Here is a 267,242-nt window from a genome sequence, read left to right as displayed (position 1 = left end):
TAATGGTTGAGTGGAGAGGCAGTAGGGAGATATTTGTGGTTTTCTCCAGTTCTTTTAGTGAAGCCAACTGTCTTCGTATATTTGGTGGGGCTATGTTGAAAAGCTCTGGTAGCCATGGAAGAGGAATGGATATCAGATTCCGCTAATCTTGCACATGGTTCAATAATATTTGTTTAAGCACTTCTTTCACAGAGTGGGGCTCAGTATTCTGCAGCAAAGTAAACAAAGGCCATCCCTAATATCCTAAGTACCTCATCTGTGCCACACGAGGCAGTTCCACTTAGTCTCGGGATGATACTGCTTTACGTTTTCATATTTCTTTAATTTTACAAATATCATTTTAGTAGGTCATTCTTCAATCCAGATTCACCAGTAGGTATTGCGGATGAGGCTCATGCTTGACCGGAAAATTAGGTTGAGTTGGCGGTTTGCTTCCTTGTTGTTAACATGGAAAGTTGTACACTGTTATCCTGGAATTTTGATTTAGCTGCAACTGTTCGAAATATTTCTCGAGAATCCCAAGTCTCCGTTCCGGGAAACTACCAGGGAATCGTGTAATTTCTGTTTTTATGTATTTCTGATATTGTTATCTAACATGGGGAACCTGCAATGAAGAAATGTTTTAACTCGGTTCAGAAGAATTTTCAGTTTTATGTGTTTAGCTACTTTGGTTTAAACAGAATTTTTCCTGATTCCATATAATGATCAGAATTTAATTCAAAACCTCGATATGCTGTTACATTTAAAATTAACTCCGCTAATTTAAAATTTGTAATAACGTAGTTAGTACTGATTTGCATCCTCTGATTGATTCAGAATATTTATTAATTTCTTTGTGTTTAAACACTGAATTCATTATTCTCATATTATTATAAATCACAAAATCTCGCAGTCTGTGACCATTTTGATTACATGTAAGACAAAAAAAATCAGCTAACGCCTTTTTTATTCCTGAATAGGGAGTAGGTGAGGGCCGTTTAGCCCTATCTGACTTTTGGAGACTGAGTAGGCAGTTCAATCTCCACTGGCAGCCAATCAGAGATTGCTGGCCCAAGACTATCACTACTTAAACGGCACGCAGTGAAGAGAGACGGCTCAACAAGTGCCGACATCTCGTGGTCCCTGACCCTAACACTATATATTTAATGTCTGAAATAACTTGGGTTCTACAGTCGATTTTCTTGAGTTTACGGGACGAAAAACTTTAGTTTCCTGGAGAAAAAACCCCGCTTGCCCGTGCCAGAGATCGACTAACTCCGGAACCGGTAGAAAAAAGGCTTAGAAAAATTTCTTCAACTCGACGACTAGATTCGAAACAAAGTCTTCCTTCGTGCGGTCAAGCGCCGTGGTATGCAAACGCCACATCCACGAGCTAGCCATTTCCCTTCATTCCATCTGACAATATGGCCAGCCCATCTCCATTTAGCCTGCTTAATGTATTTTACAATATCCGTGACACCTGGATTTGAGATCTTATCCAGGTATTTGTGTTCCTATCTCTTAATGTTGTTTTTAACATTCTTCTCTGTATGAGATGTTGTGTTGTTCTGTTAAAGTCCATGTTTCTCCCCCGTATGTTAGGACAGGAAGTATGCAATACACGAAAGCTTTCCTTTTTAGACTCATAGGGATGTCAGTTCTGAACATATCTCTCTCATTTTCCTTTAAGCCATCCATCCAAGGTGAATTCTTTCAATCTCTTTTCTTTGGCAATCCTGAAAGGAAAACAATTGGCCTAAATATACATATGAGGTAACTTTTTCTATTTCATGGTTTTCAACTTTGGCAATTGTTTGGTTTATGTATTTATTCATCATTATTTTTAATTTTTCTCTATTTTTAATCCAATTACTCTGGTGACTTCATTTAGCCTTTCTTTCAGATCGTCAAGATTATCTGCTACTAGGACAACATGCTCTGCAAATTTTAGACGATGCAGCCTTTCTCCATTTATATTTAGTCCTTTTGTTTTACAATCAAGGCTTCTGAAGACTTCTTCTAATGCAATATGCTATTATATCACCCAAACTATTTATATTGGAATGTAAATAGATTGGGAGATATAATATCACCTTGCCAAATGCCTTTTTTGGTACTGGAAACTTTCTACTGTTTTTATATAATTTCATTACAAAAGTTGCATTATTATAAATATATTTTATTGTTTCAATATATGGTTTCTAAGTTCCCTGGGTCTCAAGAGCTTTTAGTGTTGCAGATGTTTTAACTGAATCAAATGCTTTTTCATAGTCTATATAGGACAGACAAAAGGTTTATTGTATTCAAGTGATATTTCAATGAGCTGTCCTAATGTGTGAATATGGTCCAAAGTATTGTAATTCTTACTAAATCCTTGTTCACATGATTGAATTCCCTCAAGTTTAGATTTTGTTCTGTTATTTATAATTTTTGTGAAGAGTTTATATATGGTAAGGAGTAGTCTTATAGGTTTGTAGTTTTTAATTTCTTTTTTATTGCCCTTTTTAAAAATTAATATTTTAAGTGAATTTTTCCAATTTTTTTGGAATTATTCTGTTTTAGGCATTCTCTACACTGAAGATAGCCAAATAACTGTGTTAACAGTTTTATTTTATTAAAATATCTTTACTATATTTACGAGTATATATATATATATATATATATATATATATATATATATATATATATATATATATATATATATACATATATATATATATATATATATATATATATATATACATATATATATATATATATATATATATATATATATATACAGGGTGTTCGGGATAAATTTGACATATTTATAATTAATTATATTTTTCCGTAAGTTACATGTATTAACACACACTTCTCTTCATTTAAAAGTTTGGACCCTTCTTCATTCATATACAAGATGTCAGAAAGGATGGATAGCTGGAACCCACCTGAATCATGGAAGAGAATAACTTGTATCATGATGATTCGTGCCCGCCATCAAAATAAGGATATTACGACTGCTGCCCAATGCTCCCTGAATACAGTAAAAACAATCAGGCATGAACTAGAGACTTGCAATGGTGACTACGAGGATGTAGCAAGAAGAAAGATCCCTAGCAGACGATCTGATTGCGTTCGTACAGCAGAATTCCTCGCAAATCTGCAGGAACAGGTGTTGAAGAACCCTGGCATTGGAATTCGGGCTTTGTTCGTGGAGTTGCTAACTGTAGTCAAGCCCTGGATAACAAGGGTAGCCAATGGTAGGCCGTATGTATGGCAGCAGGATTCGGCCCCTTGCCACACCTCTGGGAAAAGTCAAAAATGGTTGTCTGAAAATTTCTACGACTTCACCAGTCCAAATGTTTGGCCTCCAAACTCCCCAGACCTTAACCCCATGGATTATTTTGTATGGGGCGCAGTTGAAAAAGACACCAATCGCACTTCCAGTAATACAAAAGCCCAGTTAATGGATAAAATTAAAACAGTTTTTGCGGCCCTTCCCAGGGAGACTGTAGCATCAGCTTGTTCGAGGTTCCGAAGCAGAATTGAATCTGTGATCGATGCTAATGGTGGTTATTTTGAGTAAATCTTGTTGATAGTATTGTAATTAACTCTGCCTGTAATGTTTTTTTGTCAATTCATTAAATTTAATAGATACAAAGAAGATTTTCATTTTCCTTACGAAACTGTCAAATTTATCCCGAACACCCTGTATATATATATATATGTATAACGATTAATTTATTTAACACACAACATGTTCCGTCGGAAAGCCGACTTCTTCAGGCGTGAGAACATTGACAGCAGAACAAAAAACACTACAAAGAAACATTGTTTTTAAATGTTTTTTTAACATTGTTCACAATTGGTTTTCAAGAGTAGCCATTATTTGCGAAGGTTCTTTTTAGATGTAGTTCATTTTTTATCTCTTCCTCATCTGACAATACAGACCTGGCAGGATGCGCTAGAGTGGAGATGAATATTAATAAATAACTATACCGCCGTCATCAAAACAACGTAGAAACACAGGACAACCCCAAAGGTTATATCTCTTTACCATACATCAGCTCGGTCTCCCAGAAACTAAGAAGAATTTTGAAAAAATTTAACATAAAAATTCCTCCTAAACTCATATCAATTCTAAGCAAACCTAAACAAGCTCACAAAGGAACGGATAATTAAGGAACGGATCTGTTCCTTAATTAGCCACCCAAAACCTTGTCATCATCAACTCAAATACCCTGGTGTATATAAAATATTATGTGACTGCAATATTCCTTATTTCGGACAGAGAGACAAATCTGTCGAAATGCGTATGGAAGAACACATGAGAGACATCACTTACAAGAGACAGCGAGCGAGTGCATTATCAAGTCATATCCTTTTCTCGGCTAATCCTGATGATGATAACCAAAGTCATAAAGTCTGCTGGGAAAATCTACTAACATCTTCCGTTGCAATGACGAAATAGAGAGAAAAATTGTGGAATCTAGAGAAATCATCCTCAATCCTGTTCATCTAAATAACAACTTAAGCTACAACCTCCCAGATAGTCATTCAGCTGTAATCATGTACTGGCGTTCACGTGATGCAGCAAACACGCGCTCTCCCAACAATGCAACAAACGAAAGAACAGCTTCAAATACCACTACAACGTTTTCATGCTAATTATGTATAAAGACTGTCTGTGTTGTTCATAGTCTTTTAACCCTCAATGTTTAGTGTTTTTTCTTTTATAATGTCACCTGAAGAAGGCTGTTACAGGCCGAAACTAGTAGTGTGTTTATATTAAAACCTTTTTACTTAAATCTCGGTTCTAGTTATTTAATTCTTCATAATATATGTATATATATGTTAAAGATACCAAGCAATTTTAAACCTGGTTTTACTCCATTTTTATATATATACTTTTTAAATGATTTTCTATATTTGTCCTTCACTAAAATATTAACAATTTTTATTTGTTTATTTCAGTAATTAGTTTTCTTGGTCGGCATTTTTAATGTTTTTATCTAATAAAGAAATAGATAAATCATCGAGCGATTTTTTTTATTCTTTATTAGCACTCTTCGTATGCAGATCTTTCATAATTCCAACAAATATTTTGGAAAGCAGACAGTGACTTCTGAATATTAAATGAAGTATGATCTGAAATTAGATAAATTCCTAGGACGATTTTTTTTGATGGGGGGGGGGTAGGGAATTAAAAAAGAGGTTTCAATCCAGTTGACTAATACCTAAAACTGATGAAAAAAGAGTGATACAAATTATTTATCCTGCCTAGCGGTGACTATAGAAAAAAAGATAAAAAAACTAATTGAAATACATGCTTCAAAATATCAAATCAAGTTGAGAATTTCAGAACATCTCTTCTAAGTGTTTCGGTGTTTGATCTCTCACGATTTGAGATTTTTACTCTAGCTGTATTAAAGTCAATTGTAGGCATTATTTATATCCTGTTCCATTTTGTTCTTTCTAAGCTCCAGGAATCTATTGTGTGTGTTATATTTTAGGTAAATATAAATCGATTTGCAATACCCCAAATAAATAGAAATGTAAAAATACTCCACTTTCATATTTCATAAATTCATCATTAGGTATACTTTTGTTATAATGTCATTATTAGTATATTAGAAGAGGAAGTTATATATGTGTAATTTTAGTCATCAGTCATAGGAATATTTTCTGGCAATATCCTCAGATAATTTACTTGTAAATCGATATCATTTGCACAATTGACACACTGTTTTGAGTGTCTTTAGGAAGCAGAAGGATGTTTTTGTCATTTAGGATCAGTCGGTGCTTGATCTCTGGAGCAGAATTTGTAGATTTTCTATTCACTCAACCCAAAGTGAAAGTATTTTATGGGTTTACAACCTGTTATGGGTTTGGGTTTGATTCATGTAATACTAAGGTTAAGGAGAGTGTTTCTAGACTGGAAGAAACTTGGGATTTGAACTCTTCCACTCCATATAATTATCATGAAGAACTCACATAATAAAAAATAATAAAAATAAATAAAATAAATCAGCTAACGCCTTTTATTCCCTAATAGGGAGTAGGTGAGGCCTTTATACCCATATCTAGGTTTTTTGGAGACTGAGTAGGCAGTTCAATCTCCACCGGTAGCCAATCAGAGATAGCTGGCCCATGTCATAATTATAGCAGCCGCCGATGAAGAGGCTGGCAAACAAGTGCTGCCATCTCTTGGTACCTAACCCTAACAAGATATGTCACTGTCTGAAATAATGTGGGTACTACGGTCGATTTTCTTGAGTTTCCGGATATAGGTTGCTAGGTCATGCTTGAGGTGGCAGTTATAAGACACTAGAATGAGTCCTGGGATCTTTAGTCTATTGAGGGCTGTGTCAGGCACATGGGTTTCCTGGAGACTCAAAACATCAGTTGCTTTAACTTTGGCTATTTTGCCGATGACTTCGGCTTTGGATTTAGATATCCCTTCTATGTTTAGGAAACATATCTTGAGGTAGTGTTGTTTGTGGGACTGTAACATATTTTTTGAAGCATGCCCTCCACCTAAACAAGCGACGCGATCCTTGTTTTTCAGGGCGACGATCGAGCCGGCATGGAACTTTTTAACTTTTGTATTCATCATAATGTAAGTTGTCCAGGAGGCTTGGAAACCTTTGGAAGATGAAGATGAAGATGAAGACGATATTCAGTGCCTTGGTAATCTAAATTTAGATTTACTACTGTTGGTAGGATGAATGCTAAGAAGAGAAAATATGCCTTAATTAATGGATTTTGTAGTGCAGTTAAAACTGATTTGGCTTGCTCAATTCCATCTTCTACTGTGCTCGAGATAAAGTATGAAACCAAAGCATTCCATTGTTCTACTATTCTTTGCACAACATCATGCATTGAGAGCCAAAGTTTTACCCAACCTCAGCAAATTATGTGGTTTTATGTTTGATAGTTCCTGAATTTGTTTAAATTCTGTTAATCTTTTCGGTTTCTTTTGCATGAAATTGTAAATATCTGCACATAGTTCTTCTAATGAATTTGGTAGTTTCTTACATCCTTCAGCTGCACATAAATTAATCTATGACAAATGCATCCTGTGACATATAAGTGGTCATTTAATGATTTACGGCGAGCCTGAATGCCAGAATGTTGTCCCATCATAATTGAAGCATTATCACCAGCAAAGCCTAATAAGTTTGCAAGAGGCACCTTCAGCTTGTTTAATAATTCTGTTAGAGTTTCAAACAAAGCTGAACTTGTTTCGCCACTAACATCAATGCTATTTAAAAATGAATCCTCTGTTGATTTTATGGAATCATCATAATAACGAACTACAGCTGCTAGAGATTTATTTGCTGTAATGTCAGTTGACTCATCAATAATTTAAAAAAATAATAAATATTTTGAAGTTTTTTTTTTTGAGATTTCATTGAGTGAATCTATAGCCAAAACATTTTTTATAAGACAGCTACATTTAGTTCGTCCACACTGATTCAGAGAAAATAAAAAAAAATGCTTGTTGGCAACACTTTCGCGTCTCAGACGCGCCATCTGTTCTGCTGTAGCGTTAGCTTTTGTTTTGCTTGTATGTTAACCGGTGGCTTTGTTATTAAATGCCGATGGTTTAAATTTCATATTTTTTAAAGTTTTAAGTCTTATTTTTAAAAATTTTAAATCTATCCTTGCAATGCCAGAGAGGCGAAATTGCAGTTTTAATGACGATCTCCAGAAAGAATTCTAATTTATTAAACTAGACAAGCTGCGTACTGATGGAACAAAAGTGATATGCCAACATTGTAATGTTCATTTTTTCGTTGCTCTTGGAGGCAGAAGCGACATCAACCAACTTCTACGTAGCCAGAAACATAAGTATGCTGTAAAGACTCTGGCTTCAGTTCAAATCATAAGTTTAATGGTGAGACTTGATGGTGATAGTAAAAGTGATAAAATTGCAGTAAGTGAAGCTGTTATTGCTTATCATACTGTGCATCACGGCCAAAGTTTTCGCACAAATGACTGCATGTCGACATTAATAAATAAAATTTATGAACCAACATTTTCTTCAGCATGTATCAAAGCAGAAGTAACAATAACCAACGTTTTATTGCCATACATACTGAGCGAAGTAAGAGAGGATTTGAATAAAACACAAAGCATTACAATCAGTTTAGATGCATCAAACAAAAAAGACATTAAACCTTTCCAATCGTGCGGTGCTTTTTGCCAAATTGTGTTCAAGACACAATTCTAGACTTTATTTCCATTCTTGGTGACAAAAACGACCTACAGTGTGCTATGTTGAAAAAAGTAAGACAAATTTGCCTTTCAAAACAAAATTGTTGATTTGTGTGCTGATAATACGAACATCAATTTGAACAAAAGACTTGGCAAAAATAATGTATATCAAAAACTTGAAACTGAATTGAAGAGGCAGGTTCTCGGAATTGGTTGTGCGGGGCACACATTATCCATAATGTGTATAATGTGTACTGTCGACTGTTCACCAATTGATATTGAATGTTTTGCAGTGAAAGTATACAAATACTGCAATATATGCACAGTCAGAGTTGAAGAACATAAAATCTTTTGTGACTTTGCAGGAAACAATTATGCTAAATTGTTAGAGCATGAAAATACAAGATTTTTGTCCTTGGGTCTATCACTAATTATAGCAGCCACCGATGAAGAGGCTGGAAAACAAGTGATGCCATCTCTTGGTACCTAACCCTAACAAGATATGATATTGTCTGAAATAATGGTACTACGGTCGATTTTCTTGAGAAACGGGTTTTTCCGGGAGTTAAAACCCGTTTGCCATTGCCAGAGGTCGACTAACTCGGGAATCGGTCGAAGAAAGGCTTAGAAAAAGTTTTATAATAATAATAATAATAATAATAATAATAATAATAATAATAATAATAATAATAATAATAATAATAATAATAATAATAATAATAATAAATATTATTATTATTATTATTATTATTATTATTATTATTATTATTATTATTATTATTATTATTATTATTATATAAATAATAATAATTAAAAAAAACACTTCCACTGTTCAGGGATCTCAGAAAGCACGTGGAAAGCAAAAGGAGCTGTGAAACGGACCGAATGGCGATGTCAACAGTGCCGTGAGAAAACGAAGAACAAAGACCAGACACCAAAGAAAAGTAACGACGCACATCAAGGTAAGCCGCTTCCGGATCCTAAAATTATAGATAACTTTGATTCATTTCAACTCATGGTGAAAGACTTATTAAATGCACACATGGATAAAATTAACAAAAAATTCGATGAGTATGAACATTACATACAGTTTAATTACGAGACCTCTGAACAAATGTCAAGAACCGTGCGAGAAATAAAGACGTAATTAACGGTAGCGATAGAAACGCAAGAAACACTCCAACGCGAAAATCAAGAATTGCGGAAAGAACTAAACACACTCAAGAGTCAAATGGAACACATGCTACAAAAGGCAAGATAAAAGGAACTTCAAATTGAGGGAATAACGAAAGAAAATACAGAAGACTTAAGCAACATAATGCAACTGATGGACAGCAAAATTGGAATTCAAATCGCAACCACAGATATCACCTATATCAACCGAGGCCCACAAAACAATAAAGAGAGACCGCCACCAATCATCTCTCTTTTCACCAACAGAAATCTGAGAGACTCCATTCTTACAGCAAGCAAGAAAACAAGGCCGACAACAGCGATCCTAACTGATAAGAAACTCCCAACACTAATCTATATAACGGAACACTGGACTCCATACTTCAAAAATCTTCTATACCAAGCAAGGAAGACAAAAACAGAGAAAAACTACGAGTTCTTGTGGACAAAGAATTCCCAGATATATTTGAGAAAGAGTGAAAACACTCGAGTATACATAATTACAAGTGAATCCGACATACACAGCCTACCAATATAAAACTAACACTTTACATCCTTAAGAATAAGATTAGAACTCATTTAAAAACTATATAATGGAGATCTCAAACATAGACGAACATATCCAGTCAGACAACATAAACTTCAAGGTATTTGACTCTTTGAAGAAATGGTCAGACATTTCCACCAACTTCACTATCATACACACAAACATAAGAAGTATAAAAAAACACTGACTAACATTGATAACACAGCTCAATCATACCATGATAAACATAGATGTGCTAATACTGACCGAAGTTGCAATAAATGACACAGAAATTTACGCATACAACATAAATAATTATCAAACCTACAACTTATGTAGACCAAACAAAAGAGGAGGTGGAATTGTGGCATTTATCAAAGAAAAATACAATGTGACAGAAAAACAAACTCACTTCGAACATGCGAAAACACTAATTTTAAAACTCACAAATAGCCACAATAGTATCAAATACACAATAAACACAATATACAGACCCCCAGATAATAATCAACTCAGTTTTCTTCACGAGCTAAAAACATGGCTAAGCGGCATCGAACCGCGTACAATACACAGGCTCATCCTAATAGGAGACATTAACATAAATACTCTAGACCACGCTTCTTCAACCATTAACACATATCTTGATATACTAAGTCAGTACAACATAAACCCTACCATTAACACACCAACAAGAGAAGAAATACTCAATAACTCACTAACACAATCATGCATTGATCATATCAACATACGGGCTCCCATCCATACATAAACATCATCAGTAATTAACGTAAAAATTGCCGATCACTACTTTGTGTCAACTTCGTTTTATTACGTTTCCTACCCCACCTCCCACCACCACCACAAAAGTCGCAAAACTCGATCATACTAAAGAGCATTGTCGATAACCAAGTAAAAAATACAGATTGGAATTTCCTACTTAAAATAAACGATCCTGTAACATTATACGATAATTTTCAACTAATGTTCACAGAAATATACAAGAAAGCAACAAAACCTACACAAACCAGGCGTCAAACAGACAGAAACCCATGGATAAATGACGACATACTAAATGCTATTACAGAAAAAGAAAATCTATGGAAAAAACTTAAAAAGTCACCCAGTAACACACATTTACAAACCTTATACAAAAACAAAAGAAAAAACTAACAACAAAAATTCGCAGGGCAAAAAGACGATACTACTTCCAAAAATTCATGGAATATAACAACAACAACATTCAGCAAACATGGGCTACACTCAAAGAATTAATAACCCGAAAAAAGAAAACTTCGGCACAAGATTTTATTGCAAAAAAGCTTCGGTCAGGACACAAACCAAGAGGAACTTGCAGACTCATTCAAACATGCTTTCACAAACAACATCACACAACTCAAAAAAGACAAACTACTAACGATCAACAAAAAACCAACCACAGAACGTCAACAACAAACGATGTATTTTTCCACCCATAACAAAACAAGAACTGAAAGACGGAATCCTACAACTAAAACCAAAGACCACTCCAGGAATTGACAAAATAAGACTCACAGACCTCATAACAAATTTTGAACAAATAAATCCAATACTTTTGAAACTCGTGAACATAATATTCGACACAGGCATTATTCCGCAACAACTAAAAACTGCAGTAATTACGCCAATATACAAACACGGCAAAAGAAACGATACTCAGAACTACAGACCAATAGCTCCACTATCAGTCATCTCAAATATTCTAGAAAAAATAACACACACCAGACTACGGAACTATTTACAGAAGTACAACATCATCTTACAAAACCAATACAGATTTCAGAAAACAAAAAGCATTATTACTTTATTAGAAGACATCGTCGACACAATAAACAAAGCTCTCGACAAAAACAAGTACGCCGTCCTTATACTGCTGGACCTAACCAAAGCATTTGACACATTTGAACATAACATACTACTCACAAAACTATTCTCAATAGGTATAAGAGGAACACTGCATACATGGTTCAAGAACTACCTCTCAAACAGAACACAAGTAACAAAAATAGGTACATGTCACAGTCGGAGTATACAAGTAAAACACGATGTACCTGAAGGTGCCATACTATCACCCACTCAATTCAACATATACATTAACGATGTTCATAATATATCCATAAGAAGTCAAATATTTCAATATGCAGATGACACTGCACTACTAGCAATCCACACAGACATTAACACAGCTCTCTGCAAAGCACAACAAGACCTAAACGAAATCACAACATACTTCCACCAAAACGCAATTCTAATCAACGGCACCAAAACACAGATGTTGATAATACACAACCCAAGAATCATACGCCCTACATCACTATCGATACATTGTCACACATACTGCTGCACTAACAACAAAAATACATGCCAATGTTCCGAAATCAAACCTGTAACACACGCCAAATACCTCGGTCTCTATATAGATTCCCACCTTAAATGGACAAAACATATAGAATACCTACACACTAAACTCCGGATCATCGCAGCAAAACTCTTCCAAGTTAAAGATATTATTCCACCATACATAAAAAAACTCCTATACCACGGTATCTGCGAATCCCTACTCAGATACGGGATAACAGTCTATGCAAATACATCAAACAGCCACCTAACAAAACACTACACAGGAAAATCGTGTCAACAGTGATCTGGACACCTTACACGCAACAACCAATATCCGACAAGCACATGGCAATACACAAAATTCTGAGCATTAGAAACCTGAAACACTACATGACATTAACAAGGAATTATTTCAACATCACCTACCGAAACAACAGAGACACATATCGTATAACACGACCTAAAACAACTCTCTACATCCCCACACCCTTCAACAACTCATACAGTTTATTTGTGAGATCACATCAGATACCCATGCAACTCAACAACCTACCAAGAAAGTTAAAACACGGAGATAACTACAGAACATTAAAAACTAACTCTGGAAAATATACCAACAAAGTTAAGAAACCATTAACACTGATATACACATTATAAATCACTAGCATCCAATGCCTACACCCCACACATAAACAGTAGCAACAACACAAATTGTGAAGGCTAAATCCCACTCTCTTCATAAAAGCTAACCCAAGCTTCGATGTAGGTGGGATTAACTTGCCTCGCTCATCTACAAGTAATCAGCAGATGCAGAAATTTGTATGAATAATCACTCTTTCTCAAACTTTAAAAATAAAAAAATAAAAAATATATATAAATAAAAAGTAATTAGAAATAATAATTGTAATTATTACTATTATTAATTGTTATTATTACAAATGAGAAATAATAAAATGTTAAAAATTTAAAAAAAAAAAAGTATTATTATCCCCCCGAAGGTACACGGCCTTGTCGTGGCGATGGGACTTGCGTGCTTCAGTGATGTTGAGAGCTATTCTGGCGGTAGCATTGCTGCCAGCAAAGTCAGACAGGTCTCAACTGAGGAGCCAGACTAACAGTTTTCCGTCTCACATCTTAATGGTGAAAAGGAAGAAGAGACCCATTCCGCATCATTCGACGCCCGGATCATCAATGTCTGCTTAAGATGTTGGAAATCCTGGGCATCATGCGACAAGTGGGCTACAGGACCCAGCTCTCCTTGCTGGGCAATTAAGGCAGGAAGCTGAAAAGCGACTGGAAGAAACCACACGTAAAAAATGGACTTTAAAAGAAAACAGAGAAGTTTTATGGATCAACAACAGAAAAACAAGGTTTCAGAAAGCATATGCATTTATTTTGGAAACAAATATTCGCAGAATCTGCAATAACAGAACAAAGGCTTATGGACCAAAAGAATTTCATTTTCCGTAACAAAATATTTACTGAATTTGAGCGGCAAGAGTTATGTAATAAACCAAAAACAGTAACAGCAAATCATCAGGAGGTAGCTATATCAAACTTTGGAATTCAACTCAGTAAACATCAAACTGATGACATACATCAGAATGTTTTGACAGAAGTGCTGTGTAAAATGAAGTCAGGGATATTGCAATATATGAACTCCATAAATGACCGTATATGACTACCACCATTAAACGATTTACAAAAATCTAAGCAAAAACAGCTCCTCTTAGACGCAAGTGCTGTAATTGAAACTATCACAACCAATAGTATGCAACAAATCAGCTCCTATACAGCACAGCCTATATGATTTCAGTGAAGTTTGGTTGCAATCCGAAAGAGCAAAACCGAGGATGAAATAGTCCGCACCATGAAAAATCCTATCAGAACGAAAAATCAACAAACTTCGAGCTGATCTGAGCAATTTAAACAGTTTTAAAGAAGGATGGCAGAAAAATAATAACATCAAAAACAAACTGATTATCACATATAATTTGGCCAACAAAACAATTGCTGAAGTTACCGAAGAGCTAAAACAAAGAATTACAGTGACTGCACATAAAACTAAGAGATATGAAGCAAGAATAAACCAGTATGTACAAAATATGCAATTTCGAAAGAACCAACGTCAGTTCTTTCAATATCTCAAGAGAAATACAAATGCAAACCATCATTCACCAGGAAAAGAAGAAACACTCAAATTTTGCAAGTCAATCTGGGATAATCCTATTGAACACAATAAAGATGCCTCATGGATTAAGGAAATAGAATCAGAAATGAAAAAAAAAACAAATGCAAAATGCCATTATCACTAAAGAAATGGTCAGTGCTCAAGCTAGAAAATTAATAAACTGGAGTGCACCTGACAAAGATGAATTACATGGATTTTGGTTAACACATCTAACCCGTCTATATGATCGAATGGCAGAACAATTTAATTATTTTTTGCAGTCTGGCTCAGCGGAAGACTGGATGATATCTGGGCGCACTTTTCTCTTCATGAAAGATAAGGATAAGGGTTCAGACCCAAGTAACTATCGTCTAATAACATGCCTACCAACTATGCTTAAGCTATTCACTGCAATCATAGCAAATTCCATATACCACTACTCATCAGATAATCAGATTTATCCTATCGAAAAAAAAGGCAATTTTCAGAAATCTAGAGGAACAAAAGCTCAGATCCTCATTTAATAAAATGATTCTCAGAAACTCAATAAGACAAAAAACTAACTTAAACGTGGCATTGATAGACTACAAGAAAGCATTCGATTCTCTCCCACGCTTGTGGATCCTAAAATCACTACAAATCTTTGGAATTAGCAAAAACATATGTTCGTTTCTTGATTCTGCTATGAAATCATGGAAAACAACTTTAATAGTGAATAATAAACGATTTGGAGATATCAGCATTAAACGTGGAATTTTCCAAGGTAATTCCTTGTCACCATTGTTCTTCAACGTTTCTTTGATATCTTTGTCTATGATTCTGTAGAAAACAAAACTTTGATATGACATTCCTAAATGTAATATTAAAATTTCACATCTGTTCTATATGTATGACTTAAAGTTATATGGAAAATCGGCCAAGCAAATAGACTCTTTATTGAACACAGTTCGTATTTTCAGTTTTAGATAAATGCGCAATTTTATCTGTTAAACGAGGAAAAATTAATGACACTAGCAGTTTTAATTTTGATCAAGAGAAATATATAAAAGCAATTTCAGCAGATGAACACTATGAATACCTAGGAATATTAGAAGCCAATGATATTCTCCACTCGAAAGTTAAACAACAGGCAGCATCTGAATACATCAAAAGAATTAGAAATATTCTGAAAACAAAACTAAATGGATTAAACACAATTAGAACCATGACTTCTTGAGTATGCCAGTGATCCAATACACAACTGGCATAATAGGTTGGACAAAAGAAGACCTTGACCGGTTGTACCTACCGAGGAGAATAGGTGGACGGGGTTTGCTGCAAGTGAGATAGACTGTGAAAGAAGAAGAAATAGTTTAAGAAGTTACATTGAAAATAGCTCTGAGCCAATGCTTCAAGCAATTACACAAGAGGGCTTTCTAAAAGCAACAGGAAACAAATCCGATTACAAAAAGGAACAACAAAATAACCGATATGTGCGGTGGAAAAACAAACCCTTGCCTGACCAATTTCTTCGTGATACTGAGGACAAAATTGACGTGAACAAGACGTGGCAATGGCTACAATACGGATACATTAAAAAAGAAACAGGAGGATTTATTCTAGCAGCTCAAGAACAGGCATTACAAAACTAATGCAATCAAAGCAAAGATTTTGAATATCAATAATAACAGCAAATGCAGGTTATGCGAGCAGAAAGATGAGGCTGTAGAACATCTAATCAGTGCCTGCAGCAAAATAGCTCGAACTGACTATAAATATCCCCATGATCAAGTGGGCAAAATAATTCATTGGCATGTATGAAAAAAATACGGTTTTCCTACTTCTGATAACTGGTGGCAGCATAAATTAGAGACAGTATTGGAAAACGAAACAGCAAAAATTCTCTGGGAATACAAACTGATCGGCGTTTGGAAAACAATTGACCTGACATCACAATTTTAGAACATCGACAGGTTTGGTTTATTGATATCGCAGTACCCAGTGATAACAACATTAACAACTAAGAACTGGAAAAAATTACTAAATATCGAGATCTGGCAATCTAAGTTCGGCCCACTGTGTCTTGAACACACCAAAGTCATCCCAATAGTTATCGCAGCACTTGGTGTAACTTCAAAGAAGCTATCCAAGTATTTACAGCAATTAAACATCAACGAAGTGACCCCATGTGACCTACAAAAAACTGCATTACTTGTCCATATTTTACGACGCTACCTGACGGACTATTTTTAGTTTTTTGGGTAGAATCTGAATTGTTCTGTATCACCAGTCAAATTTTTGTTTATATGATATCTTGTTTTGCCTGTGTATCAATTATGTGAATAAAATAATAATATCTTCAAGGCAATTAAATGATAGATTAGTTATTATTAAATTTAAACGTAGCATACTTTTGCGTTTTTTTCTCTCATAAAAACTCTTTTGTTGTATTGAAAACACAAAATTGTTGCAATTTTATACAAAAAACATACATTAGAAAACTTGTGCTTGAAAACCTACATTAAAAATATTACATAGTAAGCAAACAGACAAGTAAGTGAAGTGTGCGCCTGCAAATAGTGCAAGTCTGGTGATCCGTACGTAGTGCAAGTCTTAGGCAACTCGTGATAAAGGTGGAATAAGCTCTGATCACTATTCTTAATATTTACCCTTAATGCAAAACACATCTCCTTGAGGAGATGTATGATGCTATGCATTAAAGACAAGGGGCTATTATCCAGACAGGATTCGACCTTTATTGAGGTCTCATCAGTGGGAGCCAGGCTTAGAAATACCAAGGTTTAAGTAATACAGAGCTTATAAGTATTTTACCAAAACAAGTTACCATAAGGTGCTTTGACCTTATTAAATAAAAATCTCCTGATAACAGAGAGATGTAGAAAGTTTTTTGCCTTGTTTATAAAATACGTTAAAGATACCAAGCTATTTTAAGCCTGGTTTTAATCCATTTCCCAAGTAAGCAAACAGACAAGTAACTGAAGTTTGCACCTGCAACTAGCAAGTCTGGGTGACCCGTACGTAGTGCAAGTCTTAGGCAACTCGTCGTAAAGGTGGAATAAGCTCTGATCACTATTCTTAATATTTACCCTCAATGCAAAGCACAACAGAAGTATACCGGCCACTCTGAACAAGATCAAGATCAAGATAAGATAAGGAATCGTGACGTGCTTGGGTGATAAGATCAGTGACGTCATTGTGTGTGTTTGTGACGTCATGGGTTTGGAATGTTTGGAATTTTGCTGGGGAACATATGTATGTGTGTGATGTCAGGTTGTTTGTTTTGTTCGCATATGGTTAGAAATAAGGAATGGTGTCGTGATTGGTGGGACAATCTGAACAAGACCAAGATCAAGATAAGATAAGTATTCGGATAAGTTATCTTGGAATTTCCCAGGGTGACTAACATCCGTGATTCTTGTCAAGTTTTGTGTTTGGTTGTCTGTAGATGACAGTACTAATTTTCCAATACAGTTTGGTGTATTTCTTTCCTGTTAAAAGACTATGGGAATTCTTAGAGTATAGTAGAGTCTAGTGGCAGCAGCGTCTAGGCTTTTCTGAATAATTTAATTATGTGTTGGTGTCCCTCAAATACACACTTTTTTTCCTCATATACATAACTCATCCGAATATTTTGATTTGTCTATAATTTAAGATCTTAAAGATCAAAAAATAAATATGGGAATTTTTAGTTTAGAATCAAGAGAGATAATACCAGCATTTAGACCTTTTCTGAATAATTAATACAGACTATCAGTGTCGCCCACCCACCCACCCACCCACACACACACACACACACACACACACACACACACACAGTTTTTCTTACTGTTATCTTTTTTACAATTCTAAATAGAATAACTGAGCAAATAAATAAACGAATAAAGTGTATGTGAGTTCATTGTGACTTCAAAAAAAAAAAAAATATATATATATATATATATATATATATGGTCTTACTTCAGTGATTTGATAATGGTTCCCACACGACAATCCAATCTTCACAGCTTGCAAGTATTAGCACTAATAAAAACCAGGCCGTTAACGTTTTTGCAATGGTTCTTGATTTTCACATGCAAAGAAAACTTATTAACCCTTGTTCCTTATAGCTTCATTTCTAGAGATATATAATCCTTATAATTCCCAGGGTGACACCCGTCTGTTATTGACGTCAGTTTGTGATGTTTAGAGTATGGAATACACGAATTTCCCATCAAATGACATCCTATCTCGCGGTGTTGTACAAAGGGTATGCTGGTACCAACTGTGGAATGCAGATGTTTCCCAAAAATTGCGGAAGTATCTTTTGACACACTTCTGCGAAACATTCTTCATTTGTGAACGTGGGAATTGTTACTGTATTATAATAAAGGGTTAAATTTTTATTTAACCCAATTTTGTGCTGATAAATCGTATTTTTCCCCCACTGTAGATATTCATTTTCTTTTTCTTCATTGTAATTACGTTGCTTCTTTTGTCACCATAAATAAATAAATAGTTATTATTATTATTATTTCAATAAATATTAGCTCTGTTATAATGCTTTATCTTAATTCTGTTACCAACTTCCAATAATATAGACGTTTAAATATCGTGTTATCTCTCATTTCCGGTTTTAGTGGTGGCTGTCTGTGACGACACATGGTCACTTCAAATGATACATGGCTACTAAAGAGGTTATTATATAGTTCTTGTTTTCGACTAGATAAAGTTTGTTTAGATTCGCAAGTAAGGTTTGGAATTTGATCTCATATGAGTGATGAGGACTATGGTTATTGGATGTGATGACACATGGTCACTTCAAATGACACATGCCTACTAAAAAGGTTATTATCAATTCTTGTTTTCGACTAGTTAGAGTTTGTTTACATTAGCTAGCAAGGTTTGGAATTTGATCTCATATGATTGGTGAGAACTATGGTTATTGGATGTCACGTGTTCTCGTTATTAGCTTTCCATTGGTTATGATTCTGTATAAATATACTGTTATGGTTTTGGAGATTCGTTATTGTGATTGATGCTAATATTTGGAATATCTATTTTTGATTTCAGAAGTTATTTCCAATATGAGCCATTCTGGAGAAAAAGTAAGTTATTGTTTCTTTGTGTAGCTATATATATATATATATATAGAATACAAAAAAAAATCAGCTAACGCCTATTTATTCCCATATCGGGAGTAGGCGGGGCTGTTTACCCTATCTAACTTATAATGTTTACCCTATCTAACTAACTTATATATATATATATATATAAGTTAGTTAGATAGGGTAAACATTATAAGTTAGATAGGGTAAACAGCCCGCCTACTCCCGATATGGGAATAATATATATATATATATATATATATATATATATATATATATATATATATATATATATATATATATATATATATATATATATATATATATATATATATATATATATATATATATATATATATATATATATATATATATATATATATATATATATATATATATATATATATATATATATATATATATATATATATATATATATATATATATATATAAAAAAGCCTGTGTAGCTCAGTGGATGTGGCGTTTGCACACCACCGCGCTTGGCCGCACGAAGGAAGTCTTGGTTTCGAGTCTAGTCGGCGACTAGAGGAAATTTTTCTAAGCCTTTTTTCGACCGGTTCCCGAGTTAGTCGATCTCTGGCACGGGCAAGCAGGTTTTTCCTCCCGGAAACTCGGGTTTTTCGTCCTGTAAACTCAAGAAAATCGACCGTAGAACCCACATTATTTCAGACATTAAATATATTGTGTTAAGGTTAGGGACCACGAGATGGCGGCACATTTGAGCCGTCTCTCTTCACTGCGTACCGCTTAATTAGTGATAGCCTTGGGCCATCTGTCTCTGATTGGGTACCAGTGGAGATTGAACTGCCCACTCAGTCTCCAAAAGTTAGATAGGGCTAAGTGGCCTCGCCTACTCCCGTATATATGGGAATAAAAAGGCGTTAGCTGATTTTTTTTTTTTTTTTTTTTTTTTTTTTATATATATATATATATATATATATATATATATATATAGAGAGAGAGAGAGAGAGAGAGAGAGAGAGAGAGAGAGAGAGCCTGTGTAGCCTTGGTTTCGAGTCTAGTCGGCGACTAGAGGAAATTTTTCTAAGCCTTTTTTCGATCGGTTCCCGAGTTAGGTTTTTCCTCCCGGAAACTCGGGTTTTTCGTCCTGTAAACTCAAGAAAATCGACCGCAGAACCCACATTATTTCAGACATTAAATATATTGTGTTAGGGTTAGAGACCACGAGATGGCGGCACATTTGAGCCGTCTCTCTTCACTGCGTACCGCTTAATTAGTGATAGCCTTGGGCCATCTGTCTCTGATTGGGTACCAGTGGAGATTGAACTGCCCACTCAGTCTCCAAAAGTTAGATAGGGCTAAATGGCCTCGCCTACTCCCGTATATACGGGAACAAAAAGGCGTTAGCTGTTTTTTTATTTATATATATATATATATATATATATATATATATATATATAGGATCACATAGTGTCAAAGTTGTAAAATCATCTTATTTATTTCTAAAAGAGATATATTTGAAATCTAGAAAGTAATTTATTTATTTTTTTAATAGCGATCATCTGTTGTTAAATACGTTCATGCTGACGGGAATGTCTCTAATTATTCTCCCCTTATTGTAGAGGTTGATTTGACGAGAGAAAATGCAGGAGAAAATGAACAAAGCACAAGACATGGTGTTAATCCTCATATAACACTTGCTTGTATGGCTGGAGGAAGTCACGACACCCCCCCAAAAAAAAAAATTACCTAATTTACATTCAGTTTCTGGATGTGAAACTAAAGTCTCTACTTCTACTATTGAGCCCTCACTTTACAGGGATTTTTATACTGTTTCAATTGGCCAGTCACGTTTCTTTATCAAATATCAAACTCGCCAAATGGGAGTACCAAATTAGATTTCGTGACCTTGAACTCCTCCCACCAGAATCATTTTTTGAAATGATTTGAGATATGCTTAATGGATCATTCAGCATTTATCGAGTTTAGGAACTTTTTCTCATGTTCGGTTGGGCGTTAGTGCATCCAGTTTAGAAAGCAATGTTAACTTACCATTCATGTTGCTTTCTGAATTAACCATTCATAGTTGATGCATTTTATGTTGTTGCCCAATCGAAACGTGAGTTTCTTTTGGCAAATGATCTTGTTATCGATATCGTACTTATCAATATCAGTAACAATGGTGGTGGCAGAACCAATGTAAAAAGAAGAACGCTGCTTACCCTAGATGACTTTCTGAAAAAAAAAACCATTGTGGAAATTTCTAACAAAGAAAAACTTTGCATGGCCCGAGCATTTGTTCTGAGTGTTTCATCACACGCTGATGATGCCAAAACATGCAGACAAGTGCAATTAGATTGTAAAAAGATATAAACAAAGAGGGCTTTAACTCTGCACAAAATTGTAGAGTTTCAGATTGGTTCTTGTGGTATTCCAGAGGCTGGTCTCTTTCAAAAGCATTTAACTCTGGAATATACCAAATTGTAATTTTTTCGGCAGACGCTGATTTTTCTCTGGTGTTTCGCGGCCCAAATGCAAATAAGCACATCTGTCTTTTATACCGCGACTCTCATTATGATTTTGTGCGAAGTGTGCCAGCACTGTTTGGGAATAACTATTATTGCCACACTTGCATCAAAACATTGAAAAACCCAATCGAATTGCAAATGCATAGATGTAAAAATTTGTGCATCTGCTGTCACACAAACGCCAGTCATAGTGTGTGGGACCTTCTTTTGTGCAAGTCATGCAATAGATTTTTCTATGGCAACGAATGTCTGAATTTGCACATACAAAATAATATTTGTTCAAAATTCCATCATTGCGGACCATGTTTGGCTACATTCTCTACAGATAAAAGCCACGTCTGTCAACCTGAAAATTACTGCCGCCACTGCAAATCAGAGCACCCAAAATAAATGTGTTTTGTGCAAAAATCGAAGGTCTCAAATAAGCAGGTTTCTATGATTTTTTTTTGACACAGAAACTATTGCTAAAAATCATTGTTGTGCCAGTATTATGTATAGCTGATTTCGGTAGTCTAAAATGCAAGTTCTGGGGTGAAAACTGTGTGGGTCAGTTTCTAGATTTTTGACATGATATGTCATGATATTCTTGACAGAACACAACGAGTTGTTTTCTGTCAAGAATATCATGAAAATGAGACAAGATGGTATGATCCTTCGGACTGTCAAACCAAAATACGAAAATATCCATGTGATTGCACACAATATTCGTGGTTTTTACGGGTATTTTATTTGGAATATCTTTTTTCAAAAAATTTCCAAATTTCCCATGTAGTGTTTGATGGATCAAAACTTGCTATGTATTCTGACCCTTTAAACATTATATTTCTTGATAGTTTTTCCTACATTAGTGTGGGTCTGAGGAAACTACCACCCATGCTCGATCTCCCAGAATTTCGTAAGGGTTTCTTTCCTCATAAGTTTCACACATCCGATTCTCTGGATTATCGCGGAGTCATCCCTGAAAAATCATATTTCCAGCCGGAATTTATGAACAAAGAAACTCGAACAGAGTTCGAGACTTGGGACGAAAATCAGCTAGACAGTGAATACTGACTGAAAGCAGAACTTTTAGCTTATACGAAAGATGACGTGCGTTTTTGCGTTACAGTTGCAACACTTTTCGCAGTCTCTTCATACAACTCACACAGATAAAATTGTTCCCTTTCTCCATGACATTACAATTGCAGGAGTGTGTTTGAGAGTATTTCTCCAAAATTTTAGGTTTTTGAAACCTTACACTTTGGCCATACTTCCTGCTTGGGGTTACATAGGGGCAAATGTGCAAAGTCGAAAGGCTTTGGCTTGGTTCAAATGGCAAGAACAACTGAACAACATAGCCATACAACATGCATGTTCTGTGGGAGGCGAAGTCCGCATCAGACCTTATTTTGTTGATGGGAAATGTGGAAGTTTTTTATATGAATATTATGGTTGTTTTTACCATGGATATCAGGAATGCTATAGAGAAAATACTTACCAACCATATAGCAATACAAACATGATCACAGTTTTTGAGCAAACAAAGGATCGCAAAAACTATTTTTGTAGCAAAGGATTTGATGTGATCTCAATTTGGGAATATCAGTTTAATACAGAAATTTCTGAAAACACATCCTTGAAAAACTTTATAGCTGCTCTTTATATTCCAGATCCCATTTTACCTCATTGTGCTCTGCATGGTGGCAGAACTGACTGCTAAAAAATGTATCAAAAAATTCAGTCAGAAGGGGAAGTTATTCGGAAAATATCAGGAATGCTATAGAGCAAATACTTACCAACCATATAGAAACACAAACATGATCACAGTTTTTGAGCAAACAAAGGATCGCTAAAACTATTTTCGTAGCAAAGGATTTGATGTGATCTCAATTTGGGAATATCAGTTTAATACAGAAATTTCTGAAAACATATCCTTGAAAAACTTTATTGCTGCTCTTTATATTCCAGATCCCATTTTACCTCATAGTGCTCTGCATGGTGGCAGAAACGACTCCTAAAAAATGTATCAAAAAATTCAGTCAGAAGGGGAAGTTATTCGCTATTTGGACTTGAATAGTCTTATCCATGGGTAATGAAATACCAGGTATTTCCTATGGGGCATCCAGAAGTTATTCTCAATAATTTTGACTATTCTCCTGGGGTATACTTTGGTATTTGCCATGCAAAAGTGGAAGCACCTACTGATCTATTTTTACCGGTTTTGCCCATCACAGTTAACGAAAAATTAATCTTCCCCTGTGTGGAAAGTGTGCTTCCGAAATGGCCATATTATGCTCTCATCCATCTTTTTCAGGTTTTTGGTGCACTCCAGAATTAGATTTATCACGTGTTCGCAGTTATAAAGTTATAGAATTTTGCGAGGTGTGGCATTTTTCTCAAAAATTTGAAGGTGAAGAAAACTTCTTTGCTAACTACATTGATACCCTTCTGAAGCTGAAACAGCAAGCATCTGGATGGCCTGAAGGTCAAAACCGACAGTCTTATCTGGATGAGGTTTTGCTAAGGTAAGGTGTTATGTTAAATAGTGAAGACATTAGTAAAAATCTTGGTCAACGTTCACTTGCTAAGCTTTTTTTGAATTGCCTATGGGTAAGGCTTGGTATGAGAGTGTTAAGAACTTAGACTGAGGTGATTTTTTCTTATGAAGACCTCATAGAACTTTTTTTAGATAACAGTAAAGTTATCCAAGATGCCAGGTTAGTTTCAGAAGAGCAGATGATGGTTTCCTACTCTCCTATTCAAGGCACTGAGCCTGAAAATAGGAAAGGGAATGCTGTCATCTCCTCATTTGTAGCTGCCTATGGCAGGATAAAGTTATATGAGGTCATGGAACTTTTGCAAAGACGGTTTTATATATACAGATACCGATTCTGTCATTTTCAGTGAAAAACTGGGCAAATACTTATCGTCCACCTTGGGGAGCTAGGCGATGAACTCGATGGTAATTTTATAGTTGAGTTTGTTACAACAGACCCCGAATCTTATTCCCACAGAACGCGGGGGGGGGGGTGTAAGAGTGTAACCAAATGCAAAGGCATTACTTTAAATTCTCGTGCGGCCACTGGGATTAATCTGGAATCTATGATAGCAGCAGTAAGAGGTGAGCCACAAAACATCAAAATTCCTGTGCTATTTTCTGTCCATAGCGACAAATGGAGCTGTCAACTCAAACGACCTCCCTAACAAAAAGATTTGGATACACTTTTGCGAAGCGCATAGTGTCAACAGACACATGCACTTTTCCCTATGAGTATTTTAAAGGATAATTCCTTACACTCAAACACCCCATAAGCGAAATATGGGACAGAAAATTAAACAACATTCTACCTGGAAGGTAAAATTCCATGATTGTTTCCCAACACGATAATTTTCAGTGTCGCCCTTCTCTTGCGCAGTTTTCACATCACTGTTATTGTTACTATTATTCCAAAATAGCTTTTTTTTCGTAGAATTTAAAAAGAAAAAAATTATTCTTTTTATGATTATATGGTGGCTGTGATAAAAAAAAACATCTTGATGTGGAGATTTTCTGATATTAAAACAAGTATCTATCTGTTTTTACATGATCTCTGATTATATAAAAATAATCGCACTCTAATTATGTTATCATTTGCGCTATGTTCATACATCCATTTACATGCATTATTTCCGTAGCTATTTCAGTCAGGAAAAACAACATTTGTGTTGTCTCTCATAGAACATTGTAATCAACTAATCACACCACCGCCAGAGCGAATCGTTTACTGTTACAGTGAAAATCAGGATAAATTTAAAAAATTTACCAACATAGAATTCGTGAATGGTTTGAAGTTACTTGAATTTGACTCTAATGTGAGAAATTTTTTCATAAAAGGTTCACATCGCCATAACCTCAGTTTCGTTCTACTGACACAAAATTTATTCTGTAAAGGAACACATTTTCGGACAATATCTCTCTATAGCCATTATGTTATTGCTTTTAAAAATCCCCGAGACTCTTTACAGTTTTCTCATTTAGCTTCCCAAGTATTTCCAGGACAAACGAACGTGTTAGTTCATTATAAAGATGCAGCACGCGAACCCCACTCATATTTAATTTTAGACTTTAGACAGGAATCACCTGATATTTTACGCTTAAGGTCACGGATTTTTCCAGGAGAAGAAACCAACACAGTGTTTATAAATGAATGGCTGATAGACTCAAACGCTATGAATATCTCATCAAGTACTTATCTCATTCCTCTCTCAAACAAGCAAATGATGCTTTAAAACACTGCACTACACTCTGTGAAATCTGCAAAAATGTTTTATCTGAAAATATTCCACTAAAAAACCATCAGAAGTCAGGCTTATGAAGGAAAAAAAATTATAAGAGCACTAAGCAACAAATCGCTTCCCTTCATTACTAGAAGAAAACTGGTTTTTACAGCACAGGGGGGGCACGGTTCCCATTTTTAGGCAGTATCATTGTTCCTTTATTGAGTTCACGTTTTATGAAATGAATCATATGCTTAAAAAATTTACACTTCTCCAATCCCCAGAGGAGCGTTAACTGTACACACTAGATGATGAAACCAGTGCCATTTTAAACATGAGAAATGAAAATCCAGATGAAAAAGTAAAAGCATATTTAGTTATTTTGCAGAAGTATTTAGGTTTGAAAAACCAATTGGCCCACACAGAAGGAGAGTAACAGGAACATAGACTGTCACATCCAGAACCTACCCTGAACAAACCGAATACCCATAACCATTCCCGTCAACTATCAAACATCAGCCAGTCCCAGTGAGGAAAATGCTTCCAGTCCACTCCCTGCCCGCAGGAGAGCTCGAAGAATGAGTAACAAATTCGTCTTTTTATCTCCCCGAAATCTGCGTGGGAATAAGAAACTGGTGTGGAAAAAAACGGTAAGTGAAAAAAACAATTTTTGAAAACAATAATTTTTTATTTTCAGTAAATCTGTAACAGAATAAGTTACTCCAATATCATTTAACCACCAATCCTTAGAATAACATTTGCTAATAATGTTTTGCATAGAAAGACCGCGACATCTCAATATTAAAAAATATACACAGTGCAAACCACACGCGACAGAATCATTAGCTTGTACAGCTACACTATTATAATGCCATATATTTGTGTTGATATTCAGAAAGTTAACAATATCGCTTTCGGGTGGATGACCGAAGCTATCGAAAAAATCACCGTTTTTGTCTTTGATATAGATAGCTTGCCAATGTTGTCCTGGCAACCAAGTCGGATCTGTGTTCACGACGAACATCGACTATCGTTGTCTGATCGGATGATGTGGCAATTGATCACGAGCAAAAACTCCTAAACCCACTTTTCTTGTGGTGGGTTCTAACTCCAGTATGCTTACTAATTGTTCAGTGTTCATAGTCCAGTAACACAGAACGATCCTTTGTTATGGATAACGTACACTAAAATTCTGCACAAAGAACCACTGTGATGCTTTCAGAAAGAGGTTGAGCAAATTTAACTTCGAGGCGCACACTTCCTCTTCTTAACAGACTGACATGGGGGAGGAGAGCAACGGCATTTTGATCTGGCGATAAGTCAAATCCATAGAGAACGTTTCCCATTACGTATTCCTCATAAGAAATGTCATTACCACAGTCTCTGTTCCATTTGCCTAACGATGTGAACATTGAGATATAACATCTGCTGTAATGCCTTTCTTTGAAGTTCGGAGTCAAAGGTTGCGAGGGACATTGAATACCATCAGCTGTCACCAGAAGAAAATGCAGATTGAAATTATGAAAATTAAATGGATTTCTTTTGAAAGTGTTATTAATTCCATCACTAGCGACCAGTCCAATAGTTAATCTAGATGATATTTCACCTAGACACAGATTGTCTCGTGTGGCATCAGACATACCTTTGGGAATCGAAAAATAAGACACTTGCACACGATTGATGGGATATACTATGTTTGACTTGTCTACCACAGACAGGTGCAGACAAAAAGTATAGCCTCTTCAATTTGCACTTTAGCCTTAGTCAGCATTTGCAGTCTGTAAAGAAAATTCGGGAGATCTGCGAACCATACCAACACTAACAGAAACGTTGTTGATGAAGTTCCGGTCCTGATGCATAATGTCAGCGTATATTCGCACAAGCATCTCGACACATTTCGATTGGTTAATTCGATCTTGTCGTCCACGCGTCCCACATTCACTTTTGGTAAACATATCACTAACATTAGCCACATCATCTTGAACAAACAGTTCATTTGTCAGTTGACTGTTTTTAGTATCTCTGTCATAATTTAGTAGGTTTTCAATATGAGCCCTATAAGAATACGTGTCTGATGCCACATTCACTACTTTATCTTAAAGAAAAAAGTCAATTTGACTGAACAGGGAATGGTAAAATTTATTCACAACACCAACTGAAGAATCTTCGATAGGTTTATCATCATTGTCAGTGATGCGCACACGAACGCGTAGGTATGATTTTCCCAAATTCAAGTATTCCTCAGATGTACCTGGTATGCAAAATTCCACAGGACCTCCACTGTCAGTACTGGATATTGGTTGGTAGGTGACATAAGAACTTCTTTCCACACACACGTTGACACGAGGGTGGGAAAAAGATCTAACTCTGACATCGTATCCACAGCAAAAGATGTCATCTCGCTTGCACTTTTTATTATTCGTTTTTTTCTTCATGCTTCCTTGACCTCTCTGAAGTACTCGGCTCTGAACCTTTTCAGCAATGGTTTTCCCAGTTTCTGATGCTCTGTTTATAAATGCTCGACGTACAGGTACCCCTTCCAATACATTTTCTAACATATGCTGACCGGCTTTTAAGGCTTGACGACCGACAAATTGAGCTGCAGGTTTTAAAAGTGGACTTAGAAAGGAGAAGGCACTTCTGAAAATGCTACCTAATTGGCACCCATGCTGTATTGGGCGTCCTGTAAACATTTGAGTCCCACCTGCCTGCAGTTTGTAATATCTGAGATAATCAGTCATCCTTCACTTGTCGGAAGTATAATTTAACTATTGTCTTTCCGCCACGAAAGTGGAACAACTTGCCGCTGTCAGAACGAATATCAATGCTAACGACTGAAATGTTTGTTTTCGTAACGGATAGTAATCAGGGTGAGCAAAAACGAAGGAACACTTGGTGCTGCACTGAAAAACTCGTAACAATGGTGCACATGTATCACCAACTATCTGTTCTTGGATTAAATCAGAAAAAACAAAATATGCGGCTACACCCCTCTTTATATCAACTGGATATTTCCCTGTGATTTGTACCATTCAGTTTAACACCAATCTGATTAAAACCCAGTAGAAGGTCTAAATCCGAGGACTCCTTGGGAAATAACAGGTTGATTTTTAATTCTTTTGGGACTGTCAGAGAAATGATGTTGTTTGGGTTCTTTTTTCCAGTAATCACAGAACTCACATCAAACACTGCGTGAAGAATTTCAGAGGATGAATTGTAACTGCCATGGGGAATCTTGTACACTTTGTGAAATCCTTCTTTAGACGTTTCGAAAACTTTATTTCCTGCGATGTTGTTGTTGTCAATAGTGTTTACACCTCCTCCTCCAACTCCACGTATCATATGAAACTCATCGTAACCGGAATCGATGTTAACATACAAAGACGTCTGTGACACGTCTTTTGTTTATTGCACCAAAATTGATTTTGAATTTTGGTTTCACAAATAAATACAACCGAATATAGACACTAGACAATCTTGTGCCTATTTCCTTTTAGCCGAGAAAAGTTGCCAACGAAGTATATCGGCTGTTTCGCTTGCGTTTTCATAAATTCATCATTATGCTTCAAATAATGATGAATTGGAAACAGCAAATCATCCTGCCCAAAAATTTGGCAGAAAAAGGACGGCTTTCTGATTTTTAATTGGTACGTTCAGGGGTTAAAATCTCCTGCAAGATGAATTTCGGCAAGAGCAACTTCCTGTTTCCCTTTAGGTCTGATCTCGTGAGGTAATTCCACTTGAAATTCGTTTGCATGTTAGTAGGAAACATTATCATACTGGCGTTACTGGGAAGGGTTAGGTAAAACATCTTAGCTACGAACCCAAGAATTATACGATGAGGGATAACCGAGCCACTTAAAAAATACTGAAGCTTTCCTTTCTGTTTGCGGTGTTTAAGTACTTTTTCGATTAGATATACTTCCTCCGGCAGTTCATTGGTTATATCAGCCTTTTACAGTTGAGGTTCATAGAAAGTTCCCTCCACTATCTCTCTGCACCGAGAGCGACTCTATATACTACAAGGTTTCTATTAATAACCTGTGTAATAGTGAACAATGCGCGTTTCTAAATTTGTGGGTATCATCATTTTAACAATACTTTCACCTACTTGAAATTTTAGTTTGGTAGGTTCCGTACAAATATTTCACACGATCCTCGTTGTGAAGGTTAACTTCCGAAGGAGCCATACCGATAGTGCGGTGTGTTGTGAGGTTATAAGTATGTACAAGGGTCGGCAAAGCTTTCGTATAACTTTTACTTTCAGTATACGTCATCCATTTGTAGATCTTTGTTTTCAATATTCTGATAACTCTTTCTGCAAAGGGTGCTTTCATTTCACTCCTAGTCTTGTAGAAATGAATATTATGGTTCTTAAACAATGCACGAACTTTCTTGTTGCAAAACACTTCTCCTTGATCAGTGTTTATGTAACATGGCACTTCTTCTTTAAAAATAGATTCGAAAGCATTAAAAGCAGCGTCTGCTTATTTCTTCTTCAGTGTTCGAACCCACGCAAATCGGGAAAAAGAATCAATGCATTCAAGAAGGAAACACACACCCCCATCTTCTTTTGCATGGGATGACATATCTGCCAAATCACATTGAAAAGTGTGTAAAAGTGTCAGGACTTTGATATGATTGCGTTTAAACTTTCTTGTAATGGATTTATGTCTCACTTAAGTAGGCTGTGTTGCTAAACAACCTTTCACGGTTTCGTGTGGCCAATTTTGTATGTTTCGGTAAAACTTTGATACTTCCAAAACTAACTATTGTATGAGTATTATAATATTCTGCTAACTTTTCCATCACTAACAATAAGTGTTTTTCTTTGCATGTGAAAATCAAGAACCACAGCAAAGGTAGCAGATGTTTGTTATGATAGCAGTACTATTATACTTATGTACTTTGAACTGTCTATTCTCATATGGGAAGCAGTATCAAAATCTCCCAATCGCACATGTCTCATCAAAGAAATGTTACGACAAGAAAAACACCACATGCATTGGTGATATCTGTAAATTCCTATTTCTACATATTACATTGTAAATAATATCTGTGAAGTAAAATGTGTATACTTAAATGAACAAACGGTTTTGTTGATGTGTTATGCGTATTTAAGTCAGATCACATTGAAATCACAGTGAATTCACACGCATTTTATTTATTTATTTATTGAACTTTAAAATCTTAAATTTAGACAAATCAAAATATTCGAATGAATCATGAATAAAATGTGAATTAGAATATGAATAAAGAATAAAATATGTGAGAGGTATGGAAAAAAAGTGTGTGTGTTGAGGGACACCAGCATATAATTAAATTATTCAGAAAAGCCTAATCACTGCCGCCATCACGACTATACTCTAAGAATTCCCACCCATTAACAGGAAAGAAATACCCGAAAATGCATCGGAAAATTAGTACAGTCATCTATAGAAAACCAAAGACAAAACATCACGATAGTGAACGATGTGTGTCACCCTAGGAAAATTCAAAGATATCTTATCTCAAAAACATCGCCCACAATTCCATAGACAAACCAAAACACCATGTGATATCACAGAGAGACATATGTTCCCCAGAAATTTCCAAACACATAACCTCATGACTCCTTATCTTGAAAATCACCACCCACAGTGCTTAACGCGAACCAAACATACCACGTGATGTCCCTGATAGAAGGGTCCAGATTGAAATTCCAAACTCTATCTTATCACTAACCATTACCCATAAGGCCATATGCAAACCATTTACTTATCTACAACTCATAACAACAAATATCCAGTACACGGAGGTTGCTTCCCCATTCACCCTACCCCTATTTGTTCAGAGTATCCCACCAATCAAGACACAATACCTTATCTCTAACTATATGCATACAAAACACACAACTTGACATCACATACACATATATGTTTCCCAGAAAAATTCCAAATAATCCTAATCCATGACGTCACACCCACAATGACGTCACTGATCTTATCACCCAAACAGGTCACGATTTCTTATCTTATCTTGATCTCGATCTTGTTCAGAGTGGCCGGTATACTATTCACATCTCCTTGAGGATCTGTATGATGCTATGTATTAAAGGCAAGGGGCCACTACCCAGACCGGTTTCGACCTTTATTGAGGTCTCATCAGTCGGAGCTAGGCTTAGAAATACCAAGGTTTAAGTAATACAGAGCTTAATTGAGATTTTAATACTTTCAAAATATCTGGTAAGCTTCAGATCTAGATAGTGGAGGCAGTCATCAGATTCCAGTTCGAAGGTAAAAGAGATTTTTTCATGAAACTTGTTTAGGTGGTCAAAAATAATTGAAGTTGTTGACACCGTCTTCCCAGATATGGAATATATCGTCTATATGACGATATATATTTTGGACCACCTAAACAAGTTTCATGAAAAAATCTCTTTTACCTTTGAACCGATGACTGTCTCACCTTTCTAGAACTGAAGCTTACCAGCTGTTCTGAAAGTATTAAAATCTCAATTAAGCTCTGTTACTTAATCAGGTGAGACAGTCATTGGATTCCAGTTCAAAGGTAAAAGAGATTTTTTCATGAAACTTGTTTAGGTGGTCCAAAAATAAATTGAGGTTGTTGACACCGTCTTCCTAGATGATGAATATATTGTCTATATAATGATAGATATTTTAGACCACCTAAACAAGTTTCATGAATAAATCTCTTTTACCTTTGAACTGGAATCCGATGACTGTCTCACCTTTCTAGATCTGAAGCTTACCAGGTGTTCTGAAAGTACAAAAATCTCAATATTTAGAAAACATATTCATACTGACAGATACCTTCATGCTTCTTCCCATCACTACCTTCAACGAAAATTTGTTATTATTTCACCTTAGCACAACGGGCCAAATCTTTACTAACAGAAGACAGAGAAATTGAAAATGAACTCCTTTTTCTTAAAAAGACTTTTATCAGTAATGGTTTCTCTTCTAATAAGATAAAAAAATTTCTTTGTCTCCGTTACTCAACTGCTTCTGAAGATCCCTCTTCCCCCAGAGCCTTTATTTCTTTGCCTTGCATCAGCTCTCTTTCACCAAAACTAGCTAAAATTCTCAAGACATTTAACTTCAGAACTTGCTTCACTACGCTCCCAAAACTTCGATCCATATTTAGTAAATCTAAAGAGAAACATCTTCCAACACAGTTACCAGGAGTCTATAAGATCTTACGTGATTGTGGAAAGCCATACTACGGCCAAACTGCTAAATCCATCCTTCTTCTGAAGAACACCGTATAGATATTTCCTACAACAGGACTAGAGCCAGCGCTCTCTCTCTCTCTCTCTCTCTCTCTAACCTCATTCTTTTCTCCCTTAACTCAGATGAAGGCCATCAACACATTGTGGACTGTACACAAACTTCTAATATCAATGTGTGCTATGATGAACTTGAAAGAAATATTATCGAATCCAGAGAAATTGCATTAGATTCTTCCCATATCAATAACTCCTCAAGTTTCAATCTTTCTGATGCACACATTGCCTCTGTTCAATACTGGCGCACTCGTGACAGCACGTAGTAAGCTTTTATTTGGAACTCAAGCTCGCATTACTGTTTTCAAAATGTACTACTGTTTTTTTGAACTAGTACTGTTAATGTAATTTTTAAGTCTCTGTTATTTTTTTGTAACTAGTAAACTAGTGGTATCGTTTTAAATAAACCATGTCATCTATTTATCTCTCACTATCAGTCATTTAAAATAATTTATAATATTTTCGACCGGTTCCCGAGTTACTCGATCTCTGACACGAGCAGGCAGGTTTTTTCTCCCAGAAACTCGGGTTTTTCGTCCTGTAAACTCAAGAAAATCGACCGTAGAACCCACATTATTTCAGACATTAAATAGGAATGAATGTTACGGTTAGGGACCACGAGATGGCGACACTTGTTGAGCCGCAACACTTCACTCAGTGCCGCTTACTTAGTGATATCCTTGGCCCAGCTATCTCTGATGGGGTACCATCAGAGATAGCTGGGCCAAGAGATTTTTTCATGGCACTTGTTTAGGGGTCCAAAAATAAATAGAGGTTATTGAAACCGTCTTCCCAGATGAGGAAAATATCATCAATATAGCGGTTCCAGCGGTTCCAGACTTTTGGTTTAAAGTGAAAGGAGTTAATAGGTTTTTCTTCAAATTCGTTGAGAAATATATCCGCAAGAATCGGAGAGAGTGGGCTACCCATAGCCAGACCTGAGTTTTGTAAGTAGATCTTGTTATCATATTTGAAGTATCCTGACTTTATGCAATGGGAGAGAAGAGCGAAGAGTTTTTTTGATAATTTGTTCTTGAGAAGATCGAGGACTTCTTGAGCAGGAACATTTGTAAAGAGGGAAACAATATCAAAACTGGCCATTAAATCTGTTTTTTTAAGTTTGATGTCTTTGATTTTAGAAACAAAAACTGCAGAGTTTTTAATATGTGAAGAAGAAATTCCAGAAAGATTTCTTAGAAAACTCGCTAGAAATTTGGAGAAATTATAAGTGGGAGAGTGTATGCCCTCAACTAAAGGTCTGAGTGGGCAGTTATTTTTGTGAATCTTGGCGAGACCATACAGTCGAGGTATCAAGGGATGAAGTGACCGAAGGGAAAGCCGAATGTTTCTTTGTAACTCTAAGGTGGTTTTTAATAAATTATTAGTTCTATTGTGTAGTTCCATCGTAGGGTCATTAGCAATTTCTGAGTAGGTATCACTATTTAAAAGTTCCAATATTTTATTATGGTAATCAGACTTGTTTAAGATGATAGTTTCATTCCCTTTGTCTGCCGGAATGATGACTATGTTACTATTATCTTTTAAGGACTTGATAGCTTTCCTTTCAGAGTAAGAAATGTTGTCAGGTGGAGGTCTAGCTTTATTTATACAGAAAATTGCTTCCATACGGAGGAGGTTAGCGTCTTTGTTTGGTAATAAAGATGCTGCCTTTTCTATCTTTGTTAAGAGATGTTCTCTCGGGATGGATGTAGGAGCAGTGACAAAGTTTAGCAAGTATTCTTTCTTCTGCCAAAGATAATTGATGGGAAGACTTATTGATGACAACTTTTTTTAGATAGGTAGAATTTAAATAAAATAAAACTCATTAGAAAATATGATTCTCTTAAATATAATCAGGATAGCAAAACTTCTCATTTTGACCATACCTATGTAGTATTAACTCGGTACTTTGATATGTTCATATACTTGTTCTGTTAGTACAATTTTAAATCTCTGTAATTTTTTATATACTTCTTTGAATGTGATACCTGAGGATGTTCATGTAACGAAACTAGTAAAATAGTAGTATCTTTTTTTAAATATATCTTGTCATCTTTTCTCTTGGTAATAGTCATATATATATATATATATATATGTATATAGTATTGCTTCCCGCAGTCACACGTGATTTTGTACACTCCTGGGAATTGTAGATGGTTGTGAGCCTGTTTGTATTTGCTTAAAATCGATCTTAGATACTACGAATTGCTATATATATATACATAGCAATTCGTAGTATTAACTCGGTACTGGGATATGTTCATATTTATATATACTCACTATAACGGAGACTAGAATAACAATTAAATTTATTCAAAACGCAACATGTTTCATCCGATTATCCGACTTTTTCAGGTGTGGGAACATAGAAAGCAAGTAAACACTATAAGAAACATCGTATCACTATAAAACGACTATTATAAAATCAGTTAGCTTTGAACTGTAGCCGCAGTCCGTGTTGAAGTTCTATTGTTAAGTAGCTGCGTGCGTGTGATTTCATGCGTGTGCCAACATCGGATAGCAGAGCTGAAGGAGTCCGGTAGATTATAGCTGAGGTTATTATTTATATGATGAGGGTCCATAACAATTTCCTTAGACTCGACTATGCGTCGCCCCACCTCGTCAAGGCATATATGAAGGTTTCAGGTTGTCCAGTTTATCTCATGTTGACGGCCTTCATCATTTGTGTTTACTGAAAACAGTACATGGCTTGACAGGGCACTTGCTCTAGTTCTTTTGTAGGCAATGTCTCTCTGGTGTTCTTCTAGACGTAGGAGGATGGATTTTTCAGTTTGGCCATAGTATTGCTTCCCGCAGTCACACGTGATTTTATACACTCCTGGGAATTGTAGATGGTTGTGAGCCTGTTTGTATTTGCTTAAAATCGATCTTAGTTTAGGAAGAGTAGAGATAATTTCTTCTAATATATATATATATATATATATATATATATATATATATATATATATATATTCCCATTGGCTAAAGTGGAAATAATACCACATTTTTTTGGAGGATAATGATGGGAGGAAGCATGAAGGTATCTGTCAGTATGAGTAGGCTTTCTTAGCCCACCGAGCCAAATCATTACTTACTGAAGAAACAGAAATTATAAATGAACTCAGTTTTCTTAAAAAAACCTTTATTAACAATGGCTTCTCTCCAAAGAAGATTGACAAATTTCTTTCCCCCAGGCACTCAACTACTGCTGAAGATCCCCCTCCCCCAAGAGCCTTCATCTCCTTTTCTTACATCAGCTCTCTTTCACCAAAACTGGCAAAGATTCTCAAGAAATTTAACTTCAAAACGTGCTACACTACGCTTCCAAAACTTCGTTCATTACTTTGCAAACATAAACAGAAACATCTTCCTACTCAGTTTCAGGAGTCTACAAGATTTTGTGTGATTGCGGAAAGCCTTATTATGGACAGACTGCCAAATCCATCCTTCTACGTTTGGATGAACACCGTAGAGATATCTCCTATAACAGGACTAGAGCTAGCGCTCCCTCTAGCCACGTTCTCTTTTCTGCTAACTCAGACGAAGGCCGCCAGCACATTGTAAACTGGACTCAAACTGCTAATATCCATGTGTGCTACGATGAACTCGAAAGAAAGATTGTTGAATCAAGAGAAATTTCTCTAGATTCCTCTCATATCAACAACAGCCTGAGTTACAATCTCTCGGACGCAAACGTTGCTTCTGTTCAGTACTGGCGCACTCGCGACAGCGCGTAGTATTCGTTTGTATGGAACTCATACTTGCATTTTTTCAAACATGCTACTGTTTTTCACTTGTTCTGTTAATACAATTTTAAGTCTCTGTAATTTTTTATATATTTCTTTGAGTATGATACCTGATGATGTTCTTGTAACGAAACTAGTAAACTAGTAGTATCTTGTTAAATATATCTTGCCATCTTTTCTCTCGGTAATAGTAATTAAACTTATTTTATAATATTCCTACTGAGTAAAAATGAATTCTCCTAATATATATATATATATATATATATATATATATATATATATATATATATATATATATATATATATATATATATATATATTTATTAGAAGAAACTCCTTGATCTCCCAGCATCCACTAGATCTTGATGTGGTGATGTACTGTATGTGCTGCTCAGTTAAATAATCTATGGTCAACTAGATGGCGATACTGTTTAATATTTCAAATATTTTGGCAAGACACATTTCAACATTTCGTAACATCTTTCGAGCTAAATGAAATAATTCATTTAATGAAATAATTAGTTTCCGGTAGGTGGATTTTGTTGTTTACAATTTCTGGCTGTCATTTATCTTCGATGGGCGTGTCTGCTAGTTGGTGTTTATGTTAGTAACGCCGCCAAAATGGTGGATAGGTTAGGTGAGTATGTTCAGGCATTGTCGCTATAAAACTTATGAATGGGACGGATGTTATTTTGCTAAATTTTTGAGTGATCGTTAATACCTGAATGTATCAAGCCAGTTTTGTTTTACAACTACAGTGCCTGACACGATTATGTGTATTTATGAATATAATATAAGTAACAGATTTTGGCAATTGATTAAGCAGTTTATAAGGATACAGTATACATGTATCCGATATATTTGTATTTATAGTGCATGATTATTGGCCCAGTTTAATGTTCTCTTCAGTTATTTTAAACACGGTAATGAAAATTCTTAAATTCCGTTTGGAATAAGACTTCAAAGTTGGTGATAATAGAAACATTTTTGTAGAGTAATCCAAATTACATATAAATGTTACTCAGTTAATTCCTTCACCATTCCATCAGTTCTCTTCCTCTCCACTTCTCTGGCCTGGTTGGCAGAGTGGTCCGCCTACACGCTTCGCAACCAACAGGGCGCGAGTTCGAATCCCGCAGTGGGCATGGATGTTTGTGATTGTCTTACATTGTGTACCTCTATAACCCTTGATATGGTACGGTATGACCTTTGCTGTCTTTGCGCCATTGAAACCATAAATCATCTTTCCACTTTCCCCAATATTTTTCCTTGGCTTGAATCAATCAGAATTCTTGTCATTGAATCATTTGGATTGTTCCAGGAATTCCAAAATGAAAGGAAGGTTTAGGTATAACTAGGAACAGTTTGGGAATCATTTCTTGCACAGTATCCATCTGCACATTACATTTTCCAGTTGTGCTACAACTGGATCATCACTGCCATCTATCAGCTAGCCAGTTGTCACATTGCCAGATGACTAATTTCTGATACAAAGTGAAAATGTATAGGTGAATGTTACACTATACCAAGACAAGCTGCTTTGCAGCATCTTTTCGTGGTCCTTTGTGAAGAAACATTTTTCATATAGATGTATTAATATTCTCAGCTACTTTTAATTCAGAAATGTCTGTGCTTTTGTTTTGATTACTTGGTTTCAGAAGTCAAAATATTTCTGTGTATAAATGAACAAAAGTAAAAAGTGAAATTGGAGTTTGTCCCACATCACAAATTTATAAACATTTTCTAGACATTATTTTGGATGTTTGGTAACATTCATGTGGACTTGATGAAGAACACAAATAAACCGATTTTAGTATTTTGATTTTAATCACAAGCATAGTTAGAAAATGACTCCCCATTTTTCTCAATAATGTTCATAAACCAGTTTCCCCCCTCCCCTCAAAAAAAAAAAAAAAAAAAAAAAAAAAAAAAAAAACCTCATGTGCACACAGTTTTTCATCTCTTTGCAGAAACCTAACATAAATATCACCCTTTTATGAACTCCAGATGTTCCATTTTTCAGTGATACCAAACATAGCAGAATCTTTTAGTATGGCTGTTATTGTTGAAAGTTCTCTGATTTCTGAAAAGGTTATTTATTTATTTTTTCTATTTCATTTATTTAACAGACATGCCAGTATAATGGTATAAGACAGCTACTTCTGATAATTGCGAAATCAGTAAAACCATGTGATCTATATTTCACATGGTTGACATAACCAGTAACCAATGAAAAACATCACAGGAAGTAATTGTTATTTATTGCTTCACATCACATTATGGAGGTATTTGTTTTTGATTCAAATAGTGCTTTGTTAATTTTTTTACATAAAGGTAGTTTTTTCAGTGGGTTCTTGGGGTAATGTTTTTGCACTTGCATTTGCACTTCAGTTTTTTTTTTCAGTAGCATATTGATTTCAATTAGTTTTGGTTAGGTAGTTTTATTTTCGAATGAGGGATGTTATCTTGTTTTTAGTGTCTTTATTTTTTTGAAGTTTCTTTGTGATCTGTGATGATCAAGTATTAAATGTCACATCCAAGGACTCATTGCTGGAGGGCATTACACTCCACACAAGTTACTGTCACTACTGTTCCTTCTCTTCCATCTGAGAAGGTATCTTGTTTGTATCTTATGTGTTTTGGTGTTAGGAACTGAACTTTGGGTGTTTAACATGAACATGCTGCTGTTGGTATTTTTCATAGTTATTGATGATAGCTTTGTTTTTTAAGGTGACAATATGTTGGTTTCACTGACTTTGAAAGGTCATGTTAGCTTTTTGAGGGCTGTAAGCTAGAGGTGTTTGGGAGTATGCTAGTTTGTTGTACTTACATTTCTAGTATTGGTCTTTTTTTTTTTTTCCCCTGCAAAGATGTGATATGTTGGTTTTACTGACTCTTAAATGTCCGATTAGCTTTTCAGGGCTGCAAATTCATAGTGTTTGGTAGTATTGTATAGTGTTTTTTGCTTCTTAGTATTGATCTGGCTGTTTCTGAAGCAGATATGTTTATTTTGCTGATATTAAAAAGATCAGGCCAGATGTGTTAAGTTCTTGGCACATTGTTTGTAGTTGTTTTTTTATTACATGTAGTTTTGTGTTTATTTTGATAAGATTAGTGTTTTTTGTGTGTTGTGTTTTTATTTTATGTTTACAATTTGCTTTTTAACTTTTTGCAATAAATTGTTTATGTGTGCAAATAATAGTTCACAATGCTCGTTATGGTTTTGATAACTGCATAATTCCATATTGTTGAATTGCATTCTCTAAATTTTTGTGATTTCTCGCACTTGTCAGCATTGTTACTGTTGGTGATTTTGTGATGGTTTTGGTGATTTTTAACTTCTCAGTGTTTATTTGTCTTCTTGCTATTGTGTTAGGATTCCATTGGGTGTTGATGTTGTTACTGGTATTTCTTCACTGTGGGATTTTCCTTGTTATTTCTGCTATGTTTCCACTCTGGATTCTTCAGATATATTTAACTTGTCTTAGCACAAAACTTATCTTGAAATGTTTGCTGCATTAGTTGTTGCTTCATTTTGTAATTTGTATATAATGTTATGGATGATATTTGGGATTTATGTTGTGCTTATAATTTCTGCCTGTTTTGTTAATTTTCTCATACTATTTATATTGTTATTTTTTTTTCCTTTCTGTTTTGAAGCTTGATATTTATCTGCATCGCATTTTATCTTCATAGGATAGTGTCGTGTGATTGGAAATGCATCTATTGACATCAGATGCCATATTTTCTTGATTTCTCTGTTATTGTAGAACAGAAGCTATTGTACACTTGTATCTTAATGCTCCATACTGCATCAAAATTTCTAAATTTGTGAATTATTTTCAGTAAATGGGCAGCACTGTTAATGCATACTGAAACAGGTGCATGTTTTCTCCTCTGCAAAATAAAAATTAAAAAAAATTCATTAGTTATTATGAGTAGTATAGAATTGAGGTGTAGCACAATAAGTGTGCAAGAGTATTTTATAAAAGTGGTGTTTAAACTGTAGAAATTGTTTATTAAAATACCTTCAATACACGTGAGCATAGACAGGTCTTTCATAGATTGAACCAATTTAGCAGCATGGATTATTTTGAGGATTGTTTGTTGTCAGAAGCATAGTTGATATGCCTGGATAAATTATTGGCCTGGGGTCCATGTCCATTTTGGGTGGCAATGGCATTAATTCCATGAAATACCCAAATTCATATTTATACATGCATCTAAAATCAGAAAGTGTTCAAGGTCAGTTGAGGGGAAAACCACAGCATCAACAGGGGAAAACTTCATCTCACAGCCACAGTTTGAGACTAATTCACTCAGTGTTTTGGGTGCATGTGAGTGGGTGGGGTGGTGGGGGGAGAGGATGAGAATGAAAGTAGTTGGTGTCTGATTATTTATGGAATGGGTAACCACTAAGGCTTGAGGCCAGTGCATTGTGTCTGTAAATTGTGTTCTGGCTAGTTGGCTTCTTTCATCAGATGAAAAACCCAAGTTTCTAGGAGGAAAAACAAATGAATACTAGGTGAACCATATACTGCCTAATCATCACTGTGGCCAAAACTGTGTGTACCACATACTTCACCACCGGTGGATAGGATGGTTTGTGTATATTCATTTCACTTCTTTTTTATGCTTGCTTTTTTATTTTTATAATTTTTTTATTTAATTTTTTTTTTCATATTAATATTTAGCAATGCAAATTAAATAATCATGTTTAAATTATAAATACAATGATTATATAGTCACTGTAGTACTTGTAATTTACTGTGCTCCATTCATAAACTAATTTTGTCTTAAAAATTTACATAAATTCACCAATTCTATAACTATTGATGAGGCTATTCCACATATTTCTTTACCCAAACACAAAAAATCAACTTTTATATACGAGTAGTTTCCAAAAAAGTAAGATAACATATTTTTTTCTAAATAATGGTAAAAGAGAATGAGATAAATCGACCAACCTTTGCCAGCAAAGGTTGATTGATTGGTAGAGCCTTTGCTACTAATAGGCTCGCAAAAAGTTAAGCAAGTTTGAGCACGGTTAGTGGTTAGAAGGGATCAGTCGTTCGATGCTGTTGGCACACTCTCCCACATGAATCTTTGGACTCCCTGGAGGTGTCACATAATGATAATAATCATAATAATACGTGGACAGATAGACCCATTAATAACGTCAAAAAGGTCACCATTGCAGTGTGGCACTACTGTTCCCTCACATCTAATTCCAGTTGCAGCATGGCGGCTACTGTACAAGTGTGGTCCAAAACAGTTGTCCGTGAAGTTATTCATTCTTTGCAAGCAAAAAGGGCTTCACCAAGTGACAACCAGTTCACCATGAATGTGTATGGCGAAAAGGTGATGTCAAAGAAGCAGATGTGTTTTTGGTGTAATGAATTTAAAGTGGGCTGTGGTGACATTGGGCAGATAGGCCTTCATTGAGCAAGACAGAAGACAACATTTTGCATATTAAGGGCATCGTTCTTGAAGACGGCAAGTGAAACTGCATGGAATTGCACAAGTGGTCAACTTGAGTAAGTCTACTGTTCATGAAATTATTCACATCCTGGCTTTCAAAACCTATGCTCCCGCTGGGTGGCCCTACAATTGTCAGAGGAGCCCAAGACAACATGCATGGGGATGTGTCTGGAGAATCTGTTGTGATACAGTGACAAAGCCAAGGATTTTCTCACTCGCCTAGTTACAGGAGATAAAACATGGGGTCATCACTTTACCACGAGAGCAAACAAGATTCCATGATCTGGAAACATTCACAATCTCCAGTTATCTGAAAAGTTATGGTGTCACAATGTTCTGGGATTGCAAAGCCATACTTTTGGCTGACTTTGCTGAAGGGAGAAACAATCAGTGCTGAGTTATATATTTAGTTTAATCCTTTATCCAAGTGTAAGCAAACCAAGTTTGCACCTGAGGTATCTTCAGGACTGGGGCAACTCCTGGCAAACGTGGACTGACTTCACATCACTTGCCTTAGTATAACCATAAGTACATCTCCTTGTGGACAACATGCATAATGCTATGCATTATGGGAAGAGTCACTACCCAGACTGGTTTCAACCTTTATTGAGGTCTCTTCAGTGGGAGTCAGACCCAGAGGTGATACCAAGGTTGAAGCAATTAAGAAATCATATTTCCATATATGAGTTAGCAAATGGTGTCACGCCTTATTATTAAATTACTCTGGATTAGAGAAAGATGTTGGAATTTTTTATTTTTTATTCTTTTTTTTTCCCACTTGGTTAAACTATAAATTATATATTTAGTTTAATCCTTTATCCAAGTGTAAGCAAACAAAGTTTGCGCCTGAAGTATCTTCAGGACTGGGGCAACTCCTGGCAAAGGTGGACTGACTTCACATCACTTGCCTTTGTATCCCATAATGCAAAGCACATCTCCTTGGATCTTGGAGAAATTAGTTAGGGATCATATACAACATTGGGTAGATGTGGGTAATGTTATCTGTAAGAGTCAACGTGGATTTGTGAAGGGGCGCTCTTGTTTTAGTAATATGCTAGCCTTTTATAATATAGTTACAAGAACAGTAGATGAGGGAAAGGCATATACTGCCATTTTCTTGGATTTAGCGAAGGCATTTGACAGGATGTCATATGATAAGCTTATATTTAAGTTGCAGCACATTGGTTTGGATGTCAGGTTGGTCAACTGGATTCAGGATTGGCTGTCTGATAGGTATCAGAGAGTTGTGTATGGTGAGGCAGTTTCAAGGAGGCACAGGGTTACAGGTGGGGGTCTCACAGGGCTCAGTACTGGGACCTATATTGTTTAATGTTTATATCAATGACATTGTCAGTGGATTGCAGGGGGATATTCAGTTGTTTGTGAATGATGTGAAGCTGGGAAGGGTTATTAGTAATAGTGCAGATGTGGTAGTCCTACAAGAGAATTTGAATAAGCCAGACAGATGGACAAATGAATAGGGGTGTCGGTTTAATGCAGCATAATGTAAGGTTTGGGACACATCGATGGGATGCTGCATCCTCTATTGGAGGAGCTATACTGGAGGAAGTAGGGAGAGACAAGAGATCTGAGGTTGATGATTTCTGAAAACCTGAAATTCAGGGTACATATTGCAAAGGTGGTGAAACAATCACAGAGGATTGCTGCAATAATGAGAGGGATTCCGACCTGCAGAAATAAGAGTTATCATTCCGTTGTATAAGACCCTGATCAGACCACACTTAGACATTGTTGTTCTCAGATTTCGTCCCCAGGATTTGAAGAGGATAAATTAACCGTGGAAAGGGTATAAAGGCGGATAACAAAGATGGTTTCAGGACTGTACAATGTTAGTTATGAGGATTGGCTGAGGGAATGTGGGCTGCAGAGTTTGGTGGATAGAAGGAGAGGTGACATGATTGAGACTTTTAAATTGGTGAGAGGTGGTTACAGGATTGACACTAGGGAGTTCTTTCGCTTGGTTTAACAGTGGGAATTAGTGATGATAAGGGGTCATCCCTGGAATTTATGAAAGGAAACTGTGAGCAAGAGGGTGAGGAGTGGTTTCTTTGCATGGAGGGTGGTTGAACCATGGAATGCATTGCCTGATAGAGTGGTGAGAGCGAGAACGGTCCGTGAGTTTAATGAGTGGTATGATAGACTTTGTGTTTCCTAGGAGGGACCTCCCATGATAAGTCTTGATAGACTTTGTGTTTCCTAGGAAGGACTTCCTGCGATGAGTCTTTTGACTCCTCGGAGGCCTAAATAATAATAATTATTTGCAGTGCATATGATGTAAAGTCAACAACCTCTGTTTTCAAGTAGCCTGGTTGTGAAAATACTTAATGTGCAAACTCTGTTTGCTTACTTGGACAAAGGATTAAACAAAAATATAATTTACATCATACCCTTTCTCTAAGTGTTATCTTACATTTCAAGAGACATTATGAAAATTATGTCTCCATTTAGATAATTACTCACCCAAAAGAGATGTCAGTGAAATTAACAAAAGATAGCACACGCTTGAAGTCTCCCCTTTATTTTCATACACTTCATTAACATAATTTCCCTCTTTTTCAGTACATTTCTCCATCCTAACAAGTTTTTAAAGCTGTTGTAATAAGCTTGCCATTAGTTTTGGAATCACTTATGTGTGTCTCCTGTTCATTTTGAATAATAAATGAAACTCTTTAAGAAATAGTCCAATGGAGCCAAGTCTGGGTTGCATGGAGAATGTTCCTCCACTTAATATCAATATCTTGGACTCAGCTCCATCAGACTTCTGATTATTTCCTGAATTGAAGATACATCTCAAGGGTGTTAACTTTGAAAATGACAAGCAGTGAAAATTTGTAAAAAAAATGATTTTGGAAACCATCTAAAAAGGTTTACTATAATGGCTTTCAAACACTTTATAATATGCCATGGAGAACATATATTAAAAGCAAGGTTGTTATGCTAATTAGAACAAATGGGGATGAATATGACACAAGTTAAGTGGATAAGATAGTTGCTGGACAGATATCAAAAAGTGGTACATGGAAGGGCACAATCAAGACGAAAACAGCATTGAACCTAGTGGTGTGCCACAAAGTTCAGTGCCGGGAAAATTGCTGTTTAATTTGTACAAAAATTATATAGGAAATAACCTGAAAGGCAATTTTAAGTTGTTTGCTGATGAGGCGAAATTAGGTACAGTAATATTTTACCAAGACAATATGGAGAGCTGGCAGGACGATTTAAATAAGCTGTCAGTATGGGCAAAAGTTAATGGGTGTCAGTTTAATATCGAGAAATGTAAAGTTATGAATTTAGGGTAAATGGATTACAAGCCATCTATCACATTGGAACTGTACTCCAGGAAACAGATGAAGCTAGAGATTTTAGGGAGGTGGTGGAGTTAAAGTTTATAGGACATGTTGCTGAGGTTGCTGAGGAAGCTGATAAGATGACTGTTGAAGAACACACTAACAAGTAGAGATAAGGAAGTTGTTATTCCTCTTTATAATGCCTTGATATGTCCGCATCTGGATTACTATTCTAGTAGCAAGGCTTATACGTTGGTCAGACATAACTGGTAATTAGTTTACGGAATTAACAACGCATATAAAGTATATTAATTAAAGATAACTTTAATGAATAACTTCTATATTTCGGCAATGTCACATTGCCATCTTCAGGAACATAAAGATATGGTATGTGCACGTAGGCACTAACACAAAGCAAATGAGGAGGAAAGCAATAACCTAATATTGTTCCTAAAGTCCTAATGGTGCCATGGTGCCCTCTTGCGAGCTAATTTGGTAGTCTTGGCAGTTGGACTGGAGTTCTCATAATGTAAGTCTCCCAAATTTGGGGTAGTTTCATGCACCCAAATTTGTTGAGGTTAGGAACGTTTTTTAGAGCTGCTGAAGATTCTTTGAATAATCTTTATTATTTAAACTTGCTGCGATGAATTATTTTTGTTTTCCTCCAACGAATTTTATGGTGGGTATCTAAGGCATGGTCTGCCAGCCCAGAGCGGCTGTACTGGTGAAACCGGATGTAGTCTTGGTGTTCTGAAATCGTGATATTTGTTGTTCTGCCTGTTTGGCCAAAGTAGGACAATTTGCAGCTGCAAGGGACCTGGTATACACCAGGTAGGTCTAGGGGAAGTGGTTGGTCTTTGATAGAGCGGATAAGGGATGCCAACTTTTTATATGGTCTGTAACAGGAAGTAAGGTCATATTTTTTGAGGATATTGGTTATTTTCTCAGAGGTGCCCTGGATGTAGGGGATGGTGATAGACTTGGTGTAATCTTTATTGTGGAGGGGGGAGAGGGGTTGTGGTTTACTGGTTTTAGTATTTTTTGGATTTTTTTGGGGTTATAGCCATTGGCTAAGAAAGTGTTGAGGATGTGGTTTAGTTCAGTAGTTAGGGCCTTGTCATCTGAGCAGATTAATTTTGCCCTGTTATATAGTGTTTTTATAACCCCATATTGTTGTGAGGGGGGGGTGGGACTGCTAATTCCGTAAACTAATTACCAGTTATATCTGGATTACTGTGCTCAGATCTGGTCTCCTGGATATCTTGGGGATGAGGAAGTGGTGGGGAAGATTCAGGGGTGAGTGGCCTATGGAATGTTCCCTATGAGGATAGATTTGTCATGTAGATTGCAGAAGTTGGATGATAGGAGAAGAAGAGGGGATATGATAGAAACATTTAAATTACTTAAATGATTTTATATGACTGCGATGGGGGAAATGTTTCAGCACTTGACTAGAGGGAGCCGAACAAGAGTAGAACACCATCCTTCGAAATTGAATGATGGTGTGGTTAGTAGGAGTGTGAGGACTAGCTTTTTTGCTTGGTGAGTTGTGAATGAATGGAATAGGTTGCCAGAGTCAGTTATGACTGCTTTGTCTGTTAATGGGTTGAAGGAGAGGCATGATGGATTATGTGGCTAGATTGGGTCTCCCGCAATGAGTCTTTGGGCTCCATGGAGGTGCTCGTGTAATAATAATATAGAGAGATACTATGAACTGTCTTTTTTTTTTTTTTTTTTTTTTTTTTAAATTTTTTTATTTCATTGATATTGCTTTTGGGTGGGGGTTAAAAATTATTAAACAAAGGATTAAACAAAAATAAAATTTCTTGTCAAATATGATTTACTTCATACTGATCCTCAGTGAAAATTTTATCCTGCTTATTTTATCTGGAAACCTTGAAGTCTAGACTGATTTTAAAAGTTTGCAAGGCTGTAGGCAGTGATATTTCTTTTGTTGTCATTTGCATATGATGATCTATGTGCATATCTGACCATCTTGTTGTTATTTTGTGTTTGGGACACATTTTGGACTACTTTTATGCCCCAAACATGTGGGAAGCGTATGTGGTCTTATGTGCTCCAAATTTAATGGTCTTTAATGGGCAACATTGTGGTATGAATGTTCCCCATTAAAGTCATGTCTATTCATTGTTTTAGTAGTATAGCAATAAAGCAGTTTTGGAGATAAATGTCTTCTTATTGAAATGCATAATTTTAAATTCATAAAAGTTTTGTGATTATTTGAAGTGTCCTCCCTTATTTCAGTAATGTTTTTAGAAAATGTTAAATGAAATGGAAGTGTATATTTCTGTTTCAGTTTTGTTATTTATTTATTATTATTATTTCCTTTTCAGTTAATAGTGAAGCAAATGCCCGAAGAATTGCTTCTGTTGAAAATGGTTTTGGTGCTTCTGGTGAGGTATGTTGTGTTAATAAATAAAAAATTTGTTTTTATTTCCAAAAGGAAAATATCTTTTTTGTCGCCATGTTTTTCTGACATCAGGTATGAATGGTTCCACAAACCCATATTGGCATTATTTCTTGCTTTTTTCCAGGAAATTTTTTTCTAGAGATATATAGCAGATCAAGGTATGAGGTGCTACCCAATAGTTGGGGAATTGGAAGCACAGGCAAAACCAGTTGTAGTACAGCCTTTCATCCTGTTATATGGATACCCTTTGTGAATCAGTATACCAACAGCTGACAAGCTGAGAGACTGCATTCTTCGGTCATGTGCATTTTTGTAATGTTGTGTTTTAGTGATTCAATGATGTTCTTCAACTGGCTGATTTTAAGGAGCAAAAAATCTGCATGAAATTTTGCTTCAACCTCAAAAAACTTAAGGAAGCATTTGGTGATTAAGCTACGAGCCAAAGAAAAACTTTTTTGTGATTGGGCAAACATCTGATGATGAAGAGCATTCTGGATGACTATTGGCAAGCACAACACTGGTAAACATCACAAAAGTATCCATGAAACTATCCATGAATATTAGGAGATCATATGACTGTTGTATGAGACGGTTCAGTGCATTTTGTCAGACATTTTGAACATGAGATACATTACTGCAAATTTTGTGCTGTTTCCTGGCTTCCAAAAACACTACAGTCATTCCCCATCCCTGCCGTATTCATCTGATCTTATTCTCCATGCAATTTTTTTCCTGTTCCCAAGATGAAATGGTGTCATTTTGATTGCTGTAACATACCCAAGGGGACTATTTCAAAGGAGACATTGGAAACTAGGAGTTAAGGTAATTTTATAGTCAAATCCTCTAAACCTTTGGTTGCATCTTGTACATTATAGTTGCTGTACTTTTTTTTTTTTTTCCCCCTTTCATGTAGTTAGGGTGTCAGCCTTATGCACACTTTGTGCATCATTTCTGGATTTTTGCATATTGCTTATTCCCTGTTTGATTTCCTTCCTGATAAAATAATAATCTGGTCCTTGTATTTTTTTCCTGCCTTTATCCTCATTTTCATTTGTAGTTTCATCAATCAAAATCTTTCTGATATTGTTTTGGATTGCTTTATGCTTGTCCATCCTTAAGCTTATGGCTTGAGAACACCATGAAAAGCTATCTATGTGCAAACATAGGGTCCCATCTATCTATCTACTTGTAAAGCTTTACAAGTAGATAGATACATAATCTTAATGATACTTTCAACTCTGCCACCTCCACACTAATAAAACACTACAATAAACTCCTTTTTTGATTTCTTCCCATGGTCATTGCACCCATTACAACTATCAATGGGTGCAGAAGACGCATAGTTATAGAAAGTTTTCCACTTTGTTTGAAATTAAACTTTGCCAAGAAATTATATTCTTATTTAATCCTTTATCCAATCATAGTTTGCACATGAAGTATCTTCACAACTAGGTTACTTGTATATAGAGGTTGATAACTTCACATCAGATGCCTTAGTATCCCATAATGCAAAACACACCTCCTTTCAGGAATGTATAGTACTATATATATTAAGGGGATGGTCACTACTCAGATGGGTTTCAACCTTTATTGAGATCTCATCAGTTGCAGTTAGACTCGGAAGGGATAACAAGGTTGAATTAATGTGCAGGTCATATAGGAAAAGATGTGCTTTGCATTATGGAATACTGTAAAAACAGTCATAATTTAAAATTATGAATATTTTTACAAATTGTTTATGTTAGTACATTATTAGTTTTGGTTTCATAATATGTATTGTCTGCACTTGCGATGTGCCCGTTATTGATGTTATTTTGTCAAAATGAAATGTGAAGCATTAAAAAAAAATTTATGCACTTACTGGATTTGGATAGTTGTGTTAATTCCAAAAATTTTATTGTGTTTAAAATTATGTGCTGTGTTTTCTAAAGACGTTCTCTTAACACTAATGGAGACGACACGTCAGCCATTATATGTAACTTCTTGCTTGCCACTTTCATGGAGTGCACATGCTCACCGAGGAGTTTAATGGGTGATTGACATCTGACAGAGAGAGAGAGCATTCATTATCGAGGTAACAGAAACAACAAAAGAGCGTTCGGTTTTGAAGAAAAGGAGGAAAAACAAGGGAGAGCTAATGGAAGTTTAAGAACACAGACAGAGGAATTTTGTTCTTACGAAGTTTATTTAGTTGTATGTGACAGTAGGAGGAATATTAATAGAAGATTCTGAAAAAGGAATTGTGGAACTATGAGCCTTTAAAGTGTAGGAGTTAAGACTGTAAATAAGTATTGGTAAATAAAGGAAAATATTGCAATCGATGTTCTATAGGAATGTTCGTGGAAACGCTGATTGGAAAATTTGATCTGTTTTGAGGATCCTGGATCTATCTGCTATTTTTACTGGAAAAGGAGACAGAATTTAGCAACTTAGATAAAGCAGTAGAAGAAACTTCTTTTTGCTGGTACAAAAATTAAAAATTGAACTGCACGAGATAAGAGTACTTATACTTCAGTGAATTCAGAATATCTGTACTTCAGAGTCAGGAGAAATAATGTGTGCTACATAAGGGTGATGAGAAAGGATCCTATGGAAAAGAAGAGAATCTTATATCTTTGGAAAAAGGCCTTAACAAAGAAACTGACTATGAACATTTTGTTATTGTGTAAACAAGGTGTTTAGTCTAATAGACGTGATTAAGTATATGTTAAACAAACTAGTAATAGAATGAGTCAGAGAATTGGTGATCTCTAAAGTGTGTTTATTTTAAAAGGCCTTGGATCCAGTTAATTTTGTAGTTAGTTGGATAATTTTATTTGAAATGTATATATTGTTTTTGTTTATTAAATGTGTGTATTTTGTATTTGGTCTTGAGTCAGTGATTTTTTGGATTCTGAAAGAAACAGTTAAAAGTCATTGCACAATCGGAATTGAACCCTTGAATCTGAATATAAACATTCAGAAAAAGAAATAATCGTTCTATAGAGAATCTCATAACAAATGAAGATTGATAATAATTGATTAATAAATAATTCCTCTTTATAACAAATGGTGCAGCTGACCGACAGGATTGGTTGTGATTTAACTTTATTTTAGACTCCAGAAAGTAAATCTTGACTCAAGTAAAATGGCTACTGGAGATAGCAATTCTAGTGGCGAAGAGTCTTCAATTAAAAATTAGGATTTTTTAAGTTAGTTAATCCAACTTTAGTAATACCTTCTTTCTCAGGAGATAGTAGTGAGAGCGTAGAGACATTTTTTAGATATGCAGAAAAAATTAGAGATTTAGGAAAATGGTCAGGTTTTCATTTGTTAATTATACTTTATAATAAATTATTGGGCAAAGCCAAAATGTTCTTAAACACATCCCCTTTGCTGAGAGACACTGATAGTTATACAACATTTAAAAATTTGCTACTATCGGAATTTTCAAATGTGGGAGAATTGAGGACTAACATTTGGAAAATTCATCAGTGCACTCAAGGTAATAGGGCATCTGTTTCAGAGTATTACCACAGACTTTGGAGCATTGCTCATAAATTTAATGTTTCATCTGAAGAGAGATCCTCTTTAGAATGGTTGCTGTTTAATCAATTTAGGCATGGCCTTAAAGATAACTTTAAAGAAACGCATACAAGAAAAAGGTTAGAAATCTTGAACAATGTTTTCAGCTTGTTAGAGAAAAGGATGAGAGACTTAGAGATATATTTCATTCCACAAACTTCTTTTCAGTATATTGAAACTCATTCTCCTAATATAGTGGTTGCAGATAAAGTGAGAGAAGTAAGTTTCAAAAATGAAAATGTGCTAAGAAAAAGAAACAATCTAAAGAACTTTCTGTGAATTTCACTGAAAATATTCCAGAATCTGAGTTCAGTCACATGATTTGAAAAAAAATAGAGGAACTAAAAACATTTTTTAGTGAAGAAATAGAATGATAGCAGAGACCAATAGTGAAAGGACAGGAACTTCTGTTTAAGACGATATCTGATTTGATGAGCAGAGACAAGCGAGTTATTGTACCTCTGTACTGAGCCTTGATAAGACCTCATCTTGACTACTGTGCCCAGATTTGGTTACCTAGGTTCCTTCTTGATGGGGAGGAGGTGGAGAGAATCCAGAGGCGAGTGACTAAGATGATAGTGGGTCTATGGAATGAATCACATGAGAACAGGTTGAAAATTTGTGGGTTGCAGAAATTAGTTGATAGGCAGAAAAGGGGAGATATGATTGAAACATTCAAATTGCTAAAGAATCATAATTTAAAATTATTAATATTTTTACAAATTGTTTATGTTAGTACATTATTAGTTTTGGTTTCATAATAAGTATTGTCGGCACTTGCAATGTGCCTGTTATTGATGTTATTTTGTCAAAATGAAATGTGAAGCATTAAAAAAAATTTATGCACTTACTGGATTTGGATAGTTATGTTATTTTCAGAAATTTTATTGTGGTATAAAATTATTATGTGCTGTGTTTTGTACAAACATTCTCGTAACACCAACGGAGACGACATGTCAGCCATTATACCTAACTTCTTGCTTGCTACTTTTATGGAGTGCGCATGCTTGCTGAGGAGTTTGATGGGTGATTGACAGCTGACAGAGAGAGCATTCAGTATCGAGGTAACGGAAACAACAAGGGAGAGCTAATGGAAGTTTAAGAATGCAGACGAAGGAATTTTGTTCTTACGAAGTTTATTTAGTTGTATGTGACAGTAGGAGGAATATTAATAGAAGATTCTGAAAAAGGAATCGAACTGTGAGCCTTTAAAGTGGAGGTGTTAAGACTATAAATAAGTAGTATTGATAAATAAAAGAAAATATTGCAATTGATGTTCTATAGGAATGTTCGAGGAAACACTGATTGGAAAATTTCATCTGTTTTAAGGATGCCGAATCTGTCTGCTATTTCTACTGGAAAAGGAGACGGAATTTAGTAACTTAGATAAAGCAGTAGAAGAAATTTTTTTTTGCTGGTACAAAAATTAACAAAATTGAACTGCACGAGGTAAGAGTACTTATACTTCGATGAATTCAGAATATCTGTACTTCAGAGTCAGGAGAAATGATGTGTGCTACATAAGGGTGATGAGAAAGGATCCTATGGAAAAGAAGAAGAGAATCTTATATCTTCGGAAAAAGGCCTTAACAAAGAAACTGACTATGAAAATTTTGTTATTGTGTAAACAAGGTGTTTAGTCTAGTACACGTGATTAAGTATATGTTAAACGAACCAGTAATAGAATGAGTCAGAGAATGGGTGATCTCTAAAGTGTAAGTTCATTTTAAAAGGCCTTGGATCCAGTTAATTTTGTAGTTAGTTGTGTAATTTTATTTGAAGTGTATATATTGTTTTTATTTTATTAAATGTGTATATTTTGTTTTGAGTCAGTGATTTTTTTCAGATTCTGAAAGAAAAAGTCATTGCACAATCGGAATTGAACCCTTGTGCATATATAAACACTCGGAAATAGAAATAATCGTTCTAGAGAGAATCTCATAACAAATGAGATTGATAATAATTGATTAATAAATAATCCCTCTTTAAATGGCTACAGAGATTTAATCTCTCATTATAACAGTACTAAGCAATTGATGTGAAGTCATCAACCACTATATACACCCTCTATCCAAAAAGAAACTGAATGTTTTGAAAATAGAAGAAACTAGTGGTGTGCCACGTGATGCATCTTTTTGTTGTCGAAAGTGGCAACCTTCATTAGTGTTGTGTCAACTGTTTATGATATTTGTTTCATTAGAAGCTGAGTTATAGTGCCAAGAGTGACAGTGTATTTTGACGAACAGTCAAAAAATAAGTTTCAAACTGAGAGCTGCGATTGACTTTTGTGTTAAACTTGGTAAAAGTTTTACCGAAATGTATCAAATGCTTCAAAAAGCATACAGTGATGAATGCTTATCCTGTACTCAAGTTTATGAGTGGTTTAAGCGATTTCAAAGTGATCATGTGATGCTTGAGGACAACGAAAAGCTGGGCCATCCAAAAACTGGACTGAACAAAGTTAACATCCAAAAAGTGCATGATTTCATCAAAGAAAACCCGAAATTATCCGTGAGATTGATTAAAGATGAATTAGGGATTTCAAAATCAACTGTGCACAACATTTTGACCGAGAATTTGAGCCTTCGTAAATTGAATGTGCGATTTGTTCCCCACAAGTTGACTGATGACCAAAAAATGTATCGAATTGAACACTGCAAGGACTTCATTAAAACCACTCATAAGGACTCAAACTTCCTTGAGCCCAAAACAAAGCACCAGAGTGCTGAGTGGAACCACCAGAAGCGGGGAATCTGAAAAAAAAAAAAAAATTCGCTGGGAGAAGTCAAAAGTAAACACAATACTGAATACTGATTTGTTTCTACAATTCCGAGGCATCATCCAGAAAGAATTCGTTCCGCCTGGCCAAATGGTCAATGGTGAGTTTTATCTTGAAGTTTTGAAGCGATTGATAGCGAGAATTCATTCTGTACGGCATGAATATCGTGATGCGGGCAGCTGGTCACTTTTGCACGATAATGCACCATCTCATTGTTTGAACATTGTGAGAGAGTTTTTGAGCAAAAACCAAGTTTGTGTGTTGGATCACTCGCCATATTTACTTGATTTAGCACCCTGTGACTTCTTTCTCTTCCCTGGACTTTATTTGCCAATGAAAGGAAAGCAATACGACGCCATTGAAAACTTTCAAGCGGCATTAACCATAACCCTCAACAGTATCCCAAGAACCGATATAGAAAAACTCATTTAACAAATTAATTGACCATGCCAAATGCTGTATTGAAGCTGAGGGAGAGTGTATTGATTGAAATAATGATTAGAATAATTATAATTGGCCTCTGTTTTATTTTCTATTAAAAGTTCGGTTTCTTTTTGGAAACCAAAATTATATACAAAATTTCTTGGCAAGTTTAATTTAGAGATCAATGAACAAGTTTCTTTACCATTCAAGTTGATATTTTGTTATTGTTCTAATGTTTCTTTAATGCTTTGATTAAAATATATCACAGTTAAAACACTGAGGACATCATTTTGTTTGTATTTCCGAAGAAACACTGGGAAGGACGAAATGAAATTTGATCCTGAACAAATAAATTTTTTTCATGCATTTAAGAGTAAAATTTAGATTCCTAATGACTCCTGTTGATTACATGGAAAAAAAAAAAAAAAAAAAAACCTGTCTTCTTAGATAACAGTAGGACAAATTCACTGGCATTGTTGATCAGGTGGATAGTATAACCTACTCTCCAACCAGCAAGGTATGGGTTTGAATCCAGCTGTGGATATGGATGTTTGTGACTATGTTTAGGTAAGAGATGAATCTCATTGCTTAATGTAAGACCATCTGCTGGCTTATTGTTGGAGGCCTTAAATGGTTTGAAGGGTAAATTAGAAGCAGAATTTCCAGATTTTATTTATTTTGTATTGGGTATCCCTCTTTTTTCCCCTATCCCTTAGGAACGGATTGAGCCCTCCTAATGAGGGATTAAATATGTATTTCATAACTGTAGATCCGTGTGTGTTCACAGCGCTGGTTTGCCTGTTCTGAGGGATGAAAAACCTGAGTTTCCAGGTGAAAACACCCTGTACCTCCATCAGAAACCTGCTAACTCACCTTTAGTCGAAAGAGATCAGTTAAAGGTTCTTCACGTCATGAACGGGAATTAAACCAGTCTTTCTGACCAAAGGACTTCCTCTATACCAACTGAGCAATGGAGGCTCAATTTCCAGATTACATGAAAAAAACTAAAAATAAATCAAAGTATTATATATAAATCGACATCAAATTATATAAATATATAAAAAAATATTATTAAGGGTCAAAGCTGTATAACTGAGAGGAGACCTCCACATTGGCTTTAAAGGAATGTGGAGAACTGACCAGGGCTTCTGACCTAATGTCCAATTCTCACCTTCTCATGGTGCACCCTGTTAGGTATCTACCTGGATACTGAATAAACGAGGATGGGCTGGCAAATTGTTATTTAGCCGACCAAATTATATTCTTATTGTCTTAAACCACAAATAAAATGATAGTACAATGTGACAGAATTTCATACCTTCTGGGGCATTGCCCTGTTAAACAAGGCCTCCATTGTTTTTGCCAGGGAACCAGGGCGGACAGGAAAAAGTCAGCTACTCGAACAAATCCTGAAACACACCCTAACTCAGCATCACCAAAGTTAGGTACTATCAACATAAGAAGCCTGAATGGCAAAGAAATGGACCTGGCTGAGGAACTGGATACGTACCAGATTGACATAATGGGGGTAACTGAAAAAAAAAAAAAAAATGAAAAAAAGACAAAAGCTAGTGAGATCTTTATAAGCAATAAATACAAACTGCTCTATTCAGGCAATAACAATTAGGGAAAGAAGGAGCAGCTATAGTATTAAACACTAAATAAGATGCTAATTTTCTTGAATGGCAAGCAATATCAAGTAGAGCGACATGGGCAAATATCAGAATGGAGAACTGGACTGTGAGACTTATTTGTACCTATGGACCCCACAGAAGGTTCTATGGTATAAGTGTAGGAATTTTTTGAGACTTTTAGAGAAAGCATCTGACAGTAAAAAATGAAAAGTTGGTCCTTGTTGAGAATCTAAATAGCAGAGTAGGAAATGATTATCAGACATGGAAAAATATTTTGGGAAAATTTGGAGAAAAGAGTAAAACTAATAATAATGGCAAATACCTGTTGGATTTCTGCTCGGGACATGGACTGGTTATTGCTAACACAATGTTCTAATATATATATGGGGTGCTTAAAGGTCAAAGCTGTATAACTGAGAGGAGACCTCCACATAGCCTTTAAAAGAATGCGGAGAACCGACCAGGGCTTCTGACCTAATGTCCAGTCCTCACCTTCTCGGGGGTGCACCCTGTTGGGTATCTACTTGGATACTGAATGAACGAGGATGGGCTAGCAATTTGGGATTTAGCTGACCAAATTGTATTCTTATTGGCTTAAACCAAAATAAAAAATGATGGTACAACATTATAAAATTTCATGCTGGCTGGGATGTTGCCAATTTAAACAAGGCCTCGTTGTTTTGGCCAGGGAACCAGGGCAAACAGCAAAACGTCAGCTACTAGAACAAATCTGAAAACACACCCAAACTTAACATCATCAGATTTAAAGATTGGTACTATCAATGTATGAAGCCTGAATGGCAAAGAAATAGAGCTAGCTGAGGAATTAGGTAAGTACCAGATCAACATAATAGGGGTGACTGGAGGACCATGGGACGACTTTGGCAAGAATATAGAAAATAAATATCAAGAAGTAAAAAAAATGAATAAATATTATCTATCAATGAGTTCAAGGAGAGATATGATAGATATAGGGTGGATAGTTTGGGTCTCCTGCGATTAGTCTTCAGACTCCATGTAGGTGCCCGTATAATAATAACGAATTCAGAAAAGGAAATTCACTCACCATGCATGAAGTGTATATGTTTTATGTTATACAAAGGTGGTCTGGAAATTTTATGTTATACAAAATTTTTGTTCTAGGTGTTTCTGATAAACACCTAGAACAAAAATTAATTATGCTTATATATGCTTATAAATCTTATATATCCTAAAAGAAAAGATTTTTTGAAAAACATTTTTATATGAAAAACATGTTTTTTCTAGGTGTTTATCAGAACTTTCCAGAGTCCCCTTGTATGTTTTAGTAAATTTTGAACTTTGTTTATTGTGAAGAAATTCTGTAATTTGATTATTTCAATGTTTCTTTTATGGCTTTATAAATATTTTGGACATATGGGAATTTCAAAACTATATACGGTGTTGATATGCGGTTTTGGAAGAAGGCACATGATTAGAGCTCTAATAGTACCCATATATAAAATAAAAAAAAAAAGAAAATAAAAGAAAACTGAATGTGAGAATTACAGGGGTATTTCTCTACTGAGTGTTCCTGATAGGATTTATGCAATCATACTTGAGAAATGGTTGAGAAGGATTGTGTAAGAAAGCTTGGTAAAGAACACGATGGATTCAGGATAAATAGAGGCTGTCTGGATCAAATTTTCACTTTACGACAGATAGTTGAGAAATCATGGGAATATAACAAAGATCTGTATTTCAGTTTTGTCGATATAGAAAGGGCATATGAACAGGTGCCAAGGGAGAAGCTATTCAATACGCTACAGTTATATGGTGTCAGTGGGGCATTATATCAAGCAATATTTCATCTTTATTTGAGTTGTAAGTCAGGAGTTAGAATTGAAAGAAGTAGAGGAAGGAAGTAGAGGAAGATTAAATCTGATGTCAGATTTAACATTAAATCTGACATCAGATTTAATGTTAAATCTGATGTCAGACAAGGATGTACATTATACCCTCTGTTATTCATTATCTATATGGATCACATTATGAAGGAAAGTGATATTAAACCTGATATCAAAATTGGAGATGTTAATGTCAGCTCTTTGCTTTATGCAGATGATGTTATACTTCTAAATAAATCCGCTACAAGTCTGAAAGATTCTCTGACTAAATTGAATAACTGTTGCAATAGATATGGTATGAAGGTCAGCAATGAAAAGACAAAGACAATGAAAATAGTCATAAGCATTGAAAATATCAACTGCGCTGTGAATGGAGAACCTGTGGAACATTTCAGCTACTTAGGCACGATTTTTAGTGAAGATGGTAAATTAAATATAGAAATAGACAACAGAATCAACAAAGCTGGTATGGTAGGAAGTCAATTGAATAAATTCATATGGAATAAGAGAGAAATTAGCCTGAACACTAATTAGCTGTATACAAGACAGTGTTCAAACCAGTTTTAACTTAAGGATCTGAGAGCTGGATCAGAAGTAAAACACTCGACCAAAGACTAGTGACTGCAGATATGAGAGTCCTGAGAAAGATTAGAGGTGTGAACAGATGGTCGATGGCAATATCATATTAAAAATGAGGATATTAGGAAAGAACTTGGCATTGTCAGCATCATGGAATGTGTTAGCAGAGAGCCGTAGCAGATCGCCACATAAGCATGGTCATTCTCCAAGACGTAGATCACGCTCTAGAGATAGAGAACGCGAAAGGGAGAGACATAGACATCGAAGTAGATTGAGAGAAAGAGAACGTGTTAGCAGAGCTAATCTCAGGAGGTATGGTCACTTAAACAGAATGGGCGAAGAAAGATTAGCAAAACAAGTGTTCTCTGCCAGGTTGGTAGGAAAATGACCCAGAGGAAGACCAAGATATAGGTGGATTGATACGGTACGAAGTGCCTTAGACGATAGTAATATAAGATCTGATAAAGTTGGAGTCTTGACATGTAACAGGCTGATTTGGAGGAAAATTGTAGATAGAAAGTCAGTAATGAACTTAAGGATCTGAGAGCTGGATCAGAAGTAAAACACTCGACCAAAGACTAGTGACTGCAGATATGAGAGTCCTGAGAAAGATTAGAGGTGTGAACAGATGGTCGATGGCAATATCATATTAAAAATGAGGATATTAGGAAAGAACTTGGCATTATCAGCATCATGGAATGTATTAGTAGAGCTAATCTCAGGTGGTATGGTCACTTAAACAGAATGGACAAGGAAAGATTAGCAAAACAAGTGTTCTCTGCCAGGTCGATAGGAAAACAACCTCAGGTATGGAAACTATCATTATAGGTGGATTGATGCAGTACAAAGTGCCTTAGAAGATAGAAATATAAGATCTGATAATGTTGGAGTCTTGACAAGTAACAGGCTGATTTGGAGGAAAATTGTAGATAGAAAGTCAGTAATGATGTAAATTTTTCATGTGGTACTATCATATCCTGTACATTGCAGGAATTTGATGATGATGTTCCAATATAAAAATATGCATAAATTCAAATGGAGAGAAGAGGCAAGGCATGAGAAAAGTCTCATTGGCTGTGTTATTGTGATACTGATGTTCTCTCATTGGTGCAGGACATTAGAGTGTACAGAGGATTTGAAATTGGAACTATCACCATTTAATATTGAGCAGGATAAAATTGAATTTCATATCAAAAAGAAGAACATGTAAGAAAGTTTTGAAATTAATGAAAGGTGACCACTCTCAGATGTGAACTGTAGACTAAAATACATAAACATTATTGAAGAAAAAATGAAAGAGTTTGAGAACAGGAACCAAGCCTGGAAGATTCAGTGGCAAACCCTGATGTTGTCTGCAAGGATAGAAAAATCAGAACTTCATGGTTGACACAGGAAGTTAAAGAGGCAATGAAGGAAAATAAGAAAACAAATCGAAAGTTCCTGGCGAATAAGTCAGCTTGTGGTCTAGATGAATGTAAGAAAGCTAAATATAGTGTAAAACTAGTTAAACAAAAGTCATGGGAAGACTTTGGCAAGAACATAGAAAATAAATATCAAGAAGGTGGTAAGATATTCTTGAGGTTGTTGAAGAAGCTTAGAAATGGAGGAAAGAGTGCTGTAAAAGGAGTCAGAGATGATAAAGGTGACATGAAAACGGGAGAAAAAGATTTCCTTGAAGTATGGAGTAATTATTTCGAAAAATTGCTAAATGAAACAAGCAGTGATAGCACAGTGGTAAAAAACACTCAACAGGCATACAGTCAGGAATACATATTCATACTTGAAGTAGAAAAAGCCATCCAAGGCTTGAAATGTGGAAAGGCAGCAGGAGTAAATGATATTCTACCAGAAATGCTCAAGTATGGAGGTAGAAAAGTCTTACACTGAATAGTTCAGAGGGATGAATTCCAGATGATTGGAGTTGAGTTTTCATAGTATCCATATACAATAAAAGGGAAATAAAACTGAATGTGAAAATTAGAGGTATTTCCCTACTGAGTTTTCCTGGTGAGATATATGCAACTATACTTGAGAAATGGTTGAGAAAGATTGTGGAAAGGAAGCTTGGTGAAGAGCAAGCTGGATTCAGGCCAAATAGAGGCTGTTGAGATCAGATTTTCCCTTTACGACAAATAGTTGAGAATTTGTGTGAATATCATCATCATCAAATTCCTGCCATGTACCCTCAAGGGGTGTACAGGATATGATAGTACTACATGAAAAAAATTACATCATTACTAACTTCCTATCTACAATTTTCCTCCAAATCAGTCTGTTAATAATCGATGGATTTTTATATTGAGGAGATATTCATAGATATTATCATAATATTTAATCCTACCATAGAGATGATCTCTGTTTCTAACAATTATTTTTAATTTATTTCCGAGTGTACCTATATATTATTATACGCACAAGAGTTCACTCCAATTGGTGCAATGACCTTAACTCTTTCTTTCAGAATCCAAATAATCACTGACTCAAGACCAAAATAAAAAATAAACACATTTAATAAAACAAAAACAATATATATATATACACTTCAAACAACTTACGTAACTACAAATTAATTGGATCCAGGGCCTTTTAAAATTAAACTTACACTTAAGACTAGACTAAACACTTTGTTTGCACAATAAAAAAATGTTCATAGCCAGTTTCTCTCTCTGTCAAGGCCCTTTTTCGAAGATATATGACTTTATTCTTCATTTTCACAGGATCCTTTATCATCACTTATGTAACACACATTAATTCTTCCAAACTTAATTCTATCTCTTTTCTTCGGTAGAAATAATAGTTAGATCCGGCTTCCTTAATACAGATGAAACTTCCTAATCAGAGTTTTCTCGAACATTCCTTTAGAACGTAAATAGCAAATTCTTCTTTTATTCACTAAATGCTTATTGACAGTCTTAACTCTTCCAATTAAAAAAAAACTTACAGTTCTACTATTCCCTTTTCGGAATCTACTATAAATCTTCCAATTAGCGTTTCCTCCAATATTATGTTTAAAACGCATATAGCAATATTTTCCGATTATTTGTCAATACTTATTCCACATTGAAACTTAATAGCTCCACGTTTCCTTTTTCGGATTAACTATTAATTTTCCTCCGACTGTCACATAAAAAAAACTCAAGTTCCTCTGAATCTAAATATCTGCCAGCCTGTGTTCTAAATTCCTTCTGAATGCTCTCGTTTACTCTCCCATTGCTTTGATACCGAACTTGTCAGCTGTCATTCACTCATCAAACTTCTCGGCGAGCATTCGCACTCCTTGAAAATGGCAAGTGAGAAACTAGGTGTAATGGCTGGCACGTTGTCTCTGTTAGCGACAAAAGAGAATGTCTTCATAAAAACACAAAATTTAATATTTTCAATTACAACAAAATTCCTTTAAGTAATACAAATATCAAATCCAGTAAGTACATCAATTTTTTAACTTCTTTACATATCACTTTTAACAAAACAATTTCCTTAATGGGCACATCGCAAGTGCAGACAATGCATGTTATGAAACTAAAACTAATAAATATTTTAACATAAACAATACGTAAAAATATTCAGAATTTTAAATTATGATTATTTTTCCAAGTCTGTTACTTGTCAAGACTCCAAGATTATCAGATCTTATATTTCTATCGTCTAAGGCACTTTGTACCGTATCAATCCACCTATATCTTGGTCTCCCTCTGAGTCGTTTTCCTGCCAACCTGGCAGAGAACACTTGTTTTGCTAATCTTTCCTCTCCCATTCTATTTAAGTGACCATACCACCTGAGATTAGCTCTGCTAATGCATTCCTGGATGCTGACAATGTCAAGTTCTTTCCTAATATCCTCGTTTTTAATATGGTATTGCCATTGATGCCATCTGTTTACGCTTATAATCTTTCTCAGGACTCTCATATCTGCGGTCTCTAGTCTTTTGTCATGTGTTTTACTTCTGACCCAGCTCTCAGATCCATAAGTTAAAACTGGTTTGAACACTGTCTTGTATACAGCTAATTTAGTGTTCCAACTAATTTCTCTCTTATTCCATATGAATTTATTCAATTGACCTCCCACCATACCAGCTTTGCTGATTCTGTTGTTTGTTTCTATATTTAATTTACCATCTTCACTAAAAATCGTGCCTAAGTAACCAAAATGTTTTACTTGTTCCACAGGTTCTCCATTCACAACACGACATTTTCAATGATTCTGTCTATTTTCATCGTCTTTGTCTTTTTATTGCTGACCTTCATACCATATCTATTGCAACAGTTATTCAATTTAGTCAGAGAATCTTTCAGACTTGTAGCGGATTTATTTAGAAGTATAACATCATCCGCATAAAGCAAAGAGCTGATATTAACATCTCCAATTTTGATATCATGTTTAATACCACTTTCCTTCATAATGTGATCCATATAGATAATGAATAACACAGGGGATAATGTACATCCTTGTCTCACACCAGATTTAACATTAAACCATCTTCCTGTACTTCCTTCAATTCTAAACTGCTGACTTACAACTCAAATAAAGACTAAGTATTGCTTGTTATAATGCCCCCATTGACACCATATAACTGTACTGTATTGAATAGCTTCCCTCTTGGCAGCTTGTCATATGCCTTTTCTAGATCGACAAAACTGAAATACAGATCTTTGTTATATTCCCATGCTTTCTCGACTATTTGTCATAAAGTGAAGATCTGATCCTGATAGCCTCTATTTGACCTGAATCCAGCTTGTTCTTCACCCATCTTTTCTTCCACAATTCTTCTCAACCATTCTCAAGTGTACTTGCATAGATCTTGCCAGGAATCCAGCTTGTTCTTTACCAAGCTTTTCTTACACAATCCTTCTCAATCGTTTCTCAAGTATGCTTGCATAAATCCTATCAGGAACACTCAGTAGGGAAATACCTCTGTAATTCTCACATTCAGTTTTATTTCTCTTTTTATATGTTGGTACTATGAGAGCTCTACTCCAATCATCGAGAATTCGTCCCACTGTAAGACTTTTATACCACCATACTTCAGCATTTCTTGTCGAATATCATCTACTCCTGCTGCCTTTCCACATTTCAAGCCTTTGATGGCTTTTTCTACTTCAAGTATGGATATGTATTCCTGACTGCATGCCTCTTCGGTGTTTTTTACCACTGTGCTGTCATCACTGCTTGTTTCATTTAGCAGTTTTTCAAAGTAATTACTCCATACTTCAAGGATACCTTTTTCTACCATTTTGATGTCACCTTTATCATCTCTAACTCCTTTTACAGCACTCTTTCCTCCATTCCTAAGCTTCTTCAACAACCTCCAGAATACTTTGCCACCTTCTTGATATTTATTTTCTATATTCTTGCTAAAGTCCTCCCATGACTTTTGTTTAGCTACTTTTACACAGTGTTTAGCATTCTTGCATTTGTCTCTGTATTCTCTAACAGCAGAAGCTGACTTATTTGCTAGGAACTTTTGATAGGCTTTCTTCTTTTCCTTCATTGCTTCTTTAACTTCCTTTGTCCACCATGGAGTTCTAATTTTTCTATCCTTGCAGACAACGTAACCACATGCCTCTCTAGCTGAATCAATCAGGGCTTTCTTCAAGGCTTGCCACTGAATCTCCAAGGTTTGATTCCTGTTCTCAAACACTTTCATTTTTTCTTCAATAATCTTTGTGTATTTTAGTCTACAGTTCATATCTGAGAGCTGCACAACTTTTATTGCTTTATAACTTTCTTACATGTTATTCTTTTCAATATGAAATTCAATTTTATCCTGCTCAAGACTAAATAGTGATCACTTCCAATTTCAAATCCTCTGTACACTCTGGTGTCCTGCACCAGGTAGAAAACATCACTATCAACAATGACATAGTCAATGAGACTTTTCTTATTCCTTGCCTCTTCTCTCCATGTGAATTTGTGCACATTTTTATGTTGGAAAATGGTGTTAGTAATAACCATTCCATGTCCTGAGCAGAAATCCAACAAGTATATGCCATTATTATTAGCTTTGTTTTTTCTCCAAATTTTCCCAAAATATTTTTGTATGTCTCACAATCATTTCCTACTCTGCTATTTAGATCCCTAACAGGGACCAACTTTTCCTTTTTCATTGTGTCAGTTGCTTTTTCTAAAGCCTCAAAAAATTCCTCCACTTGTACCTTAGTAGAGCCTTCTGTGGGACCATAGGCACAAATAAGTCTCATTGTCCAGTTCCCCATTCTCATATTTGCCCACATTACTCTACTTGAGACTGACTGCCATTCAAGAAGATTAGCCTCGTATTTTGTGTTGAATACTATGGCTACCCGTTCTTTTCCTTAATTGTCATTGCCTGAATATAACATTTTGTATTTATTGTTCAGAAAGATCTCACCAGTTTTGGTCTTTTTTGTTTCAATCACCCCTATTATGTCGATCTGGTACTTATCTAATTCCTCAGCTAGCTCCATTTCTTTGCCATTCAGGCTTCTTACGATGATAATACCGATCTTTAACTCTGGTGATGTTGAGTTGGAGTTTAATATAATAAATTTAGTTTAATCCTTTATCCAAGTGTGAGCAAACAAAGTTTGCACCTGAAAGTATCTTCAGGACTGGGGTAAGGTGGTACAAAACTTTCTGCACCATAAACTTTCAAAATGAGTTGGGGTTTGTTTTCAGATTTGTTCCAGTAGCTGACTTTTCACTGTTCGCCCTGGTCCAATGGCGAAAACAATGGGGGCCTTGTTTAACCGGGCGACGCTCCAGACGGCATGAAATTTTGTCATGTTGTACCATCATTTTTTATTTTGGTTTAACCAATAAGAATACAATTTGGTCGGCTAAATCCCAAATTGCTAGCCCATCCTCGTTCATTCAGTATCCAAGTAGATACCCAACAGGGTGCATCACGAGAAGGTGAGGATTGGACATTAGGTCAGAAGCCCTGGTCGGTTCTCTGCATTCCTTTAAAGGCTATGTGGAGGTCTCCTCTCAGTTATACAGCTTTGACCCTTAAGCACCGTCTTAATTGGTCCAATGCAATTAATTGTAGGATGATGTTAAATACTTTAATTTATCAATTAATATAATTTTAAATATGGAAAGCATAAAGGTCAAATGAACAAAGGTATGCTTCACGTGCACCGTTTATGTGAGAAGCGCAGAGGGTTTACTCTTCATGATGAGATTAGATTATCATTGGCAAATGCTAGAGTTAGACATGGATAATTTGAATTTTGACTTGATTTTTAAATATAGCTATATGATATACATAGAAATCAGAAAAAGTAATCACTTGGGAAATTATTATTTTTCAGTTTGAACCAAAGAAAGGTTGAATAACTTGTTTTACTTACTTATATACAAGTCCAACCTCATTTGGCTATAATCATACAATTTGTGAAAGCTCTGGCAGAAAACATGATATTCAGTACACCATCAACACTGTTTCCCATTGTGAATATGGGCGAAAAAGTTCTATAGAAATTATATATATTAAAAACTTATCTACATTGGTGTCATAAACATCAGTTCACATTTCATGCACACAAAACAGATGAAACTCAGAAAACAAAAGCATCAACTCATGACAAATGACAGCGTTCAGTTGTATTGATTCATACAATAACCAGTCACAGCCACTAATGACTTCTGGGTGCTGTTGTCTCAGCACACACCCTGCCTCACCTTTTGGGCTGTTTTAAACTCTGGAATGCTAAGAATTTGACACACTGCACCATCTGCACGTATGTTTAAAGGGCTTAGAGGTGTCAGTATTTGTGACCACACACTTGGGCTGTTGACATGAATGTGATGCGTTGCTTACACCACAAAGTGTCCTCTTCATGAAGCATTAATATATTGTGTTTAATTTTAGGAATCGTGCAAAGCCAGGAAACGAGTTGCAGAGTCTTTAACAGGAATAAATGCAAAAATATATCTGATATTGCTATTCCGTGGGTGTGCACCGCACACCTAGTACACCTGGAATATTTTCCCCTGGTTCCTAGGTATCTAGATGCTAAGCAATGTTGAAGCCTAGAATTTGTGGCTCTGCTGCTTTAAGCTAAACTGTTCATATGCTGAGATAAGACCAAAATTTGGTATTATATTATGTTTAAAGCTGTTTCTCCAAACTTCTTTCTAGCCAGTACTTAGTTTTGTGGATTATTCAGTTCTCTATTCCTGTTAGTGCTTAATGCATACTCTGCTGTTCTTGATTTTTTGAATTTGTCTGTATTTTTATCCTTCATGATAAGGGGAATGCAGTCTCTTTGTTATTGTATGTTAACTGGTATGGTAACTTTCCAGCCAATATTTAGTTTTGCGGATTATTCAGCTCTCTCTTCTTATTATTGTGCACTTCTTGATTTGTTGAATTTGTATTTTATTTTGTCTTTCATGATAAGGACTGCGCAGTCTCATTATTATCTGATCTCCATGGAGTCAGAGGCGTAGCTAGAGGGAGGCGTTCTGTCCCAGGCGGCACTTTGAACATTTTTTAACTTTTGCAGTTAATTCTAAAATGCAGTCTCGAGAACTCAGTTCCAGATATTGTACTACTACTGTGAATTTTCCTCACAATTGCTGTAAGTGTTGCCAGTTGTGAGAGGATTTTTTCTAAATAAAATTGATTTATTTAGAAAAATAAATCAATTAAGAATTACCCACATTACTATGAAATAGACTTCGCCAATGTCATCGATTTTGCTAACAGAAAAGCAAGAAAAATAACATTTTAGAATGTTGAAATTAAAATTTTACTTCAAAAATAAGCATAGTGTTGTAATTTATTTCCCTATATGTTGTTTTGACTTTTTGTAGTATTTTTGGTGTGTATTGAGAGGGGCGGCAAACTCAGGAACCTACCCCAGGCGGCAAAAGCTCTAGCTACACTACTGGGTTGCCAGCATAGTAAGTAAGACTAAATTAGATTATGAGAAGACTTAGCCAAGTAGGTCAAAGGAAATTCAAAAGAATTCTTTTGCTACGTGGCAAGTAAAAGAAAGAATGACTTTGGAAGGATATCATTAGTGGGAGCTGATGGTATTGACTGAGTCAGATGTAATTGTACAGTTATTGAGTGACCACGTTTCAAAGGCTATCACCTGAGTGAGGATATTTATATGCCTTTTGTAGAAATGGGAACTGAGGTTAATGAATCAGGGGTATTTAGGATATCGCAGAATTTAAATACAAATACTATTCTGGATTTGGATGGTATATCAGCTCTGGTATTACATGAATGTGCAAAGGAATTAAAGAATGAGTGGATCAAAATATGACACTCTATTTTGCCAAAAGTCGATCTTATCTTAGTATTTTAATAAATTTTTATAACAGAGTGACAGCTGAGAATGGATAAGGGGAATGGCTATGCAGCGATAATGCCAGATTTTGCTAAAATGTTTGACAGGAATGTTTGACCCCTATGGAATACTGTTATGCAAATTGAAACAAATGAGGGATGAATATTAAACTGGTGATGTGGATAAGAGTGTGGCTCATGGACAGATACCAAAAAGTAGTACATTATATGGAGGAGCAGAATCCAGGATGAAGCAGGTGACCAGTAGTGTGCTGCAAGACTCTGTGTTTGGACCATTATTCTTTAAGTTTTATATAACTGATATAGGAAAGAATTTGAAGGGAGATATTCATTTGTTTGCTGATGATGCAAAGTTAGGTATAGTAATAATCAAGCTGATGTAGAGAGCGAGCGTGTTGGATGATTTAAATAAGCTGACACTATGGGCAAAATATAATAGATATCAGTTTCATGTGGAAAAGTGTAAAGATGTGCATTTTGGAATTAAAAGATCACAAGCTGTGTACCACACTGATGGAACAGTATTCCAAGAGATTGATGAGGCTAGGAACTTGGGGGGGGGTGTTACTGTTTAGAGAGTTGAAGTGCAGAGGAATATTGCTGAGGTATCCAAGGCAGCTGAGGATTACTTGATTATTGAAGAATACACTAACATGCAGAGATAAAGAAGTTATTATTCCTCTTTATAAGGCGTTGATACGTCCACATTTGAATCACTGTGCTCAGGTCTAGTCTCCTGGATTTCTTGAAAGATGAGGAAGTGGTAGAAAAGGTTTAGAGGCTAGTGATCAAATTGGTGAGTGGTCTGAAGAATGTTCTCTACATTGATAGGTTGAGAATTTTTGTGTTTTGAAGTTGGTTGATAGGCGAAGGCAGGATATGATAGCATTCAAGTTTACTAAAAGGATTTTAAAGGATTGATGGAGGAGAAATATTTCTGCTGTTGGCTATTGGTGAAAGAACAAGAAGTCATCCTTGGGAATTAAGCATGTGGTTAACCAGAATATGAGGACCAGATTTTTTGGTTGGAGAGTAGTGAACGAGCAGAATGCGTTGCCTGACTCCGTTGTGAATGCTTCATCTATCAATGAGTTCAAGGAGAGATACGATAGATATAGGGTGGATAGTTTGGGTCTCCCACAATGAGTCTTCAGACTCCATGTAGGTGTCTGTATAATAATAACAGATTCAGAAAAGAAAACTCACTCATCATGCACAAAACATATAAGTTTTATGTTATACAAAATCGGTCTGGAAAGTTCTGATAAACACCTAGAACAAAAATTAATTATGTCGTCTTATATATCCTAAAAGAAAAGATTTTCTGAAAAACATTTTTATATGAAAAAAGATTGTTATGAAAAACATGTTTTTTTCTACGTGTTTATTAGAACTTTCCAGTCCCCTCGTATGTTTTAGTAAATTTTGAAGTTTGTTTGTCGTGAAGACATTTCTGTAATTTGATTATTTCAATGTTTGTTTTATGGCTTTATAGATATTTTGGACATATGGAAATTTCAAAACTACAGGGTGTTCGGGATAAATTTGACATATTTATAATTAATTATATTTTTCCGTAAGCTACATGTATTAACACACACTTCTCTTCATTTAAAAGTTTGGACCCTTCTTCATTCATATACAAGATGTCAGAAAGGATGGATAGCTGGAACCCACCTGAATCATGGAAGAGAATAACTTGTATCATGATGATTCGTGCCCGCCATCAAAATAAGGATATTACGACTGCTGCCCAATGCTCCCTGAATACAGTAAAAACAATCAGGCATGAACTAGAGACTTGCAATGGTGACTACGAGGATGTAGCAAGAAGAAAGATCCCTAGCAGACGATCTGATTGCGTTCGTACAGCAGAATTCCTCGCAAATCTGCAGGAACAGGTGTTGAAGAACCCTGGCATTGGAATTCGGGCTTTGTTCGTGGAGTTGCTAACTGTAGTCAAGCCCTGGATAACAAGGGTAGCCAATGGTAGGCCGTATGTATGGCAGCAGGATTCGGCCCCTTGCCACACCTCTGGGAAAAGTCAAAAATGGTTGTCTGAAAATTTCTACGACTTCACCAGTCCAAATGTTTGGCCTCCAAACTCCCCAGACCTTAACCCCATGGATTATTTAGTATGGGGCGCAGTTGAAAAAGACACCAATCGCACTTCCAGTAATACAAAAGCCCAGTTAATGGATAAAATTAAAACAGTTTTTGCGGCCCTTCCCAGGGAGACTGTAGCATCAGCTTGTTCGAGGTTCCGAAGCAGAATTGAAGCTGTGATCGATGCTAATGGTGGTTATTTTGAGTAAATTTTGTTGATAGTATTGTAATTAACTCTGCCTGTAATGTTTTTTTGTCAATTCATTAAATTTAATAGATACAAAGAAGATTTTCTTTTTCCTTACGAAACTGTCAAATTTATCCCGAACACCCTGTATATACGGTGTTGATATGCCGTTTTGGAAGAAGGCACATGATTAGAGCTCTCATAGTACCTATATATATAAAAAAAGGAAATAAAACTGAATGTGAGAATTACAGAGGTATTTCTCTACTGAGTGTTCCTGATAGGATTTATGCAAGCATACTTGAGGAGCCTGTGTAGCTCGGTGGATGTGTCGGAGGAGCCTGTGTAGCTCGGTGGATGTGGTGTTTGCCAACCACCGCGCTTGGCCGCACGAAGGAAGACTTGGTTTCGAGTCTAGTCGGCGACTAGAGGAAATTTTTCTAAGCCTTTTTTCGACCGGTTCCCGAGTTAGTCGATCTCTGGCACGGGCAAGCAGGTTTTTCCTCCCGGAAACTCGGGTTTTTCGTCCTGTAAACTCAAGACAATCGACTGTAGAACCCACATTATTTCAGACATTAAATATATTGTGTTAGGGTTAGGGACCACGAGATGGCGGCACATTTGAGCCGTCTCTCTTCACTGAGTACTGCTTAATTAGTGATAGCCTTGGGCCATCTATCTCTGATTGGTACCAGTGGAGATTGAACTGCCCATTCAGTCTCCAAAAGTTAGATAGGGCTAAATGGCATCGCCTACTCCCCGTATACGGGGAATAAAAAGGCGTTAGCTGATTTTTTTTTTTTTTTTTTTACTTGAGAAACGGTTGAGAAGGATTGTGTAAGAAAAGCTTGGTAAAGAACAAGCTGGATTCTGGCGAAATAGAGGCTGTCTGGATCAAATTTTCGCTTTATGACAGATAGTTGAGAAATCATGGGAATATAACTAAGATCTGTATTTAAGTTTTAGATCTGGAAAAAGCATATGACAAGGTGCGAAGAGAGAAGCTATTTAAAACGCAATAATTGTATGGTGTTAATGGAGCATTATATCAAGCAATACTTAGTCTTTATTTCAGTTATAAGTCACAGTTAGAATTGAAAGAAGTACAGGAAGATGGTTTTATGTTAAATCTGGTGTCAGACAAGGATGTACGTTATACCTTCTGTTATTCATTATCTACATGGATCACATTATGAAGGAAAGTGGTATTAAATCTGATATCAAAATTGGAGATGTTAATGTCAGCTCTTTGCTTTATGCGGATTTATACTTCTAAATAAATTCTACAAGATTCCCTGACTAAATTGATTAACTGTTGTAATAGATATGGTATGATGGTCAGCAATAACAAGACAAAGACAATGAAAATAGGCAGAAGCATTGAAAATATCAACTACATTTTGAATGGAGAACCTATAGAACAAGTAAAACATTTCAGCTACTTAGGCACGATTTTTAGTTAAGATGGTAAATTAAATGTGGAAATAGATAACAGAATCAACAAAGCTGGTATGGTAAGAAGTCAACTGAATAAATTTATATGGAATAAGAGAGAAATTAGCCAAAACATTAATTAGTTGTATACAACATGGTGTTCAATCCAGTTTTAACTTATGGATCGGAGGGCTGGGTTAGAAGTAGAACACTTGACCAAAGACTAGAGACCACAGATATGAGAGTCCTGAGAAATATTAGGGGCATGAACAGATGGCATCAATGGCAATATCATATTAAAAAACCAGGATATTAGGAAAGAACTTGACATTGTCAGCATCCAGGAATATGTTAGCAGAGCTAATCTCTGGTTGTATGGTAACTTAAAAAGAATGGGACAGGAAAGATTAGCAAAACAAGTTATCTTTGCCAGGTTGGCAGGAAAAACTCCCAGTGGAATACTAAAATATAGGTGGATTGATACAGTAAAAAGTGCCTTAGAAGATAGAAATATAAGATCTGATAATAACTAATATTTAAGGAAATTGACAGCGTATACTGGAAATATAGATTAAATAAACTTTAATATACACTTTCCGATATTTCGGCGAACATTACGTTGCCATCTTCTTGGGAACTTACTTTGAATGAACAACCCACCACCCCCTCCCCTTCACATAAAAGATTACTCTAAATCCATCACTATTCCCTACATCAGAGGCACCTCAGAAAAAATCAATAAAATCTTAAAAAAACATGACTTGACCACTTGTTACAGACCACATAAAAAACTGGCATCCCTTATCCGCTCCACCAAAGACCAACCACTTCCCCTAGACCTACCTGGTGTATACCAGGTCCCTTGCAGCTGTAAACTGTCCTACTTTGGCCAAACAGGCAGGACAGCAAATATCAGAATCTCAGAACACAAGGATTACATCCGATTTCACCAGTACAGCCACTCTGGGCTTGCAGACCACGCTCTGGATACTCGCCACAGAATAAGATGGAAGAAAGCCACAGTAATACACCACAGCAAGTTCAAGTATGAAAGACTATTCATGGAATCAGCCTCGGCCCTTAGGAACATGCCAATCCTCAACAAATTTGGATGCATGAAACTGCCCCAAATTTGGGAAACTTTTATCAAAAGAACTTCAGCCCAAAGGCCAAGAACTACCAATATAGCCCGCCAGGGGGCACCATCAGGACTTTAGGAAAACGCTAGCGTCCTAGCTTCAGTCTCATTTGTTGTATTAGTACTTGTGTGCACGTGTCCTTTTAGTAAGTTCCCAAGAAGATGGCAACGTAACGTTCGCCGAAATATCGGAAAGTGTATATTAAAGTTTATTTAATCTATATTTTTAGTATACGCTGTCAATTTCCTTAAATATTAGTTATTATGTCTAACCAGCGTATAAGCCTCTCAACAAGAATAAAGATCTGATAATGTTGGAATCTTGACAGGTAACAGATTGATTTGGAGGAAAATTGTAGATAGGAAGTTCGAGTAATATAAGTTTTTCATGTAGTACTATCATATCCTGTACACCCCTTTAAATTACATGTCAGGAATTTGATGATGATGATGATTATATGTGATTTTGGGCTGAGTGAACAGCATAGTCTATAAGTTGCCTGGGGTATTGGCGAGATTTAAGGATATCTTTCAGATGAGTAATTTCTTGGTCTAAATCAGTGTCTGTAGTTTGTAATCCCAATGTTTGTAGGTTTGTGATATAGTAGTCGAATCTAATAATGGTTAAATTCAAGAAATATATGGTTTTATTTTCTTCGTATTCAACTGAAAAGTTTAATCTGGGGCTACAGGTGTTGAATGAACAAGCTGATTTTAGACTGTCATTATATCGATTGTGATATTTAAGAAAAGTATTAGAGAAGTTACTGCAGGTGCTCAAGAATGGGTAAATAAGATTATCATGCTATGTAAAAGAAGTCTTGCCTTAGTAATTTACTCCTATAATAAAGTGACAGCTGAGGAAAATAGGTAGTTAAGAATGTATGGCTGCATCCTGATATTGGTACAAAGTCATTTGACAGGATGCTTAACATCGTTTCAAACAGTAAATCTTCTAATGCCTTTTATTACCTAAAGGAGAAGCAGTTTATTCCTGACTTTTTGAAGATCAGTGGCCATCCAATCTCCCTTAGGCGACAATAAGAGCTGGCTTATGTCTATCAATGATTTTATATGCATCCAGGATGGAGAGTATGGGAGACACACAATCCCATCTTGTGACATTAAATAGTATGAGTTATACTGTCCATTTTCCAAAGATGAACTAACTCAGGAGCTCGCTGGAAAAAAAAAAAGTTATTCTAGTCGGCAATTGAATTGAACTAATAAGGGTCTTGTGTTATACAAGAAAATGCCATTTTAGCAGCTGCACAGGCATGTTGCAGAGAAATGTATTAAAATTGGATGCAAATTCAGAAGGATATGAGAGCTGACCCATGGTTATTACTCGATAACATGGATAAGCTGGTGGCAGATTTTCAACAGAGAGAGGTATGTGGTAGAGTCAAGAGATTGGATTGTGATCAGTGGTGTGCTAGAGGCTCTGTGGTATTTAATTATTTGCTAGAGGTGCTACTGCTGCTGTTTAATTTGTATATCAATGAAATGGGGATGTTTTGACGAAGAATATGAAGTTATTTGTTCATAATGCAAACTTGGGAAGAAAATCATGAAAGGCTATCTAAGATTCTGTGTGGGTTGGATTTAAATGCCTGTACTGCATTGATGAGGATGGAGTTCAGGAGATTCTGGTATTCTGAGGTCAAGTTCAAAGATCATATGGTAAAAGTGAACAAAACAGCACAAAGAATTACTAAGATGTTAAATATGTATATATATATATTGACAAGCTTATAGGACAATTATGGTTCCGATTCTAGTCATCCACTAAGTGAACTTTTTTTTTTTATATATCTTTTATCTGTCGGTTCTTTCAGAGTTTGTCGATCTCTTGCACAGGCAAGCAGATCCTTCCCCAGTAAACTCAAGTTTTTAACCCCACTTCTCAGGGAAAAAGCCTGTAAACCATACACTATTTTAGACAGCAATATGGGATTTAGGATTTATAATCAGTAGATGGTGGCAATTGTTTCTTTCTCATACTCTCTCTCTCTCTCTCTCTCTCTCTCTCTCTCGATGCCTTTAGATTTCAGTGACGGCTAAGGGTGCAGGCCAGCTCTCCCGATTTCAGAAAGTTAGTTGGGATGAAAAGAGCCCTAGTGTTAGGATGAAAAGAGACTTGCCACTGCTAGACGTTATAAGTACTGTAGATTACAAAGTTGTTATTCAAATTAAATGATTCAAAAAATAATAAAGTTGGTTAGTGAAAAATGATACAACATTATAACGTAGTCAGTGGCATAGCTAGGAGGGTGTGGAAGGGGCGGTCTGCCCTGGGCAGCATTTTGAACCTTTTTGAACTTTTGCAGTTAATTCTAAAATACAGTCTCGGGAACTCAGTTCCAAATATTGTAATACTACAGCGAATTTTCCTCTCAATTGCTGTAAGTGTTGTTAGCTGTGAGAGGAGTTTTTCTAAATTGAAATTGATTATGAATTACCTACATTACTATGAAATAGACTTCGAAAATGTTATCAACGATTTTGCTAACAGAAAAGCAAGAAAAATAACATTTTAGAATGTTGAAATTAAAGTTTTACTTCAAAAATAAACATAGTGTTTTAATTTATTTCCATATATGTCGTTTTGACTTTTTGTAGTATTTTTGGTGTGTATTGAGAGGGGCAGCAAACTCGGGGACCTCCCTGGGCGGCAACAGCTCTAGCTATGCCACTGCATGGAGTCAAATGATTAGTATGGTAACTGGATGCATAAATGTACTAGACCTCTGAATATTCTAGTAGAAAAAAATTGGATCTTTGAATGAGTGAAGTACATCAGCAGTTTTGGTAGGGAGTTTAAAAATGGTATATTACATTTCATCCCACATTTCAGAAATGCAACAGAAATGATCATGACTCTTAAAATATAACATAAACATCACTTCACAAAGTTGTTGACATTATTAATTCTTCCAAAAATGCAATCACCTTACTAGGACATCCTCTCCCAGGATCGTCAGCATTTTATAATACATACCAGATATGGTGTGAAGTGGAAGTTGAAGAGATATTTATTTGGATGCTGCTGTAGGCCAGGGAATAGAGAAACTGTATAAGGAGGAGAGTGAGCTCACGATCAGTTTCTTTGCATGGAGAGTGGTGAGTGGAATGCATTGGCTGAGTGTAGACATTCATTATGAATGTCGACACATTGAATCAGTTTAAGGCAATGCACAGTTGGATGAGCTTTGTGTGTGATAGTGTGTATCTCCCACCATGCCATGGAGGTCAGATGTTAATAATAATCACAAAAAAAAAAAGACATTTAACCAATGCAACTCTAGGTGACTTCATCAGAATCATACTAAGAGTTCAGACTTAAGTTTACAAACTATTTAGATTATTAGATATCTCAGCTAGCTTGTTTACGAAACAGGACTTCAGATTTGTTTAGACATGTGCAAGCCTTTTATTATAAAGACAGGCTCATCTATAACTGTTTAGGCATCCATAGAAATGAATAAACCTATTACTATTCAGGATAGTTCAGGTGTTAAAATTCTTAAGCAGTTACTAGGATTTGCAGTTGATGGATCAGGACCTTCCTCTAGGCTATATATTAGGCTGTCCTCCTACAAATGAAGGCTTGGATTTTAATCTTTACCCAAATATAAGCATGAAGTCACAGGTAGTCTACTTGCATATTAAAACAAGACTAATTTGTCAGAGTAAAATACACATTGTAACCAACCTTAAAAATTTCCCACAATATCTCATCTAGAGTAGGTCAAAGCTGTATAACTGAGAGGAGACCTCCACATAGCCTTTAAAGGAATGCGGAGAACCGACCAGGGCTTCTGACCTAATGTCCAATCCTCACCTTCTCGTGGTGCACCCTGTTGGGTATCTACTTTGATACTGAACGAACGAGGATGGGCTGGCAATTTGGGATTTAGCCGACCAAATTGTATTCTTATTGGTTAAACCAAAATAAAAAATGATGGTACAACATGACAAAATTTCATGCCGGCTGGGGCATCGCCCAGTTAAACAAGGCCCCCGTTGTTTTCGCCAGGGAACCATGGCGAACAGCGAAAAGTCAGCTACTGGAACAAATCTGAAAACAAACCCCAACTCAACATCACCAGAGTTAAAGATCGGTACTATCAACGTAAGAAGCCTGAATGGCAAAGAAATGGAGCTAGCTGAGGAATTAGATAAGTACCAGATCGACATAATAGGGGTGACTGAAACAAAAAAGACCAAAACTGGTGAGATCTTTCTGAGCAATAAATACAAAATGTTATGTTCAGGCAATGACAATCAAGTAAAAGAAGGAGTAGCCATAGTATTCAACACAAAATACGAGGCTAATCTTCTTGAATGGCAGTCAGTCTCAAGTAGAGTAATGTGGGCAAATATGAGAATGGGGAACTGGACAATGAGACTTATTTGTGCCTATGGTCCCACAGAAGGTTCTACTAAGGTACAAGTGGAGGAATTTTTTGAGGCTTTAGAAAAAGCAACTGACACAATGAAAAAGGAAAAGTTGGTCCTTGTTGCGGATCTAAATAGCAGAGTAGGAAATGATTGTGAGACATACAAAAATATTTTGGGAAAATTTGGAGAAAAGAGCAAAGCTAATAATAATGGCAAATATCTGTTGGATTTCTGCTCAGGACATGGACTGGTTATTACTAACACCATGTTCCAACATAAAAATGTGCACAAATTCACATGGAGAGAAGAGGCAAGGAATAAGAAAAGTCTCATTGACTATGTTATTGTTGATAGTGATGTTTTCTCCCTGGTGCAGGACACCAGAGTGGACAGAGGATTTGAAATTGGAAGTGATCACTATTTAGTCTTGAGCAGGATAAAATTGAATTTCATATTGAAAAGAATAACATGTAAGAAAGTTTTAAAGCGAATAAAAGTTGAGCAGCTCTCAGATGTGAACTGTAGACTAAAATATAGAAATATTATTGAAAAGAAAATGAAAGAGTTTGAGAAGAGGAATCAAACCTTGGAGATTCAGTGGCAAACTCTGAAGGAAACATTGATTGATTCTGCCAGAGAGACATGTGGTGAGGTTGTGTGCAAGGATAAAAAAATCAGAACTCCCTGGTGGACACAGGAAGTTAAAGAGGCAGTGAAGGAAAAGACGAAAGCATATCAAAAGTTCCTGGCAAATAAGTCAGCTTTTACTCTTACAGAATACAGAGACAAATGTAAGAAAGCTAAACAGTGTGTAAAACTAGCTAAACAAAAGTCATGGGAGGACTTTGGCAAGAATATAGAAAATAAATATCAAGAAGGTGGCAAAATATTCTGGAGGTTGTTGAAGAAGCTTAGGAATGGAGGAAAGAGTGCTGTAAAAGGAATTAGAGATGATAAAGGTGAAATGAAAACAGGAGAAAAAGATATCCTCGAAGTATGGAGTAATTACTTTGAAAAACTGCTAAATGAAACAAGCAGTGATGACAGCACAGTGATAAAAAACACTGACCAGGCATGCAGTCAGGAATACATATCCATACTTGAAGTAGAAAAAGCCATCAAAGGCTTGAAATGTGGAAAGGCAGCAGGAGTAGATGATATTCGACCAGAAATGCTGAAGTATGGTGGTATAAGAGTCTTACAGTGGCTGCACTGCATAGTTCAGAAAGCCTGGACAGAGGGACGAATTCCCAATGATTGGAGTAGAGCTCTCATAGTACCCATATATAAAAAGGGAAATAAAACTGAATGTGAGAATTACAGAGGTATTTCCCTACTGAGTGTTCCTGGCAAGATCTATGCAAGTATACTTGAGAAACGGTTGAGAAGAATTGTGGAAGAAAAGCTTGGTGAAGAACAAGCTGGATTCAGGCCAAATAGAGGCTGTCAGGATCAGATCTTCACTTTACGACAAATAGTCGAGAAAGCATGGGAATATAACAAAGATCTGTATTTAAGTTTTGTCGATTTGGAAAAGGCATATGACAAGGTGCCAAGAGAGAAGCTATTCAATACGCTGCAGTTATATGGTGTCAATGGGGCATTATATCAAGCAATACTTAGTCTTTATTTGAGTTGTGAGTCAGCAGTTAGAATTGAAGGAAGTACAGGAAGATGGTTTAATGTTAAATCTGGTGTGAGACAAGGATGTACATTATCCCCTCTGTTATTCATTATCTATATGGATCACATTATGAAGGAATGTGGTATTAAACCTGATATCAAAATTGGAGATGTTAATGTCAGCTCTTTGCTTTATGCGGATGATGTTATACTTCTAAATAAATCCGCTACAAGTCTGCAAGATTCTCTGACTAAATTGAATAGCTGTTGTAATAGATATGGTATGAAGGTCAGCAATAAAAAGACAAAGACAATGAAAATAGGCAGAATCATTGAAAATGTCAACTGTGTTGTGAATGGAGAACCTATGGAACAAGTAAAACATTTCAGCTACTTAGGCACAATTTTTACTGAAGATGGTAAACTAAATATAGAAATAGACAACAGAATCAGCAAAGCTGGTATCGTGGGAAGTCAATTGAATAAATTCATATGGAATAAGAAAGAAATTAGTCGGAACACTAAATTAGCTGTATACAAGACTGTGTTCAAACCAATTTTAACTTATGGATCTGAGGGCTGGGTCAGAAGTAAAACACTTGACCAAAGACTAGAGACCGCAGATATGAGAGTCCTGAGAAAGATTAGAGGCGTGAACAGATGGCATCAATGGCAATATCATATTAAAAATGAGGATATTAGGAAAGATCTTGACATTGTCAGCATCCAGGAATGCGTTAGCAGAGCTAATCTCAGATGGTATGGTCACTTAAATAGAATGGGAGAGGAAAGATTAGCAAAACAAGTGTTCTCTGCCAGGTTGGCAGGAAAACGACCCAGAGGAAGACCAAGATATAGGTGGATTGATATGGTACAAAGTGCCTTAGACGATAGAAATATAAGATCTGATAATGTTGGAGTCTTGACAAGTAACAGACTTATTTGGAGGAAAATTGTAGATAGGAAGTTAGTAATGATGTAATTTTTTCATGTAGTACTGTCATATCCTGTACACCCCTTGAGGGTACATGGCAGGAATTTGATGATGATGATGAGTACTAATGGAAACTGCCATTCAATTCGAAAAGACCTATGTTGGATTCTTGTTGTGACAAGAAAGAATCTTTATTATGGCTTTTTCAGTTGAAGATAAACTTAAGTAAATTATCTGATTGCATATGGAGGTAGCAGGGTTTTTAATCTTGCATACAGCCAAATTTGAATATCTAATGAGAACATGGAATTTACAGGCAAAAATACTGTTGTTGGTGGTGATGGTTGGTAGATGGTGTTCATGATAGTAGTAGTGTTGTGTGCAGCTGGAGAATTAAGTAGTAGGGGAGATGATGTGATATGGGTAGAGGATTAGAATAGAGTGCCCTCCTGTTATGAGTCTTTGGACTTCTCGGAGTCATCGCATAATAAAGATTAATGCGATACATGTTTTTTCTACTTCATCCAATTCCTGACATGTATCTTCAAGGGGTGTGCAAGATATTATGATAGTACTATATGAAGAGCTTACATCATCACTAACTTCCTATCAACAACTTTCTTCAAAATTAATCTGTTAACTGTTAAGACTCCAACAGCCCTTTGGTGGGAATATTTAAATGCTCTTGTTTCAGAATAGAGTGCATCCTAGGATAATGTTTTGTTATCTCACTATTTTACTTTTTATATTTCTCTCACATACAAACAGAAGAGCCCATAGCAAACATGGGTAAGATCAGGAGTATTTGAGCAGCCGTTGCTTGAATTCCTTTAGATCTAGCAGAAACAGGAGGCATAATGGATGCAAATTCTGTTGATCAATGTCCATGGAAATATCTGTTAAAGACAATGCAGAAACTGATCTTCTATGAGAAAGTGGCTGAAGAGAGTTTGTATAAAAGAGTGTCTTTAATCAACCAACTCCCCTTTTTTGAATAGTACCAAAAATTTTTAGGGAGGTGTTAGGTGCACCACCTCAAACATGAGAGCAGCATTCTAATGTTTGGATTTGGGATTTATACAGAGTAAGTAACTGTTCAGCAGAGAAGGTTTTGAGTGGAAAAGGATGTCAAGTTTTTTGGAAGCCGATGCTGTAGAAGTGATATGATTGTACCAGAAAAGGTTAGGAGTAAGAGTCGGTCTGAAAAGAGAGATTTGGTTTTGATTGTTGAGTTGAACATTATCAAACGCAAGTGGAGAAGATCTGAGGTCGTTTTTATGGGTAAACAAGCAAAACTGCATTTTTGAAGCATTGAAGTTGACTAGGTTGCTTTCACCCCAATCAAGGATACTGTGGAGATCAGTGTTCAGGTCACTTATTACAGATGATCTTGAAGTTTGAGATATTTGAGCATGGCAAGACTTGCCATATGAGTGGGGTGTGCTATCATTAGCAAAACTATGAATAGGGTTTTTATACAATGAAACCTGTGGTGAATTCATCACTAAAAAATACACGTACTAGCCACAGTGATAAGTTTTAATACATAAATATTTCATCCCAAATATCTTGGGACGTCCTCAGTACAGTAATTCAAACAATTGAGCTCATGATTACAATGGAATCTCAATATGCATGAAGTAACGTGTTATAGAAGTACATTAAAATATAACTGAAAAAAAAAAAAAAAACATATATAAAGAGTGGAATTATTTCTGGGAAAACTCCCATGTTACTCCTCTTGACAAACTATTATATTTATGGCTATTTTGCCTGCTTCTGTTTAGGAGTGCCCCTAAGGGGCACTCCTAAACAGAAGCAGGCAAATAGCTCTGAAGACAGATCAGAAGACTGAAGGCAAATAGCTCTGAAGACTTCTGAAGAAGCAGGCAAAAAACTCTGAAGACAACTAGAAGAAAAATGCCAAAATGGAGACAACAGTTGGATGATAGACTACAAACAAACCAAACTAAGTGCAAAAACCAACTAATGCCACTAGTCGCCACCAAGGACACCAGTATGCAGGCACTGCATAGGAAACATGCAAGACCCTTGTGGTCAAATCCATGTTTCACATAACCTTGCATATTCACTTCACCAACATCTGTGGCCTCAATTCCCACCTTAATAGCATCCACTACCATCTGCAGTCCTCCAAACCCCACCTACTCTTTTTAACAGAAACTCAAATCTCACCTTCCCCAGCTCTATTAATCTCAACCTTCCTAACTATACACTATTTAACTCCTTTCGCTCCAATGGTAGTGTCTGTGCCTATATCCGCTCTGACGTACCCTGCCAGAGAACACCTAACCTAGAATCGCTCAACTTCGACCTTCTTTGGCTAAAGATATCCCTCTCCCACTCAGTCAGCCTGGCTGGCCGAGTGGTTAGCGTATCCGCTCTCCAACCAAAAGGCTGTGGGTTCGAATCCCGTCGTGGGCATGGATGTTTGTGTTGTCTGTGGAAATACTAGTGGCGGTAGATGGCGTTGGTGTAGTTGCGGTCAGTTGGTGGATTGAGTGGTTGAGACAGAGTTGTAGAGTAGGTGCCCTCCCTCAGTGAGTCTTTGGACTCCCTGGAGGTGTCAAATAATAATAATAAATTCATCTGCTGTCTCTCTCGCTCTCCTAATACCACCAATCACTCTGAGCTCTTTCATTTCCTCTCCTTAAAAGTTGATTTCTCCAGTCCTACTCTCCTAACAGCGAAATATCCTCTTGGGTGATTTTAATGTCCATAACACCAATTGGCTTTCCTCTTCCAGTTATACAGATCCTGCAGGCAGAGATGCTGAAACATTTGACATCACTAATGACCTTACACAAATTGTTCAAAAACCAACCAGATTACCAGATAACCCAAACCACTCTCTAAATACCCTAGATCTCTTCCTTACTAATGACCCCTCCAAATATGCAGTGAATGTAGTGAGTCCCCTGATTAATTCTGACCACAACCTAGTGCTCATCTCCTTTCCCATGCAATAATGCTTATACAGTCACTCCCAGGCAAGAGTAGTTTGGCATTATAACAGTGCCAAATGGGACAGTCTCCGACTACTATGCTTTATTCCCATGGTTGGACTATTGTTTCGGTACTTCCAGCCCAAACATATGCACCAAATGTATCGCCAAAGTAATCCTCACTGGCATGAAAACATACATTCCCCACACTACTCAGAACTGCCATCCTCTATCTAAATCCTGGTTCTCCAAAAGATGTGCCAAGGCTGTATAAATGAAAAATCAGGCATGCCACAACTGGAATCAAGAACCCCATCCTCCTTCAATGCCTATACTGAAGCCCAAAACAGATGCAAGAAAATTATCAATGCTTTTAAAACAGAATTTGAATGGGCAAAAAGCAGGAAGCTTGCAGCCTGTCCAAATGGCAGCCATGCCTTTTGGTCTCTTGCCAAGGCAATTGGCCATAACGTTTGCTCTACACTATTCCCACCTCTATTATACCCAGATGGCTCAATTGTAACATCACCTATAGAAAAATGTAACCTCCTGGCTTCACGCTTTGCCTCCAATGCCCACATAACTGACAATGGCAAATGTCCTCCAGTCACTCCAACTGCCCAATATACAATGCCCCATATCCTTTTGCCAAAAAGATACAGGGGCATTGTATGTTGTATTTTTCATGTCTAAATTTAGAACCTGTTGTTCTAAATTAGACATGAAAAATTCTCCTGGCCCTGACGGCATTCCTCCAATTGTCCTGAAGGTCTGTGCACCAGAACTGACTCCTGTCCTATGCCATCTGTACACACACTCTTACTCCACCGACATTAAAGCCATTAAAAAGCCAATGACATTAAAACAGGGGCACTCCTAAACAAAAGCAGGCAAAATAGCCGTAAAAATAATAGTTTTTAAGAGGAGTAACATGGGAGTTTTTCCAGAAATAATACCTACATATTATATATACACTGTATGTTAAAAAAAAATTGTCTATCCAAAAAATTGTACCTGTACATTTGATTTTAGTCCTGGCACATTGACTATCAGATACCAATAAAAATTGCAATGAGAGACGATCGGCTAATCATGCCGTGGTTATTATTTCCAGGGAATTCTTTCACTATATGGCAAACAGGAGAAAGAATAATTTTGGCAGATTGACACTGGTGGATAGTCTTGGTAGCAGGGTGACTGTTGCAAAGGATATAGTGGAATTGTTGAATGAGCACTTTATCAGCATATATCATGCAGGTGTAAATGATGCTGTGCAGTATATAGAAAGGAGTCAAGTATTAAGAGAATTGAAGTGAAAGAATCAGGTATATCCAGTGTTGGTTGGGTTAGATGTTAATAAGGCTGTAGGAATGAATGATATATATTGCCACATATTCTTGAGGAATGTGCACAACAGTTTGGTTATTTAATGAAAGTGTTGCAGTAGGTAAGGTTCCTAAGGAGTGGAAAGAAATCAAAATAGTACCACTCTGCAAGCATGGGTCTAGAACAGAAATTTACAGTTATAGACCAGTCCATAGCCAATTTGTTGAAGAGATTGGTTTGGAATAGAATACAAGATTGGGTTGATGGACGTATTATACTTTGATAGTCAGTATGGATTTGTAAAGAGAAGATTTTTGTTTTTGCAATTTACTTGCATTTTATGATAAGGTAATAAGTATATTATTATCACTGTATATGGGAGAATCATATACAGTGATATTCTTGGACTTTGCAAAAGCATTTGATAGATTACAACATGTTAAGGTGATTTACAAGCTGCAGAGGATGGGAATAAATAATATATTGGATAGATGGATCGAAGATTGGCTCTGATTGATACCAGCAATTGTTTGTGATAGAGCAGCGTCTCAAAAAAGGATGATAACCAGTGGCGTTCCCCAGAGTTCTGTTTTTGGGCCTTTGCCGTTTAATTTCTTTGTAAATGATGTGTCATGTAGACTGACTGGGAATGGAATCTTTTAGTTTTCCCAGTCATTTTGGAGTGAAGAAATATAAGACTGTGCTGTACTGCAGGATGTGGATGAGATCCGAGATTTGGGAGTGATGGTGGACAGCAGACTGGAGTTTAGAGGGAATATTGCAAGTGTTGCAAAGACTGTACATTGTAATACCCCTAATATAAAGTATTCTAACATGTAGTGATAATGAGAGGTGGTTGTGCCTGTATAAAGCACTGGTCAGACCAACACTTAGATTATTTGCTCACCTGGTACATTTGGTCACCTTTCTCCAATGCTGCTATGGAGAGTGGTTGAAGGAATTTGGTGGATGGGAGGAAAAGAGATTATATTATTATTATTAGACACCTCCTGGGAGTCCAAAGACTCATCGAGGGAGAGTGTGCCAACAGCATCGAACGATTGGTCCCCTTCCATCTACTAACCGTGCTCGAACTTACTTAACTGAGCCATTAGTAGCAGCAGAGGCTCTACCAATCGACCAATATGATACAGACATTAGTGAAGGGATTCTATTGGATTAATCCACAGGGGATTATAAGAGTAGAGGGTGAGAGGGGGAAGAACCAGATTCCATCCCTGGAAGTTGTGTAAAAGTGTGAGTAGTTGTGAGGAGTAGATTTTTTACATGGAGAATTGTAAGTGAATAGAATGCATCACTGGAATATTTTGTTAATGCAGGGAGTGTTTAAGGATTTTAGGATTCAGTATATGTTGTCAGTTGAACGAACCTCCCACAATGAGTCTGCCAACTCCATGGAAGGTATAATAATAATTTAGAACAAAAAAAAAGTTGCAGTTATCAAAATGTAATTAGACAAAAATTCTTGTACATAAGGACATGATACAGATGTAGCATGTTGAGTAAATGATTTTGTTAACATCTCATTGATAACCATATATAATTATTTTTCAGTGATTATAAAAAAAAAAAAATATGTATTGCAGCAGACTGGTCTCATTTTGCTTTGCTTTTAATGGCAGTATGATTATATGATAAAATGACTATGAATATAAAAAATATATTGTATACATTTAACTTTGTCTATCTTCAGTTAGAGCTATCTTAACAATATTGTCTAAGGAATTTTGTATTTCTTTCTTGCATTCATTAACTTCATAGTCACAGTTGTGAAATGTATAAGGAACAAAGCTATGAATAAGAAGTTACTTTGTTAAGTGCCCTTTGAGTATGTAGAAACGTCACACCTCATAATGGAGGTTATTGATGACTCCTTAACTATGTCTTAGAATACAAGCGCTATTATACAAATAACAGAAAAATTTCAAAAAGCATCACCATAGTAGCTATATTAAGAGGTTACAAAAATGGTATATATTTTCTTATCTTAAAAAAAAAAATCATAAATATATATGATTAAACAAATTAGGAAAGATAAGCATATTGAAAAAGTACTGTCCTCCATTAAGGACATTAATGTATACCATAAACATAGACCATGTAAATCCATTTAAGTTTGAGAAATGGAGCAAAGTTTCGTTATAAAGATATTCCATAAATTGGCTCTCACAAAAGACTTACCTTATTTCAGAAAACTCTGTCCTGGTGGAAATGCCATATTCTATAAGTCCTGGTAATTCTGTAATATCCTCTTCAGGCTCATAATACTTGATATAAGATTTATGTCCTTTGAGATGAATAAAAGCAGATCTTCCAGATTGTTCATGAAAGTATAAGCTGTAGGTGCAAGAAATCTGGTAAAGCACCTTGAAAATAAGTAGAGGAAGCTTGTCCTTAGAAGATGAGAAAGGTGGAGATTTTCCTGACAGGATGAAAGGCCACAAAAATGTTCAGAAGTTTAAAATTTTTGCATTATGTTCAAGAAATTACTTCCATATAAAGAAGTGGAATGTGAGTACTTTCATCTGGAGCAGAAGAGGCAGGATTTCTATAGCTGTTGTAAATGCTTTATTGATGAAGACCACTGAAACCATTTGATAAGAAAACTGATTTAACATGTTGCAGTTCTTTGTGTAGAAGTTCCTCTGAATAACAGTGCATGATATATTAAGGTATTGATAGTCCCAGTTGTTTTTTACTAGGATATTGTGCAATTCTGCATGGATACTAGTGATTTTTGTGAGGCTTGTCTTATTTTTAAAATTGAACTGAATTCTAGGATGAACTGCATTTATTTTGAATAGAAATTGCTGTAAGTAAATCCGGAAGAAATTTGCAATTGCAGTAACTTCATTAATATGTCTGTACCAATGTGCATGTTTTGGTGAAATAGATGTCTTTCAAAGTGTACCATAAAATAGTAATAGTTGGAGAAAGAGAACTTTCCATTACTGTCGCTTCAATTTGCTGGTAAAATTTTTTTGGAAGGTGAAATGTTCAGAGGTTAAAAAATATGACAATATCAGATGTAAATTCTTGGAGTAATTTGATGGTATCTGATAAAGGAATGTTAGACAATGACCCAATATCCATACTGACCATAACATCAGAAGATGATTGCAAATCTTATTTTTTTACACGTTGCAATTGGTGAAATCAAGTGGCACACTTATCCAATTCCTCAGCTAGCTCCATTTCTTTGCCATTCAGGCTTCTTATGTTGATAGTACCGATCTTTAACTCTGGTGATGTTGAGTTGGGGTTTGTTCTCAGATTTGTTCCAGTAGCTGACTTTTCGCTGTTTGCCCTGGTTCCCTGGCAATAACAACGGGGGGCCTTGTTTAACCGGGCGACACCCCAGCCAGCATGAAATTTTGTCATGTTGTACCATCATTTTTTATTTTGGTTTAACCAATAAGAATACAATTTGGTTGGCTAAATCCCAAATTGCCAGCCCATCCTTGTTCGTTTAGTATCCAAGTAGATACCCAACAGGATGCACCACGAGAAGGTGAGGATTGGACATTAGGTCAGAAGCCATGGTCGGTTCTCCGCATTCCTCTAAAGGCTATGTGGAGGTCTCCTCTCAGTTATACAGCTTTGACCTTTAAGCACCCATAAGATGATAAGAATGTAGTTATTTAATTTGGTTGTGAAAGACATATTTGAAATAATAGCACTACAGACTAATTTGTATGCAATTCAAATATTATCATCATCATCATCATCATCATCAAATTCCTGCCATGTACCCTCAAGGGGTGTACAGGATATGACAGTACTACATGAAAAAATTACATCATTACTAACTTCCTATCTACAATTTTCCTCCAAATCAGTCTGTTACTTGTCAAGACTCCAACATTATCAGATCTTATATTTCTATCGTCTAAGGCACTTTGTACCGTATCAATCCACCTATATCTTGGTCTTCCTCTGGGTCGTTTTCCTGCCATCCTGGCAGAGAACACTTGTTTTGCTAATCTTTCCTCTCCCATTCTATTTAAGTGACCATACCATCTGAGATTAGCTCTGCTAACGCATTCCTGGATGCTGACAATGTCAAGTTCTTTCCTAATATCCTCATTTTTAATATGATATTGCCATTGATGCCATCTGTTCACGCCTCTAATCTTTCTCAGGACTCTCATATCTGTGGTCTCTAGTCTTTGGTCAAGTGTTTTACTTCTGACCCAGCTCTCAGATCCATAAGTTAAAATTGGTTTGAACACAGTCTTGTATACAGCTAATTTAGTGTTCCGACTAATTTCTTTCTTATTCCATATGAATTTATTCAATTGACTTCCCACGATACCAGCTTTGCTGATTCTGTTGTCTATTTCTATATTTAGTTTACCATCTTCAGTAAAAATTGTGCCTAAGTAGCTGAAATGTTTTACTTGTTCCACAGGTTTTCCATTCACAACACAGTTGACATTTTCAATGATTCTGCCTATTTTCATTGTCTTTGTCTTTTTATTGCTGACCTTCATACCATATCTATTACAACAGCTATTCAATTTAGTCAGAGAATCTTGCAGACTTGTAGCGGATTTATTTAGAAGTATAACATCATCCGCATAAAGCAAAGAGCTGACATTAACATCTCCAATTTTGATATCAGGTTTAATACCACATTCCTTCATAATGTGATCCATATAGATAATGAATAACAGAGGGGATAACGTACATCCTTGTCTCACACCAGATTTAACATTAAACCATCTTCCTGTACTTCCTTCAATTCTAACTGCAGACTCACAACTCAAATAAAGACTAAGTATTGCTTGATATAATGCCCCATTGACACCATATAACTGCAGCGTATTGAATAGCTTCTCTCTTGGCACCTTGTCATATGCCTTTTCCAAATCGACAAAACTTAAATACAGATCTTTGTTATATTCCCATGCTTTCTCGACTATTTGTCGTAAAGTGAAGATCTGATCCTGACAGCCTCTGTTCAAATATTATCCAAAAGATTATCAACACAGTGGATTGAGTGAACCCCACCATATCATCCATATCACAAGACCAAAAGATTTTCTGACCTTGTGATTGGATGGGAATTGTAAATCATTCTAAAATACATTTTTAGTCATCTAGAAACCCTACATTTGCATAAACTTTTCCCTACTCGGTTATGTCTTGATATTGTCTCGGTTATGTTGATAATTGGAATAATTTTGAGCTCATTTTGCAGATGCTGCAGTTTACAAGTGATGAACAAATAAATTCAGCTGATTGTTTTCATGAAATTTGAATTCTCTTTGACGCATGGAATAATTTCCAGAAATTTTATGATCTAGCTGCAATTCTCAATGTTGATGAATCATCAATACTGTTACATGATAGTGTCACTTTTAGTGTCAGTATTTAAAACAAAAAAGGACATAAATATGAGATCAAGTTATTCAGATTATGTTCTACACCAGGATATACTTATGGTTCTTGGATGTATCATGGCAAAAGATAAAATACTCATAGGATTACTCCCCACATTATCATCTAGCCTTGTGAAAATATTAAGAAAAGGACACAGAATTATGTACTGATAATTGGTATATGAGTGTGGATTTTGCAAAAAAGTTAATTCATGCAAATACTCATCTGGTTGGATTGCTTCAAAAAAAAAAAAAAAGTAGAATTTTGAAGTTTCAAAAAATTTAACTGAGGGACTGTATACCAGAAGACTCGTATTGTTGTTTTGAAATGGATATATAAGTATGGGCCCTCTTATTATCCACCAAATATCAATTGAAACAGTTACTATCGCAAAAAAAAAAAACAAAAAAAAAACGATTGTACTAGACAAAAATTACTGTTGATTATAACCAAGGTAATTCTTATGCTGATGAAACAAATTGATAAATAATGAAAATAAAATATCTTGATAAAAAATAATAAAAAATAAATAAAACACGTCGATAAAATATATATATATAGAGAGAGAGAGAGAAATGGTGGATATTAAAGATCCAACATTATTTCAAAGCTGAGCGTTTATAGAAAGTTTCATAATTTTGATCACAGAACTTATGAGAATACAATGCTTGGCATCATTGTTGCCTTAGCTTGTATTTATGGGAACTGACATATTAAAAGAACACTCCTGTTGCCTAAGCATCTAGATGCTTGGGGGGGGGGGGGTGAGACACCAGTGGAATAGAATTTTTGCACTCCCAAAACAATTCTGTTAGTCATCTTAGAAGAAACAGAACTTCTATCTGTGTAGTGAAAAGGTCATAAAAATTACAACATTTCTAAGAGAAATGAAAAAACATACCTTTTAGATAATGCCAAAATCTTATTTTGAGTTAGAGGATGGCCTAATATATTAATGACAAGTTTTTCCTTTTCACAGGTAACATAAGCATTGGTCCTAAAACAGCTTATGAGTAAATCAAACGTACATTTAAATTATCATGATTGGAATTGAAGCTGATGAAATGGAGAGAATAATATTGAAAAACCAGAAGTGATTTTAATGCATTCTTGATTGAGCTTGTTTTTTTTTTTTTTTTTGCTTCATTCAGTTGATTAGTTAAAAGTGACCTACTAGCCCTCACATAAATCTAGTGGATTTTGGGAGACTGAAAATCTTCTTTAATTCTATAATTTTAGGAATAACATGGGCCATTTTACATTTTAGAAATATATAATCTGTTAATATTCAGCTTATTTAAAATAAACTGAATATTAACAGATTAATTTTTGATAAAGGAATTAACAGATTAATTCCTTTATCAGATACCATGAAATTGCTCCAAGAATTTTCTTCTGCAATGGAAAGCCCTCTTCTCCAATTATTTTATGGAACACTGAATTTCTTCTGACTTACAACAGTTTCTATCCAAAATAAATGCAGTTCATCCTAGAATTAAGTTCTTTTAAAAATTAAAAAAAAAAATTAAGTTCCTTTAAAGATAATTAACTTTATTTAAACTGCTAATTCTTCATCTGCCAGATGGGCCTACAATTTTCAGTGTTTGGAAGAAAATTGTAGGCCCATCGAATCACACGGAATCACACTATCATCCTAGGGAACAAAAAAAATAAATAAATAAATGAGACCGTCAAGACCTTAATACATCATGCCCTGTTTGTTCTTCAGAAGAACTTCTATAGAAAGAACTGAAACATTAAATCAATTTTCTTATTAAATGGTTTCAGTGGTCACTATCATCAAAATTATTCAGCAGCTATAGAATTCCAGTCCCTTATGCTCAAGAGGAAATCATGTGTATTCTACTCCCTTATATGCAAGGAATTTCTGAATGTATTGCAAAAATTTTAACCCTCTGAACATTTTTGTGGCCTTTCATCTTGTCAAAAAAAAAAAAAAAATCGCCTTTCATCTTCTGGGGACAAGCTGCCCCCACTTTTTTTTTTTTTTTTGGTCGAAGGGGGGGGTATTTACCAAATTCCTTGCTCCTGTGGCTTATCTCATTCTGCATGTCTTACATCATACTCTGAGCATGAACAGTTGGACCCTGTAGAACATGCCATATCCACCAAACAGTTCTCTGGACTAAGATGTATAAAGAAACTTGTGAAACTTTGCTCCATTCACAAACTTAAATACAATATGGTAAAAAAAAAAAAAAATTGAATAACTACAATGGGTGTCGAAGTTTAAAACTGTTTTTTGTTTTTTCAACATACTATACGTATGATGGATTATGTTTATCTTTAATCTTTATGGAAAACAGTGCTTTTACAATTGGCTATTCTTTTGTAATTTCATTATTTACTCTCTCTTTCAAGCGAGGAAAATATTAACCATTTTAGTTACCTTACTGTTGCTATTATGGTGGTACTTTTTAGAATATTTTTGTTGTTTGTATAATTGTTCTTCCATTTCTGTACTGAAGATGTCTATGAAATTATTCAAAAATTAGAAAAAAGAAGAAACAGATTTTTCTGTGTGCATTAATGGAAATATTTCATTAAAACTAAATACTATTTATTTGATCTTCTCTGACAGTATTGTGGATAAAAACCATTGACATTGGTGTTTGTTGTAAAGATGAAATTAATGTTTCAGATAGCTTGAATATAGTGTAATTATATCTGTATTTTTTAAGAAAATTCCAATGTAGACTAATATTAATTATAATAAATTTAATAACATATTTCCAGTGTTTTGGCTAAGTCAAATTGCTATTGTCAGGGAACGCAGCACAGCATGACGTGCATGCTGCACCGTGCTAGTAAATGAGGCTGAAGCATGGCAACCAAAAGTGAACCTAGAGGTCTAAATAGTGCCCATAGTGAGCTAAAATGGTTGGCCTTGGCTGTTTGGAGTAAAGTATGAAGGGTGAGTTCTTCTCATTTGGAACAGTTTCATGTTCCAAATAAGAACTTCATGTCCCAAATTTGTTGAGGTTAAGGTAGTTTCTTAAGGCTAAGGCAGATTTGAGGAATAGTCTTTTGTATTTATGTGATGGAGTAGAGTAGTAGACTTCTAGCATATCCTGTAGTGTGGATATAGTTGTGTTTGATGTTTCCTATCTGTTTGGCCATAGTAAGATAGTTGACAACTGCAGGGACCTGGTAAACACCTGGCAGGTCTAGGACTGTGTATGGGGAGGGTTGCCAGTTTTTTATATGGTTTGTAAGTGGTTGTAAGGTTGTTAGGATTTTTGCTAGTTTTTCAGAAATATTGGAAATTTACTGTAATTAATATTAATCCATTTTTATAAGAAAATTAATAAGAAATTAATTTTCATAAGAAAATTGTAATTTTCGTATAAAAATAGTGTATGAATAGCAAATGTTTAAGCCCAACCACCAGAGAGAGAGAGTAGCATTGTAATTAATTATCTATTGCATATATTGCAAATTGTGAGTGCAGGACAATAAAATGTTTTTTTGTATACCTTGACATAGTAGTTTAATCTGAATTGTCTTGTTAGTTTACTAGTATGTGAAGTCACTCCAGGAGGACTTTTTTTTACAAATTTCAATTTTTAAATAATTGTCAGTTTTGCTGTTACAGCAATTTCATATAATCCACTACAAGTTGATCAAAACAATAGGTACACTTTTTACAAATTTTAATTTTAAAGTTCCTTTTCAATATTTGCATTACATGAATTTCCTGTGAATGATTGTTCCAGTGCAAAAATTGAAAAGGCACTTCGTCATCATCAAATTCCTGATATATACCCTCAAGGGGTGTATACAGGATATATTACATGAAAAATTTGCATCATTACTAACTTCCTATCGACAAGTTTCCTCCAAATCAGTCTCTTACCTATCAAGACTCCAATATTATCAGATCTTATATTTCTGTCTTCTAAGGCACTTTTTACTATAGCTATACCTTGGTCTTCCTCTGGGTCTTTTTCCTGCCCCTGAGAACACTTGTTTTGCTAATCTTTCCTCTCCCATTCTGTATGTGACCATACCACCTGAGATTAGCTCTGTTAATGCATTCCTGGATGCTGACAATTTCAGGTTCTTTCCTAATATCCTCGTTTTTAATATGATATTGCCATTGATGCCATCTGTTCATGCCCCTAATCTTTCTCAGGACTTTCATATCTACAGTCTCTAGTCTTTGGTCAAGTGTTTTACTTCTGACCCAGCTCTCAGATCCATAAGTTTAAAATTGGCTTGAATACTATCTTGTATACAGCTAATTTAGTGTTTTGGTTAATTTCTCTTATTCCATATACATTTATTCAGCTGACTTCCTACCATACCGGCTCTGTTGATTCTGTTGTCTATTTCCATATTTAACTTGCCATCTTCACTAAAAATCGTGCCTAAGTAGCTGAAATGTTTTACTTGTTGTATAGGTTCTCCATTCACAATGCAGTTATTATTTTCAATGCTTCTGCCTATTTTCATTGTCTTTGTCTTTTTAATGCTGACCTTCATAAGATATTATTATTATTCAGGCCTCTATGAAGTCAAAAGACTCATCATGGGAGGTCCCTCCTAGGAAACACAAAGTCTATCATACCACTCATTAAACTCGCTGACCGTTCTCGCTCTCACCACTATCAGGCAATGCATTCCATGGTTCAACCACCCTCCATGCAAAGAAACCACTCCGCACCCTCTTACTCACAGTTTCCTTTCATAACTTCCAGGGATGGCCCCTTGTCATCACTCCTTCCCCCCCGTTCAACTAAGCGGAACTCCCTGGTGTCAATCCTGTAACCACCTCTCAACAATTTAAAAGTCTCAGTCATATCACCTCTCCTTCTATCCACCAAACTCTGCAGCCCACATTCCATCAGCCGATCCTCATAACTAACATTGTACAGTCCTGAAATCATCTTTGTTATCCGCCTTTATACTCTTTCCACAGTTAATTTATCCTCTTCAAATCCTGGGGACGAAATCTGAGAACAACAATGTCTAAGTGTGGTCTGATCAGGGCTTATACAACGGAATAACTCTTTTATCTCTGCAGGTCAGCATCCTTCTCATTATTGCAGCAATCCTCTGTGATTGCTTCACCACCTTTGCAATATGTACCCTAAATTTCAGGTTTTCAGAAATCATCAACCTCAGATCTCTTGTCTCTCCCTACTTCCAGTATAGCTCCTCCAATAGAGTATGCAGCATTCCATCGATGTGTCCCAAACCTCAAGACCTTACATTATGCTGAATTAAACCGACACCCCCATTCATTTGCCCATCTGTCTAGCTTATTCAAATCCTCTTGCAGGGCTACCACATCTGCACTATTAATAATAACCCTTCCCAGCTTCACATCATTCGCAAACAACTGAATATTCCCCTGTAGTCCATTGACAATGTCATTGATATAAAGGTTAAAAAATATAGGTCCCAGTACTGAGCCCTGTGGGGCCCCCACCTCTAACCCTGTGCCTCCTTGAAACTGCCCCACCATACACAACTCTCTGATACCTATCGGACAGCCAATCCTGAATCCAGTTGACCAACCTGATATCCAAACCCATGTACTGCAACTTAAATATAAGCTTATCATATGACATCCTGTCAAATGCCTTCGCTAAATCCAAGAAAATGGCAGTATATGCCTTTCCTTCATCCACTGCTCTTGTAACTTTATTATAAAAGGCTAGCATATTACTAAAACAAGAGCGCCTCTTAACAAATCCATGCTGACTCTCACAGATAACATTACCCTCATATGCCCAATGCTGTATGCAATCCCTCACTAATTTCTCCAACATCTTAAGAACTACTGCTGACACACAAACTGGCCTATAATTAGACACTTCCAGTCTGCTACCGCGTTTATGCAATAGCACTATCTTATCCATTCCCTGGGCATACCTTTCCTGTACCAAGCCAAGTAAAAGGAGCTGTCAGTTCTTGAGTACGTTCTCTCAAAACTGGTGGTGAAATACCATCCAGTCCTACAGCTTTACTGACATCAAGAGTACTCAGTATTTGGAACACGCTCTCCTCCTGCACCTCTAAACCTCGAACCTTCCCTATCCCTCTTGTATTAATATTTACTTCTCCAGGATAAAATACACCAATAAAGTGTTCATTGAACAATTCCACTATGTCCTCTGCATCAGTCACTCTATTCTCATTTTTATCCCACAATGTCATTCTTCCACAATCATTTTTCCTCCTACTGGCCACATATCTAAAAAATTACCTAGGATTTTCTTTGGATCTTAGGGCCAATCTCTTCTCACATTCCAGTTTCGCCTTCCTTACCATACTAGTCACTCTCCTGGCCTGTGTCTTATATTCTTCATTCATCTGCTCTTTACCTGTCTTCTTATATCTCTTCCATAGCCTCCTCTTTTTCACATGCAGTTCCTGCTTAATATTGTTTGTCATCCACTTTATACCAAATTGTGTCCTCCTCTTCACTTGTGGAATACAGCTTACTATTGCTGCTAACAAATATATCTTCACAATTTCCCAAGCCCTAATGATATCCCGGCCTTCCAATTCCTCCTGCCATGAAACTTCCCCAAGTTGATGTCTAAGACTATTATAGTCACCTGCCTTATAAATCCACATATGTTCTGTCTCTTTGATACTCCTGCATGTCTATTCATCTTCTATGTCAAAACCACATGGTCATTCTCTCCAACTGGTAGGAGAGATGTCATCTCAGTTATTATCAATTCTTCTGATGAATCCAAAACTCTTGAACCTCTTGTTCTGTCTATTACATGTTGCCTATGACATTTGTCCCTCAAGAATTTTAGTAATTCCATTCCCTTATTGCTACATGCATCTTCCTCTCCCCAATTTATACTGCTGTAGTTAAAATCTCTCATACCAATCATTCTTCTTGCACTTGCCAAGCTCAACTGTCTAAACATCTCCTGGTCCCCACCCTCTGTGCTCCTTGGTTTGTAGCATCACCTCACTAAATATCCCGTCTTGCCCACCTGTACCTCACCATATGCTTTCAAAGTCATTAGTGTCACTGCCTTCCAAAGCCTCCATTCTTAGATGACATAATTCGTCACTTATCATAAGCAGTACTCCACCACCATGTTTTCCCTTCCTATCCTGCCAAAAAATGCTGTACCCTGCTACTTCTATTCTTGTTATTATATCCTCTTCTGTCAACCACATCTCAGTGATCCCAATAATCTTTGGCCAGGCTGATGCTATCAGCACCACCAATTCCTCTCATTTACTCCAGATACTCCTGGCATTAGTTTAAAGCATAAAAATGCCACTGTTTCTATACCTAACATTATCCCCTCTGGACTCCACTGGGCTTAGCGTTATCTGATGTCATCCCCATTCTCCCAAGTATACCCATTCCCACTAGAGGCCAACCCCTGCTACCATCCACCCTGGGTAGCAGGGGTGTATCAATGCAGGGAAACCCTGCATTGATACACCAACCTCTTCTATCATTCCCATAACACTCTCTCTTCCACTTACCCTATTCTTTCCTCTTCTATCATTCCCATAACTCTCTCTCATTCCCTCTCTTCCACTTACCCTATTCTTTCCTCTTCTATCATTCCCATAACTCTCTCTCATTCCCTCTCTTCTACTGTTCCTATTCTCTCCTCTTATCATTCCCATAACTCCCTCTCTTCTACTGTTCCTAATCTCTCCTCTTCTATCATTCCCATAACTCTCTCACTCCTACTCTGATTCACCTTGCATTCATCTCTTCCATTCTCCTAATCTCATCTTTCACACTTTTCATCTCATTCCTTAGACCAGTGGTGGCGAACCTTTTTTATGTCTGCATGCCAAAAGTTTACAAATTGAGTTGCTGACGTGCCGGGCACATCAGCAACTAATTAATACAACACTAATTAATTAATTAAAATTAATTAATTGCAGAATTTTATTGAGACAAGTTTAAAAATTAATATAGAATTTCATAATAATGAACACATAATTTGACATACACATTGTCGTATACAAATCAATATTAACCTATTATCAATTTATTAATTTATCAATATCAATTTATTAATGAGATTTTTGCTGTTGTACATTAGATGCCAAATGCTTTATATCAGGTTCATATTTTGTCACTTTTAGTAATATACACGCGGAACTAAATTCATCAGTCATTCTATTTCTTAGTGTCTTTTATAAAATTCATTTAAAAAAATAATGACTCACATGCATATGTAGAGGAGAAAATTGATAATATAGCCATCGCTAGTTTTTTAAAATAACAAAAGGTTTCAGGAATGGCATTCCAAGTTCTCAATATTTCCTCTTCTGCATTCTTTTTAATTGTCCCCAATAATCGATCATTTTCCATTATTTCCAAGTCATTTCTCAAATCGACAAACTTTTGTTTCCATATAGAACTAGATTGAAAAACGATTAGTTGTATTTCTATATCTTCCAAATTCAGCCACTCGAAAATCTCCAAATTGAGTTTATCTGTTGATGTTGTGTCCGGATGCAAAATAAATTTTTATATCTCTGCAAATTGCCTGAACTACGTAAATCTTGAAGAAAATTCGTTGATTATCGACTGAATAACTGCAGAAAACTCTTTTGTCAATTTAACTTGATCTTTCATGGGATTCTAGATCTGCAAATACGGAAGGTACTTTTCCATATTTGAAAAATATGGAAAATACCTTCCATATTTGAAAAATATCGGAGGGTATTGGAAATGACGTCACGATTAAAAAATTGGTAATTTAGCTTTGAATGCTTTGATTAAATCAAACATGACAATAATTGTCTTGTTAACACCTGGCAGTTTAACATTTAATTCATTTAAATGTAAACACAAATGAGTAAAAAACATTAATTTCGAAAGCCATTTGACATTCATTAATTGATTGTATTTTTCAATGATTTTCTCATTATGTAAAAAAAATCTGATTTCATCTAAACACTCAATAAATCTTTGAAGAACTTTCCCATGACTTAACCATTGAATGTTGTTGTTGTACATAAGTAACAGAGTTTACCTCACTTAATAATTCTATAACTTTTCATTTATTTAAAGCATGTGCTGATATAAAATTGACCAATTTTGTTACAATGCTCATAATATCTTCCAGTGGCTTGAAACTAGCCTTTGCGCATAAAACCTGCTGATGTATAATACAATGAAAACCCAGAACCGAATGTCCAATATATTTGGTAAATAAATTGACGAACCCATTTTCCTCTCCAGTCATACTGCAAGCACCATCAGTAGTTACTGATACAATTTTGGAGGGATCTATATCTCTTTTAGCAAGTGCATTTACAACTGCGTTGCAAATATCTATTCCTTTTGTTGTTGTTGCTAATGATGTTAAACTTATCAATTCTTCTTTGATGTTATTCCCAACACAATAATGAATAAAAATTGCTAAACGAGCTGATTCAGTTATGTCAGTACTCTCATCAAGACAAAGAGAAATTAAACCAGAAGATTTTATATCTGTTTTTTGCTGATGAGTTATATTTTTAGTCATTTCTATGATTCTATCTTTCACTGTGTTTCTAGCCTAAGGCATATCTTTTATTCTTTGAATAATTTTTTCCTTGTTTTCAAAATCTTCAAAGAGAACTGGTGCACATTTTAACCATACTTCTTATATATTCCCCATCACTAAAAGGTTTCCTGTGTTTAGCAATTACATTTGAGGCAGAAAAACTGGCAGCAGTTATTGAAAGTTTATTTTTCACTTGGTTACACTATAATAAATTTAGCTTAATCCTTTATCCAAGTGTGAGCAAACAAAGTTTGTGCCTGAAAGTATATTCAGGACTGGAGTAAGGTGGTAGAACACAGGTCAACTCATTGCAAAGGTGGAGCAAGCTAACATCACTCATATATCTCAGTATCTCCCATAATGCAAAACACATCTCCTTGCAGATATGTATAATGTTATGCATTAAGGGAAGGGCCACTACCCAGGCTAGTTTCAACCTTTATTGAGGTCTCTTCAGTGGGAACCAGGCAGAAGCATTAGCAAGGTCATCTCTACCTATATCAGTTCCCTTAATGCATAACATTATACATATCCGCAAGGAGATGTGTTTTGCATTATGGGAGACAAAACACATCTCCTTGCGGATATGCATAATGTTATGCATTAAGGGAAGGGCCACTACCCAGACTAGTTTCAACCTTTATTGAGGTCTCTTCAGTGGCAACCAGGCAGAAGCATTAGCAAGGTCATCTCTACCTATATCAGTTCCCTTAATGCATAACATTATACATATCTGCAAGGAGATGTGTTTTGCATTATGGGAGATACTGAGATAGGAGTGGTGTTAGCTTGCTCCACCTTTGCAACGAGTTGCCTGGTGTTGTATCACCTTACCCCAGTCCTGAAAGATACTTTCAGGCGCAAACTTTGTTTGCTCACACTTGGATAAAGGATTAAACTAGAAGTGCCTGGTAGCTTGCTCCACCTTTGCCACGAGTTGCCTTGGTGTTGCACTACTTACTGGATAAGATAGTACAACACTATATATTTAGTCCTGAAGATAATTTCAGGCGCAAACTTTGTTTGCTCTCACTGGGATAAAGGATTAAACTAAATCTATTATAAATCTATTATAGTGTAACCAAGTGAAAAATAAACTTTCAACATCTTTCTCTAAATTCAGAGTAATTTAATAAAAAGGTGGCACATCGTTTGGCAACTGCTATAGGTAGAGATGACCTTGCTAATGCTTCTGCCTGGTATCTCCACTTGGGCCTGGCTCCCACTGAAGAGACCTCAATGAAGGTCAAAACTAGTCTGAGTAGTGGCCCTTCCCTTAATGCATAACATTATACATATCCGCAAGGAGATGTGTTTTGCATTATGGGAGATACTGAGATAGGAGTGATGTTAGCCTGCTCCACCTTTGCAATGAGTTGCCCAGTGTTGTACCACCTTACTCCAGTGCTGAAGATACTTTCAGGCACAAACTTTGTTTGCTCACACTTGGATAAAGGATTAAACTAAATTTATTATAGCAGCAGTTATATTTGAACGACTGCCGATAAATTTCGTTAGGGTTGTTGACTGGATATTCCTATTTTTAATTGCCTGAGCGATAAATTCTTTCTGTTCATCCTTGCTTTTCTCAAGGAGCAATTTATGGTTTGTCTCATAATGCTGTTTTACTGACAACTTTCTGCACACAACTGTCCCGGAACATAAAACGCATATTGCTTTATTGTCTTTATTAATCATGCCATACTCTTTAGTCTACCAGCTTTGGAACTGGAACTCTCTGCTGCTTGACTGTGATAATTTTCGTTTTTTATTTTCGCCAGCCATGTTCAGTAGAACTGTAACAAAATAATTCAAAACTTAAATCAAATGCATTTTTTTATAGTTTCAAAAAAACATCAACATTTTATTATATGCCTAAATTAAATTATCTTTATAATTCCCATTTACAGTAGCAAAAACAAAACAGTGCACATATGCAACAATCATGCACTTGCCGGTGCTTATTTCTGCCTACTGGTGGATGCACAGTGCGAAATGCATAATGAACGCACGTGTGATTAGAAAAGGAAAAGTCGGGGGATCCTAAGGATCAGTCGTTCTCAATTCTTTTTCTATAGACTGTATTTTTATTTATTCTTATGTATTAGAGGGCTCAGTCCCAACAAACTTACTCGTAAATACTGTTCCCATTTTTTTAAAGTTCATACATTAAACTAACATAAGTATTAATATTATTCAAATTAAGTGGATATTAAATCCAACATTAATACAAAGCCGACTACAGTAAATATATAATTTTCGTGGGAAATTTGGCGAGTGTATTCCGTAAGATCTCTGGTCAAATTTCACAAGAAATGTCTATAGTTTCTGTAGTCAGCTTTGAAATAATGTTGGATTTAATATCCACTTAATTTATATAATTTTGCATCACCGATGTGAAGCCTTTTGGCTATTTATTTTTGTAAATAAGTATTAATAATTAATTATGACATAATCATAAAGAGTATTAATACACTTAATAATATATGGTGTAGCATGTCGACAAATATAAAAGTACACATTTAAGTTATCAATCACAGAACTAATGCTATAATATTGTAGTTTCCTCAGGCCAACATCATTAAATTAACTTCTGGTAAGTTTCATTGACATATCCCATTCTGATCACTAAAAATTTATAATATTATTCAGTATTAAAATTGATTATTGCATTATTAAATTGATTTTAATGATGTTGGTTTGAAGAAAAAAAAAAAAACGGTAGTGAGAAAAATATTTATGCATTGTAACTCACCTCACCAAAGTTAGATAGGGCTAAAGGGCCTCGCCTACTCCCGTATACGGGAATAAAAAGGCGTTAGCTGATTTTTTTTTTTTTTTTTTTTTTCTGAACTCACCATAGAAGTCAGCGGAGCAGGGGAAGCAGTAGAAGGATGTCGACTTGTTGGCAAATGCTTACCGTCAAATATAACTTGCCCTGGAGTATTACTGGGACCCCTGATTTCACTTTACGAAAAAAGACATCAAAAGGTTTTGCATATATACCTCCCACACAAAAAACACTCCCTCCCCAACAGCCATTATATACAGTAGATGCATGAGGGAAAAAAAAGTTTTATTGTATCCCTGAATAAGGTACATAGGCTTTTGCAGTCTGTGTAATATATTTCTCAACAAATAGTGCAATTAGAGACAGTTGGAATAAAAAAACGGCACCTAACTAATGAATCACATGTACCCCTCCCACAGAAACTACACTGTATAGGCAAGCAAACCATATGTTGCACCGGAAACACAGTATCTAACTAAAACTCTTGTTTTAGTTAGATACAATTTTTCAATTACATGAAATAAGTGTTTGTTTGATTGCATTTGAAATTCTTGATGTCATTATGACAGAATCAAAAGGCTAACTTCAAATAAAATTCTACCACGAATTGAAACATGCCATATAATGCTTGTGTGAGTTCCCCTTCCAGCTCAAACGCAAACATGGCAATAAAAACCAATCACAGGTTGAAATTTTGTGTGAGTTGAGCCCGCCAGTAATGAGTAGTTCTGTCGGAACGATAAACAGCACCCCGTCGTGAATGTCTTAAAACTAAAAAATATATAGTGAATGTTGTTATGACAGTTGCAGATGTTATGGAATTCGGTTGAAGAGAATTAGCATTTCAACTCAAAAATTGTCAGTTCCATTTGTCTTTTGGGTCGCGTGATCTTTTGTTAATACTGCACCAATCAAATTCGTGTCTTCATAGCTGCTCTCTCCTGTAAAACAAAATTTGACTTGTATGTATTGTAACAATTTAAAAAAAAGCTGAATAATTTATAAGTGTATAAAAGGATATCACATGTAAATCATTGACGTGCCAACAAAATTCTCAGGCATGCCACCTCTGGCATGCATACCATTGGTTCGCCACCACTGCCCTAGACATTCCATCTACTCTTTAAGCTTATCTATCTCTGCAAGTCAGCCACTCCTTATCCTCCCAATTGAGACTATCTCCGAATCCTTCATGATCATTCAACCTTTCCACACCCTCCACTCTTATTTTTTCATTCATATTTCTTTCGCTATTCTCGCCCTCTATCATACCACTCATCTCTCTCTATGTGGAGAATCTCCTGCCTCTGATTCAATGAGGTCAGGTATAGTCATCTCTAACTCACCAAGTTCCTCCCATTGCCTGCATTTTGCACATATATGTATTTCCTCCTTCTCTCACCTGCCACGTATACAACCACCGGGATGCATGCATTCCACAAGTCCTGCATACCACAAAATCCCTTATTATATCATGCAAAATGGAGACCTTAAATATGGGAGGACTTGGTGATATGCCATTTTTCAATTTTAGCTGCCGCTGCTGCTATTATTCAAAACAGTGTCAAGGAACTATTACAACTAAACACTAAATAAGTATAAGTGAGTATAACTATAGGTATAACTATATAAGTTAACTATATAGTTATACCTATATCTTTAAATCTACTAAATATCTAAGTAATAAAAACTTATGTTATCTTCTTCTCTTCCACCGCTATGTGTCCGATTCCGACCCTGCCTTCTTGGTCCTATTATCTATTACAACAGTTATTCATTTTAGTCAGGGAATCTTGCAGACTTGTAGGTTTATTTAGAAGTATAACATCATATGCATACAGCAAAGAGCTGACATTAACATCTTCAATTTTGATATCAGGTTTAAAATCAAAAATTGTAAAATGTGTACCTAAGCTAGTATTAAAACACTAGGGTTGCAAATCATTTTCTGATGGATTGTTTGTTTCTCTTTATACAGCCACACCACTGATTTTTCTGGCATTCTTGCTTCCAGAGCCTTGCAAGATTAAAAATTCTGCAAGACCAACAGAGATCACATAATAATAATTCAGTATCAACGGCATCTTCACTACATGTAAAAAGCTAATTGAACAATAACTGACAATTCCAAAAGGCGCCTCCTAAGTAGCTAATATAAAATAACTAAAAAAGATCATTAAATTTCCTAACTAATTTAAAATAACACACACACACACACACACAATTAAATAAAGTTAGTACTTTTTAAATCAGCTAATCTTTCCTATCTCCCACAAAGGGGATAGACTTAGACCATCGGATCTGTTTAAGTTTGGAGAGTGTAGTAAAGTTTAACGTGTTTCTTTATAAAGCTGTTCCATGAGGAACAGACTTTTGTGAAGGACTCGTGTCTTATTCCAGTGAACTCTGTTTAGTGTTGATAGCATGCTCTGTAAATGTAGCTGTTCAGGCTCAAGGTATTGAATATAAGTCTTGTGTGCTTCTAGCTGAATAAAAGCAGATCTTGTTTGTCTGAAATTAGCAAAACAAGTGTTCTCTGCCAGGTTAGCAGGAAAAAGACCTAGAGGAAGACCAAGATATAGGTGGATTGATAAAGTAAAAAGTGCCTTAGAAGATGGAAATATAAGATCTGATAATATTGGAGTCTTGACAGGTAACGGATTGATTTGGAGGAAAATTGTAGATAGGAAGTTCATAATAATGTAAGTTTTTCATGTAGTACTAACATATCCTGTACATCCCCTGAGGGTACATATCAGTAATTTGATGATGATAAGACCAAAAAATCTGGTCTTATCATCATCAAATTATTTTGCTATGCATTCTAATGCCTTTCACAGAAGGAGTAGGAATAAGAGTTATTCCTACCCTTTCTGAAGAGGTACAGTCCAGTACTGTTCAGAGCTCTTTTGATGAAAGAATTCTTATAACCATTAAATAAAAAAGTGAAAATAATGTTGTAATTCTTTCTGTAATAGTTCATCTGAAGAACGTAAGGAGTGGGTCTGATGAACCAGTGTTTTAATAGTACCAGCCTTTTGACTGGGATGGTGATGAGATTCAGCATGGAGAAAATGGCTGTATGAGTCTTCTGAAAAACTGAGAAATGTAGGTTACCATCTGGTTGAGGAAGAATTAAAAGATCTAAAAAGGCTAACTGCTTATTTACTTCTTCTAGGGTGAATTGGATCTTTCGATGAAATGCATTTAATTTAGAGAGAAACTGTTGTAATTCATAAGAAGAGCCATTCCAAATAGCAAAAATGTTATCTACATATCTAGGTGAAATGTGAAATACGTTGTTCAGAGTGCTCCATAAAGAAGTTGACAGTAACAAGAGAAATAGGATTGCCCATTGTTGTTCCTTCGATTTGTTGAAATAACTTGTTTTTAAAGGAAAAATAACCAGAATGTATTACAAAATCAAATATTTGAATAATGTGTGAAGGAATTTCTTGTTGTAATAATTCAATGCTCTCAGATAAAGGAACATTAGTAAATAATGAAACGACATCTAAACTAATCATAATATCCCAAGCATTCAAAAGAAGATCTATTTTTGAAATCCAAAAGTATTTTTTATATAAATAGCAGTTCTAGTTGAAGAAGCGAGTAAATTAGATAAGAATTTTGAAATTTTATAAGTGGGACATCCTACACAGTCTATAATTGGTCTTAACAGAATACCTGGTTTATGAACTTTGAGATTAAGAACCAGTTCATGTTGGAGATTTAATGGAATATTCTCAGCACTGAGAAAGTGCTCATAATATTCTGATGACTGTGGCATTACCCTTATCAGCTCTGGTGATGATAGGGTAATGCCATAGTCATCCTTAACGCCTCAGAATATAATTGGGAATGGATATTATTCTCCGGGATCACGCTACTTACATACCACTTGAACATGATCCCACAAAAACTCAAGTTAAAAAATTAAAAAACTTACTTTAAAAAAATGTCTTCCTGACATTTCAAAAAAACTCAAACTTTTCAGTCCCCCCCAGATATACAGTTTACCTAAAATCCACAAACCTAATTCTCACTTAAGACCTATAGTAGATGCCACTAATGCACCTTGCTACAAATTGTCAAAGCAGTTAGCTAACTCTCTGACCTGGTCTTACCACTTCTTATGTAAAAAAAAAAACAAAAAAAAAAAAACTCTACCCACTTTAAAAATTTAATTGAAAATCTTGCTTTATTATTATTATTATTATTAATAAAGTAAGATATTATTCTTCGGGATCACGCTACTTACATACCACTTGAACATGATCCCACAAAAACTCCAGTTAAAAAATTAAAAAACTTACTTTAAAAAATGTCTTCCTGACATTTCAAAAAAACTCAAACCTTTCTGTTCTTGCCCCCCCCCCTCCAGATATACGGTTTACCTAAAATCCACAAACCTAATTCTCACCTAAGACCTATAGTAGATGCCACTAATGCACCTTGCTACAAATTGTCAAAGCGGTTAACTCTCTGACCCCTCCCTCACTGGTCTTATCACTTCTTAAGTAAAAAAACTCTACCCACTTTAAAAATTTAATTGAAAATCTTACTTTAAATAATATGGACATATTGGTCAGCTTTGACATCATCTCATTGTTTACAATATTCTCCTAAATGACACCTTAACACTCTTAAAAAAAAACTATTTTCCTTCTGATATCTTACAGCTCTTTTCCTTTGCCATCAATTCTAGTTATTTTTCTTAGAAGAACAAAATCTACAAACAGAGTGAACTGCCATGAGTTCCCTCTATCTGCCCCACTCCCTTTGACAATTTTTATGTGGAAAATTTTGAAAAACGAGCCATAGACTCTTTCCCTCTAAAACCATCTATCTGGCTAAGATATGTAGATGATGAGTTCTCTATTTGGCCTCATGGCCCAGACACATTAGATTCCTTCCTCTCACCTCAACAGCCTACATCTAAGAATACGGTTTACTATGTAAAAGGAAAATAACAATAGTTTACCCTTCCTAGACACCTGTAAACAATAGTTTACACGCCTTCCTAATGGTACATTTTCCTTCACTGTATATAGAAAACCTATACACACAGGCAAATACATTCACAAACTCTCCCACCACTACCCCTCCCGACAATATGGCATTATTAAAACTCTAATAGAGCCCACAATCTTTGTTCCAGTGAAACTGCCCTTTCAACTGAACTCAAACACATACACAACACCTTCCTTTTCAATGCTACAGTGATTACAGAATTAAAAAAAAATAATCAATTCCTTCCTCATTCCCCAACCAACTCTTCCGAAATGCCATCACCATACCTTACATCCAGTGGTGAGCTATGGAAATTTTAACAAAGGACTCGCATCGTCGATCAAAAAAAAAAAAAAAAAAAAATATATATATATATATATATATATTTCACACCAAAACTTTTATTAATACAGCTTTGTGTACAAATTCCAATCAAAAAGTATGAGAGGACAATCACCCTCTAAAGGCTATCATTTTTAAACAAATATTTCATGATCCAAACATGAAATATTTGCATACAATCAACTGTGTTGATTTATCTTACATAAGAAAAATATTTTTTAACTATCAAAATATAATAAGAATGAAATCTTTTATAAAACATTTGATTGGCTACTGGTTTTACCATACGATTGGCTTCCAGAAGGGAGAAGGGTAAAGATAGTGCATGCGCTTGTTTTTTATTTTCAAACTTGGGCGCATTCGTTATAGAGGAGTTGAAACAATAATTCCAAATAATTTATGCCCTGCCGAATAGACTAATTTTTGTTAGGCTACCGTAATAGTTTGTCGCTTAATGTTTCAAAAAAAGTAAACAAGAAGAATAAGGGGCTTGCAAATTTGAGAAAAATTTAACAAAGGGCTCGCGCTAGCCCCTTATAGCTCACCACTGCTTACATCTGTGGCGAATCAGAAAAAATAGCCAGGTCGTTAAAAAAAAAAAAAAAAGTACAACATCCATACGGTGTTTAAGCCCCACCGTAAACTTGCTACCCTCATCCGTTCCACCAAAGATCAGCACCCTCTCCCTCAGTACCTGGAGTATTTAGAATACCTTGTTCCTGTAAGCTGGCTTGCTTTGGACAGACAGGCAGATCAGCAACCATCCGGTTAGAAGAACACAAGGTATACATCTGCAATCTTGATTATGGTTAATCTGGCTTTGCAGACCATGTTTTGGATACAACCCACAGGATCTCCTGGAAAAAATCACCATGCTCCATCATAATAAATTCAAAGGAGAATGTTTTTTGAATCTGCATCTGCACTCAGGAATCAACCTAATTTAAACAAATGTGGTTGCATAAAACTTCCCAAAATTTGGGAAACATTAATTATCAGAGATCCTTCTACTCTAGGCCGCCTGTAAGTGCCCATGACTTTAGTTTCACCCACTTGTTTTTACTTATCATTATGTTGTATTTGTGTGTGTTGTTACAAAAAAGTTATTTGTAATCCCTGAAGATTCTCTGTGACTAAGACAAAATATTGGAAGCATTAGTTTTTATCCTTTCTCAGTGCTGATAATATTCCATTAAACCTCCAACATGAATTCTTCACAGCACTTGAGCCTCAACACATGGATTAAGACCAGTTGTAGACTGTATAGGATGTCCCACTTATTAAAAAATTAAAAAAAAAAAAAATAAAATAAATCCATGACATTTACCTTTGAAGCCATCCTTCACTCTGGTCACATTTGTCATCTAATTTCAGTTCTTTATATAATAACTTAGCCTGTTGCATTCCATCATTACTCGATCATGCTCAGTACTCTTACTATTTTTCATAATTTTTCTAACACTTATTTGCTTCTTAAATATTGCCATCTGCAAAGTACTTCAGAAATTTGTCCCTTTGCTTTGTATCATTTTTTAAACATTTGATGAACCACTGTTGACACCAAAACATCATGGTTAAGTTGTTTTGACGCCTACACCATCAGACGTCTTAGCTATAGTTAAATGTAAGCAAAATAAGCTAAGTATCACTCAGAATCAAGGGGTCTCCAACTGTGGATGTAAATAATTGAGTGTGGCCTGCAAGCATCATTGCCATCTATGGCAGCCCAGTGAACTAGTGGAGTGGTTGCATAATTTCAAGCTCTCCAGACTAAAATAGGTTAGAGATGATGTTATTCTTTCATGACACAGCAGTTGCTAGTTCCATTTCCATTGTCAGTACACTAAAACATTTTAATGTTATGCTTTTGTTCCTTTGGTACTACCAGTTGGCTCTGCTTATATACCAGGTCAACAATAAATGATGTAATGAAACAGGTAATATTTTAGAGCATATTACACGTAATGTTGGTTATTATTAATAATTGTAAAATTAAAGTTTGAATCAGCATGTGTTTATAATATTTTTGTTGAAAATTATTTTATACATATTTTGAAAATTGGTTTTATATATCCAAAAGATATTTGGAGCATTCTGAATAGTAAAATTAACTACTATGTCAGTGTAGTAAAAATTTTATTTCTTCCAAACAGCCTCTTGCAATACAGGGACGGGTCCTGGTTGGTGAAGGAGTTCTTACAAAGATGTGTCGGAAGAAACCAAAACCAAGGCAGTTTTTTTTGTTTAATGATATCTTAGTATATGGAAACATAGTTATTAATAAAAAGAAGGTAAGTTCCGTATTATCACTTTGTACATACAAGCTGAGTAAGTTTTGAGTTGTTCATACATAACTGTTGTTATTATACAGTTTTACTAATGTAACAGTATACTTTATCATCAAATTCCTGATGCATATTCTCAAGGGATGTACAGGATACTGTGGTATGCTATGAATTGTTGTGTGATTCAGTTTAAGTTACTAGCTGCTTATTTATCATCAGTTTGCTTACAACAATGGCCTCCTCTGATAAGCCTGGGTCTCCATTTTATAACATTCAGTCAGGAATCCAGTATTGCCAAATGTAACATTTTATCCTCATGTAGTTTTCTCTGAATCTTTTTTCCTGTCATCCTGAAATCATACACTGGTTTTACTAAGTTTTCTTTTCTCATTTGGTTTAAGTGAACATACCTTAGATTAGTTCTGATCATGCATTGTGAATACTAACAATGTTTTAGCCTTCTTTCTAATATTTTCATTTTTAATGATTCTGTCACTGATGTCATCATTCATTTTCCTCAGATTTTCTCTCTTATGATCTCTGGTATATTTCTAATCACCTTTCTGATATATAAGTTACAATTGGTTAGAAAATAGTTATATACTGCTAGTTAGTTTGAACTGTTTTTTGATAATTTATCTTGTTCCATATCAACCAGTTCTGGCTTCTCACTATACTTGCTTATTCTGTTATTTCTTTCTGTATTTGATTTTCCATTTTCAAAAAATTTTGTTTAAATAGTGAAATGTTTCGCTTGTTCTATAGTATACATGGAGCCTCTATAGCTCATTCAGTATAGACAAAGCCCTTTGGTCAAAAAGACCTGGATTTGATTCCCATCCATGACACGAGGAACCTTTATCAGGTCTTTTTGTCTAAAGGTAACTTAGTCAGTCTCTTCCAGATGTGGAGGAGTTTTTCTCCTGGAAACCCAAGTTTTTCATTCCTCAAAACAGGCAAACTGGCCCCTTGAACACACATCTACAGATATAAATACTTACAGTAGGGCAAGGAAGGTAATGAAAACTACTTTGTTCTAGCTGGCCTGTTGGCCAAGTGGTTAGTGTATTCTCTCTCCAGCCAAGAGACTTCAGGTTCAAATCCTGCCAAAGGCATGAATGTTTGTGATTGTTCTGCAAACCAGTTACTATATGTATTGCTGTGGCCTGTGTCCTGGTATCTTTGCACCATTAAAAAAAATCAAATTTAAAAAAAAAACTTTTTCCATAATCATTATTCCCTTGGAAAGTAGCATATTGTTTTCCTACCAATCATGAGGAGAGAAGAAGATGGGATACAGAAGTAAAAATCTTTATCCAAACTGCATGTTTATCTTGTTCTGCTTATTTTCATATTTTGTCCTTTTATTTAAGAACTCTTTGAAGACTTGTATGGGAATTATTAAGGAATATGATTTTGAAATTAAGTTTAGTGTCACTTTCTTTCTTGATATAATTGATATTGATAATTAATAACAATGGAGATAATGTGTATCCTTGTCTTCCACATATTCAGCTGCTACCAGAAATGTATGATTTATACAGACTTGAATTCTTTACAGGTTTACGATATTTTGCAATTATGATATAAAATGAAGCTCTTTACTTTTGATGTTTTGATGTCTCAGTTCATTTTAAGTTTGACTACATGCTACATATTGAAAATAATTATGATTTTACATAAAAATTCAGCAGAGGCAGAGTATCAGCCAATCAGGATAGCGTATATCACTTGCAGGGCTCAAACAAATATGCTTGCCCACTTGCTCATTGTAAGTAGATTTTGCCAGCTGGTGAGCAGCTGCAAATGGGATGAAATAGAATATATTTTATTTGATAAAATATAACTTTCTAAACAAAGTATTTTTTTTAACTTTATGCATATTCTTCTGTGTTTTCTTACTGTAAAGGGTCATTCTAGTAATAAAAATTAATGAATTATATTTTCAAACATTCAATCTTGATTTTATAGTTTTTCCTGTTCATTGACTTTACCATCTTGAAGTGTGGTTCTCACACAAAGGAACTGTTCTCTAAACAACGACGTAGTACCACTAATCACTTTATGGAAATCTTATTGACTTACTAGGAGATATCATTAAAAAAAATGGGGGAGGGGCCCTTGCATTTTTCGTGGTAGGATTTTTTGTAATTTGTCGAGCCCTGATTGTTTTTTCTGTGATGTTGGTCTTCTTTTCCATGAATCTTAGCATATTAGCATGTGCTTTCATGTTCATCACAGAACTTTGTGCTAATGAATTTAATAATTTTTGGATGTACTTTGGTAGATCAAGTATTGCTCATTGGTAGCAGTCGCATCTTTTAAGTAACCTTATCGTAATATGCAGTGTAGTGATATAATTTTTTTTATACTGTATTTTACATGAATATAGAAATATATGCTTTAGCAAATTTTTAAAAAAAATTTGCCCCAATTACAAAAAATTACAAATTTCATCTACCGTAGCACCTAAAGTAGAGAAAACATCAAGTCATCACTATCCAGCAGAGCAGGGGAAAAAAAAAAAGTGTTGATGTGAGAACCAATATTGTTGCTGGTGAATATGGGCTGTTAGTATCCATAATATCAATAATCCTTGCAAATAATTAAAATAAATAAAAATAAAATAATAATAAATAAATAAATAAAAGAAAGAAAGAAATTTAGACTTGGAATGTTAGAGACAATCAACAATCTCGTGCTTTAATGGAGGGAGAATGCTGATAATTTGGATAAAAGTGAAGCAAATGAAGTGAGACTTCATCAATAATGAATTCTAAATTGAACCAGGGAATTTATGAACACTTAAAAACTGAGGTCTGAACACTTTTGGTGCATCAGTATGATGCCAGAGAAGTCAGTCCAGCTTATTGAACATTACTAAGTTAGACTAAATTACACAGTGTCGCAAGGTGTGTAGAGGCTGCAAAGACACAGCAGAAAAATTGAACCTAGAGTTTTCAGAATAACATGCCCAGCAGAACATACATGTGATGAGGCTGCTGTGCCAGGACATATGCTTCTAGAGAACTGTTTATCTTTGTTCCTGAGTGGCAGTGTTTTAGATGACTTTAAAGTGAAGCCTATGCTTGTATGTCACTGAAAGTCTTAAGAGTGGTTAAGGCAACAAAAGGGGAGCAGAAGTAGGCATGGGGTTAATTAGAAATTCAACCACAAGTCTTCAGGGACTAGGCAGCTATTCCATGGACGGGGAGTTGATTTTTTTTTTTTTTTTTTTCCTGTCCGATAAGTTACCTTATGACTAGTAAACTGTCTCTAAACCCTTCTCATCACAGACAGTATCCCTGGCCTTGATGATGGCTACAGTTGTCACTTCATCTGAATATGTGTTGGTTAATGTATTTTTTAGTCTCTCAACATTACTTCTCTCTTGCAACTCAGTTTGAAAGTGCAAAGAATGTACATGAAGAAATTCACATAGTGTCCTCAAGTACCTTTGAGGGTAGGGGGTGGCAAAATTGACACTGGCTGCGTATTGTGGGAGACCAGATACAGTATCACATAGGCTGTAAGGCTGATTGTTTCAGCCTGGCAAGAAATGCCTACTTAAGCATGAACTGTACATAGAAACCATTGCAGTCAGAAGCTGTTTGTGATTATGAAGGGTTTGAGACTAGGGCAATAACACCTTTTGAAAAAGAAATTGTCACCATTAGGCAAGCAATGGGACTGTAGCTAGAGGATGCATAGGTGGAAAGCATGATCTCTTAATTCCCAAAGATCATGAGAAGTGAGTTAGATAAGTGGATTAATCAAGAAAAAGACTATGTGAACAGGAAAAAGAGGAAGATAACTCTATCACAACTTATTTAATCAGTGAATTGGTTGGTAACTTAATGACATTCTTCAGGAATGAACTCTCCTGTATGAGAAGACTAGGCGGTCAGCATAACCTCCTAATTCCCAAAGATCATGAGAAGTGAGCTAGATAAGTGGATTAATCAAGAAAAAGACTATGTGAACAGGAAAAAGAGGAAGATAACTCTATCACAACTTATTTCATCAGTGAATTGGTTGGTAACTTAATGACATTCTTCAGGAATGAACTCTCCTGTATGAGAAGACTAGGCGGTCAGCATAACCTAGATACCTGCTTCACAATGAAGCAACCTGCTGATATCTCTAACTTCTCTTTTCATCAAAAGGACACTAACATCACAACATTCTAATCTTTCAGAATCATATACAGTAGACATGGAGGCTTTTCCAAGACTTGATTTCTGTTTCTCTCTCCCACCCTCTTTCTTCAAGCACAGGTCTTTAAAGCCCTTGCTAATTGTTAAATCTTTCCTTTTTTTTTCTTTTTTTTCGGGTGGAGTTGTTTTAATCATTTATTTATTAATTTGCCAATGTGTGTGTGTGTGTGTGTATGTACATGCACACACATACATACACGTACTATATTTTCTTTTAATTTAAGTTATAAATTGTTTTCTTGTATAATGTGGACTTCCATAACTATAAAATCACACATACAGTACAGTAAAAATTATTTATTTTATAAATATTTTGTGTTGCATATTGCATGGTATCATCTGGGTAAGTGGAGAACAAAAGCGATGAAAATGAGCAAATAAAAGAGAGCTCATGCATTATGTTCGGATCCCTTTATATGTGCAGTTACTTGTTTTTAAGATAAAACCACTATTGGACTTAAAAACAAACACTAATTAAAACAAGATAATTCTATTTTTTTCGAACACCGACTTTAATTCAATAATAAAATTAGACTGGGATATATTGGCCGAAGATTTTAATAACAAATTAAGCCAACTAGTTTCACCAACTTGACTGTTTGCTTCTTCTGGGCATACATAAGGTGATAAAAAACATAGACGAGTACTAAATTATTCAAATTCAAAAGACGCGTTACATCAAACGCATGGTGCGTGTGTGATGTCAGACTGTTATGCAAGTGCGTTCTGTAATTTGCAGCGAAGTTGAATTCTGGTGTGCTAATTCTGGAGTAAGTGATCTTACTCCAGATTTTATCCCGAAAGTGGACATTATATGCAACATAGAGAAAGTACTTTTGTCTTTACCTGAACCGATAGCTAATGATCTAAGATTAAAAAGCACTATTATCCTCTCATCTTTGAGGCCACCTAACAAAAATATCACAGCTCTAGAAAATAAGAGCTCTGTCCAGTTTGAAAATAAACAAAAGCAGACAAAGGAAACTCAACAGTCATCTTAAACACCAGAGATTACATGACAAAGATCATGGAATTACTCTCGGACACATCCACTTACAGCATATTAGATTTGGACCCCACATGGATGAACCATAATGAAACAATAACCTTTTACGCAATATGGACAGTTGACCGATAAAAAAAAAAACGGAAATTAAAGTCGTTACATCCACTTACACCACGACTATATAGTTCTCCCAGTTCAAATTGGATGGAACAAACTCTCTCACCTACTTATTGTCAAAATACCTTGCCCATCTCCTGAAGGCACATATTTGTAGTTCTGACACATATATAAAAAATACACAACATTTCATTGAAAAGCTGAAAAACATCTCAATCTCGGAATCAGATATTCTAGCTAGCCTAGATGTGGTGTCATTGATCACCAATGTCCCAGTGGATGAAGTCATCAACATTTAGACAACCTATATCCTCAAGATATTACTTTTCTTTTCAGACATTGTCTAAAATCAGATTTCTTCAAATGTAATGGAATGATATACAATTAGCCGGGGTAGCCCCTCTATCCCCCCCCCCCTTGTTCAGACCTATTCATGGAATGTCTTGAAAAAGACATTCTTTCACAATTAGACCCAAAACCAGTTGTTGGGTGGAGATGTGTCGACGATATTTTCATTATATGGAGAAACAGAAGCGACACTTTTTGATTTCTTAACTAAGATAAACTCTTTCCATTAAAAAATAAAGTTCACCTTAGAAATTGAGAGAGATAGAAAATTACTGTTTTTAGATACCTTAATTACAAAACAAGTGGATAGACATATTAACCTAACGGTTTATTGCAAACCGACTCACACCGGCTGGTATCTGTACTTTTCTTCTTCACACCATATATCTCAAAAGTTGAGTATCATACATATGCTCAAAAATAGAGCTACTGCATAACAGAAGAGAAAACTCTCAAGGCTGAATCAACTCATGTATCAGAAACCCTGAAAGACAACAGCTATCCAAAAAATTTAATTCAAAAGATACTTTTCTCCAACCCCTCCCAACAGCAACCGAAGGAAACTCAATACAAATCTTCCATTGCCATTCCTTATGCTGGTGTTAGATCTTGAATGGAGAAACGTTATAAGAAATTATTCATTCAAGATTTAACAAGTCTAATAGGTCAACATAGAGAAAACTTGTACTACTTGAGCAGAAAAAGAAATAAATAATAACTGTATGTAGGGCTGTAAATACTTTGATGTAGAGTTATAAAAGCAATCTTGTTTATTCAAAATCAAGTGAAGAATTTTAGTGCTGAATATAGTTATAAAGGGGTATTCTATGTAAAGTGAATAACTGAACGAGATTTAAACAAAAGTCTAAAGTTCGCTTGCGAGCCGTTTGGTTGAACGTATGGCTTAAGGCAAGAGATTTCACGGAAAGCGGCGCTAGTTCGCTTTCCTGGAAAAGAATGCTGCACGAGGAGAACCAGTGTAACGGATTATCCTCACGGGCATGGAGGACGAGTGACGTGTGGGAAAAATCGTAGCAAAAAGAGGGCGCCAAGGATAGAGAATAAAAGGGGTTTGCACCCTTTTTTCGAGGCTCTTTTTTCTTCTTCGGACCTGCTCATTCCTGACCTCTTCTGGTACCTGATGGATTCCGGACCATACGGGGACATTAGATGTTGGCACCTATAGTCCTAGCCCCTTGGCTGTACATCTCCTCGGAGTGAAATATCAGAAAGCAACTATCGAATCGGTACCACTGGCAAGAATGACTGGCAACAGATCCAGAGAGACATGGACACACAGCCCGTCGCACGGTAAAGCCTAACAGGGCGACCACCATGAACCACCACGAACCACCACATGGACAAGAGCCAAAAGAAGGATCGAGCTGTGCTAGACAAAACAGTGAACAGAATAGACGGATCTGGTAATCCTGCCAAGAGATGTTAATGTATAGAATTTTGTTATAATCTCCCCAATTAGAGTAAAGGGAAAGTGTTGTGTAACTGTTGAGCATGGACAATTTATAGAGAACTCTTAGATAATTATCATATTTGATAGTGGCCTGTCTCCACTGGATAATTTATCTGAAAAGATTATAGATGAATATTTAATGAGAGAGATTATCGAAACTTAGAGAAATTTAGAGTGGATAGAATTTAAGACTAGCATGTTGTGTGTATTAATGATTAATCTCATAGATCGAGTTAATGATCATATCCAATTGAGTTTTAGTTGATTTTATCTAATTTAATGTGTAGCGATAATGAATTGACTGAGTGTATGATATATCTGATTGTGTAAAGTTTAAGATCTGAATAAACATGCTTTGTATTTTATACCTGACCTTGACCTGAGATATGAATTCAATTTACCACTCATAAACTAGAACCAAAGTGGGGGGGGGAGATAAATATGATATTCTAGAAGCCATGATTGCAGACTAAGTTAAACATAGCTGAAGTAGAGTATATTGTTAATAAGATTTAGTGTTAGATTCTTCACCTCTGTATAATAGTCTGGGAAGGTCTCCTTGGATAAGAATCCCTTCTATCCTAAGATATTGGCTGGTGCAGCATATCAAATAAATTTGCCAGTATCTGATCAGGAGACAATCTCAGATAGTAATCATTAAGGGTTTGCTTCTAACTAAGAAAGAACCTTTATCATTTAAGAGATACATGTGAATAATCTAGGAATCTGCCAGAATTTTAGACCGCCTTTCTACATAGTGCACGATAGGCAAGAATTGATTTAGATCTTGAGGTTAGTTAAGATAGAAAAAAGATATTAAAATCTTAAGTGTAGCAAGGCAAAGATAAAATAAAATATAAAGTAATATAAAGAAAGTAGTGACATGACACCTGGGACAGTCTCACAGAAGATTGCAACACTTCTCAAACCATATGAAATAAGAGTAACTTTCAAACCAATTAAGACAGTCTGCAACTTGTTAAGATCACCAAAGCATAACAATGCTTTCTTCAAACATCCTGGCATTTACAACATCCATTGTTCATGTGGTTTAAATTACATAGGACAAACTTTCAGAAGTTTGGAAATAAGGAAAAAAGAACACATCGGAGACATTAATAATAACAGAAAAGATAATTCTGGGTTAGCCCTTCATTTCTCGAATACCAATCATAACATTGAATGGGACAAAAGTTCTATGCCATATTTAGAGGAAGACTTTCGTAACCGAAACTTCAAAGAAGCTAGTATGGTAATCCATTCAAAAGGCAGCCTCAATAGGAACTAAGGGATAATCCTTGCTTACATATGGAAGTCCTTCATAAGATCACTTAGCACACCAGAATTTAACTTTGCTGCAAATTACAGAACACACTTGCATAACAATGTCTGACATCACAGACGCTCCATACGTTTGATGTAACTAACGCATCTTTTGAATTTGTATAATGTTTAGTACTTGTTTATGTTTCTTTCTTGACCTGTTTTAAGCTGTTTTTTTACACCTTATGTATGCCCAGATGAAGCCAACAGTCAAATTGGTGAAACTAGTTGGCTTAATTTGTTATTAAAATCTTCGGCCAATATATCCCAGTCTAATTTTATTATTGAACTAATTAAAACAGTTCAGGTTAAGTTTCTCAAACTTTTTATTATTATTATTTATTATTATTATTATTATTACGGGTATCTCCATGGAGTCAGTAGACTCATTGCAGGAGACCCAAACTATCAAAACAATATCTATCATATCTCTTCTTGAATTTATTTACAGATGAAGAACTCACAACTGAGTCAGGCAATGCATTCCACTCATTCACCACCCTCCAAGCAATAAACCTCGTTCTCACACCCTTGTTAACCATACTTTTCCTTAATTTCCAGAGATGACCTCTTGTTCTTCCATCACTATCACACAGCTGAAATATTTCCCCTGAATCAATCTTATAAAATCCTTTTAGTAATTTAAATGTTTCTATCATCTCCCCTTCTCCATCTATCAACCAACCTCTGCAGTCCACAAGCTCTCAATCTATCAATGTAGGGAGCATTTTTTACATCACTCACCAACTTAGTCACTCTCCTCTGAACCCTCTTCACAACCTCCTCATCTCCAAGGAATCCAGGTGACCAGACCTGAGCACAGTAATCCAGATGTGGAAGTATCAATGCTTTATAAAGGAGAATAATAACCTCTTTATCTCTGGATGTTAGTGTGTTCCTCAATAAACAAGTAATCCTATGTGCAATCTTGGACACCTTAGCAATGTGTCCCCTGAACTTCATCTCCCGATCTACCAACACCCCTAAGTCCCTAGCCTAATCATTCTCTTAGAGTACCGTTCCATCAGTGTAGTACATAGCTGGTAATCTTTTAATCCCAAAATGCATAACTTTACACTTTTCCACATTGAACTAACATCCATTACCTTTTGCCCATTTTGCCAGCTTATTTAAATTAGCCTGCAAACTCTCAACATCAGCTTGATTTTTTATTGTGCTACCCAACTTTACATCATCAGCAAACAACTGAATATCTCCCTTTAAGCCATTTCATATATTATTTATGTACAAATGAAACAACAATGGCCCAGGTACAGAGCCCTGAGGCACACCACTGCTCATCTGCCTCTCATCCTGGACTCTGCTCCTCCATACACCAGCTTCTGGTATCTCTCCCCGAGCCATTCTCCTATCCATATTACCAGTTTAGTATCCATCCCCATCTGCTCCAATTTGCGCAACAGTATTCCATGGGGTACCCTGTCAAAAGCCTTAGCAAAATCTAGAAGTACAACTGTGTAGCCATTTCCTTTGTCCAACTCAGATGTCATTCTGTTATAAAAAGTTAATAAATTGCTAAGAGAAGGTCGACCTTTAACAAAAGTATGTTGGTTCCGATAGAGTATCATATCCTGATCCACTCCCATTCTTGAACTTCAGGGATAGGAATTCATTTTTTCCCACTAGAGGTCAGGCCAGTAGAATAATAGTTGATCGTATGAATGTCACTTTGGCGTGCTGTTCAAATTGTAATGAAGCTTGCCTGTGTGTGTGTGCACGCACGCTTGTTTCAGATTACCTTAAAATGAAGGTCTAAACATCAGGAAATTAAAGTAATTATTCTTAACATGCTGGTAGTCTCTATAATTTTGTCAAAATTAATGCTGATCACCATGTAACTTTAAAAGAAAGGATTTGGTGGTAGAAAGACTAAAATGGGGTAGAATGTGAAGTCAGCTACTTTATACGAACTGTTCAGTCCTGAAAATAGTTCAGGCGTAAACTTCATGTGCTTACACTTGGATAAAGGATTAAACCAAGAATATAATTTCTTAGCATCTTTAGTTTATAGTATAACCAAGTGGAAAAACTTCCAACAATATCTAAGATGTAAAAATATTCATTGACACAACATCCATGCCTTGGGATTCAAACCAGAGTGTCTAAATTGGAAAATTGACTATCCACCATTAGGAATGTGTCACTTTCTATCATAATAATATAGTATATTATGCAGTGAAACATACATGTTAAATATTGTCATTCATTTAAATAAGGTGGCGCTAGTGTCCTTGGTAAATGTGGTGGTCGAGTTTAGCTAGTCTAGAAAACGTGTTTTTAAAGTTAAATATAGTGTGGCTTTTTGTCACAAATTATGCTGCAATTGTGCATCGGTTAGAAACAAGTGTCCTTCAGTGGTATTATTGTTTAGAACTGTGTTGTATATATTGTGTTTTCACTGCCGTTTGTTTCACTATAACAACGTGTAAAGATGGCGTCCAACAAGAAACGTACGTCAGCGGCGCGCAGGACTTCTACTACTACACGAAAGGCTGGCTCAGCGTTAGATTTTTCGCAATGGATGCTTTGCGGAAACTGCACCGAAAAATGTGAAGGATCTGTGGTCGGTCTGGCAAAATGAGAAGAAAGAAAATGTCGACGTATGTGAGAAGTGTCGGGATAGGCTGGAGCGTTTAGGAATGGAAGCAGACATCGGGACCGTAGCGGAAGAACTTCGGCGGGAGTTTATGAAAATGAAAAATGACCTTCATCTTCTTCATGAGGAAGTGGAAGTGATCGGTAAGGAGATTCTGGAAGTTAAAGCTGAGTTTAATGTGTTAAACAGAGAAATTAGGACTATAGAGATTACTTTAGCTGAAGTAACTAGAACAGGGTTACATATGGGTGAGTCTTTGAATGATTCAGTAATAAATAGTATGGGAGTGATTGGGAGTCAACATAATAAAACCACAAGTGGCCTAGAAGAAATGAGATGTAGTGAGAGTGGGGGGGTAAGTAATAGAGAGTTGAGTAATGAAGCTGGGAGAGTCATGCTGAATAGTGTAGAGAATGAGTCCATGAGTGTGGACTTGAATGAAGTTAAGAGTGGTAAAATATATGGTGATTCTATGATTAAGGGTATGGAGAGTGGTATGCATGAGGAGTGCTGGGCTGATGGGACAATAGAAAGAGTGGCTTTAGCGATAAAGAGAGGGCATGAAACAGACAAGATGATAGTTATGGTGGGTACGAATGACCTGAGAGGTAGTATAAATCGGGTAGGAAAAGATTTAAGAACATTATTAGATATTGTGAAGAGGAAAAGTGTCAATGGGAGAATAGTGTGCGTGCTGCCTCGTTTTGACAATTATGAGTTAAGTAGACGAGCAATGATAATGAATGATATGATTGCAAGAATGTGCAGAAAAAGAGGTCTGGAGTTTGTTGATGTTTGGAGTGTGTTTGAAGGAAAAAGGCAGTTGTATGCTAGAGATGGACTGCATCTTAACATGGAAGGACATAAGCGATTGAAGGAGTTATTGTTTTCTGAACAGGTTGAAGTTATTGGGCAGGGAAACTAATATTGAAAAGGTTGAGTGTAAGAGAGAGAAACTTTAGCACTGATTGTGTATTTATTGATCCTTATAGGCAGAATAAATTGCAGAAGAGAGGGGATAAAAATCGGCATAGGACTACGGTAGTTAGTGACTTATATATCAGTTCTAAAGCCAGTACAAGATCTAGAGGGAATCTGCAATTTTTGTATACCAATGCTAGAAGCATTCGAAATAAGAGAGAAGAATTTTTGGCATTAGTCAGTGAAATCTCACCAAAAGTTGTAGGCATTAGTGAAACTTGGCTGTCAGCAGAAGATGTGGTCACTGGAATTGAATGTGAAGGGTACAGTATTTTCAGGGAGGATAGAGAAGATAGAACAGGAGGAGGAGTACTGTTGATGATAGCTGATGTGTTGCAGCCAAAGAAAGTAGTATATCATGATGATAGACATGTGAATGAGAGTTCATTTGAGGCAGTCTGGTGCGAAATAGTGACCAACGCAACCAAATATACAGTTGGATGCTGCTATAGGCCAGGGAGTACGGGGGAAGATATTGAATTCATGCATCAGCAACTTAGTGCAATGAGTGAAGGCTTAGTGATTATTATGGGGGATTTTAATTATGGTGATATCAATTGGAAGGAGGAAATATCACGTAGCAAAAAGGAAATGGAGTTCATACATCTTCTACGAGATAATTACTTGAAACAGCACGTAACTGAAGGGACACGTGGTGTGAGAGTGTTGGACCTGGTTATTGGTTCAGAGGTTATATGCATAAGTAAGGTGTCCTCGTTACCTCCAGTTGGTGAAAAGCGATCATCTGGTATTGACTTGGGAGGTTGCAAAATCTGTGGATTTTTCTATTAAGAAGGGGTATGTAAGGAACTACAGGTTAGGCAATTATAACAAGCTTCGGAGTGAGCTTGCAGCCATCCCATGGCAAAACATATTGCAAGGGAAAGATGTTAGCAGTGCTTGGGATAAAATCAGCGGGTATCTGAGGAAAGCAATATCAGATTGTGTCCCTATGGTCAGGAGGTCAAACAAGGCAGGCATTAGATGGATGAGCAGTAGTATCAAGCTTGAACTGCAAAAAAAGGAAATGTTATGGAGAATTTACAAGGAGAAGGGCGATCAGGACACCCATGAGCAGTACAAGGCTCAAGCTAGGAAGGTTACCAGCATAGTAAGAAAAGCTAAATCAGATTATGAGAAGACCTTAGCCAAAGAGATCAAGGGTAATCCCAAAGAGTTCTTCCGCTATGTGGCAAGTAAGAGGAAGAATGACTTCGGAAGGATAACCTTAGTGGGTGCTGATGGTATTGAGGTGACAAAATCAGACGTAATAGTCGAGTTACTGTGTGATCACTTCTCAAAAGTCTATCACCCAAGTGAGGATATCTCTATACCTATAGCAATACCTAATGTGAGAATTGAAGCTAAAGAATCAGAGGTATTAAATATATTGCAAAACTTAAATGCAAACACTGCGGTAGGCTTAGATGGAATATCAGCTCGGGTGTTGCGTGAATGTGCAAATGAATTGTCAACCCCTCTTACCTGGATATTTAATTTAAGTTTGAACTCTGGTATGGTCCCTAGGGAGTGGAAGTTAGGCAAAGTGGTTCCTTTGCATAAGGGTGGCTCTAAAACTGCGGTATTGAATTACAGACCAATCACCATCTCAGGAGTAGTGGTAAAAGTATTGGAAAAATTGGTTAAAGACAAAATTCAAGAATGGGTGGATCAGGATATGATACTCTATAGAGGCCAACATGGTTTTGTTAAAGGTAGATCCTGCCTTAGCAATCTATTAACTATTCATAATAGAATAACATCCGAGTTGGACAAAGGAACTGGCTACACAGTGGTACTTCTGGATTTTGCTAAGGCTTTTGACAGGATACCCCATAGAACACTGTTACGCAAATTGGAGCAGATGGGAATGGATATTAAATTGGTGATATGGATAGGAGAATGGCTCAGGGAGAGATACCATAAGGTGGTGTATGGAGGAGCCGAGTCCAGAATGAGGCAGGTGACCAGTGGTGTACCTCAGGGCTCTGTGCTTGGGCCAATGTTGTTTAATTTGTATATAAATGATATAGGAAACGGCTTAAAGGGAGATATTCAGTTGTTTGCTGATGATGCAAAGTTGTGTAGTGCAATAAAAAATCAAGCTGATGTTGAAAGTTTGCAGGAGGATTTAAATGAGCTGGTAAAATGGGCAAAAGAAAATGGATGTCAGTTCAATGTGGAAAAGTGTAAAGTCATGCATTTTGGGATTAAAAGATTACCAGCTGTGTACTACATCGATGGAAAGGTACTCCAAGAGATTGATGAGGCTAGGGACTTAGGGGTATTGGTAGATAGGGAGATGAAGTTCAGAGGACACATTGCTAAGGTGTCCAAGATTGCACATAGGATTACTTGGTTGTTGAGGAACACACTGACATCTAGAGATAAAGAGGTTATTATTCCCCTTTATAAAGCATTGATACTTCCACATTTGGATTACTGTGCTCAGGTCTGGTCACCTGGATTCCTTGGAGATCAGGAGGCTGTGGAGAGGGTTCAGAGAAGAGTGACCAAGTTGGTGAGTGATATAAAAAATACTCCCTACATTGATAGATTGAGAGCTTGTGGATTGCAGAGATTGGTTGATAGGCGAAGAAGAGGGGATATGATAGAAACATTCAAATTACTAAAAGGTTTTTATAGGATTGATGCAGGGGAAATGTTTCAGCTGTGTGATAGTGATGGAAGAACAAGAGGTCATCTCTGGAAATTAAAGAAGAGTGTGGTTAACAAAGGTGTCAGAACAAGGTTTTTTGCCTGGAGGGTGGTGAATGAGTGGAATTCATTGCCTGACTTAGTTGTGAGCTCTTCGTCTGTAAATGAATTCAAGAAGAGATATGACAGATATTGTTTTGCTAGTTTGGGTCTCCCGCGATGAGTCTACTGACTCCATGGAGATACCCGTAATAATAATAATAATAATAATATATTAATAATTTATAATAATTACAGACAGATCCCTACTTAAGTGAATTCGGCCTGAATGCAAATGATCCTGAAAGGACTATAGAAAAAATTTCTAATTGTACAAATTTTACTTAAATCACCTACATTACTTGCTTGATAACGGCTTATTATCTTTTTCCCTTTATAGGAAAGGATCCTTTTTCTCATACAGGAAAGTGTATAAGTAGTCACACCGCCTCCACCCTTCCCAACTGTATGACATCCTGAAAACGCTTATTCACTGGGCAGGGCTATTTGTTCAAATGGGACAGCCCTTGAAACTGAGCTCAGGGACCTCTGCATCTTTTTAGCCAGTGACTACAGCCTGTATAAAATAGATATAACACTGAATGCTCCCCCATCCCTCCTGCAACCAACACACAGGATTGCAGCAAAACTATTCCTATCCCATATATTAAGAGTATATCAGAAAAAATAGTCAAAGTTCTCTGCAAATATGATCTCTGTACCACTTTCAAACAACCTCTCATTCAGTTAGCTACCTTCATCCATGTACAGTATCTGAGGAATCTGGAGTGTACAAAGTTCTTTCTACCTGTAGTTTAGCCTATTTTGAACATGCTGGTAGGTCAGTTAACATCTGTATGGCAAGTTAAGATTGGCTGATCTTGCTCTGGATACTCCTTCATGTACAATTAGATGGAAGGCAACATCATTACATAGAAACCTTTATATTAAAAGTACATCAGGAAAAAAAAAAAAAAAAAAAAAAAAACTTTAGCTCTGAGATTCTATTTTTAGAATCAGCATGTTAGAAAACACTCTCCCAACATCAACAAGTATAGTTGTGTTAATTTGTCAAAGATCAGGAAGGCAGCCATTTTGAGACCCGATAATTTGACTTCTCCAAGTTAACTTTATGGTTATCAGACTATTGGAGGGTGCCATGTAAGGACATTAGTTCTGTTTAGTTTACAGTTTGAATTGTTTTCTATAATAATTTAGTTCAGTGCTGTATGTTTATTATACTTATAATTTGTGCTTTGAAGATGTTGGGTTGAAAACCAGCAAATGATTTAAGTTCAATAAATGTATTTTTTCCTCTCTTGATGTTTATACTGTGAAGTGCTATTATGAATAAGTGGTATACTTAGATTTTGTAAAGGCTTTTGAAAAACTTTCCAGAAGAGGAAAGTCACTAGTGGTGTGCCAGAGGGGTTTGTTTTGGAACAGTTGCTATTTAACCTGTATTTTAATAATATTGGGATGGATTTAACTACAGATATACAGCTGTTTGCAGATGAAGCAAAACTGTGGATGTGAGGGTGATGAGGAAATCTACCTGATGTAGCTTTACAGGAGGACTCGAGTAGATTGCATGTTTGGAACTTTTTGTTCGATGTTGCTAAAGGTGTAAGGTTCTGAAGTATTGGTAGGCAACAATACAATGCAAAATATACACTTCACAGGGAAATTTTGGAGCAGGTTGAGGAGATGAGACCTGGGAGTGGTGGTGGACAAGAATCTGAAGTGCAGAGGTCACATTGCACAAGTTGTGAAGTCATTACATCCGATTATGGCAATGATGTGATATAGGACCTGAACATGCAGAAATAAAGTGGTTATGGTTCCATTGTATAATGCCTTGATCAGGCCTCATTATTATACACAGACTTGGACCCCGGTTTTCATAGTGATAAGAATATATTTTAGAGTCCAGAGAAGACTAAGGTGATAACTGGTCTTTGGGATATAGGAGATGAAGAAATATTGAGGAAATGCAATTTGCAAAGCCTTGTGAATATGAAGAGGAGAGGAGGATATGATTGAGGTCCATTTAAGTTGGTAAGGGTTACCTGGATTAATATGAAAGAACTTTTTCATAGAATGGGAGAGGGAGTAGAACAAGGGGCCATCCCTGGAAATTATCTAAGCAGGATATTAGCAAGAGCATAAAGAGCAGGTTCTTTGCATGGAGAATGGTTGATACTGCCATCCCCTGCCAGTTTTGTAAGGTGATTAGTTTTCTGAAAAAAAATTGTTTTATGTAACTCCATATGCATGTTGTTCAACCTTTAGTACCTTTAGACTGGAAGTTGAGGAAAAGAAACTTAAGGCTTGCTGTTGATGTGAAACCATCCAAGCTTCCAGTTTTTAATTGCAACACATGCTACTCTGTAACTAGAACTTGGTACTACATTTACAGTTTAATGTGCAGCATATCTTTGTTGATCTCCCCCCCCCCCAGATATTTTGTAAGCAATAAATCAACATCTGCTGCATATCGAATTCCTTTGGAGAGTAACATATACAAAGTGCAGTTGCATGTTAATTTGCTTTTAATCATACACAAATACAATACTGATTTTGACTGAATTATAAAGAATAATTACCTTGTATGGTATTGGAATAAATATAATCATCAGATCTATGGAATTGCTCATTTTGAGAAATTTATACTGTTCATACAAATTTCAGCTTCCAGGAATGGCTCTCTTGTTCTCTACAAACTTGTGTTATGATCATATTACCCCTTCTCTGCCTGTCCATCGTGCTCTGCAAATGGTATTCCTTCCATCTGTCATCGTATCTAACATCATACCTTTGTCACTTCTCTGGACCTCTTTTCAGTTTATCCTATTTCATTTGAAAACCAAGTAACCAGATCTGCATGCAGTAATCTGTATATTTCTTGATTAATTATAAAAGTAAAATACATGTTCCATTAATTCTTTTATTTATAAATATTTATTGTAATGTATATGTGTAAAGTATTGTGAACAATAGTTTTGGCTGAGAATTAATGAATCTATAAATGGTTATATAGTGTGTGCTGTTAGCACTTACCATTATTGACAGTGGAGCGGAGCAATTCTGAAAACCAAAACTAATTTTCTTCAGTGAATTTTTATATGCATAAAGCAATTTATGAAATTGGTTTTGGATATACTCACAGTAATTACTGACTTCAGCTATAATAATGAATATAGATTTCTTTGAAATGACTTAATACTTGAGTCTCAGAGCAATGATAGTGTTTCCCATAGATGAACCTTCTTATCATTTTGGTAAAATAGATGATTAAATACATTTATAATAATTATCATATAAGAAAACAAACAATTCCATATACTTCCTGATTCAGGTATGGTCATAATCTTAAAAAGATCACTGTCCTCTTTGTCATTGCATATCAATCAATCCGTTGTGATATCCTTACAGTTCTAGCAGTTTGATTTCTGAATTTCAGATTATTGTCCACTGTTATCCTAGATCCCTTATCTCTATGTATATTGTGCATCCTGTCTTTGCCTTCAGAATTTTAAAACCTTACACTTCACCACATTGAAATGAAAGCTACACTTACTTTTCCACTCATACATGCTTTATAAATCCTCCTGTAACCACAGCGTCTTTTCTACTACTTAGTTCATGGTTGCTATCTGCATATAACTTCATATTCCGATTTAAACATCTCCCAATATCATTAGCCCATGAGTTAAACAACACTGATCCTTCAACAGATTGTTGCTGCAAACCACTACTGATTTTTCTCCTCTACTTCCCAATAAACAACACTTTTTAATCTGTTATTTAACCTAATCTGTCCCAGTTTAATTACCAACTTGTCATGTGACATTGTATTAAAGGTTTTTGCAAAATCTAAATATACTACTGTTTGTGCATATCACTTGTCTGATTCTTTTCTCACCTTGTTGCAAAACATAAGTCAACTGTTAAAAATGACCTACCTTTAACCACTATACTGGTCTTAATGCTTACACATCTATAGATACATTGATGTTTAATTGAAATACCATTTGGATACTATTATGATAACATGGATGTGAAACATAAATCATCCTTGCTGCTATGTCGACTTGTAGAAGTTAGGATGTTATGGTTCCATTGTATAAGGTTTGGATCAAGCCTCATGGATTATATTGCACTGATTTGGTTACCTGGTTTCAAAAGGATGAAAAGATATTGGAAAGAGTCTAAAGACAATTGATTAAAATGGTTGCTGGTCTCTAGAATGTTTAGTATGAAGACAGATTGAAGGAATTCAAGTTTCAATTTAGTGAATAGGAGGAGAGAATAGTATTGAGACAAATATTCTGGTAAAAGGTTATTACCAGATCAGTGTTGATGAGGTTTTTCATAGAAAGAGAGCTGTAAGCTATATAAGGAGGAAGTAGGTTTTTTGCATGGATAGTGGCAGATGATTGGAATACATTGCCTGAGAGTGGCAAGTGCATAAACAGTGAATTCTATCTATGGCACATAGACAGCATTGAGACAGACTTGAACTGGAAGAATTGAGATGCTGTCTTCTTAACTCTCTCAGTTCAAGGATCCACTTTGCTATGATTCTTTTTTGGAATCTTCTGTTATATATTCCAGATTCATGTTTTCTTAAAAGCATCCTAAAAACATTCTCTGGTTGCTGATCTCAAATATCCCATTTTCTCCCTTCTTGTTTTCCTCATTACCCTGGTGCTGAAGGCTCTCTCAGTCAACTGTCAATTACCCATCACTCTCTTTGTTTAGCATGTGCACTTCATGCAAATGGCAAGTGAGAGATTAGATAGTAATGGCTGACACATTGTTAGTGAAAAAGAGAATGTCTTTACATCATCATCATCAAATTCCTGCCATGTACCCTCAAGGGGTGTACAGGATATGACAGTACTACATGAAAAAATTACATCATTACTAACTTCCTATCTACAATTTTCCTCCAAATCAGTCTGTTACTTGTCAAGACTCCAACATTATCAGATCTTATATTTCTATCGTCTAAGGCACTTTGTACCGTATCAATCCACCTATATTTTGGTCTTCCTCTGGGTCGTTTTCCTGCCAACCTGGCAGAGAACACTTGTTTTGCTAATCTTTCCTCTCCCATTCTATTTAAGTGACCATACCACCTGAGATTAGCTCTGCTAATGCATTCCTGGATGCTGACAATGTCAAGTTCTTTCCTAATATCCTCATTTTTAATATGATATTGCCATTGATGCCATCTGTTCATTCCTCTAATCTTTCTCAGGACTCTCATATCTGCGGTCTCTAGTCTTTGGTCAAGTGTTTTACTTCTGACCCAGCTCTCAGATCCATAAGTTAAAATTGGTTTGAACACAGTCTTGTATACAGCTAATTTAGTGTTCCGACTAATTTCTTTCTTATTCCATATGAATTTATTTAATTGACTTCCCACGATACCAGCTTTGCTGATTCTGTTGTCTATTTCTATATTTAGTTTACCATCTTCAGTAAAAATTGTGCCTAAGTAGCTGAAATGTTTTACTTGTTCCACAGGTTCTCCATTCACAACACAGTTGACATTTTCAATGATTCTGCCTATTTTCATTGTCTTTGTCTTTTTATTGCTGACCTTCATACCATATCTATTACAACAGCTATTCAATTTAGTCAGAGAATCTTGCAGACTTGTAGCGGATTTATTTAGAAGTATAACATCATCCGCATAAAGCAAAGAGCTGACATTAACATCTCCAATTTTGATATCAGGTTTAATACCACTTTCCTTCATAATGTGATCCATATAGATAATGAATAACAGAGGGGATAATGTACATCCTTGTCTCACACCAGATTTAACATTAAACCATCTTCCTGTACTTCCTTCAATTCTAATTGCTGACTCACAACTCAAATAAAGACTAAGTATTGCTTGATATAATGCCCCATTGACACCATATAACTGCAGCGTATTGAATAGCTTCTCTCTTGGCACCTTGTCATATGCCTTTTCCAAATCGACAAAACTTAAATACAGATCTTTGTTATATTCCCATGCTTTCTCGACTATTTGTCGTAAAGTGAAGATCTGACCCTGACAGCCTCTATTTGGCCTAAATCCAGCTTGTTCTTCACCAAGCTTTTCTTCCACAATTCTTCTCAACCGTTTCTCAAGTATACTTGCATAGATCTTGCCAGGAACACTCAGTAGGGAAATACCTCTGTAATTCTCACATTCAGTTTTATTTCCCTTTTTATATATGGGTACTATGAGAGCTCTACTCCAATCATCGGGAATTCGTCCCTCTGTCCAGGCTTTCTGAACTATGCAGTGCAGCCACTGTAAGACTCTTATACCACCATACTTCAGCATTTCTGGTCGAATATCATCTACTCCTGCTGCCTTTCCACATTTCAAGCCTTTGATGGCTTTTTCTACTTCAAGTATGGATATGTATTCCTGACTGCATGCCTGGTCAGTGTTTTTTATCACTGTGCTGTCATCACTGCTTGTTTCATTTAGCAGTTTTTCAAAGTAATTACTCCATACTTCAAGGATATCTTTTTCTCCTGTTTTCATTTCACCTTTATCATCTCTAATTCCTTTTACGGCACTCTTTCCTCCATTCCTAAGCTTCTTCAACAACCTCCAGAATATTTTGCCACCTTCTTGATATTTATTTTCTATATTCTTGCCAAAGTCCTCCCATGACTTTTGTTTAGTTAGTTTTACACACTGTTTAGTTTTCTTACACTTTAGCTAGTTTTACACACTGTCTCTGTATTCTGTAAGAGTAAAAGCTGACTTATTTGCCAGGAACTTTTGATATGCTTTCTTCTTTTCCTTCACTGCCTCTTTAACTTCCTGTTTCCACCAGGGAGTTCTGATTTTTTTATCCTTGCACACAACCTCACCACATGCCTCTCTGGCAGAATCAATCAATGTTTCCTTCAGAGTTTGCCACTGAATCTCCAAGGTTTGATTCCTGTTCTCAAACTCTTTCATTTTCTTTTCAATAATATTTCTGTATTTTAGTCTACAGTTCACATCTGAGAGCTGCTCAACTTTTATTCGCTTTAAAACTTTCTTACATGTTATTCTTTTCAATATGAAATTCAATTTTATCCTGCTCAAGACTAAATAGTGATCACTTCCAATTTCAAATCCTCTGTACACTCTGGTGTCCTGCACCAGGGAGAAAACATCACTATTTACAATAACATAGTCAATGAGACTTTTCTTCTTCCTAGCCTCTTCTCTCCATGTGAATTTGTGCACATTTTTATGTTGGAACATGGTGTTAGTAATAACCAGTCCATGTCCTGAGCAGAAATCCAACAGATATTTGCCATTATTATTAGCTTTGCTCTTTTCTCCAAATTTTCCCAAAATATTTTTGTATGTCTCACAATCATTTCCTACTCTACTATTTAGATCCCCAACAAGGACCAACTTTTCATTTTTCATTGTGTCAGTTGCTTTTTCTAAAGCCTCAAAAAATTCCTCCACTTCTACCTTAGTAGAACCTTCTGTGGGACCATAGGCACAAATAAGTCTCATTGTCCAGTTCCCCATTCTCATAAATGCCCACATTACTCTACTTGAGACTGACTGCCATTCAAGAAGATTAGCCTCGTATTTTGTATTGAATACTATGGCTACTCCTTCTTTTCCTTGATTGTCATTGCCTGAATATAACATTTTGTATTTATTGCTCAGAAAGATCTCACCAGTTTTGGTCTTTTTTGTTTCAGTCACCCCAAAGTTTTCCCAAATGTCTTTACAAAGAACAACAAATATCTCAACACTTAACAGTTTTAAATTACAATAAAGAAGATTGAAACCATTACAACTATCAGAATTTAGTAAGTACATCAATTTCAAATGCTTTACATTTCATACCAATAATGGGCACATTGCAAGTGCCAATCATACGTGTTGCAAAAGCAAAACTAATAGCATACTAACATAGATAAACAATTGTAAAAAGATTCTTAATTTTAAATTATGATTATTTTTACATTATATCTAACATTTCATACTTCTAAGGCACTTCCCACTGAATCAGTTGACCTAGGTCTTTCTCTGTGTTTCTTTCCTGCCATCTTGGTATCAAGCACCTGTTTTGCTAATCTTTCCTCACCCATTCTATTCAAGTGGCCATACCATTTGAGATTAGCTCTGTTAACACATTCTGGAATGCTAACAATGTCAAGTTCCTTTTTTAATATCTACATTTTTAATATGATTCTGCCATGGATGTTATCTGTTCACTCCTCTAACTTTTCTCAGAACCCTCATATCTGATTTTTTTTTGTCTTTGAGTGCTTTATTTCTAACCCAACTCTTAGATCCATGACTTAAAACTGGTTTGAATACTGTCTTGTATACTGCTAGCTTTGTGTTTTGGCTAATTTCTCTCTTATTCCATATAAATTTATTCATCTGGCTACCCACCATACCAGCTTTGCTAATGGTGTTTTCTATTTCCACATTTAACTTGACATCTTCACACTGTGTCTAAATTGCTGAAATATTTTACTTCTATGGGATCTCCATTTAGAATGCAGCTGAAGTTTTCTACATTCCTGCCTATTTTTAGAGTTTTGGTCTTTTTATTGCTGATTTTCATGCCAAATTGTTAATTGTTACAGCTGTTATTCAGTTTCAGCTAGAGAATCCAGGAGATTTGCACTGGATGTTTTTCGAAGTACAACATCATTTTCATAAAGCAAAGAACTAATTTTGACATGTTAAATTCTAAAATCAGGTTTAATGCCACTTACTTTTATAACGTGATCCATATAGATGATAAATAAGAGTGGAGATAATGTGCATCTTTGTTTTACATTTTATTTTACATCAAACCATCTTTCTGTATTTCATTCAATTCTAACTCTTGACTTACAACTTAAATATAGACTGTGTATTGCTCTGTTATAATGCTAAATTATAATATCGGTTTATAATTTAATTGTTAATTGATGTCGACTGTGTCATTCTAATGTTCTACGTCTATTATCAACTTTGTATTTCTATCAACTGCCTTTGTTATTCTTTTACATGTGCACCTTAGGCCTAAGTTACTTGTACTTTACTCAGTCATAACTATAATCTGCTCTGTTATTCCCTTATAATCTTCTTTATGTTCCCACTGCTGGTGAATGACCTTTGTTATTAGTTTATCCATGATGAACAGGTTACCAACTCTCAAACTATGCAATTAGAAAAATTTATTTATTTAACGACTGCGACATTGTAATTTGTATGTATGACCTGAGAATTAAATTATTGAACACGGGCAAGATCAAATTTAACACACACAATCTCTTATAGCTAATTGTGGCGATTTTTAATCAGACAAGTTCGCAGATTCTGGATAGGACATGTATTAAGAGGAAACAGCCTACTGAAAAGAATGATAGAAGGGAAAATTGAAGGAAAGCGACCAAGAGGAAGAAGACGACTAATAATGCCTGATGATATAATGGGAACAAGAAGATATCAGGAAATGAAGGGGGAAGCAAGAGACAGAGGAAATTGGGGGAAGAGAATCTGCTGAGTTATACCATTGGACCTGTCAAGAGACAGAACACTAATGATAATGCATTGACAATAGGTCAGGCAAGATAGTTCTACAAACAAAACATTTTATTTTGATCTTAGTATGAAACTACAAATCACAATGTAAGAGGGAAAAAATCTCTTTCTCAACCTAGTCATACACGCATTAAGTGCAACATACACTTAACTTTCTCTTACATAACACTTGCTTAAACCTTTATATTGTTAACTCATCTAACTATTTAACATTGTTAGATCTCGAATGAGGAATTTTCATTAAAATTATTTCATTCAAGATTTAACAAGAATAAAATAACAACTAAGAGATACTTGTACTATAGTAAGGAAACAAATTGTAAAAAGGGAGCATAAATGAATAACTTTAATGTGAAGTACAAAGGAAAAATGAATTTTGTTTGTCTAAATAGAAATTCCGTTTTGTAAGTTGTAGCAATCAAAATGTATTCTATGTGAAATGTATATCCAGTGTAAACAAAAGTCCAAGGATCGCGTGCTAGCCACCCAGCTTAGCGTAATGCCTGAGGCCAAGGTTTATGCGGAAGGTGAATTGAGCTCGCACTCCTCGAGGAGAAGAGTTATGACGAAACAGCTTAAGGGCACAAGGGAAAGAGCCGTGTGAAGATCTCTGCAGCGAAAAAGAGGGTGCAACGGAGATAGAATAAAGGAGGATTTGCGCGAGCTTCAACCTCTCTCTTGAGTTTTGTTCCTGTTCTCGCTTGGACCTGAGATTGTTGACCAATAGAAGAAAGTGCTATGATGTCGGACAGCGAGCTCTTCCCCGTGAATGTCCGGGCCGTCGATAGACGTCCTACCAGAATGAGACATCAGAAAGTTATTTCCCAAAGGTGGGAACGCTGACCATAGTGACCCGCAAAAGATTGAGACGAACGTTAGCATCGCTGAGTACAGAGAAAGGCCTTATCGGATGAACAACATGCCCTCCACGTGGACGCAACCTGATGGAAGTGCAGAGTCTTATCCAACAAAAGAAGATGGACCAGGCGGAGATGGTAATCAGACACAGTGATGGTAACGTGCAGAACTTTCTTACTTATTTTCCAATAGTATTAGAAGGAAAGGCGAATCAGTTTCTAGTCAAAGGGAAATTATGGACAAATACTTAAGGAACTTTGAATAACTAATATGCTTAGCAATTTATTGGTGTTTTCATTGGACTGTTTGTCTGAAAGCTCATGTGTGTGACCAAATTAATGTGAGGAGCTAGAATTGTAGATAGAATCTGATTTTGTATTGTGAATGTTATATGTATCATTGATTAACTTAGAGGCTAGAGTTGTTGATTATTTATTAGAATGTTCACTTGTATTCGCCAGTTTAATTTAGTGTTCAATTGATTAAATTCTTGTGTGTATTTGAATCTAATTGTAAGTACTCTAAGATCCTAATAAACATGTTTTGTTATGTAAACCTGAGTGTTGTCTGAGCATGAGACCAACTTACCACTCATAAAATCTGAACCTATGCAAAAGGGATAAGAAAGGGGAATTTAGAACGTTAGAGTCACGACTGCAAGCTAAGAATTCTACAAACGCTGTAGAACTTTAGTAAGAAAGAATAGGCATTAAGATTCTGGGAAGATCTCTCTGAACAAGGATTCTTCTGTCCTAGGACTTTGACTGGCACAGCTTAAAAAAACAAATTGTCAGTGTCTGAAAAGGAGACGGCCCCAGAAAGAAGATCTAGAGAATTCACTCTTAGTTGGTGGCTAATTTTCACTTTCATAGGGAAATTACAAAAGGGTGATTTGGAGTTTAAGGTTAGAAAATTCTGGAAGGGTTAGATCACAGTAGAGGGAAGGAAGTTACATTAAGATTTTTAGAGAAAACAACGTCGTAACAACATACAGTTATACCTTATGTGCTAACTTAACTAATCTCCGTTCATTCTATATACAAAATTTATATTTGTTTCCTTTCATGACCATAACTGTTTACTTAACTTGTTATTAACAATTTCCTGTAAGCAGTTTCATTACGTTCATAAATTCTAACAGTAAGCTTTTAAAATATTAACAAAATTTATGCTTACTTACAATAGCCTTTACAGATACAGTTCAGTTAACATGAACAATTCTTCAGTTAGGTTTGCTTAACCTTGCAACCCTTTCCTGGGATACGACTGTTAACTGGACGACATGGCAGTTCTTCACTCTTGCAGTTGCCAGGAAATTTAGGTACATTTCTCCTTCCGAAACAGGAAATGAACTGCCGATGTCTTCTGCTGTGCCCACAGATAGTTGTATGCTCCGAGCACGTCGTTGCAATCTGGCTGGAGTTCCATACTGCCTTGCCTTTACCACCAGAACTCCATCCACTGAAAGGGACCTGCACCAGAAGTCTCCAAAACTCAGAAAGGAGAGCGATAGTGACCAGTGAGAGTCTTCTAAATCCTCTATATTCTATATTGCTGAGAGCCCTCTTAAATATCTTGTCTCAATCTATGTAACCATGTAATTGTTGCCAGGATCACCTGCCAGCATAGTGATGTCACAACGGCAGGCATCTGTGCAAGATGCTATATCATGGGTGCATATTTTTATGTTTGCAAGATCTTGTGAACATTTGTTTATGCACAGTCATCATTATAATCTCCGCTAGTCCTCTTTCCTTTGTTTTACATTCAACTTAATAAGCTTATTTTTGTGCGCTTTTACAGTAAAATTTACCATTCATACAATTACCACATATTACTACAAAATTTCATATTTTACGTATGTGGAAACCTCTGTAAAATCAAACTCGAAAAAATTTAATTTTTCGTGAGAGATTTTACAATAATGTTTCATTTACACCATATAATTGTAGTGTTTGTGAAAAGCCTTTCTCTGGGCATCTTGTTATTTGCCTTTCCTGATCTACAAAACTTAAGTACAGATATTTGTCATATTCTCACAATTTCTCAACTATTTGTCTTAAAGTGAAAATCTGATCTTGACAACCTTTATTTGGCCTGAATCCAGCTTGTTCTTATCTATCTTCCACAGTCTTTCTCAACCTCTTTTCAAGTATGCTTGCATAAATCTTACCTGGAACACTTAGTAGAGAAATTCCTCTGTAATTCTCATATTCAGCTTTCTTCCATTTTTTATATAGATAACTATTAGAGCTCTACTCCAGTTATCCGGAATTTGATCCTCTTACCAGGCTTTCTGAATTACGCAGTGTAGCCACCGCATAACTTTTAACCTCCATATTTGAGCATTTCTGGTCGAATATCATCTACTCCAACTGCCTTTCCACATTTCAAGTGTTTGACAGCTTTTTCTACCTCAAGTATTGATATGTACCTTTGTTTCCATTCATGTTGAAAAATTTCTACTATGGTTCTGTCACTGCTTGTTTCATTGAAGTCTTTAAAAATAATTACTCCAGACATCTATTAATATAATATCCTTATCTTCAGTTTTTATGTCATGTCACCTTTATCATTTGATTTCTTTTACAGTACTTCTTCCTCCATTTCTAAGCTTTTTCAATAGTCTTCAGAACATTTGTCACCTTTCTGATATTTATTTTCTATAATCTTACCAAAGTCTTCCCATGACTTTTGTTTTGCTACTTTTAAACATCGCTTAGCTCTCTATTTTTCTCTGTATTCTTTTAGGGCCTCTGCCTATTTGCTAGGAACTTTTGATATGCTCTCTTCTTTTTCAGAACCTGCTTCATTAACTCTCTGTGTCCACCATGGGGTTCTTATTTTTCTATTCTTACAAACAACTTCATCACTTAGCTGAATCATTCAATGTCTTATTCAGAGTTTGGCACTGAGACTCCAAGGTTTGGTTCCTGTTTTTAAACTGCTTCAAATTTTATTCAAATAATGTTTGTATAGTTGAGTCTACAATTTACCTATAAAAGCTGCTCAGCTTTAATTCTTTTTAAAACTTTCTTACATCCTGTTCTTTTTAATGTGATATTTAGTTTTATCCTACTTAAAACTAAGTAATGGTTACTTCCAATTTCAAATCCTCTGTACACTCTTATATCTTGAACCAGCATGAAGTATCACCATCAACAATGACATAGCCAAAGAGGCTTTTCTTATTTTTTCATCCTTCTCACTGCACGAACTTGTGTGCCTCTTTATGTTGGAACATAATGACCAGTTTATATGTTGAGTAGAAATCGAGCAGATACTTACCATTATTATTAGTCTTGTCCTTTTCCCCAAATTTTCCCAAGATATTTCTATGTGCCTGGTGAGATTCATTTCCTGCTCTTCTGTGTAGATCTCCAACAAGGACAACATTTTCTTTGTCAGCTGCCTGTTCTAACTACTCTTAAAATTCTCCCACTTCTTCCTTAGAAGAATGTTCTGTGAGACCATAGACAATACAAATAAGTTTCATTGCCCATTTCTCTCCATTATGAAGTGTGCCCACATCACTATTTGAAACCACCTTCCAATGAAGAAGTTTATCTTCATGTTTAGTGTTGAATGCTATTGCTACTCCTTCCTTTCTTTGGTCATTATTACCTAAATATAACGTCTTATACTTATTATTTAGTAAGATCTCACTTGTTGTATTTTTGTCTCAGTTATGTCCACTTAGTACTTTTCCAATCTTTCAAGTTTGATTTCCTTTTCATTATTACTCCTTTATAATGATGATCCTATCTTCAGTTCTTCAGACACTGCGCCTATTCTTCTTTTAGATGTTAAATTGGAGATTGTTCCAGTAGCCGACTTTTCACTGTTTGCACTGGTTCCCTGACAAAAACAGCAGGGGCCGCCTTGTTTAACCAGCAGTGCCTCAGCTGGCATCTTATGCATTTGTGGTTTAAGCCATTAGAGAGTACAGTTTGGTTAGCTAAGTCCGAAATTACCAGTCAATCCTCGTTTGTTCAGTACCTAGTGGATACATACTAACGGCATGCACCATGTGAAGGTTAGGATTAGATATTAAGTCAGAATCCCTGGTCAGTTTTCTGCATTTCTGAAAGGTTATTTCTCAGTTATTTAGCTTTAAAAATGATCCCCTCTTCTATATCTCCTCTCTACATAGATAAAAATCCAATGCTCTGAAGAACTAATAATGCAGTGGAAAATCATGTAGAATGAAGCAATTATAAAATCCTTTCTATTAGTGCTCTAATGAAACTGAATTTGATTCTCTTCTGCAATTAAGAAAAATAGTGCTTATTCAGTTTTACATAGTACATATTTGTCTAATGGTTTCATTTCGTATTGAGGGTTACCAACTCTTTTGTGAGTTTACTGAAATCTTCTTTCATATGTTTTTAATGTTTTATAAAATGCCTCAGCACTTATTGGATTTCAATATAGATCATTTATTCATCTCTGTCTTTATGTAACACATGACCATTACTCTGGCCAGATGGATTTTAATGAAATTTGTAGTTAATTAAATTTGAGGAAAACAATTTATTTCATTTTTGTTAAATGATTCCTCTCATGAACGGTTTATGACTTATTGAACATTAGTACCATGGGTGGCTGAGAACTTTGATCTAGAGACTAAACATCATACTTTTCATGCTATTTCAGCCTCTTATAGCATAATGAGAGAACCATATCAGGCCGTTGAAATCATTTACCATGCTGAGACATTCACTGACCACCACCACAGTGGTGCTTCAACTGATAGCCTGTAGGGGAAATATCTGCTTTTTCAGCAGATCAGTAAGTTATTAGGGAAATAGGTCAAAATGCATCTTTCTATGATTCTCAGATCATCATAATGTTTAAAGTTAAGATATAGGTTTTTTTAATTTAATTTTTATTTTTTTTTATGTTGGGCCCATATATGAGAGGTTGGCTGGTCAACCTATAGTACTTTAGTACCGTATATGCAGTGGTGAGCTATAAGGGGCTTGTGGGGCCCTTTGTTAAATTTGTCTCAAATTTGCGAGCCCCTTGTTCTTCTTGTTTACTTTTTTATTTTTTTTGAAACATATTAAGCAACAAACTCATACGGCAACCTTACAAAAATTAGTGTCTATTCAGCAGTGTAAAGATTATTTGGAATTATTGTTTCAACTCCTCTATAACGAATGTGCCCAAGTTTGAAAAAAAATAAGCGCATGTGCTATCTTTACCCTTCTCCCTTCTGGTAGCCAATCATATGGTAAAACCAGTAGCCAATCAAATGTTTTATAAAAGATTATAAAAGATTTCGCTCTTATTATATTTTGATAGTTAAAAAATATTTTTCTTATGTAAGATAAATTAACACAGTTGATTGTGTGCAAATATTTCATGTTTATATCATGAAATATTTGTTTAAAAATGATAGCCTTTAGAGGTTGATTGTCCTCTCATACTTTTTGATTGAAATTTGTACACAAGCTGTATTAATAAAAGTTCTTGTGTGAAATGTGGCGTTTTTTTACTGAACGATGCAAGCCCTTTGTTAAAATTTCCATAGCTCAGCACTGCATATATGGGTAGTGCATTTGGCTCAGTTGCTTAAATTTATTTAACTCTGACATGAATCTTTTTGTTAACTTGTATTTATAGTGATTTAAGTTGCATATGTATGCAATTTTAAAAAAGTTAATTAAAAAATTATATTCTTCCAGTATAATAAGCAACACATAATTCCTCTTGAAGATGTAAAACTGGAAAATTTAGAAGATGATGGAGGTACGTATAAAGAAGTGTAGCAAATTGTTATTTCATTTGTTTTCCTTTTGCCACCATCTTAAAGCTTATGCTTAATCAGGGATGACTGCTGTGTTTGAATGTATAAAGCGACTTCCGTGATTATGTGATTCATAATGATAATTTTAGGAATGAGATGACAACATGGATAATTAAAATAGTTTAATTATGACTTGCTGTTTTGTCAGTCAATTTAGTATCATTAGGAACCAATACACAAGGTATATGCACTCATGCACTATACGAATAAGAAACTAATGGCAAGAAATAAGGACTCAAGTCCTAAATCGTGCTACTTAGTGAGCATGATTGGGCAATATTAACCATCGTAATGATGGTCTGAGGATATAAGCATTTTTCAGATTTGAGGAAGTTTTATGCACCAAAATTTATTGAGATTAAGATTATTTTCTACAATGGTTGACAGATTGAAGAGCAGTTTGTCATATATATATTTGCTTCTGCAAAGTGAAGTGGTATTTATCCAACAGATTCTGTGATAGGTATCTCAAACATATCTGAAGTCCTGAGAGCAACACTGGTAGTACTAGTTTGTGGAGTTGTGTTTCTCAACTATGTGTCGTAAAGTGAAGATCTGATCCTGATAGCCTCTGACCTGAATCCAGCTAGTTCTTCACCAAGCTTTTCTTCCACAATTCTTCTCAACCGTTTCTCAAGTATGCTTGCATAGATATTGCCAGGAACACTCAGTAGGGAAATAACTCTTAATTCTCACATTCAGTTTTATTTCCCTTTTTATATATGGGTACTATTAGAGCTCTACTCCAATCATCGGGAATTCGTCCCTCTGCCCAGGCTTTCTGAACTATGCAGTGCAGCCACTGTAAGACTTTTATACCACCATATTTCAGCATTTCTGGTCGAACATCATCTACTCCTGCTGCCTTTCCACATTTCAAGCCTTTGACGGCTTTTTCTACTTCAAGTATGGATATGTATTCCTGACTGTATGCCTGTTGAGTGTTTTTTACCACTGTGCTATCACTGCTCGTTTCATTTAGCAATTTTTCGAAATAATTACTCCATACTTCAAGGATATCTTTTTCTCCTGTTTTCATTTCACCTTTATCATCTCTAACTCCTTTTACAGCACTTTTTCATCCATTTCTAAGCTTCTTCAACAGCCTGCAGAATATCTTACCACCTTCCTGATATTTATTTTCTATGTTCTTGCCAAAGTCCTCCCATGACTTTTGTTTAGCTTGTTTTATCCAGTGTTTAGCTTTCTTATATTTGTCTCTGTATTCTGTAAGAGTAAAAGCTGACTTATTTGCCAGGAACTTTTGATATGCTTTCTTCTTTTCCTTCACTGCCTCTTTAACTTCCTGTGTCCACCATGGCGTTCTGATTTTTCTATCCTTGGAGACAACCTCACCACATGCCTCTCTGGCTGAGTCAATCAGGGTTTTCTTCAAGGCTTGCCACTGAATCTTGAAGGTTTGGTTCCTGTTCTCAAACTGTTTCATTTTTTCTTCAATAATCTTTGTTTATTTTAGTCTACAGTTCACATCTGAGAGCTGCTCAACTTTTATTCACTTTAAAACTTTCTTACATGTTATTCTTTTCAATATGAAATTCAATTTTATCCTGCTCAAGACTAAATAGTGATCGCTTCCAATTTCAAATCCTCTGTACACTATGGTGTCCTGCACCCAGGGAGAAAACATCACTATCAACAATAACATAGTCAATGAGACTTTTCTTATTCCTTGCCTCTTCTCTCCATGTGAATTTGTGCACATTTTTATGTTGGAACATGGTGTTAGTAATAACCAGTCCATATCCTGAGCAGAAATCCCCCAGTATTTGCCATTATTATTGGCTTTGCTCTTTTCTCCAAATTTTCCCAAAATATTTTTGTATATCTGACAATCATTTCCTACTCTGCTATTTAGATCCCCAACAAGGACCAACTTTTCCTTTTTCATTGTGTCAGTTGCTTTTTCTAAAGCATCAAAAAATTCCTCCACTTCTACCTTATTAGAACTTTCTGTGAGACCATAGGCACAAATAAGTCTCATTGTCCAGTTCCCCATTCTGATATTTGCCCACATCACTCTACCTGAGACTGCCTGTCTCAGGTAGAGTGATGGCTAATCTTCATATCAAAATACGAGGCTAATCTTCAAGGAAAAGAAGATTAGCCTCGTATTTTGTGTTGAATACTGTGGCTACTACTTCTTTTCCTTGATTGTCGTTTCCTGAATATAACATTTTTATTTATTGTTCAGAAAGATCTCACCAGTTTTTGTCTTTTTTGTTTCAGTCACCCCTATTATGTCAATCTGGTACTTATCTAATTCCTCAGCTAGCTCCATTTCTTTGCCATTCAGGCTTCTTATGTTGATAGTACCAATCTTGAACTTTGGTGATGTTGAGTTGGGGTGTGCTTTCAGATTTGTTCCAGTAGCTGACTTTTTGCTATTCACCCTGGTTCCCTGGTGAAAACAACAGAGGCCTTGTTTAACCAGGCGATGCCCCAGCTGGCATGAAATTTTTTCATGTTGTACCATCATTTTCTATATTGGTTTAAGCCAATAAGAATTCAATTTGGTTGGCTAAATCCCAAATTTCCAGCCCTTCCTCGTTCGTTCAGTAACCAGGTAGATATTCAACAGGGTGCACCACGAGAAGGTGAGGATTGGACGTTAGGTCAGAAGCCCTGGTCGGTTCTTCGCATTCCTTTAAAGGCTATGTGGAGGTCTCCTCTCAGTTATACAGATTTGACCCTGGATCAAGGGATCATAAAAACATTGAAAGCCTATAATCTTAGGCATGTTTACACCTCTGCAAATAAAGACTAGACGAAGGAAAGCTCGGCATGTTAATGGAATTTTGGAAGCAATTCAACATAAGCCACTGCATAGAAATGATTAAACTCGCATGGGAACAATGAATTCATCAACATTGAATGCTTACTGGCATCAGCTGGCCAGAAGTTGTCAACAATTTTAAAGGATTTCCATCGATTGAAAATGAAGCCAAAGAAATCGTATAAATTGCAAAAGCAAATACCTGCGAGGATTTTCAGATATGGAAGAAGGAGGAGTCAAAGAATTAATTGCGAATGATGATCGAGAAATGAGGAATGAAGAATTGGATGATCTTATAACACTAGCTGACAGTGAAATCAGCGATAGTGAAGAAGAAGATAAAGCACCTTTAACTGACAAGAATCCTTTCTTTTAGGCTTGCACGGTGATCCGAATGCATTTTTGAAAATTATGGAGACAACTGCCGTGTTTGAATAAAAACTTTAGTTTAATATAACTAAAATCTACAATTCGACGTTTCGACCTTTATGTCAAGGTCATCTTCTGGAGCATACAAATATACACAAGAAACAAGCTATACTACAATCAAACTTGTTCGTTAAAGACACTGACCAACTGCTACCACAATTAAGATGAAAAGCCAAATGGCTATTTTTTTTTCTGGCAAGGTTGATCAGTTAATGGGATAAAAATCCCTTATTGTTTTTCAGCCAGTAAGCGAAACTAAAATCGAAACTACGATCTGAACATTTCATGCTGACGAACTGTCAGCGTAAGTGACCACTTGGTAGTGCCACACTACGGCAAATCGTTGCAAAGTGGAGCAAGCTCCCTCACTGTTCTTGATATTTTCTCATAATGTAAAAACACACAGCTCTTAGGAGATGTAGTACTGTTTTACATTATGAGGAGAGGTCACTACCCAGACCGGTTTCAACCTTTTTTGAGGTCTCATCAGTGAGTAGCTAGACCTAGAATATCAGAGTTTAAGTGAAAAGAACTTACATACTTTTGCTATACGATTGCCAGAAAGGTGTGTCACTATATTATATTATAACATAGTATAACTAAGATGAAAAGCCAAACGGCTATTTTTTTCTGGCGAGGTTGATCAGTTAAGGGGATAAAAATCCATTATTGTTCTTTTCACTTAAACTCTGATATTCTAGGTCTAGCTACTCACTGATGAGACCTCAAAAAAGGTTGAAACCGGTCTGGGTAGTGACCTCTCATAATGTAAAACAGTACTACATCTCCTAAGAGCTGTGTGTTTTTACATTATGAGAAAATATCAAGAACAGTGAGGGAGCTTGCTCCACCTTTGCAACGAGTTGACGTGGTGTGGCACTACCAAGAGGTCACTTACGCTGACAATTCGTCGGCATGAAATGTTCAGATCGTAGTTTTGATCTTAGTTTCGCTTACTGGCTGAAAAACAATAAGGGATTTTTATCCCCTTAACTGTGCTACCACAATTGTTGGCCTGACCTCTGGTGGGAAAAAAAAAAAAAAATACAAATTAAAAATAAAAAATTTTACATCAACGCTAGAGTCCTATTATTTGTGTTGTCTACTATATACATATATTAACATTATTCGAACCAGTTGGAGTGGAATGGTTTCTAATACTAGCGGATTGGCTAGAGTCCTCACTTATGTTGAATCTTTCATATTAGGTTGGCTGAATGTGTGCCATTCAGATCCTTGGAATTTTCATACCATCTTTGTTATTGATATTTGGGTGGTTTCGCAGGATTCCTTAAATTTTCTTTCGTACCAGGTTTTTGTGCAGTGTAAGGAGCAGGTGCTTTTCCAGTTGATTTGGTGTGAAGTGTTAAGTGCGTGGTCTGAGAGGCCTGCTTCACCATAATGGTTATATTTAATGTGTCTAATGTGTTCATTCTTGCGTATAGGGATTGTCCGTCCTGTTTCACCAATGTACGGTAAGTTACAGGTGTAGCGGATGCAATAGACCCCAGGATGTGCTAATGGGAGGAGATGATCCTTAGAGGAGCTGAATATGGTTTTAAGTTTACTGGGTGGTTTAAAGGTGGCATTGAGGTTATAATGTTGTAGGATGCTGTTGATTTTTTCTGATGAGAAAAAATCAACAGTGAACTCCTTTTACGGGGAAATAGGGCACCACCTCAATCCGCCCTATTTTTATCCGGGCTCGGGACCGGCATAGCTGACGATTCAGACCTATGGCTGGAGGGATTGTCTTAAGTATTCCTGACTGTATCCATGTGTGTGTGTTCACGGGGCTGGCTTGCGGGATGAAAACCCCCAGATAAACTGAGGGAAAAACCCTGCTGTCCACACCCAAGACCGGCTAACTTGGCTATGGCTGAGGACGATCCTTAAGCTCCTCACGTCGTTGACGGGAATTGAATTCAGGACACTCCTTCCTCAGGCATGTGGTTGTGAAGCACATAGCCACTAGGCTAACCGTGTGGACTAGAAGTACCCTAACATGTAGGGATAAGGGAGTTCAAGTGTGGTCTGACCACACTTGAACTATTGTCCTCAGATCTGGTCACCTGGTTTTCACTGTGATATGGGACATTGGAAAGGGTCCAGAGGCAAGTGACTAAGACAATGTCGGGACTTTCGAATGCTGGCTATGGAGAGAGGTTGAAGAAATGTGAATTTCAGAGTTTGGTGGATAGGAGGAAAAGAGGTTATATGATAGAGACATTAAGTTAGTGAGAGGATTTTATCAGATTAATCCAGAGAGGATTATAAAAAGAGTAGAAGGTGAGAGGAAGAACTAAGAGGTCATGCCTCGAAGTTATGTAAACGTGTGGTGAAGAGGGATGTGAGGAGTAGATTTTTTTATATGGAGAATTGTCAGTGATGAAATGCATTACTAGAATGTGTTGTTAATGCAAGGAGTGTTAAGGATTTTAAGATTCTATATGATAAACATGCTGTCAGTTTCATGAACCTCCCATGATGAGTCTGCCAACTTCATGGAGGATGTAATAATAATATATCCATAGCATATACTTCTGAGAAGTTAGGAAAAATCTGTCACTTTATTTGCTCTTGCAACAATGAACTACAGTTTCAGTTTGCCTGGTGTGGTGCTAGGTGGCACTGCAGCCATTAATTCTTCCTACTGTGGCCAAACTGGCAGGATAGTCAAATATAAGAAATAGTAATTAAATAATTTTACTTAATATGTTGTATCACGTGTGCTGTTAACATCATTCCAGAAATTACCATTGTGAGTAACAAACAGTAATATATGCCTAAACACCAGAATTATTAATGTAAATGCATAAAAATGTCACTAATAGTACTTGTTATTCAGTTTAAATTGGCACTAGTTATACAGTTAACTGTGGAAAAATAAATTATCAAAGAGTCATATTCATCTTCAGTCTTAACATTGTATGTATGATGTCTAGATTGAAATTTGAGTTTTCTGCTTATTTTTGAGAAATAGAAAGTGAACTGATAAATTGCTGTTAAAAATAATAATAAAAAAATTATATCCTTTAGTATGACTTGCCTTCCTTTTTTAATATGTGTTAAATAGTTTTTATGATATGCAACTATGCATTAACTTCATTGGTGAAGTAATAGTGTTCTAGGACAACCTATTTCAAACACGTGACTGCTCCAGGAGTTTGCTAGACCTTTACTATGTAGGGGCTTGGGATATTTTTTTTTTTTACCCTGATAGCTCGCTGATGCACTTCAAGTCATTCTTCACATTATTCACAGTGTTGCTTAATAAACAGGTGGAGTGAAAAATTTCTTAATCAATTTAAATGCATGTACAACACATGCATATTATTTAATCTGGCAAATTAAAAATGGTTCAAGTTATTTTAATGCAGCCGATTATAATCATTATAAAGTGAAGAGAATCTTCTTCTGCAGCTTCTCCCACTTAAGTGGGGTCACTGTTGATAATGAGTCTCCTCCACATGCTCCTGTCTTGGGCTGTCACCACATCCAAGTTCTTCATCCTCAAGTCCTCTTCTGCCAGCTCCCTCCATCTCTTCTTTGGCCGCCCATGCTTCCTCCTTCCTTGCACATCCATCTGCATGACCCTTCTTCCCACATATTCATCCTCCCTCCTCATCACATCACCAAACCATCTCAACCTTGCCTCCTGTATATTCGCTCCTAAGTTCGTAACTTTCACTGTTCCCCTCACATAGTTATTTCTCAGACGATCCTTTCTGGTCACACCGCACATCCACCTAAGCATTCTCATCTCTGCCACTTTCATCCTGCTGATGTTATTTTTCCTCAGTGCCACAGTTTCTATAGCATACTTCATAGCTGGCCTCACTACTGTCCTATAGATTTTACCTTTCAGATTGATTGGCACCCTCTTATCGCATAACACTCCAGCCATCTCTCTCTCCAGTTCCTGCATCCCATTTCCTTCTCAGCTCCTCCATCTTCTTCACTGTTGAACCTAAGTATCTAAAGTCCCTCATCTTCCTGATGACATTTCCTCCCAGCTCCAGATCTGTCTCCTGGCCACTGCCCACAGTGCAACACATATACTCTGTCTTACTTCTGCTCGGTCTCATACCTCTCTCTTCCAGTACTTTTCTCCATCTTTCCAGTTTAGTTCCTGCTTCTTCTCTTGAATCTGCACACAGCAAGATGTCATTTGCATACAACATTGTCCAAGGTGCATCTTCTCTCACCTCCTCCGTCACCACCTCCATCACAATGTTTAACAGAAACGGATTTAATGCTGACCCTTGATGCAAGCCAACTGTTACTTGAAAACTTTCTGTCTGTCCCAGACAGGTCCAAACACTTGTCTTCACATTACTGTACATATCCCACACCAACCTGACATATTTCTCCAGAACCTTCTCCCTCAGACACCTCCAGACTTCTTGCCTTGGCACTCTATCATATGCTTTCTCCAGATCAATAAATGCCAGATGTAGCTCCTGTTGTTTCTCTCGATACTTTTCCATCATCTGCTGTAACCCAAAGATAGCATCTGTTGTTGATCTACCAGGCATGAAGCCAAATTGTTCCTTTGCAATCTCCACCTCCTTCCTCAATCTTCCATCAAGAACCCTTTCTAGGATTTTCATTGTGTGGGACATCAACTTTATTCCTCTGTAATTTTTACAGTCTTGTGGCATTCTCTTTACCCTTGTAGATGGGGACAAGAGTACTCTCTCTCTCTCTCTCCATTCCTCAGGTATATTTTCCTGTTGGCAAACTTTCACGAACAGGTCCTGCAGCAGGTCAATTCCCTCTTCCCCCAGTGCCTTCCATGCCACCACTGGAATCCTGTCGGGTCCCACCGATTTTCCATTCCTCATCCTCTTTATGGCCTCCATCACTTCCACTCTACTGATGTTCTGCACCATCCCCTCAGAAGGCTGCCCATCTTCTCTGTGAGTCCTTGCATTTTCCTCATTCAAAAGTCCCTCAAAGTATATTCTCCATCTGTTTCTTATGTCCACATCCCTCCATAATACTCTTCCTTCAGCGTCTTTGATCTGCCTCACATGTAAAATGTCCTTTGCTGCTTTATTTCTACATTTCGCTAGTTGGTAAATTTTTCTCTGTCCTTCCTTTGTTTCTAATTGATCATACAGATCTTGATAAAGTGAAGAGAATGAATTCTTTAATTACAGATTATAAAACCAGTTTTAACTTTAAGCTGCGATTTCCACTCCTTACAAGATTTGCTGTTATGGGATGGTGAGGCAATTAGAGGAAGTCACTAGTTCTGTTATTTTATTATTATTATACCATCCATGGAGTCAGCAGACTTATTGTGAGAGGTTCATTTTACTGACAACATATTTATTATACTGAATTTTAAAATCCTCAGCACTCAATGTGTCTGAATTACTGATAATCCTGCATGTAAAAACCTACTTTCCACACCACTCTTCACCATATTCTTACATGACTTCTGTTTTTTTTCCTCTTGCCTTCTACTCTTTTTATAATCCCTCTGGATTAATCTGATTAAATCCTCTCACTAACTTAAACATTTATATTATATCACCTCCTTCTCCCCTATCCACCAAACTCTGTAATCCACATTTTTTTTTTTTCAACCTCTCTCCATAGCCGGCATTCCAGAGTTCTGGTATTGTCTTAGTTGCTTGGTCTCTGGACCTGTTCCAATGCTTCCATATCACATTGAAAACTACTGAGTCATCCAAATCTGATTGTGGTAGTCCAAGTGTGGCCTTATCCCTGTTAGAGTACTTCTTATCATAATGGCACTACAATGTGCAGTCTTTGCAACACGTGCAATGTAATCTCTAAACGTCAGTCTTCTGTCCACCATCGCTCCCAGATCTCGAATCTAATCCATTTCCTGCAGTAAGCACTGTCAATATAGTACACAGCCTTATATTTCTGCACTGCAAAATGCAAAACCTTGCACTTATTAATATTAAAACTACAATCCCACTCCTTTGACCAAGCCAAAAGTTCTATTCAAATCTTCTTGAAGGGAATTATTATCAGCAGCAAACAACTGAAGACTCCCAGTCAGTCCACATGATATATCATTTACAAAGAAGTAAAACAGCAGGGGCCCAGGAACATAATCTTTGGGAATGCCACTGGTTACCTTCTTTTTTTTGGGACACTGCTCCATCATGCACAACTTGTTGGTATCATTCAAGCAGCCAATCTTCGATCCATCGATCCAATATATTATATATTCCCATTCTCTGCAGCTTGTACACCAACTTATGTGGTAATCTATTAAATGCCTCTTCCATAACATAAAAAGCAAGTAATTTGCTAAAATAAGACTTACCCTTTCCAAACCCATGCTGACCATCATAAAAAAATCCTATGCCCATCAACTCAATCTTGTATTCTATTCCTGACCAATCTCTCCAACACCTTGACTATTCATCCGTTTCACTCCTGCTGTATTTATCATTTAACACTTGGTCTGCACTTATAGATTGCTTGTGTCAGATACTGCCTTATAAATTTCCATGCACTGTCAACATCTTTTCAGCACAGCTCATATATTCAATGAATTGATGCTAGTTGACTACAGAGCTTCCCATAATCATCTACTTTATAATTCCACACACATATCCGTTTTTTCTAGTAACTTTTTCTTTTTTCAACACTTTCCTAACAAAAAGTACCTTGTGATCACTGCCACCAACTGGTGGCAATGTCAATACCTCATTAACAGCTACATCTTCTGAAGTTATCACTTAATCCAAAACACTAAAGCCTCTAGTTGCTTCAGTCACATGCTTTTTAAGATATTTATTCCTCAGAAATTCAGCAAACTTGCTTTCCTTGTTCCCATACACTATCTCCTCCTTCCTTTCTGTATTCCTGTAATTAAAGTCTCTCATCAGGATCACTTCTTTCCATGCTTGAGCAATTTGTCTAAACATTTCATTCAGTATTCTCTACATTCTCTGACATATAATGGCATCCTATCAGATATTCTAGCCTGTTAATTTAAACTTCACACAACCCAGATTCAAAATCTGCGCACGCACATGCACTCTCAAATTCCACACTTTTTTAGATGCAATTCCTCTGCAATAATTAACAGCATTCTCCCTCTTCATTTCATTATTCTTATCTTTCCTATCCTTCCATTTCTATTCCTGACATCACATCATCCTTCAGACAACCAAGTTTCACTTATACCAATTATCTCTGTGCTGATTTTTACAGACCTAATCAATGCAACAAACATTTGTATATATCTTTCAGGCCATTCTCTATTCTAGTTGCTATACCACATCCTCTTTGGTCTGACCACTCCCACTGTTCTGATCCTGACTGATTGCCATTCATACCTGTCTCATCCTCACCTTTATGCATTCCATCACCTTTTGCTGCTACAACCACATCTTCAACATCATATTCATCTATCTGTTACTGCCAAAGCTCGAAAGCCGTTAATGTGCACATTACCTAGCTAATCTGCAGATTAACCGATTTGCTCCGTTAACGTGCGGAATCAAGAGTTTTCCGCATTTTACCTAGGTAATGTGCACATTAACGGCTTCCGTATTGTTAAAGTTCAAAAGTTTGTTTCTCTCATTTCCTTTCCCTACTCCTCCCTCCCCCCTCTCCCTCCACTTTTAGTTTGGTTTTGCCAGTGTCATATGTTTTGCAAATTCATTTCCTTAATTGTAATAATATTTTAAACCGTTTGATTCTTTGTATTATAGTTTTTTAATTGATTGATGATTGATTCTATCAACTAATTTGTTGATTGTTTGATTGTATTAACTTGATTCTTTAGATATCGAAAAATAAATAAATAACATTATGTTAATTTAAGCGTAAAGAAACGTTGCTGTTGTTCCAACAAAGATCTTATTTTCACTTTAACGACTGCCTAGTAGGTAATGTGTAGATTATCTAGATAATTTGCAGATTACCTAGGTAATTTGAGAAATGAAACAATTTTTGGCACTTTAACGGATCACCCTAGTTAATCTTCACAATACCTAGATAATCTGCAGAATAACTGATTTCTGCACTTTAGCGGTAACATATCTATTGTTGTTCAACCTTTTTAGCTGTGCCATCCTGCTTCACAAGTACCCTTAGATCGCTATCTACATTAACTCCTTGATTCTGTGCCTTCTCTGCAAACAGCAGCCTTAATTAAACGTCCAACACCAAATCCATTCAAATGCATTCCATCAACTTTAAACCATTGCAACGTTCCTTCAAATTTGCTCCACAGATTCACAAATTGGAATCCCCTTTGCCTCACGCTACTCAGCCAACTTCCTGTTCATGATCTCTGCTCCTTCTCAACTCACTATTATCATATCTGGGCAACGTGTTAAAGCTTTTCCATCAACACTGTTATGTTTTATAGGTGATAGAAAACAACTGTCACTTTTCAACATAATCTCCCTTTACTTTACTGAGGAAATCTGCCACTGATGACCCTTAAATTACTTCGGTTCCATAAGTTTCCTGCCTGACTAACTTTTAGAGGTGATAGAAAACAACTGTCACTTTTCAACATAATCTCCCTTTACTTTAGCACACTTTTCTTTGAATTAACATTTCTATGTCCTTGAAAAAATAATCTGTACTTTTGTCTGCAAAATGGCCTAAAACTGCATCTTTCACCTCATTGTCATCTGCAAATTTTCTTCCTCATAGGTTTTTCTTCAGTTTTGAGAAGAGGTAGTAGTCACTGGGTGCTAAATCTGAGTTGTAGGGTGAGTGTTCAATCAGTCCTTCACAACAATAGCCATATGGACTTGAGCATTGTCATGAAGCAAGCCAACACCATTACTCAGCATTCCTCATCTCTTCTCCTTTATTGTGTTGGGCAGTTTATGCAGGAGTGAAGCATAATATTCTGCATTCATGTGGTATTCCTTTCCTTGAAGTCAATCAAGAGAATTCCTCAGCAATCCCAAAAGATTGTTGCCATGATCGTATTGCTAGACTGAGTGACCTTGATTTTTCTTGCCATTGCTTTGCGTGGTTTGTGCCACTCCATGGATTCCCTTTTGGAAAGATCATAATAAAGAATCACGGTTTCATTCCTGGCGACAATGGATTCCAGCACTTCTCTCTGATTCCCTTGGCAAAGCTCTAAAAACTTGCAGGAACTGGTTACATGATGCTCCTTTTGAATTGAAGCGAGAGAGAGAGAAGTCAGGGCACCTACCTTGCACTTACTTTTATCATGTGAACCTTCTTATGAATGATGCAAAAAACTGTTATAGAAAGCCCCAACCTTGCTAGCTTTCTTTGAGCTTCAGCCATCTGTCATTGAGCAGTTCCTCCTCAACAAGAGAGATATTTTCCTTAGTTATCACTTCCACAGGCTGACCATCACAAGAATCATCTTTGATGATCTAGGCAAAACAGTTGAACCCATTTCTTCATGGTAGAATATAAAGGAGAAGCTTCACCACAAACATCATCCAGTTGCTGTTTATAGCACTTAAGAAAGGCCTTCTTTGGTGAAAAACTTTATCACAGCTTGGTACTCAATTTTTAACATTACAGCCACTTAACATGCCACGTGTTAGTCAAATGTCAAGAGTTGAAACTGGTATACTAACGTTCCTGTAGATGGTGCTGTCACACACAGCATTTTAAAATTGTCTAATTTTGTATGTCAGGCCAGAAACTTGGAACCTACCTTGTATGTAAATGAAGCCATGAGCCAGACTTAGTGTTTTCAGTGGCACTTTCCTATTAAGAAGAGCAGAACCACCTTGGAGGATGATGAAACAGACAACCATCCACCAGCACAACCCATGAAAATGTCAAAAAAAAATTCAACAGATCATCTATGCAGATTGACACATGAGCTGCTCCATGTGAAATCCCAACTCTCTTGATCATCACGAGAGATTTGAACATGCATTGTATCACTGCCAAGCTCCATCTCTTGACTTCTGACCAGAAGGAACACCGTGTGAATGTCTGTCAAGATCTTCATCAAAAGGCCATTGATGACCAAACCTTCATCTTAAGGATCATCACAGGCAGATGAGGCTTTGGTTTACGGTTGCAACCCAGAGACAAAATGGCAATCATCACAGTGAGGCTCCACATTCCCCAAGACAGAGGGCAAGGCAAGTGAGGAGTGTGACAAAGAGCATGCTGATAGACTTTTTTGCCATTAAGAGGATTGTGCACTGAGAATTTGTCCTACCCAGTTAGATGGTCACTGCAGAATTCTACTGCAATGTTTTAATGTGGTTGAGAGATGACTTTCATCACAAAAACAACAATGCTCCCTCCCACAACACCTAAATAACATGAGCGTTTTTTGCAGCCAACAGCATGGCAGTCATCCCACATCCTCCTCACTAGCCGGATTTAGCCCTTTGTGACTTCTTTTTGTTTCCAAAAATGAAATTGAAGCTGAAGAGGGTGGTGGTTCAACACCGTTAAGGAGATCCAAGACGAATTGCAAGTGGTTCTTGATGTGCTTCAACAAAAAGACTTCCAGGAAGTGTTTGGAACGTGATGAAAATGGTGGGATTGCTTCATGAACTCAGAAGGAGATTACTTTGAAGGGGGATTGAGTCCAAATTTAAATTGGGTAAGTTGTAAAGATTTTATTAGCTTAGTTTGATTTCTTTTTGATTGATCATATATACGCTTTGTGTATATATGATATATTGATCCTATACACGAGAGGTTGAAGGACCTATAAGCACGTCAGTACAGTGTGTTGGGTGCAGGTGAGGATTGGGGTAGCTTATTGTCATTTTTCTTGAAAGTTGCAGGTTTTAGTTGTTTGGGAAATTTATGAAGGAGGCTCTTCCAGATGACTGAAGTGGACAGAAGAAAGAAAAAGGAAGAGGAGAAGCAGGTTTTATGCATTTGTAGTTGCACTGAAACGGGATACTAGGAAGCTGTAGCTATTGTTTTACCAGACCCAACAGATAGTGGAACAATGATGGCTGTCAGTTCAACGGAGCAGCAATCATTGAAGTACCTGTAGAATAGACCAATGCTTCCCAGCCGTTTTTACATCACAGCACACTAATCAAATTTAAATATTTGTGTGCCACACTGAAGATTCATAATATGTACCAATTCTTTAATATTTCTTAGTTTTATTTTAGAACTAGTGAGAAAGTAAAGAAAAAAAATATTAATTGTACAGATTTATTATTGCAGTTATTAAAAAAATAATCACAAAGTAAAATAATAATTAATTTGTTGAACGAAAGAATTGTGCTTGTTTCTGTAAACACAACTTTAAGTCTTGGTCTATGTTTGAAAGAGCTACATGCAATTCTTGGTCATGACCATTGACGAGAAAGATTCTTCACAGAGATAGGTTGTAGCCATTGGTAAAAGTGTTTTAATTGCTTTTTTTTCTCTAATAGACTGGAACTCTTCTTTTGGAGTCAACTAGAATTCATATAATCTTTAAACTAAACTTCAAGGGTTCAATCATTCCTCAAATCTGGGCGCTCTTCCTTTTTTTTGAAAGATCAAAGTCTGAAATATTTTCTGATAGTGATGCAAACAGATTTGAAATCCAATCAGACTTTTATGTATTGGTTTGGTCAAAATAAAAATGGAGCTTCTCCTCAAGCATGCTTAGATGTTGCACTATAAGTGCTAATAGTTCTTTGCTAGGATTAGAATTAAAATTGTACTGTTTGTCACATATCTCATGTTGCACTTCCAACTTGATTGCACTAGTGTGCTATGGCACATTGGTTGGGAAGCACAGGAATAGACAACAGACAAACTGCAGACAAAATGTTGAATCTGCAAGATAGAGGATGAAGTGTGCGTGTGTGTGTGTGAAAGAGAGAGAGAGAGAGAGAGAGAGAGAGCTTCTATGAGCTGAATTGCTCTGCTCTGGACATTAAGAATTTTTAGGGAGGTTTTAGGTGCATCATCTCAAAGATGTGAGTAGTAGTCTAAGGATGGGGAGATTAGGGATTTGTATAAAGTTAGTAGCTAGGAAGATGTAAAATAGCATCTCAAGCCGAAGAAAATGCCTAGTTTTTTGGATACTAACAAAGCTATTGATGTGATGTGCTTATTCCAGGAGAGCCTGGAGATAAATGTTTCCAAGCAGAAAGAGATCTGATTCTATCTGGTGATTTGTATATTACTGAGAGTAAGAGTAGGTGTACTGTGATCTCTTGTGAAAAAAAAAAGGTAAGTCTTTGTTTTGGTAGCATTGAAGGTGATCAGATTGTTCTCACACCATTGCAGGATGGTATGTTGATTACTTTTTAAGGTACTGTTTGTAGATGATCGATATTGAAGCTTGGTTTATCAAATGAGTGGGATTAATAGAGTACTCCAATCAGTGTGAATTAGGATTAGTGGTGATTGAGAATAGGTCATTTATGTAAGAGAATGAAAGTAGGTGATGGAACAGAACCCTGAGGCACACTTCTGCATTGGTGGTAAAGAGAGGGAGGGAGCAATCCACTATGATATGCAGTGAATGACTAGAGAGAAGCTAGCCATCCAATTACAGAGTGTAGGTATCCAATTGTAGATATACTTTGGTCTACCTACAATCCAATTGTAGGTAGACCAAAGTATGGTAGTTTTGTTTAGCCAGATGTGCTCAAAAGCTCTGGAAATGTCCAGAATGACATCACATTTCTGTGAATCTTTCCATGGTACATGTGTACTGGTGGGTGATGTAGGATAAGAGGTTTCTCATTGATCTTGTATAGTGTGATCCATACTGGTAGGCTTCTAGGTAGAGGAGAAGTTTGCTTTTGATGACTTTGCATTATTTTGAGGACATTGAGGTGATGATGATTGGTCTGTAGTTTGATAGTAGACTTCTATCTCTCTTTTTTGGAATAAGCTTGATATACGATTGCTTCTATGTATTGAGATAATTACCAGCAAAGTATAAGAGATTGTAGAGACAATACAGGACAGGTGTTAGTTATCTCTGGCACGTAATGTTTGGGTACATTGGAGTGATGCCATCAGAACGAGAAGATTTTCTTAATGTCCAAGTTATGTAGCTTTAAAAGAGGATAATGTGTTAAAACTTTTCAAATGTTACTGGAGACTGTCTCAAACTTAGAAAATGAAAAATTTTCAAAGCATATAAATTTGTCATGTTATACCTAATTTTACAGCCAATTAAGTGAGAATGTAGAGACTTTTCTGGAGGTTGCTGAACATGTTAAGATAGTTGGTAGGTGGTCTGAAGGACACTTTTCTTGGTTTTGAGGTCAAAACTTAAAGGAAAGGCTAAACAATTTGCTCAAAATTCTAGGAGACTCAGAAAGGCAACTGCTCATGCTGAATTTAAAGAAATTTTAGTTGAATTTTCTAAGAAGGAAGAATTGGTTCTTAATCTTGTGAAAAATTGTTGTATTCAGACTAATAAAGAATCTGTTTATCAGTTTTATGATAAATTGACATATTTCTTATATAGTTTTAAGACTGATGATTCTGAACTTGAGAGAAAAGTTTTCTCTTCTTTCAAGTTTTCAGAAATAGTTTGAAATCTGAAAAAGGCTGTTTACAAGCCTGGTGTTACTGGTATTGTGAAAAGCATTGGAAGTTGCTCAGCTGGAAGAATCATTAATTGAAAGTCTTAATCCTAATTCGCCAAGGTCTAATCAAATCATTGATGACATGATTAACCAGGAAACTAATAAAAGACAACTGACCAAATCAGAAAGATTTTTGAAGACTAATTTTGATACTTAACAAAAAAAGGAATTTTAATGAAGAGATTGAAAAGCTTATGAACACTCTACAAAAAAGAGATAATTGTGTTATCTATTCTTTTATCTCCTGTTAAAACAGGAGATGAAATTTTAAAGTGCATTGTGAACCTTTCAGTTACCTATATGCAGGAATGAATCTAATAAAGGATTAAAGGTTAAGGGTCATTCTTGAGGAAAAAAATTAGGTCAAAGAGAAAAATATAAGTGTTTATGATGATATTGATAGATACATTGCTTGGAAACTGCCTTACAAATTTATTTCTTTAGAATTAAGTCATTTTATATGAAGGCTCATTTTTCTAAAAACACAGGATCTGTGAATATTATTCAATAAATTAAAGATTGCAAGAAATTATATTCTTGGTTTCATCCTTTATCCAAGTGTAAGCAAACAAAGTTTGTGTGTAAAGTCACTTCAAGACTGGGCTATTGTATATAGAAGCTGATGACTTCACATCAAACATACTTCTATAATGGATTGTATTAAGTTATCCTTTGTATCACAATTTTTTTCACTATGGTCCACAAATTTTCTATTGGGTGTTAATGTCAGGAGAGTTACCTGGCCACTTATGTAATTGGATGTGATTTTTGAGGAACTTTTTTTTTTTTTTGAAGTGTTGTATGGTGCAAGATCCTGTTGGAAGATGATTTCTTTGCCTTTCTGGATCTGTGAGATCACTCTTTTCTCCAATATTTTTATGTATTGGTCAATTTTCATGATACTGTCAACAAGCACAAGTGATCCTGGACTGTCATGTGTAAAACAATTGCAGAACATCTTTATAGGTGGGCAGGAGAAGTCTTCTCAGCTGCTGATTTCTGAACATAGGGCACTGAATCTCCTTGGACAAAGAAATGACTCTCATCTGAGAATATGACCTTTCTCCACTTCTCAACAGTCCAATCTTTGTACAGTTTTGCCCACTGAAGCCTCTTTTTCTGCATAGCCTTCATCGACAGTTGTTTCTTTTTTTGGTCTGTGGGTAGTCTTCCCTGCTTTCGATGGACTCATGTCAGAAACATTAATTCCACAAGTTGCCAAGTCTCTATTTAAATCCACAGCAGACAATCTTGGATTCATTTTGGTTTTTCTTAAATAGTAAATGACCTTGAGTAAGTATAGTTTTCCTTTTTTTGTCCACATTTTCCTTTTCTGTCAGCAGAAAAACTACCTCTCTCCCTGAACTGTTTAAAATTGCATTAACAGTACCCAAACCAATACCACACACATTGGCAATTTGTCTTTGCATCATGGAAGTGTGCATAAAAAGAGTACATATATTTCTGAATGTTTTCTTGGAGATGTATCCATTTTATAGCTACACAAAATGAATAAAACACTATGAATGTCAACTTGTTTACACCATTAAAAATTCACAACACTATTATTAATAGACATCATAGAGACAGTTAAAATGCGCAGCACTCGACTAAAATAGTGAACTAAAACCGAAACCAAAGTTATTGTGAGCTGAAACAAAAACCAAACCAAAAACTTGACGAAAATTCAGCTTATTCAGATTAATTTGTCTGTTACTGTACCCTTATTAAGGACAAGGGTGCACACATAACAAGAACACAAGACTTAATTTTCTTGTTAGCAGAACCCTTAAGAAGATAACAGAATAATTTTTGAATGTTTGAGATATGAAAACTCCTGATCTTTTAAGTAACGATTACTTTTATGCCCATGCTAATATGGGCATAAAATGCTTTTGAAATTTAGAATCACAGTTCCATTATGATTGCTTAACAATAATTTCAAGGACCTATAATGGCTCGAAAATGATCGATACCTGATGACTGTACATTTTGAACCAACCAGGCTATTTTTAATTTCAGAAGGAATTTTCTGTATAAAAGATAAGAATGTAAGATCCAATTATAAAGTAGTAGATTCATCTAAAATGATTCTATGTATAACAAATCAATATCATTATCTAGTTTTAGCAGGTCATGTAAGATTTAGTAAAACCTTGCAACTTATTTATCATTGTCAGCTCACTGCTGGATGAAAGTTCCATTATTACTCCAAAACTGACTGTCCATGACTCTTCTTTCCCATGTTACTCCTGAAATCTGATGATATTATCAATCCACTGTGATTTAGGTTGGCGTTGTGGTCGGTTTTCCTCTCATCGAATCGAATTCAATCCAGTACTTCTTTTGTCTGTTGTTGATCTTCTTTGAGCAATATTCCCATCCCATTGCCACTTCAGATGCTTCACTCTTCCTATGATGTCAGAGACTTTTGTTTGATTTCTTATCCACATATTCCTTTCGTTGATACTAAGCATACTTCTTTCCATACTAAATTGTGCTGTTCTTAATTTTTGAATTTCCTTTGCATTTAGTGTCCATGTTTCACAGCCATATGTCAATATAGGAAGAATACATTGGTTAAAAACTTTTCTTTTCAGGCATAATGGTAGTTGGCTTGGGAATGTTGAATGTAATTTTCGAAATGCTTGCCACTGTTACATCCTGAATGAAGCACTTTATTAAAGAAACGATTCATTCAGAATTTAACAAGTCAGAAAATTCAGCTGAGAGAAAAAACTTGTACTCGAGCAGAAGAAATAAAGTAATAACTGTAAATGGAAATAGAATTGCCTTCTTTTAGTAGAATTGTAATACCATGTAAAGAACTTCGTGTATAATTTAGTATTATATGAATGCATCATGTATACAGTGAATGGGTAAATTAGATGTAAACAATAGTCCAAAGGTCACGGGCGGGCCTGAGGCATTTTTAATCTCAGAAAGTGACGCACATTCGTTTCCCAGAAGATGCTGTGAGAAATCTCGCGATGTACCGAAATTACCGCGGAAAAGTAGCAGAGTGCTATTGCAGCTAGTAACCAGAGTACTGGAGGGGGGGGGGGGCGAAGGGAGAATAAAAATGGTTTGCACCCCTTTTTCAAGGCTTTTTTTCTCGTCTATTTTGCTGGATGATGATTCGACTTCTCCCTGGACCGGAAGTTCCTAATGACGTTTCTTGGCGATAGTTCGATATCAGACGGTGCGCCTTTCCCTTCGATGTCAGAATTTCCACCGGTACGAAAGCGTGAGATGTCGGCATGTGCAGTCTTTGTTCCTTCGCTGAAAGTTCCAACGGAATAATATCGCAGACGTATACCAGAACCGGCAGTAGAAATGACGATGGTCCAAAACAGATCGAGAATAGATGAAGGAAAAACGCCAGGTGCAGAGCATAGCTTAATCTGATGACCATAGTGGCTCACCACATGGACGTAGGCTTATGGAAGTATCGAAAGAGAATTCAGAACTCATTTCTTGGGGCAGGGTCTGCCCCAAGAAATGGCAAAGTACAGATTTTGTTGTATAATTACCCAGTCGGAAAAAGGGAAAGATCATTGTAGCATATTAATCGAGTATGGACAGTATTTGAGAACTTTAAGTGATTATATAGCAGTGGCTGATATCCATAAGACAAATTGTTAGGAATGATTATAGACGATTGTGACTAGTTTAATATGCAAGACTAACACAGTAGGTAGAATATTGATTAGAAGAGTATAATGTGTATATTATGTGTGTTCTCAAGAGAAGGATTTATTATTCATGTGTTAGAGTATTAATCAGTTTGATTTAGCATGTCCTTGAACTAATTGAAGGTAAGATTGGTCTAATAAGTGTATATTATGTCTTTAGATTCCAATAAATATGCTTTTATCTTTTATACCTGAGATTTGCCTGTGATATGAACCAAAACTACCACTCGTTAATCTGAACCATGGCGGCGGCGGCGGGGGGGGGGGGGGGGGATTGAAAGAAAGGTATAGCATGTTGTTATAGAGGTTACGACTGCAAACCATAATTTACTTAGCCACAGTAGAGCATTAATTTATTCACCTATGTGCACCAAAGGTCTGGAAAAGTCTCCCTGAATAAGAGTCCATTCTATTCTAAGATATTGGCTGGCGCAGCATTAAAAAATAAATTTGTCAATATCTGAAGAGGAGATGGCCCCCAGAAAGAAATTAGAGGATTCGTTTCTTTCAGCAAGGAATAACTTTAACAGTCAGGTAAGCACGTGAGTAAAATTAGGAATTGGCTAGAGATATAGAATTTGCTTTCCTTATAGAATGAACACGTAAGAAGTTATACAGATGTCAGAGTCAAGGAAATTTTGTAAGTCTTGTAGTTAAAGTAGGGAGGTTAAATACATAAGGTAAATAAAACATATTAAGAATAGGAGAGAAATAATATAACACCATGCAAGTGTCGTGCATCTTTAAATTTCGTCCATGATATTTTGTTCCATTAATATCTGTTGTCCTATGTATATGTTATGATCTACTTGTTTAATTTCATCATTATTGATTTTTATTATTTCTGGTTGGACATAGCTATTGAACATAACTTGGGTATTCTTTAGATTTATCTTTAAGCCAGCTGGTTTGCTAGCAATTTGAAGTTCATGGATATGAGTCTATAATTCATATGCAGTTGCAGTAAAGGTAACTATTGTCATGACGTTGTTCTCTTGATGTTCGAATCCACCATCTTGTTAAAAGTCACTTTCATAAAATAAAAGAAAACTAATTGTAAATTGATCACTAATCTAAGGGTAGAGAAATTTCTATTATACTTCGCCACTCTATCCTTAAATAAGTCCATATGAAATAGTAGGATTAATTCAAAGTTAGTTAGCAGTCTTCTCATTCATTCAGGCCGAAGTATTTATTTTCTCTCTCTGGGATTCCTGCTAGATTCGAATTTTTGTGAACGGTGCAGTAAAAAGAATTTCAGGCAAATACGACAGTTAGGTTAACAAATAAAGCATTTAATATAGGTCATATAACACTTACATAAATTTTACTTCTAATTTTAAACAATAGAAATAAGTCAAACATTAAGTCAAGTTAATTACATTAGCACAATCTTCCAAGTCTTCACATACAACATCTTAGCTTCTGGGTTATAAAGTTTTTACACTTAAATGAATATAACAGAACATGCAATCTAATTAGTTTTCATACATTTCTCAGTCATGCTACAAGTTCAAAATATTACAGGATCTAATAGCTGAAAATATCTTTCAAACAATTCTTATCTCCAACTCTCAATCACGAAGGGTTTCCACAGTTAAAGTTAATAATACACTATGATAGACCTTACCGGAAATGGTTCCTAGAACATCAATTATGTTGTGAGCAAACTTCTGGAATTTACTTATCACACTTAAAGAAAAAAAACACATCTACAAAACTTATCCGCAGTTATACTTAAAGCACTATCAATTGCGCTTCAGAATTCTAGACATCAATTACAGGGTACTTCAACTATCCTTATTACCACTCATAAATTAACTAAAACACTGTGAGGTTCTCTTTAGGGCAAATCGGAAATAAGCTGCAATATTAGATCAGCTGGGTTTATTCAGAATTCTTCCTTGAATGTTCAGCTTTTTATTTTATCCGATTGTAGCTTTAATTTCCCTTCTATTATCGTTGCTGATTTCGCTTTCAGCTAACTATAAAATTCGTTACGTTCTTGCTCACTTATAAACTTTATCCACTTAACTCCTACCCTTAAAAACATTTTATTTACTTCTACTTTTTTAGTTTATCACCTTACTTCCTTTCACTTCCCCGTTTCCGTCCCAACTCTTTACTTTTTATATATTTTTTTTTATTCTCTCCTTAGCCCACGCTCTGTTCCACTCGCGCTCGTTTATTTCACGCGTCTCCATGACAACAGACAAACATAAACATTCTCGCCAATGTTAGACAAGGCTATACTACTACATTGAGTCATTACATACCGTTAAGCTTTATACACAAATAGGAATAATTAGAATATTTGCTTTTTAATAAATGCGTAGTTAATATTGCAAATACAAGTTTTTATAATATTGACATAACAATAAATAAAATAGCTTAATAATATTTAACACAGAATCTTATTACCATTAACACATTTCTTTGATTAAATAATTAAATATTTGATATAATTAAGGTAGTTATATGATATCAATTTATAATTTATGTTATTTACATTAAATAATATTTACAAACGTAGCCTTTGTGATGGAAATTCATGTTGGATTCTGAATCAATCAAATAACATTTATTCTATTTTCTACATAATTAGAATCCAACACTATCATCTGCAAGGTGTAAGTGGCTTAAATATCTTCCATTTATCTTCACAAACCTTTCTCTTCTCAATCAAGAAGTTTGAACATTTCTTCTAGGCATGCTGTGAATAATTTTGGAGATATTATTAAGAGAGACCTCCATGGAGTCAGAGACTCATCAAGGGAGGCTGCATACCCCCCCCCCACACACACACACCAGCTCTCATACTTATTCTTGAATTCATTCACGCTGTTTGCACTCACAACATCCAATGGCAATCCATTCCAATCACGCACTAACTCTGAGAGAAAAATCTATCCCTCATCCCCTTTTTAGAGGTCTTCATTCTCAGCTTCCAAGGATGCCCTCTCGTCCTTTCCCCACCCTCCATAAACTGAAAAATTCCATCAATTGAAATCCTATTGTATGACCTTTCAGAAGTTTGTAAGTCACAGTTATATCATCCCTCTTTCTCTTGTTAACTAGTGTCTGCGGTCTACAAATTTTCAATCTGTCTTCATAATCGGTATTCCACAATCCTGATATCATTTTTAACACTCTCCTTTGTACTCTCTCCAATATATCAGAATCACAACGGAAATTGCACAATAGTCCAAGTGAGGTCTTATCAAGGCCTTGTAAAGAGGCAAAATAACATCCTTATCTTTACATGTGAATGTTCGTTTCAGCATTGCAATTATCTTTTGACTTGCATTTGCAATCTTTGCCACATGGCCCCTGAACTTCAACTTCCTATCTACTAACACTCCAAGATCTTAGCCTGATCAGTTTCTTCTAACCTGTCCTACCAATATAATATGACATTGGACATATAATCACCGCGACCTGAATGACTTGATATTACTCGCATTGAACTGACACCCATTTTCCCATGCCTACAATTCCACCCTATTCAAATCATTCTGCAAGTACTGCATATCAGCAGTATTCCTGATTACCCTTATCTTTGCATCATCAGCAAATAGCTGTATGTCACGTGTCAAATCCTTACCAATATCATTAATGTACAGATTGAATAACAGTGGACCAAGCACTGAACCTTGTGGTACACCACAAGGTTCAGTGCTTGTTACTTGTTATGTGGGATGTGAGTCTTGCAGACTCGCATCCCCCGTATAACACTTTTTGATATCTATTAGTCAGCCATCCTCTTATCCATGCTAATATTCTATAACCCAAACCCATTTTCTCCAATTTATGCAACAGTCTGCCATGCTGTATTCTGTCAAAAGCCTTAGCAAAATCCAAAGTATCATGGTGTATCCATTCCCCTTGTCTAGTTCAACGTTAATATTGTTATACGAGGGTGGTCTGAAAAGTTCTCTGCCTAACAATGAAGAAAAGAATTTATAATTTCAAAATTATTTTTATTTTTCAACATAATCTCCTTTAAGACTAATACATTTATTCCAGTGATGCTCCATCCCATTATGCTGTCCCTGTAGTGGTTCTCAGTAAGATCTGCAAAATACCCCTCTACAGCTGTTTAACAAGAATAAAATCAGTTTTATTCTTGTTAAAACGCTCCAAGCACTGTTCAGAGATTTTCATGCGAGTGGGTTTTTGATCTGCTGTGAGAAAGCGTGGCACCCATCTTGTGCAAAGCTTTTCATTTGCAATTCTTCATGCAAAATATATCCTATATGTTCATTTGAAATGCTTATAGTCTCAGCAATTTCACACACTTTGACTTGCTAGTCATCCAATACCATATCGTGCACTTGATCAATGATTTCTTGTGTTTTGGACATCCTTCACGTGTATAATCTTCAAGGATGGTATGGCCATGTTTAAACTTGGTAGCCCATTTCTTAATTGTCAGAAATGAAGGAGAAGAGTGTCCATAAACTTTTATGAACTTGAAATGAATTTCTTTTGCCGTTAAACCTTTTACAAAGAATTTTATAACTGCTCGATACTCAATTTTACCCATGTCAAGGGATACAGACAACGCTTTTGCTTCAGACAGCTGTATAAAACAAACCACCTTGATAGAATGACTTACAATTTCACATGGATGCTTATGACAGATGTACCAACTTAGAGAAAAAAAAATCTCTTGCTGATAGTGTTGCCATCTATGGTCGAAGCCAAGAACTTTTCAGACCACTCTCATAGAATGTGAGCAAGTTGCTAAAACCTGACATTCTCTTAGTAAACCCATGTTGTTCGTTGCAAAGTAGAGATTCACTGTCAACCCATTTCTGAATGTGAAGCCTAACCAATTTTTCCATAATCTTCTCCACCACCACTCCTGAGATGCTAATTGGTCGATAGTTGGATACATCGGTCTTTGCACCATATTTGTGCAATTGAATTACCATACATTCCTGTGGAATCTTACCTGTTCTTACTTGTTCCTGAGATTAAACAGCCTGGTCAAAGGAATGGCCAATTCAGCTGAACACTCTTTTACACACGTGCTGATATCCCATCAATCCCTATTGTTGAATTCTTATTCAATTTGTGCAACAGCTCTAATACCTCATCCTCATACACCTGCATTTCTTAATCTAGTGAAGAGATAACAATGAGCTCAATGTCACGTACACCAGGTAGCTTTTAACAAAATGGGCACTCATTAACTGAACAACCTCTTCTGCATATACAGGGTGTTCGGGATAAATTTGACAGTTTCGTAAGGAAAAAGAAAATCTTCTTTGTATCTATTAAATTTAATGAATTGACAAAAAAACATTACAGGCAGAGTTAATTACAATACTATCAACAAGATTTACTCAAAATAACCACCATTAGCATCGATCACAGCTTCAATTCTGCTTCGGAACCTCGAACAAGCTGATGCTACAGTCTCCCTGGGAAGGGCCGCAAAAACTGTTTTAATTTTATCCATTAACTGGGCTTTTGTATTACTGGAAGTGCGATTGGTGTCTTTTTCAACTGCGCCCCATACAAAATAATCCATGGGGTTAAGGTCTGGGGAGTTTGGAGGCCAAACATTTGGACTGGTGAAGTCGTAGAAATTTTCAGACAACCATTTTTGACTTTTCCCAGAGGTGTGGCAAGGGGCCGAATCCTGCTGCCATACATACGGCCTACCATTGGCTACCCTTGTTATCCAGGGCTTGACTACAGTTAGCAACTCCACGAACAAAGCCCGAATTCCAATGCCAGGGTTCTTCAACACCTGTTCCTGCAGATTTGCGAGGAATTCTGCTGTACGAACGCAATCAGATCGTCTTCTAGGGATCTTTCTTCTTGCTACATCCTCGTAGTCACCATTGCAAGTCTCTAGTTCATGCCTGATTGTTTTTACTGTATTCAGGGAGCATTGGGCAGCAGTCGTAATATCCTTATTTTGATGGCGGGCACGAATCATCATGATACAAGTTATTCTCTTCCATGATTCAGGTGGGTTCCAGCTATCCATCCTTTCTGACATCTTGTATATGAATGAAGAAGGGTCCAAACTTTTAAATGAAGAGAAGTGTGTGTTAATACATGTAACTTACGGAAAAATATAATTAATTATAAATATGTCAAATTTATCCCGAACACCCTGTATAACCCTCAGGCCATCAGGATTTTGAAGAGTTATTCTTTCATATTCATCTTGCAGCATATCGATAGAATTCTTGTGGGTTGTCTTTGGCATGCAGAGCCAGTTTCTTTTCATACTCATACTTTGCTTTCCATACAACAGTTGTGACTATTCTATCCTGCTGCTTATAATGTTCATAACAGACTTCATTCATGGTATTCCTTCCACATCGTCCTTTTCTTACGAATCTCATGCTTAATATGGTTACACATCCATTTGACTCCTCCTCTATTTATTCTTCGAACTCTCAGATAACATTCTGATATCGCATCATATAATATTGTTTAAATGCTTCTCATGCACTGTCGCTATTTTTTCCATCCAGCAACTAATCAACTAATTTCATTCCACTGAACTCAGTATACTCTTCAGTTGGTCATAATTTTTTGCTTTGTAGTTCAGCATGTAACCTTTTCTGAATGGAACATTCATAAACTTAGTCACTTCCCAAGTGACTACTCCATGATCACTGTCACCAACTGGAGGCAGAATAGTTACGTCTTTAACTGAAACGCCTTCTGACACTATAATCAAATCTTAACACTCTTTGCCCTCGAGTTCCTTCTGTCACATGCTGCTTGAGGAAGTTGTTCCTTAACACTCAATAAATGCATTTTTATTCTTCTCTTGAGATCCTACTGCTACCCAATCAATATTTGGATAATTAAAGTCTCCCATTATGATTACTCTTTTCGCTCTTATCTTTTCTATTTGGTGATCCATTTCTTCATCACTAGCAACTGATCCACCAGGTCTGCAACAACACTCCACTGTGTAATGGATCTTATTAGAACCTCACACCAGAAGGCTTCAAACTCACTGCCACATGAAATATTGTTAAATAATGAACTATGATAGTACTACAATCATAGGTCTTGACTATGATTGTAGTACTCTAACTAGATTTAAGTCTTCCGATATCATTAGCAGCATGCACCCTCCTCTCTATCTTTCCTAAAATTACTGTACACTTGATACCAGCTAGTAGGGCTGATTCTGATAGCCAGTTCTCACTAATACCTACAGTGTGAGGTCGCAACAAATTGACTAACACAACAACCTCTATCATTTATTTCTGATATTATGTCACCCTGTCTTATATCTCTCTCTGTTTTTCCACATTAGAGATGTTTCCATTGAAATGAATTGCTGCTGTGGCATTGATGTATGTTGATTTGATAGTCCTGAACGTATGGCTCCTCTACTTGTTGGTTTCGTAATGCTTTAAGTATCGCACAAGTTTTTACTGAATCAAAGACTTTCTCATAATGAATAAAACCAAGATGTAATGGTAGCTGATATTCATTACTGTTTGAAAGTCTGTTGTACAACTTGAATATGGTCCATTGAACTAAAGCCACTTCGAAAGCTTGTCTGTTCTTTGGGTTGTGCTAGGTCTAGAGTTGTACAAAGCCTCTGAGCCAAGACTTTTGTAAACACATAAACCACTGATAGTAGACTGTTGGGTCAGTAGTTTGTCAAGTTTTCTACTTAATCTTTTTTTAATGTATCAGAATTAGGGTGGCCTTTTTCCATGTTCTTGGTACATAATTTTTCTTCAGACATAAGGTAAATAGTTTTGCTGGGATTTTGTAGATCATTTCTCCAGCTGCTTTTAGAAGTTCAGCTATAACTATATCCTCATCTGCAGCTTTTCCATTTTGCAAGCTTTGGATGCTCTACATAACTTCTGGTAGAATCTGTGATATTTCAGCTATTTCATAGTTTTCTTCTTCTTCACTTAATTTGTCATCCTGATATAAAACAGTAAAATTCTTGAATTCTTTTTGCTATAGGTTATCTATCTTTGGTTATGATCCCATCTTGTAGTTTGACTGCAACCATCTGTTTATTGTTGTTCATCAATTGCTGTTTGGCTTTTTTGAGACTACAGTTGTTTTCAATTGTTTGTTATATGCATTTGCAATTGAATTTTCTTATTTCTTCCGTGATATGTTTTCTGATCATTTTGCACTATTCAGTGTATTCAATTTTATTATGTAGGTTATTTGATTGTTTCATTTCGTTTCATTTCTTCATAAGCTGTTTTGTTTCTTCAGAAATGTTGTTTCGTTTGTGTTCTGTGGTACCAGCTATTTCAAGTGAGCATTGTAAAAGGTTTTGGGTAATAATGTCGTTACTTACTGATAGATCAGTGTTGTAATCTATAATAATATTTTTAAATCTATCATTTAGTTCATGTTAGAATATATCTTTTTTATTATTGAGTTTGTGTATATCTATGTTTTGCTTTGATCTTTGTAACATCTTTCTTTTTGGCAGTTTATTTGAATCTTTTTGCATACCATACAATAGTCACTTCCAATGTTGAATGTGTTTATAACAGAACAGTCTTGAAAGATTTTTTCTTATCGCTGAGGATAAAGTTAATTTCACTAGTTTTTCCATTTGGACGTTTCCATGTCCACTTCTTTTGTATTTTTTTCTTGAAAAAAAGAATTCATGATGTATAAGTTTTCTTTTTCTGCAAATTCCACAGTAAAAAATTGCAAAAAATCGCCATGTATTAAATAACATTATTTTTTGGCTAGGACTTCATAACGATGTCAAACAGTTTGTTCACTGTTGCTATTCCTCTCAGCCAAGAAATCCTTTTCAAGGAAAGTTCCTTTATAAACAATGCAAATGTGATTATTATTAGACACCTCCAGGGAGTTCAAAGACTCATTGAGTGAGGGCACCTACTCTACAACTCTATCTCTGCTACTCAATCCACCAAATGACTGCAACTACACCAGCGGCATCTACCGCTGACCACCACTAGTATTTCCAAAGACAATGACAAACATCCATGCCCACGCCAGGATTCAAACCTGCAGCCTTTTGGCTGGCGAGCGATACACTAACCATTCATTCAGCCTGGCTGGCCAATAATTTTTATAAAGCTTTTTTAGACTCTTTTCTTCAATATTATTTTTATATTGTATTTCATTTCATCTCATCTCATCTTCTTTTTATCCTCCTTTACCTTGCAGTGTCGAGGGGTTATTTTCAATCATCGGACCTCAACCGTTCTCAGGATAAGGTGGTCAGCCCTATGACCCGGTGTATCCTATGTTTGTAGTGTCGAATTGTCAAGGCCAGTTTGCAGGATGAAAAACCCCAGATAAACTGGGAATAAAAATCCTACTGTCCATGCCCAAGACCGGCTAACTTGGCTATGGCTGAGGAAGATCCTTAAGCTCCCCATGTCGGCGACAGGAATCGAACGTAAGGCATTCCTTCCCCAGGCATATAGTTGCGAAGGGCAAAGCCACTAGGCTAACCGCGCAGACAAACGGCATTCATTTGTCCACGCAATGAAACAAGTTGTCATTCGTAATGACAACTTGTTTCATTTCGCAGTTTTGTATCATGCAGAGCTTTGAAGATTACCAGAAACTACATCTTTTTTTTTAGCTAAAGTTATAAAAAAAACATATCCTGAAGGCAAACTTTCAGCAAAAAAACTTTTTTGCTGAAAGTTTGCTTTATTTACTTTTTATTTACCTTATGTTTGTTATTTTTGGAAAATAACTTTTTTTTTTTTTTTTTGCTATATAGTATTTAAGAATGGTTGGTTAGTTCGTACACGTACGAAGTCCTTTGCAGTTTATGCTGCAACTTCTACAGAAAAATCTGAATGGATGGCACATATCAATAAATGCATTGAGGATCTATTGAAGAAAAGTAAGTTTTTTGTTACTTTTTTGCAAAAGCTTTTAGTACTAATCCCAGAGTTATTGATTTAATACTCTACCAAAGCAGTCAACTTTTTGATATAGAAAATCATGGAACATACTAATTAAAACAAACTACTACGGATTCTTTGCAAAGTCCCACATTACCAGTACTGTTTTAAAGTTGGCTATAACAAGTCTTCTAATATAACTATTCCTTTTACCTCCGTTGAATCTCTATAATGATAGTTGACTATAACTTTTGTGTGTATGCATGCACGATGTAGATGTTTGATATTATGTTCATGTAAATTCAAGTTAATGTATGAAGAAAATTTTAACAACTTCATTCCACTATGAGTGGAATGAAGTTATTCAAAGTTATTCAAAGATGTTTGATATTATGTTCATGTAAATTCAAGTTAATGTATGAAGAAAATTTTAACAACTTCATTCCACTATGAGTGGAATGAAGTTGTTAAAATATTCTTGATGCATTGCACTCAGTTGGATTTGATAAATTTCTTTCATTTCTAGTTCAAAAATTGACTTTTCTAATAGGTTCTTTATGGGGAGAGAAAATGACCAAAAAATCTGACATGCTCAAGTATCAGAACACACGATTTATAGACAAAAAAAGTAATGGTGGTGGGCAGTAAATGGCATTGGTGTAGAGGGAGAGCACCTAATCCTACCATATTCAAAAATATTCAAACTGACACATCCTCTCCCCCTCTCCAGATCAGAGACTACATCAAAGCTATCACTATTCCATATATCCAAGACACATAAAAACTAACAAGCCTTTATCCAAGCGTATGCAAACAAGTTTGTATTGCTAATCGTTCCTCGCCCATTCTGTTTAAGTGACCATATCACCTGAGATTAGCTCTGCTAACGCATTCCTGGATGCTGACAATGTCAAGTTCTTTCCTAATATACTTGTTTTTATTATGATATTGCCATTGATGCCATCTGTTCATGCCTCTCATCTTTCTCAGGACTCTCATATCTGCAGTCTCTAGTCTTTAGTCAAGTGTTTTACTTCTGACCCAGCTCTCAGATCCATAAGATAAAACTGGTTTGAACACTGTCTTGTATACAGCTAATTTAGTGTTCCGACTAATTTCTCTCTTATTCCATATGAATTTATTCAATTGACTTCCTACAATACCAGTTTGTTGATTCTGTTGTCTATTTCGATATTTAATTTACCATCTTCACTAAAAATCACGCCTAATTAGCTGAAATGTTTAACTTGTTCTACAGGTTCTCCGTTCAAAACACAGTTGACATTTTCAACAATTCTACCTATTTTCATTGTCTTTTATTGCTGACCTTCATACCATATCTATTACAACAGTTATTCAAATTAGTCAGGGAATCTTGCAAACTTGTAGCAGATTTATTTAGAAATATAACTTCGTCCGCATAAACAAAGAGCTGACATTGACATCTCCAATTCTGATATCATGTTTAATACCACTTTCCTTCATAATGTGATCCATATAGATAAAGAATAACAGGGATAATGTACATCCTTGTCTCACACCAGATTTAACATTAAACCATCTTCCTGTACTTCCTTCAATTCTAACTGCTGACTTGCAACTCAAATAAAGACAAAGTATTGCTTGATATAATGACCCATTGACACCATATAACTGTAGCGTATTGAATAGCTTCTCTCTCGGCACCTTGTCATATGCCTTTTTCAGATCGACAAAACTTAAAAACAGATCTTTGTTATATTCCCATGCTTTCTCGACTATTTGTCGTAAAGTGAAGATCTGATCCTGACAGCCTCTATTTGACCTGAATCCAGCTTGTTCTTCACCAAGCCTTTCTTCCACAATTCTTCTGAACCGTTTCTCAAGTATACTGGCATAAATCTTCCCTGGAACACTCAGTAGTGAAATACCTCTGTAATTCTCACATTCAGTTTTGTTTCCCTTTTTATATATGGGTACTATTAGAGCTCTACTCCAATCATCAGGAATTCGTCCCTCTGTCCAGGCCTTCTGAACTATGCAGTGCAGCCACTGTACGACTTTTATACCACCATAGAGCATCATATCCCTAATCACCCAATTCATTATAAAAATTATGGAAATAACTGCCATGTTAAAGTAAAACTCCAGTTTAATATAAATCAAAATAATCACTTAATGTTTTGGCTTTTGCATTATTCATCATCTGGGATATACACACACACACATATATATATATATATATATACACACACAAAGAAACAAGCTACACTATACAATCTACATGATATGCTAAAGTTACATTAATTTGGTCAACCATTAAAACTACTTCCTTGACCTTTGGTGGAAAAGAAATCCTTACTACATCACTGCTAGAATCCTGTTATTATTATTATCTATTTGGTTACAAAAATTAAGCTCTAATTAATTAACTAATCTCAACATGCTCTCACATAATTACTCATAAGCGCACATAAATTAGAACAAAACAGTATGGATGGTGTGCCCAATAAGAGCTGAAATATTGGGTTTGCTAAAATCAGGGTATGCTGGAAAACTTGAACTTAGGTGGGCTGAATGTGTGCCATCCAAATTCTTGGGATTTTTATGCCATCATTATTATTAAGATTAGGAAGGTTGATGAGAATTTCACAGTCTTCTTGAAATTTGCATTCATACCAGGTTTTTGTATGGTGTAAAGAACAAGTACTTTTCCAATCGGTTTAGTGTAGGGTGTTAAGCGCATGATCTGAGAAGCTTGCTCGACTAAAATTGTTAAAGTTAATGTGTCATTTATGTTCTTTTTTATGGATAGGAATTGTACATCCGGTTTCACCAATATGAGGTAAGTGCCAGGTGCAGTGGATGTGATATACTCTATGGTGAGCCACTCTGGAGGAAAGGATCCTTAGAGGAGTTGAATGTGTTTTTTAACTTCATAGGTGGTGTAAAAGTAGCATTAAGGTTATAATGGATAGAATTCTTTTTATTTTTTCTGATAACACTTTAATGTATACGATAAGTATGGTTTTACTGTTATTACCTATATTATATGTATTTTTTGATGAAGTTTTATGAAGAATTGATAGTATTTTTGCTATATCCATTGTTTATAAATATATTGGTGAGAATTTGCAATTTTTGTTTGAGAGATTGTCATTAGAGTAAATTGTTATAGCTCTGCTCTGTTTTTCAGGTTGTTAATGACTCCACAATTTTGTATAGGATTGGTGATAAGAGTTGGCATGTATATATTGGCCAGTACGTGTATGCTTGTGGCAGAGAGTGAAGGATAGACTGCCTGAGGGAAGACATGTGACCACTGTATACAGGAAAGGAAGCGAGTTCTGATTTTCAATTTCATTAGTAAAATGTATGTGCTCATGTTGTTTGTTTAGATGGCTGAGGAAGGTGTTTAATGTTTGGCAGCCATGTGGTCTAATGAAAACATCATTAAGGTATCTCAGCCAAACTCTAGGTTTTAAAGTAAAGGAATCTAGAGCATATTGCTCAAAAGCTTCCATATGAGGTGCAGAGACAGCAATCTTATTTCTATCTGCATCAAGCTGAAAAAGAAAATGAATTATACCAAAGCGCTTCAAATCTATGCTTGTATAGAGAAAGCAATAATTAGGGAATAAATTCCAAACAGCCTGCAAAAATCCAGCAATGACCCAAAATCAAGTTTTAAATTTACAATCTGAACTCTCTAGTTATATGAATCAGAATATTTTGAATGTGGTTGAAAGAAATCACTGATAATTCAGCTAAACGAACGTATTCTGGAAAATTATAAAGAAAAACTTAAGGCTAAATTTCATGTGTTAAAACAATGGTGAAATTTGAATTCCAGTCAGGATATCTGCTCTGCGTCATCTTACTCTAGCAATGAACAACAAACAAGTGAGATGAGGAGTGACCAACGATTTGCAAGCAGTGACCATATTGATCAACCTATCTAGCCACATCCTAAATAATGGTAAACTTTCACTACTTAGTAAAGGCTTAAACTTCGCAGTAGCACCTAGAACTGTTAAACTGGACATTATATACCACATAGAAAGATGCATTAAGTTTCTTCCGAATAATATAGCTGATAAAATTTGTTTAAAAACCAGCAATGTTTTGAATAAAAAGAAAGCTATATATAGCAATCTTACCAAAACAGAACTAGCAGCAGTCAAGGCTTTAAAAGCTAATCAGGATATGATTGTAACAAGATCGGGCAAAGGTAATGTCATGGTCATCCTAAACAGATCAATTTACATATATCAAATGAATCAGTTAGTCTGATAACAGCACTTATTGACTTGTGAACTATAATCCGATTAATAGCATTAAGAAAAAAAAAACTGTTAAATTGCTTAAGTCTGGTGCTGCTTTGCCAACGGACACTTAAAAAGCTCGTACATCCCATTATGCCTGCTCTCCCAGAATATATGGTGTTCTCAAGAGGTATACAAACATAATGTTCTGCTTTGACTAATAGTTGAAGGTACAGGCAGCCCTAATTATCTCCTATCTAAGAAATTAGCATCAACACTCAAGGAGTTGATAGATCATTACTCTCCTATATAAAGAACACGATGCTTCATAAACAAAATTAAAACATGACAATCGTCAAAGATGATTTATTCAGTTTTTGACCTTTCTACCCTTTTCACAAATGTCACAGTGATGCATTTCTTCTCTTATAGAAAAAATATTGCCCATGTACTGCGTTCCAGTACATGGGTTTATTCAGTTTATTACTAAGATGATTTATTTAGTTTTTGACCTTTCTACCCTTTTTACAAATGTCACAGTGATGCATTTCTTCTCTTATAGAAAAAATATTGCCCATGTACTGCGTTCCAGTTACTTCATGTGGCAAAATAATTTTTACCTACAAAAAGGAGGTTTGGCCACAGGGTCACCACTATTTCCCCCCCCCCTCCCCCCATTGCTAACTTTTATGTGGAAGCTTTTGAGCAACATGCTCTAGATTCCTTTACTTTAAAACCTACAGTTTGGTTTAGATACATTGACGATGTTTTCATTATCTGGCCACACGGCCACCAAACATTAAATACCTTCCTCAGCCACCTGAACAAACAATATGAATACACATATTTTACTACTGAATTGAAAATGAGAACTCGCTTCCTCTCCTGGATACATTTGGTCATATGTTTTCCCTCAGGAAATCTATTGGCCAATATATACATGCTAACTTTTATCACCTACACAAAAACTTCGGATCATTAACACCCTCAAAAACAGAGCTATAACAATTTGCTCTAACGAACAAGAACTTAAACAAAAATGGCAAATTCTTAGCAATACATTTATAAATAATTGCTAAAAAAAAATACTATCAATAAAGTTCTTCATAAAACTTCATCAAAAAATATATATAAGATAGATTATAGTAAAACAATAGCTATTCCACACATTAAAGGGTTATCAGAAATAATAAACATAATTCTATACCATTATAATCTTAATGCTACTTTTAAACCACCTATAAAATTAAAAAACATATTGAACTCCTCTAAGGATTCTCTCTCCCGATTGGCTCACCCTGGAGTTGGCTCACATCCATTGCACATGTAACTTTTGATATAACTGGACGTACAATTCCTATCCATAAACAAAACACAAACAACATATTAAATTTAACAACTTGGGTGAATCAGCGTCTCAGATCACGCCCTTGACACCTTACACCAAATTGATTGGAAAAGTACATGTTCTTTACATCATACAAAAATCTGGTATGAATGCAGATTTAAAGAGGCCTGGTGAAATTTTGATCAACCATCCTAATCTTAACAATAATGGTGGCATAAAATTCCCCAAAATTATGATGACACATATTCAGCCCACTTAAGTACAAGTTTTCCAGCAAAACCTTGACTTTAGGTCTGTAAGCAATAATTTCAGCTCTTATTGGCCATCATTCCATACTGTTTTGTTCTATTTTATGTGTACTTGTATGACTAATTATGTGAAATCATGTTGCTCTCTAGCAACATGTGAAAGCATGTTGCTGGAGAGCAACATGTGAAAGTTACTATCATTATAAATCATTATAAACCTGTTATTATCATTATCTATTTCTATAACCAAATAGATAATGATAATAACAGGAGGAAGGTTTTTTCCTTCCATCAGAGGTCAGGGCAGTAGTTTTAATGGTTGACCAAATTAATGTAACTATACCATGTAGTTTGTAGTGTAGCTTGTTTCTTTGTATATGTATGTGTACTCCAGTTGATAACCTTAATGTGAAGGTTGACTTCAACGTGGTAGTTATTTCGATAATTTTTATAATGAATGCTGATCACAATGTAACCATGAAGGAAACTATTCACCCAATGTTGGATTTTATATTTAACCAACTTTTCCAATACTTTACCCACTGCTCCTGAAATATTAATTGGTCTATAATATGACACTTCTGCCTGCCTTGGAATCACCTTTAGGTAATGGGACTATCTTACTTTTTCCATTCTTCTCTTTCTTACTCTTTCCTTGGGACCTGTCAGAGCTGAGACTTAGATTAAACAACTGCATCAGAGACAATGCCAATTCTCTTGCACATTCACATTTTACATGTGCTAGCATGCCATCCTGTTCCACTGCTGTATTGATATTGATTTTTTTTGGTATGCTGAACACCTGTTCATTAACCTCAATTATGCGTGTATCACATCAAATGCAAAATCATCCACCTAGATGATACACATTTGAAAAATTATTACTCGGCAAATCATGCTCGTCTTTTGCCTCTGCCACCTTCCTACCATCCTCATCATATTCTTGGTATATACCAGGAGTGGCCAGAGTTTTGGCAGCAAGAGCCATAGTTACCTACCAGAAATCGTTAAGAGCCACGAATTTACTTTTTGGAACATTTTTAAGGGCAACATCAAAAGCTTCCTTAATATCAACACCACGAGTACTATCTTTTAATGCTACTACTACTACTACTCCTTGGCATTACAGTCCATTTAGGACCTGGGCCTGTCTCAGGATAGCCTTCCATTCTTCACGATTCTGTGCCTTGCTCCTCCAGTTCTTTACTCTCATTTTCTTTAAATCATCCTCCACATCGTCAAGCCATCTCCTTTTTGGTCGTCCTCTGGGCCTAGATCCACCTGGTCCAAACATGAAGACCTTTTTTATGGCTCTATCATCCCCCATTCGCTGAACATGTCCTAGCCATCTCAGTCTTCTCACCTTTCTTTCAGTAATAATATCCACTTCATTGAATTTCTCCATTATTTCTTTGTTATTCCTCACTCTCCAAAGTCCATTTTCATTAATTGGGCCAAAGATCTTTCTTAATACCTTTCTTTCCCAAATTTGTAATCGGTTTTGATCTCTCTGAATCATTGTCCATGTTTCGCAGCCGTACAAAAGCACAAGTTTGAGGATTACTTTATATAGCTGGATTTTACTTTTTATTGAAATCAAATTAGATTTTAATAATGGCTGAATTCTATAATAAGTTCTATTTGCAACAGCTATTCTATAGGTAATTTCAACTGACATATCATTACTTTCTGTTATTACTGAACCCAAATATTTGAACTGCTGGACTCCAAAGATTTCTTCATCTACTGTGAAACTTTGGCTGTTTCCCAATTTTTGTTTATCTCTGGCAACAATTAAGTATTTTGTTTTAGTTTCGTTTGTTTGTAGTCCCATTTTCCTTACCTCCTCTCTCATTTGTCTATAACCTTCTCGAAGGCTTCTCTCAGTCCTTGCAATACAGTCCACATCATCCGCAAAAGCGAAAAGCTGTAGATTTCTATTCATAATAGTTCCGCCTCTGTTTATAATTACATTTCGTATTACCCTTTCAAGGCATAGGTTGAAAAGCATTGTTGATAGTTGATCTCCTTGTCGTAATTCTTTGGTAATCCTGAACTCAGGTGTGAGTTTGCCCTGTATTTGCACTCTACCCATGGTATTTCTGAGTGTCATTTTAACTAATCTTATCAGTTTAGGTGGAATTTAGAATTCCTTCATGACTTTAAATAGCTTATCTCTATTGATGTTATCATAGGCTTGTTTAAAGTCCACAAACAAATGGTGCAGATTGGTATTGAACTCGTAGCATTTCTCCATTATTGTTCGTACTGTAAAGATCTGGTCTGTTCTTGAACTATCATACCTAAAGCCACATTGATAGTCACCCAGTGTTTTTTCTATAAAGGGTTCCAATCTAGTTGCCAGTACCCTTGCAGATATTTTGTAAATTACTGCTAACAGTGATATTCCTCTATAATTTTGGCACAGAGACTTGTCATTTTTCTTATGTATAGGAACAATAATAGCAGTGTCCCATTCAGTAGGCATAGATTCAGTTTCCCATACCTCTGACAAACACTTATGTATTTTGATTAATAGTGATTGCCCACCGTATTTTAATAGCTTGAGTGGTATTCCATCTTTACCAGGTGAATTATTATTTCCACGAGAATTTACCAGGTGCTTTATTATTTTTCATTCTCTTTAGGGCTAATTCCACCTCTTTTACTTCTGGTGCTTCCTCTGTCTCAGCTTTTCCCATACTTGCCAGGGGTTCGTTTAACTCGTCTTCTTCTGGAACGTTATTTTCCAAGCTTGTTTTGTCCTGAAGGAGATCTTCAAAATATTTTGCCCACCTTTCAAAATGTCCTCCTTTCCACTGAGCAAGTTTCCCTCATGGTCTCTGCAGAAAGTTGTTCTGGGTTGAAATCCGCCTTTGATTTCCTTTATGTTATTATACATTTTCTTAATTTGTCCTGTATTCTTCAAAATCTCAATTTCATTTAGCCTTGCCTTTTCCCATTCACGTTTCTTTCTTCTACACATCTTTTTGGCTTGTTTTCGTTTTTCTCTATATTCATTCTCATTTGTTCGAGTTTTTCGTCCAAGCATCTTTAGACGAGCTGTATTTCTGTCTTCAACACATTTTCTACATTCCAAATCATACCATTCATTTCTTATATCATTAATTCTGAATCCCAGGACTTCTTCAGCCACTTTAGTAATTTTATTCTTGATCCCTTCCCATTTTTTATCTATTGTCATATTATTTAGTTCATCCTCATTTTCTTCATTTATTTCTTCTCTCAATCTTTCAATATATTTTTGTCTGATTTTTCCATCTTTTAATTTCTGGACATCATATCTTGGTGTTCTCTTTCCTCTACCTACTTTATTAATTTTTATCTTTTGTTTATATTTAATTCTTAACAAGTAATGATCTGTATCACAATCCGCTCCTCTAAAACTTCTTACATCAATGATATCTGTCGCATGTCGTCTATCGATCAGCACATGATCGATCTGATTTTCCGTTATTCCATCTGCCGATCTCCAGGTAAGTTTATGTACTTTTTTTATGTGGAAAACAGGTTGTACATATGATCATATTTTTGCTACTTGCAAAATCTATTAGTCTCATGCCATTTTCATTACTTTCTTCGTGTGCACTATCTCTTCCAATTGTTGGTCGGAAGGTCTCTTCCTTTCCTATTTTGGCATTCATGTCTCCTAGAACCATTTTTACATCATGTTTCAGTACCTGATCATGTATCTTCTCATAATTCATAGAAATTTATCTTGTCTTCTTCACAAGAGTCCTCAGTTGATATTCAATATTTCACATATAAGTGAAATATTGAATATCTTAAACTTTATTCTCGGTACACAAAGTCATTCTAAAATCAAGAACTAAGTGTTTCCATTTTTTATTAACCAAAAATGCGGTGCCAAAGGCTTTTTGATCTCCTCCACTGTAAAAAATAGTATGTGTTCTGGTATCAAATATGCCACTTCCTTTCCATCTCATCTCCTGCAATGCTGTTATCCGCACTCTATATGTCTGTAGTTCCTCACACACTCTCTTCGGTGTTCCTGGTCTGTTCAGGCTCAAGACATTCCAGCTTCCAAACCAATATTCATAATCCTTTTTCTGTTGTCCCGCAAAGTCCGTCTGGCTAATTTTCCTTTTAACTTTCTTAACAAATGAGTTTTTACAGGACAGGGTTGTTAGCCCTGCGCACAACCTTACAAGAAGGAACCCGGCTCTTTGAAGTGTTTTGTTTCCAATCCAGCTCTCAGGTCGGTCCATAAGTTAAATTTGATTTTAACTAAACACCAAATTAGCCATCATCATCATCATCAAATTCCTGCCATGTACCCTCAAGGGGTGTACAGGATATGATAGTACTACATGAAAAAAATTACATCATTATTAATTTCCTATCTACAATTTTCCTACAAATCAGTCTGTTACTTGTCAAGACTCCAACATTATCAGATCTTATATTTCTGTCATCTAAAGCACTTTGTACCGTATCAATCCACCTATATCTTGGTCTTCCTCTGGGTTGTTTTGCTGACAACCTGGCAGAGAACACTTGTTTTGCTAATCTTTCCTCGCCCATTCTGTTTAAGTGACCATACCACCTGAGATTAGCTCTGTTAATGCATTCCTGGATGCTGACAATGTCAAGTTCTTTCCTAATATCCTCGTTTTTGATATGGTACTGCCATTGATGCCATCTGTTCATGCCTATAATCTTTCTCGGGACTCTCATATCTGTGGTCTCTAGTCTTTGGTAAAGTGTTTTACTTCTGACCCAGCTCTCAGATTCATAAGTTAAAACTGGTTTGAACACTGTCTTGTATACAGCTAATTTAGTGTTCTAATTTCTCTCTTATTCCATATGAATTTATTCAATTGACTTCCCACGATACCAGCTTTGCTGATTCTGTTGTCTATTTCTATATTTAATTTACCATCTTCAGTAAAAATCGTGCCTAAATAGCTGAAATGTTTTACTTGTTCCACAGGTTCTCCATTCACAACACAGTTGACATTTTCAATGATCCTGCCTATTTTCATTGTCTTTGTCATTTTATTGCTGACCTTCATACCATATCTATTACAAGAGCTATTCAATTTAGTCAGAGAATCTTACAGACTTGTAGCAGATTTATTTAGAAGTATAACATCATCCGCATAAAGCAAAGAGCTGACATTAACATCTCCAATTTTGATATCATGTTTAATACCACTTTCCTTCATAATGTGATCCATATAGTTAATGAATAACAGAGGGGATAATGCCCCATTGACACCATATAACTGCAGCATATTGAATAGCTTCTCTCTCTCTCTTGGCACCTTGTCATATGCCTTTTCGAAATCGACAAAACTTAAATACAGATCTTTGTTATATTCCCATGCTTTCTCGACTATTTGTCGTAAAGTGAAGATCTGATCCTGACAGCCTCTATTTGAGGTCTACTATGAGGTCGACTATGAGAGGTCTACTCCAATCATCGGGAATTCGTCCCTCTGTCCAGGCTTTCTGAACTATGCAGTTCAGCCACTGTAAGACTCTTATACCACCATACTTCAGCATTTCTGGTCGAATATCATCTACTCCTGCTGCCTTTCCACATTTCAAGCCTTTGATGGCTTTTTCTACTTCAAGTATGGATATGTATTCCTGATTGCATGCCTGGTTAATTGATTTTTACCACTATGCTATCACTGCTTGTTTCATTTAGCAGTTTTTTGAAGTAATTACTCCATACTTCAAGTTGTATTACTCCATACAACGGGAGAAAAATATCTTTTTCTCCCGTTTTCATGCCACCTTTATCATCTCTAATTCCTTTTACAGCACTCTTTCCTCCATTTCTGAGCTTTTTCAACAGCCTCCAGAATTTATTTTCTATGTTCTTGCCAAAGTCTTCCCATGACTTTTGTTTAGCTAGTTTTACTCAGTATTTAGCATTCTTATATTTATCTCTATTCTGTAAGAGCACAAGCTGACATATTTGCCAGGAACTCTCAATATGCTTTCTTCTTTTCCTTCACTGCCTCTTTAACTTCCTATGTCAACCATGGAGTTTTGATTTTTCTATCTTTGCAGATAACTTCACCACGTGCCTGAATCAATCAATGTTTCTTCTTTTCAATATGAAATTCAGTTTTATCCTGCTCAAGACTAAATGGTGATCACATCCAATTTCAAATCCTCTGTACACTCTTGTGTACATCAGAGAGAAAACATCATTATCAGCAATAACATAGTCAATGAGACTTTTCTTATTCCTTGCCTCTTCTCTCCATGTGAATTTGTGCACATTTTTATGTTGGAACATTATGTTAGTAATAACTAGTCCATGTCCTGAGCAGAAATCCAACTGGTATTTGCCATTATTATTAGCTTTGTTCTTTTCCCCAAATTTCCTCAAAATATTTTTGTATGTCTGGCAATCATTTCCTACTTTGCTATTTAGATCTCCAACAAGGACCACATTTTCCTTTTCCATTGTGTCAGTTGCTTTCTCTAAAGCTTCAAAAATCCCTCCACTTCTACCTTCTGTGGGACCATAGACACAAATAAGTCTTATTGTCCAGTTCCCCATTCTCATATTTGCCCACATCACTCTACTTGAGACTGCCTGCCATTCAAGAAGATTAGCTTCATATTTATTGTTATATACTATAGCTACCCCTTCTTTCCTTGATTGTCATTTCCTGAATATAACATTTTGTATTTATTGTTCAGAAAGATCTCACCAGTTTTTGCATTTTTCAGTCACTCCTATTATGTCAATCTGGTACTCATCCAATTCCTCAGCTAGCTCCATTTCTTTGCCATTCAGGCTTCTTATGTTGTTAGTACCGATCTTTAACTCTGGTGATGTTGAGTTGGGGTGGATTTTAAGATTTGTTCCAGTAGTTGACTTTTCGCTGTTTGCCCTGGTGAAAACAACAGGAGCCTTATTTAACCAGGTGACACTCCAGCTGGCATGAAATTCTGTCATGTTGTACCATCATTTTTTATTTTGGTTTAAGCCAATAAGAATACAATTTGGTCAGCTAAATCCCAAATTGTTAACCCCTTCTCGTCCGTTCAGTATCAAGGTGGATACCTAACAGGGTGCTCTACGAGAAGGTGAGGATTGGACATTAGGTCAGAATCCCTGATTGGTTCTCTGCATTGCTTTAAAGGCCTATGTGGAGGTCTCCTCTCAGTTATATAGCTTTGACCATTAAGCCCCCCCCCCCCCCTTTCCTCCTACCATCAGCATTGTTTAAAGCCGTCCTTCTATGATCACTTTTTCTCTTACTTGCAACAAAAAACCCATTTGGGTTTACTTTGGTCTGCTTAGCTAATTTTCTCTCAATCTGATTTGGCCTTTCTTACCTAACTAGTCACCTTCTTGCTTGCATTTTGTACTTCTCATGAGTTTGTTGATAACATTTTTCTTTATATTCCCTGAAGTGTTTCCTTTTTTGCAGCTCTTGCTTTATATCTCTACTCATCCACTTAATTCCCACTTTGTTTATCTTCCTGACCTATATATTCTGATGCTGCTTCTCTCAAACAATCTCTGATCACTTCTCATACAATACTGACATTCTTTCTTTGTAGCTTTTCAAGCCATAGCACTGCTCCGAGATGATTATGAAGTCTGTTATAATTACCAGTAACACTGAGCTGTGTATATGTGTTGCACATCATGTGAGAGCTTGCTTGCCTCTGTATCATGTCCCTTCTGCTTCTGATGATGACACAGTTTTTACAAATTGACCAATATGACATTCCAGTGTTTGCAGAATTAGTAAAACTAGTATTTGTGAGCTGACTTCATGGTATAGAAAATCTGAAATGTAATATTATCTTATTCATAAGCTACAAAAAATAATTTAATATTAATAATTTTATGGATCAGTCAGTCGTATTCAAAATATTATAGAAAATTTAATCCATTTTATGTAATAAAATGAAATTTCCCCCACTTCAGCAATATCGAAGTCTCACTGCATATAATTATTAACCAATATGTCAAGCTTATGTTTTCTACAATTGAGGATTTCTTAATTTAATTGTTTCTCTCAGAAATTGGAGGAGGGATGTGGATCTGAACTTCATAGAAAATAAAATTTGCATTTTGTCCTATTGTCAGTCAATTCATTGAACTTGCAGTGATTTTATATATAGATTGTGAATGCAAAATTTAAATTGAGATGCACAGTTTCCATTCTTAATTACCCTAGTCACCAAAAATATAAGCAAATGCTGTGTAAGTAAACTTGCCCACTACAGTCATTGTTATATTTTATAAAACAATCTCATACTCTTTCATGTAATTTAAGAAAGTAAATTCTGTAACCTGTAATGTAACAAATAACATAAAAATTCAGTATCAAATGGTTACTGACATGTTCAGTTGCGAAATACATATTTTTTTAAAATGATACTACTCATCCATCTAACTGCTAGCTGCTTTATCCTCCTGGCTCTAGGTTATATGGTATATTACTTCCTTCACATATCCCTATCTCCCATGCACTACTTCCCTTGCGTATTCTTATGCCATGGCTCTGCTTTCTTAGCTTGTCATAATCATCTGCCCCGTTAGTTCCACATATACCTATTCTTAACAGGAAATTCCATGTTTGGCACCTTCCAAGTCAAGATCACATGATCACTCTTTCCAGTTGGAGACGATGAGGTTACCTTGGTTATGGACAGATCTTCCAACCCTGTGACCAGATCCAACACTCTCAAACCCTGAATACCCACCATTACCTGCTGTTTCAAGTAATTTTCTCTTACAAGGTAAATAAATTCCATTTCCTTCCTGCCATGTGATCTTTCCTCCTTCCAGTCTACGACTGTAAGTTGTAGTCTCCTTTGCATCATTCTTTTGAACCTCAGCCTATAGCAGCAGTAAACATTATATTTTGTCCTTTCTTCTTCTTTTAAGCCTTTTTGTAGCCATGTCTGACTATAGGTGTCTCCCAATTCTTTGCATCTATTTCTTTCCTGAGCTTGTTGGTGCCAAAGAGTTTCAATTGTTTTTCTTATATAGTCTGACTATCTTTCAGGTCTTCCAGCTGATCTTTTACCTTGATATGGCTGCCACTCCAGTATAGCTTTTATCCATCTATTGTCCTTTAGTCTTGTAATGTGTCCTGCCCATATCCATTTCTTTCAAAGTATGTTTTTTCCAATATGTGGAAATTTTGTTTTAGCTCTTATTTCTTCATTTTTTATTTTATCTCTGAGTCTTAAGTTTAGCAGACATCTTTCCATTCTGCTCTCTGTTTTTTGTGTTTTATCTATTATTTATTATTATTATTCATGACACCTCCAAGGAGTCCGAAGACTCATCGCGGGAGGACACCCACCATACAACTCTCCGTCTCCACTACTACACAGAACCTCTACTACCAACCACCCACATTAACGCCATCCACTGCCCACCACCACAGCTAGTATTTTTTGTTTGTAAATTGCGTGTGTTCTGAAGGACTGATTTGTCTGTATGCGGGATGAAAAACCAGAGTTTCCGGGAGAAAAAACCCTGCTACCTCCGTATGAGATCGGCTAACTCACCTTCAATTGAAAAAGTCCATACAAAGATTCCTCCTGTCATGATGAGAATCGAACTTAGGCCTTTTCTAATCGAAGGGCACAATGTATCGTCATTCTTCAAATTGCACTATGGAGGCGCTTTCTTTTTTGATTGGCTAGGTTTCTGCTCTGTATATCATAATAGGCAATACACATTGGTTGAACAGTCTTGCTTTGTTCTCAGGTTTTATTTTGCTGTTTAAAAATCTCTTAAATTTTCAGAAAGCTGACCATCCCATTCCTATTCTTCTTTTCACTTCTCCCATGATTCCTTGTTTCTTCATTGTTAACAATTTTCCTAAGTATACATAATCATCTACTATTTCAATTTCTTTATTGTTACCTTAATGATGTTCATTGTATTCTAAAAAGGATACAATGAGTAAACCAAAATAATGACCAAGTAAAAACTTGGTCATAATTTTGGTTTTCTCAGAATTAATGTCTAATGCAGTTTCTATTGATTTAGTTGTTAGATCTTCTATCATTTCTTTTAAATCTTTCATATTGTTTGCAATAATAAGAATATCATCAGCAAATATTAGTTATTTAATTTAATTCCATTCATATTGACTCCTTTGTTGGACCGTTCTAAATTACTCATCATATGTTCCAGTGTTAATGTGAAGAGTTTGGAAGAAATGGTGTCTCCTTGATTTATGTGAAATTTTTCACTTATTTCATTAAGAATGATATTTGTTGTAGCATTTTCATAAATATGTTTTTTTATATCAATAAATTGTTTTTCAATGCTATAATCTCTAAGAACTTCTATTATGTTTTATGAAATCAAAAGTTGTTATTGTTATAAAATCTATGAAGGCCATGTGAAGAGGAAAGTTGTATTCATTGCATTTTTTCAATAAGCAGGCTTTTTGGTAGAATATGATATATTACACTGAAGTTCTTTCTGAAACCAGCTTGTTCAGAGAGTTGTATTGAATCAAGTCTTGTTTCTAATCTGTTGGTTATAATTCTAGTGAAAAGCTTATAAATGTGGGATAACAAACTAATAGGTCTGTCATTTCTAGTTTTAATTTACTTCCTTTTTTATGCAGTAAAATAATGTTTGCATTATTCCATATTTGGGGTGTTTCTCCTTTTCTGATACCTCTGCTGAAGAGGATTTTCAATTCTTGTTTTAGAATATCCCTGCCTTCTTTAATCATCATCATCATCAAATTCCTGCCATGTGCCCTCAAGGGGTGTACAGAATATTATAGTACTACATGAAAAAAATTACATCATTACTAACTTCCTATCTACAATTTTCTTCCAAATCAGTCTGTTACTTGTCAAGACTCCAACATTATCAGATCTTATATTTCTATTGTCTAAGGCACTTTGTACCATATCAATCCACCTATATCTTGAATCTCTATTATTAAATCATCCTCTCTGGCAGCTCTATTGTTTTTCATTTGTTTTAATACTTTTTCTTTAAAGATTTCTAATGGAGGTATTGTCATAATTTATTTATTTATTTATTTTTGTTAATTCTGAAATTTTCTTTCTATCTTTTATGCAGATTCATGTACAAATTTTTTTGCTTCTGTAATTTGTTTGCTAAACAATTTTGTTCCATTTTGATCTTCAAGAGATATAATATTTTTTCTTTCAGATGAAAGTTTATTTCTTAGAATTCTGAAGTTTCCATTTTCATCAATGATTTTTTGGATCATATTATCCTCGCTTTTCTTAATATCTTCTTTTATATTTATTCTTATTTGTACTATTGGCCTCTATCTCGCAATGGATTGCTTCAAATGAGCTGTTGTCCTGCTGATTTCTTACTCTTTATGGTGACAATTCATCTGTTGTCATCAGCAGTACCTATCTTGTTTTCTCTATCCTCCCTGAAAATACTATGATCTTTGCATTGTATCCTTATAACTACATCTGCTGTCAGCCAAGTCTCACTAATGTATATATTTTTTGTCAAGATTGTACCAACAAATGCTATAAATTCCCTCTTATTCCTGATACTTCTAGCATTAGTATACAAAAACTGTGGCATTTGTTTTGGTCTCCAACTAACTTTACATTGTATTGACTACCACATTTGAATTTCTTACTTGAGAGACTAAATTCTCAATTTTTTGATAATTTTCAGACTCACTCGCCTAATTAGTGCCTGCATATATGCACCTGCATCTACGTTTTAGTTTTCCTGACTGTGCTTCCATGCTTTCAATAAACAATGATTCTTGACCCCTAACTCTGAATCCATTTAGGTCCAGTCTATCCACATTATATAAATACTTGCATACAACAAATCTAGTCCATAGGTATTACAAACTGCACCTTTTGTTAGGTGCAACTTCTGCAATGATTTCTTTGTGATTCTTGCTTTCCTACTCCTCAGCCACCCTCTATTATAGAGAGGCAGCAGACTTAGTCTTTACATTCTCACTGTTTTTTTACTTGTTTCAATAACTTTCATATTTTCTCATACAATACTTTTCATCTTTCATGTCATTAGTGGCAGCCAGAACAGTTGGTTATTTCACCCTATGTTTATGCATCCCTACTCTAGGCATCTCTCATATGTTAGAGTTCAATATCTCTACCACAGTTAAGTGTATTAATTCAATCAGCTGTATGATACATCTCCAAAAGATAAAATTCTGCTTCTGTTGTTGTGTGGAGTGTCATCAGTTCATAACTGCTTATTATTCTACTCTGGACAAACAACCAATCAGTTTCTGTACTCATCTCTATATATATCAATCCTTCATTGTCTCCAAGAAATGCAAGAAATCTGGTCCAAATTACTAATGACACATACTTTGGAATGATAATACTAGTACACAAATATTACCATAAATATGAATCTCTTTAAAGAAAGTGTTGCAATCCTTCTGCATCACTCTAACATTAATGGGCTTTCCAGTCTTAAATATTATAATTTTTTATTCTTATTCGCATGAACATGCCCTTCATTTGATCCTAATATTGTTGTATTTTTCCTGCATGTATGCAGGAAAAATACTGTATTAAAAAATAATGTCTTAAACACTGTATGCAGTCACAAGACTGCATACAGTGTTTAAGATTCTGTTCTCCATGTACCTTCATTGTTAATTTTTTTTTTTTTTTTTTTTTTTTTTTTTTTTTTTTTTAAAATTTCCAACTCTAATACATTTTGGTTAATGATAACATGCTCTGAAATATCTGTACTTCATCCAGTTTTAGTTAAATATGCAACTGTTATCTCGTGTAATGCTCTATTACTCTGGTTTTTTTTTTTTTTTTTGATAGTGTTGTGCTCACATAATGCAAGGTCAAGCTCCATAAACCATTTTCTTGTATAGTGATCTTTTACTTTTTTTTTTTTTTTCCCAGCATGGGACTAGCTGACTTCATTGCTACTAAAAAAAAAAAAAAAAAAAAAAAAAAAAAAAAAAAAAAAAAAAAAAAAAATTCCTGCAGAAATATCTTAATTCACTTCCCTGTACTGAAGGCAAGATTTCTCTTCTTGGTAACTTACTTGTGTCCAATACATCTCCCTATATAATTCCTAGTGTTATATAAATCCTAAATCCATCCAACTTAAGAATACTGTTCTCACATTTGGGATGGTGCACTAAAATCTCTCTAAAAATGCTGTATGCTATCTAGAAGAAGACAGTCTGCTTGATAGATGACCCTCCTCTTTATCTCCTTCCAGTTACTTTCTCATACACTTCTGCATTGTCTTCTCTGTGGGCATTTTCATGGACACTGCTCCACACTGGCCACAACTATTCCTTTGCTTTCTCTAAACATATTCAAGTACAAGGCTTCCATTCATTCATACATACATAGTTGAATTTCAAACGTTTTTGAACAACTTCTCATTCTCCTCTTTTCTTTAGAGTAACTTTCCCCATACCTTTATCCCTTAAAGAATATGATCCCGAACTGAACGTTCAAGAAAGATTACTTCTTTCTCCTTAATTACTCATCCACATGTGCCACTGCCATGTTTATAGGCTTGTAAATAAGCTGTGGTATATTAAAGTTATTACTTTATTGCCTACTACCAGGAAAGTGAATTCCATCTGTAGAGCAGGCAACATCAGCATAAGCTCATGAATTCTGCACATTCATAGATACAAGTACATTAGCAACATGCACGTTACTAGTTGTTTAATAGACATATGCATTAGATTGTATTTTTTGAATAATGGCTTCACACATGGAAGAGAAAAATAAATATAATTTACTCTAAATGAGGCAGATGACAAAATGTTAAAGCAAAATCTGAACCTTTTGACAATATACTTAATTCATCATTTGTAAAAGGACAGTTAGTGAAATTTATAACCTATATTTCATGGACAAAGCTGGGCTACTGAATGAACCAACAGCTTCTTTGTTCTAATAATTCCAACTTACATATCAACTTAAGTGAGCACATCTGGCTGAGGAAAAAGAAATTCTACTGATTAAGTCCAGATGTTCAGGACTAAGATTATTTTGTAGTTTAGTTTGAAGTTGGGATAATGATGGTTGGGAAAAAGTCGTGGGAAAATATGGTTTTGGAGAAAGAAATGAACAAGGTGAAAAATTGTTAGAATTTGCTGTGGACCACGAGATGATGATTTGTAACACAAGATTCCAACAAGAGGAGTGTAGAAAATGGATGTGGCGATCAAATGATGGGAAAACTAAGAACATGATTGATATGATTACGATTAAAAGAAGATGGATAGCATCATTTCAGCAGTGTCGAACTTTTCAAGGAGTGGATATAGACTCGGGCCATAGTTTAGTGATTGCAAACATCAAGTTGAAATTAAAAAAGAAATATAAACCCCAACATCAGAATAGAAGAGATACAGCAAGAATAAGTGAAGCAGAAATAGGAAGAAGGTACAGAACAGTGTTAGAAGAGAAACTTAAAAGTGTGGAGAAAGAAAACAATTTGAATCTAAGAGTGAAAAGAGTAATGAAGGTTACAGAAGCTGCAGCTGAAGAAACAGTACCAGAAGAAGTGGATTAGACAAGAAACACTGAAGTTATTTCAGGAGAAAAGAATGTTGAAGATAAGAACAGATACATCAGAACAAATAGAGGAGCAATATAGAAGAAAGTGTAATGAGGTGAAAAAAGCAGTTAGAATGGATAAGGTGAAATGGTTAGAAGCCCAATGCAACAATATAGAACTACTATGGAGAGTATAAAACAAGGGTGGTATACAAAATGATCAGAACCATTAATAGAACGTGGCAACCAAAACAGACCACAATTAAAGATGATAAAAGCAAAGTATTGATGAATAAAGAAAATATTGTACAGCGGTGGACAAGATGCTGTAGTGAGTTATATGAAGAAAAACAAGATTTAGCTTTGGGAAACTAACTGAAGAATTGAAGCAGATATCACCACCAGGTAATGAGCATTGATATGGACATTTTAAGAGGAGAGGTAGAAAAAGCAATAGGATGGCTAAAACACAAGAGTCCTGGTAACGATAATATCACTGGAGAAATGATTAAATATGGTGGTGAAAGATTGGTTACAGAAATGCACCAACTATGTAATATGGTATGGAAAGAAGGGAAAATGCCAGAGGAGTGGGTGAAATCAATATTAGTGACATTATATAAGAAAGGAAATAAGCTAGAATGTAAAAATTATAGAACAATTGCCTTGACAAGTCACCTTGGTAAAGTGATGATGATGATATTGACAGAAAGATTGAGTACACAATTGGAAAGCATACCTTGCAGACGAGCAAGCAGGATTTAGGAACGATAGAACTACAATTCAACAGATTTTGACAATGTGGTTAATAGCAGAGAAAGCTAGGAGAAAAAATAAAAACATATATACTTGCTTTGTTGACTTTCAGAAAGCATTTGACAGTATTGACCAGAAAGTGACATTAGCAGTTCTGGAATCCTATGGAATTGATAAAAAACTAATAGCTATATTAAAAGATGTTTACCAGAATGCAGTTGCAGCAGTTAAAATAGGTGATGATTTGGGGAAATGGTTTAAAACAAGCAGAGGTACGAGGCAGGGAGACCCAATATCACCAAGCATTTTCATCGCACATTTAGAAAGAGCAATGGATAAAATGAAAGAAGATGCCAAAGGAATATCTGTACACGGAATGAGAATTAACAATCTGAGATTTGCAGATGACATTGTTATTATTGAAGAAGACGAAAGAGAACTACAAAAACCACTGAAACTGTTAAATGAGGAAGGGAAGAGATTTGGACTTGTTATGTACTTTGAAAAAACAAAGACAATGGTATTTGGTGAGAAGAACATGAAACAAAAGATATAAGTGGATGGAACTGATATAGAAAATGTAGAACAATTCACATATTTGGGAAGTAAACTGACATATGACTTGGACTGTAAAAAAGAAATAAAGATCAGGATTGCAAAGGGAAGAACAAATCTGAAGACCATGGATAACATCTGGAAAAGTAAAGTGATCAGCCTGCAAACAAAACTAAAAGTACTAGAAACATGCATCTTTAGCGGTATACTGTATGGATCTGAAACATGGGTAATAAATAAGGAATCAAGAAAAATAATTTTGGCATTTGAAAGACCTTGTTACAGGAAGATTCTAAGAATAGGATGGGTACAGAAAATCACAAATGAAGAGCTCTATCGGAAGATACAACCAAAAGAGAATTTAATGCAGAAGATTATAAAATAGAAGCTGCAATTATTGGACTCGCATGTAAAATGAGTGAGGACCGGAAGATAAAGACATTTATGTTTGGTATTTCGGATGGTTTAAACAGAAGAGGTAGACCACACAGAGAATGGATAGACAATATAAAGGACTGGCATGGAATGGGTGTACAGAAACTGCGACACTGTGCACTGGATAAAGAAGGGTGGAAGAAGACAGTGAAGTAGGCACTGGACCCCAACGGGCAGTGAGCCCATGGTTCGTGATAATGATAGTTTGAAGTTCAGAAATTTTATTGTTATTAGAAAAGAAGAGCTTTTTAATATAACATATCCTTTTAGACAATAGTACCTTGCTAGCTCTTTGGTAAATATTATGAGCAGAATAAGATTTAATAGACTCCTTCATTTTGATAAATTTGAGAATTAAACCAGCATTATGCCATCATTTTAGAAACGCAAGTAGGTTACACAAGCATGACTTCTTTAAATGCAACTTACCAAAATTTCTGACAGATCTCCAGATATCTTCATCATACTAGTTATTTAATTGAGACATGCACATTAGACATACTGGTAGGTGTAGAAAAAGGCATTCGGGAATTGTGTATAGATTGGTGTGGTTTATAGTTTATTTGGTACAAAACAACAAAGGTCATACTGTGCCATAGAAAAGGTTACAGCAATACACAGACAGTTAAAGAAAATTGAAAATAATATGCATGCACAAAAATTAAATTCCACAATCCAGCATCTACATATAAACAAAATTACTGCAGACGTCACAGCAACACACAAGGTCAAAAGTTACAGCAGCTCATAAATAATCAACAATGCAAGTTAATAAACAAAATGCATGTACAAAACCAAGCCAAGGAATGCAGTATCTACATATAGATAAGATTAAAACAAATGTTATTACAGCAGTACATGAATAGTCAAAAAGGCATTATTATACAACGTGTATGCATAAAAAAGTTTAGCAATGTGGTATCTACATATAAACAAAATTACAACAACGTTACGCAAAGATACTAGATCAAAGACTACGGCAATGCATAATTAGTCAAAAAATAAACTAATAAATAATATATATGTACAGAAGTTACGCCCTACAGTATCTACATATAAACCAAATGACAGTAAAATACATTTGTACAAATTAATTCTTTGTAAAAAATTAAAAACATTATGCAATCTGCCTGAATGTACAGGGTGTTCGGGATAAATTTGACATATTGATAATTAATTATATTTTTCCGTAAGTTACATGTATTAACACACACTTCTCTTCATTTAAAAGTTTGGACCCTTCTTCATTCATATACAAGATGTCAGAAAGGATGGATAGCTGGAACCCACCTGAATCATGGAAGAGAATAACTTGTATCATGATGATTCGTGCCCGCCATCAAAATAAGGATATTACGACTGCTGCCCAATGCTCCCTGAATACAGTAAAAACAATCAGGCATGAACTAGAGACTTGCAATGGTGACTACGAGGATGTAGCAAGAAGAAAGATCCCTAGCAGACGATCTGATTGCGTTCGTACAGCAGAATTCCTCGCAAATCTGCAGGAACAGGTGTTGAAGAACCCTGGCATTGGAATTCGGGCTTTGTTCGTGGAGTTGCTAACTGTAGTCAAGCCCTGGATAACAAGGGTAGCCAATGGTAGGCCGTATGTATGGCAGCAGGATTCGGCCCCTTGCCACACCTCTGGGAAAAGTCAAAAATGGTTGTCTGAAAATTTCTACGACTTCACCAGTCCAAATGTTTGGCCTCCAAACTCCCCAGACCTTAACCCCATGGATTATTTTGTATGGGGCGCAGTTGAAAAAGACACCAATCGCACTTCCAGTAATACAAAAGCCCAGTTAATGGATAAAATTAAAACAGTTTTTGCGGCCCTTCCCAGGGAGACTGTAGCATCAGCTTGTTCGAGGTTCCGAAGCAGAATTGAAGCTGTGATCGATGCTAATGGTGGTTATTTTGAGTAAATCTTGTTGATAGTATTGTAATTAACTCTGCCTGTAATGTTTTTTTGTCAATTCATTAAATTTAATAGATACAAAGAAGATTTTCTTTTTCCTTACGAAACTGTCAAATTTATCCCGAACACCCTGTATATGGCTTGGCTAGATAGGTAAACATTTCATTCCTCTCTCATGTAAAGTGCTGGCACTCCACCAGAATATGACACATAGTGATATGTGTATTGCATTCTTCACACATGGGAGGATCATCAGCCCTCAGTAAATAAGAATGGGTAAGATGACTGTGACTTATGCAGAGCCTAGCAAGAACAACTTCCTCTCTTCTCTTCTCTTTTTATATGTTGACTAGAATGCTAATGCTTAATTTCAGGCTTAGTGTGATATAATTTGTTTGTCAATGCTTCCTGCCATGATGACTGCCATTGAGTAATTAGCTTTGATCTTATAAACTGCTTGTAGTCTGCATATGGTACTGTCAAACAGTATGTGGAGAAAGTGAGCTGATTTAGCAGCTGCAACCTGATTTCCCTCAATTCTAATGTGACTGAGAATCCAGCACAACTGAACATTAAAATTAAAGATTTGCATTTTGTACAATAGGTTTAACACCTCATAAAGCACTGGATATGGATTATACATAGGAAAGAAGATAGCCTATAAAGAGCTCCATGAGTCTGTATAAATTATACACTTTTGGTAACCGGTTTTCTTTTATATACACAAGTGTGAGCTGAATGGCATGTATCTCTGCTGTATAATTGCTGCTATCAAGTGGGGATCTAGTTGGATATAATGTCAGGAAACACAGCAGCACAACCAGTAGAGGTATCAGTTCTTGAACAGTTTTTGTCCATCATCAGTATAGATGTGCAAAAAAACAGCGTGTGCTGCTCTGTGTGCATTAAGCAGTTGCAGGTAGACAGATGATGGAGTATGAGACTTCAGTAGCTGAAAAAGTGAGAGATTGCAGAAAAAATGGAGTGCAAACATGCCATGGAGGGATGCTGTTATGCTTATGGAGTGCAGGCAGTGTTGTCAACATTCATACCAACAGTTTGCAGAGTATATTTAACACACATACTGAAAGGACGTATGGTAGTGTGAAGTGTGTGATATTGAGTTTGCCAATGCAGAGAAAAGAGACTACTCCATGTAGGATGATATGGGAGAGAATTAATCTTTAGGGCATAATGAAGACTAATAACGGAAAAAAACTCATGTGCAAAGATTATTTAATAGTATTATTTTCGCCTGTGTGTCACAAGCATCTTCAGTACATTAAGCTCAAATTAAACAATAACTGACAATTCCAAAAAGCGCCACCTAAGTAGCTGGTGTAAAATAACTAAAAAGGTCTAACTTTCCTAAAAATAAAAAAAAAATAAAATAATAATAAAAATAAATAAATACAATAAAAAGTTAGGAAAGATTAGCTGATTTGTAAAGTACTATCTCCCATAAAGGGGATAGGCATAAGCCGTTGGATCTGTTTAAGTTAGGAGAATGAAGTAGAGTTTCACATGTTCCTTTATAAAGGCGTTCCATGAGAAACTGACTTTTGTGAAGAACTCTTGTCTTTCTCCATGAACTCTGTGTCTAGCGAAGATGGCATGTTCTGCAAGTCCAGACTTTTCAGGTTTAAAGTATTCAATATAAGATTGGTGTTCTTCTAGCCGAATAGAGGCAGATCTTCCTGTTTATCCGAAATAAGATAATCCACAAGAGCACGGAATCTGGTAGACACCTGGATGATTAAGATGTGGAAGCTTGTCCTTAGGAGAAGTGAGAAAGGTGGAGATTTTTCTAAATGGTCGAAAGGCAACAAAAATTTCCAGTGGTTTTAAAACTTTTGCTATACGTTCACTGATGCCGTGTACATAAGGGATAGTAATGCGTGCTATTTCTTCTGTGTTTGAAGAGGAAGACATAATAAAAACTACTCAAAGTTCTTTGAATGAAGCAATTCTTATAACCATTAGATAGAAAGGAAGAAGTTATATATTGTAGTTCTTTCTGTAAAAGATCATCTGAAGAACAAAAGGAGTGGGCCCGATGAACCAGTGTTTTAATAGTTCCTGCCTTTTCACTGGGATGATGATGAGATTCCACATGGATATAATGGTCTGTATGAGTCTTCTTTCTATAAACTGAGAAATGTAGGTTATCATCTGGTTGGCGAAGAATTAGAAGATCTAAAAAGGCTAACTGCTTATTTGATTCTACTTCTAGGGTAAACTTGATCCTAGGATGAAGTGCATTTAACTTAGTGAGAAATTGTTGAAGTTCATCCGAAGAGCCATTCCATACAGCTAAAATGTCATCGACATATCTGAACCAATTAGTAGGTCTGGGAGAAATGTTGCCAAAGATACATTGTTCAAAATGTTCCATAAAAAAATTGGAGATAGCAGGAGAAAGAGGATTATCCATTGCTGTTCCTTCAATTTGTTGATACAACTTATTTTTAAAGGAAAAGTAACCAGAATTTATTACAAAATCAAATATGTTTACAATGTCTTAAGGAAATTCCTGTTGTAGTAATTCAATGCTTTCTGAAAGAGGCACATTTGTAAATAAAGAAACAACATCTAAACTGATCATGATATCAGAAACGTCCAAATAAAGATCTGAAATTTTATTTTTGAAATCCAAAGTATTTTTTATATAAGTATCAGTTCTTCTAGTTGAAGAAGAGAGTAAATTTGATAAAAAAAATTTTGAGATTTTGTAAGTGGGGCAACCTAAACAATCTATGACTGGTCTTAACGGAATGCCTAGTTTATGAAGTTTTGGAAGACCATACAATCTAGGTGGACGATCGAAGAAGGTTTTAAGTTTTTTCTTTTGATCTTCATTCCATGTAGATACATTATCTATAAGAGAATTAAGTCTCTTCAATTGACTCCGGATAGGATCCGATGTAAGAGGCCTATAAGTTGAATAGTCGCGAAGTATATAAAATTATACTATTAAATAATCTTTGTATGCGAGTTTTTTTTTTTTTCGTTATTAATTTTGTATCAATATGTCTACTCACGGTATACCTCTTTTAAAACATAATGAAGACTGTTTCTGTAGAAGCGATAGAGCCAGTTCATTTGCTTCAAAGACTTTGAGTGTGTGAAAGGTACCAGTTATCCATATACCCTGATGATGGATGGAATCCAACTATCACAGGTTACTCTGTCTTACAGAACCATAGACTTGAGACCCATAATCCAGCTTTGAACGCATAAGTGCACGATAAAGATGGAGCAATGAAGATTGATCAGCACTTCACTCAGTAGAGGATACAGTGTGAAGGAACACTCTTGCACTTTTCTCTTAGTTGACGAATGTGTGCTAGAAAGGTAATTTTCTGTCAAAGAAGAGTCCCAAGAACTTGACTTCTGTTGCTACTGGAATAACAGTTTGTCCCATTCTTAATTCAGGATCTGGGTGAAGAGTGCATTTTTTGACAGAATTGTACACAGACACTTTTTTCTGTTGAAAACCTAAACCCATTACTAAGAGCCCACAGAGAACATGATCAATTACTTGCTGAAGTTGTCTTTCAGTTACCCTCATGTTATGAGAGTGATAGTAAATTGTGAAGTTATTAACAATATAGAGCATTGTCAATAGTGGGAGGAAGCTGTTTAGTGATTGAGTTAATTTTAATAGCAAAAAATGTCACACTTAAGACAGAGTCTTGGGAAACACCCTGTTCTTGATGATATGGGAGAGATTGCGTACTTCCCACTCTGACTCGGAAAGTTCATCTGGACAAAGTTTTTAATAAATACAGGAAGTGTCCTTTGAGACCCAGGTTGTAGAGGTCTTTTAATATGCTATATCTCCAGGTTGTGTCATAAGCTTTTCCCATGTTAAAGAGAACTGAAACAAACTGTTTTTGCTTCAGAAATGCATCTTTTATACAAGTTTCTAAATGAACCAAATGGCCTAAAGTTTGAATGATTTCTATGGAACCCACGTTGTGTACTGGAGAGAAGATCATTGGTTTCTAAATACAGTGGAACCTCGGTTGTCGAACAACTCTCATCTTGAACAAATTTTCCCGAACATATTTTAAAAACGTACCGGTTTCCAAACAGAATCTCGGTTGCTGAATAGGCAAACCGGCAACCAAAGGCTCCGTGGGCTGAGATGTACAGCAGGTGAGCTTTAGTTATGCTGCAGCCTCTGCTTAATGCAGACATCTACTTGAATTTGCAGTGCCTTTTCTTGATTTTCTTTGTATTTTGTTGTTTTTTTATAAAATGGGGCCGAAGAAGGATAGTGATAGCAGCAAAGCGAAAAGAAAAGTTGTTAGAACTACGATAGAGGTGAAAAAAGAAATCGTGTCCAAACATGAAAATGGCATTTGTGTCTCAGCTCTTGCTATACAGTTCAGTATGGTGAAATCGGCAATCTGTACAATACTCAAAAATAAGGAGATCATTAAGGGAGCTGATGTTGCAAAAGGAGTGTTGCTCTTGCTGAATTGGATCAACAAGAAATAGTTAGTTGATGATAGTGTTTCTGAGGCTGTAATTTGCGAAAATGTGAGACGATTACATGACCTGTTAAAGAAAAAAAACCTGGTATGAGTGTGCTGATACTGATGTGCTCAAAGCTAGTAGAGGGTGGTTTGAGAAATTTAAGAGGAGGAGTGGCATACATAGTGTGGTTAGGCATGGGGAGACTGTGAGTTCGGACTAAGAAGCTGCTGAGAAATATGTGTTAGAATTTGTGGCTATGTAAAGACTGAGGGTTTTCTTCCCCAACAAGTGTTCAACTGTGATGAAACTTGCCTGTTTTGGAAAAAATTGCCAAGGAGGAAAAATCATTGCCAGGACACAACCAATGAAGAACAGGCTGATTCTTTTGCTATGTGGAAACTCAAGTGGGGTCAAGCTATTGCTTGTGTACCACTCTGAGAATCCGAGGGTATTTAAGAAAAATAACTTGATGAAAAGTAAATTGTCTGTTGTGGAGGGCTAGTAGTAAGCTTGGGTAACCAGGCAATTTTTATTGAGTGGATCTATGAAGTCTTTGCCCCAAGTATGAGAAAATACCTTCAAGAAAAAAATTTGCCAATAAAATGCCTTCTTGTGATGGACAGTGCTCCTGCTCACCCTCCAGGCTTGGAGGATGAGTTGGTGGAGGAGTTTGATATTATCACAGTGAAGTTCCTTCCCCCTAACATGACTCCTCTAATCCAGCCCATGGACCAGCAGGTCATTTCAAACTTGAAGAAACTCTACGCCAGTGTTTCTCAACCTTTTTTGGATCATGCCCCACCTCAACGTCTCAAAGATTTTGATGTCCCCCTCTAGCATATTAGTCAGTCAAATTCTGATATAATAGAAATATGTATAAATATGTACATTTTCTAATTTTCCCCCCTGTGGGGCATAGGCCCCACGTTGAGAAACACTGCTCTACACCAAAGCACTGTTTCAAAGATGTTTTGAAGTTACCTCTGACAGAATTAACACTCTGAGAATTCTCTAAAAATCACTACAACGGCCTCCATTGCTTAAGTATCCTTGACAAAGCCTGGGTGCAAGTGACTTACAGGACCAAGAACTGGGCCTGGAGGAAATTGTGGCCAAACTGTGTTTCAGACAGTGACATTGAGAGCTTTGAGGCTGAGTATGTTGCTGTTGTCAACGCATGGGCTTGGAAGTTGACATTGCTGATGTGGAGGACCACAGTAATGAGCTCATCACAGAAGAACTGGAACACCTTCAGAAGGAGCAGCAACAGAGAAAAGAAAAGAGATTGTTCCTAGTTCTTTGATCAACAAAAGGTATGCGAAATGGGGTAAGGTGAAAAGTTTTGTGAAAGATATCACCCTGACAAAGCTGTAGTAAACCGCATCATAAACCTTTCCAATGACAATGCCATGTCTCACTTCAGAAACATTTTAAAAAGCAGGCAAAAACAAATCTCATCTGATGGGTTTTTAGTAAGACAGAGGTCCAGTGTGTCTCAAGCAGAGTCGAGTGGTGCCAAGAGACAGAAAAGAGAAAGAGAAACCCCCCCCCCCGAAGGAGACAGTTACCTGATGTTTCTGTGGAAGGGGACGCCCCTTCCTCATCTCCTTCCACTTACGCCATCAGCTCTCCTCTGTATAGTTAAAGCGAAGTTAAATTTTTATCTATTTATTGTGTTTATTCATTTTGTGTAAGATTTTATCTATTTTCATTGTTTTTATATACGATTTTATGCATGAAGTACTGTTATAAAGGTTTAAATAAGCAATTATCTGAGGTTCGGAATGGATTAATCCATTTTACATTAATTCTTATGGGAAAATGGTTTCAGTTTTCAAACAAATCGGTTTCAAACAGCCTTTAGGAGCGAATTATGTTCGTCAACTGAGGTTCCACTGTACAAGAGCAGTCTGACATTAACCATATTCTATAGTATCTTATAAAGACAGCTGGTCAGAGCAATAGGTCAGTAATTATTTGCTTGTGTTGGATCCTTTCCTGATTTTGGGATTGCAATGACAACTGACTTATGCCAATAATCTGGAAATTCTTCCTCTGCAAGTATTATGTTGTATATTAAGAGAAGGAGATCCATAGAAGATGATGATAGATGTTTTTTTCATTTCATAATGGATGTCATCAGGCCCAACTGCACTAGGATGAGACTGTAGAAGAGCTCTTTTTAGTTCTTCCTTTACAAATGGCTGATTATATGGCTTAAGAACAGTGATAGAAAAATTTAGGCTTTATTTTTCTTGCTGCTCTTTCAGTATTAAAAATTCAGGTGGATATGAAGCTGTTGTTGAGATTCTGGCAAAATTTTCTCCCAAAGTGTGTGCAATAGCTTTGGGATCAGCAATAACACTTCCATTATGGTCTAAGGTAGACAGTGAGTTCTGTATCTACCTTTCATTTTGCGTACAATTTTTGGACTGGTCATTTGATTAATCGATGTAGTAAATTGTATCCATGATTGTTTTTGACTCTGATATCTTACATAGCGTGCTTTGGCCCAAGTACACTTAAAAGCTATTAAGTTTGGTGTAGTGGGATATCTATGAAATATATCCCATGCTCTGTGTTGATTGTTTTTGGCTGCCTGGCATTCTGGGTTCCACCAAGGCTTTGGATAGAGTGGAACACTGATGATGTTTTTGGGATGGAGGCTGTTGCTGTCTGAACAATGCACTCTGTTATATATTTTACCACTTCATTGATAGGTGTTTGACTGACGATATCAGCATTAAATTTTGCAAGATGAGAAAAAATGTTCCAGTCTGCCAGAGTCCTTTTCCATATGTTTACCCATGTGGGTGAACAAGATTCCTAGGAAGACATTGTGCAAATAACAGGAAAGTGATTGCTTCCATATATGCTCTCTTCAACATACCACGTGAGCAGTGGAAGAATGGAAGGGGGAGCAGATTGTAAGATCAATTGCAGAATATGAGCACGACAGCATATGAAAGAAAGTATTGAGTCCATGGTATCAGTACTTGGTAGGGACTTGGTTAGGGATAATGACATCAGCATAATAGGCCTGACTTGAAACAAAGAAGACAAATACAGGTTGGATCTTTCTAAGCAACAAATAAAATATATTATATTCAGGCAATAACAATCAGGAAAAAAGGAGTAGCTGTACAGTTCAATACTAAACATGAGGATATCTTCTTGAATGGCAGAGAATATCAAGCAGAGTTATGTAGGCAAATATCAGAAAGGGGAACTAGACAATGAGACTTATTTGTGCTTATGATCCAATAGAAGGTTCTATTTAGCAAGAAATGGAGGAATTTTTCAGACATATAAGAGGGCAGCTGGTTCCATGAAAAAAAGGAAACGTTGGTCTTTGTTGGAGATCTAAACAGCAGATTAGGAAATAATGATAAGTGACTGTTGGATTTCTGTTCAGGACATCATCAAATTCCTGAGATATATACCCTCAAGAGGTGTACAGGATATGATAGTACTACATGAAAAATTACATCTTTACTAACTTCCCATCTACAATTTTCCTCCAAATCAGTCTATTACCTGTCAAGGTGGCAACATTATCAGATCTTATATTTCTATCTTCTAAGGCACTTTTTACTGTATCAATTCACCTATATCTTGGTCTTCCTCTGGATCTTTTTCCTACCTGGCAGAGAACACTTTGTTTTGCTAATCTTTCATCTCCCATTCTGTTTAAGTGACCATACCACCTGAGATTAGCTCTGTTAATGCATTCCTAGATGCTGACAATGTCAAGTTCTTTCCTAATATCCTCATTTTCAATATGATATTGCCATTGATACCATCTGTTCATGCCCCTAATCTTTCTCCGAACTCTCATATCTGTGGTCTCTAGTCTTTGGTCAAATGTTTTACTTCTAACCCAGCTCTCAGATCCATAAGTTAACATTGGTTTAAACACTGTCTTGTATACAGCTAATTTAGTGTTTTGGCTAATTTCTCTCTTATTCCATATAAATTTATTTAGTTGATTTCCTGCCATACCAGCTTTGTTGATTCTGTTGTCTATTTCCATATTCAATTTTACCACCTTCACTAAAAATCGTATCTAAGTAGCTGAAATGTTTTATTGAAAGTTTATTTTTCACTAGGTTAGTCTATGATAAATTTAGTTTAATCCTTTATCCCAGTGAGAGCAAACAAAGTTTGCACCTGAAAATATCTTCAGGACTGAATATAGTGTTGTACTATCTTACTTGGGTAAGTAGTACAACACCAGGCAACTCGCAGCAAAGGTGGAGCAAGCTACCAACCCTCCTATCCCAGTATCTCCCATAATGCAAAACACATCTCCTTGTGGATATGTATAATGTTATGCATTAAGGGATTGGCCACTACCCAGACTAGTTTCGACCTTTATTGAAGTCTCTATCAAAACTAGTCTGAGTAGTGGCCAATCCCTGAATGCATAACATTATACATATCCACAAGGAGATGTGTTTTGCATTATGGGAGATACTAGGATAGGAGTTTTTAGCTTGCTCCACCTTTGCTGCGAGTTTCCTGGTGTTGTACTACTTACCCATGTAAGATAGTACAATGCTATATTTAGTCCTGAAGATATTTTCAGGCGCAAACTTTGTTTGCTCTCACTGGGATAAAGGATTAAACTAAATGTATCATGAAATGTTTTATGTTCTCCTATCGATTTTCCATTCACAATGCAGTTGATATTTTCAATGTTTCTGCTTATTTTCATTGTTTTTGTCTTTTTAATGTTGACCTTCACACCATATCCATAACAACAGTTATTCACTTTACTCAGAGAATCTTGCAAACTTATAGCAGATTTATTTAGAAGTATAACATCATCTGCATAAAGGAAAGAGCTGAGATTAACACCCCCAATTTTGATCGTGTTTAATACCACTTTCCTTCATAATATGATCAATATAGATAATGAATATGAGAGGGGATAATGTACATTCTTGTCTGACACCAGATTTAACATTAAACCACCTTCCTATACTTCCTTCAATTCTAACTGCTGACTTATGACTCAAATAAAGACTAAGTATTGCTTGATATAATACCCCATTGACACCATATAACTGTAATGTTTTGAATAGCTTCTCTCATGGCACCTTGTCATATGCCTTTTCCAAATCGACAAAACTTAAATACAGATCTTTGTTATATTCCCATGATTTCTCAACTATCTGTAGTAAAGTGAAATCTGATTCTGACAGCCTCTATTTGGCCTGAATCCAGCTTGTACTTCATTAAGCTTCTCTTCCACAATCCTTCTCAACCATACTTGCATATATCTTAGGAACACTCAGTAGAGAAATACTTCTGTAATTCTCACATCCAGTTTTATTTACTTTTTTATTACTATTATTACGGGCGACTCCAGGGAGTCCTTAGACTCATCAAGGGAGGCCCTAAACATCATGTCCACACAACTATTCGACACTCACAGTATCTATCATACCTTGCCTTGAACTTATTCACTGTCGTAGCACCCACAACAGACTCTGGCAGCTTATTCCACTCATTTACCACTCTAAAAGTAAAGAACCCAGCTCTTATACCCCCTTGTTAACCACACTCTTGCCCAGCTTCCATAGATGTCCCCTAGTTCTCCCATCACCAGTCCTGACCTCAAAAATATCCTCTGAATTAATCCTATAGAAACCCTGCAGCAATTTGAATGTCTCAATCATATATCTCTCCTTTTCCACCTATCAACCAATTTCTGCAACCCATAAATCTTCAACCTGTTCTCATAAGGTTCATTCCATAGACCTGCTATCATCTTGGTCGCTCATCTCTGAATTCTCTCCACCTCCTCCCCATCAAGAAGAAACCTAGGTGACCATCTGGGCACAGTAGTCGAAATGAGGTCTTATCAAGGCTCGGTACAGAGGAACAATATCTTGCTTGTCTCTGCTCGTCAAAGTGATTTTCAGCAACCAAGTGATTTGATGAGCTTATTTAGCCACTTTTGCAATGTGTTCCCTAAACTTCATCTCCCTATCCACCAACACTCCCAAGTCCCTGGCCTCATCAATCTGCTGGAGTACAGTTCCACCAATGTGGTATACTGATGCTAATCTTTTCATCCCAAAATGCATAACCTTACATTTTGTCACATTAAATTGACATCCATTCGCCTTAGCCCAGATCTGCAATCTATCCAAATCATCCTGCAAGATTTTGACATCTTCTGCATTCACTATTGCGCTACCCAACTTTGCAGCATCAGTGAACAAATGAACCGTTCCTCTTAGATCCTTCCTTATATCATTAATGAACAAATTAAACAGCAGTGGTTCAAGAACAGAGCCCTGCGGCACACCACTAGTCACAGGCCATCTTGGATTCTACTCCTGAATAAACTACTCTCTGATATCTCCATCAACCACTGACCTATCCATCTCTCTCCAACTCTATATCCATTCCCATATGTTGCAGTTTACGGATTAGAATTCCATGTGGTATCCTGTCAAAGGCCTTAGCCAGGTCCAGCAGTATCACTGTAAACCTATTACCCTTATCCAGTTCAGCCGTCAATGTGTTATAAAACTTGAGCAAAGTTACTGAGGCACGATCTGCCCTTCACAAAGCCATGCTGTCCCCATGTTATATGGGTACTATGAGAACTCTACTCCAATCATCTGGAATTCGTCCCTCTGTCAGAACTATGTATTGCAGCCACTGTAAGACTTTTATACCACCATACTTCAGCATTTCTGGTCGGATATCATCTACTCCTGTTGCCTTTCCACATTTCACGTTTTTGATGGCTTTTTCTACTTTAAGTATGGATATGTATTCCTGACTGCATGCCTGGTCAGTGTTTGTTACCACTGTGCTGTCGTCACTGCTTGTTCCATTTAGAATTTTTTCAAAGTAATTACTCCATACTTCAAGAATATCTTTTTCTCCGGTTTGCATGTCACCTTTATCATCTTTAATTCCTTTTACAGTACTCCTTCCTCCCTTTCTGAGCTTCAATAATCTCCAGAATATCTTGCCACCTTCTTGATATTTATTTTCTGAGTTCTTACCAAAGTCCTCCCAGGACTTTAGTTTAGCTAGTTTTACACAGTGTTTAGCTTTCTTACATTTGTCACTGTATTTTCTCAGAGCAGAAGCTAACTTATTTGCCAGGAACTTTTGATACGCTTTCTTCTTTTCTTTCACTGCCTCTTTAACTTCCTGTGTCCACCATGGACTCTGATTTTTCTATCCTTACAGACAACCTCACTACATGCCTCTCTGGCTGAATCAATCAGTGTTTTCTTCAATGCTTGCCACCGAATCTCCAAAGTTTAGTTCCTGTTCTCAAAACCGTTTCATTTTTTCTTCAATCATGTGTATTTTAGTGTACAGTTCACATGTCTATGCCACTGTCACCGAGCATTCAGCACAGTCCTGTTTCTTTTTCATAGCACCTTCTACATTAAAACAGTAAAACCATAAAATCTTCATGAGAGAAACTGAATTTCCTTACACCATCATCATCATCAGATTCCTCACATGTACCCTGAAGGGGTGTACAAGATATGATAGTACTTCATGAAAAATTTACCTCATTACTAACTTCCTATCTACAATTTTCCTCCAAATCAGTTTGTTACTTGTCAAGACTCCAACATCATTATCAGATCTTATATTTCTATCGTCTAAGGCATGTTGTACCGTATCAATTCACCTATATCTTGGTCTTCCTCTGGGTCGTTTTCCTGCCAACCTGACAGAGAACATTTATTTTGCTAATCTTTCCAAGCCTATTCTGTTCAAGTGACCATACCACCTGAGATTAGCTCTGCTAATGCATTCCTGGATGCTGACAATGTCAAGTTCTTTCCTAATATCCTCGTTTTTAATATGATATTGCCATTGATGCCATCTGTTCATGCCCCTAATCTTTCTGAGGACTCTCATATCTGTGGTCTCTAGTCTTTGGTCAAATGTTTTACTTCTGACCCATTTCTCAGATCCTAAGTTAAAACTGCTTTGAACACTATCTTGTATATAGCTAATTTAGTGTTCTGACTAATTTCTCTCTTATTCCATATGAATTTATTCAATTGACTTACTACAATACCAGCTTTGCTGATTCTGTTGTCTATTTCCATATTTAATTTATCATCTTCACTAAAAATCGTGTCTAAGCAGCTGAAATGTTTTACTTGTTCCACAGGTTCCCCATTCAAAACACAGTTGACATTTTCAACGATTTTACCTATTTTCATTGTCTTTGTCTTTTTATTGTTGACCTTCATACCATATCTATTACAACAGTTACTCAATTTAATCAGGGAATCTTGCAAACTTGTAGCAGATTTATTTAGAAGTATAACATTGTCCGCATAAGCAAAGAGCTGACATTAACATCTCCAATTCTGAAATCATGTTTAATACCACTTTCCTTCATAATGTGATCCATATAGATAATGAATAACAGAGGGGATAATGTACATTCTTGTCTGACACCAGATTTAACATTCAACCACCTTCCTGTACTTCCTTCAATTCTAACTGCTGACTTACAACCCAAATAAAGACTAAGTATTGCTTGATATAATGCCCCATTAACACCATATAACTGTAGTGTATTGAATAGCTTCTCTCTTGGCACCTTGTCATATGCCTATTCCAGTTCGACAAAACTTAAATACAGATCTTTATTATATTCCCATGCTTTCTCGACTATTTGTCGTAAAGTGAAGATCTGAGCCTGACAGCCTCTATTTGGCCTGAATCGAGCTTGTTCTTCACCAAGCATTTCTTCTACAATTCTTCTCAACCGAAAGTATGCTTGCATAGATCTTGCCAGGAACACTCAGTAGTGAAATACCTCTGTAATTCTCACATTAAGTTTTATTTCCCTTTTTTATATATGGCTACTATTAGAGCTCTGCTCCAATCATCTGGAATTTGTCCTTCTGTCCTGGCCTTCTGAACTATGCAGCAGAGCCACTGTAAGACTTTCATACCGCCATACTTCAGCATTTCTGGTCGAATATCATCTACTTCTGCTGCCTTTCCACATTTCAAGCCTTTGATGGCTTTTTCTACTTCAAGTATGGATATGTATTCCTGACTATGCCTGTTGAGTGTTTTTTTACCACTGTGCTATCACTACCCTCAGTGACACCAAAGTCACTGAGCGTAGAACCCTCGGTGACTTTGGTGTCACCAGAAAAACAGTAATCGTAGGAACTCCAGAATCCATTTACTACAATTTGGCAGGATTTCCTGATGTCCTTGATATAACAATAATACAAATTATCATGCATCAATATCAAATAAGTGAGGTGGATGACCTCATCTCTAACCTCAACCCAATTTTACTCCAGCTGGGCTTACAACATGAAAATATCCCAGATTTAGATCGAGATGTCAACTGGACAAAACTAATGAATGCTCTATACAAATATTTCAGCCCAGTTCCTGCCATCCACTCAAAGGAAAAAATTGATGACAGAATTTTGATCTTAGAAAAGCTGATAACAACTGCATTAACAGCAAAGGAAGTCGGATAGGTGCTTAAAAACTATTGAAATCATCAATGAGAGACAAAAACTGCAGTCCTTAAACACAGAGGACCAAACACTCTGGAAAATAACCAAAAGCTCTATGTGCAGGCTATAAATCTCTTCCACCAATCCATGGTGAAAGTGGTTTGGTTTACCATGTCATAGACAAAGTTGAAGCCTTTACTGACAGCTTAGAGAAGCAGTGTAGTCCAAACTGCACTTGCCGATCTAGATTTCATCAATAAAGTACACACCTGTGTACACTGTATGCTTATTTATCGTATGGCTCACACATGAAAAGTTACATTACAGTAATCTCTAATATATATAAACATTTAGTGTGAAATAGACAAAATACTTAAACATGATATAATCAGTCATAAAAGAGACACTCAAGAATAGACTACAATTGTATGTCTATGTTGATTATCCAATCAGCTGCACTTGGTGTAGCATGGATGAAGTTTGACAGGTTTCCATTTCATGCACGTTGGTACATTCTACTGTGATATGACTAATTGTCTGGCAGAGTGAACCACAGTTGCACCTGAGTGATGCAATCATGCCCCATTTGTAAAGGTGGTCTGCACATCTGCCGTGATTTATATGGATTCTGTTAAGGTAGTTAAAGTTTTCCAAGGTAGGTCAAAACCCGAAGGCTGTTTGAAGATGTTGGGTCCACTAATTCATGGAAGGACCCTGTTGAAGTGTTGCGCCAGGACTCTTTCCACTTCTCCTTCATGTTAAAACTTGTCTTCGCAAGATTTTTTGCTGTTAGGACTGGAGGGAGCATTGACTTTAGCCTATTTATTTCTAGGGGCAGGATGTCTTCGTCGATTGGGAGATCTTATATTTCCATGATTTTGCTGTATTTATGTAGAAGAAAGTTGGGTATACAGAGGTGTAGAGGTGGGATGTTGCTTCACACTGGGAGCCAGTTGGATGGAGTTGATTTCACAGTTCCAGAAATAAGGTACATAGTGGTGTTAAGCTGAGCATGAACCAAGTATATGTGGGTGCTGTTCAGCCATACAGGTGAGCAGTATTCAGCTGCAGAGTAAACCAGACCAACAGCAGTGCAGCAAAGCATTGCTGCTGAGGTACCTCAAGTTGTTCTGCAGAGTTTTTGCAGCATGTTGTTTTATGTTTTTGGCTTGGATGCTGTGTTAATGAGATGTGGTTTAAAAGAGAGAGTTCTGTTCAGTGATGTGCAGATATTTTGGGAATCCTGTTGTAGTGTAATAGTTTGTGGTTGAAGTAGGCCATTAGTTCTTTGGTAGCTTGGGTATTGTTAAGAGGTGGAAGCACGAAACTTCTGTATTTTGCTAGTATTTGGACGTAATCTCCATTTGCAGAAGTATGCATCTAAGCGTGCAAGGTCATTTGTTAGTATATCTTCCATTGTAGTAAAGTTGGTATTTCTGGTGGCTAGAGCAATGTCATCATTGTAAGAAAACTTTTTGAAGCTGTAGTAGGCAAATCTGCAAGGTATAAGTTAAAAAGGAGGGGAGCCAGAATTTGTTTACTTTTGTTCTTGTTCATAAACATTTAGAACAGGCAGTTGCTTAGCATGTTTTCAATTAGGTTAGCTATTGTTCTGCATAGAGCAACTTTCAGATTGTGCCTTGCCTCCATACTGTATCGTAAGCTGCTGTAAGGTCTACAAAAGCTACAGCTGTTTTCAGGCATTGTTGGTAGCCTGTCTCTCTATGTGTGGTGACAGAACCTGATCACAGCAGCTTCGTTTATGTTTGAATCTTGCCTGTTCCATTGGGACTTGTTCTATTATCTTAGAGGCAATTCTATTGAGGATGAGACTATCTAAGAGCTTATAACAGACGCTATGCAGGGCGATTGGTCAGTAATTTTCTGGTTTGTTGTTGATTTTCCCTGGTTTCCCTTCATATGAACCTAGTGTGCTCTGAAAAGACAGTTAATCTTTTCTGCATAATATTCTGTCTGTCATGTGTCATTTCTAAGTGGTAGATGACTTTCATACCCAGTGAAACACCACTCCTGCTTATTAGAGACTGAAGTGACTTTTGCTATATTTTGTCTCTAGAGTGACGTCTTTGGTTTCCTCTCCCACTCCCGTTTTTCTTGCATACAGTGCAGGTGGCATCCTTGATTGGGTATGCTCTACGCACTGCAATTATAGGATGATAGGAGCCAGTGCTTTCTCCATTTGAGGGGACTAGAGTAAAAAGGTTTCCACAGGTCGCATGCCAGATAGTGCCCAGTACCAAACCTGTTCAGAACAACCCGAGAAACTTTCCAGTCAGATAAAAAATAATACTACTGCTGCTTATTCTCTGAGGGTGTTCCTAAGGAAAATCTAAAATTGCATGTTGAAGGGGGGGGGGGGTGTATCATTGGCACTCACTTTGTGGGAGTAATATGCACAATTCCTTCACCCATACTGCATATCCACACACACACACTGTAAATTTTCTCAACATACTAACAGACAACAGTATTAGTCATGTATGGAGTGGTTTATTAACTAGGTTTTTTTTTTGTCAGTGAGACAGATTCGTATCTGGGATAATATCAATTCCTGATATGTACCCTCAAGGGGGGGGGGGTGTTCAGGCTACTATGATAGCACTGTATGATTAAGTTTACATTATTGTTAATCTCCTTTCCACAATTTCTCCCCAAATTATTACTTGTCAGCACTCCAACATTGTCATATCTAACATTTTGTGCTTCAAACGCACTGCTAACTGAATCCAAAGGAAGACTTTGGTCCTCTTTTGGGTCTCTTTCCTGCCATCTTTGCATTAAACACTGTTTTGCTAACCTTTCCTCTCTGTTAACAGTGTCAAGTTCCTTTCTAATGTCTTCATTTTTAATATAATAAATTTATAATAAATTACACTTTATCTAAGTGTAAGCAAACAAAGTTTGCACCTGAAAATATCAAAATATCTTCAGGACTGAGGTAAGGTGGTACATCCCTTGGCAACTCGTAGCAAAGGTGGACCAAGCTCTCATCACTCCTTGTCAGTATCTCCCATAATGCAAAGCACATCTCCTCTCCATTGCTTCTGCCCTAGTATCACCACTCTGGGTCTGCCTCCCACTGACGAGACCACAGTAAAGGTCAAAACCGGTCTGGGTAGTGGCCCTTCCCTTAATGCATAGCAGTATACATGTCTGCAAGGAGATGTGCTTTGCATTATGGGAGATACTGAGACAAGGAATGATGAGAACTTGGTCCACCTTTGCTATGAGTTGCCAAGGGATGTGTACCACCTTACCTCAGTCCTGAAGATATTTTCAGGCACAAACTTTGTTTGCTTACACTTGGATAAAGGATTAAACTAAATTTATTATAGTCTAACCAAGTGCAAAATAAACTTCCATCATTTTTAATATGATTTTGCCATTCTGTTCTTCCCCTAATTTTTCTCAGAACCTTCATATTTGTGGTCTCTAGGTCTTTGAGCGATTTATTTTGAACCCATTTCTCAGATTCCTAACTTGAAAATAGTTTGAATACTGTCTTGTATATTACTAGTATGGTGTATCTGGGATATTGTCCAAGATTTGCGGGCCTAGTTGGCCGAGTGGTTAGCGTATTCGCTCTCTAGCCTAAAGGCTGCGGGTTCGAATCCCGCTGTGGACATGGATGTTTGTAATTGTCTGTGGAAATATTAGTGATAGTAGTAGGCATGGCATTGGTGGAGATAAAATCATAGAGTAGGTGCCCTCCCTCGATGAGTCCTTGGACTCCCTGGAAGTGTCACGTAATAATAATAATGTTATTAAAAAAAAATTAAGATACTGAGTGAAACAAAAATAAAATTAGATTAATATATTTATTTCAAATAATGGTGTAAATTGTGGTAAGAGTTTAATAGTGTGTACATAAAATGTTTGTTTTACAAGTGTTACATACAAATCAGCATTATACATGAAACTTCCAATGTAAAGAGCCCTGCAAACTTTAAGAAATAAGGCTTGTGGAAGTAGTATTTGCATCCATAACACTAGGCAGTCTGAAGAAAGCAATTTTCACTTTCAATCCAGTTGCTGACCAGAAGAACTTTTTTAACTTTTTCTTTGGCCAGTTCCTGATTTATTAATTTATGGAATGGGCAAGCGAGATTTTTCTCAGGTTTTTCATCCTGTAAACTCAAGAAAATCGACCATTGAACCAATGCTGTTTCAGACGATAAATATATTTTGTTTGGGACCACAAGATGGTGATGCTTTTTGATTGGTTACAATGGAGATTGAACTGCCTCTTCAGTCTCCAAAAGTTAGATATGGCAGAACAGCCTCACCTATCCCCCTATAAGGATTAAAAAACATTAGTGGATTTTATAGCAGATAAAAAAAATCACTCAAATATTCTTCTTGTTTTTTCTCTTTAAGATTACAGGATTTGATGAAACCAAACTTAACAAACACAATTTCTTTCTCTCTTCAGTAGCCATTAGAATCTAACTTGTGCTTTTTTTTTTTTTTTTCTTGAAAACAAAAATATAATTTCATAACATTTCATGAGTAAGATCGTGTTTCTTTTTCATGTCTTCTTCAAAAGAAATTTCTTTCATTAATTTTGGAAAGCAGTATGTTTCCCTCAGTCTTTTCTACCATTTTGACTCCATTACACTTTCTCCCCAAAACTTACAACTTCCAACGCCTTTTCCATTCTCATCAACAACTGTTCTTTTTCAGTAATCAGACTTCCAGAAGTGCAACCTTTAAGTGCATTACTGCCTGGCATTTCAAAATAACATGTTGACAAAAATGAAGGCAAAATTATCATTTGTGTGTTGTAAATGAGGCTACAATTCTTTAATGGTATGTAACTTATGTTGGAAAGTTCAATATTTTTTTTCTCAAGTTTTTCTTCTTCTGGTTCCCATCTGCCATACGGCCGCGGGAGGGTAGCTAAATGCTACCATTCTAGGGAGAGATGATTATGAGCAAGGTGGTTTCCCGTTGCCTTCCTTGCCGTTAAGTTTTTCAAATTACATAAAACTGAATTCGAGGCAAGACCCTTATACAAGTTTGATGCCAATAATTATTGTAATTGTAATTTATGACAAGTCCGTACAAAGCATTATTAAAGAAACACCAATGGAAAAAATTAAAGCAGGACAGGACACGTTTTTTTAGATATACTTATGTATCTAAGAAAAACAAAATTTGAAAAATGTAAGAAAATCTGTTGTTGCTAAATAGCAGATGCTCTACAAAAGACCATAAAAATTAGTGTTGAAGTTAAAACGCCATCCACAAAAAAGGAACAATATATTTTTAAAAGAATCCAACAAAATTCCATATAAAAGAAAACATTTCCACGTGGACTTTACAATATCTGGGGACTTAATTCCAACTTGCCAGCACTTTCAGAGATCCAAACCTTATCTTAGTCATCACTAAGCTTCAGCTAGTATACCTTTACAACTGTAGTTCACCTAAATTTTCGTGGCACATCATACATGATTCAGTAGGAAGGGTGAAGTGTGCACTTTAGGGCTTTCCTATTAAATTCTGATATCCCATACCAAAGGTTATCAGACCTAGAATCCCATTTATATGATATACTTTGGCTCGATATTTCATGCCACGTTTGCTTTCAAAAATGGTTCTGAGATATAACGAGAAAGAGAAATGAATAGTGAAAAGCATGGAGAAGTAACATCTAATAAGTGTTATTGGGGAAGTATCAGAAATAAAGAGAATGAAATTTTTGCATTGTTGAGTTTGTTCACACAAAAATTCTTGGAATAAGTCAGATGTGGTTGGATTGAGGACAAATCCTGAAATGGAAGGATATAATGTTCTGCATCATATCCTTCCATTTGCAAAGATGATATGCAAAGATAGAAAAGGGCTAAAGGGTAGGTGGCATGTCGTTGATGACAGAAAAGGAGTTGTGTCCATGTAGTAGGGATATAAAGGAAAAATAGTGGCAGTGGTTTTGAGGCAGTGTGCTGTAAGATAGAGGTGAAAAAATTAAATATTTAAGACTTAATTTCTTAACGGTATTAACAATACCAAACACTTTAATCAAAAAATGTTTTATTAACGGCTTATATTTTGCTGAATTTCAAATTAGCATCAACAGAGCACAACACACTTGTACATGCGACAATGAGTAAGTAAAATAATAAAATTGCAGTGTACGAAAGATCTCAAGTCCAATTTATGGCACCCTCTAATGTTGGGGGAATCATTACAGCTATGTGGGAGTTCCACTTATGATTACAATCTCCCAAATTTTTGGCAAATTAATGCAATCATACTTGTTCAGGTTAGAAGAATTCTTCAAAGCCATTGCTGACTCAAAAAATAATCTTTCAGATCTGTAACAACTCCTAAATAGCACATTTGTTTTCTTCCATCTAATCCTGTGTGAAGGAGTGTCCAAAGCATGGTCTGCCAGTCCTGACTTGCCATAGTAATAGTAGCAAATGTATTTTTTACGTTCTTCCAGGCAGATAGATGTTAGCTGATCTTCCTGTTTGTCCATAGTAAGCCAAGTCACAGGGAACTTCATACACTCCTGGGTGTGATAAAAGGTGAAATTTATCCTTAGGCGAGCAGATCAGAGTTGCTAGCTTTACGTGCGGTTTGAAAGTAGTGCGAAGGCCATGTTTCATCTAGCAACTCTGATCTGCTCACTAGTTGCTAGATGAAACATGACTGAGAAAAATAAACTTATTGAGTTCTTTTGATATGCTATAATTATGGCACTTAACTTGAAAACAGTAAATCTTGAATACTTCAAGTGTGCGAGAAAAGAAATAAGTTATTCTTATCATGAATACATTTAATTTAAATTAGTTACTTCAATATTATTTTTAATCAAATCAATGCACTCATTTAGTTTAATAGTCAACTTACATGTGTGTGTGTGTGTGTGTGTATACACACTATCTATTGTTTTAAAAAAAGTTATTTGTACTGTTTTCGATATAATTTCATTAAGGAAAAAAACTAATAGTTATAAGCACAGATTTAAATTGGCACAGTTAATATTAAGTATGTGTGCAGCTGGAGTATAGTATTGTCCTAAGCTTATTTTGACAGTTCGTGACCTCCAATTAGCTTAGTGTAATTAAATGCTTGAAAATTTTACAAAATAAAAATGCTTTTTAATACTGCTATTTAAAAGATGCAATTGCCTTACAAAGACAAGTCAAAGACCGGATCGTGTAACTGAGTGCATTATGAAAAGTGAGTCTGGCTCCAATGGAGTGCTACTTGCTTTTGTGAATTTTATTATTTGTCTTTCCTATGAAATTATAGTTTATGGATAGTTTATATAAATTCACCCTTTATTATGAACAATAAATAAAGGAAAGCCCAGACTGAGTTGTGGCATACATTTTAAATGCACATTAAAGGAAAGCATATTTCTTATACTTATGTGTAATGTACAGTGAGAATTAAAGAATGTATTGCTTTGTTTTGTCTACATAACATTTAGGGTTTTTTTTAATCACCTATAACAGTATTTATATAAAGTAGATCGATACTTAGGACGAGTAAAATTTTCTTGAGGGTATATTAGGAATTAAAAGGCTGTGGGACTTGATGTATTGTTTTGAGGGAAATGTGCCAGTAAGTTGACATCTGCCTTGCCATGTTTAGTATCAGTTACATTATGCAAAGTTACAAAGATGTAGAAGGAAGGCAAGATTGTACTGCTTCTTAAGGTTGTGACAGAACTTGAATTTTACATTATAGGCCAATATGTGTATGCGTATCAAGTATTATTGTTAAAGTGCTGGAGAAGGTGGTGATGACCATGATTCAGAATTGGGTTCACAAGTGTAGCGTTCTTGTTGATGGACAGTGCAGATTTGCTAAAGAAAGATCTTGTTTTTAGTAATCTTCTTGCTTAGTACAATATGGTGACAGGTGCATTGGACAAGGAAGATGGAATGCACAGTAGTATACTAAGGTAACGAGTGTGGTAAAAAAAGCAAAAGCGGATTATGAAAGGAAACTAGCTATGCAAGCAAAAGAGAATCCCAAACAGTTCTTTCAATATGCTGCAAGCAAGAAAAAAACTATACACGGCAAAATGATTTTAAGGAATGACAATGGTAAGGAGGTCACTGAATCAGTCGATATAGTGGAGTTACTGAGCGCCCACTTTGCAAAAGCACATCATCCAGGTGGTGACATTGAAAAAAATGAAGGAACCATTAGTTTATACGGGAATAGTAATGAATGAAGTGGAGGTGGCTAGTCTATTTCAGAACCTTAATGTGAACACATCTGTGGGATTGGATGGTATACCGGCATGTGTCTTGCATGAAGCGGCTAAGGAATTATCAGTGCCCTTGACCATGTTGTTTAATCTGAGTCTCAGGTCTGGTTTAGTCCCGAGGGCGTGGAAAGAATGGAAAATAGTTTCACTGCATAAAGGAGAATCCAAGACTACGGTTGCAAATTACCGACCGATCAGCATATCAGGAGTCGTTGTCAAGGTCTTGGAGAAAGTAGTCAAGGAAAAAATACAGGAATGGATTGATGAAAATGAGATACTGTACATGGGACAGCATGGCTTTGTGAAGTGTACATCATGCTTCAGTAACTTGCTCAAGTTTTATAACAAGGTGACGGCTGAACTGGATAAGGGAAATGGGTTTACAGTGATACTGCTGGACCTGGCAAAGGCGTTTGACAGGATACCACATGGAATACTAATCCGTAAACTACAACATATGGGAATGGATATAGGGTTGGTGAGATGGATAGGTGGTTGGTTGATGGAGAGATATCAAAGAGTAGTTTATTCAGGAGTAGAGTCCAAAAGATGGCCTGTGACTAGTGGTGTGCCGCAGGGTTCTGTTCTTGGACCACTGCTGTTTAATCTGTTCATTAACGATATAGGGAAGGATCTAAGTGGAACAATTCATTTGTTCGCTGATGATGCAAAGTTGGGTAGGGCAATAGTGAATGCAGAAGATGTCAAAGTCTTGCAGGATGATTGGAGTTCTGGGCTAAGGAGAATGGATGTCAATTTAATGTGACAAAATGTAAGGTTATGCATTTTGGGGTGAAAAGATTAGCAGCAGTATACCACATTGGTGGAACTGTACTCCAAGAGATTGATGAGGCCAGGATCTTGGGAGTGTTGGTGGATAGGGAGATGAAGTTTAGGGGGCACATTGCAAAAGTAGCTAAATCAGCTCATCAACTCACTTGGTTGTTGAAAAATACCTTGAAGAGCAGAGACAAGCAAGTTATTGTACCTCTGTACTGAGCCTTGATAAGACCTCATCTCGACTACTGTGCCCAGATTTGGTCACCTCAGTTCCTTCTTGATGGGGAGGAGGTGGAGAGGATCCAGAGGCGAGTAACTAAGATGATAACAGGTCTATGGAATGACCCATATGAGAACAGGTTGAAGATTTGTGGGTTGCAGAAACTAGTTGATAGGCAGAAAAGGGGAGATATGATTGAGACATTCAAATTGCTAAAGGGATTCTATAGGATTAATTCAGAGGATATTTTTGAGATCAGGACAGGTAATGGGAGAACTAGGGGACACCTATGGAAGCTGGGCAAGAGTGTGGTTAGCAGGGGTGTTAGAGCTGGGTTCTTTACTTTTAGAGTGGTAAATGAGTGGAATAAGCTGCCAGAGTCTGTTGTGGGTGCTATGACGGTGAACGAGTTCAAGGCAGGGTATGATAGATACTGTGAGAACGTAATCGCATAGTTGTGTGGACATGATGTTTAGGGCCTCCCTCGATGAGTCTAAGGACTCCTGGAGTCGCCCGAAATAATAATAATAATAATACTTAGAGATTGCCACATGATAAGTTGATAGTTAAACTAGAATGGATGGTGCTGGATATAAATTAATGCATTGGATTGGAGATTGGCTATGTTATGAGTTTCAGCAAGTTGTGTATGGGCGAGCAATATCCCAAAAGAAAAGTCATAAAGTGTTCCTCAAGGGTCATTATTGTTTAACCTGTATGTTAATGATATTGGGAAAGATTTGAATGGGGATATTCAGTTGTTCGAAGATGATGCGAAATTAGGAAGAACTATGAGGATTGGAGCAGATGATGTTGCCTTACAAGAACACTTAAATAGACTGAGTGAATGGGCAAATCTCCCTTTACAATTTCATAAACTACTCTCAGTATGCCTCCTCTGATCTTTCCACAGAAGGACATATTAAAAATGTTCATTAGCCTTGATACAAATAAGTCCTTCAGTCTAGATGTCATAACTCCATTTGTACTAAAGCTTGTGATTCAGAATTAATACCATCCTTTGTTACCTGTAAAAGCGGTACCTAGCAGCATGGAATCAAGTTTTTATCCAGCCTTTTACTAAAAAAATATACGAACAATTAACTTCTTCACTACCTAGAAACCCATTGATTAATTAGTGATCACCAGTATGGATTCTGCCATTCTTGTTCTAGCAGACCTCCTCACTACCCGTGTTTACCTTTTGATACAAGCCATGGAAAGAGAATTGTGGTTGCTCTTGATATTTCCAGAGCAATCAATCATACACAGTGTGGCCTTCATTTCAAGTTGCTAGCTTCCTCTCTGGTCAGTCATTGCATGTCACGATGGATAGTTTCCTCTCATTTGATTTTTTCCATCAATGCCAGAGTACCCCAAGGTTCTGGTTTTCACTGTTCTCTTTCTTGTCTATATCAATGATCTTCTCTCACTAGTAACTAATCCTGTTTGTAGCTTTGATGACGACAGTATGCTTCATTCATCTTTGTCATTCACTAAATCTTGTAGTACTCAGATGACTAAAGCTTCAAGATATTTAAAACATTGCTTCTATAAGCAATGTTTTAAACACCAGTCATGTATCTATTCTCAAGATAATTTAGTAAATTTTAATGTCAAAACAATCCTGCCTTGCTTTCTGTAAGACAGACCTACCTCACGTCCCTTAGATTTTGATAATATTGTGTTCACTGCAATCAGTTCTATCTTTTTGGACTGTCTTTCACATTTAGCCAGTCCTGACATGTACATTGTTCATAGCTATCCAGTCTCCAAAAAGGGTTTTTTCTCCCCTCATTCTGAATCTTCCTTCTATTCTGCTCAACTCTTAACACTTTATAAATCCAAAATCTAAAATACTGTTCTCGCATCTAGAGTGGAGCACCAAAAATAACCCTCTAAAATGTTAGATTGTATGTAGAAATGATTCACTAAATAGATAACCCTTCTCTCACTTAATCCCTTTTGTTTTTCCATAGATGCTCTGTTTCTGCATTGTCTTTTCTATGTGAATTTCCATGGGTGCTGCTTCATTGAATTTGCTGTCACTATTCCTTCACTTCCCTCTAATCATGTATGAACATGGACACAGCTTGCAGGGGCAACATCCACATACTATTGAGCTCTAGACTCAGTGAACCAACTTCTCATCCTCTTTATCATTCCATATATCTTTTGATCTTAGGAACAGTCTTCTCCTATAATGTTTTCCCCAAAGCATACATTCTCCAGCCATCTATTTCTAGAGAGTGGGACTGGAGAAAATAAATTTTTAAGGAGAGGAAATTAAAGAGCTTAGTAGAGTGTTTGGTGGCATTAGGAGAGCGATAGAAACAGCAGATGTATTTAACTGAGTGGGGAAGGGATATTTTCAACCAAAGAAGGTCAAAGTTGTTTGATTCTAGGTTAGGTGCTCTCTGGCAGGGTACGTCAGAGCAGATATATGCCAGATGCCACTCTTGGGTCAAAAGTAGTTAAACAGTGTGTAGTTTGGAAGGTTGAGATGGATGGTGCTGGGGAAGGTGAGATTTGAGTTTCTGCTAAAAAGAGTAAGTGGAATTTGGTGGATTGCAGATGGTAGTGGACACTATTAAGGTTGGAGTTGAGACCATGGATGTTGGTGAAGTGGAGGAATTTTTTGTTTCATTAGTGAAAGCATCTGACACATTGAGAGAAAAAAAAAAAAAGGAAAGTCCTTGTAATGTCCTCAAAAAAAATGTAATTTTTTGAGGCTCTTCTTATTGGTCAAGACTAGTGCTGCACATGCTGCATTATTCTGGCAAGTTATCACTATGATCCCAATAAACCCTGTCTTTGAGAAATCCCCATTGCCAGAAGTCATAGTGAGTCATATCAGGTGAACAAGGTGGCCATGACGTGGAGAATGCACTGCTGATCACTCTGACTTCCATGAAATGTTATTGAAGAGCCTCCTGTACAGATTGATTGATGTGTGGATCGGGGGAGGGGGGGGGGGGCTTCCTGCATGAAAATGTCCGAATTCATGCACAGGCACTGCTGTGGTGCAACAAAATTGTCTATCATATTGCAATATCTCTTGGCATTAACCTGAGCAGATCACAGGACCTGACTGGCAAATATCTTCAAAGAAGAATGGTCCAATGATAAACAAAGCTGTAAACCCGCACCAGATGGTAACTTTGGGTGAAGTTACCATCTGGTGCGGGTAACTTCACCCAAAGCTGCAAAGGAATAATTTGTTGAACTGCATGCAGGTTTTGCATATCCCATACCCAGCAATTGTTGAGTATTCACAGCTTCTTTTATGTGAAAGTGAGCTTAATCTCCCCACAAAATCATCCATGGCCATGCAACATCCAACTCCACTCAAGCAAGGAATGTTGAAGTGAATGTCAATTGACTTTCAAAATACTGCTGATGCAACCTCTGTGTCAGAATTATCTTGAATAGGTAGAAATGCAGATTCTTCTGTAGAATTTAGACATTTGTGTAAGGCACATCCATGTGACTTGATGCACTATAGAAACTAATACTGTTATTCATGGCCTGCTCCACAATGTCGTTAGCAATTTCGTTCACTAGTTAACTGATTGGTTTGAAGCATCTGCCAGGTCTAACTCCCAGTGATCCATTTTCTTCGAAATGGCTAATCATTCACCACAGAGACCATAGATCTTATCGATGCTCAGGTTCCGAAATTTGCAGAGGGCGGCAACAGCATCATAATTGTTTAGGTAGTGCATCTTCACGAGCAGGAGAAAGTCTACAAACCGAGATAGTGCTATTGCGTATGGGTCAACCAACGTGCCTACTCGAAGACCACATAGAGTAGGTGAGAAATCAGCAATGTGGTCAGCCAAGGATGTAAAACATGTAGCCACCCTCAACATAAGATCACTATACCGACCTGGAAAATTGCAATTAGTCCAGGAAAATTTAAAAAGAATTTTAGGATTATCAGAGACACATTGGTGCGGAGATGGATTCATGGATTTACCAGAAGGAAGACTGTACTTCTCAGGAAGAAAAAATAACATACACAGAGAAGGAGTTGCATTATTAATTGAAAAGAAACTTACACACTCAGTAATTGAAATAAACTCAGTGTCTCCTAGAATAATAACAGCCAAACTTCAAGCAAAAGAGAAAGGTCAAACAATTAAAATAATCCAGATACATGCACCAGACAGTAACCATTCAGAGGAAGAAATAGAAAATTTCTATGAAGAACTACAACAGGAAATAGATAATCCCCAAAATAGAGAACTCATGATAGTGATGGGAGATTTTAATGCTAAAATAGGACAGTTCACAGCAGACAAAAAAGATGTGATGGGGAAATTTGGATATGGAGAGCTTAACAACAGAGGAGAACAATTAGTCCACTTCTGTAAAGCAAACGATCTAATGATTACAAACACATTGTTCTATCAATGCCCTAATAATAAATATACATGGACATCCCCAGATGGTAATATAAAGAACTGCATAGACTATATCATCATAAACAAACAATGGAAAAGATTAGTAAATAATGTACGAACATTAAGAAGTTTTGATTTTGACACTGACCACGAAATATTAACTGCCAAAGTGAAGATAAAATTCAACAGGAAAAATAATATCAGAAAAGAAGAAAACATCAACCTATCAAAACTAAAAGATAGCTCAATCAGAAGTCGATTTTTAGAACAGATGTGCTTGAAATTAAAACCCTCCATCTTCCAGAACAGCGGAAAATATTGGGAAGAAGGAAAAGAAACAGTGTTATCACTGTTTCTTTTCAAAAGACACTCTAAGTTCCAAACCCAAAATAAACAAACAGTGGATAACCCAAGAAATCATAGCTACTATAGAAGAGAAAAGAGAGGCCAAGATACTTGTGAACCAACAAAACAATGAAGAGAATAGAGAAAAATACAGAGCACTAAAAAATGAAGTTGATAACCTATGCAAAAAAGCCAAAGAAAAATGGTTAGAAGAAAAAGCTAAGAAATGCCAAGAAGCATACCAACAAAACAACCTAAAAGTCTTCCATGATACTGTAAGAGAAATTACAAAGGAATTCTCAGCAAAAGCAGTAACAATGATAAACAACAAGATGACTGAAACCGTGAATATTGAATATATAAGAAAAATCTGGTCAAACCATTTTAAGACTATCTTCCACCAAGGAAACAAAACTACAATGCCAACAATAGAAGAAAATAATGATCACCCAAAAGTTTTACAAGAAGAAGTTAGATATGCATTAAAACAGATGAAAAACAATAAAGCACCAGACATTGATACTATCCCTACTGAACTGTGGTCATATGGAGGCAGCATATCAATAGAATATTTAACAACCCTATTCAATAAAATACTACAAACAGGAGAGATCCCAGATGACTGGAGAACTGGAAAGACATCCCAATATACAAGAAAGGAGACAAAAGAGACTGCAGAAATTACAGACCAATCAATTTACTCCCTCACACCTATAAAATATTCATAAGAATTATACAAAATAGATTTAAAAAAAACACCTATAAAGAAATGATAGGCATAGAACAAGCTGGTTTCCGAGGAAACTGTTCAACAATAGACCAAATTTTCACATTGCACCAACTAGCAGAGCACAGCTGGGAAGACCATAAAGAACTATATTGTTGTTTTGTGGACTTTAAACAAGCTTTCGATAACATCAACAGAGAAATCCTTCTTAAAATTCTACTAGAAAAAGCAATAGACAAATATATAATACAGTTTCTGATAAAATATTACTCTAAGACAAATGCAATAATTAAAAACGACACACTCACAACAGAATCCATAGAGATCCAAAAAGGAGTAATGCATGGATGCCCATTATTCCCATGCCTATTCAACATATATCTAGAAGAAGTTTTAAAGAAGGCAATAGACAATGAGCCTGGAATCAATGTCAATGGTTTAAACATAAATAATATCAAATATGCAGATGATCTCGTCCTTCTTGCAAGAATCCCAAATGAACTACAAAAGTTGATCAACAAGCTAAATGAAACCTGTAAAATATAGGACATGACAATAAATATACAAAAGAGAAAAGTGATGAAAATAGGGAGGAACAGAATTACCATCTCGGCCACCCTAAACGGAGAACAAATAGAACAAGTAGACAACTTCACATACCTTGGATCAAAACTAACAGAAACAATAGATGAACTCAAAACAATCAAACACAGAATAGCTATAGGATGGACCACCATGGGAAAATTACAGAAAATCTGGAAAACAAACAAGATATCTAAGCAAGCCAAAATCAAATTATATGAAGCAATAATTATACCAACGGTCATCTATGGAGCAGAAGCATGAACAGTTAAAAAAAAAAAAAAAAAAAAAAAGATAGGAGAAAAAACTGCTGGCATTTGAAATGAAATGCTTAAGAAAAATAAATAGAACAAGTTGGATAGAAAAGAAAACAAACATCACAGTCAGACAAGAACTATTGTATAAAGACTATAATAGAAAAAATTAGAAAACAACAATTGAGATGGTTTGGGTACACTGTATGCATGGACGTAGACAGCCTTCCTAACGTCCTAATGAATACTTTTCCAACTGAAAAAAAAGAAGACCCGGAAGACCACGAATTACCTGGCTGAAATTAATAAAGAACATCTCGGGATGCAAAACATATAAGGAACTTTTTCGAACAGCAAGGAATAGAGAAGACTGGAAGATCCTGCTCAAGAGAAGACTCAACCCATCTTAGACAGAAGAGAAGAAGAAGATCTTCACGAGCAAAGCATGTTGGGACGAGGTTAGTGCCATCACTGTGAACGGTGTTAACAACCCAGAATGAAGGAGAAATAATGCCATGTTCATCTTTTTAAATTTCTCCCGACACTTGCTGAGTTGCATGATATGCAAATTCCATAATTTAGTAAAAAAAAAACCTGGTGATGAATTTTGTAAGTACTTGTTTTTTTTTTCAGATATCGCATCTTCCCGAAGCACAGTCTATTCCTGCAATGTTTCGCAGAATTTGGATCACTGAATGATGCTCCACAAAGCCTCAAACAGGGATACTTTAATTTTGATCACCCTGTATATACAACATATCTACGTAGGCTGTTCAATAAGTTATAAGACTATATTTATACAGAAAACAGATTACCTTTAATCGTCATCATTGACATGGTCTTTTTTGAAGTAACTACCATGAGACGCGATGCATTTGTCCCAACGTTGCATCCACTTCTTAAACACACGTGAAAGTCCGTTTTTTGAGAGTTCTTTCAAAACTGCCTCCACAGCTTTTACACTTGCTTTGTTGCTTTCGAAATCGCGGCCTCTTAGTGGTTTCTTGAGCTGAGGAAACAGCCAGAAATCGCACGGTGCGAGATCAGGACTGTATGGATGGTGTGGCAGGATATCTATGTTGTTCTTCTGCAAAACGTCCACTACACAACTAGCAATATGTAGCCATTCTTCAGCAATGAACGCTTCTCTTTGACGTGCTGTACCATTGTTCGTAAAACATCCGCATAGTATGAGCCGTTTACAGTATTCGCAGGTTCTAGAGCATGTTGGTAAATAATGCCTTCGTAGTCAAAAAAACAATGGTCATAACTTTACCAGCTGATTTTACAGTTTTTGCTTTCTTGGGGGTAGGCGAAGACTGGTGCTTCCATTCACTGCTTTGTTGTTTCATTATAGGGTCATAGTGATACAACCAAGCTTCATCTGCTGTAATGATGCGTTTTAAGAAGTTGTCGCATTCTTGTTCCAGTCTTTCTTTCCATTCTGTGCACACATCCACTCGATGCTCCATTTGCTCCAGTGTCAAGAGTTTGGGAATCCATCGGGTGCCACGTTTCAGTCCCAAATGTTCAGCCATGATTGAGTGAACATTTCCTACAGAAATATTCAGGACAACATGCAGCTGGCGTACTGTAATTCTGCAATCCTCCTTGATGATAATTGCTGCTGTGTTGATGGACGTTGAAGGTCTTCCCTCGCGTTCAAGATCTTCCACATTTTGCCTTCCTTCCTTAAAAGTTTTATGCCCGTGAAAAACACTTGCCCTCGACATTGCTTCATCGTGGAAAGCTTCGCGTATCATGTTAAAAGTGTCCGGTGCCAATTTTTGCAAATGCGCACAAAATTGAATCGTATAACGCTGTTCCAAGGACGCTTCCATTTCGACGACTGGTCGCGGATCGTAGGTGCGCCGAAACAAGCTTGCGTTTAGTCACGTGACACTCTGGCATATCAGCCCGTATACGCCATCTATCAACCTCTTTTGTTAATACAGACAGCAACATTTCTTTATTCCACAGAAATTAATATTGTGAGTGGTTTCGCGACAGTAAAATTAGTCTTATTACTTTTTGAACAGCCCTCGTACATAACTGTCAGTTAATGAACCTTTCAAACTAAGTTCGTTACCTGACATAACATTACATCCAGATATCATGATTGGTATGTGATGAAACCTTCACTGTTGTCATATATGCGAACACAAATGTGGGAAAGTATAAACATGTTTGCATAATTTACCAGTTTCTGTCTACATGTAGTGGAAACTGGCATAAACACACATTAACACTCAACCAAAGTATGAAATCTGAGTGTTAATGTGGGTGTAGAATGACAGTATTTTACAATCTTCTGATACGTTCTAAATTATTGTAAATGTCCTGTCGTATGTCTAAATATTTGTTTTGTTTACCAGAGAGAAAAACTGTAGTGGGGAAACTACACATTCATTTTATGAAGTAATTTTAAATATTTTGCTTGCTTTCTGCATACCACTTGAAGGCATGTCAGAAATTTGCTCATGATTTTTAACCAGGTTTATGAGAAAAAACAGTAAACAAAACTTAACTTAGAATAAATAGTGGTTAACCCTTGGACATATGTTATTTAATTTGAGCCAAACAACGATCATTTCATGATTATCTGGAATAAAATTATTTATATAGTATATTTTCAAACTCTCCAAATGCCTGCATTGAAAAATTTTTTCATTGTCATGAGAAGTTTAAATTTATATGAAATCTTAGAAATAAATAAAAGAGAACAGCAGGCAACATTCATGCATGTGCACACACAAAATGTTTACATTTTAGCTTATTTACCAGTACTCTGAATAAACATATCTTTTACAGGTGGCTTTATTAAGAGGCATAAACACATTTTGGAAAATGTGTTTATGCCTCTGGGGTGGAAATTTTTTTTTTTTTTTTAAAAAGTGAGTTGCACTTATCTATATGCCATTAAACAGCCTACATATATGAATCAAAGAAATCACAGCCATAATGGGGCATCACACTTCTGGTGGCAAAACACGGGAACTAGGCAGTTGAATTCTGAAATTTGTAGTTTGTCATACAAGATACTCTATTAATTAAGTTCAGATAATATTATTATTATTATTATTATTATTATTATTATTATTATTATTATTACGGGCAACTCCAGGGAGTCATTAGACTCATCGAGGGAGGCCCCAAATCATTTTCATCACAACTATTCGACATTCATACAGTATCTATCATACCTCGCCTTAAACTCATTCACTGTCACAGCATCCACCACAGACTCAGGGAGCGCATTCCACTCATTCACTACTCTAAAAGTAAAGAACCCAGCTCTAACACCTTTACTAACCACACTTTTGCCCAGTTTCCATGGATGTCCCCTAGTCCTCCCACAACCAGCCCTATTCTCAAAAATATCTTCTGAATTAATTTTATAGAAACCCTTCAGTAATTTGAATGTCTCAATCATATCTCCCCTCCTCCGCCTATCAACCAATTTTTGCAACCCACAAATCCTCAACCTGTTCTCATACGGTTCATTCCACAGACCTGCTATCATCTTGGTCACTCGCCTCTGGATCCTCTCCACCTCCTCCCCATCAAGAAGAAACCTAGGTGACCAAATCTGAGCACAGTAGTCGAGATGAGGTCTTATCAAGGCTCGATACAGAGGAACAATAACCTGCTTGTCAACGTATTCTTCAGCAACCAAGTGATTTGATGAGCTGATTTGGCCACTTTTGCAATGTGTCCCCTAAATTTCAATTCCTTATCCACCAACACTCCTAAATCTCGTGCCTCATCAATTTCCTGGAGCACGGTTCCACCAATGCAGTAAACTGCCTCCCATCTTTTCACCCCAAAATGCATAACCTTACATTTTGCCACATTAAATTGACATCCATTCTCCCTAGCCCAGACCTCCAATCTATCCAAATCATCCTGCAAAATTTTGACGTCATCTGCATTCACTATTGCCCTACCCAACTTCGCATCATCCGCAAACAAATGAACTGTTCCTCTCAGATCCTTTCCTATATCATTTATGAACAAATTAAACAGCAGTGGTCCCAGAACAGATCCTTGTGGTACACCACTAGTCACAGGCCGTCTAGTGGACTCTACTCCTGAGTAAACCACTCTCTGATATCTCTCCGTCAACCACCCTCCTATCCATCTCACCAACCCTATGTCCATTCCCATATGCTGCAATTTACTGATTAGAATTCCATGTGGTATCCTGTCAAAGGCCTTAGCAAGGTCCAGTAGAATCACTGTAAACCCATTACCCTTATCCAGTTCAGCCGTCACTGTGTTATAATACGTGAGCAAGTTACTGAGGCATGACCTACCCTTCACAAAACCATGCTGTCCCCGATACAGTATCCCATTTTCTTCTATCCAATCTTGTATTTTCCTCTTGACTATTTTCTCTAAGACCTTGATAATGATTCCTGTTATGCTGATTGGCCGGTAATTTTCAACAGCAGCCATGGAACCACCTTTGTGCAGTGGAACTATTTTCCCCTCTTTCCACCCCCTTGGGACTGACCCAGTCCTGAGGCTCAAATTAAACATAATGGTCAAGGGCACTGACAATTCTTTGGCCGCTTCACGTACGACACGAGCTGGTATACCATCCAATCCCACAGATGTATTGACATTGAGGTTCTGTAATAGACTAGTTACCTCTACCTCATTCATCACAATTCCAGTATAAGCTGTTGGTTCCTCCATTTCCGCAAAGCCACCACCTGGATGATATACTCTTGCAAAGTGCTCGCTCAGTAATTCCACAACATCGACTGATTCAGTTACCTCCCTACCCTCAGCATTTTTTAAGATCATTCTACCATGAGCATTTTTCCTTTTACTTGCAACATATTGAAAAAACTGTTTGGGATTCTCTTTAGCCTGCATGGCCAATTTCCTTTCGTAATCTGCTTTTGCTTTTCTTACCACCCTTGTTACTATCCTGGCCTGAGCTTTATACTGTTCATGCACCTGATGGTCACCCTTCTCTTTAAATTCCCTCCACAATTGTTTCTTTTTTTGCAGCTCAAGCTTAATAGTGTTATTCATCCATTTAACCCCTACCTGATTTATTATTCGGACTCTTGGTATACAGTCAACCATTGCCTCCTGCAAACAGTTCTTAACCACCTCCCATGCACCATCAACATCCAGCCCTTGATCAACATCCAGCCCGAGTAATATGGATAACACAGTGTCATTATTGCATAATGGAGTTTAATCTTATAATATCAGATGTAATGTAATATAAGTAATGATTATATTTAGATAAATAACTAGCTGTTTCTTTTCTCAGCTGGCAAGAGAGCCTCAGAACAACATGCTGCTGTTTGGATTCCTGATCCTGAAGCACATACTTGCATGCATTGCAGGAAAGTGCAGTTTACTGTCCTCAATAGAAGGGTAGGTATGAAGGAATTTGTAATAAAAATAAATAAATAAATAATTAGTTTTTTACAAACCAAAAATTTTGGATACATATTAGATTTTGTATGTATTTTTTACTTGGTTGTTACTTGAATTGCTAAACAGAAAATCAATCAGAAATTAAACATTTTTGACTGATTTTCTTTCTTTTGCCTTGGTTCTAAGATCTGTTGTGGCAGTGTTCATTGCAATTCATCTTTTCATTATTTGAAAAGTCTTGTAAAGGACTTGTCAGCTAAAGATGAGTTATCTGAGTTTATCATGGACATGGCAAAGTTTTTCATTCCTCAAAACAAACTAGCCAGAGAATACATGCTATGTACAGATATTAGCAAACTATGCAGACAGGGTTAACTGTCCATTGTAGCAACATTTCTGTGAAACCAAGTTACTTGGCCTTTGCAGGCCATTGTCTGAAGTAGATTATTCACTTCATAGCATCTTGAAGATGACTTGTAGTGGATTTAAGAGTATATTATTATTTGCATAAAGAGTTGCTTATCTCCAATTTTGACATCAGATGTAATGTTAGTTTTTGTTGTGATGTGATTCGTGAAGATGAAAAAACAGTGGTAGCATTTTGTTTATCTGTGCTCTACTTCAGCCAGTATGACATTTAATTGTGCTATAAGATCATGTTTGTGCAGTTTAAATTTACAGGGTGTCCCGAAATTCACGCAAGAAGTAATTTTGATAGAAAACACAGGTTTTTAATTAAACATTGTAATTTCTTATTGATTCATAAAGTATACAGTATAGGGTTATGCATGGAATAGCATATCGGGTAAATGGCCTCCACGGCTTTGCTGGCACATACGCACTCTTTTGTCGAAATTTTCCATGACCGTTTTGCATAAATGTGGCTGAATTTCGTTGATACAGTGCTCAATTTCCTCCTTCAAGGCGTGGGTAGTCGTGGGCCTGTTGGCATTAACCTTAGACTTCAAAAAACCCAAAGAAAAAAGTCCAACGGCGTTAAGTCACATGATCTGGGCGGCCAATTCTGGTCACCAAAACGGGAAATTACGTGACCAGGAAATGACTCATGCAGTAATTGAATTGTTTCTCGGGCTGTATGGCATGTGGCACCGTCTTGTTGAAACCACATGTCGTTCACATCCATATCTTGCAATTTAGGCACAAAAATCTGGATTATCATGTCGCGATAGCGAGCACCATTAACTGTTATTGCCTTACCAGCTGCATTTTTGAAGAAGAATGGACCGATGATGCCTCCAGCCCAAAATCTGCACCAAACAGTGACACGTTGTGGATGCATTTGTTTCTCAATAATCACTTGTGGATTTTCTGAACCCCAAATGCGACAATTTTGTCAATTAACGAAGCCATCAAGATGAAAATGAGCCTCAACGCTGAAGATGATTTTGTTTGAAAAAACCTTCATTATTTTTAAAATATTGCTCAACAATGAAAATGCGTTGTTCTTTTGTGTAGCGTTCCATTTTTAATAACCCTGAACTGTCAGCTGTCACGCTGTCTTTTTTTCTCTTTGGCAACACTTTACTGCACAAATCGCACTAAAGTTAAATCTTGCGTGAATTTTGGGACACCCTGTATAAAGAAGGCAGTTTGGTTTGCTAAACCTCAATATCTAGCCCTGTCTCATTTTATTGATAGTTTTTGATACCAAATAACAGGCACACTCTTGGGTTGAGAATTGGACAATGGGGCAGAAGTCCTGGTTGGTTTTACACATTCCTTGCAGGTCATATGGCAGTATCTTCTAGTTCCCATACCTTTTTAAGCATGAAAAGCTTTTTACAAATTTTGCTTAAAGTATGTCATTTATTATCATTTGGAAAAAAAAGAAAAAGAAAAAAAAAGATGGATAGGAAGATTGAATGGCTAATAAACTTTATTTCACTTCTGTTGTTATCATACACATTTTCCACAGTCATCTGTTGTGTGGTGAATTACCTACATTTTTTTTTAAACTCTTAAATTGAGATTAACTAATCTACGAATCAATTTATATATAATATCCATCCAAGCTTTATTTGCTTCCTCAGTCTTAAGTAAAAGGCTGGTTATATTCCACTAATTTTTACCCTACCCAATGGCCTATGAGTCGTGGAAATACTTTCTGAATATGAATGCCTTTTGCAACTGCCCGATTTTTAATCCATCTAACTCAAGTGTTTCTAGATGTTTTTTCAACCTTTTAGGGATGGCGCCTAAAGCAACTATTATTATGGGAGCAACTTTCGTTTTCTTTAGCCAGATTTATTCAACTTCGACTTGCAACTTGTGATAATTTGTAATTTTTTCAGTTTTTTTGTCGCTAATCCGACTATCTCCTGGTATATTTCAATAAACTGAACACCCTTGTTTTCACTTTTTTCAACCAATGTTATATTGGGTGTATTACATTCTAAGCTTTTGTCAGTCTGGATTTTGATATCCCAGAGTATTTTAGCTTTTTCATTCTCAATCACTTTCTGATGAACTTTATGCTTCCAATAGTCTTTAGATACTATAAACCTGTACTTTTTACATAAATGCCAGTGAATTATCTTAGCTACGTTATCGTGCCTTTTACGGTACTCAATTTGTGCAATTTTGCTGCACCCACTTATAATGTGGTCTATCATTTCTTCCTTTTCTTTGGACAATCTACATTTACTGTCTTCTTGAATTTTTTGTATGTTTGCCTTCATAACATTGGTTTTAATGGCCTGTTCTTGTGCTGCCAAAATTACCGATTCTGATTCTTTCTGTAGTGCTCCATTTCTCAACCATTGCCAGGTCAAGTTGCTGTCATCGTCCTCTATACTGTAAAGGTATTTTCCAAGCAATGCCTTATTTTTCGATCTTTCAGTTCTCACTTTTACTTGATTGGTTTTGTATTCCAATTTTGTCTCCATGGGTTTAAATAAACCCTCTTTCCTTACCTGAAGCAGATATTTTTCCATTGTTTGCTGCAGATAATCATTCAGATTTCGTTTTTCTTCTTCAATAACTTGCTTTACTTGTAATAATCCTCTGCCTCCTTTTTTGCATGATAGATAGAGCCTATCAATGTCACTGCAAGGATTGAGGTTATGGTGCATTGCCATTAATTTCTGAGTTTTTCAGCCTAAATCCTCCACCTCTAGCTGGGTCCATTCAATAATGTCTGCTGAATATCTCAGAAGAGATATGGCATGGTGTTAATTGCTTTTATCAAATTTCCAGCATTAAGCATTGACTTAAGGAGTTTCTTTAGTTACTTTATGTATCCTGCTCTAGTTTTTTCTGTGATCTTATTGTGCAGCATTTTTGATGCTTCTAAAATTCCCAAATATTTGTAGCTATCTTCAAATTTTATTGCCTTGATTTTTTTCACCATTGAGCAGCTCGATTTCGTTCAGATCTTCAAACTTTCCTCTTGTTATTCCAGCAATTGTGCATTTGTCTAAGCCAAAATCCATTGATATATCTTGATTGAATGTGTGCACAGTATTAGGCAATGATCCAAGTTCATTCTCTGATTTTGCGTACAACTTCAGATCGTCCATGTATAAAAGGTGAGATATCTTTGCACTTTTTTGTGCAGTTTGATAACCGTGAGCATTTGAAATTCTAATGAAGGTAATCAATGACAAGATAAACAATAGAGGAGATGAGTCTCCTTGAAAGATGTTCCTTTTTATGTTTACCTCTCCAATTTCTTCTCTGTTCAGAACCAACATTTTCATGCTGAATTGCAAAACATTTTGTACGTTTTTTCTAATACCAAATAGTACTGTGCATTTTAAAATACAACTATGAGGCATCGAATCAAACGCCTTTTTTTAATAATCTATCCAAGCCATATGAATGTTATTTTTTCTACGTTTTCAATTTTTCAGAATCATTTTATTAATCAGATTGGTCTTTTGTGCCTCTTGAATGTTTGATGCTACCTTTTTGTTCAATTGGAAAAAAGAATCTGCATTAAGATAGCTGTATATTTTGTCAGCTGGTATGCCTGTGAGTAGCTTAAAAGTTGTTGGCAGGTAGGTTATTGGTCGAAAGTTTTCTGGCTTTGAGCCTTTTTCTTTATCCTTTATTATCAAAAATTTTCTTTATTTTATTTTCCTTGCTGTGAGCCACTCTTCTTTGCTTTGTCCTTCTAAAACATCGTTAAATTGGTTAGCAAGTCTTTCGTGTAAGCCTGTCAGATATTTCATCCAGTAGCCATGCAATTCATCCTTCCTGGGTGTTGACCAGGAAGGATGAGTTTTTTATCCTTTTAGCTTGCTTTTGGACCATTTCATTTCGTTCTTGAGATTCGTTCAATCCACTTTACCTTGTTATTGTGCTGTGAAACTCGATGTAGCTTAAAAATACCAAAGCACTTTACATCAATTTTTACAGAGGTTAAGTCTCATGAGAACTGTTATAAAAATAACCTTGTTTGTCTCTATGTATTTTATGTTAAAGATTAATGTAAATAACCCTATGGGAATTGACTGTATTTACTGTTTTAACTAAAGTTTCTAGAATGTCAAAAATAAAAGCAATGCTCTGCCATCGGAAGTTTTGTATAATAGCTACATATAAGAGCACAAGAAAGTTGTTTGCGAGCTCTGCATGTGAACACCTTCAAAGCTAGTATCAAAGAAATCCGCAAGTTTCAGAGAAGTTTCCGCTGCCCAACAAGACAAGGAAAAAAGAGTGTATGGAGGAGATAAAAGAACAGCTCGGCTTTATCAAAAAGAAAGATCAAGGAGAACTGCCAATTTCTTTGGGGTTTACAACCCTTGGTGCAAGGATTGTAAATCTGAGAAGGCGAAAATAAAAGGGGACTGAGCCAAACATCGACAGGAGATTACAGGTCCAGTTGCCAAGAGAGAAGAGGCGAGGTCCAGTTGCTGACAGAGGGGAAGTGAGATCCAGTTACCGAAGCAGGAGAGGCGAAGCGCTGTTACCGAAGAGAGCCACGGGCAGTCTGCGGAGAACCAGAAGCAGTCGGACCCAGAGAACCAGAGTTTATGGCGAACCCACGCCAGAGGAAAAAATTGGGAGAACAGCCGATGCCAAGTGCCGGTCGGATGTCCTAGTGCTGCGGGAAGTCAACCGAAGCCAAAAGCACAGAGTGATCTTGAAGCCTGTATGCTGAAACTTCTTGCCTGAGCTTTTGAGTACCGGGAAGATTGCAGTCCAAGACCGCTGATATTCCGACGAAACGCCCCCTGAAGCAAGACTCTCCAGACAGAAACCTAAGGCCTGAGATGAAAGAAAAACCGTAGAGACTGGATGCAGGACCTTTGGAAGGTGTCGTGACAAAGAGCCTCTGTAAGTGTATTACATCCTTTAATGTACATTCTTTTTGTAATCTAAGAGATATGTCATAGATGGACTGATAAGAAATAATAATAAGAAATATCTATAAGAGGAGAGTCCTCTGATTTGTTGTTAACTGGGATATAAATTGTAAGATAACTTGCCATAGCTAGCTAATCTCTTTATGAGTAAATTAGTCTCGGCTATTTGATTTTTTTTAAGCAGAGAAGTAACAGAGTAATTATATTGTATAGTCATTTAATATTGAAAAGGGAAAGTTTGTTTCTTTATACCAAAAGTATAAGGATAGGTAGAGAGAGAGTAACCTCCCTATCGCTTATTTAATGTACTTTGTTTTTTATGTTAAATGTGTTTTAATTATATGTCAATACAGTGCCACCTGATTGATTGTTTATTTTACAATGCACTGTTCCTAAATAAGGCGAACTTAAAAAAGCGGGAAACCAGTTAAGATAGTTAAGTGCAAATAGATCACGACTGTTTGTGTAAAGTTTTACTGAAGGAATTTGTGTTAGAGAAAGAGAGAGAGAAGTCAACCGGCCGTATTACTGAGTTTTATGCCAATTAAAAGATACTGGTGGCGCAGTCTTATCAAATAAATTTTCTAGTATCCATAGGCATAACTCATAGTGCGAAACGTAGATAAATTAAGTACGCAATAGTAAGATGATATAGTGAGAATAAGAAAGGAATATATATATATATAAAAAGAAATAAATAGCACACCGTTTACAAAACCTCTTAGGAGTTTTGTAAACAGTTTCCCATAGGTTTTGCCAAAATTTAAGTGTATATCCTTTGACTGTGGTATTTATATTTTCTTTATGATTATCATTCCTGCAGCAATCAGTTTTGCTTGTGCTGTTCAATACGTGCACTGTATCTTTTTGTTTTAGCTGCAACTATTTTTTGCTTCAGTTCCTCTAATACTTCATCAATAGGTCGTGTTCCAATATTATATCGCTTTCTGGTTATTTTGGATTTTCGTGTTTTTCAGCTTCTTTTCCTTAAGGTTTTTCAAATCTGCTCTGAGTTTAAGAATTATATTCTCGAGTCGATGCATCCCTTTTGGTTACTGAGCCTTACTGCTTTTGAGTTCACTAATCTTATAGCCTAATTCAGATGTTATGACAGGCTATTGAGTACATAAGTTGATGCGTTTGTCCAATAATTCCAGTAGGTATAGCCCTTGTAGCTTTGTTGGCTTCTTGCAGGAGTTCCTTGTCTCAATACTAGAAGCCTAACTCATTCGAGGTTGCAGTTCATTTGCTCGATAATTTTTGTTGCGAGTACTTGTTCCTTCTCTGATAGCTTCCTTCCAACTGTTTGCATATTTTCAAGATTTTCAGCATTCTGCACGTTGGAATCTGGTTCTGCTCCATTCATATTCTCGATCAGTTCAAGATCAGTACAGTCTCCTTTTACAGCTTGAGCTTTCAGTGCTTCTAGCTCAAGTTCACTGAATATCTCATGTTTGATAATGAAGCTGCACTGCTGTATCAACCTTTCTAATGAAATTTACGAATTTGGGTGTCATTCAAGCCAAAGTTGGAACATTTGTTTCTGTAATCCCCTAACTGTGAAGGGTTTGAACCATAGAAGTACTGCATGACTTGTCGATTTTTAGCCATGCTCCACTTTTTCCTAGTAATTCCTTTCAAGTTCTATGGATCTTGCTCCTGTATCCCATGTCACTGGATGTACAGGAAGCCTAATATCCAGTGCAGTCCTTGGTAACCTGTGCGATGATCGATGTGGTATAGAGTTCTGATTTGTCTTCACCATTTTTAACTGGGGATGGGCAGGTCTTTATACACTACACAGTCACCATAGGTACCTGAGGAGAAGGTAGACTCCCACTGCGTGAGGTTGAAAAATAAGAAAATAGGAAAGAATCACCCCTAGCCCTTGAATACTCTAATAGCATGGGGGGAAGGAACAAGATGAAAAGAAATAGAGGGAAAGAAGAGTAAGGACCAGTCTACAGATAGTATAAGGTGTATATTACATGACGTAAGACGTGGTTCGCCATGCCCGTACTCACTAGAGTGAGCCCTTCAGGATTTTATATATGTATTGTGTGTGTGTGTGTGTGTGTGTGTGTATATTTTTTTTTTTTTTTTTTTTTTTTTTTTTTTTTTTTTTTTTTGTGTGTGGTTCTTACCCACAAAGGTTATTAGTAAACCTAAAGTACATTTGTACTGTAGATTGGCAAAGGATTTTTTCTCTCTATTTTTACCAATTTTTTATATATATGTATATTTTTTTTTTTTTTTACATAGTCTGGAAACCCTGCGCTAGAGACCAAACATGAAACTTTTTCAAGCCACTTCAGGCCTCCAATAAGTGGTGTGGTGGTCTCACACCAGGCAATGAAATTCATCTTCCACCTAAAGACAATCACAAACATTTATGCCCATGGCAGGATTCAAACCCACAACCTGTTCGTTGGAGATCAGGTACACTACACAGTCAACCAAGCCAGCTTCATAAAAGTATGTGAAGGTAAATTAAACGTTATTGTTGGAATGGTTGTTAATTGTATTAATTATTCTTAATAACAATAGATGGAAAGTCCATTTGCTTTGTATGCTGAATTTTTTTATCCTTCCTCCTAGCACCACTGTAGAAAGTGTGGCTCTGTAGTGTGTGGCCCTTGTTCAAGTAAGAAGTTCCTTTTACCTTCTCAGTCATCAAAGCCATTAAGAGTTTGCCTTAGTTGCTATGATACACTTTCCAATGTTCGTTTTCCTCCTGCTGAAGGAAATGCTAAAGGTAAATGTGAATTAATGTTTTTCAGAAAAATTAATATAGCCATGTGTATTTGAACTGTCAGTAGAAACATTGTGAATTACTACATACAGAAATAATCCTATATTGCTCCAGAACAAGACCACCTTGGTTTAAATGTAAAATTAGAAAGAGGAAAATGTTGGATTACCTTGAAATTTAAAATAGCATACATACGGGTTTCTTCAGTATAAAATACTGATAAAACAATTTTATACAGATAAAACAATTTTAGATTAACTTAACCGATCATTGTATATGACTCTAGAGTACAGCAGTATAAAAGCATCTTTCTTGGGGTGACATGATCCATGTACAAGTCACCGGATGCATTAACAATTTGAAAGTTATGCATTTTTAGACTGAACCAGTTTGTCTTGCTGAGAGAGAGAGAGAATGAGGTGTGTTGTTGCAAAGGAATTAGAAATTCATAGCATGGGCTAATAAAATATGAAGGTGCAAATTCAGGGAAAACAGTAGTGAAATTGTAAAATTGGAGAAAAATTAACATTGCTCTTGTGGGCAATATTAATTTTTATTTTTTTACAGAAATATAAAAGAAACATTTTCTTTACTCTTGTGTTGTGAATGACCATTAAAATTTTTTATTACTCTTTTTATATTTTTTAATAGTACAAGAAGAATTAAAAAATCACGATTCATCTGGAGATGATTCTGATGATAATTCAGATGAGGAAAAATCCAAAACCCAAAGAGAACCAGATGTGATAAAAGGACTAGAAGATTTAAATATTGAACTTAAGGTAGGTTACTGGTAACTTGTATAATTTACTGCTTCTCATTGAAAAGGCAATTTTGATGTTTGGGAGAGGACTAATTGGATAAATTTCCTTTTGACATAGTAGGTGTTACTGGCACTAAGAAGACTAAAATAGGTGAGATTTATGAGTCTGTCCATAGTGCATTTCCAAGGACATTCAGTGTTTGACTTTCACTTACAAAGACTTAGTTTCAAATCTCATCTTGGACAAAAGGAACCTTTTAGCTTTGAAATGGAGCGTTAACAGGTCTCATACAAAAGTGACAGGGTTCTCTCAAAAACTTGTTTTTATCCTGCTGAACGGTAATGCTTCAGCTGTCATTTCAAACAATCTAGCTATTCTAAATAATAAGTTATGGAAACCACAATAGGGATAAAGGAAAGAATGGAATATGCATAGTATTAAACACTAAATGTAAAGATCAATTTCTTTGAATGGGAGCTGTTAATTGTATGAGGGCAAATTTGTTGTATATTTCCATATTAAATATGGAAATATACAACAGAATCAACAACAATCTCCATTGGTTCCATTAGAGGTTGTAGTGGAGAAATACAATAATTTTTTAATAAAATAAATTAGAATATTGTTTAGCATAAATAGAAAGCTGCTTCTTATTGGAGACCTAAACAGTAAAACAGAATATCTCAAGCATACAGAATTATTTTTGGAAAATTTTGCAAGAATAGGGATAATATTAATAATAAGTATCTGTTCAATTTCTGCTTTGAACACTAACTAATTATTATTACATTCTATTCAAACTGAACACAAACTTAGGTGTTTGTATGGTCTCCTAACTCAGTTTTTTAACTCATTCACTCACAAAAATCATCCCCAGACCTTTGAAATAAAGGTCTAAGGATGATTTTTGTGAAGCATAATGCTATTTAGAGTTGATATGCAAGTTAGCAGCAGCTTAGTAGGTTTTCCTTTTAGTCTGCAGATCATCAGCATCGATAAATTCAGCTGCAAAGAGACAACTAAGCTAGCTCCTTTTTTAATATTTAAATCAATATATATTCTGATATATATATATGTATATATATATATAAACAATATATATTTTACTGATTTCATTCCTCAAGGAATAAAATTACTGAAATACATTTGACCCTTGAACGACGCAGGAGTTAAGGGTGGCAATCCTCCCCTGCATTGTTCAAAAATCTGCATATAACTTTTGACCTCCAAAAAACTTAACTACTAATAGCCTACTGTTGACTCGAAGCTTTACCGATAACAAACAGTTGATTAACACATTTTGTAGGGTATGTATGTATTATATACTGTATTCTTACAATAAAGTAAGCTAGGAAAATTCTTAAGATTTTCTCTAGAGAAACTCTTATTAAGAGAAAAATGTTATTAAAGAAAATCATCTCCCACTTAAAAACAATCACAAACATTTATGCCCAATGATAGAATTAAATCCACAACCTGTTGGTTGGAGAGCAGAAAAACTGCTAAACGAAACGAGCAGTGATGACATCACAGCGGTAAAAAACATTGACCAGGCATGCAGTCAGGAATACATATCCATACTTGAAGTAGAAAAAGCCATCAAAAAGACTGAAATGTGGAAAGCCAACAGGAGTAGATGATACTCGACCAGAAATGCTCAAGTATGGAGGTATAAAAGTCGTACATTGGCTGCACTGCATGGTTCAGAAGACCTAGACAGAGAGATGAATTCCAGATGATTGGAGTAGACCTTTCATAGTACCCATATATTAAAAGGGAAATACAACTGAATGTGAAAATTACAGAGGTATTTCATTACTTAGTGCACCTGGTAAGATATATGCAAATATACCTCAGAAACGGTTGAGAGGGATTGTAGAAGAGAAGCTTGGTGAAGAACAAGCTGGATTTAGGCCAAATAGAGGCTGTCAGATTTTCACTTTATAACAGATAGTTGAGAAATCATGGGAATATAACAAAAATCTGTATTTAAGTTTTGTTTTGTAGATCTGGAAAAGGTGTATGACGAAGTGCCAAGAGAGAAGCTATTCCAAATGCTACGGTTGTATGGTGTCAATGGGGCATTATATCAAGCAATACTTAGTCTTTATTTGAGTTGTAAGTCAGCAGTTAGAATTGAAGGAAGTACAGGAAGATGGCTTAATGTTAAATCTGGTGTCACACAAGGATGTACATTATCCCATCTCTTATTCATTATCTATATGGATCACATTATGAAGGAAAGTGGTATTAAACCTGATCAAAATTGGGGGTGTTAATCTCATCCCTTTGTTTTATGCAGATGATGTTATACTTCTAAATAAATCCACTACAAGTGTGCAAGATTCCCTGACTAAATTGAATAACTGTTGTAATAGATATGGTATTGAAGGTCAGCATTAAAAAGATAAAGATAATGAAAATAGGCAGAAACATTGAAAATATCAACTGCATTGTGAATGGAGAACTTAAAGAATAAGTAAAACATTTCAGCTACTTAGGCAAGGATTTTAGTGAAGATGGTAAGATAGAAATATACAACAGAATCAACAAAGCTGGTATGGTAGGAAATCAACTGAATAAATTTATATGGAATTAGAGAAAAATTAGCCAAAACACTAAATTAGCTGTATACAAACAGTGTTTAAACCAATGTTAACTTATGGATCTGAGAGCTGGGTTAGAAGTAAAACATTTGACCAAAGACTAGAGACCACAGATATGAGAGTCCGGAGAAAGATTAGGGGCATGAACAGATGGTATCAATGGCAATATCATATTGAAAATGAGGATATTAGGAAAGAATTTGATATTGTCAGCATCCAGGAATGCATTAGCAGAGGAGTTAATCTCAGGTGGTATGGTCACTTAAGCAGAATGGGAGAGGAAAGATTAGCAAAACACGTGTTCTCTGCCAGGTTGGCAGGAAAAAGACCCAGAAGAAGACCAAGATATAGGTGGACTGATACAGTAAAAAGTGCCTTAGAAGACAGAAATATAAGAACTGATAATATTGGAGTCTTGACATTTAACAGACTGATTTGGAGGAAAATTGTAGATATGAAGTTAAGAATAATGTAAATTTTTCATGTAGTACTATCCTATCCTGTATACCCCTTGAGGGTATATATATATATCAGGAATTTGATGATGATGATGCTGTATTTATCGATACCACAAGTTCATGTAATCTGTTTACAAGATGAATTGTATGTCTGTCAGTACCTATATTAGTATTGTCTTAATGATACAAATCACTGTAGATGTTATACATATTACTAATACTAGACATCAAAAATGAAAAGATAATGTGAAAAAAAAATTATATTTATTTACAGATATAATGATTCACACATTGATAATGAAAAAGCAGCAATATGATTGTTTTATGGTAGCCTAGTGCAAACAGTACGATTGCTTCACAGTAGCCTAGCCTATACACTAATGAAGGAATCGTTATAAAATTTTTATACACTAATTAATAATTTAATTTTATGCGGTTATGATTTAATATTGCATCTTGACGTTTTTTATATTTCTCTCGACTGCAAATAACCATGTATGGTCTGTAAGCGTTTGTGTGCATAAGTCTTCATAAATTTAAACGTTTTATAATAGGTTTGTGTATACTTCATGGTAGTAAATGATAAAATAGACTAGTGTTGACATATATTTTATGCATTCATAACATACCTAACCATTTCTTAATTTTTTCAATATTCACAGACGAACCGCATATCTGTTTGTCTATGAGGTTTTTTTTAATTGTCACAAATTTCCAATATATTTATTCAAAAAAAAAAAACTGCATGTAAGTGGAACCGCGCAGTTCAAATCCACACTCTTCAAGGGTCAACTGTATATATTAAGTTTTATTTTCATTATTTTCCAACATAAAAAAATACATCTTCATGCAGAGGGACCATGCAGAAATGGTGGTAGGAGTTTTTGTGTATATATTGGCCAGTATGTATTGCTTTCCAGCAAACAGTGATGGAAAGACTGCCAGAAGGAAGTCATGTCATGTGATGTGTATCTAGAAACAGAAGTGTGTTCTGCTTTTCAATCTCAATTATGAATTGTATGCTTTTGTGTTGTTTGTTTATGTGGCTAAGGAAAGTGTCTAGTTTCTTGTGGTCATGGGGACCAGATAGCAAAAATATCTTGAATGTATCTAAATCATACTGGATTTTAAAGGAGAAGAATCTAGAGCACGTTGCTCAAAATGTTCCATGTAAAAGTTAGCAATTGGTGAGCCCATAGCTGTGCCTTCTTTTTGTACATAGAAAGTGTTTTGCCACACAAAATAGCCTGAAGGTACTACACATGCAATGAGCACTGTGATATCGGGAGGGAAAATTTTCCTGTAATAGAAGGAATGTAGATGATATCAGACCAGAAACGCGCAAGTATGGAAGTATAAAAGTTTGACAGCGGCTACACTGCATAGTTCAGAGGGCCTGGACAGGAGGACGAATTCCAGATGATTGGAGTAGCGCTCTCATAGTATCCATATATAAAAAGGAAAATAAAACTGATTGTGAGAATTACAGAGGTATTTCTTTACTAATAGTTCCTGGTAAGATTTATGCCAGTAGACTTGAGAAATGGTTGAGAAAATCGGTGAGGAACAAGCTGGATTCATGCCAAATAGAGGCTCTCAGGATCGGATATTCACTTTATGAAAAATAGTTGAAAAGTCATGGGAATATAACAAAGATCCATATTTAAGTTTTGTAGATCTTGAAAACGCATATCACAAGGTGCCATGAGAGAAGCTATTCAATACGCTACATGGGAATATAACAAAGATCTGTATTTAAGTTTTGTCGATCTGGTAAAGGCATATGACAAGGTGCCAAGAAGAAGCTATATTGAGAAGCCTCTTCAAAATGCTACAGTTGTATGGTGTCAGTGGATTATTATATCAAGCAATACTTAGTTTTTATTTGAGTTGTGAGTCAGCAGTTAGAATTGAAGGAAATACAGGGAGATGGTTTAATGTTAAATCTGGTGTCAGACAAGGATGCACATTATCACCTCTGTTATTCATTATCTATATGGATCACATTATGAAGGAAAGTGGTATTAAACATGATATCAGAATTGCAGATGTTAATGTCAGCTCTTTGCTTTAAGCAGATGATGTTATACTTCTAAATAAATCCTCTACTAGTCTGCAAGATTCCCTGACTAAATTGAATAATTGTTGTAATAGATATGGTATGAAGGTCAGCATTAAAATGACAAAGACAATGAAAATAGGTAGAATTGTTGAAAATGTCAACTGTGTTGTGAATGGAGAACTTATAGAACAAGTAAAACATTTCAGCTACTTAGGCACAATTTTTAGTGAAGATGGTAAATTAAATATGGAAATAGACAACAGAATCAACAAAGCTGGTATGGTAGGAATAAATTTATATGGAATAAGAGAGAAATTAGTCAAAACACTAAATTAGCTATATACAAGACAGTGTTCAAACCAATTTTAACTTATGGATCTGAGAGCTGGGTCAGAAGTAAAACACTTGACCAAAGACTAGAGACCGCAGATATTAGAGTCCTGAGAAAGATTAGGGGCATAAACAGATGGCATCAATGGCAATATCATATTAAAAATGAGGATAATAGGAAAGAACTTGACATTGTCAGCATCCAGGAATGCGTTAGCAGAGCTAATCTCAGGTGATATGGTCACTTAAACAGAATGGGTGAGGAAAGATTAGCCAAACAAGTGTTCTCTGCCAGATTGGCAGGAAAATGACCCTGAGGAAGACCAAGATGTAGGTGGATTGATATGGTAAAAAGTGCCTTAGGAGATAGATATATATAAATATAAGATCTGACAATGTTGTAGCTTTGACAGGTAACAGATTGATTTGGCAGAAAATTGTAGGTAGGAAGTTAATAATGGTGTAAATTTTTCATATAGTACTATCATATCCTGTACACCCTTTGAGGGTAAAGGTCAGGAATTTTAAGATGTTTCCATAACTGGTGAAGCCAGCATTGCAGACCCTTTTACCATTTGCTACCACCTATCTTTGCGAAATGGGATTTTCATCACTTTTGCACATAAAAACAAAAACACAAAATCACTTAAATGCAAGTGATTATAAGCGTTTAGCCCTTTCGAAAAAGTAACCTCGCTTTCAAAATATTATTATGAAAAAGCAACAACAAATTTCTCACTAAAAATTGATATGTTATTTTGATACATATATATGTATATGCATTTTTCAATAAATTGTTTTGCAATACATTTTATTTTCTAATGAATAAAAAACACATTTTTCAAGTGGGTACAAGAATGTAAATTAAGTTCTCTGGGGTGGGGGCCAGTAAAAAGGTTACGAACTACTGTTATACAACAGTTATCTGCATGAAGTTAGAATTCTCATCGTGGGGTATCCATTATTCACACAGTGAACCAATCACCGCTACACCAATCACACCTTCAGTGCACAATGATAAAAGGATATTAGTAGGAACATAAAACTGCATATCTCTACAGGATGATGATAGATTGGAAGACCTGATGAAGGAATTGGAACATATAAAATGGGACGTTGTGGGCCTTTCAGAGATAAGAAGGAACGAAGAAACTCTCATGCGATTAAAAGATGGACATCTACTCTACCATTATGAATGTGACAGAAACTCAACTGGTGGTGTAGGCCTAATAAATAAAACAATCAAGGACAATGTCCTGTTTGTAAATAAAATAACATCAAGAATAGCTGAACTAAGTCTCTTCATAAATAAAAGATACCATCCAGATGAAGAGATAGAAGATTTCTATGAAACATTAGAATCCACATGAAATAATTCTAAAGAATTCTACATAATTATAATGGGTGACTTTAATGCCAAAATTGGAAGCAGAAATGACCATCTGAACTGTATCGGTAAATTTGGATTTGGACAGAGGAATGAAAGAGGAGAAAGACTTATTGAATTTGCCGAGGAAAATAACCTCTTTATTATGAACAGCTTTTTAAAGAAGAAAATCAACCGAAAATGGACTTGGAGAAGCCTAAATGGACAAACTTACGATGAAATAGACTTCATCCTCTCCAACAGAAGATATATAATAAATAATACCGAAGTGCTTAATAGATTTAACACAGGAATTGACCACAGACTAGTAAGGGCAAAAGTATGGATCAACAAAAAATGGGAACGGAATAAGTTCATAAGAAAAAAGTCCAATTTAGTGAATCTACAAAACCTCTACCACAATAAAAGCTGTTATAGAGAATCACTCAAAAATGAACTAAAAAAAGCTACTACCATCGATGATGCTAATGAACTATTAACAAAATCTATCTTGAATTGTGCACTAGAAATAGGAGGTGTAAAAAGGCACCAAGGAGAGGAAAAACTAAGACAGGAAACCTTAGATCTGAGGAAGAAAAGAAGAGATTTGAATGACACCAATAAAATAGAATATGCTGAAATTTGTAAAACTATACGTAAAAGGATGGAACATGAACTTAGATCGTATAATCATCATCATCAAATTCCTGCCATGTACCCTCAAGTGGTATACAGGATATGATAGTACTACATGAAAAAAATTACATCATTACTAACTTCCTATCTACAATTTTCCTCCAAATCAGTCTGTTACATGTCAAGACTCCAACTTTATCAGATCTTATATTACTATCGTCTAAGGCACTTCGTACCGTATCAATCCACCTATATCTTGGTCTTCCTCTGGGTCATTTTCCTACCAACCTGGCAGAGAACACTTGTTTTGCTAATCTTTCTTCGCCCATTCTGTTTAAGTGACCATACCTCCTGAGATTAGCTCTGCTAACACGTTCTCTTTCTCTCAATCTACTTCGATGTCTATGTCTCTCCCTTTCGCGTTCTCTATCTCTAGAGCGTGATCTACGTCTTGGAGAATGACCATGCTTATGTGGCGATCTGCTACGGCTCTCTGCTAACACATTCCTGGATGCTGACAATGTCAAGTTCTTTCCTAATATCCTCGTTTTTAATATGATATTGCCATTGATGCCATCTGTTCATTGATGTTCATTGATGCCTATAATCTTTCTCAGGACTCTCATATCTGCGTTCTCTAGTCTTTGGTCAAGTGTTTTACTTCTGACCCAGCTCTCGGATCCATAAGTTAAAACTGGTTTGAACACTGTCTTGTATACAGCTAATTTAGTGTTCCGACTAATTTCTCTCTTATTCCATATGAATTTATTCAATTGACTTCCCACCATACCAGCTTTGCTGATTCTGTTGTCTATTTCTATATTTAATTTGCCATCTTCAGTAAAAATTGTGCCTAAGTGATGAAATGTTTTACTTGTTCCACAGGTTCTCCATTCACAACACAGTTGATATTTTCAACAATTGTATGTATTTTCATTGTCTTTGTCATTTTAATGCTGACCTTCATATCATAATCTATTACAACAGTTATTCAATTTAGTCAGAGAATCTTGCAGACTTGTAGCAGATTTATTTAGAAATATAACATCATCCGCATAAAGCAAAGAACTGACATTAACATCTCCAATTTTGATATCATGTTTAATGCCACTTTCCTTCATAATGTGATCCATATAGATAATGAATAACAAAGGGGATAATGTACCTTCTTGTCTCACACCAGATTTAACATTAAACCATCTTCCTGTACTTTCTTCATTTCTAACTGCTGACTTACAACTCAAATAAAAACTAAGTATTGCCTGATATAATGTCCCAATGACACCATATAACTGTAGCATATTGAATAGCTTCTCTCATGGCACCTTGTCATATGCCTTTTCCAAATCGACAAAACTTAAATACAGATCTTTGTTATATTCCCATGCTTTCTCGAGTGTTTGTCGTAAAGTGAAGATCTGATCCTGACAGCCTCTATTTGGCCTGAATCCAGCTTGTTCTTCACCAAGCTTTTCTTCCACAATTCTTCTCATCCGTTTCTCAAGTATACTTTCATAGATCTTGCCAGGAACACTCAGTAGGGAAATATCTCTCTAATTCTCACATTCAGTTTTATTTCCCTTTTTATATATGGGTACTATGAGAGCTCTACTCCAGTCATCGGGAATGTGTCCCTCTGTCCCGGCTTTCTGAACTATGCAGTGCAGCAACAGTAAGACTCTTATACCACTATACTTTAGCATTTCTGGTCGAATATCATCTACTCCTGCTGCCTTTCCACATTTCAAGCCTTTGGTGGCTTTTTCTACTTCAAGTATGGATATGTATTCCTGACTGCATGCCTTGTCAGTGTTTTTTACCACTGTGCTGTCATCACTGCTTGTTTCATTTAGCAGTTTTTCAAAGTAATTACTCCATACGTCAAGGATATCTTTTTCTACTGTTTTCATGTCACCTTTATCATCTCTAACTCCTTTTACAGCACTCTATCCTCATTCCTAAGCTTCTTCAACCACCTCGAGAATATTTTCCCACCTTCTTGATATTTATTTTCTATATTCTTGCCAAAGTTCTCTCATGACTTTTGTTTAGCATTCTTGCATTTGTCTCTATATTCTCTAAGAGCATAAGCTGACTTATTTGACAGGAACTTTTGATATGCTTTCTTCTTTTCCTTCAGTGACTCTTTAACTTCCTGTGTTCACCAGGGAGTTCTGATTTTGATCCTTGCACACAACCTCACCACATGCCTCTCTGGCAGAATCAATTTCACTCTATCCTCATTCCTAAGCTTCTTCAACCACCTCGAGAATATTTTCCCACCTTCTTGATATTTATTTTCTATATTCTTGCCAAAGTCCTCTCATGAGTTTTCTTTAGCATTCTTGCATTTGTCTCTATATTCTCTAAGAGCACAAGCTGACTTATTTGACAGTAACTTTTGATATGCTTTCTTCTTTTCCTTCACTGACTCTTTAACTTCCTGTGTTCACCAGGGAGTTCTGATTTTGATCCTTGCACACAACCTCACCACATGCCTCTCTGGCAGAATCAATCAATGTTTTCTTCAGAGTTTGCCACTGAATCTCCAAGGTTTGGTTCCTGTTCTCAAACTCTTTCATTTTTTCTTCTATAATCTTTGTGTATTTTAGTCTACAGTTCACATCTGAGAACTGCTCAACTTTTATTTGCTTTAAATCTTTCTTACGTGTTATTCTTTTCAGTATGAAATTCAATTTTATCCTGCTCAAGACCAAATATTGATCACTTCTAATTTCAAATCCTCTGTACACTCTGGTGTCCTGCTCTAAGGAGATAACATCACTATCAACAGTAACATAGTCTATGAGACTTTTCTTATTCCTAGCCTCTTCTCTCCATGTGAATTTGTGCACATTTTTATATTGGAACATGGTGTTAGTAATAACCAGTCCATGTCCTGAGCAGAAATCCAACTGATATTTGCCATTATTATTATTATTAGCTTTGCTCTTTTCTCCAAATTTTTCCAAAATATTTTTGTATGTCTCACAATCATTTCCTACTCTGCTATTTAGATCCCCAACAAGGACCAACTTTTCCTTTTTCATTATGTCAGTTGCTTTTTCTAAAGCCTCAAAAAATTCCTCCTACCTTAGTAGAACCTTCTGTGGGACCATAGGCACAAATAAGTCTCATTGTCCAGTTCCCCATTCTATCGTATAATACTACAGAAATTAAAGAAACAATAGTAATATGAAGGTCCTAAGACGAACATTATCAGTTGGAACAAAGGAATTAGCTGCTGTAAGAGGAAAAAATGGTGAACTTATAAAAAAATAGAGATGCAATAATCAAAAGAATTCAGAAATTTTATACTGAACTCTATGAAGACAAAGACCGGGACATCCAAGAATCATCTATGGATAACTCGAGTGAGGAAGAACATGATGCCCCTGAGATCTTACAAGGTGAAGTGGAAATGGCACTGTGGGAAATGAAGAATGGAAAGGTCCCAGGAGAAGATGGAATTATGGTAGACTTCTTAAAACTGGGAGGAATCAATGCCATCAAACAGCTGACTAAACTCTTCAATAAATGCTTAAAACAGAGAAAAATTCCAAAAAATTGGAACAATTCACTTCTAATATTAATTTTTAAAAAGGGCAATAAGGAAGAAATTTAAAACTGCAGACCTATAAGCCTACTCCCCAATATATATAAAGTTTTCACAAAAATTATAAATAGTAGAATAAAATCTAAACTAGAGGGAATGCAATTCTGCGAACAAGCAGGATTTATAAAGAATTACAATACTTTGGACCATATTCTCACATTAAGACAGCTCATCGAAAAATCAATTGAATACAATAAACCCTTATGTGTGGCCTATATAGACTATGAAACCCAGGGAACTGAGAAACCATATATTGAAACACTAAAACATATTTACAATAATGCAACTTCTGTAATTAAATTATATAAAAACAGTGAAAATTCCCAATACAAAAAGGCATCCGGCAAGGCAACACCATATCTTCCAAATTATTTACAGCTGCACTAGAGGAAGTCTTTAGAAGTCTTGATTGGGAAACAAAAGGAATAAACATAAATGGAGAAAGGCTAAATCAGCTAAATGAAGCCTCCAGAGAAATTGGATTAAAAATAAATAGAGGAAAAACAAAAATGATGAATAAATACATAAACCATAGAACTATCAAAGTTGAAAACATGAAATAGAACAAGTTACTTCATATGTATATTTGGGCCAATTGTTATCCTTTGAGGAGTGCCAAAGAAAATAAATTGAACGAAGAATTCACCTTGGATGGATGGCTTATGGGAAAATGAGAGACATATTCAGAAGTGAGATCCCTATCAGTCTAAAAATTTCGACCAGTGCATACTTCTTGTCCTAACATATGGAGGAGAAACATGGATTTGAACAGAAGCCCTAAACAAAAAGCTGAGAACAACAGAACATCGCATGGAAAGAAGTATGCTAAAAATATAACATTAAGAGATAGGAAGACAAATATCTGGATAAGATCTCAAACAAGTGTCATGGATATTGTAAAATAAAAATAAATTAAACAGGCTAAGTGGAGATTGGCTGGCCATATTGCCAGATGCAGTGACTGGAGATGGACTAGAAAAACAACAGAGTGGAGACCAATAGATGGAGCAAGACAGAGGAAGACGGAGAGATGAACTGGAACAAATTACAGGAGTGAGATGGATGGGAGAGGCAGAAAACAGAGTTTTCCAGCAGTGGACAGAACCAGAAGGTTGAAGAAGAAAAAGTACCAATCACATCTCGACTTAAACTCATTCACTAATGAAGCACACACCACCACCACCTCTGGCAACCCATTCCACCTGTTCATCACCCTCTAAGTAAAATAGTCTAGTCCTAACACTCTTGCTACCCACACTCTTACACAATTTTTACTACAACCCCTTGTTCTCTCTTTTCTTACTATTTACTGAAAAGTCTTCAGTGTCAATCCTATAAAACCCCTTTATCATCACCATCAAATTCCTGACATGTACCTTCAAGGGATGTACAGGTTATGATAGCACTACATGAAAAACTTACATCATTACTAACTTCCTATCTACAATTTTCCTCCAAATCAATCTGTTACCTGTCAAGTCTCCAACATTATCAGATCTTTATTTCTATCTTCTAAAGCACTTTTTTACCATATCAGTCCACTTATATCTTGGTTTTTCTCTGGATCTTTTTTTTCCTGCCAACCTGGCAGAGAACACTTGTTTTGCTAATCTTTTCTCTTCGATTCTGTTTAAGTGACCATACCACCTGAGATTACATCTGCTAACACATTCCTGGATGCTAAAAATGTCAAGTTCTTTCCTAATATCCACGTTTTTAATATCATACTGCCATTGACGCCATCTTTTCATGCCCTAATCTTTCTCAGGACTCTCATATCTGCGGTCTCTATCCTTTTGTCAAGTTTTATTTCTGACCCAGCTCTCAGATCCATAAGTTAAAATTGGTTTGAACACAGTCTTGTATATGGCTAATTTCTCTCTTATTCCATATAAATTTATTCAGTTGACTTCCTACCATACCAGCTTTGTTGATTTCCATATTCAATTTACAATCTTCACTAAAAATGTTTTACTTGTTCTATAGGTTCTCCATTCACAATGCAGATAATATTTTCAATGCTTCTGCCTATTTTCATTGTCTTTGTCTTGTTATTGCTGACCTTCATGCCATACCTATCACAACAGTTATTCAATTTATTCAGGGAATCTTGCAGACTTGTAGCGGATTTATTTAGAAGTATAACATCTGCATAACGCAAAGAGCTGACATTAACATCTCTAATTTTGATATCAAGTTTAATGCCAATTTCCTTCATAATATGATCCATATAGATAATTAATAACAGAGGGGGATAATGTACATCATTTTCTGGCACCGTATTAAACATTAAACCATCTTCCTCTACTTCAATTCTAACTGCTGGCTTACAACTCAAAGACTAAGTATTTCTTGATATTGTGTCCCATTGACACCATACAACTGTAGCATTTTGAATAGTTTTTCTCTTGGCGCCTTGTCATATGCCTTTTACAGATCTACAAAACTTAAATACAGATCTTTGTTATATTCCCATGATTTTTTCAATATTTGTCATAAAGTGAAAATCTGTTCCTGACAGCCTCTATTTGGCCTGAATCCAGCTTGTTCTTCACCAAGCTTTTCTTCCACAATTCTTCTCAACTGTTTCTCAAGTATACCTGCATGTAACTTATCAGTAGATAAGAACACTCAGTAGGGAAATATCTCTGTAATTCTCGAGTTCAGTTTTATTTCCCTTTATGGGTACTATGAGAGCTCTACTCCAATCATCTGGAATTCGTCCTTCTGTCCAGGCCTTCTGAACTATGCAGTGCAGCCACTGTAACTTTTATACCACCATACTTCAGCATTTCTGGTCGAATATCATCTACTCCTGCTGCCTTTCCACATTTCAAGCCTTTGATGGCTTTTTCTATTCAAGTATGGATATGTATTCCTGACTGTAGGCCTGTTGAGTGTTTTTTCCACTGTGCTATCACTGCTTGTTGTAATTTGCAATTTTCCTTAGTATCCCATAATGCAAAGCACATTGCAACTTGTGGTAAAGAGTAATGAGAGCTTGGTTCACCTTTACCACGAGTTGCCTCAGTCCTGAAGATACTTCAGGTGCAAACTGTGTTTGCTTACACTTGGATAAAGGATTAAACTAAATTTATTATAGTCTAACCAAGTTGGAAAAAACTTCCAACATCTTTCTCTAAATCCAGAGTAATTTAATAATAAGGTGAGACACCTTTTGGCAACTTGTATAGGTAAATATGACATCTCCATTGCTTCCACCTTGGTATCACCACCTCTGGGTGTGGCTCCCACTGATGAGGCCTCAATAAAGGTCAAAACTTTTCTGCATAGTGGCCCTTCCCTTAATGCATAGCATTATATTTGTCTGCAAGGAGATGTGCTTTGCATTATGGGAGATAGTAAGACAAGAAGTGATGAGTGCTTGGTCCACCTTTGTTTGCGCTTTGCTTTTTTTGCTTTGCTCTTTTCTCCTATTTATTCCCAAAATATTTTTGTATGTCTGACAATCATTTCCTACTCTGCTATTGAGATCCCCAATAAGGACCAACTTTTCCTTTTCATCAGTTGCATTCTCTAAAGCCTCAAAAAATTCCTCCACTTCTATCTTAGTAGAACCTTCTGTGGGACCATAGGCATAAATTTGTCCAGTTCCCCATTCTGATATTTGCCCACATCACTCTACTTCATATTGTCTGCCATTCAAGAAGATTAGAATCATATTTAGTGTTGAATACTATGGCTACTCCTTTTTCTTGATTGTCATTGCCTGAATATAACATGCTGTATTTATTGCTTAGAAAGATCTCACCAGTTTTTGTCTTTTTTCTAACAGATAAGCTTAGGCGTTGATGGTTATTCATGACTTATTTTTCACGGTATTAACAACACCACACACACTTTTATCACATCTTTCTGATAAAAGTGTGTGTGGTGGTGTTAATACCGTGAAAAATAAGTCATGAATTTTGTCTTTTTTGTTTATCACCGCTATTCTGTTGATCTGGTACTTATCCAATTCCTCAGCTATCTCCATTTCTTTGCCATTCAGGCTTCTTATGTTGATAGTGCCAATGTTGAATTCTGGTGATGCTGAGTTGGGATGTGTTTTAGGATTTTTTCCAGCTGACTTTTCGCTATTCACCCTGGTTCCCTGGCGACAACAACAGGTACTTTGTTTAATGGGGTGATGCCCTAGCCGGAATGAAATTCTGTCATGTTGTACCATCATTTTATATTGTAGTTTAAGCCAGTAAGAATACAATTTGGTTGGCTAAATGGCAAATTGCCAGCCCATCCCTGTTTGTTCAGTATCCAAGTAGATATCTAACAGGGTGCACCATAAGGCACCCTGTTCAATCAAGGCGGTGATTGAACATTAGTACAGAAGCCCTGGTCAGTTCTCCCCATTCCTTCAAAGGCTGTGTGGAAGTTTCCTCTCAGTTATACAGTTTTGACTCTTAAGCACCCCTAAAAAGTTAAATACTTCTATTATGTCTTCTTTTTTTTTCTTTCATATCAACTAATTTTTGAAACCCATAGACCATCGATCTATTCTCCTAGGGAGCATTCCATAAACCTGCCACAATCTCTATCACTCTCTTTTGGATGTCCTATACCACTTCTTCATCCTCACTGAATCCAGGAGTCCAGATATGGCCATATTAAAGCCTTATATAGGTGAACAATGCTTGTTAGTGTGTTCTTGAAAACCACATAATTTGATGTGCTGGTTTGGTTACCTTCACAAGATGCTCTCTAAACTTCAACTCCCTCTCCACAATCATGCCTAAATCCCTGACTTCATCAGTGTCCTGCAGTTCATTTCTTTCCAAAGTGTATCACTTACAATTGGCCACATGAAACTAGTAGCCATTTACATTTGCCCATGCTGTTAGTCAATTTAAGTTTTTCTGCAGGATCTCTGCATCACCTTCATTTATCATTGCTTTTCCCAGTTTAGCATCATCAACAAACCATTGAATATTTCCTGACAAATCATTTCCTATATCATTGATATACAGATTAAACAACAGAGGATCAAATACTGAGCCCTGTGGTCACCACTGGTCATTTGCCTTTTCTTGGACTCATCTCCTCCATAAACCGCTCTTTTCATATCTCTTCATTTGTCACCCTCTAATTCAAATCACCAGATTCACATCAATCCTCATTTGCTCCAATTTATGCAGTAGCAGTTCTGTCAAATGCTTTTGCAAAGTCTAGCAATATCACTGAGTAGCCATTTCTCTTATTCAGCTCCACTGTCATTTTATCATAAAAATGTAAGCAAATTACTATTGCAAGACCTATCCTTCACAGAACCGGGTTCTCCCTTATAGATTGCCATATTCCTATCCACCCAGTCCTGAATTCTGTCTTTCATAAATTTCTCCAATACTTTAAACAGCCACCACTCCTGAGATGCTGATTCGCTTATAATTTACTACTTGTGTCTTGGAGCCTCCTTTATGAAGTTGGACTACTTTGCCCTCTTTCCACTCCATTGGGACCTTTCCTACTGAGTCCAAGGCAACTGACCCTTTGTAAGAGGAGCAAATAATTTCCTTGTACATTCTTGTAATACAGGCCAATATGCCATCTAATCTGATGGCTGTTCATATTGAGGTTCTGCAATATTTTAAGTACCTCCATTTCTTCAACCTCTATTCTTTTATCAGCCAATGTCATATCTGATATTTCACTGTCACCACCAAGATGGTACATCCTTGCAAAATGCTTACTCAGTAATTCAGCTATTTTGCTTGGTTCTGTTACCTCCCCACCATCAGCCCTTATTAAAGTCATTCCTCCTTTTACCTACTACATAGTGAAAGAAAACTCTTTAGGATTTTCTTTTGGCCTCATCACCTAGCCTTCTAAGGTGATCAGCATGCCCATGAGCATTCTTGCTTGTGCCTTGTACGGCTCATGCACATGCCCGTCACCTTTTTCTTTATAATTACTCCACAACCTTTTCTTTGTGTTCATCTCCTGCTTAATGATGCTATTCATCAATAACTCCTGCTGACTGTGGGTATATATTCTGGTGCTGATTTATTCAAACACTCCTTGACCACCTCCCATGCACCACCACCATCTCTTCTTTCTAAATTCTTATGCTGTGGCACTGCTGAGAACTGACTCCTCAGCTTGGTATAATTGCCTGCTTTGTAATTCCATATTAATCCCTTCTTAACTGAAAATTCTTCATGTCTGGAAATTTCTGAGTTTAAGACTACATGATCACTTTGTCCAAGCAGAGGTAGAGTAGCTAGATTTGTTATTGTGAAATTCTCTGATGCAATGATCAGATTCTACCTCATGTAATTCTCTCAGAAGTTGTATAAATTCAATTTCCTTCCCTGCCTGCGACTGTTCCTTCTGTTCCGATAGTTAAAATCTATAATAATTACTTGACCTGTACTCATGCTAATTTGTGAGTGCATATCAACTACATTCTCCCTTATATCCCCTGGATTATAGCAGCAACCAATTATGTATTTAGTCCTGTTGACCTTTCACACCATATAGCCTCAATTGAACTGCTGTCTGAATCCCTGTGTCCTGATGTACTTCTACTCCCTTTGGCTTTAATTCCTCTACAGTCGTTAACATCCCCCCCCCCATTGTTTCATCTCTGAAGTAGAATACATTCTTTGCATTCTATTCCTGTGACTATACCATCCTCTGTAGACCATGTCTTACTAATGCCTATAACTTTTGGCCAAGTTGTACTAACCAGTGCCAAAAACTCTTTGCTCTTATTTCAAATACTTCTGTTATTAGTATACATAAACTGCAATGCTCCCCTCATCTCACAACCTCCATTACATCTGGTGTTAATTGGCTCACTAAAATTAAGAACTTGAGTGCTATATTTCACATTATGAGATCACTCTCCCACTTATTAACCTCTGGATTACCTGGACCCACACTCACCTGCATCTCCACCTAAACATCTTAATTTCTCTGACTTAATTTCGGAGTTCACTTCTGAACTCTCACTGAACAACACTTTCTCAAAGACTCCTCCAACAAATCCATTTAGATGAAACCTTCCACCTTATATAAATCCCTCCATCCATCAGACTTGACCATTACTCCTGCACAATCTGTGTACTGATGCATTCGCAATCATACTACACTCTCATCTCACCTCTATCATACTGTGGCAACAGACTTACAACTTTTACCTTCTCTCTTCTTTTTTGCATGCAGTAGCAACTCTTTCATGGCTTCCTGCATATCACATTTTTCACCTGCTAAATCATTTTTACCAGCCAAAATAAACATCTTTCACCTTAATTCTCTGCCCTTAGCACCAGGAAAACATGATTTTGCCACACTCTCCTCAAGAACTCCTCCTATTAGTAAATCACTATACAAAATCTGATCTTCATTCTCATGTTGAAAGTTTATTTATCACTAGGTTAGACTATAATGAATTTTGTTTAATCCTTTATCCCAGTGAGAGCAAACAAAAAAAAAAAATCAACATCTTTCTCTAAATCCAGAGTAATTTAAAAAAAAAAGGTGATAAACCTTTTGGCAACTCCCATAGGTAAAGATGACTTGCTACTGCTTCTTCCTGGTATCTCCATCTCTGGGCCTGGCTCTCACTGAAGAGACCTCAATAAAGGTCGAAACTAGTCTGGGTAGTGGCCAATCCCTTAATGCATAACAGTATACATATCCACAAGGAAATGTGTTTTGCATTATGGGAGATACTGGGTTAGGAGTGTTGGTATCTTGTTCCACCTTTGCTACGAGTTGCACTACTTACCCAGGTAAGTTAGTACAACACTATATTCAGTCCTGAAGATATTTTCAGGCGCAAACTTTGTTTGCTCTTCATTCTCATGTTTTCGCTCTTTTATGTTCTGCTTTCTTTCACTTCTATGTCATCCAACATGCATTTCTCCAACCACTCAATCTCACATTTTGTTTTGTGAAGAACTCCAGGTAAGTGTGCTGTCTTTTTCATTACTATTTGGTCATTCTCTTCGGTTTTCAACACGTCATTCGTACACTCACTCATACCTCTTGTAACACTAACGGTGCCAAATGCATTATCATACATTTCATCTTTCAACTAACTGCTATCATTCTTCTTATTCTCTTCACACTTCTGGCATTTTGCTCACAAAACACTTTCGACAAGCACGTTTAGTTTCGTTCTCTTTCCATAAATCTCTCATGCTATGAAGGCCATACATTTTGCACATGCTGCCACAAGATATCAGTGCTTTCCCATCATTCATGCAGTGGGTGAAAAGCCAATTGTCATCTTTTTTATTCAAAAAGATTTGAAAGGACTGGCAGATTCTCCCAAAATAGTTAAGAAATTACGTTCTGGTGATATCCTTGTGGAAACATCAGTTGTTGGAATATAAAAGATAAACCTTTATCTTTTCAGTCAAATCTATAATATTATTTATTAATAAATAATATTAATTATTTATCTGTTTTCTCAGAAAGCTGAGAAAATAGATAAATTCTTACTATTGAACTGTCATGCATACTACAAATATTGATACCACAGTTCTTCTGCAGAAACATAAACCATTCCGTTTCTGTCTGCTGGAACATTTAAAACCCAGTGTATACTTCACCTTAAGCCATTTCACTGTTCGTAAAGACTGAACTGCATTGATCCTGCTCATGGTGGGATCACTATCGTAGCGAGTATCATACTCCTTTTCAACATGTTCAGCTTAATGCTGAAGTGGGTAGCCATTTACCTTTTGTGGGTTTTCTAATTACAGTATGTTCCATTGGATTCTGAGTTAAATTAGCTTGACCTTAATAATCTTATATTGCAACTGCCTGAGCCTATACTCTTTACAGGTGACTTTTATGGACAGAATACTTTATGGGGTAGTACTAGTACAAATGGATGAGGTTGTATCATTGAGTATGTGCTTGACAATGACCTTTACCTTCTTAATAATACTCAGTACCTTCTTCTATATGCCTACCTGCTGATATTCTTCAATAGATCTTATAACATCCTCTCCTGCCATTCTTCCACTGCTTATGTGGGGTTTCAAAGAGAACATATATGGAAGCAGTCATTTTCCTGTGATTTGCACTATGTTCTTACAGAAACCATGTTCTCCTGCATCAATACCCATGTGAAAAATTAACTGGGCCGACTGGAATACTTTTTTCCATCTTGCAAAATTTAATGCTGAAGCAGTCAGTTAAACACCTATCAATGAAGTATTCATATATGTAACAGATTGTATTGTCCGGGCAGCAAGAATAACAATTCCAAAAACATCTCAATTTCCACTCCCTCCAAAACTTTGGTGAAACCTGCATGCCAAGCAGCCAAAGTATGGGGTATATTTCATAAATGCCCTACCACATCAAATCTCATAGCTTTCAAATGTGCTCAAGCCAAAGCATGTTACATTTGACGTCTGGGTCAAAAACAATCTTGGATCCAATGTACTTCATTTCCTTAATTATAGATGAGTTCAAAAATTGTACCGAATAAAAATGTGTAAAGTGAAGGGTAGATATAGAACACACCATTTGTCTATCTTGGATCATAATGGACAGGTTGTTGCTGGATCCTCCTCCATTGCCAGCATTTTGTATTCTCCTGAATTTTTAATATTGAAAGAACAAGAGAAACTGTGGCATAATTAATTTTGTACCTACTTATCCTTTTATAAATTAAGAAATTTTGGAAGCTTAAAATAAAAATAGAACCCTACCTTATCTCAAAATTAACGCTTTCACAACTACATGAGGCACACATGGCACTTTTTGCAGTGCATAGTGCTGAAAGAATAAACGTAACTCAAACTGCAATCATTTATATGGGAAACATAAGCATGCATTTCATTGCTATATATGTATATAACAAAGAATTTTTTAAATTGTCTGTTGTGAATGTGCCAAATAAAAAGTGAAATAAGCTGATGGTTTCTAAATCCCAATTCCTTAGTATGTGTAATGTTAGAATTGTAGTAGGATGAAATATTAAAAGTAGCAAAATTGATGAAAATGAGGTATTTTCTAATTATTAATACACAGAATTTGAATTCGCAATTGTCATGTTTTAGATCAAGCATAAAGTGAAAAAATTTTAAAATACTCACAATCAGAGTACTTGACCAGAAAAGCCCTAGTTCTGACATTTTGTTACCTACCTCCTAGCATTCTCTAACTTCCTTTCCAAAATCCAGTCAACCATATAGGTTTTGGTTAACTAGACAATCAAGGTCTTATAAGGAGGAAGTGAACTTATCCCTAATAATTTCTGTCCTTTTTTTTTAAACCACTTTATGGCTATAAAGTTGCAGAATATAACTGTTGATTTCCTGCTTTGATTTTATTGCACAAACATACATTACCAGCATTTGGGACATCAGTGTTATAGAAGTCACCAAGTGTATTTACAAGTTTCCTATTATGTTGATATTTGCACTTAAGCAAATTTTTATATGCCCTAAGTGTTTTCTATAGTGTCTAAGATCATTCCTTTAAAAGTTATCCTTTTGTTCTTATCAGGATAAACTTTCATATATATATATATATATATATATATATATATATATTCTTGTTTCTTTATTAGCCAATGTTTTATGGGGATTCTGATGCAGTTGCAGAAGTTGAAGTGGCTGAAAATGTTGAAGATTCCACTGATAAAGCTGATAATACTACAGGAGAAAATGACTCAAAGCATTCAATTTCTACTTCAGTGAATGAACTGTGATTAAAAAAAAAAAGGGGGGGAATTTGAAGCAGCCATATTAGGAATAACTTTCATTTGCTTAAGCCAGTTAGACTTCCTATTCTAAGGAAACTGCCACCAAGATGTCCTGGTCCAGAGTTGTAAATATATATAGTTTTGCAACAATTTGTAAATCTTTTCAAACTGTTAATAATAAAATGATTAAAAATAAATAAATAAGACTTTGGTGCTGTCACATATCCTGCCATGAACCAAGAGGTAAGTACTAATAGCATTTGTATAGAGGGCTTCTTGTACATTACTTGTCTGGATTCTGGAAAATTTAGAAGATATGTACCATGGTATATTTTATTATTTTATTGATAAATTTGAGTTTTCACAATATTTGCATTCATAACTTGAAATATCATGCTGCTGAACTCTCAAACTGCAGTATGCACGGTATTTTTACACACACACACTACAGTGATTAACACTGACTTTTGAGATTGACTGTTCAACAAGATTTTTTATGTTATTGCAATTTTTTCATCTCTTCTCCCAGTTTCTGTCAATGAAAGTTTATAAAATGAAAAATAAGAGTGCTTTAACTAGAAATGAGTAAAAGAAAAAAATCATGGAGATGATTTGCATATTTCTCAACTTTATAAAGAAAAAAAGATTTATCTATTTATATTGTGCTTCACAAAAAAAACTGTGATATTTATTCCCCCTCTCCTCTTCAAATTATTTAATCTGATTAACTCTGATTCAGTATCGTTAATTGTTCTTTTTTTTTTGTCACTCTGAATCTCAAGTATGGCAATAAATTTTGGTGATAATTGCAGAGATGTTAATAAGTCTTCACTCAGCCAAGTATTTGATTGTTTTCAGTGGTGACTTCTAGACTTTGTATTCTGCACTCAGAAATTTATTTTTTCCTTCTAGCATCTGATGTTCCTTTACACACACACCTACCTACCTCATGACATGCAGAATTTTGACTATTTTAATTACAACTTTAAATTTAGCTTAGTATTCGTGATTATTTCAGTTTTACTTGTGTTCATTATCGCTTTCTTTCCTAAGATTTTATTTGCCATGGACATGCATTGCTTTCAAACAAATGTTGGTATTTTCATAATCATTCTTATCTGACAGGCTTGAGATTATTTTTGCAGCAGACAATCTGAAGCTGTTCCGTCCTCTTTGGAAATATTTGCATCTAGATGTGACTTCTCACAGACAAGGAACCAAAAAAAAAAAAAAAGTATCTCTAAGAAATTGTACCTGAAATTTACATGAGTTTATTCATAACAAGGGTTAGTAAGCTGGATTGATTCCCATTAACCAGATTTCAGTATTTCAGTGTCCTTATATTGAAAGTTTTATCCTTCCTCAGTAGTGGTTTTTTTTCTCCATCTCCACAAACATTGAGGAATGATACAACTTTAATAACAATCAATATTATTAAAAAAAAAGAATTATTTCAGACAAGCTTTTAAATACCAAAATTTGAAGTATATCTGAAGTAAGTAAGCAAAGTAGTGCTAACTTTTAATAAACAGTTCAAAAGAAAAATATTACTTCTGAGAAGCCCGATTAATTATTAAGGGCAAGCCTCTAAATGTATTCACTCTTTTGGCTCAGCATTTTCATCTCATAAATATTCTTACATCAGCAATCAAAAATGTAAATCAAAAGAAAACAGATACATTAATATATTTTTACTTAGATTAATATTAACACTTTCTGTAACTGAAAACATTGATTTATTCAACAAATAGCATTTTACATTGGCTCTTGCAACAAATGGATGATCACCACTGATCTGAAGAAATAGTTTTTTGTGTAATTTAGATACTATATATGCATATATGTAAAATTTGATATGACAATGGCACTCATATTCTAGCATTCTTCTATTTCATTAGTGCCTTAGTTCTTACAATTGAGAAGTGTGTGGTTGACTCATAATATTGTTATTGATTACTTATACCAAATATTTTAATGCATGCTTATTTATTGCTCTTGTTGATAATAGATGTATTTTTCTTAATTATTATCAACATGTTTACTGAAAAGTTAGTTTAAATATTATAACGGTTTCTTTGATCATCATAATGTTGCAATCTAATTATGTTAAGTTTTCATCTTTAATGAACAGAAATGCTCTCAAAATCAATTGTTTTGTAAGATAAGATATGTCCAACTAAATTCCCATAGAAACTGTGCTGTTCTAAAAGAAGTTAGCTATAGCAAACTGTCCACTTATAACTGTTTCTGTGGTTCCTGTAAGTTTGCTGTAGTGAGAGTTTACCTACTTGTTTATGAATTGGTTCACTGTAAATTAAGTAATACATAAGATACCATGGATTTTACCATTATGTAAATTTCATTGACTAATCATGAGAAGTTCTTTCTAGCTCATTTTTTAATTTTGTTATCCTTTTATAAATACACTCAACCTTCATCTATTAAATACATATTAAAATGTACAGGTTTTCACATAAACTAGTTAGGGCCATTAAAGAAGTATTAGTATATATTCTTCATAACATTTTTATAGTGTTAATTCTAACAACTAATTCAATATGCTTAAACAACACAATTGGTAATGAAGTAAATACTTCAGTATGTAATATGTTACCTGTGTTGCCAAAATCAATAAATTATCATAGAATGCGTAACACTAACAAGAGTCAGAATATATAAACTGCCCCTTGGGAAGTGGGGGGGGGAGTGGCTGCATAATGAGTTACCAAATAATGATTATTTTTATGTATTTATTTAATAAATGGGAAAATATATTTTAACTAACATTTGTCCTTCTTTAGTTACAAATAACTACAAGATTTACACACCACCACCAGACTTTTTTATTTTTATCAAATTATTCTTTAATTATAGAAAGATCTTTTATTTTTAGTATTCAAAGCTGTTTAAATATTGTTGTGTGAATTCTGGATATGTTTAGGATTATAATAACATTGTTGTGTGAATTCTGGATATGTTTAGATTATAATAACAAAACAAAGCATGCACAGCTAAAGTATTTTTTCACTTAATACAGCATGGAACAATTTTTTTTTCCATAATTAAAGAGCAAAACTGAAGATATGTATTCCTGCAGATTAACATATTTCTCCATTTCCTGTGGGGCTAAAAGCTGAAATTTTTGAACATAATTAGTTCATTAAAGTGCAAGAAAAATCTAAACAGCACATTTTTGAGTATAAGTACACAGTACATTGGGAGTGTTATCTATCTTCAATCATGTGCTCCTCTAAACTGTGCATCAGCTGATGACAAAAGTGGCTAAACCTTGCAAAGCTTCATTTGGTTCAGAAGTATAGATTTTTAACCATCTTTAAAAGTTACATATATATAGTTTCAGTTTTCAATTACAGTTGACCCTTGAACAACACAGTGGGTTAGGGGCGCTGATCCCCTGTGTTGTTTGAAAATCCACATATAACTTTTGACTCCCCAAAAGCTTAGCTACTAATAGCCTACTGTTGACTGGAAGCTTTATCGATAACAAACAGTCAATTAACACATTGTGTATGGTATGTAGGTATTTTATACTATATTCTTACAATAAAGTAAGCTAGAAAAAAGAAAACGTTATTAAAGAAAATCGCAAGGAAGTGAAAATACATTTACAGTACTGTATTTATCGATACCGTAAGTTTACAAGGTGAATCATATGCCTGTCAGTATCTATATTGTCTTATATGATACAAGACACTGTAGATGTTATATGGATTACTAATGCTAGACATCAAAAATGAAACGATAATGTGAAAAGAAATGATTTATATTTATTTACAGGTATAACAATTCATCGTAGTCTAGTGAAATCGATACGATTGCTTTGCTGTAGCCTAGCCTATTCGCTAATGAATGAATCGTTATAAAATTTTTATTTTATGCTAATTAATTTTATGTAGTTATGATTTAATACTGCATCTTTACGTTTGTTTACATTTCTCTTGGCTGCAAATGACCATGTATGGTTTAAGTATTTGTGTGCATAAGTTTTGATACATTTTTAATAATTTGTGTATGCTTTATGGAAGTAAATGATAAAATAGACTAGTATCTACATATATTTTATGCATGCATAACATACATAATTTTTTTTAATATTTCTAGGCTATGTGGTTTGTCTGCGATTTTTTTCAAATTGGTGCAAATTTCCAAAAAATTTTCCAATATATTTATTAAAAAAAAAAATTTCAAACCCACGTTCTTCAAGGGTCAATTGTTATTTGATCATATGTTATTTTTTAAATGCAAATTCCATTGACTAAAAATTGTGAACCTATATTTAATACCGTGGTGGACTAACAGTTAGATAAAGAGTTCTCCTGCTCTAGAAACCAAACATGGAACTTAAGTCACTTTAGGTCTCCATTAAGCAGGATGATGGTCTGACAAATTGGGTATGAAATGGTAGTCTCCTTGATATATATCTTCATAAACATTCATGCCACAGTAGGATTTAAATCCATAGCCTGTTGGTTAGAGCATACATGCTACCAACTCAGCCAGCAGTATACGGTAATATACAGCTTTTAAGTGACTAGTTGAAATATAAGAATACTTTTATACATATTTCCCCATGGGGCTAGAGATCCAAAAATTTTCTCTCAGGTAATTTTCATTGTATCGCTGATGGGGATGAAAAATTCTGAAAATGGAAACTGTTTAATTTAAATAGTCTTCATTTATATATATTTAAATCATCAGCATCATAATGCTAATTACAGATATAAACCATATTGGTGTGTTCTGATATCATTATCCATCTAATATCCTTTTTGAGGTCTTCCCAGCCTTCTCTTTCATCAGGGACAAATATTCAGGGTGTGTGGTGATAATCCACTGAATAGCAATATCAGTGATATATTTTGCATTTATTCCCATTAAAGACTTCCCTAATTCTTCCCAGACTTTGCATGATTCCTAAAAGTAAACACAATATACTAATGCTTCATGAAGAGGACACTTTCGATGCATACATTTTATCACATTCGCTTCAATAGCCCATGTGTGCATTCAAAATACATACACCTTCAAGCCATTTGAAAAGATGTACATGTAGTGCAGCGGGTCAAATTCTTAGTGTTCTAGTAGTTTTACACTGCTCAGAAGGCGAGGCAGGGTGAGCTCTGAGACAACAGCACCTTGAGGCTGTGATTGGTTATTGTGTCAACCAATCCAATTGAACGTTGTCATTTGTCATGAGTTGTTGTTTATGTTTTCTGAGTTTCATCTGCACGAAGTGTGAACTAATGTGGTAGGCAAGTTTTATATAATATAAAGTTAATATATAATTTTCGATAAATTTATAGCTTTTTTTTTGTCCATATTTACAATGGGAAAGAGTATTGTAGTCAAAGGAGCTAAATAATTTTAACCAAATCTCCATGCAGATTTGGTTAAAATTGGTAAAGTATTCAAAGATATCCTACAATTAATTGCATTAGACCAATTAAGGTGAGGACTGATTGTGTTATAACTTCAATTTCATTCATCGATAAAAATGCAATCATATGGTCAAACTGACATGAATTTTGTAGTGCGGGATGCATAAGCCACAACAGCACATCCAACCAAAATGGCATGTGATGCCACTGATGTATATATATATATTATACACACACACACACACACATTGAGTCCTTTTTATTTGATTGTACTTGATGCTCAGACATATGTACATGTGTCTGATTGTATTATGGCAAAGGTAGATGAAGTTTTCAGTACAGAATTAATACCTTTGCTACAGGAGGAGGGGGGAATCTACAACTAGTTTATTAGCTTAGAAAATTTTGGTGCAGTTATGTTTTTAATAGGCCAACTAGTTATAATGTACTGTACTTGTTTCTTTGTAAATCTGTTTTGTTCACTAGGAAACATTTAAAAATACATATATACCAGTTATAAATCTACCACAGATTTAATTCTATAGTAGTTTATAAAACATTCTAAACCACTGTATGTTATTTGTTGAACTTTTTTTTTTTTTTTTTTTTATTAATGCTATCAGTGTTTCTTCTTTGTTTTTTACAACTATAGAAATGAATTCCATATCTGCTGTCAGATTTTTTAAAATTAATATTTTACCACTTAAAAGTGTAAATTGCTATCTGTCAGCCACCTTGTTATTCAAATCATTAA

General features: G+C 35.9%; 1 protein-coding gene across 1 annotated transcript; it reads left to right on the top strand.

The window, feature by feature from the left end:
* Window positions 1-37,799: 37,799 nt before the first annotated feature.
* rush (pleckstrin homology and FYVE domain containing family member rush hour) lies at window positions 37,800-263,873 on the top strand. Its single transcript, XM_090409993.1, has 9 exons — window positions 37,800-37,924; window positions 48,431-48,495; window positions 110,004-110,141; window positions 141,041-141,104; window positions 171,358-171,483; window positions 230,373-230,479; window positions 238,411-238,567; window positions 239,216-239,346; window positions 260,955-263,873. The coding sequence occupies exons 1-9, from the start codon at window positions 37,909-37,911 to the stop codon at window positions 261,093-261,095; spliced, it is 945 nt and encodes a 314-aa protein (XP_090266119.1). The 5' UTR covers window positions 37,800-37,908; the 3' UTR covers window positions 261,096-263,873.
* The last annotated feature ends 3,369 nt before the right edge of the window (window positions 263,874-267,242 follow it).

The sequence above is a fragment of the Typopeltis vanoorti genome, chromosome 20 (genome assembly GCF_054136105.1).
Source record: "Typopeltis vanoorti isolate ZY-2024b chromosome 20, IOZ_Tvanoo_1.0, whole genome shotgun sequence".
In the NCBI taxonomy this organism is placed as follows: Eukaryota; Metazoa; Arthropoda; class Arachnida; order Uropygi; family Thelyphonidae; genus Typopeltis; species Typopeltis vanoorti.
The sequence above is the reverse complement of the archived record's forward strand: the minus strand, read 5'-3'. Positions and strand labels throughout refer to the sequence as shown.

Excerpts from the sequence above, each read along its gene's own strand:
- rush (XM_090409993.1), top strand. Across the intron at positions 238,568-239,215 it reads TGCTGAAGGAAATGCTAAAG|TACAAGAAGAATTAAAAAAT; the intron begins GTAAATGTGAAT and ends ATTTTTTAATAG. Across the intron at positions 239,347-260,954 it reads ATTTAAATATTGAACTTAAG|CCAATGTTTTATGGGGATTC; the intron begins GTAGGTTACTGG and ends TTTCTTTATTAG.